At 45.9% G+C, this 274,931-nt stretch overlaps 35 protein-coding genes, 3 long non-coding RNA genes, 2 other non-coding genes and 4 pseudogenes across 52 annotated transcripts in view; 26 read left to right on the forward strand and 18 right to left on the reverse strand.

Annotated features, from left to right (window-relative positions):
- Positions 1–14,151: 14,151 nt before the first annotated feature.
- On the forward strand, positions 14,152–18,429 carry LOC100827993 (protein STICHEL-like 2). Of its 2 annotated transcripts, none has more exons than XM_003571289.4 (6): positions 14,152–14,429; positions 14,902–16,097; positions 16,184–16,400; positions 16,577–16,771; positions 16,924–17,133; positions 17,510–18,429. In XM_003571289.4, the coding sequence occupies exons 2-6, from the start codon at positions 14,967–14,969 to the stop codon at positions 18,178–18,180; spliced, it is 2,424 nt and encodes an 807-aa protein (XP_003571337.1). In that variant the 5' UTR covers positions 14,152–14,429; positions 14,902–14,966; the 3' UTR covers positions 18,181–18,429. The 2 variants fall into 2 exon arrangements, with proteins under 2 accessions (XP_003571337.1, XP_014755552.1); XM_014900066.2 differs by having other exon boundaries at positions 14,152–14,424.
- Positions 18,430–18,919: 490 nt separating this feature from the next.
- Positions 18,920–24,274, reverse strand: LOC100842871. The gene is made up of 4 exons (XM_003573267.2): positions 24,045–24,274; positions 23,601–23,895; positions 21,226–21,320; positions 18,920–21,029 (listed from the first exon to the last, which is right to left on the reverse strand). The coding sequence occupies exons 2-4, from the start codon at positions 23,869–23,871 to the stop codon at positions 19,239–19,241; spliced, it is 2,157 nt and encodes a 718-aa protein (XP_003573315.1). The 5' UTR covers positions 23,872–23,895; positions 24,045–24,274; the 3' UTR covers positions 18,920–19,238.
- Positions 24,275–28,503: 4,229 nt separating this feature from the next.
- Positions 28,504–34,236, forward strand: LOC100828603. The gene is made up of 4 exons (XM_024460498.1): positions 28,504–28,858; positions 31,757–31,923; positions 32,005–32,113; positions 32,339–34,236. Exon 4 carries the CDS (start codon positions 32,856–32,858, stop codon positions 33,957–33,959), a length of 1,104 nt encoding a protein of 367 aa, XP_024316266.1. The 5' UTR covers positions 28,504–28,858; positions 31,757–31,923; positions 32,005–32,113; positions 32,339–32,855; the 3' UTR covers positions 33,960–34,236.
- Positions 28,878–31,629, forward strand: LOC112271436. The gene has a single exon (XM_024460497.1). It carries the CDS (start codon positions 30,099–30,101, stop codon positions 31,362–31,364), a length of 1,266 nt encoding a protein of 421 aa, XP_024316265.1. The 5' UTR covers positions 28,878–30,098; the 3' UTR covers positions 31,365–31,629.
- A 306-nt stretch (positions 34,237–34,542) lies between the features above and the next one.
- LOC112271442 lies at positions 34,543–40,402 on the forward strand. 2 transcript variants are annotated; one of them, XR_002964397.1, is made up of 4 exons: positions 34,543–35,037; positions 35,771–35,802; positions 39,697–39,927; positions 40,045–40,402. It is a non-coding gene; the product is annotated as an uncharacterized LOC112271442 (long non-coding RNA). The 2 variants fall into 2 exon arrangements; XR_002964396.1 differs by lacking the exon at positions 35,771–35,802 and having other exon boundaries at positions 34,640–35,037.
- LOC106866358 lies at positions 35,811–39,428 on the forward strand. Its single transcript, XM_014900452.2, has one exon. The coding sequence runs from the start codon at positions 37,706–37,708 to the stop codon at positions 39,299–39,301; it is 1,596 nt and encodes a 531-aa protein (XP_014755938.1). The 5' UTR covers positions 35,811–37,705; the 3' UTR covers positions 39,302–39,428.
- A 399-nt stretch (positions 40,403–40,801) lies between the features above and the next one.
- Positions 40,802–46,114, forward strand: LOC100829201 (annotated as a pseudogene).
- A 1,410-nt stretch (positions 46,115–47,524) lies between these two features.
- On the forward strand, positions 47,525–52,107 carry LOC112272014 (annotated as a pseudogene).
- A 2,538-nt stretch (positions 52,108–54,645) lies between these two features.
- LOC100843479 (glyceraldehyde-3-phosphate dehydrogenase 1, cytosolic) lies at positions 54,646–57,992 on the reverse strand. Its single transcript, XM_003573269.4, has 11 exons — positions 57,830–57,992; positions 57,633–57,733; positions 57,078–57,193; positions 56,878–56,977; positions 56,367–56,513; positions 56,229–56,289; positions 56,037–56,134; positions 55,494–55,636; positions 55,223–55,306; positions 55,034–55,123; positions 54,646–54,945 (listed from the first exon to the last, which is right to left on the reverse strand). Exons 1-11 carry the CDS (start codon positions 57,855–57,857, stop codon positions 54,900–54,902), a joined length of 1,014 nt encoding a protein of 337 aa, XP_003573317.1. The 5' UTR covers positions 57,858–57,992; the 3' UTR covers positions 54,646–54,899.
- Positions 57,993–60,322: 2,330 nt separating this feature from the next.
- LOC104584018 lies at positions 60,323–60,960 on the reverse strand (annotated as a pseudogene).
- Positions 60,961–62,871: 1,911 nt separating this feature from the next.
- LOC100845915 (glyceraldehyde-3-phosphate dehydrogenase 1, cytosolic) lies at positions 62,872–122,858 on the forward strand. 2 transcript variants are annotated; one of them, XM_003573276.4, is made up of 12 exons: positions 119,315–119,466; positions 119,619–119,642; positions 119,765–119,865; positions 120,239–120,354; positions 120,452–120,551; positions 121,063–121,209; positions 121,292–121,352; positions 121,436–121,533; positions 121,848–121,990; positions 122,200–122,283; positions 122,377–122,466; positions 122,574–122,858. In XM_003573276.4, the coding sequence occupies exons 1-12, from the start codon at positions 119,463–119,465 to the stop codon at positions 122,617–122,619; spliced, it is 1,014 nt and encodes a 337-aa protein (XP_003573324.1). In that variant the 5' UTR covers positions 119,315–119,462; the 3' UTR covers positions 122,620–122,858. The 2 variants fall into 2 exon arrangements, with proteins under 2 accessions (XP_024318274.1, XP_003573324.1); XM_024462506.1 differs by lacking the exons at positions 119,315–119,466; positions 119,619–119,642 and adding an exon at positions 62,872–62,925.
- LOC100843785 (glyceraldehyde-3-phosphate dehydrogenase 1, cytosolic) lies at positions 62,939–66,380 on the forward strand (the record flags this gene model as incomplete). Its single annotated transcript, XM_024462507.1, has 10 exons — positions 62,939–63,127; positions 63,621–63,736; positions 63,842–63,941; positions 64,427–64,573; positions 64,655–64,715; positions 64,808–64,905; positions 65,331–65,473; positions 65,685–65,768; positions 65,864–65,953; positions 66,041–66,380. Coding segments are annotated over 10 exons (1,074 nt in total), but the record flags the coding sequence as incomplete, so codon positions are not given.
- On the forward strand, positions 67,847–69,519 carry LOC100844384. Its single transcript, XM_003573271.4, has 2 exons — positions 67,847–68,361; positions 69,103–69,519. Exons 1-2 carry the CDS (start codon positions 67,988–67,990, stop codon positions 69,218–69,220), a joined length of 492 nt encoding a protein of 163 aa, XP_003573319.1. The 5' UTR covers positions 67,847–67,987; the 3' UTR covers positions 69,221–69,519.
- On the reverse strand, positions 72,177–75,120 carry LOC100844689 (glycosyltransferase family 92 protein Os08g0121900). Its single transcript, XM_003573272.4, has 2 exons — positions 74,714–75,120; positions 72,177–74,089 (listed from the first exon to the last, which is right to left on the reverse strand). The coding sequence occupies exons 1-2, from the start codon at positions 74,895–74,897 to the stop codon at positions 72,516–72,518; spliced, it is 1,758 nt and encodes a 585-aa protein (XP_003573320.1). The 5' UTR covers positions 74,898–75,120; the 3' UTR covers positions 72,177–72,515.
- On the forward strand, positions 77,600–77,705 carry MIR2275A (microRNA MIR2275a). The gene has a single exon (NR_127125.1). It is a non-coding gene; the product is annotated as a microRNA MIR2275a (primary transcript).
- MIR2275C (microRNA MIR2275c) lies at positions 77,757–77,853 on the forward strand. Its single transcript, NR_127127.1, has one exon. It is a non-coding gene; the product is annotated as a microRNA MIR2275c (primary transcript).
- On the reverse strand, positions 78,082–82,113 carry LOC100845308 (serine/threonine protein phosphatase 2A 57 kDa regulatory subunit B' theta isoform). Its single transcript, XM_003573274.4, has 3 exons — positions 81,780–82,113; positions 80,422–81,687; positions 78,082–78,933 (listed from the first exon to the last, which is right to left on the reverse strand). Exons 2-3 carry the CDS (start codon positions 81,628–81,630, stop codon positions 78,583–78,585), a joined length of 1,560 nt encoding a protein of 519 aa, XP_003573322.1. The 5' UTR covers positions 81,631–81,687; positions 81,780–82,113; the 3' UTR covers positions 78,082–78,582.
- LOC100845607 lies at positions 87,511–89,806 on the forward strand. 2 transcript variants are annotated; one of them, XM_003573275.4, is made up of 3 exons: positions 87,511–87,730; positions 87,853–87,977; positions 88,947–89,272. In XM_003573275.4, the coding sequence occupies exons 1-3, from the start codon at positions 87,606–87,608 to the stop codon at positions 88,964–88,966; spliced, it is 270 nt and encodes an 89-aa protein (XP_003573323.2). In that variant the 5' UTR covers positions 87,511–87,605; the 3' UTR covers positions 88,967–89,272. The 2 variants fall into 2 exon arrangements, with proteins under 2 accessions (XP_003573323.2, XP_010234270.1); XM_010235968.3 differs by lacking the exon at positions 88,947–89,272 and adding an exon at positions 89,519–89,806 and having other exon boundaries at positions 87,567–87,730.
- Positions 89,966–92,569, forward strand: LOC100830432 (L-type lectin-domain containing receptor kinase IX.1). The gene is made up of 2 exons (XM_024462504.1): positions 89,966–91,589; positions 91,688–92,569. The coding sequence occupies exons 1-2, from the start codon at positions 90,214–90,216 to the stop codon at positions 92,403–92,405; spliced, it is 2,094 nt and encodes a 697-aa protein (XP_024318272.1). The 5' UTR covers positions 89,966–90,213; the 3' UTR covers positions 92,406–92,569.
- On the reverse strand, positions 94,225–96,909 carry LOC100831045 (protein FAR1-RELATED SEQUENCE 7-like). The gene is made up of 5 exons (XM_014900453.2): positions 96,700–96,909; positions 95,145–96,327; positions 94,879–95,018; positions 94,716–94,791; positions 94,225–94,633 (listed from the first exon to the last, which is right to left on the reverse strand). Exons 2-5 carry the CDS (start codon positions 95,429–95,431, stop codon positions 94,576–94,578), a joined length of 561 nt encoding a protein of 186 aa, XP_014755939.2. The 5' UTR covers positions 95,432–96,327; positions 96,700–96,909; the 3' UTR covers positions 94,225–94,575.
- Positions 122,859–123,387: 529 nt separating the features above from the next.
- Positions 123,388–137,919, reverse strand: LOC100831648 (DNA mismatch repair protein MSH5). 6 transcript variants are annotated; one of them, XM_024462502.1, is made up of 34 exons: positions 137,662–137,919; positions 136,092–136,123; positions 135,875–135,969; positions 135,587–135,667; positions 135,441–135,513; positions 134,871–134,934; positions 133,210–133,361; positions 132,788–132,889; positions 132,683–132,710; positions 132,586–132,617; positions 132,451–132,508; positions 132,266–132,352; positions 131,627–131,683; positions 130,435–130,536; positions 130,282–130,326; positions 129,515–129,592; positions 128,649–128,699; positions 128,490–128,571; positions 127,600–127,673; positions 127,440–127,536; positions 126,784–126,880; positions 126,624–126,713; positions 126,447–126,511; positions 126,281–126,339; positions 125,980–126,056; positions 125,764–125,850; positions 125,632–125,678; positions 125,475–125,536; positions 124,710–124,763; positions 124,514–124,596; positions 124,379–124,410; positions 124,272–124,295; positions 123,762–123,877; positions 123,388–123,649 (listed from the first exon to the last, which is right to left on the reverse strand). In XM_024462502.1, the coding sequence occupies exons 1-34, from the start codon at positions 137,722–137,724 to the stop codon at positions 123,563–123,565; spliced, it is 2,433 nt and encodes an 810-aa protein (XP_024318270.1). In that variant the 5' UTR covers positions 137,725–137,919; the 3' UTR covers positions 123,388–123,562. The 6 variants fall into 6 exon arrangements, 5 of the variants coding, with proteins under 5 accessions (XP_024318270.1, XP_003571344.1, XP_014755635.1 ...); XM_003571296.4 differs by having other exon boundaries at positions 125,632–125,693; positions 137,662–137,917; XM_014900149.2 differs by lacking the exon at positions 130,435–130,536 and having other exon boundaries at positions 125,632–125,693; positions 137,662–137,918.
- A 14,451-nt stretch (positions 137,920–152,370) lies between these two features.
- On the forward strand, positions 152,371–157,870 carry LOC100846521 (lysine histidine transporter 1). The gene is made up of 7 exons (XM_003573278.4): positions 152,371–152,584; positions 155,009–155,163; positions 155,278–156,058; positions 156,747–156,852; positions 156,975–157,066; positions 157,177–157,245; positions 157,356–157,870. The coding sequence occupies exons 1-7, from the start codon at positions 152,543–152,545 to the stop codon at positions 157,452–157,454; spliced, it is 1,344 nt and encodes a 447-aa protein (XP_003573326.1). The 5' UTR covers positions 152,371–152,542; the 3' UTR covers positions 157,455–157,870.
- Positions 157,871–159,432: 1,562 nt separating this feature from the next.
- Positions 159,433–163,670, forward strand: LOC100846830 (lysine histidine transporter 2). Its single transcript, XM_003573279.4, has 8 exons — positions 159,433–159,675; positions 161,317–161,471; positions 161,670–162,056; positions 162,185–162,578; positions 162,699–162,804; positions 162,898–162,989; positions 163,082–163,150; positions 163,259–163,670. Exons 1-8 carry the CDS (start codon positions 159,640–159,642, stop codon positions 163,355–163,357), a joined length of 1,338 nt encoding a protein of 445 aa, XP_003573327.1. The 5' UTR covers positions 159,433–159,639; the 3' UTR covers positions 163,358–163,670.
- Positions 163,671–163,907: 237 nt separating this feature from the next.
- On the reverse strand, positions 163,908–171,104 carry LOC100821021 (transcription factor GTE9). Of its 2 annotated transcripts, none has more exons than XM_010235971.3 (10): positions 169,202–171,104; positions 169,076–169,121; positions 168,844–168,999; positions 166,912–166,976; positions 166,730–166,769; positions 165,571–165,639; positions 165,364–165,476; positions 165,208–165,274; positions 164,990–165,132; positions 163,908–164,905 (listed from the first exon to the last, which is right to left on the reverse strand). In XM_010235971.3, exons 1-10 carry the CDS (start codon positions 170,573–170,575, stop codon positions 164,645–164,647), a joined length of 2,334 nt encoding a protein of 777 aa, XP_010234273.1. In that variant the 5' UTR covers positions 170,576–171,104; the 3' UTR covers positions 163,908–164,644. The 2 variants fall into 2 exon arrangements, with proteins under 2 accessions (XP_010234273.1, XP_010234272.1); XM_010235970.3 differs by having other exon boundaries at positions 169,076–169,124.
- A 1,609-nt stretch (positions 171,105–172,713) lies between these two features.
- On the forward strand, positions 172,714–175,168 carry LOC100821322 (uncharacterized membrane protein YuiD). Its single transcript, XM_003573281.4, has 5 exons — positions 172,714–173,001; positions 173,123–173,279; positions 174,052–174,102; positions 174,456–174,548; positions 174,823–175,168. Exons 1-5 carry the CDS (start codon positions 172,835–172,837, stop codon positions 174,898–174,900), a joined length of 546 nt encoding a protein of 181 aa, XP_003573329.1. The 5' UTR covers positions 172,714–172,834; the 3' UTR covers positions 174,901–175,168.
- A 361-nt stretch (positions 175,169–175,529) lies between these two features.
- LOC100821624 lies at positions 175,530–179,380 on the reverse strand. The gene is made up of 10 exons (XM_003573282.4): positions 179,172–179,380; positions 178,939–179,047; positions 178,737–178,841; positions 178,558–178,635; positions 178,008–178,063; positions 177,553–177,610; positions 176,765–176,890; positions 176,483–176,578; positions 176,294–176,365; positions 175,530–175,971 (listed from the first exon to the last, which is right to left on the reverse strand). Exons 1-10 carry the CDS (start codon positions 179,294–179,296, stop codon positions 175,909–175,911), a joined length of 888 nt encoding a protein of 295 aa, XP_003573330.1. The 5' UTR covers positions 179,297–179,380; the 3' UTR covers positions 175,530–175,908.
- Positions 179,381–179,562: 182 nt separating this feature from the next.
- LOC100821942 (pre-mRNA-splicing factor SLU7) lies at positions 179,563–183,443 on the forward strand. Its single transcript, XM_003573283.4, has 9 exons — positions 179,563–179,722; positions 179,960–180,123; positions 180,245–180,357; positions 180,549–180,959; positions 181,090–181,225; positions 181,340–181,639; positions 182,186–182,402; positions 182,805–182,908; positions 182,995–183,443. Exons 1-9 carry the CDS (start codon positions 179,707–179,709, stop codon positions 183,139–183,141), a joined length of 1,608 nt encoding a protein of 535 aa, XP_003573331.1. The 5' UTR covers positions 179,563–179,706; the 3' UTR covers positions 183,142–183,443.
- A 224-nt stretch (positions 183,444–183,667) lies between these two features.
- Positions 183,668–184,746, reverse strand: LOC100832250. Its single transcript, XM_003571297.4, has one exon. The coding sequence runs from the start codon at positions 184,519–184,521 to the stop codon at positions 183,955–183,957; it is 567 nt and encodes a 188-aa protein (XP_003571345.1). The 5' UTR covers positions 184,522–184,746; the 3' UTR covers positions 183,668–183,954.
- Positions 184,747–208,248: 23,502 nt separating this feature from the next.
- On the forward strand, positions 208,249–210,476 carry LOC104584019 (glutathione S-transferase T3). The gene is made up of 3 exons (XM_010238108.1): positions 208,249–208,691; positions 209,185–209,602; positions 209,703–210,476. The coding sequence occupies exons 1-3, from the start codon at positions 208,249–208,251 to the stop codon at positions 210,474–210,476; spliced, it is 1,635 nt and encodes a 544-aa protein (XP_010236410.1).
- Positions 210,477–213,281: 2,805 nt separating this feature from the next.
- On the forward strand, positions 213,282–216,483 carry LOC100832559. The gene is made up of 4 exons (XM_003571298.4): positions 213,282–213,788; positions 214,885–215,316; positions 215,417–215,729; positions 215,834–216,483. The coding sequence occupies exons 1-4, from the start codon at positions 213,282–213,284 to the stop codon at positions 216,004–216,006; spliced, it is 1,425 nt and encodes a 474-aa protein (XP_003571346.1). The 3' UTR covers positions 216,007–216,483.
- A 2,438-nt stretch (positions 216,484–218,921) lies between these two features.
- LOC112271633 lies at positions 218,922–220,372 on the reverse strand. The gene is made up of 2 exons (XM_024461356.1): positions 220,289–220,372; positions 218,922–219,684 (listed from the first exon to the last, which is right to left on the reverse strand). Exons 1-2 carry the CDS (start codon positions 220,370–220,372, stop codon positions 218,983–218,985), a joined length of 786 nt encoding a protein of 261 aa, XP_024317124.1. The 3' UTR covers positions 218,922–218,982.
- Positions 219,791–222,907, reverse strand: LOC100833180. Its single transcript, XM_010235972.3, has 3 exons — positions 222,678–222,907; positions 220,665–221,861; positions 219,791–220,589 (listed from the first exon to the last, which is right to left on the reverse strand). The coding sequence occupies exons 1-3, from the start codon at positions 222,841–222,843 to the stop codon at positions 220,396–220,398; spliced, it is 1,557 nt and encodes a 518-aa protein (XP_010234274.2). The 5' UTR covers positions 222,844–222,907; the 3' UTR covers positions 219,791–220,395.
- Positions 222,908–223,398: 491 nt separating this feature from the next.
- LOC100822767 (actin-related protein 3) lies at positions 223,399–229,545 on the reverse strand. Of its 2 annotated transcripts, none has more exons than XM_024462114.1 (10): positions 229,191–229,545; positions 228,149–228,383; positions 227,811–228,065; positions 226,962–226,970; positions 225,886–225,978; positions 225,309–225,428; positions 224,481–224,591; positions 224,262–224,387; positions 224,018–224,110; positions 223,399–223,784 (listed from the first exon to the last, which is right to left on the reverse strand). In XM_024462114.1, the coding sequence occupies exons 1-10, from the start codon at positions 229,235–229,237 to the stop codon at positions 223,704–223,706; spliced, it is 1,170 nt and encodes a 389-aa protein (XP_024317882.1). In that variant the 5' UTR covers positions 229,238–229,545; the 3' UTR covers positions 223,399–223,703. The 2 variants fall into 2 exon arrangements, with proteins under 2 accessions (XP_024317882.1, XP_003573334.1); XM_003573286.4 differs by having other exon boundaries at positions 226,962–227,108; positions 229,191–229,543.
- A 1,103-nt stretch (positions 229,546–230,648) lies between these two features.
- LOC104584020 (BTB/POZ and MATH domain-containing protein 4-like) lies at positions 230,649–231,981 on the forward strand. The gene is made up of 2 exons (XM_014900734.2): positions 230,649–230,784; positions 231,158–231,981. The coding sequence occupies exon 2, from the start codon at positions 231,201–231,203 to the stop codon at positions 231,729–231,731; it is 531 nt and encodes a 176-aa protein (XP_014756220.1). The 5' UTR covers positions 230,649–230,784; positions 231,158–231,200; the 3' UTR covers positions 231,732–231,981.
- Positions 231,982–233,500: 1,519 nt separating this feature from the next.
- Positions 233,501–235,905, forward strand: LOC100833493 (annotated as a pseudogene).
- Positions 235,906–237,248: 1,343 nt separating this feature from the next.
- On the reverse strand, positions 237,249–238,721 carry LOC104584021 (BTB/POZ and MATH domain-containing protein 2). Its single transcript, XM_010238109.2, has 2 exons — positions 238,642–238,721; positions 237,249–238,437 (listed from the first exon to the last, which is right to left on the reverse strand). Exons 1-2 carry the CDS (start codon positions 238,719–238,721, stop codon positions 237,249–237,251), a joined length of 1,269 nt encoding a protein of 422 aa, XP_010236411.2.
- A 1,415-nt stretch (positions 238,722–240,136) lies between these two features.
- LOC100823491 lies at positions 240,137–244,579 on the reverse strand. The gene is made up of 5 exons (XM_003573289.4): positions 244,252–244,579; positions 244,064–244,125; positions 241,308–241,398; positions 241,132–241,216; positions 240,137–241,048 (listed from the first exon to the last, which is right to left on the reverse strand). Exons 1-5 carry the CDS (start codon positions 244,464–244,466, stop codon positions 240,374–240,376), a joined length of 1,128 nt encoding a protein of 375 aa, XP_003573337.1. The 5' UTR covers positions 244,467–244,579; the 3' UTR covers positions 240,137–240,373.
- A 1,283-nt stretch (positions 244,580–245,862) lies between these two features.
- On the reverse strand, positions 245,863–251,004 carry LOC100823791 (protein CHUP1, chloroplastic). Of its 2 annotated transcripts, none has more exons than XM_010235974.3 (9): positions 250,661–251,004; positions 250,358–250,418; positions 248,887–249,745; positions 247,846–248,796; positions 247,621–247,752; positions 247,344–247,525; positions 247,126–247,237; positions 246,548–246,691; positions 245,863–246,236 (listed from the first exon to the last, which is right to left on the reverse strand). In XM_010235974.3, the coding sequence occupies exons 3-9, from the start codon at positions 249,670–249,672 to the stop codon at positions 246,153–246,155; spliced, it is 2,391 nt and encodes a 796-aa protein (XP_010234276.1). In that variant the 5' UTR covers positions 249,673–249,745; positions 250,358–250,418; positions 250,661–251,004; the 3' UTR covers positions 245,863–246,152. The 2 variants fall into 2 exon arrangements, with proteins under 2 accessions (XP_010234276.1, XP_014755639.1); XM_014900153.2 differs by having other exon boundaries at positions 250,641–251,004.
- A 5,045-nt stretch (positions 251,005–256,049) lies between these two features.
- LOC100824101 (probable UDP-arabinose 4-epimerase 3) lies at positions 256,050–261,212 on the forward strand. The gene is made up of 11 exons (XM_003573291.4): positions 256,050–256,234; positions 256,487–256,621; positions 257,356–257,480; positions 258,523–258,636; positions 258,724–258,831; positions 258,920–259,011; positions 259,295–259,436; positions 259,677–259,771; positions 259,853–259,982; positions 260,135–260,279; positions 260,617–261,212. Exons 2-11 carry the CDS (start codon positions 256,582–256,584, stop codon positions 260,841–260,843), a joined length of 1,218 nt encoding a protein of 405 aa, XP_003573339.1. The 5' UTR covers positions 256,050–256,234; positions 256,487–256,581; the 3' UTR covers positions 260,844–261,212.
- A 1,716-nt stretch (positions 261,213–262,928) lies between these two features.
- LOC100824408 lies at positions 262,929–264,919 on the forward strand. The gene is made up of 2 exons (XR_731353.3): positions 262,929–263,087; positions 264,587–264,919. It is a non-coding gene; the product is annotated as an uncharacterized LOC100824408 (long non-coding RNA).
- Positions 264,920–266,329: 1,410 nt separating this feature from the next.
- Positions 266,330–268,272, forward strand: LOC100833799. Its single transcript, XM_003571301.3, has 4 exons — positions 266,330–266,608; positions 267,465–267,629; positions 267,724–267,773; positions 267,913–268,272. The coding sequence occupies exons 1-3, from the start codon at positions 266,365–266,367 to the stop codon at positions 267,759–267,761; spliced, it is 447 nt and encodes a 148-aa protein (XP_003571349.1). The 5' UTR covers positions 266,330–266,364; the 3' UTR covers positions 267,762–267,773; positions 267,913–268,272.
- A 311-nt stretch (positions 268,273–268,583) lies between these two features.
- On the reverse strand, positions 268,584–272,188 carry LOC100834111. The gene is made up of 5 exons (XM_003571302.4): positions 271,215–272,188; positions 269,876–269,955; positions 269,431–269,695; positions 269,047–269,312; positions 268,584–268,936 (listed from the first exon to the last, which is right to left on the reverse strand). Exons 1-4 carry the CDS (start codon positions 272,047–272,049, stop codon positions 269,059–269,061), a joined length of 1,434 nt encoding a protein of 477 aa, XP_003571350.2. The 5' UTR covers positions 272,050–272,188; the 3' UTR covers positions 268,584–268,936; positions 269,047–269,058.
- Positions 271,068–273,281, forward strand: LOC112271728. Its single transcript, XR_002965026.1, has 2 exons — positions 271,068–271,183; positions 272,671–273,281. It is a non-coding gene; the product is annotated as an uncharacterized LOC112271728 (long non-coding RNA).
- A 398-nt stretch (positions 273,282–273,679) lies between these two features.
- LOC100824714 (protein LOL4) overlaps positions 273,680–274,931 on the reverse strand; it is a 2,145-nt gene continuing 893 nt past the window's right edge. The window contains exons 3-5 of the mRNA XM_003573293.4: positions 274,930–274,931; positions 274,192–274,254; positions 273,680–274,073 (exon numbers count right to left, since the gene is read on the reverse strand). The exon at positions 274,930–274,931 is cut by the window's right edge and continues 132 nt beyond it. Coding sequence (XP_003573341.1) covers positions 274,032–274,073; positions 274,192–274,254; positions 274,930–274,931 — 107 coding nt within the window. The 3' untranslated portion in view covers positions 273,680–274,031. The remainder of the gene's footprint in view (positions 274,074–274,191; positions 274,255–274,929) is intronic.

A 274,931-nucleotide genomic window follows, 5' to 3' on the forward strand; every position in this document is an offset into this window, starting at 1 on the left:
ACTACCTTCTCCCATCTTCGGCGAGTCCCGAGGACCTTGTTCAGCTGGAGGAGGCGGGATACTTCCCCAAGGGGGATAGTATCTTGCCAGATGTGGAGGAGCTCAAGCTCGACCACAAGCGGCGTCCAGGGTGCATGGTGGTGTTTTCGGCTTGGTTCCGTGCCGGCTTGTGTGTGCCCGTCCACCCCTTCCTGCTGGACTTCTTGGAGACGTACGGCATCGAGTTGGCTTAGCTCCACCCTTCGGCGATCGTGAAGTTGAACGTGTTTCGCTGGCTGTGCGAGACGGCGCTTCACGAGGAGCCTTCGATGAAGTTGCTGCTGTTCTACTTCACCGTGGAGGTGAGGGAGTCGCTCACTCCTGACGGCTTTACCTTGAGCGCCTTTGGTTCGGTGAACCTGAGGTTTCGTTCCGGCTTTGGAGAAGACTTTCAGCTCATGCCGGGGAGGAGCACGGTGAAGTTGTTCGACAAGTGGGAGTCCCAGTGGTTCTTCCTTCGGGCTTCGAAGACACGTCTTCGACACACGGGTGATCTCTCTCGGCACTCGGGGGCTGGAGGCCTTAAGGAGGTGCCTCACCCTGGCGAGCCTCGGTCGACCGACCTTTGGAAGGTGACCAAGATCAAGGAGGTGTCCACCGAGAGGAGCTTCCGCGACCTCATGGAGGAGATGGTGATGGCGGGGCGCTTCATGATGAGGAGCCGCCCGAGGTTCGAGCTTGGGATTCCTCGGGCTTTCCGTCCTCCGCAGGCCGTCACCACACGTGAGTGCCGCTCCCTTTTTCCTTTCGGGCCTTGGTTGTTTTTCCCTTGCGATGGTACTTAACAACTTTGGCTTGTCTTTTTTCAGCGACGTTTTCTGAGGAGAGGGAGGCGCTGTGTCCGTGCAGCTGATAGGTCCGTATGGTGGGCCGGAGCACCGTGGCTACGAGACCAAGATCAACGGCAGGGGATGTCACAACATCATCGGGAAGTGATTCGGGAAGATGGTGCCAATGCGACAGGATCCGAAGTTCGGGCGCCTCCTTCGAGTGGGCAATCGCTACTCCACTTGGCGACACCGTCGATGCTGGCAATATGGTCCAAGTTGCGGGACACTTGCGGGAAGGTGAAGACGGGGACGGTGGTGTTGGGCCTGGCGGTGCCTATTGCGCCGGTCTCCAAGATACCTCGTCCGTCGAGTGGATGCAAGAGGAAGGCTCCCCCGACTCCTTCTCCTTCTTATGACTACGCCCCGGTGGATTTGGCGGATCTCGTCGTGGGTGAGTCGAGGTCCCCTTTGAGGGTGACCTTGGACCTGCACATGAAGGGGAAGATTGGACTTGAGCACGTGCTTTCTCCTTCGAGCCACGAGGTTGAGGCTTTCACTCGCGAGACGGGGCTTCGGCTGCGGAGCGACTCAGTGGTGGAGTTATCGACCGGAGCCAGCGGTGCGGGCGTCCCGGTGTTCTCCATTGGTCGCAAGCGTCTCGAGGAGGATGCTCCTACCTCGGGTTAGTGCCTTTTCTCTTTGGCTGTGTTGCTCTTCTTTGAAGATTCTGACATGGTTTTCTTGGTTTGTTTTTAGGTGCGAGAGCCGCGGCTTCCGAGGTTCCCGAGGGCGAGCCCACGATTCAGGCGAGGGACGGAGAGCTTCCGACGACCGAGGGTGGGGTGAGAGACCCTCTCGTGACACTGGAGCTGGTGAGCATCCGTGACATGTTTCCCTCGGTCCTTTGGTTTTGCTTTTGGGCTAACTCCATCTTCTTTGTAGGTGAGGGGTTTGGTCGAGGCCGTGGGTGCCCTTCCTGCCCTCAAGACTCAGGTGGGGGCGCTTTCCGCCGCTTTGGACGTGGAGATGTCCAAGTCTACCCTTTCCTTGAGCGAGTTGGCTTCGGAGAGAGTGCGGCGCGAGGCCGTGGAGGCTGAGCTTTCCCGCGTTTCGACGGAGCTCGCGGCCATGGAGACCAGGGCTCGGCTCGCTGAGGAGCGTCAGGCGGACGAGATTGCGAAGACTCGTCGAGTTGAGGAGGACTTGGTGGTGGCCAACCTTGATAGGGAGCATGCTCGAGCGGAGGCTGCTTCCCTTAAGGTGGAGTTGGCTGCAGCGAGTGACGGCCCGATGCTCACCCTCCTTCGGATCGTCGTCCCGAGGTGGTTTCGCTTTTCCTTGCTCAGGCCACCGAGATTCAGGAGACGATGCTTTGCTTGAGGAGCATTTTCCAGCCGGACCTTCCTCCGTGTCGCACGGTGGATGAGGTGAGCAGGGTGCTTACTTCCCAGGTGGCGCTCATCGAGCCTACTGTGAAGAAGTGCCTCCTGAGTACGGGTGCTCGACTTGTTTCGTCGGCGGTCGTGGCAGTTCTGGACGGCGGTGCCGGGATGAGCGGGCGTGAGGGTGAGATGTCTCACGGGGCGAAGAAGTTTTTGACGGACCAGGGTGCTCCTCTTCGTGCTCGGGCTCGACGCTTCGTGCGTTGCCTTGAGCCCGCTCTTCAGGAGGGTGATGGTGAGGCGTGAGCCTCGTCGACCTCAAAGGTGGTGATGTACCTCAGCTGCTTACTCATGCGATGTTGCATATCTTTACTTGACTTAGCCTCATGGCTAGCATGTTTAGGCTTTTAGTTGTAGAGGTTGTAAGGCAGCTTTTTTGTTGTGTTTCATGCTTCACTATGTAGTCAACATTATCGGAAATGTTAACTTAGCTCAGCATGTATTTCTCATGTTCCACCATGTAGTCGAAATTATCGGAAATGTTAACTTGGCTTCAACATGTGTTTCTTGGAGTACTATATTTTCTTTTTGGAAAGTACTATATTTTCCTTAGTTTATACAGCTCGCGATCGTTCGCTATGATTACACTTTTGTGTCATCAGTTGCTGTCGCCGTTGGGATACGACTCGGCTTCGGCGCCTTAGGCCATAGTTATGAGCCATGGGTCCTAGTACCCTTGTGAGGGTCGCTATCGATATGCCGGTAGTGATCTGGACATTTCAACCTGCCGTTCGGGAAATTTCATGCGGAATTTTCCCTCTTCGAACTTTAGGAAGCTGTGCTTTCCAGCATTATGGAGCCTTAACTCGGTTACTATCATGCAGGCCCGTGCGCGATGTCTCGCATACGGGTAGCACGGTTCTCCGAGGTAAGTAAGCTCATGCATAACTCGCTTATTTACGGTTCCCCTTAAATGCGTTTTAAGGGGCTTCCGGTCCTCGGGGGACTTGGTTCTACTTGGTGGATGGCCTCGAGGCACGCTAGGATCCACCAAGGAACGAGTCGCTAGTAGCGACCTATGTCCATGGACATTTTGTAGAGGATGCTCGGGCCAACGGAGGCCCTTCCGCGTTCCTCGGTGAGCGGCACAGGGGCAGCGGCTCTTTTACGACGATGAGTCGTGTGAGTGTTTCGTGTCACTCTTTAATTTTCCTCAAGAACTTGCTTTATTGATCCTTGCTTCCTTGTCTCTAAGGTATGGCCCGATGGGCACTTACAAGCCTTATGTAGATGTGGCCTTGTCGGCGCTTACGATCCCTCGAAGTTTCGTAGGAAAAAGGCCGGTTGGCCGCTGATAGTTTCCTTTTGGGAGCGGCAAGGATTTCTCTTGAAGGTCCTCCTTAGGCGTAGAAACGCCGGAGCTTGTCGCCGTTCCAGGCATGGACAAGGTTTTGCCCTTTCATGTGCTCGAGGTGGTATGCACCATTTCCCAATACTGCGGCGATGCGGTATCGTCCTTCTCATTTAGGGTCGAGTTTGCGCTGGAGTTTTGGGTCGACGTTCTTTTTCAGCACGAGATCTCCTGGGGAGAAGGCTTGTTCCCGCACCCTTGTGTTGTAGAAGCGTGCGGCACTTTGCTCGTAAACGGCGTGCCTCATGAGGGCTTTGTCACGAGCTTCTTCCACAAGATGAATGACCGTCTTGTGATGCTCTTCATTTTTTATGAAGGCAGGTGGAGTGGCTTCCTGGAGCCTTTCGACCCGAGGTGAGCGGAACTCGACCTCGGCGGGAAAAACTGCTTCAGCGCCATATACCAAAGAGAATGGTGTTCAACCTGTGGAATGGCTTACGGAGGTGCGTATGCCCCAAACCACGCTAGCGAGTTCATCTCCCCATGGTCCTCTTGCTTTGCTAACCGTGTGTTCTATTCTTCGGCGGAGTCCTTGGAGGATTAGTCCATTTGCCCTTTCGCATGCGTCGTTGCTCTTGGGATAGTCTACGGATGCGAAGTGCAGCTTGATCTTAAGAGATTCATAGAATTTGATGAATTCCGCACGGTCAAACTGTTTGTCGTTGTCCACGGTTAGCTCTCGTGGGCCGCCGTATGGCATATGATGTTTTCCCAAAAAAAAATCTGGACGGCCTGTGACGTGATCTTGCCAAGCGGTGCTGCTTCTATCCATTTGGAGAAGCAATCAATCGTCACCACGAGGTACTTGCAGCCCCCGTTGCATGCGGGGAAAAGCCCGAGAAGGTCCATTCCCCAGCGTGCAAATGGCCATGTTATCGGGATATTCTTCAGGGGAGTCACGGGTGCATGGATTGACTTAGCCATTTTTTGGCAAGCTTCGCATTTCCGCAATATGGTGATTACGTCTTGCACCATGGTGGGCTAATAGAATCCCTAACGTAAGGCTTTTGTCGCGGTGGCTCTTGGCACAAGATGATGGCCGCATATTCCTGAATGGATTTCCCGGAGGAGCACGGCTCCTCGGTCAGGAGTTATGCACTTAAGCAATGCGGCCGCTCCTTTCTTGTATAGGATGCCGTCGCGGAGGACGTACATCTTGGCTTTTGCTAGCAGAGTTTTGGCGCTTGGGCCTTCCGCTTCTTCGTCCACCTCGCCTTTCAAGGCGCGGATAATCGGTGTCATCCAAGAGGATGGAGTGTCGATGACCATGCTGGTCTTTGAAGCCTCGTCAAGGGCGTCGGCTTCTTCCTTTATGGATGGGGCGCAAATTACTTCGCAGAATGCACCGGGTGGCAGCGGTTCTTTAGATCCGGCCGTTCGGGATAACCTGTCGGCCAGGTGATTTTCTCCTCGTGAAATGCGTCGCGCCTCCATGCCCAGGAAATGCCGTTCCATCTCGCGAACTTCTTCGATGTATTTCTTCATCCTTTCATCAAGGCTTGATATGACTTGTCCATTTGGTTTATCACCAGTTGAGAGTCTCCTTGGATGAGAAGGCGTCGGACTCCCATGGCCTTGGTTAATCGAAGTCCAAGAAGTAGCGCCTCCTATTCTGCCATATTGTTGGTGGCATTGAAGTCAAGATGGGCGGCTTACTCCAAGATCTTGCCTTCGGGGGCTGATGAGTATGACTCCAGCTCCCGCACCGTCGAGGCACTTAGAGCCATCGAACCTCATTATCCAATGTGGTTCGGGGGGCTCGGTCTTGGATGTGATTTCTTCGGGCAGGACTAGTGGAGCATGCCACTCGGCCACGAAGTCAGCCAGGACTTGGGATTTTATGACCGTTCTCGCCGTGAGTTCCAACGAGAAAGGAGCCAATTCCGTTGCCCACTTGGCGATTCTTCCGGTGGCCTCCTTGTTGCCAAAGACTTCCTTGAGTGGGAAGATAGTTGGCTCCATGATGGTGTCGCCCATGAAGTAATGACTGAGCTTTCGAGAGGCCATGAGGAGGGCGTACGCGATCTTCTCGATCTGGGTGTACCGACCTTTTGCTCCTCCCAAAGCTTCGCTCACGTAGTATACCGAGCGTTGTGACCCGTCTTCTTCCTTCACGAGTGCTGCACTTACGGCGATCGGGGTCGCGGCAAGGTACAGGAGCAAGGGCTCCCCCTGTTTTGGGCTCGTGAGAAGTGGAGGGGTCGACAAGTAGGTCTTGAGCTCTTCGAAGGCCCTTTGGGCTTCGTCGGTCCACTCAAAGTTGTCGAGGCTCCTCAAGGCTTTGAAGAAAAGAAGACCCTTTTTCGGCTGACCGGGCGACAAATCGTCCCAATGCCGCCATTCTTTCCACTAGGCGTTGCACATCTTTGACGGAGCGAGGAGGTTCCATCCCTAGGATGGCCCGGATTTTTTCCGGGTTGGCCTCGATCCCTCGTTGGGAGACAAGGAAGCCTAAGAGTTTTCCTCCTCGAACTCCGAACGCGCACTTCTCCGGATTGAGCTTCACGCCGTACTTGCGGAGATTGTCGAAGGTTTCCTGCAGGTCCTTGGGATGGGTCTTCGCAATTTGACTTTTGATGACGGCATCATCAACGTATACTTTGGCGTTCCTCCCCAATTGTTCGTTGAGGATGAGGCTGACGAGGCGTTGGAAAGTTGTACCGGCGTTCCTCAAACCAAAAGGCATCCTGCGATAGCAGAAGGTGCCGATGAGAGTGATGAAGCTGGTTTTCTCCTCGTCTTCCTTGGCCATGTGGACTTCGTGATATCCTGAATAGGCATCCAAAAAACTCAACCTTTCGCATCCCGCCGTGGAGTCGACCAGTTGGTCGATCCGAGAGAACGGGTAGTCGTCCTTGGGGCATGCCTTGTTCAAGTCGGTAAAATCGACACACATTCGTCACTTGCCATTCGCTTTCTTCACCAAGACTGGATTGGCTAACACATTCAGGGTGCCAAACTTCTCGGATGAGCCCGGCATCGGAGAGTTTGGTGATTTCTTGCTTGATGACTTCGCATCGCTCGGTAGAGAGCTTCCGAAGCTTTTGCTTTACGGGAGCTTTGTCGGGTCTCACGGCGAGGCGATGCTCCATGACGTCGCGCGGGACTCCTTCCATGTCGGAAGGTGACCAAGCGAAGAGATCAGAATTCTTTCGAAGTAGGTCGTCGACGAGTTCTTCCTCGAGTTCACTTGGGAGGTCGGCTCCGATCTTCACCGTGCGCGTGGCGTCTTCTTGAGAGACGCGTACCTCCTTGAGTTCTCCTTCGGGGAGGGGCTTAGGGACGTAGTGCTCAGGGTGATCGGTTTCGGATGCTCCTACATGCGAAAGCATGTTGATACTCTTGGATGATTCTTCCTTTTCGGCGCACTTGGTCTCATGGCGGTAGAGTGTCTTCCTGTCGGAAGATTGCTCGCCGCGGACCGTTACCACGCCTTTTAGGCCCGGGATCTTCATACACAAGAAGTTGTGGTGGATGGCGGCGCAGAGACGGTTTAGCGTCGTCCTCCCGAGGATGGCGTTAAAGGAGGCTCCATGTCCACCACGTCGAAGCGCACGAGCTCGGTTCGATGATTTGTGGCATCCCCAAAGGTCGCGAGGAGCTCAATTTGTCCAAGCGGCTAAATGGATTTCCCCGGTACGAAGCCAGTGAGAAGATAAAGGGATGGCTGCAACGAGCCGTTCTTGTATCCCCCTTGTGTTCCCATCAGCTGCTTCAAAGTGCTTAGATATAGGATGTCGGCAGAGCTTCCGCCATCCACAAGAATCTTTTTGAGCTCACAATTGGCGACGATCGCCGTCACGAAGAGGGCTTCGTCGTGTGGGAAGCGTAACCCCTTGGCGTCTTCCTCGGTGAAGGCAATTGGCACGCTTGCCCACTTTGGTGGTGGTGTCGGGGTGAAGATTCCCACGACATTGATTTCGCGACCATACTTCTTCCGTTGCCGCTTCGATCCCCGGCCTGTGGCGGAGCCCCTGAGTATCACTCCAACGTGATGCGCGGGTTCCTGAAATGGGAGGTCATCCTCCTTAGGTGCCGGGTCAGCAACGAGGACGTTGGCGCGGCGTGGAGCCTCGGCTGTTTTCTCATCCTTGCGTCGGGCCTGCATTCGTGTCTGGAACTCTTCGCGAGCCGCGATGACAGTGTTGCCCTCTTCGTTGCTATGGCTTGCCGAGTTGTGGATGAGGCATCTTCCAGTTTCTCCCTCGGTGGGACGAGGTGGCTTCTTGGGTTGTCAAATCTTTTGGGATGATGCTTGTCCTTCGACGGCGAAGATTTTTCGGGCTTGGTCGTCGGGGGCCTTTTTCCTCACCTCCTCTTCTTCTTGGAAGATGAAGCAGGCGCAGGGGGTTTGTCGGACGAGGGAGTTCCTTCGGGAGCGGCGCGAGGCGCGTCCTTTTTGGCAATGTCCCCGTCTTCGCCTCGGGCGTATTCCTGCAAGATCCGATAGAGCTCCTCGGTCGTCCTTGGAGGATTGCGACTCAGGGCCCGATTCACTTCTCCTTGGAGAAGGCCTTGCATGCATGCGTCGATCACAGTGGTCGACGGTGGTTGGCGATTTGGCTTCGTACCTTCGCGAAGCGATGGAAGAAGCTTCGGAGGGATTCCCCCGGCTTTTGTTTCACGGCGTATAGCTCGTGAGCCTGCACGGGTTTTTTGAAATTTCCTTGAAAGTTGGCGATGAAGACCTCTTGTAGGCGTTCCCACGAGTGCACGAAGTTCTTCCGCGGGTTATAAAACAAAGTTTGCGCCATTCCGGTGTGCGCGAGCGGAAAGAGCTTGCACATCTCGATGAGACCTCCCCCGGCGGCCCGTATGGCGGTGTAGTAGACATCCAAGAATTGAAGGGGATTTAACTCCCCGTCGTACGGCCGTATTGTAGGCGGCTTGAACCTTGGAAGAAAAGGCGTGTCTTGGATTTCCCGCGTGAGCGGCTTACAAGTCCGCCGGTCTTTCCGGTTCCTTCGGCGGCGAGGTCCTCCTTCGTCGGAGTCGCTTTCGGCGGCGAGGTCCTCCTTCGTCGCTAGAAGGGTCGCTGGGAGTATGATCTCGGCGTTTCCTTCGGGGGGTCGGTGCGTCGACGGGAATTCCTTTCGCCGCCGGCACGAGCTTCGGACTCCGCCACTTGCTCGTTCCCATGCACGCTGGGGTCTCGTTCCTCGCGAGGCGCAGCTTGAGGTGGTACCTGGTTGCCACCTTGCTCGACCCCGACGGGGGGAGCAAGGGGCGCTTGCGGGGCGCTCGCAAAGCGAGGTTGGTGCTGTGCGTGTGCGACTTGGAGAGCGCCTTGCGGTGGAAGCCCCCAATAAGGATGATACCAAGGAGCTCCGGGGGCGATCGCGGCGAGCGCCAACGGAGGCAGGGACTCCTTGGTTTTCTGGCGCAGATCCTCCTGACGCCACATTATTTCCTCTTGTAGGTTCCCAGGGCAAGGTCACTACCGGTTGTAGAGAAGGTGGCGCGAAGCCCATCGAGCGAGACATGCCGAGTTCTGTATCCCCCGCGAGGGCGGCAACCGTAGGCAGCTCGTCGATCCTTGCCACTACGTCGGTGAGTGTCGAGGGACCACCTACGACGGTTTCGAGCACCTCGGTTCCTTCGGGGACGGCCGGGAGCGAAGAGGCGACCACGACTTCCGCCGTAGCAGCCATGCTTGCGGTGACGTCCGGATTGGCGAGGATTCCTTCTTCCTCGGGAGCCCCCGAAGCACTTGCTTTCTTTGTTTGCAACCGTGTAGACTTTGCGGCAAGTTGGGCACCTGATGAAGTAGGCTTCGTCGGGGCCATTAAATCTTCAATTGCGGCGAGGGTTCCCCACGGTCGGCGCCACTGTTGTTGTTCTCGACAACAATTAGAGTAAGGGTGCCAAAGCTCGATGACACAAAAGCGTAAAAGTAGGGCGTGTACGCGGGCCTTATAGCGAAGGTCGCCGTACACTTGGACAAGTTGACACATCGATATTTTTTGAATAGGTTCGGTCGACCCTGCGGGTGCAACCTAGTCCTATGTTAGGAGAGGCTTCGAGGAAATCGTTAACCAAAGTGTTTCGGGTCGATCGAGGCTCCCCAAATCACTTAGCGAGAGGTCGAACGGGGCCACCTCGTACTTGGTCCGAACGAGGCTTCCCAAGTAGCGAAGTCGAGATACCCTTAGGACTCTAACCCGATTCCCTCTCCTTCGGGTTCGGGCCGAACGAGGCTTCCCGAGATCCCAAAACTAGAGCTCCTCTCAAAGAGGTTCTCTAGCCCTCTCCCCTTGATTCTATTCAAATTGAGAGTGAATGGTACATGCCCTCATGGGAGGGTATTTTTAGCCTCAAAAGACCATGGCTACTCTTAAGGGAGAGAGAAAAGTGGGGGCAAAACAGTAAAAGTAGCTTCTTGGTGCATAACTTTTGTGTGCACCAAGTGAGAAGAGTAGGGATTGGTCCATGGTCCACCATGGACTAAAGGCCCCATCTCAACACCTTTCTTGCCTCCTACTCAAACTCCTTTCTCCCTTTGACCAAGGCATGAGAGGCTTGACTTGTTGACTAGTCTTACTTGTTGCCACGTAGGCATTGACCGCGCCACGTAGGCATCTTGGCTCTTGTAGGGAAATGTTTACTTGGTCGTTGCCACGTAGAATTCACGGCCCGGTTCATTTAAGGGTTTTATTTTACTATAACACAAGATTACATGGTTCTATAGCAGTGTAGAGCATAAAAGAGTAGACATTGTCGTCTAGCAAAATTTTAGATGTGTCATAAGTTAGCCCCCTCTTTTGTTCATTCCTGGGTCCGCCACTGGTTTCGACTTTGAGGATGTCATGTCATAAGTTAGCCCCCTCTTTTGTTCATTCCTGGGTCCGCCACTGGTTTCGACTTTGAGGATGTCATGCTGGTCTTGAGAGTACTTGGCACCATGATTAATTAGAGTTTAATAATGGTCTAGATAACTGAAATACAAATACAGTTTTTGCTAATAGATAATCGAGCTTATTTTGTCCTAATTATGTGAAAACTGAAACTGGATTATGAGTTTATTCCTTCTCGTAGGTAATTGAACATATTTTGCAGATAAGATAATAATAAGCAGTGATGTGAATGTACACATGTAGACCTTCTTCATAAAGCCATCGATTAAAAAAACAGTACTCCCTCCGATCCATCATAAGTGTCTCAAGTTTAGTGCAACTTTGTATAAAGTTAGTACTCCCTTCGTCTCATAATATGAGGCACGCATGCATCTCTAGATCATTAATTTAGTTAACTAAATATAAATTAAATAATTATATAATTAGAAAGTTCCTCGATAACGAATCCAATGGTGTATTTTTTGTTAAAAAACATGCATATTTAATTAATCAAATTAAGAATTACGTATACGTGCTGCCTCGTGTTACGAGGTGCGAGGAGTACAAAATTTGAGACTGGATGGAGTATCATATTTATGCATCGAGAGGCCGCTTTTGTATTTTCTCAGGGGGAAAAGGCTGGATCTTTGCCGGCCCAAACTAATCTCAGGTTACCAAGCCTCCCCAGCAAAAGCCCAAGCGCTTGACCAGCCCATCTCTCTCAACTCCGTCGCGTGCTCAAAGCCCACTACGGGTCCCCGTTTTGCAGAAATTCTGTTTCAGACTAGGGAACCCCGCTCTCCCAAATTGTTTCGGCCCAGTTTGGCTAACCTTATTTATTCAGTTAACAAAACCCCTAAAAAAATCAGTTAACAAAACATTATGTATTTAAGTTTTGGTACAGGAGACAAAAGTTTCTATCTATTTCTGTGGAAGACTCTAGAAATTTTGGGCAACGATGGCAAGAAATTGGAGCTTGCCAAACAGCAGTGATCTCGCAAAAGTAGTGGACAGCTAGCTGGCTGGTAAATGTTGAACTACAGGTTGGGTGGTCCATCTGAACCCCAACTCCCCAAGTCTACTCTTTTACCTCTTCCATAAATTTCCTCGGTTCAGAAGAAGTGGCCCTGATGAGTTGTATTTACAAACAACAGGCAAGTACTCCATTGAATTGATGATCCTGCCAAAATCTTGCATCTCCTAGCAGCCCTGCCAGCCTCCATGGAGATCATTCACTGTAGTAACTGTATTATCATCCAGAGCTACCGGCCACCCAGCCATGGCTGCAGCACCTCTGCTGAGTAAAGAACGGTCTTGTCTTGAAGCAAAAGCTCTCTTTGGCTTGATCTCTGCCCTCTGCCCATTTTGCCACAGCTCATGGAGAAAGATGGAACACCTCTTGTCTTGTTGTCTGTGCTTCAGCCAGCAGAGCAGGGCTGCACAGGCACATCACAGCACACAGCCAGTGCATGTGCATCTTTTCTCTTTCACAAAACAAGAAGAGATAGGATTCCTTTGCACATATGTCCAGAGCAGAGTTGCATCTCATCCCATTCCATTCAGACATTTTCTTTTCTCACTGTAGAGCCAGCTACAATGTATAGTCCTTTTGTCAAGTTCTGTTTTAACCATTTTTCAGGTTGCTTCATTCTAACCATTCTTCAATTATCTGTGTACTGCTTGCCTGGCATACTCAGATTTGATTTTTTTTATGCATAGAAAATCAGGGAACCCCTCCCCGGTTCCATTTTATTAAAATGAAACCACATCACAGCATTCAGTGTTCAAATCCATTCAGATTTATTAATTAATTACCCAAAATTAATGTCGCTGACTTAGGCTACCATCTTTCAGGAAAAAAAAATGAACCAAGGCCCTGTTTCTTGGCTATCATCACTAGTTACCACTCATCTGATTGAAAACAGATAAATTAAATCCCATTCTATGATAATCACTGGTTGGCAGGGTTATCATGGATAAAGAAGTCAGTTTCAGCAGTGTAGTGTGATTGGAGTTGATAGATGGAGACTAGCACATCATTAACCCTGCCTTTTCCATACCCACTGATCAAATCAAAATGACTGATGATTGATTAGAAAACACTTAACAAGAAGAGATCGGATTCCTTTGCACATACTATGTCCAGAGCAGAGTCGTATCTCATCCCCATCCCATCCCATTCCATTCCATTCAGACATTTTCTTTCCTCACTGTATAGTCCTTTTGTCAAGTTCCGTTGCTTAACCATTTTTCAAGTTGCTTCATTCTAACCATTCTTCAATTATCTGTGTACTGCTTGCCTGGCATACTCAGATTGATTACTTTTATTATACGGAGTAGAAAATCAGGGAACCCCTCCACTGTTCCATTTTATTAAAATGAAAGCACATCACGGCATTCAGTGTTCATTTCCAATAGATTGATTAATTAATTACCCAAATTTAATGTCCCATTTGCCCCTGTGTCAGTACTAGCAGCTGTCCTGGTAGACGGAGGTCAAACTAGAAACCGAATCTTTTCAGAGACCCATCACCGCAAGCTACGTACTCACTGTCGCTGACTTAGGCTACCATCTTTCAGATAAAAAAAAATGAACCAGGGCCTTGTTTCTTTGCTATCATCACAAGTTACCACTCATCTGATTAAAAACAAATAAATTCAATCCCATTCCATGATTATCAGCTTGATTGTGTTCTAGGTAAACAGGATTTATATACATTTTTTATAGCTGATAAAGATATCAGCTATAATCAGTTTCAGCAGTGTGGAGTGACTGGAGGTGGCAGATGGAGACTAGCTCATCATCAGGGGTGCTCATCATTAACCCTGCCTTTTCCATACCCACTAATCAAATCAAAATGACTGACGATTGATTAGAGAAACACTAAACAGGTCGCCGTACCCAACTAATCTTGGTCCCCCCCTTTGGTCGAATCCTCGTTGAAAGAAGAGACGAGGATATAGTAATAAACATGTGCCAAGAAAAAGAAGAAGGTCCCAGGCATGAAACATCCATCCATCCTGGCAGCAGAAGAAGGAGGAAAAAAACAAATGCTAAAAGACACTGCATAAACCAAAGGGCAAAAAACAGAAACATGAGGGGAACCCAATGTAGTAGGTAAAATTAAAACCATCACCTCTCTATCTTTGAGCATAGGTTTATAGGTAGGCTAAAAATTAGCTAAGAAACAAATCCTATACGCCGTTTTTAATCAGTTGCAAAGTATCTTACCATTGAACTAAGTACTTGCCATACACAAACGTGCAGAAGCTTTGTTATACTACAATTTGCTTACCACTTTTCCCTATGATCCATAGACAATGCATTGCAAACATACGGCCTTTTAAGTTACTATCAAGAAGAAAAAGGCAAAAATCAACGAAAATTCGCCAGAGCAAAAACGAGCTCTGAACGGCAGTAAATAGAAAGGTGGAGTGAAGAGGACGACAAGCAACGAGCTGCTCGTCAGCAACAGTAAAATCTCGCCTCACGGGCACAGAACTTCTCTCACTCTACCCAGCTCCACACTCTCCCACTGACAGCAAGGGTCCGGATAGCCTGTCATTGGCTAGGCCCAACTAGTCAGTCCGCATCGACCGCCACCTGTCTCGTCCGCCCGTTACGATTCGACGGCGAACGGAAACCGTGACACCGAAAAGACGGAGATGCCCCTAAGGTTCCGTGTTATTTACGCCTGGGCTGCTGCTACCGGCTACCCAGGGGCACGCCGTCCCACGTCTTGCAAAGACCAGAGCAGCAAGCGAGCAAGCAGCGCCCCGAGTGGAGTAGACTGTTGTGGGTTGTTTGCTTCCGTGCTGCTCCGCGGGTGATTAATGCAGTGGCGGTGGTGCGGGGGTGGTGGTAAAGGCTCCGCGTGGAGTGGAGTGGAGCGGTGAGTGCGGTGCGGTGGGCGGCGCCGCGGTTTTCTCTCGTCCTCCTCCACCGCCGCCGCCGCCGCCGTCGTCGTCGTCGCCGGCGGCGAGTTGAGGTGAGGTGAGGTTCATCCCCATTTCTCCTCCCCTGTTGGTTCTTCTTGGGATGTTCTTTGCGAGGTTATTCCCTTAACCAAAGGTCCCCAATTTCGGGACCTGTTGGTTCTTCTTTGGGATGTTCTTTGCGAGGTTTTCCCTAAACCGAAGGCCCCCAATTTCGGGACCTGTTCGTTGTTCCTGGGATGTTCTTTGCGAGGTTGCCCTCAACTGAAGTCCCCTGATTTCTATCCTTGTTTGACAATGCTGGTTGGTTGAGGGCACCAAATTTTGCAGCCTGTGCTTATTCTTGTTCCCAAGATTGAAAAGGCATGAGATTTTCTTTTTTATTTATTCCTATAAAAAATGATAAAGGCATGGATTTTTTTAGGGGGAGAGAATCTCGGTTATGTCCCAAGAATTTGGTTGAGGGTGCAATGCATATGCTGCTCTTGATAAGGCAAAATTGTTCCTCAACACTTGTCTGCATTTTTCAGGATTCAGACTGCTTGAACCCAGAATCTCAGCGGAATTTCAGTCCACTAGAAGCTTTGGAGTCAAGATGATTGAGGGGAGGAGGCACTCGGTGGACATCCCGATTTCGAGGGCCCTGGTGGCCGTCATGAGGTCCAGATCTCTGAGGGACCCCGACACCAACTCGCTGGCCAAGTTCTCGGCCAAGAAGACCATCTGGGAGGGGTGTTCCCTGGAGGAAGATGAACTGGAGGGGGGCAATTACGGCAGGCACAGCTTCAGCTACAACATGTATGATCATGTCCAGAGGAGGAGGGAGGAGTTTGGGGGACGCCTGGCCAACTCGCCGATCAGCATCATCAAGGCCAATGCACGAGTCAAGGCGGCGCTCCATAACCAGAACTGCTGCTCGACGATATCCGGGATGTCCAGGGCAGCCAAGGACAGGGGTTTCTCGCTGGTGATTGAAGGGGAAGAGCTCGGCCGGATGGACTCCCATGAAAGCGGCGCGAGAAGCTTGCTTCAGAAGTACCGGCCCAGGTTTTTCTCTGAGCTGGCTGGACAGAATGCCGTTGCGCAGTCTCTTTCGAGCGCTGTTTCGCAAGGAAAGCTTGCTCCCATCTATCTCTTCCATGGTCCGCATGGCATCGGCAAGACTTCTGCGGCTAGAATATTTGCGGCGACGCTTAATTGCCACTCTCCAGGTGGGAACCAACCCTGTGGGAACTGCGATGAATGTGTGGCCATATTCTCAGGAATCAGCAGCAGTGTGGTAGAGATTGATGCTTCCAAACTTGATTGCAAAGCTAGAGTTGCTGCCTTGCTCAGGAGTGCCTGTGAAGTTCCTGCTTCTTCGAACTTCAAGGTTCTTATTGTAGATGATTGCCAACACATGGATAAGGAGGGATGGTACTCCATCTACAGTAGCCTTGAAGGGATTCCTGACAGCTCAATCTTTGTCATGATAACATCTGACGTTGATAAACTACCAAGCAATTCAGCTGGATGGTGCCAGAGCTACAGGTTTTGCAAGGTAGATGATGCAGAGATTGTCCGCCGATTGAGCAAGATTTGTACAAAAGAAGGTATGGAGTTCGAAGCCGAGGCTCTGGAGCTTCTTGCTCGCAAGGCAAGCGGTTCCATTCGGGATGCAGTCCAAATGCTTGATCAGCTAACTCTGCTTGGAAAAAGAATCAGCAGATCAGTAACATATGACCTAGTAAGTTGATTTCTCCAGTTTTCTATCCTTAAGTATATTTTCATAATTGGAAAACTATGCACTAACTTGCTATAATATTTCTGCAGATCGGTGATGTCTCAGACGAGGAGTTGCTTGATCTTCTTAATCTGTCTATGTCATCAGATGCTGCTACCATTGTCAGGAGGGCTAGGGAGCTTTTAAGTTCAAAGGTTGACCCTCTACAGCTGTTGGCTCAGCTTGCAAATCTTATCATGGATATTTTAGCTGGGAAGCACCAGTCAGATTCTTCAGAAGTTAGAAAAGTTATTGGCAAAAATACATGTATGTACCCTTTCCCTTCCTACGCAAACTTTAAAGTTGTTCATGCTACATAAGGAATAACTGCATGAAAATCTGTTATTCTATTGTTGAACTGTCTCTTTGTGCTATATACACACTCACAGTGTACATGGATCTATTTTTTCCATATCCATCTAACCTTGTGTATAACTTCTCAGCTGCTGACGTCGATGTGCACAGACTTAGGAATGCACTGGAAATACTTTCTGAAACCGAAAAGCAGTTGAAAACCACAAAGAACCAGTCTACATGGCTTACAGCAGCTCTGTTACAGTTTAATATGAGGGAGCCTTACTGCCTAGAGACCCTAGATGACACTGCAGTTTCAAGCATGTTCACAGAGAGTCAGACAGGTAATTAGTTTTCTTTGCCTGAAGGAAACATGTTTATGTCATTGCAAAAATATCCCAAATCATTTCAAATATCCAATGTCGTTATGAAACATAACTTAGTCACGTTCTCAGACTTGTCTGTTTACTGACAAACTAAGCTATTCATTGCGCAGATGATGGGGCTGGTGTCCTGAAAGATGAAAGCTTAGAGACCAGTTCTCATCTTTGCTATCAGAACAAAATGGGCTGTCTAGACATGAATTTAGGAGATCCGGATGTACTGGAGACGATCTGGATGAAGGCTCTTGAAAACTGCACATCTAATTCACTTCATAATCTGTTGCAGAAAGATGGGAAGTTGTCATCCCTGTACACAACCCAAGGTAATTGATCAAACTCTGTGTAATAGCGTTGTCTTCTGTTTTTTTTTTGAGGGAAAATTTGCCTGTTAAGTCTATCTAATGAAAACATGCCCCTACTTCATATAGCCCTTGTTTCCTGCTGATCCATCATACATCCTATCCAGCCAGTGGTTTGGATTCCAAAAGACACATGTTTGTCTGAACATATGTATCATGTAGCAAATGTTTACCTCCTGTCAGTAAGCTAGTTTTCTTAGTGAGATGGTAGATCATGACCAATTACTTTTTCTTTCAAACACATCATGCATGAGCAATCAGCACAGGCGACACATTCTATTACGGAGTAGCATCCTTTTACATCACTATAGGCTGAAGATGTTTTAACTCTGAATCGCAGGTGTAGCAGTTGCCGAGCTACAATTCTGTCATCCTGAGGATGTACCTACATCAGAGACCTTCTGGATGCCACTTGTGGGTTCTCTGCAGAACTTGCTAAAGTGCAATGTGGACATCCGAATCAATCTTTCTCCGATCTCTATGAGCAACAGGGCTGGATCCAAGAATTCATCTGTCAGCCTGGTGATGCAATCCAGAGAAGATCAAGAGACGCGGAACCAAGCCGCCACGGACTGCAGAACCGTCGCTTCTTCCAGAAGGGAGTGCCCTTCGCCGCCGCTCCCAGGACAACCCAGGGAGAAACCGTCACACATTCTGGGATGCCTCCATGGCGCGGACAGGGACATGGGAGACGCCGAGTCGAGGATCCTGAGCTACCAGAAGATCCCCGCCATACCTGAAGCAGCATCCACTCCAGGGAACAACGTTGAGACCGCCTCGAGAGCCGGAGGACACACGCCGAAGGCCGACCAAGACCGACCCCGTCGTCGACGCGGCTGCTTCTCGAAGATCATACCGCGCGGCGAACCTGCCCCTTGTCGCAATCCTGAGCCTCCACGGCAGCCTCGCAAGGGACTGTTCAGCTGCTGCTTCTGCAAGATCAGACCAGACTGCAGAACGAAAGCTGACGCTGTGTACAGGTCAGAAACCTGGCAGGTGTCCCATGGGTAGCAATAGCATGGTGTAGGTGTAGACTCTGAAAGTTAGGAGGTGCGCACAGCTGAAACATGGCTGCTGTTAATGGCTTTTATCTTTTGGCATGGATGGTGGGTAATCATCACTTGGAAGTTTGATCAATTTATGCGAACCTGTTAACTGCAGCATGCTGCTCCTGAGTTTCTGACACAATAGATGAGTATTGATAGTTTGTTCAAACAGACTCTCCTGGCAACGCAATGATATAATTCTCCATGAGAAACATGCTTTTGTCGCGTTCATGAACCATCCCATTTATTTGTTTAGCTTCGTTAATCATCTAGTCATTATACAAATCAACTAGAGAGGTGGGATTTTTTTTTTAGCTGAGAAATGAGTTGTTAGCCTAAAGAATTCTCACATGAACACAAACACTAGACCAGATAATCAAAGAGCGAAAACCTATAAAATAGTGTCGTCATGGATGGATCAATTAATCTTTACTTCTAAATAAATTATCCAAAGCAGTTTATCATGGATGGATCAATTAATCTTTATTCAATTGGTGGCGGTGATCCATCACACATTCCTCACATTGATTTGGCATAAGTAATAGTAGTAGATGGCGGTATATTGTGCCAGCATATCTAAATAAGTAAACATAATGATTCGCAAGCACAATTAGGCAACTGCTTGTCTTCGGTACGGATACTTCCTGAACCCCGAGGTTCTTCCCAGCAAATCGCAGACGGCAATGCAATGCAATGCGGAGGCATGGTAAAACTTTTACACGACGATTTTTCTTTGCATCTGTTTAACTCGGTGTAAAAAGAAGGGTCTATAAAGAAGTTGAAATGAAAACACAGCAAGAACAGCAAGGGTATGTCCAGAGATGCAAGATCTAGACATGAGCCACCACCACAAGCAAGAGGGGCTCGTTCAGCTACCTACGACACAGCGTCCAGAGACGTGCATCAGAAACGCAAACGCAAATGCACACGAACTAGGTGGGCTGCACCCCGCTATGGCTGCCTGCCTCTTCAGTTTTCGTTCACCGGTCCAGCTTGACACTTCCTGCTTGCTCGGTCATCGGTTCAGGTCGAAGCAGAGGCGCCGAAAGAGGACACAAGCCACCCATTCTTCTTCGCATGCTCGACATAGGAGAGGAACTTCTCCGGGGCATCAGGAATGTCAAGAGCCAGATCATCAAGCCCGTCCCTGACCCTCGAGAACCCCTTGGTCATCTGGTTGATGGTTATGATCCCTTCACCAAAGCACTCTTGCAGCAGCTCGAGGGTGCGCTCTGTCTTCTTCTCCATCGCCATGACAAGCGCCTTCTTGACCACCTCATGGTTGAAGAAAGGCATCCCCATCTCACGGATGCAGTTGCATGCTTCCCCTAAATCGCCCCCACTCTCATATTCCTCCAGGAGCTTTGCTATCTTGTCCTTGGCATCCTCCACGGCACATCCTGTCCCGCCGCCCCAGCATCTCAGAAGCCTCTCTCCAGCGTGACGGGCAGAGGCAAGTGAGCGTGCCATGTTCAATGTTTCAGCCCCACTGCATTTTGGTGGAAGTTCACTGCCAATCTCATCTAAGTTCAGAGGCGCAAGCACATCATCGATCACTGCCCTGGCTAGGAACAGTCCAAGCTCATCTGAGGCATCCAATATGTCCAGTGCAGTATCTTCTGCAGATTCAAGAAGCATTATGAATCCCTTGACAACGTCTTCGGTAGAGAACAGCTCCATGCTTAATGAGGATAGAAGAACAGATGCCATCTCTTTCTCCCTGTTCTTGCGGTCCATTGCAATTGTTATGAGTTTCTTGATAAATATCGGGTTGTACTCTGGAAAACCAAGCTCTTTGAGGGTGCGAATAAGCTCTGGTATATCATCAGAAAGGAAGTACTCATGTATCATAGACACAGCCTCCTTCTTGTACCTCCTCAGCTTCTCATGGTCATCATCTTGGACATGGCCATTGGCACCTGAAGGTACATATGAAGAGTCAAGCCATCCCTCAGAGACTGCTTTTGGTACCAATGTCTGGAACTGAGATTTTGCGGATGGTACATCAAGAGAGAGATCATCAAGACTTTCTGCAACACGAGAGAATCCCTTCATCATCTGACTAGAGCTTATCAAACCTTCTTCAGCTGCTTCCTTCAGAAGCTTGATAATAAGTGCTTCTGTAGCTGGACTTTCCATTCCAAGAGTGACAGCTCGCTTGACGACCTCATGGTGAAAAAAGGGCACAGCCAACTCTCTTATGCACCTACATGCCTCAGTTGTATCACCATTCTTGATATATTCCTTTACAAGATCAGTAATCCTCCGCTTTACCTCCTCTACTGTGATGTATGTTGAACCACCCCAACGCCGCTCAAGTAACTCTGCATGGTGCGGTGCTGAAAGATAGCTCTTCGCTGCAATTTGTAATACTTGCATCCCCTTTGAAGACTCTGAAAGACTCCCTTTTGCCTTGCTGAGAAAAGCAGGTGGAAGAATGTCATCGACCACTGCTCGTGCAATGAAAAGAGCAAGGACATCAACCGCATCAGGGATGTCAACAGTCAAATCATCAACAGCCTGTAGCAGCATCACAAAGCCTAATTTGATTTGAGTTGAACTGAACACGTCACCATAAAGAGATGATAACATCACAGACACCATCTCTTTCTCCTTGTCATGCCTGTCCATTGCCATGGAAACAAGCTTCTTGATGAAGTAGCGATGGAAGTCATCATGACCCAACTCTTTAAGATCAGAAGAAGCCAATTTAACATCACCAGTGCTGAAATATTCTTCAATTATCGTGACAAGAGATTTCTTGTAGTCCTCCAGTGGGGTTGTTGGAGGGACTTCAACCAGTTCATATGGCTCCTGAGTAGCCAAAACACAACAAGATGAGTGCTCAAGTTTGACTTAGTAAGTAATACACATAAACAACATATTTCGACAAACTGAATGCGTGTCTATATTTACCAGTTTCATTTGGAATGAACAAATATCGAACAGTCCAACATTGCATGAAAGAGCAAGCAGATGGACTACATAGGTCAGGAAAATGAAGTATTACCTCATCACTATCATAGTTTGGATCATTCCGGTCAAGGAATGTGGCTGCATCAGCATCAATAAGTCTTCCCCAGGTGCCCTTGCCACCAGCACCATCTGCAGTTGAAAACATCATTTAATAAGAAATTTTAGCAATTTTGTATACATCAATAGTGGAAATTAGAACTAGTACTGCATGAAACACGGGAGACTGCAGCTACCTTCCTAGTGCAAGCATTTGATCAAATTCAGAGTGGTATTCAAGAACTCCCACAATAAGAAAAGGCTAAACTATGAATTGAACTCAGATCATAAATGGTTAACTACTTACACTCGTATCATACTATCATGTGACATATCACTCGGCACATAGTTTTTTTTTAAGAAACAGCGATCTTACAGTGGAGTTAAACTTCATGTGCTGCATATTTGCTTTTCATACCAGGCTAGATGGCAAGTTGGCAACTACATGTTTAACTGTCATGGATTTGCATAGTTTCCTATGCAAATCCACGACAGTTAATTTGGGACGGAGGAGTAGTAAACAGAAACAAGGCAACATTTAACAAACAGGTGGATCCATACAAGAGGAGTCACAAGCATAAAAAGGTCAAGTATTCCCGACAGCTGGAATCTGGTAATAGCAACTGAAGTCGATATATCACCTGCTTTAATATAAAACTGCTAACTGTTGAGTTCTGGAAGCAAATAGTATGTTTCATTGGAAAAAAAAATACCAATCTCAATTTGCACAGAAATTAAGTGGGAGCAAAACAGGCAAGCACTAAAGGAATCAGCAATTAAACACACAAAATAGCAACCCATATTCCAACAGAAGAAATTCAAGAATTCAAATGTGATAGGAAACTAAATGGCTTAGCATAGACCGTTAACCAAGATCCATAGTCGGGTAGAGTCGGTAGACAAAATTTGCCACTAGAAGGAGTAAAGAAGACTGCATCGAAGCATGTTGCATTACATGTATATTCTACAGTAACACTATAACCATAAGCCCACGTAGATAGTCCATACAAGTACACTTGGTCTATACGATGACAAGCATATCAGTGAAGCTAGATACAAATGCAACACTGAAGCCCATGTAGATAGTCCATACAAGTACACCTGGTCTATACAATGACAAGCATATCAATGAAGCTAGATACAAATGCAACACTGAAGTAAAGCTTACTGGAGTACTAATATTCTGTCTGGGATTTCAAAAAACAGCTAGAAGTAATAATAACGAGGATGTTAAATGAGTTTTCCAGTTATTAATAAAAATAAAAGGCAAAACAGTACAGGTAACAAACATAAAACAAGCCCAATGGTAATTGGCCGAATCCAACATAACGATCATTTAACTGACCAGTAACTAGAACAATGCGATAACTAAATGAGGCCAGCACACGCTTCATGTGCATTGTCAACTGAAATAACTAGAAGAATAAAAACAAAGCAGGTTTTGACATAAAAGCATGCTCAGTTGCTCATCTTTCACAATAAAGGTGAATCTGTTGTGCCCTATTGGATAAGCAAATATCAAGTCAAAGATAGTTGTCATCTTCCACGGATGCAGGCAAATAGGTGATATATCAGGATCAGGCAGTTACTGTCTTCCGACAAAATTATGTCCACATAAGAAACCATAGAATCTTTGTACACCTATGAATTGAAAGAACAGAGTGCGACAAAAATAAAATCCCAAAAAGGGTAACAAAGGCAACCAGAAACGGATAACTAATCCAACCAACTTAAATGCTACACAGCCAGATCAGAGTTGTCGTTATCCGATGAAATAATTCCCGTATAGGCATTAGGCAGCTCAGGACCACCAATCAACACACAAATAGAACCGCCGTTTCATGCACGCAAAGCCAATCCTCTACGTAGCAAGCGGCAGGTGCAGGTAGCCAAAATGTAATGCTTCAACTTAACTAGCCTATTGCAACAAAACCCCATATGCAGATGAATAAGAAGTCAAATCAAATCCATGACCCCTCAAATTAAATCTCACCAATGTTGTGTGCTGTATAGGGCACAATGTGCCACCTCAATATAACAAGAGCCCGACATCCATGGTACACAAACTAGCAGCATCAGCACAGTAGAACTACAGGAATAACATCCAAATAGATATCAACAGGTAGATGAACTCAGCTGCTAACCCAACATTCCCAGTGCCCTAAACCAGATATCTCCACATAAGGCATGAACAGCAAGTTAAGCAGCAATCCATCAACCAAAGCACTAACAATTAAAGTAACGATTACAGCACAGCAAATGGTCACATCTTATCATGTCCTAATCAAGCATGCCTAGCTCCGAAACCAGCACAATAACAACAAGGAAGCTACTAATTCAACAGGGCAAAACCAGATCGAGCGTCGCCCTCACCTTTCTTAACCTTGACGGCCTTCCCGGAATGCGCCCGACGCACGTTCCTGACCCCGCCGCCCCCTCCGCCGCCCCTGGCCGCAGCCGCCGCCGCGGCGCGCTGCTGCTGCTGTTGCTGCTCGTAGTGCAGCAGCAGCGCCGAGGTGGTCCCCCCAGTGGGCGAGCGCGGCGACGCAAGCGACAGCGTCTCAGCGTTCTGCACCGCGATCCGGAGCTTCTCCCGCTGCTCCTGCGTCAGGAACCCCCCGTTGTCCTTCCTCGGCGACGCCATCTCTCCACTCCCACCACCACCTGCCTGCAGCAGCAGCCACACAAATCACACCACCAAACCAAACCGAAGTCCGAAAACCAAATCAAATCAGCGTCCGCCTCACTTCACTCCGAAATGGGTGAAACGAAACGGAAATTCGAGCGAAGGCCTTGCGCATCCGACCATACACATACCTAGGGTTTTCCTCCGCGGATCGAGCGTTCGCCCCCCAGCAGACCCAAACCCCCAGCAGACCCAAACCCGTGCGCGAGATTCGCGTGCGTGCGTCGCGGCTCCGCAGAGAGCGAGCGAGTGGTGGTAATGGATTTTTTTTTTCTCTTCTTCCCCTTCTCCCCTTTCGCTTTCCCCGAGAGAGAAGAGAAAAAAAAGAGAGGAGACACTCGGAAGTTCTGAAGTGAGACGAGAGGACGGATGGATAGGGGGGGTGGGCATTTATATGGAGGCGCCGTGGGTTCCGGGACACGTCGCTGGTCGAACCAGACACGCACCCGCCTCCACGCGGGCCCCACCGACAACCGGGCCCCGCGTGTCATCGTGGGCGGCCTGGTCCGTGGGCCTCGTCCGGTTTCGCGGGCCGCCGGTTTGGGCCGCAAGTTCGCGGATCCCTACCGTCCATCCCCACGTGGCAGCCCACGGCTTCCCCCTTGCCCGTACTTCTCTTTGCGCACGCAGAGCAGAGCGTATCCCATTCTCTGAAATGCCGGGCAAGGAGATTCGCTGGCCAAGTTGTCAGTGAAGGTGGTGGGATCTTTTTGGGGTGACTGGGGGATTGGGTGGTCGGTGGGGGATAGGATCAGACCGTGAGTGAGAGTTTTTAGGGTTTAGCTTTGCTGGGAGTGAGGGCTGGGGGATCTTCTGCGGCAAGGCTGGCTGGCCACGGTGGCTTCAGGAACAAGAGGGAGGCCGTGATTGGTCAGGAGCGACGTGGATAAGGCGGATGACGGGATGAGAACGACGCGTCGGACTCAAGTCAAGATTTCTGTGTCGTACTCATATCTCCATCAGATTTTAGCTCAAATGATAGTACTACCACGATGCTCCAAGATCCCCTTGGCAAAAAAATACAGTTCCACTTGGCCACCCATTTTCATCTCCATGATTTGTAACCGATCAGTAACACCATACATAATGAAGGTCACGATGACACGATTGCTGTTTGGAACGTGGAAATTTAGTGGAAAATTTGACTCGTGTCATTCTATTTTTTTTCCATCAGAACCGTGTAAATTAATTTAGTGTGTTTGCAGACGGGTGTTTGAAGAACCACTAGGCATGTGTTTAGAGTGATGTGTACTTGAAGCTTTTGAAGAGAGAGCTGCTGGAAGAGGTGGCTTTAGTCTTAAGCTTCTGTTGGACTTATCTACAAGTAGGGGCTGCATGGTACCTGTGCTCAAGCCACAGCTTCATCGAGAAGGTAGCTAGATCGATCTCGACTCAACACAGAGGACAGAGCCATCTTCATCAGATCAGTTCAAACTATCTGGTGCCATGAATATAAGATCCACTTGCCGACGCGCACATTTCATCCGGATGATTTTATTTTGTGCATATGTCAGACGATTGAGAAAAGCAGCTCCTGTGTCTCAAAAGAAACTAGATGATACCCGCACGTTGTTGCGGCAATTACTTTTGATTATTCTGAAACATAAACCATACATGCAGCAAATATGATATTGCGGATCGTAACTATCAGAGAATTGCAATATTAGAAATTCAAATTAGACTCTTGCATCAAATATCTTTAATAAAGGAAAAGTAAGGTAAAACAGCATGATATGTATATGAGGGAATATTCAAAAATAAATCTAGAGAATTAGGAAAATACAAACATTAGCAATTGTAAGTAAAGGTAGGGACACTATACTTAGCAACTTGGGTATCGGGAGGATACAATGCAAAGCCATGCCCTTAGACAACACTAAGCATAACAACACGTATCATACATGCCTTCGGGGTTGGTAATACACGTATATAGAAAAATTAGAAAGGATCGGGCCGGTCACTGATGAAATTGTTCTGGTCATAGTAAGTAATGTGAGCTGAAGACCAGAGTTGGAGGAACACTGTAGTAGCACGTGCAGGACACACGTCCAATGATGAACCGGAGATCTGCCATGGAAGATGCCGCCACGCTACTCAAGATGTCTATCTCCGCGCGCGAGCAAGTCATGTCCACTCCATGTATCCTCGACGCACTCGCCTCCAAGCTCCGGGCGGCGGGCGCCATTCAATGATCAGCACACGCCTTTGCTTGTTCACCACGGGGTCGCCACTGTCGCCAGCCTCCTCTGCATCGACGCCTACCACCCAATCGTCAACGCCAAGCGCTCGTTCCTTGCCTCATCTGCTCAACCAAGCGGCTCGTCGAGCTCGTCGCCGTGCTTGCCCTGTTCGTGCTCGTTGTGGCTGACAGGAGGAACGACATCGTGGAGGACGCGTGGCTGCCATGGTCACGCAGGTGCCCAGAGGGCCTGGACTCGTTTTTGGCCATGATCGCTGCAGCCACTGAAGTCTGAAGGCCAGGCCGCCAAGGAGAAAACGGAGCCCACGCTCCTCAATTTGGTCTTGGCCACAATGAGCGCTGCAGTCAAGTGAAGTGGCGTGAGCTCCGCATGCCCGGGATGAAGAGGAATGCGCGTGAACTCTGGATCTGAGGCCTGGAGTGCGGAATCGAGATTGGAGAGCTGGATTTGGGGATTTCTCATAGCAAGAGTGCCCACGGACGGACCATATATATGAGTTGAGAAGGAAACCGAAGCAGAGGATAAATGACCAAGATTAACCATCGATCGCGTCTTTAATTCCAAAGGAGACTCAGCAGAGATTTACTGTTGAGAGGAAGATGAAAGGAAACATAATTGAGAAATAAACCGTCATCGGTCTCTGGAAGTGCCCCATGGATTCAAGATGGTGCACGGGCCCGGAAACATGCACGCATAGTAGTTTGGGAGGGCAATCGACCCGCAGGGGAGCGGCGCACAGCAGGGCAAAGATCGGGCACATGAGGAGAAAGGGGAGGACGGAACGGCAGCAAGCGAATGCTGATTTTTTTTCCCGCTACACAGACCACATCGGTGGAGCTTTTTTCCCAGCTGTGGGCTGCGAACCTGGCCCAGGCGGAAGCATATCCAAACGCTAACGACGTGGGAATAGAACAAACGCGAGGGAACAACGCGGTGATAAAAGCGATGACGCTGACATGGATATGCTGATGCTGAGGTGGATAGGTTGCATGTGCAGCTTGCTAATTTAAAAGCACTTAGTGGGCTTCAAATTTATAGGATCGCTGCAGCCACGAAGTCTGAAGGCCAGGCCGCCAAGGAGAAAATGGAGCCCACGCTGCTCAATCTGGTCTTGGCCACAATGAGCGCTGCAGTCAAGTGAAGTGGTGTGAGCTCCGCATGCCTGGGATGAAGAGGAATGCGCGTGAACTCTGGATCTGAGGCTTGGAGTGCGGAATCGAGATTGGAGAGCCGGATTTGGGGATTTCTCATAGCAAGAGTGCCCACGGACGGACCCATATATATGAGTTGAGAAGGAAACCAAAGCAGAGGATAAATGACCAAGATTAACCATCGATCGTGTCTTTAATTCCAAAGGAGACTCAGTGGAGAGATTTACTGTTGAGAGGAAGATGAAAGGAAACATAATTGAGAAATAAACCGTCATCGGTCTCTAGAAGTGCCCCATGGATTCAAGATGGCGCACGGGGCTCGGAAACGTGCGTGCACATTAGTTTGGGAGGGCAATCGACCCGCAGGGGAGCGGCGCACAACGGCGCAAAGATCGGGCACATGAGGAGAAAGGGGGGCACGGAACAGCAGCAAGCGAATGCTGATTTTTTCCCCGCTACACAGACCACATCGATGGAGCTTTTTTCCCAACTGTGGGCTGCGAACCTGGCCCAGGCGGAAGCATATCCAAACGCTAACGACGTGGGAATAGAACAGACGCGAGGGAACAACACGGTGATAAAAGCAATGACGCTGACATGGATATGCTGATGCTGAGGTGAATAGGCTGCATGTGCAGCTTGCTAAATTAAAAACACTTAGTGGGCTTCAATTTTATAGAGTTTATAGATAAGTAATGCCATATTTGGATCGATGCAGGAGTTTATTAATAACAAAAAGAAATCACTGGTGCCCGCCAAAAAAAAAGGAATCACTGGTGACATCCCTTTCCCAATAGGTAGATGGATTAACAATTTAACATTCGTGCATTCGATCAAAGAAGGATAACATTTGTTAAATAAAACAATGATAAAATCTTTCCAGATGGGTGATCACTTTTTTTTATGATGCCTCCATTTTAAGCTGTCGTAATTCGAGGGAATTTTTTTTTTTTAGAATAATCTGTAACTTTATTCAAACACGAGAACCATTACAGGTATAATGCTTTGGATCATAGACTCTAGAAAATACAAGGTAACTCTTATAATTAAGAATTACAATGAAATTTCTTAAAAACATTTTCTCCGTGATTTCATACTTTGCAACATGAAATTCTGCCGAGGGAAAAGAATAGGAAAAGAAAAACCTGCGACTTGTTTTCCTTTGATGGGCCTCACCACGACCATGCCAAATTGTTTCCGAAGGCCTACTAGTCTACTACTACTCCACCATCTAAGCCCACTTCTAATTTTAATCGGCTTTCTCTCTCCTGTCTCCTGCCGAAACCCCAAAAGCCCACCACCCAATCGCCGGCGAGCGCCTCGAGCCCACCGCCATTCCAACCACGCCGCCCCACGAGCTTTCTTCCCATCGCCGGCGGCCAACCCCAATTACCCCAACACGGAGGTGGAAGCGAGAGGACGTGGAAGGGGATGAGATATGGTACGGAGATTTGCGCGCAGAGAGGCGCCGCGGGGGCCGCGTTACGCACGAGATCAGGCGGCGGCGGCGGAGGCGGAGGCGGAGCCTTGCGGACGCAGGGGACAAAGCTCAAGCGCCTAGCCACACGACGCCGCCTGGAGGGTTAGCATGAGGTGCGCTCCCTCTTTACTCTACCTCCCCGTTTCATTTTCTCCATAGCGATGCTGTAAATCACACGATTTTCTACTGTACAATGGTTTCTCATCCATTTTAGGAACTAGGGTATTTAGACGTTTCGGTGGCCTATTTTCATCCACATGACTACACGATGTAGTATGGAAAGCAGCAGGCCCATTCATGCCAGTTTTACACTGCTGCTAATTGTGCATATCGATCCGATAATAGTACATCTATTGAGTATTATTGGCATTTGAAACGCTTAATGCTAACAACTGTATCAGTCAATGAATGAGGAATTAGTCAATCTAGCATCTCCTTTGTTCCGTCCTTACGGCAGTAGTTACCTAGTTTGTTCCACGGGCATATGGTTGCTAGTGAATAGAAAATAAGAAAATTGTTTCTCTTTCATTTTAGGAACTAGGGTATTTTGACTTTTCAGTGGCCGATTTTCATCCGCATGGGTACACGATGTAGCATGTAATGCAGAAAATTTGTCCATGCCAGTTTTATGTTGCTGCTCAATGAGCATATCGATCGGAAACCGTACGTCTATTGAGTATCATTGACATTTGAATCACTTAGTGCTAGCAACTGTATCAGTCAATGGATGAGAAATCAGTCAATCTAGCATCTCCTTTGTTCGTCCTGTGCCATCCGGCCGGCCATAAGATAGTAGTTACGTAGTCTGTTCCAAGGGCATATGGTTGCTAGTAAATAAAATAAGAAAATTATCTCTCTTTCATTTTAGGGACTAGGGTATTTTGATGTTTTCGGTGTCCGATTTTCATCCACATGGGTACACGATGTAGTGTGTCATGCCAGTTTTACATTGCTGCTCAATGAGCATATCGATCGGAAAACAGTACATCTATTGAGTATCATTGGCGTTTGAATCACTCAGTGTTAGCAACTCGGTCAGTCAATGAATGAGAAATCAGTCAATCTAGCATCTCCTTTGTTCGTCCTGTGCTGTCCGGCCGGCCATAAGACAGTAGGTACCTAGTTTGTTCCACGGGCATATGGTTGCTAGTGCATAAAAAATAAGAAAAGGTTGTGTCATCTAGCTCGTTTCACGCGTATGGGCGATGTTAGCCAAATAACCGACCTCTGAAAGTTCAGTAATGAAACATGGAGAAGAAAACAATGGTTACAGATGTGATGGCATGGCTGTCAATATATAAGTCTGATAGGGCATCTCGTGATTGAGGCTCTTCCCAAAGCCATCCCATTCCCATGGACACCCCATCTGAAACCTTGGTGTCTATCGAGGAGCAATCGCAGAAGTCGATGGAGAAACTTGAGGCCAATTTCTCCAGCATAGGAACCAAGATCCACAGGTTCCCACGAGGCCTGCGGTGTGTAAGCAGAGATGGCCGCTACATCGAACCGAGCTTTGCGTCCTTCGGCCCGTACCACCATGGCTCACCTCAAGTGCAAGAGGTGGAGGAGGTGAAGCATGTGGCTGCTCACTACCTCTGCTTGAAGTCGGGCCACTCGTTCGAGGAGGTCTACAGCAAGATTGCTTCCATCTCCGGAGAAGCCCGGAGCTGCTACGCCGATGGTGATGCCGCCGTTGCTCGTTTCAACGATGTCGAGCTTGCGAATATGATGTTCCTTGATGGTTGCTTTCTGCTGTGGTATTTATTAGATGAGAAGGAACCTGCTCTACTGCTCAATCGGATGATCTTGTCCACAGGGCCATGCATGCTTAGGGACATTTTTCTGTTGGAGAACCAACTACCCTGGCTGGTGCTTGAGGCTCTCATGACCTTTATCAGTGTTCCTATATACAAGTTTATTTTGAACAGATCGTCAAATTTTGATGCCAGCTCAAACTTAAGGCTCTCTAAAGAGGAATTCCATAGGTACAAGCCACCGCATCTTCTTGGGCTCTTCCGATACTATCACATAGGTGCCATGCCCCCTGAAGATCATAGCTACAAGTCCAGATGCTTTGAGCTATCAACTAGTGCGATCGAGCTTGCGGAAATCGGCATCAAGGTGACCGCCAGCAACAAGAGATGGTTCGCAGACATGAGCATCCAGAAAGGATCCTTAACTGGCAAGCTTTTGCTGACGCCATTGTTCCTGGACGACCCCACTGCTTGCTGGCTCGTCAACATGGCGGCGTTCGAAGCGTGCACATCTGTAGCATATCCTTGCGATGGCTACACTATCTGCTCCTACCTCTCTCTCCTGGCGATGCTCATGTGCAATGTGGAGGACGTGCAAAAGCTGCGAGCTAAGCACCTCCTGCGCAGCTTCTTCAGCGACCAGGAGATGCTCGATTTCTTCAAGGGCCTTGCCTGCCATCTTAAACTTGGCCACCGCTACAAAGTCACCTTGGGCAAGATTGATGATTACAAGCGCGAGAGGCGTGTGCGGATCGCTGTTCATAAGTTCCTCTACAGGAACTTCAAGACCATCGCTGCCCTGCTCTCCATTGTGGGTGTGCTCGTGGGCATCTTCAAAACCCTCCTCAGTCTGAAGCAACATTAGCAAGTTCATGCGTGCTGAGTTGAGAAACTAGTTTCTTTCGCATTGATCGATTAATGTGTCTGCTTTCTTATGGTGTGATGCTTTATCGGCTGCGTACATCTCTTGATTCAAAGGAGATCGATACGATGTTATCCTCTGTTATAATTTTTTTTTAAATACGGTTTGATGATGTTATGCTGTATCACGTGTAAAATTATTTCCCTGTTTCGAAAAATTTGTGAGCCTTTCTGTTACTTTAGTCTGTTAATATATCTCTTGATTGCGCAATTTCAGTTGTGTCTAGTTTGATATTCCTCCATGCTGGCAGTCATGCATGGCACAGCGGCTCGCCCATCTCTCTGTAAAAGTATCGCATTACAGTTCCATCCTTGTAACCTTTTTTCGTATTTCAGTTGTGTCTAGTTTGATATTCCTCCATGCTGGCGGTCATGCATGGCACAGTGGCTCGCCCGTCTTCTCCTCCACCTTTGGTGCCTGGGGTTGGCCGGGAAGTTATTCTGGAGCTTGGCCTCAGTGGTGCTGCTATCTCCACTATTCAGCTAAGAAGGATTTTCTTGAGGTTTGTGCCCTACTGGATTACTAATGAGTACAATTTTTATCCTTTGGGTTTTGTCCATTTACTTTGCTGCTAGCTACACAGGGGGTTCCTCCTCAGCTCCTCGCATGCAGAGGTCGAGCGTGCTGCACGCCTGCACCGCCTCAGCTGCACCACAGCACCAGCCATGTCTGCTGCCCCGCTCGACACTCTTGTAAGCATTTTTCGATGATGAAATTGCACCATGTTATGTATTGCATGCACAGATTCTGATTATTTCATGTGGCGCTATGAGACAGCTCTTGAAATAAGCAGTTCCTCAGGTCACGTTAATAATCTATATTTTCATGTTTGAAGTAGTTTGAACAAACGTTAACCAATTGTACTGCATTATTCTGCATTTTGAGATGCAAATTAATGTCTGAGAACAACTTCACAGGCAACCTCCGGATGGAATCAAACATTTGCATGCAGACTTGGAGAGACGAATATATGCTTAATGTTGAGGTCTAGGTTTATGAAGCCTGGAATCAAACGTTTGCATAGACTCCAGGAAAGGAATACTGGGTCTTGACGCTGCAGTTTAATTATGGCAAAAATCATGCCATGCTTCATGCAATTTCGAATATGTGACAGTATTGGTGTCAAAGTTTGAGGAAAGAATATGATACGGCCTCCACGATGAAGTTCGGGGCCTTATTTAGTTGCTGAACCAAAACCTACATGTACGCATACTTTGCCATCAGCCATGAAAAACACTAATAGTACTAGCCATGGCGCAGAGGAAACAAAAATACCTATCCAAGAGTGGATGAGGGTGAGGACTGAGAATCTGGAGGCCGATTTCTCTAGGATTGGAACCAAGATCCATAGGTTCCCCCAGGGCCTGCGGTGGATCAGCGGGCAAGGCGACCGCTACATTGTCCCGAGTGTGGTGGCGCTCGGTCCTTACCACCATGGCCTGGCACATCTGGAAAAAAATGGAGGAGGTGAAGCCCGCGGCGGCGCACTACTTCTGCTTGAAGTCGGGCCACTTGACGGAGGAGGTCTACGGCAAAATCGTCTCCATAGCCGGTGAAGCCCGTGGCTGCTATGCCAATGGAGATGCTGATGTTGCTTGTTTCAGCGATGCCGAGTTTGCGACAATGATGTTCCTGGACGGTTGCTTCCTCTTGCAGTACATGAGTGGTGTTCTTAATCGGGAGGAATCTGCTCTATTACTGAATTGGATAACCTTGTCCACCTGGCCATGCATGCGCAGGGACATCTTTCTGCTGGAGAACCAACTACCTTGGCTGGTGCCAGAGGCTCTCATGACCTTTACATATGTTCCTATATATGACTTTATTTTCAGCATATCGTTTGATTTTTATGCCAGCTTAGTTTCAGAGTTGAGGCTCTCTAAAGATGAATTCCAGATGTATAGGCCGCCACATCTCCTTGGGTTGTTCCGATACTATCAGATAGGTGCCATGCCACCTGAAGATCAGAGCTCCGTGAAAAGAAAATACTTAGCGCTAGCAAGTAGTGCGATCGATCTCGCAGAAATCGGCATCAAGGTGACGGCCAGCAAGAAGAGATGGTTTGCGGACATGAGCATCCAGAAAGGTTCCCTCACCGGTGAGCTTTCCCTGACGCCATTGTTCCTGAACGGCCACACCGCCTCCTGGCTCGTCAACATGGCAGCATTCGAGGCGTGCACGTCCACCAGAGGCCAGGAATTCGATGGCTTTGTTGTCAGCTCTTACGTCTCCCTCCTGGCGATGCTCATGGGCAAGGAGGAGGATGTGCACGAGCTACGAGCTAAGCACCTCCTGCGAAGCTTCTTCAGCGACGAGGAGATACTTCACTTCTTCAAGGGCCTCACTCACCACATGCGTGTTGGCCACCGATACAGAGACACCTTGGACAAGATTTCTTATTACAGGCGCAAGAGGCCTGTGAGGACCGCGGTGCATAAGTTCCTCTACAACAACTTCAAGACCTTTGTCACCTTGCTCTCCATTGCCGGCGTGCTCGTGGGCATCTTCAAAACCCTCCTCAGTCTCAAGCAACGTTAATCAACACTGGTATATATTCCAGGTTTCGTGTTTGTGTCATGCTTTGCTTGTGATGTGGTGTTGTGTCATGTTCTTTTCCCTCCATGAAACCAAAAATGTAGATCCTGTTATGCTTTTGTTTGTGGGTACACCGTTGATTATATATCTCTGTGTGGTGTGCGGCAACTAGTTGCTACTCCATAGTGGTATAACTTACTTCGTGGAGCATACTATTTGGAAGCTTCGGAATGATGCTTGTTTTGGTTCTAATAATGAATGTGTCTTGCATGTGTTTCTAGTGTAGTGATTGCTAATATGGCCAATGATGTCTACGTGGAACTTGTGTCAACAAAAAATAAATTAAGGGGCTTACTTACCCTTGAGTATGGCAACTGAGATCTTTTGGAGAAAGCAAGGTTTGGGGGCCTTTGGTGGCATGGTGCGCAATTATTTGTTGACAAAAACAGAGAGAAGGAGATGAGTTCCTTAGTTCTGGATGCTGGAATGGTGGAGTGGTGTATGACTTGGTCACGGGCAGGGATCCTGGTCAGAGTGTTGAATCACCAGTTTAATGAAAATGGAGTTGTGGGCGGGAGATCCTTAATTCGAAAATAGAAAATTCACCATGTGGGCTGGGCGTAGTTTGTTTTGATGGGCCTCAAGACGAAATTAGTGTTTCTGAAGGCCTACTAGTACCAGAATAAGCCCACTTCTAGTAGCATCCGGCTCTCTGCTGCTCTTGTCACTCCGTCCCGTCCGTCGCCGGCGAGGAGACGCCACCCCGCCGCGCGCAAGCGTTCTCCGCCGCCTCCGCCTCATTTCATCCGCGCGGGACCCGGAATCACGTTCTCCTTCTCCCCACTGCTGCCCTCTCCCTCTTGGTCTCGGTCTCCGCCCCCGCGAGCCCCGCCGGCAGCCAACCCCAAGTACCACGACACGTAGGCGGACGCAGGGTACGAGGACTTGGACTGGGGCAAGCTGCTGAGGCGATTCACGCGGGAGGTAGACGGCGCGGCGGCGGAGGCCCGCGGACGCAGGGGAGAACTGAAGAAGCTCAAGCGGAAGCCCCCCGGGACGCTGCCTGGAGGTTTCGCATGAGGTGCGCGCCCCCCTTACTTGATTGATCGATGGTTTTCTCTCCAGCGATGCTCTTTGTGCTGTAAATTTACACGATTTTCTGCGGTACAATTGTTCCTCTTCCATTTTAGGAATAGGTTATTTTGACGTTCCGGTGGCACCACATGGGTATACGACGGAGTAGTATGGCCTTATGGGAATCAGCAAACTCAGTCACGCCAGTTTTAGATTGCTGCGTTCACTGTTATGTCCATGTTTGGACGGAGTTCACTTTTCGTTTATGCTTCGGCTTGTATGAACCTCTAGAAACAACACTTTGCTGATTTCATTAATGAAATCGGGAGCCTGGCTCCTTTTATTCTAAAAAAATAGTTTTAGATTGCTGCTATATTCAGCATACCCTGTATCAACCTGTATCAAAAGGATGTCCGTATCAAAAGGCAGGAGGAAAAACAAAACTATCTTGTCTTTACAGGATCATGGTCATACAATTAATTAATGGGACACCTGATTTGCTTCAACATGCTGGTACCGAGTTTTATTAGGGGTTGTTTGGCCCAGCTAGCAGATTGAACTATGTGTCACTTAAGACTTAAGAGAGGCTTAGGGAGCTTGTTAAAGGCTTAACTGTGGCATCAACAACTTATATCTGCACTAAGATATTGCATTTTAACCCTACGTGCTATACTGTTCTTTAGTGGAGGTTACCCGGTAGAAATTACCTTGTTACCCCTTTTGACTTGGTACCTCCACAGGTTCCCTCCGGACGGGGCTACGATATTGGGAGGTACGGTGATTCTGTTACCATCAGATGTATTTAGAATGGACGGTTGAGGTTTTCTACAAGTACTGTAGAACCCCCTAGTTTATTTAGAACAAAACACGTCATTTGTGAGCCATGCGCATTCTATTATTAACTGATAATAACATTAAATACACGAAGTCCCGAGTTGCGGTTGTTGCATTTTCCTTGTTCTTCAATGGCAGCAGCTTCTAGTTAAAGTGTTCCATAAGACACACACAGCTTTTTAGCCTTTCTCTCCTATTGCAATTAGTCAGATTTTTAGCCTTTTCTCCTATTTTAACTAGTCATCGGTCTCCTGCTTAAAAAGAGAAAGAAACTAGAAGTGGGTTGCTGCCGGGTTAAAAAGAGAAAAGAGGGAAGAAAAACAGGTGCATGCAACCAACCAGACAGAACTACCAAATCGACCACCAACTGTTCTTCTCTAAGGAAATGTAATCAATTTCAGACCAAAGGCATTCGTGTCCCGCCTTTTCTTATAAAGCCCTTACGGCCACGAATAGAGTTGCTCGGAAAACCACTTTGAAGTTCAGCACACACACCGCACTAGACAATCAGAGTACCAACAACTGGCCGAGACACGCGAACAAAATGCTACCCTATGGCGATGGCTAAGGTATCAGGCTGGAGTAAAGCTGCTTAAGCGCCTGTCTTTTTGAAACTTTAGAAGCTGTCTAGCTTGATTCCTCCATCCACGATCTAAGAGCTGTCCGTCCTTTTGAAACTGGAACAAGGAAGGTAGAGAACCTAACAACATTTACCTGCGTGTTTCTTCTGTCTTGGAACTGGAATTATCCAAATCTCCATCTCTGTTTTTTTCTACTGCAAGGTACTCAGATCCATGAGAAAGAGCGTTCACAGAGGCCCATCAGATTAAAATTAGCACATATAATAGTACACCAAACTTGTGATTAGTGGGAGATCGCCATTGTTTATTGGGTGGGTGAGAAGAGGAGTACCACATCCACACCCCCTCTTAGAAAAAGAGGTTGCCTAGCTTTGACAGTAATTAGCTAATGCCTCTTAATTACTCCCCCGTTCCAAAATTCTTGGCTTTGTTTTAGTTAGTAGTTATTATTATTCATTCACCGGCTGGCGTCCACATGGCTCCTCAAAGGCCGCGCCGCACTTGCTCCTGTGGCCTGCTACTATGCCATCTTAAGTAAATGACCTCAAAAAGTACAAGCACTGCTTGGGTCTTGTATACTTAGTCAGTGCTTTCAACGAACTAATAGCATGCTGTCAAAAAACTAAGAAGCATGGCTCACAAATCAAGTGTGTGTTTTTAAAGAAACTAGATCACATGGGTGCACCGTGCATGTTAGTTCATCGGTCTGTGGAGTGATGTATAGTTTCCTTTATGTATGTCTGTCATAAGTCTAAGAGCATCTCGTGATGTCGAGGCTAGCTCATCACAGGCCATGGACACCGCGCCTGAAACTTTAATTCCTATCCAAGAGCTGGGGAGGAAAACAACAGAGACTCTTGGCTGACTTCTCACAGGAACCAAGATCCATCATGCCAACGATAAATAATACGGAGTAGATAATTAGATGTCGCTAGGGCATATTTCCAAAGACATCCCATGTGGTTGTTTAGTCTTTTTATTTGCACACAGCAGTTGGCTAGTGTCCACAGGGAGCATGGTGGTTCTCTAACTCAGCTAGAAATAAACGGTTGCCTCGGCCGGTCGAAGCGTACATATCCCTTTCACAACCATCTAGCAGGAGCCGGTTAGAGTAGAAGAGCCTAATTTGGTTATCCCTTTCACAATCATCTAGCAGGAGACAGATCTTAACATGGCTCATATCTCACTGTGCACGAACAGCCCCTTTGTTAGCAAGACATTGTGCTTGTCAGAGTAGAAGAACAAGCCTACAATCTACACATGGTGGCAGATCTCCATCCTAGTGATCCTACTCCTATGGCTGTGGAAGAAGCATGTATCAATCCCCGTCCTAGTAACCTTACTCATGATGCTGCACAAGCAATTCTTATTTCTACCGATCCAATTCATGGTGATCCTATTCCTACCTCTGAAAAAGCAATACCTACAGATGCTATTTCTACAGCTGCAGAAGAAGTATGTATCGATCCCCATCCTAGTAACCTTACTCCTGGCGCTGAGCAAGAAATCCCTTTCGGAGATTTCTTTAGGCAAGCATGGGAAAGAGAGAAGGATAATCACATTGATGTTCCATGGAAGATCCATAGATTCCCTGCTTCCCTGCGAGGGTTTTGTGAAGAACATCACTACATTGTTCCAAAAATGGTGGCAATAGGCCCTTACTACTGCCACCTCCCCGAGCTGCAGGAGATGGAGGAGGTCAAGAAGGCGGCAGTATTCCAATTCTGCAGGGGCGCCTCTTGGGAGGCGTACGTAAAGGTCGTCGCTGTAGCAAACGTCGCTCGAAGCTGCTACGATGCCGGCTCGCTAGAAGGTGTCAGTGATGCTGACTTTGCATCCATGATGTTCCATGATGCTTGCTTCCTGCTGGCGACCATACTTGCAATCACCAAGCCTGAACAGTGTGAACTGCCCTTGGTATGTCGGATCGGCACCAACACACCTGTTGTTGTGACAGACATGTTTCTCCTGGAGAACCAGATCCCCTGGATGGTGCTGGAGGCTCTCATGACCTTCAGAAAAGTAGATTTATGTGGGTTCATTGCCACGATGGGAATGAATGTCCAATCTCGTATTGATCGCAAGGCAAGGCCCTTGGATCTCACAGCTTACGAGCCACCGCATCTCCTTGGCCTTTTCCATTTTTACCAATCAGGCCGCGAGATTACCTTTACGAACTTGGATTTCACCTTGCGCCCCCCGAGGGAGAGGATGCTATCATCAGATGTGGTCGAGAGTGGATATACAAGGGCGAAGAAGAAGAACCCCCCACCCCGTGTGGTACGCGAGCGCGCTAGGATACTCGAGTCACTGCCACTAGGTACAAGCGCCATTGAACTCGCCGAAATCGGCATCAAGCTGACCCTCAGCAAATCAGCAGAGTTCAAGGACATAGGCCTTACAGAAGGGCTCCTCTTCCGCAAGCTCTTCCTGCCGTCGCTGCGCCTCAACGAGAACACTGCATGCTGGCTCGTCAACATGGCAGCTTTCGAGACATGTGTGGCCTTCCGTGATGGTGACTACACTGTCAGCTCGTACCTGGTCCTCTTTGCCATGTTGATGCACCGGGAACAGGATGTGCACAAGCTGCGAGCCATGGGTCTCATCCATGGAGAGTTCACCAACAAGCAGGCGCTTGACTTCTTCAAGGGCCGTCACGCTGGAAGCATGCGCCCAGGGTACAGCTTCTACGCCATCTTACGACGGCTTGAGAGGTACAGGCAGAAACGGTGGCTGTGGATCGCCGTGTATAAGTTCGTCTACAACAACGCCAAGACCATAGCCACGGTGCTGTCCATCATGGGCGTGCTCGCCGGAATCTTCAAAGCACTACTCGACCTCAAGAAACAACATTAGCGTGCAGCAGTGAATCAAGCTAGAGCTACCTTAATCATTGGCTGTGCCATTTTTCTTTTTCTTTGTGAAGTAAAAAGCAGGAGCTCCTATCTTAATCAATGAAAGCAGCGCCTTCTGCATTTTTTCCTGTACTCTTTGTACGTTTACCGCTGCTATCTTATTCAATGGGATCTCTGGTAGGCCAGGGCTGTAACTTGCAGTGTGTGTTTAGCTGTTTGTTTGGATGTGTTCCTTAAGTTCTGCCCGCTGAAATGCTCTATGATTTTCTGTTTTCCTGATCTGGAAGGCCAGGAATGAAACTTGTTTCAGGCATCGTTTTCCTGATGATCCGTTGGGGCTTATCTTCCAGCTATGCAATCATATTAACAACTAGGCATTTTTATCATACTGGGCAGGTCTTCAGAAGAGGAGATCAAGAGATGCTTAAGGATAGCGCTCAGAAGTTGTAAGACGCTGCTCTCCTGGCGCACGATTCCAGCTCCCGTGACTGCACTGATGGGCGTTTGGTGGCAAGGTCACAGCATACAGATTTGGGCTAAGGAAGTTGAAGAAAAAAGTAAGAGAACTGGTTGGTCCTGTCAATTTGGGCTGGGAGGAGTTTAAACCTAGCAATTTAGTCTATGCCTGTAAGAATCATAGAACCTCGGACCTTTTTATCCTTTTATTTGTAGTGCATTGTTAGGAATATCTGAACTTTGTGCTCTGTTTATGTTTTTTGAATGGTGTTCGGCCCCTGTGTGCAGGCGCGTGAAAAAAAAACTCAGGCAATTTTGTGGAAAGAGCCAAACAGAAGCAAACTTGAAGAGGGGGTCAAGATGCTGAAGAAGGTGGTTGCTGACGCATATATGCTGGACAGTTTGGCTAGGCGCCGTTGAGGAGACAACTGGTAGGCTAGCCTGGTGTTTTGGTCTTAGCTGCATGCTGTCGTCACTTCCGGCGAACAAATTTCTTTCCTGCCAGTTATGCTTGCTTTTGTTGTATAGCTAGGTTGGCGCTGGAACCCCGGTTCTTTTTCACTTTCGTTTCTGAACCTTGTATTGTATGGCTGTTGGCAGGGGTTTTAATAGAAATCGGTCTGGAGGTTCGCTTTTTTTCAAAAAAGAAAAAGAAAAGAAAGATAGCCCAGTTGGTTCTCTTGGGTTTTCATCCAATGTTCGAGCTAAAATGCTCTCTCAGCAGAACCATGCGAGTGTTTTTTTAGGAAAGCAGAACGGTTTTCATCGGTACGGAGTACTCCGTTCGTCCCATATATACTACGTGACACAAATTTGTCAAAATATGAATGTATATATGCCTAAATGTATCAAGATACATGTAATTAAAAGTCACTTAATATGGGACGGAGAGAGTACATATATCTAGTGGCTTTCTATTACATGTATCTAGACGCTTTTTAGATAAAGATACATCTATATTTGGACAAATTTGAGTCACTTAATAGATGAAAAAAGTACTCCCTCCGTCTCATATTAAGTGGCTTTGTATTACATGTATCTAGATGCGTTTTAGACATAGATACATACACATTTGAGCAAATTTGAGTCACTTGATATGGGACGGAAGAAGCAGTAGTTAACAGTTTGAAGAGCGAGAGATCCTTAATTCGAGAAAAAGAAAAGTTCACCACGTTTTGAAGAGCGAGAGATCCTTAATTCGAGAAAAAAGAAAACTTCACCACGCGAGCTGGCCCAGTTTAATTTACTTTGATGGGCCTCATAGATAGGCCGAGTACTAACTCAAAGCCCACCAACCTCTCCCCCTCCATCGCCGGCGGGCGCCACCATCCACCAGACGCCGGAGCCATTCCCGCCTCCTCTCCACCACATGGGACCCCGTTCCGCTGTCGTCTCCCTCTGTCGGCGTGGCGTTCGCCGCCCACCGTCTCCGTCTCGCTCTCGGTTCCCCGCCAAACGGTGGGCGCCGGCGGCGAAGCGCAGTTCACGACAACGCGAAGGCGGACGCCGGGGGACGAGGTTGTGGACGGGGCCACGTGGACCACTCGGGAGACAAGCGCAAGTCCCGCGACGCCGCCTGGAGGTTCCGACGCAGGTACGCCCCCCACCCCGCCTGCGCGATCCCTTGCCCGCAGACCTCCTTGACCAAGTGGCCCTGACTGGGCGCAGAAGTAGTGGGCCGCAGCGTGCTTGACCTCTTGCAGCTGAGGTAAGCCATGGTGATACTGGCCGAGGACCACCGGCCACGAAGCTCGGGACGATCCGGCCACCGTAGGCCCCGCGGGACCTGTATCGGCCTCCAGTCTCTCTCAGTCGTCGCCCTCACCATCTCTGGGATAAGTATTTTTTGTTTCCTCTGCGCCATGGCTAGTAGTAATGGCACCAACACTATTTTGTATATGTAGGTTTTGGTTCAGCTAGCGCTAGTTCATTAGTTGCATGTATTGCGTAAGATTTGATTTTCCGTGGGACAGAGTGCGCGAGACAAATTGTCGGCTCCTCTGCACAAGTTTATATATATCTCAACACGCCTTGGATGCCACCTCGATCCCATGAGGGGAGTGTCTGTCTGCAAGGCTCATCGACCAATTTCAGATCTTAGATCCCTGCCTAGCTAGTTGACTTGGGTTGCTGCTTCCTTGAGTTGACTTGCTTTCCCACCTCTACAATACCTTACAAAATACAAGTATAACCCGATGGAAAACAACACAAGATTATTCTTAACACAGACCTCTGGACTAATTTTCGTGCTTAATTTCAAGTGATGATGGCGATCCTGATATGCAGTAACGATCCTTATGCCGCATATTATCAGCTTCCACTCTTTTTCTTCACCACACATCCTGTTGCTACCTGAAAACAAAATTAGTCTGGTACTCCGTCATTAATGCTTTGAAATTTCCATTCACACTATCTGCACATCTGGATGACTTTTTTATATTCAAGTTTATTAGCCAGAAATGGTGTGCCAGCATATAATTAAACCTGCGTCTTAAGATTGCTTGCCTTGAGTACCGTGGGACGCACATGAGAGAGTAAGTAATCAGTTAAGTAGAAAGGCTAAGTTCTTATAGCTAATAGTGGAGCTATAGTGTGCATGTGCCATTCAACCTGCCTAATTCCACATCAATCCACACAAAATTAGTAGAGCAAGCTCTAAACTAGGAGAAAGGGGAGTGGGGGAGCATCCACTCAACCGGTATTCCATCCACCCAAATTTAGCACAGCAACTTCTCTCTGAGCTACCGCAAGGTATAGCACCATGGAGCTGGCTCTGGTGAGCGCAGCGACGGGGGCCTTGAAGCCAGTCCTGGGGAAGCTGGCCACTCTGATGGGCGACGAGTACAAGCGTTTCAAGAGAGTGCGCAGAGAGATCGGGTTCCTCACCCGTGAACTCACTACCATGGAGGTTTTTCTCCTCAAGATGTCAATGGAGGAGGATCCTGATGACCAAGCCAAGCTCTGGATGAACGAGGTGCGGGATCTCTCATATGACATTGAAGACAAGCTCGATGACTTCATGGTACATGTTGGTGACAGATCTGCCAAGCCAAATGGGTTCATGGAGAAGATCAAGAACTTAATGGACAAGACCAAGGCTCGCCGCCAGATAGCCAAGACGATTGAAGATTTGAAGAAACAAGTTAATGAAGTCAGTGAGAGGCACGCAAGGTACAAGGCTGATGAGGCCATCTCCAACGCCACCAATGCAACAATTGACCCTAGAGCTCTTGCTATCTTTGAGGATGTGTCAAATCTTGTCGGCATTGATGGACCAAAGAATGACTCATTCAATTGTTCAACCAAGGCACCAGATGTGAATCAAGGCAGCAACAACCGAAGCTCATCTCTATCGTTGGATATGGAGGGCTAGGCAAGACTACTCTTGCCAACCGAATATCCCAAGAGCTTATAGGCCAATTTGACTGCCATGCCTTTGTATCTGTGTCACGGAATCCAGATGTCGTGAAAATTCTGAATACTATTCTGCATCAAGTAAAAAAGGATTATTCTTCAAGCATGGAAGATATACCAACTCTTATCACTGAGATCTCAATTTTTTTGGTGAACAAAAGGTAGTATATGCAATCCTTTAATTTGTACCTTTTGTCATTCTTGTTTTGTCTTAAGTCAAACTTGCTTATGCTTCACCAAGATTGTAGAAACAAATGGTTAACATCTAGGAAATCAAATTATTGCCGCTATATTCTATACGCACATAATATTTGTATTTGCTTGTCTAGATGTTTCTGTTTTCCTCTATAAATGCAGTCCAAGATTTTAATGTTTGACGTAGGTCAAACTAGAAAGCCCTATATTATAAAACGAAGAGAAGGACAAAAAAATTAAGTTTCATTTATGTATTGCAATAGGCCTGCATAGATATTAGTGTCCATAAGAACTGTTCATAGTTTTTTGATATGGTTGAAAAATGGGAAGTATTTTGCATAGTTTTGGTCTAATGCGCACATCACAACACGACGTATGTGTAAAATTATTTATTTATTTCCAAGATTGTTTTAACATGGGCAAGTTATGATGAGTTTTGTATATCTCAGTATTTACAGCTTTATTGAGTCAATCAGGATGCTATTCATGTTTCTATCTATTTCTTCTCTCTCTATGCTTCTATAGGTAATTTTGTTTCCTTGTTTCTTGCATTGGCAATTCCTTGTAACTCCCACTTAAATTGTTTTCCATGTGTCTTCTCTTCTTTATGTACCAAACTACCATAGATAAATTTTCATGCATCGAGTATGTAATGACATTTCACGGTTATGCTGGCTTTGTCAAATATCTTTTATGGAAAATTGGCATAAGTTTATTTTCTATTTAATTACTTGTGCAGGTACTTTATTGTAGTTGACGATATATGGAACGTGGAAATATGGGATGTTATTAAGTTGGTATTTCCCCGGATTGGTTGTGGTGGTAGAATAATCACCACTACTCGTTCGAATGTTGTTGCCCAGTCATGCTCTTCATTATTCAACGGCCGTACCTATAGTATGGAGCCTCTAAGTGTGGTGCACTCGAGGCAATTATTTCAAAAAAGAATATTCAACTCTGAAGAATGCCCATCACACCTTGAAGAAGTTTCTGGTCAAATATTGAAAAAATGTGCTGGTTTACCTTTGGCAATCATTGCTATATCTGGTTTGTTGGCTAGCAAGGCAAAAACAGAGGACCAGTGGTGTCGAGTTGAAACTTCAATTGGTCATGCACTTGAGAGGAATCCTATCATTGAAGGAATGATAAAGATAATATCACTCAGCTATTTTGATCTTCCTCATCATCTCAAAACTTGTCTATTGTCTCTCAGTATATTTCCTGAAGATACGATTATCATTATGGATTTGTTGATAAGGATGTGGATTGCTGAGGGATTTATTCCTAGTAAAGACGGATATACCCTATATGAGGCAGGAGAAATGTGTTTTAATGAGCTCGTAAATAGGAGTTTGATCAAACTCACTATGGAAGAGGAGGATTATTATGGTTGGATAGCGCGGTGTCGAGTTCATGACGTAATTCTTGATTTCGTCATATCCAAGGCTATTGAAGAGAATTATGTTACTATAATAGGTGTACCTGGTGTACATTATGATCCACAGAATAAGGTCCGTCGACTGTCTCTGCAGAATAATGGTAAAATTCCAGTGGATCTAGTTTTATCTAATGCCCGGTCATGAAATGTTTTTGGGGCTGATGTGGAAATCCCGTCTCTATTGGAGTTTAAACACTTGCGTGTTTTGTGTTTTGAGGGCTGCGGACAATTAGAAGACCATCATCTTGCAGATATTGACAATTTGCTCCACCTGGAGTGCCTAAGCCTCAGTGATGCAGATACTGTAAAGGTTCTGGGAGATGTACAGTTTGGGAGAATCAAAGCATTGCAGTTGGTGGATTCAATTGTAATCAAGAACCAGCCAATTAACTTTGTTCGGCGAATTGGTGATCTAACAAATCTATGGAAGTTGGATTTGCATATTTTCAGTTACGAGACAGTGGCAGAGTTAGCCTGTTCGGTCCGTAAAATACTGAAAGCAAACCTTCGTTCTCTCTACATTTGTTTGGACGGTCCGTGTGCGATTGAGGACGAAAACTTCTTGAAGACGTTGAACCTCCCTGCTCAATGCAGCCTTCAGGAATTGTGCCTGGGTGGTAGCTCAATCTCAACGGTTCCAAGATGGATGGGCTCACTTGTCAATCTCCATAAATTGGAAGACTCTTTAATTAATGTCACGCAAGAAGATGTGAAGATCCTGGGAGGCCTTCTCGATCTGCGCTATATAGAAGTCTGGTTTTGCAATCCACTCGCGGACCATGTTAAGGCCGCCATGGAGAGTCTAGTTGCGGCCCATCCTAACCATCCCGAATTGGTATGGATGGATCCGTCCTCTTGGTAATCCTGTGACAAGAATACGGATTGGTGCTTCAGGTACCAATTCTCCCTCCCAAGAAATAGCTGTTGGTTCATATACATGTCTAGGATCTAGCATTTGAGGTGCTAACATTGCTTTGCCATGCCTTGTCTTCAGGTCTAATGCAGCATGGTTGAGGTGGCAGAATAAAAATGCGAGACGATTTCCCCAAGCTGAAGCTGTTCTTGCTTCCCCAAATTGGCGGCAGTGCATTTGCATGCATTCATCCAAAGCAAAAGTAAAGCACCGTGTTCTTGTTTCTTGACTGGACTGGACTATGTAATCTTGTATTTCATCGATGTTTACTTCAAAAGACGTTTGTGTAATATTCTTAGGTACGTGCCTGAACATCACTACTTTTCTTTCGCTCCAGCGATGGTTCTATATTTGAAACTTGTAATGACTCCCATGATAATACTATTCCTGTTTGGTGGCCGGGTTATGCAAAATATGTATTTTGGTGAGTGATAGTTGCTTGGTGTGTTGATTTTTTTTTTGTGTGTGTGCATATGCTGGCAAAAGTATTCCTCAAATGTCTCAACTATAAGCACTAAGCAGTTGAAGGGATTTTACCATGAATTTGCCATGTCACCACTTGAAGACTTAATTAGCATGTCTCAGGAATGCAATCATTACTGCAGACTTGATTAGCCAGTTTCTGTTGTCAATAAATAGAATTGTTCAGAGAAGTCAGTAATGAACCCTGATATAACTTGGTGCTTACTATCTGATTCGCATCTGATACAGTAGTATCGTAGGATTCCAAGGAGATGTGGCGGCCTATATAGTTGTTATCATAAACAAATGACCCTGTTTTAAAAAAACGTAGCTATGTCAAAAATTTCTGCCATCACAGAGATAATCTGGGCTACATCTGTAGTCTTAAACTCCATGAGCACCAGCAAAGGGAGCTGGTTCTCCAGCAGAAAGATGTCCCTCAGCATGCATGGCCCCGTGGACAATGTCATCAGATTAGCCAACATATAGCATTTTTTTATGCTCACTCCGTCCAACAAAAGATGTCTCAAATTTGTCAAAATTTAGATGTATCTAGACATGACTTAGTATATAGATGCATTTAAATTTAGTCAAATATGAGACATCTTTTGTTGGACAAAGAAATATAAAAACAAGATAGTGCAGCAGGAAGCAACCATCGAGGAACATCATCGCTAAAATAAGCAGTGGCAGGATCTCCATCGGCATTTTAACTCACTCCGCAGTGGTATAACTTAGTAAAACCTTGTATCGTCTCACTTTCATGAAACTGAAATCGGGGGCGGGAGGATCCTCATTTTGAAAAGAACTTCCCCTTCCGTGCCGGCCCTTTTTACTTTAATGGGCCGAATGACGACTTTGGTGTTTCCGAAAGACCTCCTCATACCTTCTGAAGCCCACTTTCAGTTTTACCTTTTTGGGGATAAAGCCCACTTAATGCTTTCTCGCTCCGGCCGGAAACCGCAAAGCCCACCCACCCTCTCCCCTTCCATCGCCGGCGAGCGCCGCCGCGCGATACGAGCCTTCTTCTCCACATCGCCGGCGCCACCCTCCGGATCTTCCCCACCACGCGGCGCAAAGGAGGACGCGGGAACCAGAGGCTTCGCATGAGGTGCGCTGCCCTTGCTTGATCGATCCATCCATCCATTACTTTCCCCTGATCTCCCCGTTTCATTTTCTCTCCAGCGCGCTTTTCTGCTCTTACCTTACCACCTGATTACAGGTGGAAAAAAAAATACTCAAAACCTGAGTACACGATTTCTGCTGCACTACAGGAATAGGATATCATTCACACGAGAAAGCAGCAAATTCATCGCCATTTTTTACATTGCGCACATCCGGTAACAGATTAACAGTACTCTGTTTCATATTATTAGCATTTCAAGTTTTGAACCAGTTAACATTAACAGCGTTTACGGATATGAAGTGATGCATTGTGATTGTCTTCAGTATTTAAGTTGTTTTGCCGACCATGAGTTTTCATATCTGTCGCGCGTGCGGTGATTACTAGCCATGTAGGATGCAATGCATTAACATTACCAATATGTAAAACCTTGTGGGAAATTGCCCAAGTCAATTAACCGATTAAGAACTGTGTTGCCATATTTAAGTGTGACATGAGGGGGCATCTCCACCTTTGGAAAGACTTTGTACGTATGGTACATACGGGTCCAATTTAGCTGTAGCATTGCGCCCACTAATTGCTCATAATATTTCTCTTGCATGCGCTTAAAGGTTCTTTTTGATAAGGAGCACGAACCAAAGGAGGGAATCACTGACAACACACGCACGGCAACTTGGTGTTTCCTGCAGGAGAGCATATGTATCTTTCTAACGGATGTATCAAGAAAATACACTTAATTTTGATTTTGGCTTGTGAAGAAGCCTGAGTTGGATTTAACTCCCCAGGAACTCATTGCTGATCCAGCAAAAACACATGCTACCAATTACCAATTCACCAGTATGACAATGAAATTGGAGATGAAAGGAACAAGCGGTAACCATGGCAATGTTAGCTTTGCCCCCAGAGGTCAGAGCAGCACAATGTGACATGGTCGGTGTGTGACCATGGAGAACCCAACCAAAGTAATCAAGCAATATGCTACCTCACCCAAAGCTAGGCAGAAGTAAATTTACAATGTAGTAGGATTCTCAAGTGCATTGAATTCCAGGTTGTTTCTTGGCTCTCGATTCTTCAATATTGAATTTAAAGGGTGGGCCTATGGACGGTAGTGAATACTACAGAAAATAAGGTTGTGCCATCCAGTGTGTGCTTTGCTTCTAGGTGCTGTGTTAAGCAAAGTAACAAACCTCCTAAAGGTCAGCAACGAAAGATGGAGAAGAAAGAAATGGTTTAGAAAAAGTGATCTGGATGTTGATCTAATTGCTTTAAATTTTCATTTCCTTAGAAAGGAACAGTTGCTAGCTGGTCTGGTAGTGATCTTTTTCTCCAATGACTTTTGTTGTGATTCATGAACTGGGCATAAATAATGAAGGAAACATATTCTTGTAAAAAGGCTCATGTTTGGGGCTGCAACCCACTTACAGTTTTTCTTTACTTTCGTTTGAAACAGGCATATCCATCTGGAGGAAAGTTAGGACCACCATGCTGCCTCCTCTTCATCGCAGATTCGCAGGCATCCTCCCAGAAGAAGCGGGGTGATTTGATCATTTGCTCCACTTTAGTTTGCACTTTGATCATTTGTCACTCCCCTCAATGGGAAAAAAACAGGATCTGAGAACCAAAACCTTGAATTGAGCAGATCCATATCAGGTTGGTGTACTCATATCCACATTAATTAATTACCGGTTCAACCAGTTATTGTGCTAATGATCAATTGCATTATGCAACCACAAAACAGTCCGAATGGCAGTGGTATACTGTGTGTGTGTGGATATACTAGAGACTTCAGAATTTTTCTACTCCTATCTTGATTCCTCCATTCACAACCTGCTAAGAGCTGATTATCCTTTTGAAACACCTAGATCAAAGCCGCCGGCCGGTGAATTGATAATAATAACTAATTAAGGACGATAACCTGCCAACATTACTCGCGTGGTTCTTCTGTCTTGGGAAGGGAGTTTTTCCCCCTACTAAATGAATTGCAGTAACCCTGCTTGTTCGTCAAAAAAGAGAAATCTGAAATCTCCATCTCTGTTTATTTTCTACTGTAAGGTACTCAGCTCCATGAGAAGGAGCGTTCAGAGAGGTCTATTGGATGAAAATTAGGACAGATAAGTACGTCAAACTTGTCATAGGAGAAGCACTTGTGTGAGCCTAACTTTGACAGTCATTAGACAATTCTTCCTCTTGGTGCGTCCACATGGCTCGTCAAAGACCTCAAAAGTAGAAGCACTGCTTGGGTCGGCAGGTATTCTCTGATTTAAGTCATCTGCCTTTGTGAGGCTGACAAGTGGGAGAATCCACACCGTGGGTCGGCAGGTATTCTCTGATTTAAGTCACCTGCCTTTGTGAAGCTGACAAGTCACGTGCCTTTGTGCTTGGGTCTATCTGTGTAGGTAGTAACAGAGCATGGCTCACAAGTCAAGTGTGTATTTTTAAAGAAACTAGATCACGTGGGTGCACGTATTACATTTGGAACAAAGGTACGTAGAGTAGATAATTAGAAAGGGCACATTCCTAACGACATCCGACATGGTCAATTAGCCTTTTTATTTGCACACAGCAGCTAGCTAGTGTCCACAGGGAGCGTGGTGGTTCTCTTCCTCAGCTACAAATAAACGGTTGTTCCGGTGGAAGCATACACAACCATCTAGCATGGTAGAAGAGCCTATCTCTGTTTAACAAGACATTGTGCTTGTCAGGGTAGAAGAGCTAGCCTGCAATCTACATATGATGGCAGATCTCCATCCTAGTGATCCTACTCCTATGGCTGCAGACGAAGCATGCATGAATCCACATCCTAGTAATCTTACTCCTGATGCCGCACAAGCAATTCTTATTTCTGCCAATCCAATTCATAGCTATCCTATTCCTACCCTTGAACAAGAAATACCTACCGATCCTATTCCTATGGTTGCAGAAGAAGCATGTATCAATACCCATTCTAGTAACCTTACTCTTGATGCTGCACAAGCAATTCTTATTTCTGCCGATCCAATTCATAGTGATCCTATTCCTACACCTAAAGAAGCAATAACTACTGATCCTATTCCTACAGATCCACATACTAGCAATCTAACTCCTGACACTGAACAAGCCATCCCTATCGAATATTTGTTGAGGCAAGCATGGGACAGAGTGAAGTCTGATCACCCCAATGTTTCATGGAAAATCCATAGATTCCCTGCGTCCCTGCGAGCTTTTTGTGAAGAACGTCACTACATCGCTCCAAAGATGGTGGCAATAGGCCCTTACTACCACCACCTCCCTGAGCTGCAGGACATGGAAGTGGTCAAGAAGGTGGCAACACACCACTTCTTCGTTGGTGCCTCGTTGCAGGTGGGGTACGAGAAAGTCGTCGCCGTTGCAGGCACTGCTCGGAGCTGTTACGACACCCGCTCGCTCGAAGGCTTCAATGATGCTGAATTTGCATTGATGATGTTCCATGATGTTTGCTTCTTGTTGGTGACCATACTTGCAATCACCTGGCCTAAAGAGTGTCCTCTGTCGTTGGTATGTCGGACTGGCGCCAACACACTTGTTGTTGTGACAAGACATGTTTCTGCTGGAGAACCAGATCCCTTGGGTGGTGGTCGATGCACTCATGAAATTCAAAGATGTTGACATAAGTCTGCTGGCGATCAAGGCCCTTGAATCTCATAGATTACAAGCCACCACATCTCCTTGGGCTCTTCCATTTTACCAATCAGGCCGAGCAATCATCCGTCCGCCTATGATGTCCGACATACCAATTACACCTATCAAGGTGGAGGTGATGAAGAAGGTGGAGGTGGTGCGGGAGGAGGAGGCGGTGGTGGCTCGGCAGGAAGTGGAGGAAGAGAAGGCAGAGGAGGAGTTGGAGGAAGAGAAGGCGGTGGTGGCTCGGCAGGAAGTGGAGGAAGAGAAGGCGGAGGAGGAGGAGGAAAAGGTGGAGGAGTTGGAGGAAGAGAAGACACAGGAGGAGGAGGAAGAGAAGTCACACTCGATACGTTGGGGCTCGTGCTGTGACGGTAGTGCATGGAAAAATGGCTCGTCACACGTTCATAACCTCGATTCTAGATCTGTAAAAAAGGCAGCTCGTGGTGCGGTACTCGAGTCATTGCCGCTAGGTACAAGCGCCATCGAGCTCGCCGAAATCGGCGTCAAGCTGACACTGAGCAAATCAGCCGAGTTGAAGGACATAGGCCTCACAGGCTCCCTCCTCCGGCGCAAGCTCTTCCTGCCATCGCTGCGCCTCAACGAGAACACCGCATGCTGGCTTGTCAATATGGCGGCTTTCGAGGCATGCGCTGCCTTGAGTGATGACGAGTGCACCGTCGGCTCGTACCTGGCCCTCTTCGCCATGTTGATGCACCGTGAGGAGGACGTGCACAAGCTGCGAGCCAGGCATCTCATCCTTGGCGAGTTCACCAACAAGCAGTCAAGCAGACGCTCGACTTCTTCAACGGCCGCCACGCGGGCAGCATTCGCCCGGGCCACGACTTCTATGCCATCCTACGACGGCTTGAGAGGTACAAGCAGGAATGGCGGCGACAGATCGCCTTCTATAAAATCGTCTACAACAACCCCAAGACCATCGCCACGGTGCTGTCCATCATGGCCGTGCTCGCCGGAATCTGCAAAGCACTAGTCAATCTAAAGAAATAATACTAGCTGCAGCGCTGGATCAAGCTACTGCACCTCAATCAAAACATTAAAACATTGTGCGTGTGTGCGTTGGCGTTGCTGTCGTCCAGGTTTTATCGTTCAACATGTGTGTACTGATGATGTTTGATCGTTTGGTTAAATCTTGTAATCTAAAAGGGACTCAAGGCCAGCTGTTTTTTTTTTTTTGAGCAACCACATATTTCATTAATAGAATATCAAGTTACATGAACAAACATAACGTGGAAACGAAAAGACAGACCAGGAGAAAAACCATTGCCCTGGAAATTTGCAGAAAGATCTCAACGGATAGAAAAATACAAAACTATCCATCGGGGTTCCTACACTTGCCGATGCCATCGATTCCCGCCAACCTCCAAAGCCGTCCAGATGTGCGCTGGACGAGACACTGAGTTTCCACCATTGCCAGATCCAAAGAAGCATCATCGCCAACGAGGCTTTGTGAGTCGATGAACAGGCCCGCTGCAAGCAAGGCACATGTTGCTGTGGCACGTCGACCAGGGGACGTCCTCGTGCTGCCTTGGACTCAGATCCGCCACATCCCATCAACGATGTTGGGGAATAACGACAGACCCACCACCTCCGGACCAACATCCTCGCTCCAGAGCAACCACCTCGCCCCGTCCTCCGGCGACGAACGCCAGCGACACTCCGAGAAACAAATCTCGCACGATCTGAAGAACGGCGAGAAGACCAAGCTGCCGATCTAGAGAACCGACAAGCACACATCGCCATCAACTCCGAGACGCCGCCATGAAGGTCGCCGCCGGTGTGGGAGTAGAGTTGAGGCAGATTTATTTGCCCAGGCGCCGCTCCCACCACCCCTAATGACGCACAGCAGAAAAACCCAAACTCTAAACATTAGGCCAAGACGAGGAATGAGGTCCCCTCTCCCTCCTGCCGCCGGAGCGGTTCAAGGCCAGCCATTTGGGCTGTGCGTCCCAATCAATCTCGTTTCTGCTGTCTTTTAGCTCAGGCTTAAGTTCGTTGGAAAGAAGCTCTTGGAATAGCTCCTAGAAGATGAGTAGGCACCTGGCAAGCTCACCCCTGTTGCTCGTCACCGGCTGTGCGGGTGCGGCGGCCTGGTCGCCGTTGGGATTTGGGGAAGAAGAGGAGAGGAAGAATTAATGTGTTTGTCTAGCTTACGTGTGGGTCCCTTATGTCAGCAGGACCCACTCAGCGCCACGTGAGCGATTCCTGTTTGGCAAGCACGTTTAGAGCCAATTCACCGGGATTAAAGAATACATGATGCCAATTTCAAGGATTTTCAGGTCCGACCGGGTTTTGTGTCTTCCACCTCTACGAACACAAGATTCGAAATAGACTTTACTCAATCCAAAATGACTGGCTCGACTAGCATAGCTATAGAGCTATCAATCTCTCAACATACGAAGAGACATTTTTTTTCTTCCTTCCTTCCTTCCTTTATTTATTTATTACAATACCTGGTTTACAAGACTGGATGACCAAGACACACGTAACAGGACTCGGATACGACCGACGTACGTACTCCCACTCACTCCCAAATTTGGCCTTTGTGGCACGTCTAGCTAGAACGTCCAGTTGTCCCCGACAAGGACCATCTTGCTCTGCTGAAGCATGGTCCCGATGATGGTCTCCCCCGAGGTCCACGGCGCCGGCAGCACGGCCAAGCAAACAGTCCCGTCGCTCTGCTCGTACCAGCACTTGTCCGCCTCCACCTTCATCTTCTTCACGACGAGCAACGTAGCACGGCTGCTCGACCTTAGTGCCGAGCTCCGACGCCCGCCGCCGCCGCCGCCGCGCGCCAACCCCCCCCCCCCCCCCCCCTCCCCCCTCTTGGAGACCTCTTCCTCGAGCAGCTTGTACGCCTCAGCATTGAGGAACGTCAGGGGGGAGACCTGGAGCTCACCAGCACCCCGCCATGGCCGCTGCTCGCGTCCATGTCGATTAGCTTGGCGCCGCCGACCTTCATGCCGGTGACCCCGACGTAGGGCGAGCCGGGGGAAGTCGTCGTTGTGGACGACCGGAGTGCTGCTGCTGCTGCTGCTGCCTGCTGCGGCACTCCGCTCCTGCTCTTTGTCGTCCTCCTTCTTCTTCACGACGATTCCCAAGACTTTATTAACAACGCCCAGCCCTTAAATTTTTCCAGATTCTTGGTCGCATCTTCAATAGAATCCGGCGTCAATTTGCTGTACGCGCTCTTCGCCTGCTCCACCGCGCCGGCAAAAGCCAACGGCCTCAACCATGTGCGCGCCGACGCGCCGTGGAGGTAGATGGTGACGACGACAACCGCGAGGTAAAAACGGGCAGATGTCAGTTGCCACGTCAGCCTCCCCGACTCGTCAACTATGATTTCCAAAGACCCCTTAACGGGTCAGGTCAGACAGAAACTGACATAGCATCAGAGACGGGTCAGAAAAGCTGACGTGACAACTGACTTGTGGGCCCAAATTGTCAGAAAAACCATCAAACCGCCTAATCATTGAGATTAAGGTTTTTTGAGACTCACTACCCCAAGAATTGTGGTTTTATGAAACTCTTAACAACAACTGGCAAAAAAGTGTGGTGACGTGAAATTTACTCCTAAAAATTTGATGACAGGACCTCCAATTATTCACCCGCCTAAGCCTACCCAAGCACCCGACCCAACGATCTGTATTTCACAAGCAAAAGGAAAGAGCTGGGGAACAAGCCGTCAGACTAGCGAATTGCGATCAAGCCAACCAATAAGATGTAACAAGATCACGACCGCGCTGAACGATTTATATAATTCACAAACCACAGGCAAAAGGAGAACTCCATTACAGGTTGCAGCAGTAGATATGGAAAACAAAAGGTAGCGACTCATGTCCAACTAGCATGGACAAAGGGACTGGATCCAGATTTAAATTCTCTAGATAACTCCGGCATGAATTCAAAATCTCCAACTCAGGCCATAAGAGGAACGCTCTCTACTGAGTCTTGGCCATGTGGCGAATCAGGTCGACGACACGGTTGCTGCAGAGGGAAGTTTTCCAGAAGTGTTACCAGCAGAAAGGGGAGAAAATCAGACATGCCAGATCATTCAGGAATCAAGATGGCTAACCTGTAACCCCACTCGTTGTCGTACCACGAGACAAGCTTGACGAAATGGTCGTTAAGAGCAATTCCAGCCTTGGCGTCAAAAATGCTCGACCTATAAAGCAAAAACAAACATGGAAGATGAGTAACACTATCTGAAAACAGACAGTTTTTTCGTTGGCAGTAATATGAATTATCAATACAGCGGGCATACCTGCTGTCACCAACAAAGTCGGTGGACACCAGATCTTCCTCAACATAACCCATGATTCCCTTGAGGTTTCCCTCAGATGCAACCCTGAAAAACAGTTAGCATACTCTTGTCAGTGGTGTTCTGGATGGAAACGAACTCCAAGAGTCCGCCAACAGAATGATTGCCTAGTTGTGAGTTGGTATTCCTGCCACACGGAGTGGCAAACACAAAAAGCTGTCTCAACCAGAACTCTTCTATTTTTCGTATGGGATGCTCTATGATTAAAACTTACTTTATAGCCTTCTTAATGTCCTCGTATGACGCAGCCTTCTCGGTTCTAACAGTGAGATCAACAACCGACACGTCCACAGTAGGAACACGGAAGGACATACCAGTAAGCTTGCCATTCAACTCAGGAAGAACCTTACCAACAGCCTGACATCAATTAATATCCTTATTAGTCATGCTTTAATCCAACCGAAATCAAGAAAAAGCTTCCAACCAAAAGTAAACAAACCTTATGCACAAAATTATCTAAGAAAGTACAACTGCAATTATAAACATAAACCTCAAGACTAACAACAGAACTGATATAATATATCGATAACAAGTTGCTGTACAAGCATTGCTATGATTGAGCCACACAACATAAAGCATCAATATCATGTTTTCGCAGCTCAGTTTTACCATTTTTTCGCCAGTCTTACATATAAATCCTAGACTAAATTCATGTGCAGAACACTCATCATAAGATGAACAAAACTGGCAATAGCGGTAGTGTGAAAGATATTCAGATCATTGCAGCGACAAATACATAACATTGTTCCCAGCATACCTTCGCAGCACCAGTGCTGCTTGGAATGATGTTAAAGCTTGCAGCCCTGCCACCTCTCCAGTCCTTGCTTGAGGGTCCGTCAACAGTCTTCTGGGTAGCTGAAAAACAGGCATAACCAGTGTAACTGTAATGAAAATTTTAAGACAATTAAATAATTCGAGAGAGTTTACAGGAGAAACAACTAAATCTTACCAGTGATGGCATGAACAGTGGTCATCAGTCCCTCAACAATACCAAAGTTGTCATTAATGATCTGGAGGAAACATTAGCCTGTATTAAGAAATGAACCACAATTCCAACAGCAATTATTTGAGGTGAGAAAGAACATACCTTAGCTAGGGGAGCAAGACAGTTCGTGGTGCAGCTAGCATTTGAGACAATGTTAACATCTGAGGTGTACTTGTCCTCATTGACACCGACCACAAACATTGGGGCATCTTTGCTGGGGGCAGAGATGACCACCTTCTTAGCACCACCCTAATAATCAAAAAACATCATAAGATATCATCACAAGTGTAGTGTTGGAACAATATCGCAAAAGCCAAGTTCCTGTAAATCAAAGCACTTCCATGCAACTAGCATCGGAAGCATGTAAAATGCAGAAAATAAGCTCCTCATTGTCTGCTAAATCAACAAATTTCACGGTACATTACATGGACTACCATGAATGCGAGGACAGCACTTACTACTGGCAGACCACTAGTGAATTAATCCACCAAAAAAATTGATTCAAGGAAATTATATCCTTGGCTTTGCTCTCTCCCTCTCCATCTCTATGTGAGAGTGTTGTGTTTTCTGGCCATACTTTTCAAGTGAATAATGGCAGGTTAATTCATTATACCTTCAAGTGAGCAGCGGCCTTGTCCTTGTCAGTGAAGACACCGGTGGACTCCACGACATAATCAGCACCAGCCTCAGCCCATGGGATCTCCTCAGGGTTCCTTTTGAATAGCAGACCAAACAAACTTTAGTTTCACAGCTTGAAGGCAGCCAAACCTCATCACATCTCAGCAAAACAAGCTGTAAATGAGGGACTACTACCTGACACCGAAGACAGTAACGGGCTTCTCACCGAAGAGGAGAGTCTTGTCATCCTTGAGCTTGATGTCACTGTGCTTCCAGTTGCCGTGGACGGTGTCGTACTTGAACATGTAGGTCTGCACAGCAGAGAAACCGCAAGTTTCAATTCAATAAAACAAGCCTAGCACAGAGCAAACCAATTCGGCTAAACCTGTTGATAATACTCATGCTATACACAATTAGCTAACAGTATCATCAGCAGACAAAACCACTCATATCTCATAAGGGAAATTACCAATCCAGGAACCAAAAACCCTCTACCATTCTGGGGGTAATTGCAGGAAACGAAAAAACATTACGGGGCACTAAATCGCACTACACACTACTGCTCAATCTACACACCCGTATCCAAAACCACCACTAACACTGACATCCCACCAAACGCATGGACATCCTGACACAGATCGGAGGCAGAAACACATACTCACTCACTCTAAAGCCCTGCAAAACCACCGAATCTACCTATAAAAACACGAGGAAACCGCCCGCAGATCGAGAGGCGGAGAGGGTATATACCATGTACTCGGTGGTGATGAAGGGGTCGTTGACGGCGACGAGCTCGACATCGTCGCTCTGGAGAGCAACCCTGGCCACGAGCCTCCCGATCCTTCCGAAACCTGAGCAAAAACACAACAGCACCACCCCAACTCTCAAATCACCACAGATCGAGCAAAATCTCGCCCGCCGCTGATCGCTGGACCGGAGAAACTCACCGTTGATTCCGATCTTAATCTTGCCCATGGCGACGGCGACGGCGAGATGGGGATTACGGCGGCGGGATGGGGATGGGGATGGGAGGTTGATTCACTGGGGTGCCGGCGTGCGTCGTGGGGTGCTGGGTTTTATTTGTAATCGGGGGAGCCGAGAATGCGAGAAAACAAAATAAATGGGAGGAGAAAAGAAGAATAGATATCCGCGAGTGACTTGTGGCCCCGTTTGCTGGCAAGGCCCACGTGTCATTTGGAGAGGAGACGCAGCCCGTGGGTTCGGTTAGGTGTACCGTTGGGCGGCTCGTGGTTTTCTCGGGCAAGAAAGAAATGGAAGGGAATGAATATTTGCCGCGGTTTCTTGCCCAAGAAAGAACAAATTAAAGCGGAAGGCATATTTGTTTTCCAACAGTTACTGAAAACGAAAAAGATTAGTTTTTTCAAAACTATAGCTGAAATACCCGTGCATTTCAACGGAACAACATCAAAACCTCTCTTCGCTCTTCGTTAACGATCACCAAATATCCATTTTAAAAAGTTTTTTTTCGAAAATTGTGTCTCTATACTCTAACCTCTTAAAATAGAACAATACACTTTTTTCTAAAAATTATATAACATCACCCGGTCAAAGAAGTTTTCAAAGGGAGTTTTCTAGTTCTCTCCACTATCTTACTTCACCCGTTAAAACAAAAGAGTTAGAAGGGGTAACAAATTTATGTTTTGGCAGCTAGATGTTCTCTCTACTATGCCCTAGGCGCCGTCACCATTCTCTCTCGCAGTCTGTCTCATTAGTTTCTTCTAACAATTCGTCATCTCCTCGTGTAATTTAGCCCTAAGAGGAGACGTCTGTGGCTGGGAAACGAAAGAGGGGACCAGCCGTGGCAGCACCTGAGAGACAGAGGGGATGGATGTGGCTTCAGTTCCATGCCCAATGGGTGCCCGATCGGGTCTCATCTTCCGGCTCCCGTAGTGTTTCGGCGGAGCGATCTTTTTCTCGTCAGATTCGGAGTTGTTGCCCGATTCTCGTAACGATCCCGCTTGTGATGGATTCCCTCACGGAGTTCCAGTCCAATTCGGTGTAGGTAACAGGCCAGCCGGCTTAGTAGTTCCAATCCAATTTGGTGCAGGTAACGGGCCAGCCAGCTTAGTAGGCCAAATATACATGCAATCTTGGGGGGCCCACAAATTTTTTTGGAAGTTTGACAGACGACGGTGAAGGAAACGGTCCGTATTTTTTATATAGAGAGCCGAATTTGAAAGATCGGTATGGTCGACTAGAGGGGGGGGGGTGAATAGGAGACTAACAAATTTTAACTTTTTTTTTCAATTCTTGAAAGATACAAACACTTAATCTTAGGGTTATCTAAATTCTCTAAAGTGAATGCAACCCTAGAATGAAATACAATAGCCGAAGCAACAATATATATAACAAGAATGTAAAGGGGAAATGATACCACACGTGGAGGCGAAGATTTCACCGGAGTTTCACCTATTGGGATCGGTGTATCTCTCCGTTTGGAGGAGTGTTCTACCACAAAGGTAGAGACGCCACGAAGGCTCACTCTATTCTCCAACTCACCACACCACAAAGGTGGGATGAGCTCTCACAACACCACAAAGGTGAGGTGAGTTTCACTAATGGCTTCCTTGAGGGCGAACGCCGAACCATTACAAATTTGACCGGGGCAAACTCCACACTTCAATAGGAGGCTCCCAATCCAAGCCTCAAGCTCCTCACACAAAGGGAGAGCTCGAGGTGACCGCTTCCGTTTAGGGTTCCCAACAACCCAAGAGAAACGAAATCCACAAAAAAAACAAGGGGATCAACTTTTTGACTTGGTGAAATCCTAGGGCAAGATCTTCTCTTCCAATCCTCAAAGAATCAAGAGTAGCGAGTGGCTAGGGAGGGAGATCTTGAAAATTTAAGCTTGAGGTGTTCTTGAATGGTGTTGGGGTGTTCTTGGCTGTGGAAACGGTCAATTAGCTCGTCGGGGACGAAGGGGTACTTATATGTGATCCCAAAAATCGAGTCGTTATGCACTTCGTTGGGATAGGCCGGAACTTCCGCTAAATAGCCGGAACTTCCGGCTTACCGGAAGTTCTGGTTATTCACTGGAAGTTCCGCATATTCCTCCGGGACTAACAGAGAGCACCCGGAGGTTCGGGCGGAAGTTCACCCGGAACTTCCGCCGCCTGGAATCCAAAACAGCAAGAACACTTCCTAAAATGTGTTTTTCAACTCACACCTTTTTGGGTAGGTTTTTTAGTGGGTGCAATTTGGTGTAGATGTGTACGTGAAATTGATTCACCCGTTATCTTCCCTTGTGGATTCCCTCTTAATAGCACGGATGTCCTACGACTCAAATCAACCGAAAAAGCCGCTAAACACCGCTACGTTTCTTTCATTTTTAGGGGTCAACAACTCATCTTGTGTCGAGTTCTTTATAAACCTGAAATACATAGCACAAGATACGACCATCACACGTGTTGTCATCACCATCAAAACTACTTAGGGAGAAATGTCCTTTCAGAATTGCCCGTGCGTTGCAACGGGACAAAAAAATGAACAACAATTTTAGTACTAACTAACATATAATGGAGTTGCTTAGAAAGATATTTCATCAGCATATAACTCAAAATCTGACTGCAGCAGCCAAACCTAACATTGCTGTCATTTATCATCTGAATATTTGTTAAGAGACCTTACTTCGTGCAATAGATTGCCCTCAACAGCATTGATGATCCTGACAAGTGCCCCTTTGGTGCTAGCACTTGCAATGAGCTTCCCATCCTGTGACAACGCGAAACACGCAACACAGGATGTGTGGGCATTGATAAACTTGGTCTTCCTTGCACCATAGCGCTCCACCCTCACTTGCCCTTTCCGTGCACCAGGGCAATCCAATACAATCGACCTTGGCTGTTGCGACAAGGCGTAGAGGCCCTTCGGGCTGGGCGTCGTCAATCTGGTGCACCAGATTAAGGTCCGCAAAGTTGTAGATGAAAATCTTGTTTTCTCCGGGACAACCACGATGCAGTCGCGGTGGAGACGGGCGGGGCACACGGGGGGACTTGAAGGAGAGCTCCCTGATGCAGCGGCTCTGGTGGTCATCCCAGATCATCACCTTGTTGGGCGGTTAGTGCAGGGCGTCTCCGCCGACGACGAGCGCGAGGATGTTGCACCTGAAGAGCATCTCAACGACGTCGATGCCCCCGCACTGGCCGCCGCTGCCGACGTCGTCCTCCCCCTGATCCCTCTCTCCCCATCGGCCTCTCTCTCTCGGTCTCTCCGCAGCCAGCGACCATCCCGCCACCCCACCAACCTGAAGGTCGTCGCCGTCTCCTGCCCCGCGCGACTGCTCCGGTCCCCCCAGTCCCCATCCGCCTGAGGAGGCCGCGGCGGTGTCGCGCGCGGTAGTGGGCACGGGGCAAGTTCAAGGCGGTGTGCGCCACCAAATCCTGCCGCCGCCGCCGGCTCTGGTCCGAGGTTGGCCGTTGAGTTCGTCTGCGAGGGGGAAGGGATTCGATTGCTTTTTCTACTGTATTTAATTTCGATGGTTGCCTCCCCATGTGGACGGCTCGCCATCGAAATTAAAAAGACGGTCTCTCGTCGCCGTAGAGGGTAGGAGGAGGCGTCCCAGGCGCTGGGGACGGGAGGCTGGAAGAGAGGCCAGGTGAATTCTTTTTTTAGACCAGGTGAATTCTTTTGCGGTTCGTGGAGTAAATAAAAAGAGAGAAAAAACCGTTTCGGAACCAGGGAGAGTTTGACGAACGCCGAAAATTGGGGTGAAGGAAACGGTCCGTATTTTTTAGATAGGTATAGATATAGATTTGCTTTTGATAATGTGGCAAACAAAATATTCATCACCGATAAATTACTTAGTGCAGCCGGTTAAGTGGATGGAAGAGAATAAATTGTCTTTTGATGAGAAGAATGTGTTGCTCAAGGCGGTAGACTAGGATATATGGTCTTAAACCAAGTTACCGAAACAAGTTCACAAGTGACAAAAGGAATATATGCATTGATTGGTATGGTGGAAGGTGTGTATTCCAAGAAAAATAGACTTTTACAATGTTTCAACATGAGTAAATTACAGAAACCACCACAATTGAGGAAACGTTCTATGAAAACTATTTATTTTTTCAAATTACCACCGTTTTTGGGGACAGTTATACTCTCGCGCACTAATCATTTGTTTGGAAACGTTTTGATGGTAAATTTGACAGTGGCCCCACATGTCGGAGCCAGTGGGGCGTCAAGATGGGACGGCTGGGCAAATGAATCTTTCAAGTCGCCAGCTCACGACTATGATCAAAAGGTAGAAATTCCAACGACCACTTAAAGAGATTTTTGCACGTAATGCCTACCACTGAGTTTAAGTGGTTCGTGATGTTCACCTTTGATCGAAACCGTGCGTTTTTCAACCGACCTACATGAATAATTTACAAAATTGCGCCGAGGTCGTAAAGAATATACGGAGTTCAAGCGATACAAATCTACTGAAGGCAAATATGAGTTCTTTCCTAAAAACTTTTGGAAAACAAATACTGCTAAAAACCGAGGCAATTCTTCTCGTCCCGTTCCATTTCTTTCTTGCCTGAGAAAATGGCTCCCGCTTTGTCCTTTTTTTTAGCTTCCGCTTTGTCTTTTCCGGTCCCTTCCATTTCTTTCTTGCCCGACAAACCACGAGCGGCCCAACGGTGTACTTCTAATCGAACCCGTGGGCCGCGCCAAAGCTCGTGGGCTTGCTAGCAAACAGGGCCACAGGTCACCGAAACCAAAAAAAAGAAAAAAAAATCCTCGCTCTGCGCCCCTCAAAAAAAAAAAACCTCTCGCTCTGCTTGCCGCGCCTTGCGGAGACAGAAAAGGCAGCAGAGGGAGGCCACCCGCGCACCTCGCAAATCTTTCTTTTCCGCTCCCATTTCTTTAATTCTTTATTTTTTCTCGCATTCTCGGCACCCCCGCTATAAATACAAACCAAGGCCCCACGACATCCGCCGGCACCTGATCGCAAATCTCCCATCCCCATCTCGCCGTCGTAATCTCTGTCACGTTGTCGCCGTCGCCGTCGCCATGGGCAAGATTAAGATCGGAATCAACGGTGAGTTAGTTTTTTCGGTCCATCGATCGGCGGCGGGGTGAGATTTTGGTGGATCGGTGGTGATTTGAGAGTGGGGGTTGTGTTGTGTGCTTTTTGCTCAGGTTTCGGAAGGATCGGGAGGCTCGTCGCCAGGGTTGCTCTCCTGAGCGAGGATGTCGAGCTCGTCGCCGTCAACGACCCCTTCATCACCACCGAGTACATGGTATATACCCTTCGATCTACGGGCATCAGGCGGTTTACCTCCGATCTGTTGCATTTGTTGGGAGATGTTACTGTCAGTGTTAGCGGTGGTTTTCGTTGCGATTTGGTAATTTGCTGCAAAAGTGCCGCAGTGGTCGAGGCTTCTCTCTGGTCCCTCGTTTGGTAATTTCCTTTATAAGATCCGGGTGATTTCGTTTGCCGCTGAAACAAATCAATGCCCGGATGAGTTCCGGAGCCTAGAAATCCAAGCACCTTCTGGCTTCGGCTTCATGCTCTGCAGATCGTGCAAGAGTATGAGCCACCCTATTACACGCTCACTAACATGGACAATCGATACATTGATAAACACTGACACTACCTTCTGAATGTCGTTGATATTATTAGTTGGTTGTGTCTGTATAGTTGGAATATTATTAACAGGTCTTGCTGATTTGATTTGCTCTGTGCTAGGCTTGTTTTATTGACTCGAAGCGTGTGGTTTCTGTGCTGTGCAGACCTACATGTTCAAGTACGACACCGTTCACGGAAACTGGAAGCACAGTGACATCAAGCAAAAGGACGACAAGACTCTCCTCGTCGGTGAGAAGCCCGTTACTGTCTTCGGCGCCAGGTACTATTCCCTTATTTTTACAGCTTGTTTTGAAGAGATGTCATGAGGTTTTGGTGCATTTTAGCTGTGAAACTAATGTTTGTTTGTTCTCCGGCTATTCAAAAGGAATCCTGAGGAGATCCCATGGGCTCAGGCTGGTGCCGATTATGTCGTGGAGTCCACCGGTGTCTTCACTGACAAGGACAAGGCAGCTGCTCACTTGAAGGTATAATTAATTCACCTTGCATTTTCCTCTTCTTATTCACATGCTATATTATTTACCTACGAGGCCAAGAGATTTGAAATTCTTTTGGTGCATGGATATTAAAATTGGAAAGGGTGCCTTGTTCTTTTTTTACTTTTTCATTGTTTGTAAAAGAATGGCCAGAAAACACACCACTCTGGGAGGGAGAGGGATGGGAAAGCTAAGGATATAATTAAATCAATTTATTTTGCGGATTAATTTACTACTGCTCTGCCAGTAGTAAGTACTATCTTCACATTCCTGGTAGTCCATGTAATGTACCACTAATTTGGGCGATTTAGCATAGACGTTAGACAATGAGTTCTTCAAGCTGCCTATTTTCAGTATATTAGGTGATTCGGATGCTAGTTGCATGGAAGTGCTTTGATTTACAGGAACTTGGCTTTTGCGATGTCGTTCCAACACTACACTTGTGATGATATCTTACAATGTTTTTTGAATATTAGGGTGGTGCCAAGAAGGTGGTCATCTCTGCCCCCAGCAAAGATGCCCCGATGTTTGTGGTCGGTGTCAATGAGGACAAGTACACCTCAGACGTTAGCATTGTCTCGAATGCTAGCTGCACCACAAACTGTCTTGCTCCCCTAGCTAAGGTATGTTCTTTCTCATCTTAAATATATCGATGTTGTTGGGATTGTGGTTTGTTTCTTAACATTGGCTAACATTTCGCCCAGATCATTAATGACCACTTTGGTATTATTGAGGGTCTGATGACCACTGTTCATGCCATCACTGGTAAGATTTTGTTGCTTGTCCAACAAACTCTCTTGAATTATTTAATTTTCTTTAAGTTTTCATTACAGTGACACTGGTTGCCTGTCTTTCAGCTACCCAGAAGACTGTTGACGGACCATCGAGCAAGGACTGGAGAGGTGGCAGGGCTGCAAGCTTTAACATCATCCCGAGCAGCACAGGTGCTGCCAAGGTATGCCGCAAACAACATTGCGTGTTTGTCTGACAGTGTTCTGAATGCATTTCACACTACTGCTATTGCCTGTTTTTTTTTGTGCATGTTATGACATATTTGTTCTGCACTAGAATGTTTTCTAGTATCTAGAGATTCAAGACTGATGATAAAATGATAAAACTGGGATGTGAAAACTTGTTATTGATGGTTTATGTTGTGTGGCTCATTGAACCCACTGCAGTGCTTGTACGGCAACTTGTTATCTATATATTATTGCAGTTCTGTTGTTAGGCTTGCTGTTTATCAACTGTATAGAATTGCAGTTGTACTTGCTTAGATAATTTTGTGCAGAAGGTTTTCTGTTTACTTTTGGTTGGAAGCTGTTTTACTGATTTCAGTTAAATTACATCACATAGACTAATAAGGATATTGATTGCTTTCAGGCTGTTGGCAAGGTTCTGCCTGAGTTGAATGGCAAGCTTACTGGTATGTCCTTCCGGGTTCCCACTGTGGACGTGTCGGTTGTTGATCTCACTGTTAGAACCGAGAAGGCTGCCTCATATGAGGACATTAAGAAGGCCATCAAGTAAGTTGTAATCTTAGAGCATCCCATGTGAAAAATATAAGAGTTCTGGTTGAAACATTTCTTTTTTTTTCGGAAAGTCGAAACATCTCTTTGTGCCTGCTGCTTATTATGACTGGAGCAGCACCTCACCACTAGACAATTGTGTTGGTGGACTCTTTCAGTTTCTGTCCATCCAGAACACCACTGACAAGAGTATGCAACTGTTTTGCAGGGCAGCATCTGAGGGAAACCTCAAGGGAATCATGGGTTATGTTGAGGAAGATCTGGTGTCCACCGACTTTCTTGGTGACAGCAGGTATGCCCATTGACTTCATAATTCCATAGGACCGCCAAAACCAGCCTCTTTTCAAGTAGTGTTACTCATTTTCCATGCTTGTTTTTGCTGTCTAGGTCGAGCATTTTCGATGCCAAGGCTGGAATTGCTCTTAACGACAATTTCGTCAAGCTTGTCTCGTGGTACGACAACGAGTGGGGTTACAGGTAAGTCATCTTGATTCTTGAATGATCTGCCATACTTGCTTTCTTCTCTCTCTGCCGCTAACACTTCTGGAAAACTTCCCTCTTCAGCAACCGTGTCGTCGACCTGATTCGCCACATGGCCAAGACTCAGTAGAGAGCTGCTTTCCTCCTGTGGCCTCTGAGTTGGAGATTTTGAATTCCCCGACGGAGTTATCTAGAGAATAAATGTGGATCCTTATCCTTGTTCTAATTTTGTTCCGCTTTGATCAAATTTTGTTCCTCTATAAAAGAGCAATTTTGGCCGCCCTTAAACTTGTGTTCCCATCCACATGAAACTTGATCTCAAAAGTATTTTGTTGTGTTCCTTGTCTGTATCCCTTTTTGTTCCCCTTTTATCAACTTTTGTTCGTCTATTTGGCAAGTTGAAGAGTGCATGCTTATTTGGCAAGTTGAAGAGTGCATGCTTGCAGTACATATTGAATAAAAGGCAGCCAATTTGAGCGGTACATCAGTTCAGACTAATGACAGAACAATTGTTGTTCATATGCTCTTTCAGACCGTAACCATTAAAAGGAAAAAAACAGGACATCTATTGGACATACAAAGGTATATACTCCCTCCGTCTAACAAAAGATGTCTCGACTTTGATTAAATTTGAATGCATCTACTCCCTCCGTCCCGAATTAACTGTCTTATGCAAATCCACGACAGTTAATTCAGGACGGAGAGAATATACACTAAGTCATGTCTAGATACATTCAAATTTTGACAAATTTGAGACATCTTTTGTTGGACTGAGGGAGTACAAGACATGACATTTTGTGATATCTGACACATCAGAGAAACAAGGGAAAATTGGCTGGAGGACAATGTTATTTCGTGGTCTTTGCCGAAACACACCGCCGGAATGTGTCTTTGCCCAGTATCATTACAATTTCGTGGACATTTGCCAAAACACATTGTATGGTTCAAAACAAAAAGTTTGACTCTTTTTCACATTGAATTATCATTCTACCCTTTAGCAAATGTGTCTAGAAGTTTTCAAACTCTTTGTTTGAAGCGTTTCCTCTCATGCAGATTGCAGCAACACAGGATACAAATGCCCACCTCAACCAACAGCGAATCCTAGTAGATGTTAAATATTGATTCGTACAAAGGAAAAAAATGTTCAAAATCGGATTTAAGATGGTCGTCGACCAAGTAAAAATGTCAAATTCTCAAATTTAGTCGATGCAGTGTGTTCTAGCAAATGTCCACAAAATTATAATGGTACTGGACAAAGACACATTCGGACGGTGTGTTTTGTTAAAGGCCACAAAATAACGGTGTCCTTCGGCAAATTTCCCCGAAAAACAATGGCCTGCATGTGAAAATATTGTACAGTTTGTCAGTTAACCGACCTAAATTGCTCTCGTCATCTCATCTTGATCCTGGGCCTAAATTACTCTCTCGTCGTTGCACCTTGACCCGGAGAGATGTGGTCTCCTGTTGCGTGATCATGTTCCATGACAGAATTAATTATTTCTCCTAGTGCGGAGTATATGATTTTTCTACTATATATAGCTGTTTCTTTGTAACTACCGTGGAGAAAGAGAAGTGTCACATCTGCAAGGATCCCTCAAATCTTAATCTGTACCGTGTCTCGCATTCCCCGTATGTAATCAGCACTACTATTTCTGAACATTTCAAATCGAACTGTATACTTTGAAGAAAATTATATTTTTCAGCCTTTCAATTGACGAAATTATAGGATTAATCGTAGAATTTTCCTTAGACATTAATCTCTCAATTGCTAAAAGAAAAAATAAAATAAAAATTAGTCCGGCTTCTCTCTCTTTTTTTTTTGAGAAACGGCTTCTCTCTTTTTTAGAGGTCCTGCTTCTTGCTCGAAGCGCTATTGTCCCCAACTAAGCGACCTCGGTCTCGATCAAGGCCCAGTAACTAAGCCCAGTTCTAGTCAGATCGGGCTTTTAACTTCTCGAGCTTCCACGCCAGTAAACCCAGAGCCCACCACCCAGTCCCCCTCACTCGCCGGCGAGCTTCACCACCACCACTATGCCAACCGCGGCCGCCGCACGAGCCTTCTTCTCCACATCGCCGGCGCCACCCCGGCCTCCTCTCCACCACGCGGGATCCCGTACCGCCGCGGCCGCGGCCGTCTCCTTCCCTCGGCGATCGGCTCCAACCGTCTCCCTCTCGCTCTCCGCCCCCGCCTCGCCGTGGGCGGCGGCGGCGAACCCCAAGTACCACAACGCGAAGGCGGACGCGGGGGACGAGGACGTGGATCCCGGGGAGCTCCTGCGGCGGTTCACGCGGGAGGTTTCACGCGCCGGCGTCCTGCGTGAGGCCTGGCGGCGGCAGAGGCACGAGGACGCCCGGGACAAGCGGAAGCGCAAGTCCCGCGACGCCGCGTGGAGGTACCGCCGCAGGTATACGCCCACTCCCCCTGCTCGATCCATTTGATTGATTGCTTGACCCCGTGATCCTGCCCTTTGGGAGCTAATTTCGATCATTTTGTCTCACTGTGATTTGCTCCATTAGCTTAACTACCAACTTTATGTGAATACAAATCTCGTGGTTGCTGATTATGCTGTATCATTGTTTTTGTTCCTGTTCCATGGTAGCAACATTTCATCCACGTTATGGACATGATGTTTGCATCTAAATAGCAGGAAAATCCATTTCACAGTAGATTGCTGTGTTGATCATATCAGGTCACAGTGCATACATTACATAGTAGCAATTTAACCAATCAACTCGAGCTGTATTGTTCAAACTAATTCCAAATGCAAGAAATTGTGGATGTGAAATGATTCATGTCAGAGGTCGTACATCTGTCTTCAGTATTTGAATTGTTTTGTGGACCATCCATCAGCTTTGTATCTATCATGTGCGTCGGCGATTATTATCTTGGTGTCATTGCTAATCATGAATTCACTGGTAACAAACGCGCATTGCCAATTCGTAAATACCTTAACGCTGCACCAAGTTAACTATCTGTTGGAGAATCGTGTTTCCAAGTTTGCGCTGAACTTCATAGTGTGCAAGGGGCATCTATCTCTACGCTTGAAAACACACAGTTACAGTCTGGTTCAGAAACACTTGGAGGTCATTCAGATTATAGCACTGTTCTTCCTAGTTGGTGCTAATCTCCCTTTTCTTTCGCGCAGGCGCTTCAAGGGTCCATATCCATTCGATGAAGAGCAGGAGCAAAAGGAGCGAACGACGGACGATGATGGGCATGACAACTGGAAGCTTCCTGGAGGAGAGCTGCCTTCCTACAGATGAACCAAGAAGCTACACTTCCATAGGAGGATTAACTCGACGACTAGATAGATAGCACGAGCTCCCACTCTAGCTGATCCGGCGCCAAAAGATAGTGGGCTTGTGTTTCTGGATACAAAGCTTGGTCACAAACGTATTCTGGATGGATTAATGTACCGAGTCCGATCATCTCTGATTTAGCGTGTGTTTCTGATTGATTGCCAGTTTGCTTCAATCAATGGATCAATGTGCATCGTGTCTTCTTTGTTAAATGACACTCAGATGGGAATTAAAATACTAGAAGGTTCTGTTTAAAGACTCGATCAAGTGCTTATCAATTGCCAGAATGTGGCTTCCATTGTGCTCTTTTATTGAGTGTGTACAGCTTACAGGGACTATATTGGGCTGATCTGTTCTTGGGCCATATAATGACAAAATGGCCCAAATGAATGAAGTCAACCCTAAACTGCAAAAATGCAGCCAAGTTGCTTTGATTCATTAGGTGAAAATAATACCATTAGATAATTCGTGAAAGTATATCGCTAGCATCACAGTTTTAAATTGTTCACTATAACATGTCTGCATATAAAGAAAATATTCATATGCACAGAAAACAGTGATAGGACCGTCTACACATCTAAAACAATCGTGTATTGTATTTACAGAAGTAGGAGTAATTAATCAACAAATTATTATCCTGTCCATCCCTTTCTATATATCTCTTTCGACATGAAAATTATTGAACTTGCTGTCGTACAAATGGCCAAGCAAGAGATCATGCTATTCTATTTAAGTTGAGCGAAGATGCCACGAAGAAAACGGTAATAAGAAGAAGGCAGAGGAAGGAACATGAGAACTTGAGAAGTCATATACGCATGCACTGATGCACGTCCGTTTCATAGCTTCTTGGTATTATTCGGTGTATGACCGGGGTATGATGGTGACTACGTTCCTTCTAATCTTCTTTTCTGTTGAGATGGCAATTTCTGCAGGTGGACAGGATGGATCAGTTGGCAGTTTGCTTGCAGAAGGGTCGAATGCTCCGGCACAGCATACTAAGATTAATTTGGTTCTTCTTCTTCTGAAGTTAGCGTCAGCCGGCCGACTGCACCTCAGCATCCGGCCGCCTAACACCGGGACCCTCCTCCAGCCACACCAACATTTCTTGTCATCTCCTCTCTGTCTTGTGCCACCTTTAACTGCTTTTATTATTCAGTTCAAACCAGGGCAAAAAGGGAAAGGGAAGGAATTGCCATTTGAGTTGGTTAGCACCGCTAGATATTTCAGGAATACTAGAATCGGACATTTCTTTGGGCAGGCTTGAGAGATTCTTGGCCGACTAATAATTAAGCATCTGCTAGGCAATTCTGAAACAACAACAAAAATTGTCAAGAGAAAAAAAAACTGTATTTAGGATTTTGTGGATGTAATCACCTGTTGAATAATAAGATGCCTGCCCAGTGCCCACTGGCCACTGGTGCCGTTTTCATCAGTGATGTCCCTTGGCACGAGTGCATAAAAGGCCATGGCAACTTGTTTATATGATGTCCAAGGCGTCAGCTGCTAGTGTTTATACCAATACTGGCACCAGACGACGAGAGCTATAGTCTCCCATTTTCCTCGAAAGTTTCGACGTTTTTATAGTCTCGAGAAATCACCATTTTTAACTCTCTTGCAACATGGGGGAATGGTCTGGAATCATGCAGTAAATCCATGTGTATAACAATAATTACAATAACTGTAATTTGTTCATCAATACTACATGCAGGATTCAGGATGCAGCTGAGCTGCTCTGCACAAAATCCAACCTATTGTGCAGTGAGCACAAATGCCAGCTCTTTATCTGCCAGAAATCCCGGCAACTGTTGACCAATGCAGGAACCTTCCAACCTTAGGAACAATGTTCAGCCTATCATGCAACATAGCTCACATGTCTGCATACATGCTGTCCAAATACTACAGCTAAGCAAAGCTATTGTCCCTTTGAGAATCATATTATTATTGTTATACGGACATTTTCGTGCTAGTATTCTACACTGATGGGGCACCAAACTGCCCAATCACAGCTCAAACGTGTAGTACTAGTTTACTCCTCCTCCAGCATTCCTCAGCACCACACCAGATGGCACCAGGCCAACCCACACTTGCCAGCTCCTGTGTTCTTGTCCAGTCCAGAGCCTTCTTTCCTACCTTGATTAGTACAGCAAATTAAACAAACATATGGGAACATAATAATGGCTGATTTGGGGAGGTGGATATTAGGGAATTTAATAATAAAAAGATTTTGTCTGTTTGATCCCTTGCTTTGACTTTAACCATGAGAAACCTGTCCTGATAAGCCTAGGGTTAGTGCTAGGCGTATTACAGAAGTGGGGCCCTGGGCCCTGGAGAGTAGACAAAGCCATCATGTCAAGTTACTTTAACTAATAAAGTGGGAACAGGAACAGTAAGGCACAAGGATTACAAGAGAAAAGGAACCTAGGTTTTAACTAGAATGTGCATGTGTCTATCTGTATGGTTAAGCAAGTGACCAAACCTCTGAAATTTCAGTATTGAAAGATGGAGAAGAAAACTATGCCTATGAGTGTGCTGGATGTTGATCCAGTTGCTTCTTTAGTTCTCTAAGATAATATAGCTCATTTGACAGGAGAATAATACTTTCCCGAAGCAACTAATGGTTACATCTAAAGATGCTAAGCATAAGGTTGTAATAAAAAAAGGATCAGGTTGTAATCATGTGTACATATATATACATAAATCAAAAGAAAGCAGGAGGCATTGATTTGTATCTTTTGCCCTCAAAAGTCAAAATTTTCTTTCAGGACCACTAGAACAACCAAGCTGTACCATCACAAACTGCCGGTTAAACGGCATGTGGTCACTGAATCAAATTGTAGCCTTCTGCATAGTCTCAAAAAAAAAAAAGGTAGCCTTCTGCATAATGAATTTGTTTGCACTTGTCGGATTTTTGGCCAGCTAATAAACATTGTAATGTAAGTTTTTCAGATCGACAGTAAAATAACACAGAACTCAGCAAAACAAAGTCAAGTATTTCACTCTATGCATTGTCTCTTTCAACAGTGAATTGTTCTACCTATCTGTATCTACAAATGAATCATTTCCCTCTTGGACTTGATGTGTAAAAAAAAATGGATGAGTCTAAATTAAGGACAGAAACCTAAAAACAACTGAAAGTCTAAAAATATACCAAGGGCAAGTAACTCTACCGCTATCTCATTTTCAGTTTCTTCTTTTGCTGTCTGTTTCGCCATGCCGTATATTATGTGCCATGCCTGATGAAAGGTAGTGCTTTACCCATCTACCATGGAAGATTTCCAGTCTGTGGATCTGTGAATTCTTTATGCACAAAGTCTTTCAAACCAGTGTCATAAACTTCGCAGAACCGACTCGGCCAGTCCTCCGGTTCGACCGGTTTGGTCCCTAGACCTGGTGCCCTGTCCCTGGATCCAACATTCTCCTCATCCTGCCAATCAGCAACATAGGTGGCGACACGCCCGGAGAACTTATCCTTGAACACCTCCCAGACTTGGTATTTGTAGTGGTTGATCAGCATCACTCCCTGACCAATGTTGGCATACTTGATCCCTTCCTTCAGATGGAAGTGGTGAACCACATTGATGAGCGACGGGTTCAATGCATCTGGCCTGACAATTGATTTGTGGCGCTCCGGGGCAGCCAGCCGGCAGGTGTAACCTGTTGTAACTCCTTTCCTGGGTATCTTAGTTCGACCTGACGGACCAAAGCTGTGGCATGATGTCCTGAGTTCACCTATTTGTGGGCGGCTTGAGTAATTCCGGAGGACAGCTTGTAGAGTTTGGTTGCCAGGGAAGTGCAGGAACTCGTCAATGTCGATGAACCCCACCCACTCGCAGCTCTCCCGCGCCCTGAGCGCACAATGTGCAAACCCAGCCTCCTGAGATTTCATCCATGGCCACAAGTAGCGTGTCACATTGTACCTGGCTGGATCCATGGTATTGAGCACCTGCTCGATGTCATCATCGCTGTTGTTGTCATAGATGAACCACCGCTGCACACCGACATGCGAGTGGTACATGATCCATTCCCGGAGGAACCGTGCTTGGTTGCGCAGCATGGTGCATACACACATCGAGTGTGCCTTTCGCTGCCGATGCCTGTTACGCCGATGCCTGTTGTACCTAGGAAGTGGCTCTGGATGTGCGATTGAGGGGAGCGTTGAGCTCCCCCGCCCCTTAGTCCTGACAGAGACCAACATAGGCTTGTCACCGCAATTACTGGCTCCATAGTCATCAGATGTCATCCTGAGATACCGGCGAATTCGGGCAGGTGTCACACACCGGAAGGTCTCCTGTGCAGCAGAAACCACAGGGGAGGTGACAACGAACTTCGGCTTTGACAAGTCCCGGCCGAAGACACACTCATACCGTGACGGCACACCGAGACGGCCAGGACGGAGGTTCATCCCTTTGGCAAACACAACAGTCGAGTTATCCCGGCTGTCAATGAGTGCGGTGTATGCCAGCCGGTCCCATTCGAGCGGTACTACCGGAGGCCACTCGGACAGCGACAGGGACACGGCTGCCCCGGCCGGTCCAGCAGGGCAATGCACCAGGTTGGGTCCACCCGGCAAGGAGGCCACTGACAGTGGCAGCTGGCGCAGCTGCGTTGAGTTGGCAACAGAGTACAGGCACTCGAACTGCCGAGAAGCCAGCAGCAACGATCCATCGTCTCTGAGAATCAGGAGAACATGGTCCGGCAGGGCGACGGCATGCCGGACTTGGACAGACGGCAACACAGCACCGCCGCTTCCAGCTTGCTGTGCTCCACGCTCTGAAGAGACGGCGTTCAGGGTCGCCGACGGCCACGCCGTCAGGAGCACCGGCCGGAACGACGCTGCATCACAAGAATCAGGACAACTCAATTCAATCAGCTGCATCACATGAACAAATTTACCAAAAGGATTTATCTATCGTGCCTAAATTCAGACGCACGACACAAGCATTCTTCATGTGACGGACGTGAGAGCCAGCCATTGCTCTGCTCTAATCTCGGATGAATCAGTCAAAAAGGCAGTTAAGCATGTGACTAGCTGGCTACCGTTTGCAAATCCAAAGAACGGCAAAGCCGGTCAAATCCAGGCGGCGAACCACGCGGGAATCGAGTGATGAGCAATGGAGAACTGGAAATCCTTTTTACCCGCCAATGGCACAAAAGAGCATCAGATCTAAGAAGAGCGACCCCACGAGAGAAAGAGTCCAACTTTCTCTTTTTGACCTTCCCAAAGATGAACACCAAAAAACCGCAACGGAAAAATGCATTGTTTTTCTCTCCAAATCATTCAAATTGGGAATTGATGCTACTCTACCACGCTCCTCAACTCACGAGATTTCCATGGCAAATAAATAATCCGAGGCTGAGCTACCTAAAACCCAACCAAAACCAAGATGCTACTAGTACACGATTCACCCCAGATTACAGGAGCAGGGGAAGGAAGAACTAGAAGAATGGCAGGCTCACCGCCAATGACGTGCGCGCCGCCTAGGAGGACGGCTCCGGCGCAGAGGAACGCGAAGAACGCCGCGAACAGCCTCCGCCGCGAACCCGCCGGCGGCGTCCGCTGCTGGCCACCACCCCTCGCGCCGCTCGGCCCCTTCCCGCTCCCGAGCCTGCTCAGCTTCCTCTCCTTCGCCGACATCGCCATGCCGGAGCCCGTCCGTCCGTCACCACCCCAGCCGCAGCAGCAGCTCAGATCCGCGAGAAGGCCGCTGCCACCACCCACGCGCCGGCGGCGGCGCGGAGCATTACAACAGCCAACGGAACCACGAGCTCGCCAACCCTCTAAAATTCCTCGATGGTGCTAAAGGTGGCCGAAGAAACCGAAGCGGTGGTTGCCGCTGAGGTAGGAAGGAAGGGAGGAAGAAAGGAAGCCGTCGCAGAGGCAGTAGCCTTTATTATACCAACACGCAAGCCACCGACACGTGGGCCACGTGCCCCCGCGTGTCCCCACACGCCGGTGAGAGGAAAGCCAGGCGGTCGTGCGGCGTGGCTGGTTCAATGACCGGTGGGGCCGACCTGGCAGTGGGTGGCCGACAGGTGGGTCCACGAGTAACGGCACGGACACGTTCGGCCAATGGGGAGGCGGGTATGTTTTGAGCGGTTAGCTTCTGGGGGTAAGGGGTGAGGATGACGTGTGGGTCCGTGTTGTCAGCTGGTGTCTGGGTAAAATGGGGTGGTGTTCGGGGTGTGGGTGTGGGACAGCAATTATTGGTGCACATGGACATGGGGGGTACCAGTAGTATCCAATTCTGTGTGCATAAGTGGAAATATTTTTCTTATTAAGAAAAGAAAAATGTGCTCATTGTTTTTGTTTAATTTTCACACACTTTTGAAAAGCAGAGGGGTGTTATAGAATGTTGTTCTTTTCACACATTTGCTTGCTTTTCCTTGCTCCATGCAATTAGCTAAGGTCGACGAAAGATAATGTTATGGAATAACATTATAGTCATAAAAATTAGATATGCAATTAACTGGCGTATATCTGTATCTCTTATATGTTATGTGAAAACTATATTATAAAAATAAACAAATGTTTCAATGGAGACAATTCAATTGTATGAAAACAGAATGCTGCCTTAAGTCAACAATCTGATTGTATTTCAGTTTTCGAGTGGAAGCAGATGTATTGCAGCATCTAGCAGTGAATTTGGTCTTTGTCAGCACATGTTTTGTTAACCTTAAGCAGATCACAATTAGATGACTGCCCTGTTTTTGCTTTATATTGTTGGTTCTAGTTCTATCAATTTGTGAATATTGTTGATCTGCAGCTTCTTCTATAAACAATGATATGTCGGCTACGACGTATTCTAGAAGAAGAGAAATTAGTGTCCGATTGTTATGCATATGAAACTTCTCGTTTGGACAGCAAATGCATACATTTCTCTCCAAATTAATGCCTATATTTTCTCTTCTGACAAGAAAACAAATTTCCATGCTTGATTGGCTAAACGAGGGCAACGTTTGGACAAGGAAAGCTTCTACGTGTTTAGGTTGGTGGTCACGAAAATCCTTGTTAGGACCATCAGGACCTACTTGATTGCAATCCTTTGGCATTATTTCACACACTACACATGTGATACCCTTATTCCTTTTTACCTCTTCATGACAAAAAAGAACTAAATATCGTAATTCACTCACCGTCAAGAAGTAGCATCCTTACTAAATATCGTAATTCGTGCTAGTAATATTGCTTTCACACTTAAACGCCTTAGTGTCACAGATTTGACCTGATCAGAGTCTATATGCTCCTGCAGAAAAAATTGTTCCGACTTCTGATTGCAATATGAGAAATATATACTTTGGTTGATCAGGAAATCTAATTAAAGCCAAGAAGAAGGCCTACCTCAAATGGCAAAAGCGAGTTAAATGTGGTCCTCTTAAACTGGCATATTAAACTCTGCTTTAACCCTTATTAGTGCATCGTTAAGGGTATTGCATAAAAGGGCATATTAAACTCTGCATTGATCCTTGTTTAGTGCATGGTTAAGGGGGTTGCATTAACAACATTCATGAGAGTTGCTAGCCCTGAAAACCTGCTGAAGCCTAAAACAACTGTACTAGCCTTGAGCCCAGCACATGCCAAAAAGCTATTATGAATATGACACTGTCCTAGCAATACTTTATTGACTGTACCGTATTGCTTACCTTCTTTTTTCTGTACAATGTAAGACACATGGGCAGCAGGACTTGAGATTCTTCAGCTACTCTGAACTCTGCAGTAGCTGCATATAAATGAGAAAGATTGAGAGAATCACTTGTTTTGCTGTGGATGCTAGGACTACCTGTCTGCCTGTCCTGTGTTAATTTGTTGGCATTAGCATCAAAGGAAAAAACAAAAGGGAAAGAAAAACAACAGTGTGTTTTAGTATGGACAGGAGGCAGTAACTTAAGATCTGCTGTTATTATCATCTTATATCCATGTTTCAGACCATTCAAAATTCAGTACACCTGACTCATGAAATCACTTTTCTGTAGGCTGAGGTATCTGAAATGCAAGAGCATAGCAAGCATGATCCTGGTCAGAGTTTTTCTTTAATCCTGGTCAGAGTTTGTTTGAAAAGCAGAATGACTTTTCAGAAATTGTTCTCTGAGCATGAACAGTTCATGCTAGAGAATATTAGAACAAAGGACAACAGGAACTTGATGCTGAACTGGCCTATAAAAGGCCCATAAGACTGATATATTGCAAGCCAAAGCGATTCAGCTCTGAAAGTAAGAGTTGTAGGAAACTGAACTCTTCAGGAGTTCAGTTTTCTCCAACATCTTATCTTCAGCGCCATCTAAACCGGTAGGAAGCGCAAAGATTTTATGCAGTGTGTGTTAGTTCTTGGCTATGCATCACAATGAGAGAATTTGGCAGATGAATTTGAGTGTTGGATGGGACCAAATCTTACCGCAGGGTGATACAAGATTTGGTTTCCTCCAATGTCTCATGTTCATGTGTCAGATGCTGAATGCTGCAAGTAGTGCGAGCTGGATGAACAGCTGAAATTTTCTCAGGAACCTGGGAAGCTGAATGTGAGATTTGGATGGAACCAAATCTTCAGCTGCATTGGCACAAGATTTGGTTTCCTCCAATATCTCACCTTCAACTGCCCCAGATGACGCCAACAACATCCTCGGTCAAGCAATCAGTGACCCTGAATTCCTTTGGTCTTCGACCATGTGTCATATTTTTATTTTACTGATATATTGATGTCTTTTCCATCGATTTGCAGATATTTAGAGGACAGTTTTGATCATCTAAACCTTGAAGTGAAATTCTCCTTCTCATTTGCTTGGTGTACATTGATGCTGTTCATCCAAGGATGATATCATGATGCAAGCAATTAATCAGGAAACCAAATTTCAGTAAGTTCCCAAAAGCAGTGATCCCTTGCAGATTTGTGTATACTAGTGAAGCAGACACATGTAAACCAGTACATATTACGAAGACAAAACTACAAGTTATTCATACATAAAGCATTACATTTCAGCAAAATCACCATCAGCAAGCAAGTGCAAGTACTACTGTGACCTTCTATTCTTTGAGCTGCCGGCTGCACATTGACCTGTTGTAGCACATACATCTCATATAAGCCAGGACAGGTAATTGCCTCCTTTCTTTCTGTCCCTCGACGATGAAACTGAATTTACTATCTCGCGACCGACAGAACACGAGAGCAGTGCTAAAGCTTCACGGTTCATCATCTAGGTTGTATTTACATGTCAGCCTGAAAAAATTGTTCAGGAACAAGTAACAAGAGGCAAGCAGTCATCCATGAGCATTCACGTCAGCAATTCAACTTGTTCCTGAGAAAGAGAGGCTCATATGCAAGTCAGCAAGCAAGTTAGGTAGACGAACTCTGCTCATAATCCATTGCCTCTGGACTCGCTGCTTGTAGATTTGACATGGTAATTTCCTCTAGACGCTTCCACGTAGCCTCGCGTTTTGATCTCACCGCAGCTTCTTGAGCTTCGTCGTCCTCAAACTTCTTTAGACACTCCGAAAACAGTGCAGGATCATGGTCCAAGAATATTTTGCGAACATTAAGACTCAAACTTTGAACTGCCTGGTGCCAATGACCTTTTGTATTTCGTTCTAACGCAGGAAGGATTATGGGCAATAACACCTTGCTGTTTTGTTTGATCAAACTCTCAATATGATCGTTGTTCCATAGAAACAGAGCTCTCTCAGCCACCTGCAAAATAAAAAATAAAAAAATAGATGCATTAATTTCTATGCTAAATAACTAGCATGGAAATGTTAGGGGGCATAACTCCAATTACCCTACTAAGGGAAAATCGCGCAAGCTTGTATCATCAAGTGAAAGACAACCCTAAAAAGACTACCAAAAATACTAATAGAACTCCACCTTTCAGGATTCAACATAAAGTGAACAGTTAGGTATGATAATTCAACAGTGCATTAGGAAAAGAGGAAAATCAGCATGTTCATGGAAGTCATATACCATAGATCAAAGAGAAAGAGGGTGTTATGAGCCATGATATGATAATATGAATATATGGCATACACTAACAGTAAGAACACAAGACCTCATGATGCTGTGTACAACTTAGTGGTCAAAGCATAGAAGTAAAAAATGGATGCACTTCAAGGGAATTCTCAATACAAGAAGTGGGTTAAGGCAGTTTCTTCCACTGCCACACCAATAATAAATGATCCATAGATATCTTGAGTTGATAAATCCATAAAGGACCGCAGAATTTTGAATGCTCCATTAGGGTGAGCTGGTGATCAGCAGAAGAAATCATAGTGGAATCTAAATGGGTGCACGAGGAAGCTGTGAAACCACAAACATCTAAGTTCTGTTCGGACATCCTATCTGAAAATGATGCAATTCCAGTAGAGCCTTATTAAAATCATGAACACGTAAATGATAATTCAATACTGGCCGACTATTAATACACAGCACCATATATCTAGATTCAATATTTGTCAGCTGCAGTTATATTGCAGGGTAATGTGATGAAGTTGAAGTATGCATCCCAAGAGCGCTGGTACCACACTTTTTGGTACCAGAGTTCAGAAGGCATACATGGCCTGAATAGTTTCAGCAAAGTCTATCTCCTGCAATATTTTCTCATCAACAAACTATTATCCAACCTCAACCTCTTCAGATAAAGATCGTTCTTGAGAATTTTGAAACTTGGATAAGTTTGAAGTAGCTAAACAGCACAAAGTTCCAGGGACTAGTTATGAATCAACAGACTAAACTGATCCAATGTCTGGCCATTTGGAAGGAATCCAGATAAAGATGGTTCTTGAGAATTTTGAAGCTAGGATAAGTTTGAAGTAGCAAAACAGCATAAAGTTTCAGGGACTAGTTAGAATCAACAGCCTAATTAAACTGATCATATGTGTGGCTGTTTGGAAGGAGTTAATCATGAAGAAATCGAAATGAACAGGAAAGGGCTAACATTACTATTCCTGTTTCAACATGAACAGAACTAATATGGACTTTATACCTATCGCTTGATACAGGTCAGTTGACTTGCATTCATGAGTTCAAGAAAGTCTACCTCAAAACAAACAAATCAAGGAAGTCATGCCACAAGCAACAGTGTACGAAACCAATAATAGTTCTAAGATGAGGACTTAGGTAAGCTATTAACAAGTAAATATACAATGCTTCTGATTAGGTTGGCACTCTGCAATTCCATTTTACCTGAAAGTGTGAACTACTTAAACAGCGGGCAATCTGTCGGAAAAGTGGCACCATACATCTCTGGAATTCTGCTGGCTGAGTGGCTTCCAAGACTTCCTCTAATTCACTCAAAAACATCACCTCCTTCGAGCTATTCGTGATGGGCCAATACTTAAGTAAACCCCTTATAACAGTATCAGCAAGCTTGCAGTCTTTCTCAACGAACTGAGTGATACAATAGGACAGTTGCTGATGGTACATGCTAACACATTTCGGTTTGTGGAGTGGAATCAGTGCACGGACTAAAAATGATTTGTGCTCTTCCTTGAGTGGCAAAGCAAAACCATTTATTATACTCCCCAAAATCTCTAACAGCTCTGCAATCCCATAATGCTTTTCTGTCTCAAATACAAATCTGTAGAATATATTATTAATCGCCTTCCTGATGAATGGACGGTGCACCATGAACTTCCCATATATCCTGTGAAGTATTGTCTTCAAATACTCCCTCTCCCTAGGATCCTCCGAGTCAAAGAGATCAAGCAGCTTGAGGATGAAGCCTTGATCAACATATCTCTTGGCCATCTTCGCGTCTGTCTCAGGAGACTGAACAAACCTTAAGAACAACTCATAGACAATCTGCAAGTGCGGCCATGCCGGGTCCATGACAGGCTCTTCCTCCTCCAAGTCAAAAGACTCGATCACCTTGTTCTCTCTCGGGGCAGGATTCGGGCCACGGAACAGGTTTATTGACACCATGCTGACGACCTCCTGCACAGCAGGCTCAGGGAACTTTCCGGTGGCTGAGGTGACATAATCCACGAGCTCAAGCAGCGTTTGCCTCTTGATCTCCTTCTCTTTCACATCCTTTGTCGGGTCCGTGAAGTCAAACACCACGCAGCACATGGCGAGCTTCCTGAGGAACAGGCCTGGCTTCTCTGGGACCGGCACATCGCGGAAGCTCGGAAGCGCATCGTACGCAGGCGGGGCGAGGAAACCATTGCTGCCACCCGCACCAACGCCGGCGTTCTTGGTGCCATAACTCTGTCCGGGATTCATGCCGGCGCCGGCATAATTGTTCGGATTGCCAATCCTACTAGACATGGTCAAATCTGTGGTGGTTCTCGCATCAGACGTCGGGCTCGACAGCGACGAGCCGGCCCCAGCAAAATCCCTCTCGCCGGACTTGGAAGGCTTCTTGGGCAGCCGTCCCAGGATTTGCTTAATCATAGCCGATCGACCGATCAGACCGCGCTAAAGAACTCCCCTCAAATCCATCATTTCCACCTGATCAAATCAAACACCGTAAGGAGCACATCGCAAATAACAAATCCCCGCATCACGCGGAATCGTTAGGGTAAAACCGAGCTGAGACTCACCAGATTAAATCGCCGCCTCCGGAGCCAAATCCGCGACCGAACCCGCGCCTTTGCCGATCGGCGACACCGAGAAAGAAAGGGGGAACCGCGCCGGAGTCAAAAGGGAAAGGGGGGAGGTGCCTAGCCGCAGAACGGAAAGAGAAAGGCGGAACAATCGCGCCCTTTTCCCGAATTTCCACGAGAATTGGCCCCGGCGGAAAGCAAAAGGGCGCAAATTGGATGGATTCCTGCAGGAACCTGCGGGGAATTCGTGGAGGAGGAGGAGGTGATGGTGGCGTCGCCGGTCGGGCTCGTTCGGGTCTCTTCTTGTGGGCGCACTGTGGGAAGAGGAGGCGAGAAAATTAATGAGAGAAAAAAACCCACCTTTTTCTGGTTTGGATAAAATCAAATCCGGTAGCTTCGGCCGGTCGGTGGTAAAAATAATATATTCTGGTGCACATTTCGTGTTGCACCCAACACGACACAAGTTCCATCTCAAAAAGGACATTAATGAATTTCATGATACCATCTACAAAAATCGACATGAATTTCATCTACTCCGTAGTAAAAAAGTTGGCATGGATCTAATGAACTTTGTAGGCAGCACAATGAAGTGATGGTAAGTCCATAGAGATAACTGCCGTGACGTGCGAACTTGATCGCTGTATTCGTAAATCTTACGAAAAGAGTCATGTGACTATCGGTAGCATGTCGTGAATTTGTGTTGCTTGGTTGGCATATACTTCGTTATGTTTTATAAAACATCAAAACAGATGAAGATATATAGTTTTGGCTTTGGTTGTTCACTTGTTTATCATGAAAATATAAACAACGTCTGTGCTCATAATACTGTGTGTATATGGTTTATATTTGACTACACTTTTGTCAAACATAAGACCGGGATTGATTCAACAAAAACCATAGTCTTTTCGTTGTTCTTCTTCTTCTTCTTTTCCTTTGGGTTGTAAAACTAACATTATTTAACGACACTACGGTCACATCATCGACTAGAAGCTATGAACAAAATAAATCTTTGACGGATCATTGAGCCACTCATCTAGTGGAGATCGCCAAGCACAATAATATGTGTGGTCAATTACTCGAAAAAGAAGGTCAAAGGCTGCTTTTACAAACCCTCCGACTAAGGTTATGCATTCTTCGAAGATAGAAGCCACCACACCCAAAGATAAACCTCCGTGCACTCTTCGAAGAAATAGCCAAAACAAAATGTTCTAAGAATCGATAGCTGCCGTGGATAATCTATGATCTTTGATTAGATTGAGTAGTACCACTAATGAAAAGCACACAGAACTAATGGGAAGAAGAGGAGAAGACCAGAGGCTGCTAAAGGCGTGTATACACTCATGCATGCTTGCGTTGTGTCACCTCATCTTACAATTTGTGTTGGGTCACCATTATGGAATAATAATAAAGATGGTCAAATCTCTCTCGCTAAAAATCTCACTCAAAAATAAAGATGGCCTCTGAAAGTTTCAACGACAAGGACACCGTCCTTTGCCAATTCATGCTTATTAATTTGCCATCTCAGAGCTAACCATTTTTCAATTAGCATAATTCATCTGAAAGCGAATTAAAGTGGATAATGGGTGATTATATTTATAGGTAGTACTACTAACAAGACAGCGAGAGAGGGGAAAGTTGACAAGAAAAGGAAAGGGGTGGTTAATTAGCTGTAGATAACCTGCCTGTGGTGTGCATGTCACTGTTAATTATGGCTTGATGATCAGACAAGAAACACACAGATGGCTGAAGGAAAGGCATGAAAGGGATCGAAGGATGGAGATGTCACCTCCAGTGCATGCAATGTGAGCAAAAGAAAAGCAAAGCAAAGGGCCCGTGCTCACTGCGCAACTAACTCTCACCTAATCCACTTGCTTTTGCAGTAATCTAGCAGCAGATTTTAGCCACAGCTAGGCAGGCAGGAAATTAGGCTGTTAGGTAAATAATGGAATAGGTAGCACACAATTCCTTTCATAAAAAAAGGTACTAGCAAACAAAAAGCTGTTAGAGAACGAGAGGAAATCGGTAAACATGACACATTGGTATAAGCTCACCCTGTGCATTTGGTTTTTCGGTTCGGTTCGCTTTATAAGGTTTATACGGTTTTTCGGTTAATACGGTTTGTATACTTCAGTTTAATACGGTTACGTATAAAAGACGGTTCGGCTTCGGTTATAACCATTTGATTTCGGTTCAGTTTTGGTTATAACCCAATTAACCAAAGTTGACACAAATTTTTGAACGACACATACATTTTTGACATGACCTATACTGAAATTACCACAAATGGACAAGTCATAATTCATAACACAATTCAGTTCAAGACTTCAAGCACAGCCACACACATAGTTCACTAGTTCACTTCAGCACCACAAATGGACAAGTCATAATTCATAACACAATTCAGTTCAAGGCTTCAAGGCTCAAGCACAGCCACACACATAGTTCACTAGTTCACTTCAGGACCCAGCCGGCAGCAGCAGCAGCAGACACCCGGTCATCCCAGATCAGTCCAGAGAGATTATGTCATTGTCATCAACTTGGAGGCATCCAAGTTCTACAATTACACAGAAAAAAAGACAAACAGTAAGAAAGGTTACATGATCAACAAAATAATGAAAATACATAATCGTTTATTTTAGTACCTTCCTCTAGTTTGGTCAACTCCGCAAGATCGGCTTCAATGTTGATACACTTATGATGCAACCAATCTTGTGTACATATCAAGGCTTGGAGTGTCATTGGTGTCAAAGAGCTTCTAAAGTCATCTAGAATACGTCCACTAGTACTGAAAGCTGATTCAGAAGCAACCGTTGAGATTGGTATTGCTAGTATGTCACGGGCCAATTTTGAAAGGACTGAAAAGCGAGCGGAATTAGCCTTCCACCAAGAAAGAATGTCAAAATCAGAAGATAGCTCCTCTGTATCCTCCGCTAAGTACTTGTCTAATTCAGTTCTGGTATTTGTACTAGAATCTCTATTACCAACTCGCATTCTCATAAGAGAATTTTCAGATGCATTTACACTAGCTTGAGATTGTGATATTGATTCACTAGCAGTAGCAGTAGCAGTACCATATATTGCTTTGTATTCTTTGTATTCTTCAAACAAAGAGACAAATTCTTTGTGTGAAGAAGCCAAGATCCTGTTACCTATGATACTGCCGTACGTGTCTTCAATTAGGCCCTTAAAGAAATGAGATTCCTTCGTCCTTGCATCAATAATTAAGAGAATAAAGCTGAAGTTAGAGCATTAAGAACAGCAGATATATAGATATTGACAAAAGAGATAACAATTTAATACCTAGGATCAAGGATGGCAGCAATGAATATATACTAGTTCATCTTCTCCGGATCACCCCAATACTTCTCATACTTATCTTTCATCTTGGTAGCCATGTTTTTAAAGATTATATCATCACCACAGATCACACGATCACTCCATTCACCCAACAGAAAATTCACAGCAGCAATCTCTTCCAAGAAGGTATTTGCTGTAATGTACTTGGTGCTAGAAACCTTATTCGTGAGATCATAGAAGTGTTGAAGGAATTCTTTAAACTCACGAATATACACCCAATCATCATAAGTTGGAGGACCCCGCTCGTCAGGAGCACCCCTACCAGCCTTAGGTCCTGGACCAAACTTTTCTAACTCAGTTTTGTAGTTGGGATCATGAAGTGCATATTGCTCAAATGCCCTCTCAAATTTCTCAGCGGTGTTTAGCATTACAAATGTAGAGTTCCATCTAGTGGACACATCAACATTAAGCAAACCTTTGCTGTCTACCTTACTGAGTTCAACACACTTCTTAAATACTTTCAGCCTCATTGGGGAGGCTCTCACATACTTGATAGCATTTCTAATTCTGTTTACAGGATGGCACATTATCTTTAGCCCATCTTGGACCACAAGATTAACAATATGTGCCACACACCTCATGTGAAGATGCTGACCTCTTGCAAGAGTACAACCCCTATTGGTCAAAGACCTCTTCATGTAGGCTAAGCAAGTGTCATTAGAGCTTGCATTATCTACGGTAATAGTGCAGACTCTATCAATACCCCAGTCAATCAGCAGTTTATCTAATGCTTTCCCAATTTCATCCCCTTTGTGTCCATCTACCAAGACAAAGCTAAGAATTTTTTTTCTTAAGCCTCCACTCTGAATCAATGTAATGTGCAGTAAGAACCATGAAGCTTTGCTGTTTTTTTTATGTCCATGTATCAGTGGTGAGGCAAACAGTTTGATGGGAATCCCTGAAATATTTTCTAAGCTTAGTTTTCTCAGCTTCATAGAGTGCAATGATATCTCTATACATTGTTGTCCTAGATGGGACAACAAACCTAGGGCAAGCTTTGGACAGGAAGTGCCTAAAACCTTCTTTTTCTGCAAATATGAATGGCAGCTCATCCGCCACTATCATGCGAGCAAATGCTTCCCTAACCTCTTTCTCATTATATTGCAAAGGAACCATAGAAGCAGAATTACCATCAGGACTACCTTGGAAGTTAAGCTCAATTTGGTTGCGAACTGACTTCTCAGGATTTTTTTTGGCAACTCTTGAAATGGTTATTTAAAGAAGCCGTACCAGCATTTGTGGAGTTGCAGCCCAGTTCTTTATTGCAATACTTGCAGTTAGCACGATCTGGATTATCTTCCTGAACTATGAAGTGCTTCCATATCTTCGACCTCTTGACCCTTGCTTTCGTGACAGCCTTACTCTCAGGTGTAACATCAGCTGCAGGTTGAGAAGCTCCATTGCTTGCATCAGTACCAGTGGCACCGGCACTATGTGGTACGTTATCAGTCTCGGACATCTGAAAAAACACAAAAATGTATATGCTTGTGGTAAGTGTCCACTCTCAGTCTTATGCAAATCAAATCCTAAACATTAAACAAGAAAGGAAGAGATTACATTGCAAGATTCAGCTGATTCCGTCTTCCTTGCACAAGTTCCACGCTGCCCGTTTGCCGCACCTGGCTAGGACTCGGCGGCGCCTCCCGGTCGCCGCGTCTGGCACTGGGACTGGTGGCGGCGGCGGCTCGGTGGTAGAGAGGGAGTGCCGAGTGGACTGGGCTAGAGGGGGCTTGGGGTTGGTGGCGGGCGGCGGGCCGACGGCGGCAGATCGGTGGCGGGCGGCGGCGGCTCGGTCGGAGAGAGAGAGGGAGTGGACTGGGCGTCTGGGCCACTGGCACTGGGGGCTTGCCGGCTTGGGGTTGGTGGCGGGGCGGCGACGGCAGATCGGTGGCAGGGCGGCGGCGGCAGATCGGTGGCGGGGCGGCGGCGGCTCGACCTCTCGAGGCGAGAGGAACGAGAGGAAGGAACGAGTGTTCGTGGGAAGTTGGGCTGGGCGGCTGGGCCGTGGGAAGTTGGGCTGGGTTGGCCTTGGCCGGTTCATGGCGCGGGTATGGAACCGAACGGCGAACGAGTTTTTCGGGTTTTTTCGGTTTAACCGAAAACCGACGGTTTCTAACCGGAAAAACCGAATCAGATTCGGTTAGCTGTTTGGCTAACCGGAACCGGAACCAAAAACCGAGAAGACCGGATTTCGGCTCGGTTTCCGTTATTTGCTTCCGGTTTTCGGTTTTCGTTAGGTTTTGCACAGGGCTATAGGCTGTTGCGACTTGTGTGTTGAACTATGATGAAGTTTTGAAATGGGAAATGAGGCGAAGAAAGTAAGGCCGAATTCTTGGCCCATTTAATGCTAAGATCTAGCCCAAAATATCCGGCCCGCTAACAACCTATACTAGCCTAGCCCACAAACCCCATTCCTAGCGCCTCACAATTTTCCATCTTCACCCCCAGCAAAACGAAACGACAACAATGGCGGCGTCTTTCTGCCGCTCCGCCGCCGCCGCGGCCAGGTCGGCGGCGCTCCGGTCGAGGCCCCGGGTCGCGACCCCGTTCCCGGCGACGAGGTCCCCCGTAGCTCCTCTTCCCCTCCGCAGGTCTCGCCCCTGAAACCATCAGCCCTTGTTATCATCACTAGGTCTCGCACGAAGCTGCTAGCGATCCTGGAAGGGCGGATTTTGATCCTGCCGCTTTGCTCTTGCTCGCCCGACTCTTTCAGGTCCGCGGTGACGGCGCTGGCGGGCGCGGTAGAGTCGCTGATGCCGCTGCACAGCGCGGTGGCCAGCGCGCGGCTGCGGTCCTGCATCGCCGCCGACTCCTCCTGCTGGAGCTGCCTCTCCCGAGGTGAAGCCTCTGCAGCTCTGCGTCCCACTTCCTATTTGCTTTTATTTTCCTGCGATTAGTTAAATGTGAAATCATGCTATGTTGACTGGGTGTGATTACGCGTCGGTGATTTTCTACCGTCCCGGTCAAAACAATAACAACAATGTGGTGTGATTTTCTATTGTCCATACCGGAATTGCGATACCTTCTTGTTGAGCGTACAGTGAGTTCTAGGATACGATAATTTCTGTGGAATAAATAAATAAATATGATGGTGTAGGTCATCACATTGGTTTGAATATGACACAAGGATGTTAGGTTCATGTATGGCGCTACTCTAATGGACCCTATTGGCCTTGGAGAGCGTTGTCATGCTTGTTGACAGTAAATTGCAAGTTCTGATGGACCTCTTTCTGTGTGTTCTACGTTTTTGTACGTAGCAAGCTGGGAAGAGATGCATTTTCAAGCACTAATAATTGTTAGCACGTAAAGGCTTCAAGAGCGCATGACTGGTGCGATGTATTTAGCTAGATATATACAGCTTTTCATTGTCTGGGTGTGCTGTTTCTTGTCTAAGGGATTTCGCCGAATATGTACAGCTTTTCATTGTCTGGGTGTGCTGTTTCTTGTCTAAGGGATTTTGCCGAGGTTACAGAGCTGTGTCCATATTTTTTCTTCTTAAATGGTGTTTCAGATTCTGAGGTTTAATTCCAAAATTTTCTTTCGGCACATTGAAGTTGTTCAGATTGGCTATATGGAAGTTTTATCGTTGCAGAAGTTTTTTTCATAATGTTAATAACTTATATAATATACAAATACATGTCATGCAATGATCAAAGACGCTTCTTAAAACTGTGAAAACTGGAAATCAGTTATATCATTTTAAAAGAACAGAGGGGGTAGCTTTCAATCTATAATAATATATCAATAGCATATGTGTTACTTATATTTTCAATATTCTTATTTCTGCTTTTGTAATCATCCTGGTAGGTTTGATCAAGCGCATCTGATACACGGCTAGGAGCATAATGTGAAAGAGCATGGATCGCGTGCTCGTGTGTCATGTTTCCATGTCTGATTTCTGCTCGAAAGAATAGGGCACGGCAGTGTGCATTAATGATTTTTTGTTGGAAAAGTTGCAGAACTAATCTGTTGCTGCCTCTAGCGAAACTATTGTTTTAATTTCAGTGTAATCGCTCTATGCATATGCAGTTACACAGTTATCTCAGTTTCTCATTGCAATGCTTGTTTCTTGGACACCTTGAATTGTAGCACCGGGTGATATATTGATATTATGTTGTTTCACCGTTTTTCCAGTCCCACAAGTACATTGGGTTGTTGCATTTTTTGGATGATCTTAGGTGTGCTATCCTACAAAATAGAATTGTCTACAGATTACAAATGTAGGACAGTTTCATATCATGGTAGTCATGTTTACCATTGTTTCTGTTTGTTGTTCTTCCTTCCTTTTGCCGGTTTCTCATATTCAGTACGGAACTGTCTTTTCTTTTTGCTCTTCTCATTGAGTTTTGTTGTTTTTGTTTCGAACCAATATACATTAGATTTTGCTCTTCCACGGTGATGAAGGCTGAAGGAAAGGTGGCCAGGCATCCTACTCGGAATAGCGCTCATGAGGGATATTGGTTCTTGTTAGATGCTCGGATCGTGAGTCCACGGCTACAGAGATGCTGAAACTTTGTTTGAAGTAGTTGGTGGTCAGATACATTGTTTTCTTCATCTGTAGTATTCAGGGAGGCTGAAATGTCCTTTTCTCTGTATTAACCGTGCATCTCGCGCCTAATCTGGATAATTCTTTTCTTCTTCCTGAAGGCAAAGTTGAGTTTGGTTCATCGTCTAGTCAAGCCGCGTTGGATTTTTTTGTTCTTTCCCTAAAAATACGAGCCGTGTTTGATTTTTTGTTCTTTCCCTAAAAAAATTCTCATGCTGGCAGACCATATAGCTTTTATTTGGCCGGCTTGCCATCATTATTTCATTGATTATGGTTACTTAAATTGCCAGACCAGACCAGGTCCTATGCAACATTTTCTATTTGGCCGGCCTATCTTTGTCCTATATAATTGTTTGTTACTTTGCCGGCCTATACCTGTCTTCCCATGAGTCAATGAGCCATCCAAATTTCCCCGGTTAAGGGAGTAGGAATACATTACTACTTATGAAACCTTCGTTTCTCTTTTGGTGCTACCTTCCAATTCCACCATTTGCTAACTGCTAGAAGCGTGCTCCGGCGCTGGTGCCCATGGCCAAGATCACAACGCCAGCCACTTGTGCTCTCTTCATCTTCTTCTTCGTTTGCTGCCTGTCTCCTGCTGCAGTACCCTTGTCCTTCAACTACCCAACCTTTGGCTCGGATGACCAGAAGGCCATGAAAATAGAAGGTGACGCCTCCTTCAGCGTCGGACACATCGACATAAGTGCCAACAAGGTGGACATACGCAAGACCAAGGGTCGGGTGTCGTACAACGCCCAACCGATGTTGCTGTGGGACGAGCACACGGGCGAGGTGGCCAGCTTCACTACGCGTTTCTCATTCATCATCAAAACGCTGAATGCCAGCAACAAAGGGACCGGCATGGCGTTCTTCCTCGCCAGCTACCCGTCAAGCCTACCGACGGGGTCATCGGGCTACTACAACCTTGGTCTCACTAACCAAACCAATGGCGGTGTGGCGTCTGGCGATAGCCGATTTGTGGCGGTGGAGTTCGACACCTTCAACGAGGCAGAGGTATCAGACCCCGACACCACTTTGGATCACATCGGCATTGATGTCAACTCGTTAAAATCTGTGAATACCTCGTCCTTACCGAGCTTCAGCCTAACTGGAAACATGACTGCAGTAGTCCAGTATGACAACATTTCAAGCATCTTGTCTCTCACGCTATGGCTTGGGGATGATAGACCCTTGAATTACAGCCTTAGCTCTAAGGTTGACCTCAAGAGCGCATTGCCAGAGCAGGTTGCCGTTGGTTTCTCGGCGTCGACAAGCAAAGCCACTGAGCTGCACCAGCTGCTTTCTTGGCAATTCAACTCGTCGTTGGAAGGCAAGACGGCACTAGTAGCAGCCGCACGATCCTCCTCGAGAACCTCCAGTTTTGGAGCTATAGCAGGAGCTGTTGTTGGGGCATCATTGTTCCTTGTGCTGCTCGTCATCATTTCAGCCCTCTTGATACGTCGTCGTCAAAATCGATGTCAGAATATGAAGAAGCTAGAGGTAGAGGAGGATGTGGACTCGGATGGCGAGTTGGTCATGGAGATTGGGTTGGGGACGGGGCCAAGGAGGTTCCCATATCAGCAACTTGTTAATGCAACGAGGAATTTCGCAGCGGAGGAGAAGCTTGGGCAAGGTGGCTTTGGCGCGGTGTACAAAGGCTTCCTGAGAGAGCTTGACCTCACCGTGGCCATAAAGCGATTCTCCAAGGAGGCGTCCATGCAAGGAAGGAAGGAGTTCCAGTCGGAGATCAATGTCATCAGCCGGCTATGCCATCGGAATCTGGTGCAGCTCATAGGCTGGTGCCACAAAGGCGACGAGCTCCTGCTGGTCTACGAGCTCATGCCCAACCGCAGCCTCGACATCCATCTCCATGGCAAGGGCACCTTCTTGACATGGCCAATGAGGTAACGTCTTAACTTGTACGACACCTAAAACATGAACTTTGCTAATACATACATCCTCTTCAACCTCTTAAACCGGCCATGTATATTGATCACAACAGGATGAAGATAGTGCTGGAGCTTGGCTCCGCGCTGCTCTACCTCCACGAGGAGTGGGATCAATGCGTGGTGCACCGCGACATCAAGCCGAGCAACGTGATGCTGGACGAGACCTTCGGCGCAAAGCTAGGCGACTTTGGGCTCGCGAGGCTCATCGACCACGCCACGGGCATTCAGACGATGACCATGATTTCGGGCACGCCGGGCTACGTGGACCCCCAATGCCTTATCACCGGCAAAGCGAGCGCAGAGTCCGACGTGTACAGCTTCGGTGTGGTCCTGCTGGAAGTGGCGTGCGGGACGAGGCCGGTGAGCACGCCCGCCGACAAGAAGTGCAAAGTTTTCCGGCTGTCGGAGTGTGTCTGGGACCTCTATGGGCAGAGAACCATCCTCGACGCCGCCGACGAGCGGCTAGATGGCCTCTACGACGAAGAAGAGGTGAGGCGCGTCTTGGTCGTGGGGCTCTGGTGCGTGCACCCGGACCCAACGGCGCGGCCGTCCATCCGGACGGCTATGTCCACGCTTAAGTCCAAGGATGGCAAGCAGCTACCCTTGCTGCCGGCCAAGATGCCGGTGGCGACGTATGCTGCGCCGGTGGCCTCGTGGGACGGGTTGTCGTCGCCGTCTACAGGGACGTCGGCGTCCATCGGATCATCGACGACGACGACGACGACGAGCGGCTACATGGGGCCAATGCCAATTGTCACACCCAGGGCCTAAGAACGTTTTTTGATCGGTCGTGACGTTGTGCTGCAATGTCATTTTCCTTGTGTTGTATATCTATTCTTTGGAGACCATTATCTCGATCTATGTAGTCTGTACTATATATGCTGCATGTATAAAGACTTCACATTTTACATAAACAGCAGTGTTTGTCCATTTTACAAGAGCTCTTCTACAGTAGCCCCGAATTATTTTAGACCGTCCATTTTTCAGATCTAAAGGTTCAGATTTGTTGATACTCTCTGAAACTCCAAGTGAGTTACGTGGAGTAACAGGTTGGAGTAGTGAAAACAAGAACCGGAGTAGTAACTCATTCACATGCCTCGGACATTTCTGCCCTCCCCCACCCCACCCCGCCCCGCCCCCATCTTTCTCTCCCTCCCTCGCCTCCACCGTGATTCTGTCTCCGCCGCCGCACTCGGCCAGCCTGCGGCGGCGCTGCCCTCGCCCTCGCCACAGCGTGTGCAGCCGCCGCGCTCCACCCAGCCGGTGGGAGAGGGGACAAGATCTGCCGGCGCCCTGGCCTCCCCCACTCCGCCGTCCTCCCCTACCTCATCTGCTACGCCGCGGGAGAGGGGAGGAAGATCCCCCTGCGCCCCGGCCTCCTCCGCCGTCTGCCCCTTGCTCCCCCGCCCCGATGGCATCCTTGGACCACGTCCTAGCGCGTCTGCACCACCGCACGTGATGATGGCGACTCAGCAACCGGCCGGCTACGACCCTGCGCTGCTCTAGGCTCTCAACAACATCCCGCTGCGTCCTCTGCGTCCAACAGTGGGGAATGGTTCCTCGACATCGGCACGTCATCGCACATGTCCAACTCGTCTGGTATGCTCGAGTCTGTCCAACCTTCTTCTTCTGAAATTACAGTGCAAAATGGCTTGATGGGAAATCCATGCCAATGCTCCAGAACAACAGCTGCAATGGCAAGCAAACCAACCTTGCTGCAATACAGATACTAGATGATTGGCAGGAAACTGGTACACTTTTGGCTGCATTAGAGAAGATTGAATCTTGGATATTTTCTCAGATTGTCGAGACTGTGTGGTGGCAGGTAAAGTTTTCTTTAGACCACATAACCTTGTTGACATTTTCACCATATGCCAATCACATATAGCATCTGATGCCATGGCGAAGGGCTTATATTAATCTTGAATCTAGATGCCTGAAATGTTCCTTTTGTAATCTCTGCAGGTACCAGTTGTTCTGTGAATCGTAAAGTGCTTGCACAATCAAGTTTTGTATAGCTGGAGGCCTAACCATTTGTTGCCGGTTTCCTGATGTTGCTCCCGACCCCGCAGTGTATAGTTCGGCTCAAGAACTGATTCCACCGTAAATTGCTATTGTGCTTTAGCTCGCCAAAAGCGGAAACCCCATATTATTCATGAACTCCAAGCTTGGGGCCAATTGTTGATGGCCTAAGCATAATTTTGGTTGATATCTGTGAATGGAATTCTCTTATAAGCACTCTATACTTCTCTTCTAATATGTTTATAATACCGAACTTACAATATGTATTGGTGGCCATGCAAAGATTTGAATTCTACAGTACACATCCAAATACAAGAAAAGATATCAAACAAGCACATTATTGGTCATCTCAACAGCAGCAACAGATCATCATCCGTTGTTTGCATAGTGCACCTTTTGTTCCTTCATATATTATTGAGTATTGACTGCAATAAAACGGTGTCATATATACTATATGGGCATTTTAAACTTTGAATCTTATTGATTGCAGTAAAACTTCCATATAAAGCCATGAAACTATATCTTGGATGAAATTGGGAAAAGGTCCTCCTGTCAACAAAGCAGCAGCGAGTGAAACCCAGGTTAGTACACACTTGCATCTTTTTCCCCAACTATACAACACGGCAGCAGTTCCTTATCATTCTAAAAATCATTCTGAAATATGGAATACTACTACAAAAATGCATTCTTTGCAACGCTCAAAAATGCAATACTACTACAAACTATGATGCTGATTCTATACATGTGGTGGTGTTCTCACGGGAACACCAAAAAAACTTAATAGTCTATTACTCAGCACTAGTGCCGTTAGATATCATAGGGTTTCCGACTGCATCAACTTCTTGAACTTTGGATAGACCGCCATTAGATATTTGAGGAGAGTTTCCCTCTGGAGGACTGTCCATATATGGCGCCTTGTTCAGATTACAGCGGAGCAGCGTGCATGGTAACTCCTTTCTGAATGTATCAATTTGGCGCTGCGCATGTAATTAAAAAACTTAGATAAAAAATATGCATGATTAAAATGTGGGAGAGAAATGAGAATAGGTCATTATATACCTGCGTGAATCTCTCCTGTAACTTTTCTCCCAACCAGTTCTTCCTAAATTTAAGCATGAACAAGCCGCATGAGGAACTGCAGGAGATATACCAAGTTAAAACCGTATCCATCAAACCAACAGCAACAATGGGTTTCAAATGGATGCTGGCTAGAATGGCATACCCATCTCTCTGCTGTGGCAGCCCACGTATGAACTTTCTTTTCCAGGTTGATACCTTGAAATCTGTCCATATATCATTTGTGTGTGCCGTATTATCTTCAGTTGCGTCCAGCAACTCCATGTACCTCTCCATTCCTTGGAGCTGTTATTTGTGAGGTTGGAATCAATGTATCAAAAATATTAGAGCTCAACTATTAGATTGCAGAAAGTAATGCTATTAGATATAAAGAATTGCTAAAAATATTTTCCTTTCGTATAAGATGCTGACCACTTCTTCCTCAGTTTGTACATCTTGGATATCCAGACATTCTTGTCTGTGATCTCATGCTTTTCCACAAACCGAGCCCAGCGTATTTCGAATTCATACTCTTCCATTGGATAGTAGATGAATTTCCTGAATTCAGTAAGCATGGGACCACGCAGGTGGCGTACCATATTCTGTTCAATATGCCAACTGCACAACCGATGGTTTGTCCCCGGCATAACCTTCCTAATTGCTTTTCTCATTGCAACATCCCCATCAGTGATCACAGACCTAGGATGCCTCCAGTTCATGGCCTCTAGAAACGTCTGCAGGAGCCACTCATAGGACGAGAAGGTCTCATCAGAAACAATATCACAACCAAAGATAACCACGCTACGGTGATGATTCACTCCAACAAATGGCACAAACGGGAGATTGTAGCGGTTAACTCGGTACGTGCTGTCAAACACCACAATGACACCAAATGCAAAAAAAAATCCATCCTTGACTGCGAATCTGCCCAGAATATATTTTTCAGGCAACCATCGCCATCTGCGGTGTATTTGAAGAAGAATTCTGGATCGCGTTCTTCTTGTGCCCTCATGTGATTTAGCAAAAATTGAGCATCTCTCCCTAAGATCCTCCTCTTCTTGTGCCTCGCAAAGAAGTTATACAAGTCCTTGGAAACAAACCCGACTTTTGCATAACTTCCATGCTGCTTCTCCATAACTTCCATTATCTGATATGAACGAAGGCCACCAACTCCATATTCAATCGCATCGGCTTTCTGGGCATCGGTTAGCCGACTATGAGACCGTAGAAAACATACGTCATCAGGGCTTGCCAAAGGATGGGCATGCTCATCCACAAATTTGTTCACAAACCATACGCCAGTGTGTGCATTCCGCTTGATCTCAATCATCGCTTGACAACCGCAAAAGGTGAGAGGTCTTAGCTTCCTTTTCTTATTAGATGCTTTAAAGTACTTCAGCAAACGGTGCCCTTGCTTATAGCAGCAAAATCGCCTTTGTATTACCATTTCCGTACCAGGCATGCACTCCTTGTCATCACGCCTGATGCTAAATCCTTTTTCTTTTGCATAGCTGTTATAGAACTCATATCTTCTTCGCTTCCAAATTCCTGACTGACTACCATGTGATATTCCTCCACCTCCTCTGGTCTAGGGTGATTGGGCTCCATTCTAAGCCTGTCATTTATAGTCAAGATTGAGCTAACATTATGTTGATTATTATGGCGCTACATAAATGATAAAGCTGATAAAGGTACATAACTGATGAAGGTACAATTTTACAACACACTGTACTTCACTATTCTCTTCTTATTCAGGGTATCTATCTTCGTCCATGACCAACATCTAATCATGTGCACAAAGTGGCAGATACAATCATGATGCAAACATTTCAAGAACATCAAGTTAATTGCATTGGACAAAGCCATAAGCCGTAAGCACTAGGATCCAATCGAAGCAACATTAGCTAAAATAATAGATTATCCAATCATAGTTCTCACAGTTCAAAAGATCCTGCTGATATGTAAACAAGGTGCATCTGTTTGGTACCTCACTGGAGAAGACGCCGGTAAAGTTAGCCGGACTTGAAGAAGAAGAGCAGAATTCGGGCGTGGCCGGTCTTCTTTGGGAGAGGGCGCTCCGGCTTGGAGGTGGTTCGGTGTCGTTGGGCAGGAAGATGGTTGCTCTGTTGATATGGGGGAAGATGAGGAAGGCGGCGCGCTGTGAGGAGGGCGGAATCCGGCGGCGCTCTGCGAGGTCGGCGGCGCGGGCTGGGTGGAGCGCGGCGGCTACGCACGCTGTGGCAGAGGGCGAGGGAGGCGGCGCCGCGGGCTGGGTGTAGGGCGGCGGCGGCGGCGGCGCGAGCTGGGGCGAGGGAGAGGGTGGCGGCGCCGCGGGCTGGCTGAGTGCGGCGGCGGACGGTGGAGACAGAATCCAGGGAGGATAGGGCTCGGGCGCGGGGGTGACGGGGTTTTCTTTTTTTTTTTACTAATTGTTGTAGTAAAATAAACCTTATATGGGCCGGGCCGCAAATCCTACGTGGCAACGACCAAGTCAACATTTCGCAAACGTGAGTCAAGACGTCTACATGGCGCGGTCAATCCTACGTGGCAGAGGAAGACTAGTCAACGAGTCAAGCCCCTCATGCCATGGTCAAAGGGTCTAATGAGTTAGAGCAGGGGGCAAGAAAGGTGAGAGGAGGGGGCCCTTGGTCTATGGTGGACCGTGGACCAAGCCCTACTTTTCTCCCATGGTGCACACAAAAGTAATGGACCAAAGGAGCTACTTTTACCGTTTTGCCCCCACTTTTCTCTCTCCCTCAAGGGTAGCCATGGTCTTTTGTCATGCACCCCTGGCCTATAAATACGCCCCCATGGGAGCATGTACCAATCACTCTCGCTTGAATAAACTCAAGGGGAGAGGCCTAGAGAGCCTCTTTGAGAGGAGCTCTAGTTTCGGGATCTCGGGAAGCCTCGTTCGGCCCGAGCCCGAAGGAGAGGGAGTCAGGTTAGAGTCCTAAGGGTATCTCGACCCCGCTACTTGGGAAGCCTCGTTCGGCCCAAGTACGAGGCGGTCCCTTTCGACCTCTCGCTAAGTGATTCGGGGAGCCTCGATCGACCCGGACGTTTTGGCTAACGACCCCCTCGAAGCCTCTCCTAACATAGGACTAAGTCGCACCCGCAGGGTCGACCGAACCTATTCAAAAAATATCGACGTGTCAACTTGTCCAAGTGTACAGCGACCTTCGCTATAAGGCCGGCGTACACGCCCTACTTTTATACTCGCATTTGTGCCATCGAGTTTTGGCACCCCTTACTCTAATTGTTGCCGATAACAACAACAGTGGCGCTGTCTGTGGGGAACCCTCGCCGCAATTGAAGATTTAATGTCCCCGATGAAGCCTACTTCATCGGGTACCCTACTTGCCGCGAAGTCTACACGGTCGCAAACAAAGAAAGCAAGTGCCTCGGGGGCTCCCGAGGAAGAAGGAAACCTCACCAATCCGGACGCCGCCGCAAGCATGGTCGCCACGATGGAAGTTGCAGTCGCCCCTCCGCTACCGGCCATCCCGGAAGGAACTGAGGTGCTCGAAACCGTCGTAGGCGGTCCCTCGACACTCACCAACGTAGTGGCAAGGATCGGCGAGCTACCTACTGTTGCCGCCCCCGCAGGGGATACGGAACTCGGCATGCCTCGCTCGATGGGCTTCGCGCCACCTTCCCTACAACCGGGGGTGACCCTGCCCTCGGAACCTACAAGAGGAAACAATGTGGTGTCGGGAGGATCCGCGCCAGAAAACCAAGGAGTCCCGGCTTACGACCCCTCCAACCCGGGATTGCCTCCACTGGCGCTCGCCGCAATCGCCCAAGGAGCTCCTTGGTACCACTCATATTGGAGGCTTCCGCCGCAAGGCGCTCTCCAAGTCGCGCATGCTCAACATCAACCTCGCTTTGCGAGTGCTCCGCAAGCGCCCCTTGTTCCTCCCGCCGGGGTCGAACAACGCGGCCACCAGGTACCACCTCAAGTTGCGCCTTGCGGAGAACGAGACCCCAGCGTGCACGGAAACAAGCAAGTGGCGGAATCCGGAGCCCGTGCCGACGGCGAAAGAAATTCCCGTCAACGCTCCGACAGAAAACGACAAGGGAGGACCTCGCCACTGGAGGAACCAAAAGAATCAGTCGACTTGCAATCCGCTCACGCGGAATATCCAAGACGCGCCTTTTCCGCCAAGGTTCAAGCCACCCACAATACGGCCGTACGACGGAGAGTCGAACCCTCTTCAATTCTTGGATGTCTACTCCACCGACATATGGGCTGCAGGGGGAGGTCTCGTCGAGATGTGCAACCTTTTTCTGCTCGTGCACACTGGAATGGCGCAAACTTGGTTTTACAACCTGCGGAAAAACTCCGTGCACTCGTGGGAACGCCTCCAAGAGGTCTTCATCGCCAACTTCCAAGGAAACTTCAAAGAACCCGTGTAGGCTCACGAACTATACGCCGTGAAACAAGAGCCGGGGGAATCCCTCCGAAGCTTCTTCCATCGCTTCGCGAAGGTGCGAAGCCAAATTGCCAATCCGCCGTTGACCACCGTGATCGACGGTCGTAAGTCGCAGTCCTCCAAAGACGACCGAGGAGCTTTATCGGACCTTGCAGGAATACGCCCGAGGCGAAGACAGGGACATTGCCAAGAGGGACGCGCCACGAGCCGCTCCCGAAGGAGCTCCCTCGTTAGACAAACCCCATGCGCCCGCCCCGTCTTCCAAGAAGAAGAAGAGATGGGGGGAAAAAGGCGCCGGCGATCAAGCCCGAAAAATCTTTACCGTCGAAGGACAAGTATCGTCCCAAAAGACTTGGCAACCCAAGAAGCCACCTCGTCCGACCGAGGGAGGAACTGGAAGATGCCTCATCCACAACTCGGCAAGCCATACCACCGAGGAGTGCAACACTCTCATCGCAGACCGCGAAGAATTCTAGGCACGAATGCAGGCCCGGCACAAGGATGAAAAAACTGCCGAAGCTTCGTTCCCCGCCAGCGTCCTCGTAGCTGACCCGGCACCTAAGGAGGACAGCCTCCCATTTCAGGAACACGCGCATCACGTCGGAGTGATACTCGGAGGCTCCGCCACAGGCCGGGGATCGAAGCGGCAGCGCAAGGAATATGCTCGCGAAGTCAATGTCGTGGGAACCTTCACCCCGACATCGCCACCAAAATGGGCAAGCGTGCTGATCGCCTTCACCGAGGAAGACGCCAAGGGGATACGCCTCCCGCACGACGACGCCCTCTTCGTGACGGCGATCGTCGCCAATTGTGAGCTCTAAAAAGTTCTTGTAGATGGCGGAAGCTCCGCCGACATCCTATACCTGAGCACTTTGAAGAAGCTGATGGAACCACAAGGGGGATACAAAAACGGCTCGTTGCAGCCATCCCTTTATCCTCTCACCGGCTTCGTACCGGGGAAGTCCATTCAACTGCTCGGACAGATTGAGCTCCTCACGACCATCGGGGACGCCACAAATCATCGAACCGAGCTCGTGTGCTTCGACGTGGTAGACATGGAAGCCTCCTTTAACGCCATCCTCGGGAGGACGACGCTAAACCGTCTCTGCACCGCCATTCACCACAACTTCTTGTGTATGAAGATCCCGGGTCCGAAATGTGTGATAATGGTCCGCGGCGAGCAATCTTCCGACAGGAAGACCCTCTACCGCCATGAGACCAAGTGCGCTGAAAAGGGAGAATCATCCAAGAGTATCAATATGCTTTCGAATGCAGGAGCATCCGCGACCGATCACCTGGAGCGCTACATCCCTAAGCCTCTCCCCGAAGGAGAACTCAAGGAAGTATGCGTCTCCCAAGAAGACGCCACGCACACGGTGAAGATCGGAGCCGACCTTGCGAGCAAACTCGAGGAAGAACTCGTCGGCTTACTTCGCAAGAATTTCGATCTCTTCGCTTGGTCACCTTCCGACATGGGAGGAGTCCCGCGCGACGTCATGGAGCATCGCCTCGCCGTAAGGCCCGACAAAGCTCCCGTAAAGCAAAAACTTCGGAAACTCTCCACCGAGTGATGCAAGGTCATCAAGCAAGAAATCGTCAAACTTTCCGACGCCGGGCTAATCCGAGAAGTTTGGCATCCCGAGTGGTTAGCCAATCTTGTCTTGGTAAAGAAGGCCAACGGCAAGTGGCGAATGTGTGTCGACTTTACCGACCTGAACAAGGCATGCCCCAAGGACGACTACCCGCTCCCTCGAATCGACCAACTGGTCGACTCCACGGCGGGATGCGAGAGGTTGAGTTTCTTGGACGCCTATTCAGAATATCACCAAGTCCACATGGCCGAGGAAGACGAGAAAAAAAAGCAGCTTCATCACTCCCATCGGCACCTTCTGCTATCACAGGATGCCTTTTGGTTTGAAGAACACCGGCACAACCTTCCAGAGGCTCGTCAGCCTCATCCTCAAGGAACAATTGGGGAGAAACGCCGAAGTGTACGTTGATGACGCCGTCATCAAAAGTCAAATTGCAGGAACTCATCTCCAGGACCTGCAGGAAACTTTCGACAATCTCTGCAAGTACGGTGTAAAGCTCAATCCGGAAAAATGCGCATTTGGAATTCGAGGGGGAAAACTCTTAGGCTTCCTTGTCTCCCAACGGGGGATCGAGGCCAATCCGGAAAAAATTCGGGCCATCCTGGAGATGGAACCTCCTCGCTCCGTCAAAGATGTGCAACGCCTAGCGGGAAGAATGGCGGCCCTAGGACGATTCGTCACCGGTCAACCGAAAAGGGTCTTCCTTTCTTCAAAGCCCTGAGGAGCCTCGACGACTTTGAGTGGACCGACGAAGCTCAAAGGGCCTTCGAAGAGCTCAAGACCTATTTGTCGACCCCTCCGCTTCTCACGTGCCCAAAACAGGGGGAGCCTTTGCTCCCGTACCTCGCTGCGACCCCGGTTGCCGTAAGTGCAGCACTCGTGAAGGAAGAGGATGGATCCCAACGCCCGGTGTACTACGTAAGCGAAGCTTTGGGAGGAGCGAAGAGTCGATACACCCAGATCGAGAAGATTGCGTACACCCTCCTCATGGCCTCTCGAAATCTCCGTCATTACTTCATGGGCCACACCATCATGGTGCCAACTACCTTCCCACTCAAGGAAGTCTTCGGCAACAAAGAGGTCACCGGAAGAATCACCAAATGGGCAACAGAATTGGCGCCTTTCTCATTGGAACTCATGGCGAGAACGGCTATAAAATTCCAAGTCCTAGACGACTTTGTGGCCGAGTGGCACGCCCCACCAGCCTCGCCCGAAGAAATCACATCCAAGACCGAGCCTCCCGAACCACATTGGATAATGAGGTTTGACGGCTCTAAGCACCTCGACGGTGCGGGGGCTGGAGTTATACTCATCAGCCCCGAAGGCAAGATCTTGGAGTACGCCGCCCATCTTGACTTCAACACCACCAACAATATGGCAGAATACGAGGCGCTACTTCTCGGACTTCAGCTGGCCAAGGCCATGAGAGTTCGACGCCTTCTCATCCAAGGAGACTCCCAACTGGTGATAAACCAAATGGATAAGTCGTATCAATGCCTCGATGAAAAGATGAAGAAATACATCGAAGAAGTTCGCAAGATGGAACGGTATTTCCTGGGCATGGAGGCGCGACGCATTCCACGAGGAGAAAATCAACTGGCGGACAGGTTAGCCCGAACGGCCGGTTCCAAAGAACCGCTGCCACCCGGTGCATTCTTCGAAGTAATTCGCGCCCCATCCATAAAGGAAGAAGCCGACGCCCTGAGCGAAGCTTCAAAGACCAGCATGGTCATCAACGCTCCACCCTCTTGGATTACACCGATTATCCGCGCCTTGAAAGGCGAGGTGGACGAAGAAGCAAAAGGCCCAAGCGCTAAAACTCTGCTCGCAAAAGCAAAGATGTACGTCCTCCTCGACGGCATCCTATACAAGAAGGGGGCGGCCGCGTTGCTTAAGTGCATAACTCCTGACCGGGGAGCCGAACTCCTCTTGGAAATCCATTCAGGAATATGCGGCCACCATCTTGGGCCAAGGGCCACCGCGGCAAAGGCCTTATGTCAGGGATTCTATTGGCCCACCATGGTGCGAGACGCAATCACCATATTGCGGAAATGTGAAGCTTGCCAGAAAATGGCTAAGTCAATCCATGCGCCCGTGACTTCCCTGAAGAATATCCCGATAGCATGGCCATTTGCACGCTGGGGAATGGACCTCCACGGGCCTTTCCCCGCATGCAAGGGGGGCTGCAAGTACCTCGTGGTGACGATTGATTACTTCTCCAAATGGATAGAAGCAGCGTCGCTCGGCAAGATCACGTCACAGGCCGTTCAAAATTTTTTCTGGGCAAACATCATATGCCGATATGGCGTCCCATGAGAGCTAACCATGGACAATGGCAAACAGTTCGACTGTGCGGAATTCATCAAATTCTGCGAATGCCTTGAGATCAAGCTGCATTTCGCATCCGTAGCTTACCCCAAAAGCAACGGTGCATGCGAAAGGACTCCGCCGAATGGTAGAGCACACGGTTAGCAAAGTAAGGGGAGCATGGGGAGATGAACTTGCTAGCGTGGTTTGGGGCGTATGCACCTTCGTAAGCCATTCCACGGGCCGAACGCCATTCTCTTTAGTGTATGGAGCCGAAGCAGTTCTTCCTGCCGAGGTTGAGTTCCGCTCGCCTCGGGTCGAAAGGCTCCAAGAAGCCACCCCAATGGCCTTCATCGAAAATGAACAGCATCACAGGACGGTCGTCGATCTTGTGGAAGAAGCTCGTGACAAAGCCCTCATGAGGCACGCCGTCTACGAGCAAAGCGCCACACGCTTCTACAACACAAGGGTGCGGGAACGAGCCTTCTCCCAAGGAGATCTCATACTGAAAAAGAATGTCGACCCAAAGTTCCAGCGCAAACTCGACCCTAAATGAGAAAGACCATACCGCATCGCCGCAGTATTGGGAAATGGTGCATACCACCTCGAGAACATGAAAGGGCAAAATCTTGTCCATGCCTGGAACGGCAACAAGCTCTGACGTTTCTACGCCTAGGGAGGACCTTCAAGGGCAATCCTTACCGCTCCCTAAAGGAGATCATCAGCGCCCAACCGGCCTCTTCCCTATGAAACTTCGAGGGATCATAAGCGCCAACGAGGCCGCGTCTACATAAGGCTTGTAAATGCCCATCGGGCCATATCTTAAGACAAGGAAGCAAGGATAAATAAAGCAAGTCCTTGAGGAAAAATTAAGAGTGACACGAGACACTCACATGACTCATCGTCGTAAAAGAGCCGTTGCCCCTATGCCGCTCATCGAGGAACGCGAAAAGGCCTCCATTGGCCCGAGCATCCTCTAAAAATGTCCACGGACATAGGTCGTCACTAGCGACTTGTTCCTTGGTGGATCCTAGCGTGCCTCGAGGCCATCCGCCAAGTAGAACCAAGTCCCCCGAGGGCCGGAAGCTCCTTAAAACGCATTTAAGGGGAACCGTAAATAAGCCAGTTATGCATGAGCTTACTTACCTCGGAGAACCATGCTACCCGTGTGCGAGACGTCGCGTGCAGGCCTGCATGATAGTAACCGGGTTAAGGCTCCATAATAATCGCGGGAAAGCATAGCTTCCTGAAGTCTGAAGAGGGAAAATTCCGCATGAAATTTCCCGAACGGCAGGTTGAAATAACCGGATCACTACCGGCATATCGATAGCGACCCTCACAAGTGTACTAGGACCCATGGCTCGTAACCATGTCCTAAGGCACCGAAGCCAAGTCGTATCCCAACGACGACAGCAATTGATGACACCAAAGTGTAATCATAGCGAACGATCGCGAGCTGTACAAACTGAGGAAATATAGTACTTCACAAGAAGAAAACATAGTACTCTGAGAAACACATGTTGAGCCAAGTTAACATTTCCGATAATGTCGACTACATGGTGAAACATCAGAAATACATGCTGAGCTAAGTTAACATTTCCGATGATGTTGACTACATAGTGAAGCATGAAACACAACAAAAAAGATGCCTTACAACCTCTACAACTAAAAGCCTAAACATGCTGACCATGAGGCTAAGTCAAGTGGGGATATGCAACGTCGCATAAGTAAGCAGCTGAGGTACATCACCACCTCCGAGGGCAACGAGGCTCACGCCTCGTCGTCACCCCTCCTGAAGAGCGGGCTCAAGGCAACGCACGAAGCGTCGAGCCCAAGCGCGAAGAGGAGCACCCTGGTCCGCCAGAAACTTCTTCGCCCTGTGAGACATCTCACCTTCAAGCCCGCTCATCCCGGCACCGCCGTCCAGGACTGCCGCAACCGCCGACGAAACAAGTCGAGCACCCGTACTCAGGAGGCACTTCTTCACGGTAGGCTCAATGAGCTCCACCTGGGAAGTAAGCACCCTACTCGCCTCATCCACCGTGTGACACGGAGGAAGGTCTGGTTGGGAAACGCTCCTCAAGCAAATCACTGTCTCCCGAATCTCGGTGGCCTGAGCAAGCAAAAGCGAAACCACCTCGGAACGACGATCCGAAGGAGGGCGAGCACGAGAAGCGAGCATCGGGTCGTCACTCGCTGCAGCCAACTTCACCTTGAGGGAAGCAGCCTCCGCTCGGGCGTGCTCCCTATCAAGGTTGGCCACCACCAAGTCCTCCTCGACTTGACGAGTCTTCGCGAGCTCGTCCGCCTGGCGCTCCTCAGCAAGCCGAGCCCTGGTCTCCATGGCCGCGAGCTCCACCGAAACGCGGGAAAGCTCGGCCTCCACGGCCTCGCGCCGCACCCTCTCCGAAGCCAACTCGCTCAAGGCAAGGGTAGACTTGGACATCTCCACGTCCAAAGCAGCAGAAAGCGCCCCCACCTAAGTCTTGAGGGCAGGAAGGGCGCCCACGGCCTCAACCAAACCCCTCACCTACAAAGAAGACGGAGTTAGCCCAAAAGCAAAAGCGAAGGACCGAGGAAGGCATGTCATGGACGCTCACCAGCTCCAGTGTCACAAGAGGGTCTCCCACCCCATCCTCGGTCATCGGAAGCTCTCCGTCCCTCGCTTGAGTCGGGGGCTCGCCCTCGGGAACCTCGGGAGCCGCAACCCTCGCACCTGAAAGCAAACCAAGGAAACCATGTCAGAATCTTCAAGGAAGATCAACACCGCCAAAGAGAAAGGCACTCACCCGAGGTAGGAGCATCCTCCTCGGGACGCTCGCGACCGATGGAAAACACCGGGGCACCCGCACCGCTGGCACCGGTCGACAACCCCGCCACCGAGTCGCTCCGCAGCCGAAGCCCTATCTCGCGAGTGAAAGCCTCAACCTCGTGGCTCGAAGGAGTAAGCACGTGCTCAAGTCCAATCTTCCCCTTCATGTGCAGGTCCAAGGTCACCCTCAAAGGGGACCTCGACTCACCCACGACGGGATCCGCCGAATCCGCCCGGGGCGTAGTCGTAAGAAGGAGAAGGAGTCGGAGGAGCCTTCCTCTTGCACCTGCTCGATGGACGAGGTACCTTGGGGACCGGCGCAACAAGCACCGCCAGGCCCAGCACCGCCGTCCCCGTCTTCACCTTTCCGCAGGTGTCCCGCAACTTGGACCCTACCACTAGCATCGACGGTGTCGCCAAACGGGAGTAGTGATCGCCCACTCGAAGGAGGCGCCCGAACTTCGGATCCTGTCGCATTGGCACCATCTTCCCGAAGCACTTCGCGATGATGTTGTAACATCCCCTGCCACTCCTCCATGAGGTCATGAAAGCTCCTCATCATAAAACGCCCCGCCATCACCATCTCCTCCATGAGGTCATGAAAGCTCCTCTCGGTAGACACTTCCTTGATCTTGGTCACCTTCCAAAGGTCAGTCGATTAAAGCTCGCCAGGGTGAGGCACCTCCCTGAGGCCTCCAGGCCCCGAGTATCGGGGAAGATCACCAGAGTGTCCAAGTCGCGTCTTCGAAGCCCGAAGGAAAAACCACCGGGACCCCCACTTGTCAAGCAGCTTCACCGTGCTCCTTCCCGGCATGAGCAGAAAGTCGTCTCCAAAGCCGGGACGAAGCCTCAGGTTCACCGCACCAAAGGCGCTCAGGGTAAAGCCGTCGGGAGTAAGCGACTCCCTCACCTCCACGGTGAAGTAGAACAGCAGCAGCTTCATCGAGGGCTCCTCGTGAAGCGCCGTCTCGCACAGCCAACGAAACACGTTCAGCTTCACGATCGCCGAAGGGTGAAGCTGGGCCAGCTCGATGACGTACGTCTCCAAGAACTCCATTAGGAAGGGGTGTACGGGCACACAGAAGCCGGCATGAAACCAAGCCGAAAACACCACGATGCACCCGGGACGCCGCTCGTGGTCAAGCTTGAACTCCTCCCTGTCAGGCAAGATACCATCCCCCTTGGGGAAATATCCCACCTCCTCTAGCTGGACAAGGTCCTCAGGGCCCGTCAAAGACGGGAGAAGGTAGTCATGGGCCCAACCGCCCTCCATCGGAGCCGTCGGGACCGCCCGAGGATTCCCACGAGGACGAAAGGCAACCTTCTTCTTCCTCGACGGTCGGTTCGCCGTGCGCTCCGCCATGGAGCCCTTGGACGGCCCCTTCTCGGTCGCAGGTTCGACGTCGGGACCCGCCATCTCGCCTACACAAACAAAGATTCGACGATGGTTAGACAGAATATGAAAAAATATTCAAAAGGTTAGCAAAAAAAGAAAAGAAAGGGGAGCCAAGCTCCCTGGGCTGCTCAGCCCGCGCGGGTGCAGGAAGGAGGCCAGGCCACCCAGCCTTCGGCCGACCCAAGCAAAAAAAAAAGAGGGGCCAAGCCTCATGGGCTGACACCCTCAGCCAGCCCATGCAAAAGGAGAAGGGGAGCCCCAGGCCTCCAGCCCGCTCGCTCCCCGGCCCGCACACTGTCAAAAAACAAAAACAGGGGAAGGCCCCTGGCTCGCGGGGTGCTCGACGCAGTGACCGCCGCTCCGTGCGCGTCCCGGCCGCGCGCCCTGCCGCCGCCTGAGCCACCTGTAACAGCCCGAGAGCAACTTTTACATTTAAGCCCTTGTTTGGACCTGTTTGTAATTTATTTAAATGCTGCATGACAATTACATTTGCATCCATGCCATGCCATGTCTATTATTTGTGTCACATGAGTTTTAAACTTGCATCTCAAATTGTGGTTTGAATGCTTGTTGTGTATTTTGGCTAGAAGATTCAAATATGAATCACCCTCCTTTGAGTTTGAATTCTTTTTCCTCTATTTTTCAAATGAGATTCAAATGGGTTTTGTTTTAAACCTTTGACCCCATTTGAATATTTTCCTAATACTAGTACCATATATTTGTTTTCTCCTACTTCTTAGCTATTCAAAAAGTTGTTTGAAATTTGAATCCAAAAACTATTTGCAAAAACAGAAAAAGAAAAGGGAAAAGAAAACCTTACCTGCTCACTTGGCCCGAGCCAGCCCAGCTGCCTCGGCCCGCCTTCCCCGCGCGCCGCCCAGTTTCTCTCCTCGCGCACGCGGCTTTCCAGCGCCAGCGGCCTAGTTTCCTTAGCGCAGCGCCCATGTGCCGTTTCCCCGCAGTGAAAGCGCATTCTGCGAAATACGCCACCTCTCACACGCCCGTCTTCCTCCTCACCTTTTCTCCCTCCCGACCGGTGAGCCCCCCCCCCCCCCCGGCCACGTCCTCTTCGACAGCGACAGCCACGCCTCCACGCCGCCTTTATAAGCTACTCCGCGCCCCTCCTGCTAACCCTAGGCCAGCAAAACCCTAGCCCAACTCCCTCTCTCTCCGCGCGGCGCCGTCGCCCGTCTTCGGCCGCGAGCTCGTCGCCGACGCGCCATCGTCTCCGGCCAAACGGCGGCAAGCCAACCGCGTCGTCAAGTGCGCCTCTCCTTCCTCTACACGTGGGTGCAAGGAATTGGAGCGCGGACGTCTACACCGACGCCTAGGTCGTCTTCCCCAACTCCGGCCGCCGCCCGTCTCCGGTCAAATTCCGGCGAAGCCATCGTCTCTTTCCTCGTCAGCTTCCTCCTGAAGATCCGGGGTGAGATGCTCTTCCTCTTGCCTCTTTCCGCGCCGTTTTTCATGCACCGTGACCTCGTAGCGCCGCCCGCATGCTCCGGCGTGTCGCCGGCAAGCCTCCGCTCGTCGCCGCGCCGTCGTCTCCTTAAGGACACTGTGGTGGCCTTCGTGCCACCTAGGCTATTTGTTTCCGCGCGCTTCCGTTTTTCCGAGTTAGAGTGTCCCTCCGCCGCTAGCTTGGTCGCCGGCGTCCATGCTCGCCGTGGCCGCCGCGCGTGCTCCCAGGCCGCCCGCTTGGGATGGGTTAAGAGGGCTTGCGCCCTGTACCTTGTAAGATCCGAATCGCAGCCCGCCTGGCCACCTCACTCGTCCGTTCGCTCGGTCAAACCAACCCGGGTTTGATCTCCTGTGGGCGCAGGGTAAAACCCCACCTTTTTACTCTTTGGCCACGTCTGACAGGTGGGACCCGCTGGCCAGAGACCGCGGCAGCCAGCTCAGCGCGCCCCGCCTCGTTAGCTTGTCCGGGCCCGCTGTCACCACACGAGTTAGCTGCGCCCGCGTAGTTTTAGTTCTCTGCGTGTTTTCCTTTGTTGTAAAATTCCAGAAATTGTTTTGTCTTGTTTAATTCCTAGAAAATGCATGCTATGTCCTATTTGGGCAAACCATATATGTTTTGGAATCAGAAAAATGCAAGGAATTTAACTGTGCAATTAGATTTGCATTTTTAGGTTTCAAATTTCAAATCTGTTCTAGATTTGAAATTCAAACGTATGAACTTGTTTAGTCTCTAGTTTAAAATTGGTAACTCTTCTGTGGATAATGTAAACATCAAAGTTGATCCCCTTAACTAGTAGAACACAGTAGCATACTTGGTTAGGCCATTTGTGTACCTTAAAGCTGCTGTTTACCATGATCTAATCACCTAATGGTTAACTTTGTTGCTAGATAGAACCTTTTCACTTACATATGGTCGCATCATGTTGTCACATGCCATCTCATGTTGTATTGTGCATTGCACCTATGAAGTGTTACTTATTCGCATATTGTATGATTTGGATCTTTACGATAGCGACTTCGTCTTACTCCGTCGACGATCCGGGTTCCTACAGTTCTTCGGATCCCCTCTCTCGGTGCCCAGCGACCGAGAATCCAGGCAAGCAGCCATTCCTTGAACATGTTGTTTATACCAATGCCTCTCTCTCATTCTTGCATTAAGTTACGTTCTTAGTTGTTGTCACGATGCCTCTAGGATTGCATAGCTTTAGTCAGCTCTACTCAAATGCCTGTTGTCCTGTTCCTTGTCCTATTACCATGTCACATGTTGTTTTGCCCTAGTTGGTCATTAGAAGTCTTGCTTAGATTGCTCGTCTAGTGTCCTTACTTGGGGTTATACAACTGCTACATCCACATGCTACGTTTCTGTATTTAATTGCAATTATTAAACTGTGACCTGTTATTACCTGCACAAGGCAACGATGGGAGGCCGTGCTAACGCATTGGTGTTTTGTTCCATTGGCGCCGACCTAAGGACTGAGTTCTCGTTTTCGCCAACCCAAGAAACTTCGCGCTAACCGCTCGTGGGAGAATATATGGGTTCCCCCTCGGCTTAGTACTCGTTTCATAGCTCTTCCAGGGGCCACATAGTTCGGGCATTCCATTTGGCATATCGCATGTACACTGGTGTTGTGTTTGGAGACTTGTTGTTACTTTGCATGCATATAGGACTGCGGCACTAGTCTGGAGTGGTCATTCTGCGGACACTGAACCACTACCAGCTGTCCACGCAACTCTTGAGTCCGTACAACGCTTCGGCCGGGCTCTCGTTTCGGATTAGACTCAGTTGGGTTGGTCCCCTGGATTAGTTGTGGGGCTTGGAAACGTCGTGTCGCTCAATCCTGCCGGCACATGCTTTTGCGTGTGTTCCATGCTAGTGGCATCAAGAGTTGGACGAACGTGTACGGGTAAATTGGCACACCCTGCAGGGATAAATCTTTCGAAAAGCCGTGTCCGCGGTTATGGACGACTTGGTTTGTCATTACTTGATCATAGAGAACTCATACCATTTAATTAACTTAATCCCTTAAGACTTGAGTAGTAATTAGCCTGAATCATGGATATGCTTAAAACTGCTTAAGTGTGAGTGCCTTTGTATCATTTCCTCACAAGGGGTTGAGGGGGTGATAAGAGGTTGTGTTCTGTTTGGTGTTAGTTGATAGAAGATCACCTCACTTGGTAGACGCTCCTTATCTTCTATCTAGACGATGTCATTAGTGTGTCTCTCCAGATATATATCGCTGCTGCATAACCCACCTTTTACCCATACTTGAGACTTGTTGCATATCTAGTTCAGATCTCCCGTAAGTCTTGCGAGTACTTTGTACTCAGTTGCTTTGCAACGTTGTTTTCCCCAGAGTTTCCGGAGGAACAGGTGAGTGGTTACTTCGTGGAGTTCGACGACTACAGCTTCGACGTTTAGCCAGAAGATTCTAGAGCAGGGTTCTGAGAACTTGTGGCGGCTCTCCTTTTCAGTTTCAGCCTCTTAGGCAATATTTGTAACTTGTCTGTACTTGGGCATAATTTGCTTCCGCTGGTGTAATGATGATTGTGGACATGTGTCCGTGAGTTGTAATAACTTGGTATTTTGCTCCATGTATGAGCTTGACTTCATTCTTGTGTCTTAGAGTGATGTAATGATATCATTGTTGTTCTACCCTGCGGTGAACACCTTGCGTGTATGTTGTCAAGTGTTCGTCGTAGAGAGGCACTGGGACTTGATTTATGCGTGAGTTAGCATTTGGGGCTAAATTGCATAAATTCATTCTCGGGGTCTCACACCACCTCGCCGCGCGCGCTCCCGTGCCGCCGCGCCACGCGCGCCCGCGCCGTGCACATCCCGGCCAAGCGCCAGTGCCGTCGCGTGCGCCCTGCCACCTCGCCACGCGCGCGCGCCCTGTCGCCGCCGAGCGCCTAAACCGTCGCGCCGCGCGCACCCGCGCCGTGCACATCTTGGCCAAGAGCTAGTGCCCCCGCGCCCTGCGCGCCCTGCCACAGTGCCACATACACACCAAAGGCGCTCGACGAAATGCCTAAGGGGCTCGCCGGCGCACGAAAAGGCCAATCTCAGGTATAAGAACTCTCGCCTCACCTTCACACGGACAGGAAAGAAGCGGCCGGCGTTGAGGGTCTCCCGGGAGGACTTGAAGACAGCCCTACACCTTGCTCCGAAGGGCCTCGTGTGCGCGCCTCGCCCCCACGATGCTTCGACGATGACAAGCTTTCATAGCCGCTCCCCAGCAGCCAAGACATTCGCCGTGGTCGCCAAGACGTGGCTAAGAGCCCCTACAAACACCAAGCCCCGAAGAAATCTCAGACGCCGCCGAACGAGGCTTCGGCGCCAGAGAAGTCGAACAAGGCCGGTGTGAAGCTCCACCACTGCCCCTTGTTCCCATTTTATAGGTCCCAAGGGCGTCCTTGGCGTCCGGGCCGGCCAACCGGAGGTCGACACCTCGTCGTCCTTGGTCAACATGCAACAAGACAAGCTAGGGGGAAGAATGGGCAAAGGAAGCTTTCCCTTTCCCCAAAAGGGGCCTGGCCTGGCCGTGGGAGGGCGCATCCCGCGCGGGCCCGGCGTCACCGGTTGTGACGAGCAGCAACAGAGAAAGCAAAAAGGGCTACCGGTCCCTCCTCTCCCGTACTGAGGAGGAAGACGATCCCCCGGCCGTTGGATCTAGGGTTGAACCCTCCTTTTCGGCCGTTTCTCGCCCGAGCGTGCGGGCCAACTGGGTTTGAAATTTTCTGCAGATAAGTCCGCAAATTTGGGGAAATTACAGCCAAGCCCTCGAAAATTTCGGGGAGTTCCTTAGGGTCCCTGATTTTTGCAAAGTGGTCCTTCGGGGCACCGGTTTTCTCACAGAGAGGCCCCTAGGGTCCCGGTTTTTGCTAAAATACCCCCCGAAATCCGATTTTTCCCAAAGAAAGCCACCGAAGGCCTGGAATCTCCCCAAAACCAACTCAAAGGCTCCCTTTTTGCAGGAAAGGCACCGAGGTACCATTTCTTCTCGTGAACGGAAGATCTCGGGAGTCTCGAAGGTTGACCCAAAGGCATTCCCAATGCCTCCAGCTCAAGGGGGCTACTGTTGTAGTAAAATAAAACCCTTATATGGGCCGGGCCGCAAATCTTACGTGGTAACGACCAAGTCAACATTTCGCAAACGCGAGTCAAGACGTCTACGTGGCGCTGTCAATCCTACGTGGCAGAGGAAAACTAGTCAACGAGTCAAGCCCCTCATGCCATGGTCAAAGGGTCTAATGAGCTAGAGTAGGGGGCAAGAAAGGTGAGAGGAGGGGGCCCTTGGTCCATGGTGGACCGTGGACCAAACCCTATTTTTCTCCCATGGTGCACACAAAAAGCTATGGACCAAAGGAGCTACTTTTACCATTTTGCCCCATTTTTCTCTCTTCCTCAAGGGTAGCCATGGTTTTTTGTCATGGACCCCTAGGCTATAAATACCCCCCATGGGAGCATGTACCATTCACTCTCACTTGAATAAACTCAAGGAGAGAGGCCTAAAGAGCCTCTTTGAGATGAGCTCTAGTTTCGGGATCTCGGGAAGCCTCGTTCGGCCCGAGCCCGAAGGAGAGGGAGTCGGGTTAGAGTCCTAAGGGTATCTCGACCCCGCTGCTTGGGAAGTCTCGTCCGGCCCAAGTACGAGGCGGCCCCTTTCAACCTCTCGCTAAGTGATTCGGGGAGTCTCGATCGACCCGAACGCTTTGGCTAACAACCCCCTCGAAGCCTCTCCTAACATAGGACTAAGTTGCACCTGCAGGGTCGACCGAACCTATTCAAAAAATATTGACGTGTCAACTTGTCCAAGTGTACGGCGACTTTCGCTATAAGGCCGGCGTACACGCCCTGTTTTTATACTCGCATTTGTGCCATCGAGTTTTGGCACCCCTTACTCTAATTGTTGCCGAGAACAACAACACTAATAATGCATAAATGTGAAATGACTGATATGCCCTTCCCCAATACTCCGTTGGAGGTGGATGGAGTATTGGGCACGGGAGATAACCAGAGAGTAGGTAATCAAGAACCAAGGTCGCCATTTGCTCCTTGCGGAGAAGAAGAAAGTTTTTAAAATAAGAAGGTACATCATTCGATCTCTACCTTATACATATTCAAAACAGATGGAAGTTGGGAGATAGTACAACATCTTTACATAACAAACAAGGCAAGAAGGAGAAGAAAACAGAGGAACAAAAAAGAAAGCAAAGCGAAGAGGACAGGTACGTAAGAGAAATTTTTGGCACAGCTTCCCCGTCAAAAAACAAAAACAAAAAAACTTGTTGGCACAGCTTAAGCTGCTCTGATTGTCCTGATCCTTTCCTAGTTCTTGTGCTCTTACAGTAGATTAGCTATATATATATATGATCCCCAGATCATAGCATCGGATAGCATGGCTGTATATACATGTTTGTCTTGGAAGGTCCTTGCATTTCTAGCATCCCACAAGAACAACAGGAGCATGCACAACTAGCAAAAGCCATGTTCCAACTTCGAAAGCCTCTGCCAGCTTGCTGCTTCGGCCAACTATCGAAGGTTAACATATCAGGGCTGTTGTCTGTTGATGGCTATAGCTAGCATCCATCCATAGCTCAGCCCAGACGTGTTGAGAGGAATTAAGCCTTGCATCCCAAAATGATTAGTATGAGAGCAAGAGCAATGCACTCTAGTGTTTTGTTTTGAAACAAATGTATATTCTTAGTGTTGGGAATCAAGATCCATTCCCTGGTCACGAGCTTTTGCAAGACACGTTGATTAATTCTCTGAAGAACGTCGTTGATCGATTCCCCTTGGATGCCTCTGCCATTGCCGTACGTGATCCCTCTCTCCTCTCGGATGCCTCTGCTGCTGCAGCCTGTCGATCTGGTGTTAATGATCACGCGAATGCCACGTGATCTCTGGAGCTCGCTGATTAATGAAGCTAGCTTCATGTGCATGATGCAGAGTGCGTACGTGTTGTCACATTTACCGTCCGATTAAGCCGCCGAGTTAATCCATATCCATGCATCACCAGATGAAACGAATGGTAAGACTGAAGGAACCGACTTAATTAATTAATCTCAAGGTCAAACGCATACCGCTACTCCAGTACTCCCCGTTTAATTTAAGTTGCCGGTTTTTAATCTTCTACTCCATGAAGTCATATGGGATCACTAGGACACGTGTAAGCACGTACATTTGCCTCGGTAACCGAAGCCTGCCATAGCATACGGTCTGCTTCAAGAGGGGATTAATCTGCCAAAATTCCGCACAGAGTCACAGACCCACATGCCAAACCACATGCATCAGTGCATGCACGTACCCCAGTCCCCAGCAAGCAACTGCATCTTAGGACAAATAAACGCAAATTAAGATGTAGAGCTAGATTCATGCATGGCATCTGTATGGTCCATCCAACCGTAGGACACTTGATTTGCACGCTAATTTCAAAGTAGCAGTAAACGCGCATACTTTCTCCGATTCTAAATTCTTGTCTCAAATTTGCCAAATATGAATGTACATATTTTTTTAGAAAGCATCTAGATAAATGTAATATTTCGACAACAGGACTACTCTGTTTGCAATCAGAAGAAACGGATCACTCACACGTCACGTGCCACTCCAAGCTAGCTAGCTAAGGGGACTATACAATCTTAAGTTAAATCTGCATCACGCAAGCAAGCACCGGCCAAAACCGGGTGCAGATGAATCAGCATATACAGTAAACTTTAACCACCCATCCATATCGAATCCAGTGGTCGCCTACCTATAAAAAGGAACCGAATCCACTAGCTAAGCTCACACAGCAACAGCATCGACCATCCATAGACACTGTGTAAGATCGAGATGGTGCAGAGGATTAGCAGACAAGAAGGCGACGGCGAGGGCCGCGAGGCCGCCGCCAAGGGGAGGAAGAAGAGGGCGCAGACGCCGGCCATGGCGGCGATCAAGAGGAAGGTGCTGCGGCGCCGGTGCAGCGGGCTTCCCGGGAGGCCGTCGTCGTCGTTCAAGCGGAGCTACTACTTGGCTGGCGCCGGAGACGATGACGACGATGCCTCCTCCGCCGTGTTCCTCTACCTGGCATGCATCGCCTGCGCGCCGCCGCCCGCTTAATTAATTAACTCTCTGTTCGTGAATGTATAGTCGGCAAATTGCTTTGAATTGATCATGATCAGGATCTAGTTTCTGTCTTCGCCTCATTTCGGCCGGGTGCACGCACGTATATGACCGATCTTGATCGCCGAAACAATTTGCTCCCCCGGCCCATGCGTGCATGATGATCTCTCAACCAGTGTGATCCCCCCCTTTACGGCGATGCCAGCCATCACACGTCCAAAATAAGGACAAATTTTGCGGGGACATCATGAATTTGTTACTCGTTGTCTAATTGACTCTTATACTTCCTCCGTTCAGAAATAAGTGACGTGGATTAGGAGTATGTGAAAAAATAACATGCGAAGTGGCAGCAGAAGGAATACATTGGAGAAGAATAACATACACGTATTCGGTACTGAAATCATTCGGGCTGATGCCTGTTGGCTGTTGCAATTATCTCAGCCCACCTAGCCCAGCAGATTTCCAATGATCTCAGCCCATCTATCCCAGCAGATTTGACACATCTTCGTCTACTGGGCCTTAGGGATTTGTATATATATTTTTTTTTCCTGCCATTTGAGTTCTGGAGCTCTTGGAACGAAAAATACACGAGCATTTCTTTTGTATTGCGAGACACTGATTACTCACCTACTTGTTGCTCAACATGTTGTGTACGTACAATGATGCATTTAATTTGTCTTTTCAACGCTAATACTAATGCGAAACTTATATATATGCTGAAAGTCAAAACACGAAAGAAAAAAACAGAACATCATTATTGCGCTGTTGAACGATTATATAAGCCGGGTCCGGCCGGTCGAACAGTCGCTTTCTCGTACGTGCATAACTGGCGCATGGGTTCTTCCGTCGGCGTGACATCTGGTCATCCACAGGAACATGATTAGGTAGACAAGCCGAATAACGCATCGTCTGCGCTCAATATAAGCAAAGCCCAAAGAACAACCATAGACAAACACGTACGGACCCTCTGTGATGCCCGCCCAGCCGGCTGCCTTCTGGAACGAAACCTTTTTTTTTCTTTTCTTCCCACAAACTAATTGATGCTAAACCTCTAGCTGGTCATCATCTACGACATTGTATAAACACAGTATACAATACTATTCCCTCCCTCCGATCCATAAAAAGGTGTTGCTCGTTTGGTATAAATGTTGTACTAAATGGGCGACACTATATTTTAACGGTTTTGCAATTTTTTAGGCGAACTGAGAAATAACTATTTCTTAACCGATGATAACAACCTTTTGATTCAACCATTGAGATTCGTGTAAGATTAATGCAGATCCGATGGATGAAAAAATCTTTATTGGATGGTTATGATTGTCGACTAAGAAATAATTATGTCTCAGGCGACCGAGAAATATAGACACTCCCATATATTTTAACTCCGTTTCATAACAATGTATGGGTATGACCTTTGTTGGTCAGGTCAGAAGTTGTACTTGCACGGTAATGCATGAAATGGATGGATCTCACAGCTGAGGTGGCACGAGCAGTGGGCGCCGGTCGGGGGGGTACGTACGCTCGCGAAGACACGATGGCGACCCGGTGCTGATCGACGTCGACACTTTCCTAACTTGTAATCCGACTTTTCCTTTTGTTCTCCCATGGATCGGTCGGTCCATTCCATCCCTGCGCGCGCGCGCGCGCATGATGACCGATGACGAAGGGGCTGCCACAATGGAAGACCTTTGTGACATGGGAACCCGAAGAAACATCTGGAAGGCGGACGACGACGACGGCAGCATATGCGAACGCGGAGGGTATATTCGTTACCGTGGCAGTCTCGGTATTACCCACCTAAAACCACGGGCATACACCAGGCAAGCTTTGCTTTCGATCCGATGGTCGCCGTCAGAGACCCCACGACAGCGCGCGCGCACACACGGGTCGCCCACAGGCCTCGATCGGGATCCACGGTGCGCCCGTGGCCAAAGCCTGTGCGTCGTTCCCAGTCGCCGTTTCCTTTTCTTTCCTTTCCTTTCCCGTGCTGTGCAAAGTGCAATGCGTTCTGGATCCAACGGACGGGGTGCAGAGGATCCGGATATCGTTCTGTCCGCGTCGGACAAACACACGCGGCTCCTCGCCGTCGCCGGCGGCCACCCAACGTTTCCGGACCACCGCTCCGCCGTACAACACGACGACCAAGCACCGGGGTACTGTCCAGTGACCAACCATCAGACGCCACGTCAGAAAAAAAAATAAGGGTACCCGGCTCTGCTTTTTCTTCTTCTTCTTCTTCTTTCCTTTACTAGCACTACTACGAATTTGTATGCAGGCACTGCTGGAAAGCGCAACAACTCCTTAACAAAACCATTGGAAAGCAAAACCACCATTGTGCCTTTGCTATTTCTTTGGTCAGGAAACCGCAGCAAACATTCGTTTCAATTTCGTTGCACACGCCATTTATTCCATTTTTCTCTTGTTCGAGAAATTACGAGCTGTGGCAAGTATTTTGTGGTGGTCGTTTTTTCTGTGAACGGCATGTTCTCGCGTTTCATGCCATGTTGAATTTTTTTTTGTTTCTTATGGCTGCGTGAGTGAACATTCGACGTACCTATCAGCTAAATGTATAGATTTTGCAGCCACTTCTATCGGTCTAGAGCTAATATGATCAACATTCTATGATAGATACAACAAGGTGGTTCCAATAATAGCTGTCTGCCATGTAGCAATTTTTTACCGCTAACCCCCCTCTCCCCCACCAGACAATGGTCAGGATGATGACTCCCCAGACACTGCCCGACGACACAAACAATCCCAGGGACGTGTTGTGATACCGTGTGGTTAGGAAACGAACACCACACGACATCGAAAATTAAGGAATCATATGAAACAACGAAAGGTTAAGTTTGAAATCCATCCAGCAACGTGAAACTCTGATCAAATGGTTGGCGGATGGGTGGATTTATCTCCCAAAGACATTGTTACTGAAAAGCAAATACTCTTAAAAAAACCATTGAAAAACTAATGATAATTCTTTGAAAAACCGTGGGAAAGGCAAATATGCCTTCGTTCTTTCTTGGGCAAGAAGCCGCACCCAACATTCATTTCCACTCACTAATTTTTTTCTTCTTCTTCTTCTTCTTCTTTCTTGCGCGAGAAACCACTAGCCGCCGCAGAACGTGCCGAAGAAAGCTGGCCCAGGAGGAGAAAAAACAGCGAGCTGGAAACGAAACGAGAGGCGCCGATCCGATCGATGGTTTTTTTTAGCTGTCCGATCCGATCGATGCCGGAGCCCCCTCCCCATGTTCTTTCTTTCTTGCGCGAGAAACCACGGTCTCCCAAAGGTGCACCCGACCTAACACGAGCCACGCAATGACACCTGGGCCTATCAATAATGAGGGCCCACGTGTCATTGTCTGCACATCGGTGCCTTCTGGAAAGGCAGCGGAACAGGTCACCCACGCACCGCGACGCGTAGTCTAATCATTTTCTTTTCTTTTCAGCGGACCCCCTGACTTTTGTTTAATTTTAATTTTCTCGCTGGTATCCCATTCGCGTTTCCCCTCTCGGCTGAGTCTCGTTATAAAGAGACCAGGGGCCGCTTAAACCCTAGCCATTATCATCTCCCGACGCTTTTCTAGACACTTCTGCCATTCCCCACACAGCGCACGCACCCAGCAAACTCCCCCCGAGCCGTCGCCATGGGTAACTACGCCCTCCAAATCCCTTTTCTCCGTCGCTGGATTCGTCTCCTGATCCAGTTGTCGCTGTTAGATGCTTGCTGTTTGTTTCCCCTCTTCTGATTTTCGCTTGTTTTTTGTTGTTGGTTCTGGGATCTCTCGGGCGCGCGCTTGCAGGCAAGATTAAGATCGGAATCAACGGTGCGTTCCTTCATCTTCTCGATCGGCGCTTGGGTTTTTTGTTCAATTTATTGTTCGGCGGTTGAGTTTTTGCTGGATCTGTGTTGGCTGATCTGAGAGTTTTTTGTTTTTGTTTTGCTCAGGTTTCGGAAGGATCGGGAGGCTCGTCGCCAGGGTTGCTCTCCAGAGCGATGACATCGAGCTCGTCGCCGTCAACGACCCCTTCATCACCACCGAGTACATGGTATGTGCCCTTCGATCTGCGCGGTTCGGTAGTTTTTATGGGTAGATCTGGTGGTTTTGTAAGGCTTAAAGGTGGTTTTGACCCCCGATCTGTAGTAGTATGTACGGGTGTTTCGTGGGATGTCAGTGTTAGCGGTGGTTTTGGTTACGGTTGTAGATTGCCAGCAGTATGCTAGAGTGGTCACGGTGATTTTGGTTCCTGTTTAGGTAATTCCCTTTATGAGATCTGACTGGTTTTTGTCTATCTATGATATTATTAGTTGGTGTGTATAGGATGAGTCATGTTAACAGGTTTATCTCATTGAATCCACGCTAGGAATTTTTTTCTTTCTAATTTTACCGAGCGTGAATTGTGGTGATTCTGTGATGTGTAGACCTACATGTTCAAGTACGACACCGTCCACGGCCACTGGAAGCACAGCGACATCAAGCTCAAGAACGACAAGACCCTCCTCTTCGGCGAGAAGTCCGTCACCGTCTTCGGCGTCAGGTAGTCTGCTCTTAACAGCTTGTTTTGAAGGGGTGTGCTGTGGCTTGTTGTGCATTCAAGCTGTGACGCTAATGTTTGTTCTTTTGCTAATCCAAAGGAACCCTGAGGAGATCCCATGGGCTGAGGCTGGTGCCGATTATGTCGTGGAGTCCACTGGTGTCTTCACTGACAAGGACAAGGCCGCAGCTCACTTGAAGGTATAATTAGTTAACCTGCCATTTCCTCTCGTTCGCAATTTAGAAATGTGATATGTTATATTACCTTTGATTAGGTAGTGTGTAAAAGCATGGCCAGAAAACACTAGAAGTAGTGCCCTGTTCCTATTACTTGTTAGTGTTCGCAGGCATAGCCAGAAAACACAACCCTCACAGAAGGGGTAGAGAGTGATATCTTAGATAATATAAGTTCTTTTAACCATTGATCTGTTAGACTAGTGTACTTCTGGTCTGCTAGTAGTAAGTACTGGCTTCACAATTCATTTTAGACCATTAACGTGCCATTATTCTGATGATTCATGACTCAGTGGCTTATTTTCAGCATTTTACGTGCTTTTGATGCCAGTGGCATGGAAGTGTGTTGTTTTACAGTTACTTATCCTTTGCAATGCGGTTGCAACACCACTTGTGATAATGTCTTGCGATGCTTCTGTGGTGTGGTTCCAACTCTGGGGTTTTCGATATCTTACATTGTTCATTGAATATTAATTAGGGTGGTGCCAAGAAGGTTGTCATCTCTGCACCCAGCAAAGATGCTCCCATGTTTGTTGTCGGTGTCAACGAGGACAAGTACACCTCTGACGTTAACATTGTCTCAAATGCTAGCTGCACCACTAACTGTCTTGCTCCCCTAGCTAAGGTATGTTTCTTTCTCACTGTAAATAAATCACTGGTGTTGGGATTGTGGTTCATCTCTTAATAATGGTTAATGTCTCCTCCAGATCATCAATGACAACTTTGGCATTGTTGAGGGTCTGATGACCACCGTTCATGCCATCACTGGTAAGATTTTGTTGCAGCAACACTTTTGAATTATTTAGCTGGCTTCAGATTCTCATTATAGTGACTGTTCTGCCTGTCTTTAGCTACCCAGAAGACTGTTGACGGACCCTCAAGCAAGGACTGGAGAGGTGGCAGGGCTGCAAGCTTTAACATCATTCCTAGCAGCACTGGTGCCGCCAAGGTATGCTGCAAGCAATGTCGTGTATTTGTATCCTGACAGTTCTGAATGCATTTCGCACACACACACTTCCCCCTGTTTGTGCATGTTATGTTATTTGTTCTGAATATAATTTGTATTCTAGGATTTAGGCGCAAGACAGATGATAAAATCATAAATCTGAGCTGTTAGTGGTTTATGTTGTAACTCAATTTGTTTTAATAGGAAGTTTGTGATGAATATTCTCTGTTCAATTTTATTAGCAGTGGTTGGAAGCTGTTTTCTTGATTTCAGTTGGATTACATCACATGGTCTAATCTGATGTTATTTGATTTCAGGCTGTTGGTAAGGTTCTTCCTGAGTTGAATGGCAAGCTCACCGGTATGTCCTTCCGTGTTCCCACGGTGGATGTGTCGGTTGTTGATCTCACTGTTAGAACCGAGAAGGCTGCCTCTTACGAGGACATCAAGAAGGCTATCAAGTAAGTGTTAAATCTTTGCGCATCCATGTGAAAATCTAGAGAGTTTAGCTTAAGGGATCTTTGTAAGCTTGCTACTGGTTGTGTCAGTAGTTCCACCTCCCCACTATACACTATTCAAGGAATGAACGGCATTCCTGCCAGTTATGTTGTTTTGTGGTTCCTTTCCATCCAGAACACCACTGACCAAGAGTATGCTAACTATTTTTCAGGGCTGCCTCTGAGGGAAACCTCAAGGGTATCATGGGTTACGTCGAGGAAGATCTGGTGTCCACCGACTTTGTTGGTGACAGCAGGTATGCCTGCAGCCTTCATAATTCCACATGACTGCCAAAAGCTGTCTGTTTTCAGAGTGTTGCTCATTTTTCATGCATGTTTTTGCTGTCTAGGTCGAGCATTTTCGACGCCAAGGCTGGAATTGCTCTGAACGACCATTTCGTCAAGCTTGTGTCGTGGTACGACAACGAGTGGGGCTACAGGTTAGTCACTCATCTCTTGAATGATCTGCACCATGTAATATCATTCCATGTCTCTAGTTTTCTTCTCCCCGTCCCACTGATAACACTCCTGAAAACCTCCTTTGCAGCAACCGTGTCGTCGACCTGATCCGCCACATGGCCAAGACTCAGTAAAGCGTCGATTTGTACCTTTTGGCCTGAGTTGGAGATGTGAATTCCTGCTGGAGTTTATCTAGAGAATAAATGTGGACATTGAGTCGCCGCCCCTTTTGTTTTACCTCCTATGTACTGCTGCAACCTGTAATGGAGTCCCATTACTAATCGGGTGCCCGTTTTGCTTGGTTTGTGAATTATATGAATTTTACCGTGAACTCTGATGGTAGTATTACCCGTAATCTATGTTGCTCCCGCTATTTCGTTTGTCTGTCGTTGAGTGCTCCCGTAGTCTGATTGTTCGTACCGTCAGCTCCAACATCTTCAATCCCTCTTGCTGCTTTTGTTATACTGATGTCGTCCAGGGGAGTCAAACTTTTAGGACTGCAACGTTTACCTTATCGGCTACGAAGGCTAACGTTCTCCCCTCTTGTAACCCATGGGTTAACGTAACGTTAATCCCCTCTTGTAACCCATGAATGCCAATTCGAACTTTCAAAAGATTATATGGAAAAGCTCGGAGTTAGTGAGTTGTCTTCGTCGCGATGCGCGTGGTGCAGAGAAAAGGAGACATCAATATTAAAGAGACGCAGTATATGCCCACTCCTACATTGCTATGTTCGATTCGTCGCTGGCTAGACAGCATTGTTATTTGTTGATGACACCGATGCATGGTGTTTACATTTTGGCGGGCATGTCTGTTAACAAGCCAAAAAAGTCTATTGTGTTGTCATAGGTTGCAACGCTTATTGTCCCGGAATCGTACAAATATCCAACGTAAACTCAAGATTGATTAACAACGTTTATTGTCCCCGACTCATACAAATATCCAACATAAACTCAATATTAATCGAAAATGCTTCAATTGATGGATGAGTATTCGCTGTCAATAATAGCATTCCAACATATACAATGCTCTGCTGTTTCCACACTCTTGTAACTCCAAAAGCAGGCCTAATCTAATCTACTGCTCAGAGGGAAATATTTCCTCGAAGAAGTTGTCCAGGTCACCTATGCGTGGGTCGAAGGCCAACAGTTTAGTCATCGCATCCTGAAATTTGGAACAAAAAACACATCATCTACTTAAAATAACAGTGCCCATTTTGCATGTAAAGATAGCAGAACAAGCGCTTTCCCCCTTCAACATGCATGCAAGTAATGACCTGGTATTGCCGGTCCCTAGCTTCTAATTTATCGCAGATCATGCGCCTTATAGGTCTCTTGGAATGGATGTCCTCCAGAACACTAGCAGCTCTCTGAATAACTTCATCGGGAACACCTGCTAACAGTTAAAACATGAGGATCATCTTTGTATTGTTATGCTGTCCGGTTTATTCGTACACGATCAGTGATGGAGCTTGGTCCAGATTGTAGAGGAGGCAGTCTCAGGTATTGAGAGGGTCACAAAGTAAACACAAAAGAAAGGATATAAACTGCAGACATCACTCTAATTTCGCTATGCTTAGCAAATTTGGCATACACCAAGGTCTGCCTACACGATCTCCTCGTTCATGATTAGCATGTGAATGGCTGAATTACAGTGAGAGATAATGTGAAGTAAATAGTTTGCTAAAAGAATGCAGTATTTAGTTTTTCACTCAAAATGAAAGCAGATTAGTTTATCGTATAATCATAATTTGCCAGCTGAATTGAAGTTTACTCCATGCACATACCTGCAAGCTGTGCACAATGAAGTCCTGCAAGAAAGGACTTGTTATACTTATACCTGACTCAAATGGATCAGCTACTATCTTCGTATAAAAGCAGTACATAAGCTTACCAAAGCTTAAGAGCGCCTGTCCAGGTACAAGTCTTCACCATGGGTATTATAAGTTATGTGAGAAATTAGTATGAAAAGAAGATCATTCAAAACAAGAAAAATGCATAACAGCTAACAGATTTCGTGTCTACTTACCGGTAAAGAAATATGATATCTTCATTGCTTGTCTGTCCATCAGGATTCAGAACACTCATGGTATAGCATTTTATTTGTTCAGACTGCAAAATTTCTCACATTTATCAAAATCGTTATAAAACAGGACTAGGAAAAACCCCAATGTGAAAGGAAATAATCGTTTCTACACATGAACAACTAAATATTCACTTCTAACCTGTGGCAAGTAGTTTTCGGTGAAAATCTCTGTCAGATGTGTTGACAAAAGGACCTGCAAGGCTGCAACAGTTAGATAATATCTCGACACATTACAGTAGCAAATCTCAAAAAATTCCAGCATTATAGCATCTCCATGTCCGATCAACCAATCTAAAAGATACACAAGTCAATCAGCAAAATTGTTGTGTCAACCATGCTCCAAGAAGAAAATATCATTATAAAAGAAGATCTCTTCTATAGGAATGTGTTAAGGATGCATGATGAATAAAGAACCCAGGTCTTCCTTAAATAAAATGCTCATGCTCAAAAGCAGCAAGATAAACAATATGATTTGAGTGCTATGTCGCTAAAAAATAGAGTGCACACACACCTTCCTTTCATCCCTCCTTTGCACTCAATGTTCTATACTACAGCAAGCAGTACTGGAGATTTATGACATCTTTCATGTTAAAAAAATATATACAACTGTTGTCTATCACGAATGAAATGCTTCAGTTTTTGAAATGCATAAATCTGTCACCTTAAGAGGGTTATGAGTCTGGTAGTAGTATTCACAACTCTAATGTCCAGAAACCACGCAAAATGGCTTTAAAAATTAAAATGCATGAAAAGGAAAAACAAATATAGCAATGTAGAAAATCTGAGCTGGCAAATTATAAACTGATGGTCGTAACTTTAACTGTGACTTGTAAGGAAGATCAGACAGAGAGATACTATGGGATTCATATTCAATAGTGACATTTACCCAATATGGCTACCTAACCTTTGGAGGATAATCATAATTTGCAAAATGACTGATGGTCCCTCCAAGCAGACCAATACCATCTATAAGGAATCAGAAAAGAAAATTAGCCATCTAATCATGAGTCCTGTGGAGGATGGAGGCACGGGAGGATATTTGAGATTTTCTGTGGTCTCACCTTCGGTCAGAGTGCCCTTACCGAATTCATCCAATAAGCAAAGAGATCTAGATGTTGCATGCCTGCAAAGTTTCTTTAGCTGTTTATTTTACATCATGAGACAACAAACTTGGGTGGATCCTATTATGATACCTGAGCATTGTTCCAACTTGATGTAAATCAATCATAAAGGTTGATTGCTCAGTTGTCATTGACTTGCTTCCCATTGCACAGAATATCCTACAAAATATTATTAAGAATGTCAAATATGAAACATATACATAATTACATATTGCTCTTCGGCCTACAACACTAATATGTTAATCTTTTCTTACTTCGCAACATAGAACATGCCATAAGAAGACAAACCTATCTGTCAATCCAACAACAGCAGAATCAGCAGGAACAAAGCTTCCAATATGAGCAAGAAAAACCACCAATGCGACCTGAAAGCAAATATCTAACATAACTTGAACTTTATTGTTTCACTAACTTGAGTTTATGCAAGATGAAGATAAGTTCTTCCATGCTCACCCTAGAAGTAACAACACAAAATTTAAGTACGTTAAAGATCTGATTTGCAGCTAGTCACTACTCCAGAACTAACCAATACAGTTTTAGCATTTCTGCAGTTTAGTTTTGGACAAAAGCACTTTTTAGATAGCATTACCTGCTTAATGTATATACTTTTTCCCGAGTAATTAGGTCCAGTTATTATGTTTATTCTTCCTGGCATAAAAAAGTCATAAATTAGACTGTTTACAGTAATAGAAGCGGCAGTAATAGAAGCGGTACTATGTAAGTTTCAGAGTCCACATATCTTATAAACTAATCACCTGCACTGCGGATTTTAGTGTCATTTGGAACAAAGGTATCAACGGTCATTTCCTGCAAAGCATGTCTAAATGCTATTGGGTAAATTTAGGAACTTCTCAATTAAATATCTTAAACCATAAGACTAGTAATACCCGGCTAACAAGTAACATGAGAATAGAAAACGACTAAATACTAACCTTCCATTCTGTATCTCAAGTATAGAATCCTCAGTTAAGATGGGCCTCACATAATTGTTTTGGCGAGCAACAATTGCCAATGATAAAATACTGATGTAACAATAAAGAGAGCTCATTAGATCGCCAGTAAGTTGAATATGTGCAACAAATGTGTGCATACCAATCAAGTTCTGCTGCAAAGTTCACTGCTTTCGTCAGTTGAGGTAGAAACTGAAGAACACGGCATACTAAATCCCTTATGATTGCTCTTTCCATGTCTGCCAGCATGACCAAGCTCAAGTCAATCCATTGCATATTTGCATCTAAGGTGAGTTATCCTAAAAAATGACTAACACAAAAGGTCAAACAAAATTTATGGGACCTCCACAGGCTTATGCCGAAGACTGAAATAAACAATCGAGAGAGATCAAAAAAGATAACCAACTTAACTTTGACAAATAAAAAAGGTATCCACATGTAAACTTCAACTATAGAAAATTCAGGACAAATATTGTACAACAAGAAATCGGTAGATGAATATAAAGTTAAATTCCAAGATCTGCAAGTATGTAATCTCTCGGGAAAGTATGGGATAAATTTGTAAGGTGATATGCTCACTGCTTGCTTATGCATGAACTGTAACACCAAAGGTAAAGTACCATTAAACACCAAGAAAATTCAAAAGATACTTGTTTGCAATCGTAGAATATTAAGGTACTTATGCATGATCTTCATCATCAGGGAAATTATGATTATTGCATAAACACTAAATGCAATTTGATAAGAAATCACAGCATCAGGACAGAATCAAATAAGTGAACAAATTGTTGGAACTACCAAGAATCTTATGATAAATATCCCCCAGAAGGTTGTCCAGCTCTCTTGTCTTTTGAGTATGATAGTAGAACCTTCTCTCTTCCCCATCCTCTGAGAACTGATGAACATAACAATTATTACATAATAAGGATAAAATAAAATAAAATAACACACAGCTTACCGCAAATTCGAAATCTTGAAGTCCTACTAACAAGGCGTCACTTATCTTTTCATCAAAAAAACACATCAAGTATCCTGTTAGCAGCATAAATGGTTAACACATGATTGTTCTCACTAACCACTCTAAACTTTTAATGTTTATGAGTTTATGACAAATAGGGTATTGTATTTTACAAGCACTATCTAGAATTTTGAAGATTCCAGTACCAACACAAACTAGAGAAAGAAACTAGTAAATCAAAACCAGAAAAAAAGAGTTTGCTAACATATTTCCAATATTTTTAATTCCTATATGCCAAACTCAAATGCTTGTCTTCATACATATTTGCCCTCAAACTTTTAATTCGCAGTAGGCACATGTCATATAACATGAACCCAACCTTTTCACTAATCAGTTAGTCGGTAGGCACATGTCATATAACATCCACACATTCCTCTTAACTAAACTGCTGCCGTTTTGTATGTTCAAAGACTCATAATGGACATTGACGGTAGAAATAGGTCATCTTGATCAACATTCAAACAGTACTGAATTGGATCAACACACAAATTTGAGCCAAACTATCCAGAGGTCAGAGGAATTTAACAAATATTCTTTTAAGATTAACTTTGAACCATAAAATAATCCTAGATTGACCAAAATAAACTGGTTTCTACATTCTAAAGAAATGCAAGTGCATCGGTAAAACTTCTGTTCTGTACATTTAATGTTAATGTAGTAGGAAAATAGACCTTTATAGCATAAAGAAGAAAGAGGACAATGCTTGAGCTTGACATAGCAATGTATATCACATAGAAGGCTTTTTTTTAGGCCAGTATATCACATAGAAGGCTAGATAGTATCAAATTAAACAAGATAATAAGAGAAAAGCTGTGCTAACAAAATGCTACCTATTTGGTGTATATAGACAATTAGGGGAGCTTCTCTGCATTCAAGCGCGAAAGGGAAGGAGGCATTTTCATTAGCTGAAACCTAGAATCAGCTGAACTGTTAGAAAATAACATATAAATGGCACTTCAAAGCAAATTCAGGTTTGGAAGATACATCACCTGCTCCAGAAAGTCAGGTAATCCTTCATACACCATCCTCAGTTCATCCAACTGTATTTCACAAGGAGCTCGTTCAATTAGGGAAGCCACCCCATATGCTTGAGAAAACAGAAACAGAAAGATCCAGATATAACGTGTAATAGGAAAAATGGTGTTTAGAAGAATCACAGAGGTTGCTCAGAAATTTTCAAGTTATGATGAACTATTCTTGTGTTGAAAATTGGTGTTCAAACTTCAAACGGTACCTAAACATGTACACTCACTCACATGTGCACAGAAGGTTCGGACCACTATATGTTTCTTATGGCCCCAATTCGACTGGACCCCTGTGAGTCACTGAACTACTTAGCAAGATGGAACATAACATCTGAGTTTCTGAAAATGGGAAACCGGTCCATTTTTAATATGTTATGCAATGACCAACTGCAATAACTGAGCAGGATGAAAACCACACGTACTGGTTATGCTCAAGGCAAAGCAATAAACCTACTTTCTATTGCACAATGAGACAAAGGAGTTTGACATTGTATTATAATGATGAACTACAAGTCAATAAATGTTTAATTCATGATAAAGTAACGGGAAGTATGCAATCAGTTAAAAGTATAATGTACTAGATAAATACATGTGTGTTGCTACAGATCAACAAATTAGATTATCCCGATACCATCTCACTTGCATGTATCATGTATGCAACATTTTCTAGGTGCATTTGAGATTTTTAATTTAAAGTCAGTGGACGATCTCACATATAAAAAGGGGGAGAAGAAGATGAACGGACTGCCACCACCGATTGACGTCCTTATAAGAGTACAGATAAGAATAAAACACAACTCCAGGATGCAGAAAGCACTGAAAGGGCTGACCTCATCACATAAACCTTCTTTCACCACTGTATCGTAGCCTTTCTCCTTGCTCCGTTGCACGTCAATCGCACCAATCACCTATCAATAATATATAAATATAATCAATCAATTTATATTTATGGCACAGCAAACAGCATGCCTCCACAAACACCAGAAAAAACAAATATGCCTTCACTCTGTAAACTAATCTAAAATTACCAACACTAAATCTCACGGGATTAAAAATTTATATATTATTTGGAGAAACTTGTAACAGCAAGATATCAGTCATTCACAGCATATATTCCAAGCAGAAATGTGCACAACAACTGTTTCAGAGGGAAAAAAATTGAAACAGTGATTGTATATTTGCTAGTCCAAGTCTATTATTTTTTTTGAGAACATGCAGGAGGACTGCATGTATTATATGCTTGCAAGATCTGAAGCATAAATTTTAGAAATAACTTCTCATACAAGAGTATCTGTAAACTATTTCATGCGGATTTATGCCCCATAATGTTAGAAGCCACAAGTGCTGACCACACACATGTATATAGTTCAGTATTATCAATTGCCTAGTTAGAGGTACCAGTAAAGAAGCTTAGGCAGACCTGTAAAAAGCTATACGGTTTAACATTACTAATACTATATCAAAAGTTTGAGATGGTCATATTGTTGTATCTAATCATCTAAAAATATCATGGCATATCAATGCAACTCAAAGAAAAGTGTAAATGCATGCCCATCTTTGTGCATTTAAAGAGAGGGACAATTGTATGAGTACTAACCAAATTCGACACATAATCCAGCTCTGCTGTAATAGAAGAATTTGCCTGAAATATAAGGATCCATGAATAAAGAAAAATCGTATTGCACCACCATCAAACTAGTTCAAACTTCCATTACTTGTTCAAAAGCAGCCCCTGTTTGAAGATTAGTACCTTCTTAACCAGGTCAATGTTTATATTTTGCAACTTATTTGCCAGATGCTCTGATATTCCTACTTCGAAAATCTTGTTTATATGAAGCAAAGAGCAAATGCACTGAAACAAGAGAAGAGAAAGGAAATTACCAAGAGATATGAAAGAGGATAAACAACTACACGCAAACAGGGTACTGACTACTGCGAGATATCTAGCACTTCAGGGATTATGTCAAAAGCCCGCCATGCCAGGCTAGGGGGAAATCAATAACTTACTCAAAGTGATTGTGAATATAAAAAAAATGATCTTGTGCCAAACACATTCTCAACAACCTCAAGATCAAATACAGTAATGGGAGATAATAAATGGTTCGATTGGGCTGTCTGAAGTCTGAACCAGGCACTGAGGTAAAAAAATGTGATGTGCTCAGACTAGTTTTGCAGCTCATGCTAAAGAAAACAAAATGGGCTTATCAGAAGTTGGTCTGCCAGAAATCGACAGCCTTCATTGGTGTGAACTGTGACCGACGACCATGACTTCGTAACAAAGAATTGCTAGTGCATGCACCGATGTGTGCAGCGTACGGGTCATCCGAGGAACATTGCATAAAGCAGACGATGGCAAGATGGCGAGATGACGTTTGATGACAGAGTTCAGCTGAAGCCTACATCTCCGGGAGCCCTTGGTCCAATATGGCTCAGACGATGGCGGGAACAGAACAAATAAGTATGGAATGCACGCTATGCTCCTGAGCTCTTGGTCCAGTACGTCTTCAGTGAAAGAGTGGTGGGTACAAAACGTCACCAGCGCCGGCCTTCAACAAAAGGCCCTCACGTCGCTTCTTATGCTTGCCATGTGGGAGATTTGGAATAAGCAGGATGCGAGGGTCTTCCGAAACGTGGCGGCACTACCACCCATTGCCATGGGGAGAATAAAAAACGAGGCCACAAATTGGGCACTAGCTGGTGCTAAATTCCTAGGGAGAGGTTATCCCGGGAGATTAAACGTTGTACTCACTGCGGCGGCAGCTTTCTGTTATTGACCTTTCTTGAACTCTCTTAAATTCTAATGAAATGAGGAAACTCTTTTGTCTCATCTTCGAACATAAACAAATAGATAAATGACTTAATTCTCTAGAAATGGTGGTAAGAGATTTATTTTTCCAAGATAAGATGTATTTGAATTTGGAAAGAAAGCTTTTGGGGGATACCTTTAGAACTGTGTGCCAATCACTGCTTGTACAGCTGGAACTTGGAGAGTTGAATTTCTTCAGAGAAAAGGCAAATGTCAGTTGTGCATATCTGAAAACTCTGAAGCTGAATACAGAATGCTCGAAGAAACTAAGGATGACGATGATACTGTTAAGACCAGCATATGACTTAGGGTTCAACTATTTTAACCTACTTTTGAGTTTCCTTTTTACTTCAGGTCAAAATAGTATGTCTCAAGCTCTCAGTTTTATTTATGAAGGTACAACAAATAACTCTCGATTCTTCCTCTATATATACAAAGATAGCATATAATCATACATATTACGTTTAAGTTTTTTTAAAAATTCACAGTGTGAACGGCAAGATGGAGCAGAGTGGGCAAACAATACCCATGACCCAAAAAGACACAGGGAAGTGCATGAAGGGTAAAACTTGACTGAAACAAACCAACTGGCACTTCAGGAAGGCCTAACCTCCATATGTCCACCCAGAGAGCATTACCAAAGAGGTGTTATTTTTTACTTTTTTTAAATACCTGTCTTGTCACTACAGGGTGAAGATATTTGACTATATTACATCAAAATGAGGTAAATATAGAAGATATAGTGTGTACTTGAACAGAGTAGACTAAATAGCACCTTGAGCATGTGGGGGATATCTCTAACGGACTTCAAAGTCTCACGCAAAGCAGTCATTACTTCTTCACAGCAAAGGAAGAATGATATCTAGAATTGCTTGGAAACACAGAACCAAAAACTATATGCATTTTGGGCATCAAGAGTCAGAAGGGATGGAAATTTTGCATTGTTCAAAATAAGGATACTGTGTCAAGGCGATTATGTATGACATCAATATCAATTATGGGACGCAAGAACCACCCCCTAATTTGAAGCATAAAAATAGTTAAGAAAAATCTTCATTCTTATTTCATTGATAACATCAAAGGTAGTAAACTGACCTCAAGAGACGTCTCCCCATCGGTGTGACACACTACATTTAAGACAAATCGGTGAACTTATAGAAAATAAGAGAAGGAAAGAAAATGATTTTTTTACCTTGTTAAGCATACCAAAAACTGAAAACCTGCAGTTTTTTATAACTATTATAAATTGGAACCAGGGTAAGAGTACAAGATGTAGATGTAAGGTTCTACTTCTTACCCTTCTTTAGCTCTTCCAATTCCCATGTAACTAGGGTGCTTATCTACTTGAAAAATCTGTAGTGCCTCATGAGCAGCTGCGTCAAGTTTCAGGAACCTATCTCTGTGATGGATGTCAAGGCATACAGTTCTAAATTAAAAATTTATGACAACAGCACACTATTAAGAATGCACTCAGTTCTATACGAAAAGTAGTTAATAAAAAGAGTAATGAGATAACGTTACCCTACAGTGTATCTACATATAGTGTGTAAGTTGCTCCCAAAGTGGCAGTGAAGCTACATAAATTATTTAAGTTGCTTATAAAGTATGAACACAAAAATATGTTGGATCTGAAATATAGTATCACAGAGGAAGATATAAGTTAAAATTCAGTGCTCAGTATGTAACGCTCATCTAATATCATCACAGATCAAAGGATAAAATGAGATCTGTGCCACCGAATCAATCTCGATGGATGCTCCACCTTCCATTTGCTCAACGGTATCAAGAAGCCTCTCGTTATCTAATATAGCGAGAAGACCACCAGCCGCACGAACTTGAACATCGCTTCCAAGATCCATCATTGAATTAAGCTGCGAATAAAGCAAAAAAAATGATTTCCCTGTGAAATGAAAAAATGGCTAACAAGATTTGAGAACCAAGATAAATGATCAAAAACCAAATAGGCAGAGTTAAGCCATTCTTGTGACATAAATATCGGATATCCTAACTTTGAGGATATATTGAAGGGAGTGAGTTTAGAAGGGAATAAACAATAATAGTGGGATAAGTATCTATCCTGATTCCTGATCATAATTCTTAATTATAAAGGTCTAGTGAGAAAACAAACCTGACAAATTGTCCTGATTGCAACATTCTACAAGATAATAACTACTCCCTCCGATCCATAATTAGTGTCTGAGGTTTAGTACAACTTTGTACTCCCTCCGATCCATATTAATTGTCGAAATATTACATGTATCTAGACGCTTTTTAGGCATAGATACATCCATATTTGGGCAAATTTGAGACAATTAATATGGATCGGAGGGAGTACTAAATTTGAGACACTTATTATGGATCGGAGGGAGTACTAAAGTTATACAACTACATCCAGCAGAAGAAGTAACAACTTCCCACCAAGAAATGCAATGCAAGAGCTCAATAAAAACAAGGTCGCATTTTACCTTTTCTAGCAAAGTGTAATAGATATGCACTTTCATATATCAAATGTGATAGTACAAACTATTTACGAGAAGACAAATACTGACTTATATGTATAAAAATAATCTGAGATTCAAGAGACCTACCTAGCTTTGACGGCAAGACAAATCCACAACACCCTCAAAAGAAAGAAAGAAAACCCCGAGATTATATCATAAATAGACATATTAGAAACACCGCTGCTTTGGTAGACCCAGATTCTAAGATGTAGGTTATTCATATATACATAATGGAAATGTGTAACAAATACAACTGTATTTGCAATTATATGCAAAAGAGTTGAAGTGGATGCGATCTGTGCCATGAAGTCCCTAAGCAAATGGAAGTAGTGTAACTGTTTGCACCAGTAGTAAGTAACGTTTGCTAGAAATAAATTGGTTCTACAGTCACCAAACAAGATACAGAAAATAGAGGGGAGGGTTTTTCGACAATGCCCACCTTCTGAACCCTATTTATAAGTATATAACATCAGAAGTATTCTTAAAAAATAATAGTAAGGCAATAACACTGCCATTCTATTAAGTAGAGGAAGATAAACCATAGTGCATGTGGCCTTGTACAGATTTATTAAAGGTATAAGACCAAGAACAACCAATAAACAAAAAAGGGACTACTCACTAATCATATGTCCTCAAAGTTCAGATATGTCATTCCAAGTAGATCTCTTGGTAAGTGGTAACTGTAACAAGTGACCAAGTGTGGGGTAGAAGAAAATACAATTATAAATTAAATGGAACGACATAATAAGAATCTTGAACACCGTGCTGAATAAGAGTGTATCAAAGGGTTGAGCTGGTCTTTTCGAAACCTATGGTGAAGTGAAACAAAACATAGAAGTAGAAGACAGTAGCGGTAAGATTCTCGTTTCAATCACTTACAAAGCAAATCCTCTCTTTCACACTTAATCCATCATCCATTCCTGCAACTTTCAAGTATATTAATCTGTAAATAAGGCAAGCAATACACAGATATTTCATCATTAACTCATCAGGTTGAAGAATTAGGAAATGCACGGGATAGAGATACAGTATTGACTGAAATGAACTTCCCAATAACTGATAATTGCTTTCCTTTCTCGCATACCAGGATCTATACATACATAAACCAAAGACTACCATTGATAGCATAGGTCATCAGATACCTCCATGAATGAGTTTCTCAGCCTTTACCAGACCAAAACATTAAAATGCAGATGTTCAGCTAAGTTTTTCCACTGACAACAATCATGTGGAAAAGACCATTATCATATACTATTGCTAAATTTAGTTGATTTAATGTACATATTCACGGAGTAAAACAGTAACCGAAAACAACATATCAATAATTTAGCAGATCAGTATTATCCAAACCTGATTAGTCCGTAAGATGTTCATGTAAAGCTAGTTCTCAATGCATTCAAGGAAGTGCCTGGTCTAGTGATCTGGTAAACAGTACAGAGAGCCGCTAACCTGTGCCATGCTTGCTCATAGCTGAATGTTGAGCTTTTCATGAGCTTCACAACAGGGGCCTCGCCATTACCATCTGTGTGATTCCATGCAAAGTAATCAAAAGAGAACTTAAGATAATCGGTAGAAGAAGGGACTGTAGCCCAAACCATTTTGTTGTAAAGCCGATAAAAGTTCTTCTTCTGTTTTTGTACTTGCGTATATGGTGCTTGGTTTTGCTTGACATTTCACTGATCCAAAATCAAACAACAGAAACAGTCAGCTACGTAGTTTAATTCTGTTTTACTATGACAAATGTTGAAAATACTTCATATTGGAAAAAAGAACGGCAAGATATTTTGCTACCAAACAATATTTCAGCATAATAATTGAAAGATCTGCAGCATACATTCGAAAATTTGATTTCAAATACATAGCTATTGATGTAAACAACATACCAAGATCAATTAGAGGAAATCCCCCAGCACTATCTTCCCAGATTTCCAATACAAAAAGCTGGCGCGTATTTGAATCATAGTATGCTACTCCAATCCTGATGTCAAATTAAAGTTACAGGGATCATATAACCAGTTAACTCATACTGTATCTACCATCAAGTGATCTAACAAATACAGTGATGTGAAAAATTCTCAATAAATTAAATACACATCTAACCTACGCCCTTGCATTACACAAGCCATATGGACCTGCAATACAATCAGGTGAAAATCAGTAATGACACTGCATAGCATGAAGGTGTCAATAAGATATTTAGATAAGTCACCGAAGTATCATCTGCCAGTTAGAAGCATATCTGCCAGATTATTGAGTGCCAAACAGAAATTACGTTTCGGGCAACAGATGAAGTCATGCAACAGTCTACTAAAGGAAGAACAAAACTACACAAAGGCCCTGACAAGTTTGGAATAATGCCATTCCTCTTCAGCAAAATGGTACTGTATTTATACCGTCAATAGCACTGTTCAACTCCAGTAGAGCAAGTTACTCATTCAGAATTATGCATGGCCATGAATGCACATATAACCTTGCTCAATATTCTCGGAAAAAAATGAGCTGTTTTGCAAATAAGTACATACTAATGGTACAATTGAGCAATCATGTTTGTCTTTTTCTTCAGTGCTGAGATGTGTACACACTTGAACATTCAGAACAAACATTGCCAAACAATTCATACAGCAAGAGATTTCTCTGTTACAAGAATGCACAACCCAACCTACTTGACAGATGGATCCAATCAAATCAGACACTTTAGGGCATGCTCAAATCAGGCTCAGATTTGTGGGTGTGTGGAGATAAAATAGGTAATAAGTAATAACAAAGTTTGCAATCTAAAGTAATATCTGCCCAATATAGTAAGTCCATTTTAGAGTTCGAGGCCTGGCTTCCCTGTAATGAAGCAGCACAAACACTAGATCCTATTAAAAGAAGACATTCCTCAACCATTACGTACTCTACTTCCACATTTGGGCTAAAGTAGTTGGCAAGCACACATCAGAAAAGCTTTCTATTGTCCACAACACGCATTCAACTGAAACTGGTTTTGAGCTGACATTGTTTTGCTTTGCAAACTTCATCACATGATTCGTCCCATGAAGACTCTACCCTCCCTTAATCAAAGTGTGTTCCACTCAAAGGCTCATCAAAATTCAAACGAACATAACCTTGCATAAAAGTATGGACGAGAGATGCAATACTGAAACAAGCAAAATCTCTCTGGTAAGGCCGTAAAGCGATGATCGCCCAAATTATCAATCTGGTCAGTACCTCGGAGTCCTTGAAAACCCTTCATCAGCTAAAATAGCACGCGGAACTGCACGAAGCTGGGCACATGGATCATACGAAAACTAAAGAGTCGCAGCTGCGTTCGTGTGACATGCAATCGCTCTTCTAAATGCATTTGTTAGGGATGGGACCGTTACTCAAGGCCGGCTAGAGCATGCAACCCCAAATACTAATGAACTGAATCAGTCGAACCAAACCAGGCATCGGATTAAAAAGAAAGCAGTTACGCGATGCTACAACAGAAGCATACAGGTTCAGAAAGTGCGGAGAACGGAATCCACTGCAAACTCCAGCCAGCAACATCAGAACACGAGCGCGGCATTGCACGAATTTGGGGGGGTTTCCGGAACACGATTCGAATCGGGGGCTGGCTGAGCGAGGCGATACTGCTGCTCTGGGGGCGGGGGCAAGGAACTCGAATGTGGTTGGATCGAATACGCACCTGGGAGTCGAACCCTGTCTCGATCATCTCCTCCTGTTCTTCACCCTCCTCCTGCCCGTCCATTTCGCCTCTCGCTGGCTCGCTCGCTCGCTCCTCTCGTTCCCTCCGCTGCCCCGCCTATCTATGGATGTCGACGAGCAGTGAGAGGGGAGGCTGAGGCGTCGACTGGAAGTCGTGGAGGAGACCACGGTGGAGCGGCGGCAGCGGGATGAGCAGCGGAAGATGGCGCCACTGCAGCAATGTTGCTGCGGCTTTAGGAGGAGGAGGAGAAGAAGATGGGAATGCTGTCCGGGCCGGGAGCCCACGCCACGCCCCACTAGTATTACAAACTGGGCCGGCCCAATTCGTGGAGTAGTCTTTTTCCCTTTCATTTTTCTTTTGTCTTTTATGCTGTTTCCCTTGTTTCTACCTTTTCTACTTTCGTTGATTTTAATTTTATTTTTCGTATTTTTTAATATTATTTCTTTCCATGTTAATTTTATTATAGCTTCTTCATTTGTTTCTGCAAATATATGAATTCTTTTCCTGGGAATACATTAACATTTCTTTTGATGCTTAATGTAGGATTTTTATATCCGTATTTTAAAATTCAATTCTTAGGTACTTCCTAAGTTGTACTAAACTCGTCACACTTTTTATGAATCGGAGGAAGTACATATTATTTTTTTCTGTTATGATGGAAATGAGAATGATGGCTATGCGGCAAACAAAACTCCTCACGCTTTTCACATAAAAATGATTCGATCGGTCGCCTCAAGTTCCCCAAGTTTTTCACACACGAGTTTAATTAGAGAAATACCGTAATGATGAACATATATACAGATGCCAGTGCTCGATATTCAGTCAACGTACGCTACCGAACGAGGTCTTACACGAACAGATTAGAGGATGAGCGCAAGAAGAAGAATGCAAAGAAAAATTGTGGTACTACGGAGTAGAGTAGTAAATTAAGGTACCGGCTTGTTGACTTACCAAGAGTCCTGCGTTTCCATTGGATAACGTGGCATCTTCAAAGTCTACGCCACTATACTTTATTTTCTACACATTTTCCTTGCTGAATTCCTAGATTGATCTAGCTATGTGAGTTGAGTTTTATTTCTATCCTCCCTATTTGATAAGTCAACACGCCACGTTTTCGGACTTGTATCCTAGCCGAATCTGGGGTGATTCAAAGTGCAGCGTTCAGTAAGGATGAATTGGATAATGTTCAGATCATGATGTGGCAGCTTTATTTTATTTTGTCAGCATTGTGGGCAGCCTTAGTTGATTATGTCGGAATCCGAACAAAATCAGATAAAAAAGACAGGAACGCAGACGAATATATAGTACTTTTTCCGTCCCATAAATGACGTGGATTTTTCTAGGTTTTTTCTAGGTTTTTTCTCGTGCATGTGCTCCCATTAATTCATGCTGGTATCCACTTTGGGCCCCTGGCCCTCTTTAAATTTCAGTTGCCCATTGTTAGACAGGCTGTTGTCTGACGTTTGTCGTTTGAACCTCTAGTTCTAACTAGATAGCACATCTTAACAGAAATCATGCCAATCCGTAGTCTGTTGTAAACGTGATTGGTTAGATTGTTGTTATTGTCTTTGGCATATAAATACATGAGGCCGGTGCTCAGGAGAGGCACGGCAATTAATCTTAAACTTCCATCTAGTGTTTTCTACATGGTATCAGAGCCTCTCTTCTGAGATCCAATCTGCGCAAATCGACCATGTTGACCTCTCCTTCAACCTCTGCCAGCACCACTGCTGCCCTCACGCCGTCAACCAACGCCGGCACGATTGCTGCCACCTCGCCGTCCATCATCAGCAATCCTGGCACGCTCGCCATGGCGAGCGCATCGTTGCCGGCTGGTTCCATGCTCTCGGGTGGGATCTCCATGCCCAACATTGGGCAGCTCGTCACCGTCAAGCTCGCCCGTGACACATATCTCCTCTGGAAGGCACAAGTGGTTCCCATCCTCCGTGCGTACCAGCTGCTCGGCTTTGTCGACGGATCCATCGTCGCACCACCCCGTCTCGTTCCGACGCCCAATGCCGACGATGGTCCTCAGGTTGTAAACCCCAGCTTCACCAACTGGCATACTCAGGACCAGCTGCTCCTCTCCGGCCTGCTGTCAACCCTTTCGCCGGAAGTTCTTGCCCGCGTCATGATACACACTTCGTCCGAAGCAGTGTGGTCAGCATTGGAGACGATGTTTTCCTCCAACTCTAGGGCACGCGTTGTTCAACTTCGCAAGCAGCTCTCCATGGTCCAGAAGAAGGATTCCTCCATGACCGACTACTTTGCTCGTGTCAAGGGGATGGATGACCAGCTTGCCTCCACTGGGAATTCAATCTCTGACGACGACATCATGACCTACTTTCTCACTGGCCTCGACAACACGTAGGACGCACTGGTGACTTCGCTATCGGTCATGGTGAAGACGGAACCGATCTCGCTGGACCACTTCTACTCCCTCATGCTGGATCACGAGGTGCGCCAGGAGATCTCCTCGTACCATCAGATCTCCGTCAACACGGCAGGACGAGGCAATGGTGGCCGGAACAACGCAGGAGGTGGTCGTGGTGGACGCGGCTCTGGCCGTGGCAATGCCAACCGCGATCAGCAGTCCGGCACCAATTGAAAGGGCATTTCTCTCCTAGTTAATTTTGGTGGTGATGACAACGTGTGTTGTGGACTAATCATGCGTTAAGTATTTCAGATTTGATATCAAATGGCGCAAAACAATTCGATGCTCTCAAGTTGGAAAACGAAGAGTAGTGGAGTTTTAGCGGCTTTTTCAGTTATTGAGTCGTAGAAACTCCGTACTATTAAGAGGGAGTTCACATGAGAAGGTAATGGGTGAATTGCTTTTCACGTACACAAACAAGCATCTTACATCCACATAAAGCCTACCCGAAAAGTGAGAGAGAACCAACTCTAGAACCTAACTGGTGTGCATTTGCCTACCCAGGTCCGGAAGTTCCGGTGGGGTTCCGTCACACCGGAACTTCCGCCCAACCTCCGAACCAGGTCCGCAACGCTACTGGAATCCATTGTAGATTTCCGGAAGTTGAGCCGGAACAGGGCCGGAACTTCCGGTGACCAGCGGAAGTTCCGCCCCTGAAACTCGCAGTGCATAACGGTTAGATTTTGGGGAGTCCAAATAGATACCCCTTTGTCCCCAACGGTTTTTCTGCCCAAGCACGAAGCAAAGAACAGCCCCCTCTCTCTCAAGAACTCTCTAAGCTTCATTCTACTAGATCTCCCTCCATAAAGCTTCCCCCTTGTTGATTCTTTGAGGATTGGAGGAGAAGACCTAGATCTAGGGTTTCACCAAGTCACAAAGTTGATTCCCCTTATTTCTCTTGTGGATTTCATTTCTCTTGGGCATTTGGGAGCTCTAGAAGGAATTGGTTGCCTTGAGCTCTTTCCTTGGGGATTGTGGAGCTTGAGGAGTGGATTGGGAACCTCCAATTGAGTTGTGGAGCTAGCCCCGGTCAAGTTTGTAAAGGTTCGGTCTTCGCCTTCAAGGAAGGCATTTAGTGGAGCTCACTCACCTTTGTGGTGCCGTGAGAGGAGAATAGAGTGAGCCTTTGTGGCGTCTCTACCTTTGTGGTAGAGCACTCCTCCAAACGGAGACGTGCACCTACCCAGTCGGTGGAACTCCGGTGAAATCTTCGTTTCTCGTGTGGTATCCATTCTTACCCTTTACATTCTTGTTATCTAGTTACTTCGGCTATTGCACTTCATCCTAGGGTTGCATTACCTTTAGAGAATTTAGTAAACCCTGGGTTAAGTGTGTGTATCTTTCTACAAAAGAAAAAGAAAAAGATTAAAATTTGTTAGTCGTCTATTCACCCCCCCCCCCTCTAGCCGACCATACCGATCTTTCACCAACGCCGGCACCTCTGGTGGCAACAACAAAAAGCCCAGAGTCCAGTGCCAACTTGGCAAAAAGTTTGGGCATGAGGCTTTCAAGTGCCACAACCGGTTCAACCACAACTTCCAGCCCGACGATCAGCGCAACGTCAACAATGTCTCCTCCGGTGCAGGCAACTTTGACCCTGCATGGTACACCGACTCTGGTGCGACCGATCATATCACCGGGGAGCTCGACAAGCTGAACGTTCGTGAGCAGTACTCCGGCAAGGATCAAGTCCACACAGCTAGCGGCTCAGGTATGACAATTACACACGTTGGCAATTCGGTAATTCGCACACCTTCTGGATCTTTTCAACTCAAGGAAGTCCTACATGTTCCACACACAACCAAAAATCTCTGTGCTGTTGGTCGGCTTACTACAGATAATAATGTTTCTGTGGAATATTTTCCTAACTCTTTTGTTATCAAGGATCTGGCTACGAGGAGGGTTCTGTTCCAAGGACCCAGTGAGGGTGGTCTCTATCCGATCTCCGGCGGCTCTTCTTCTCGGCAAGCTCTATCTTCCACTAGGCTTAGTCGAGAACGGTGGCATTGCCGTCTCGGTCATCCCTCGTCTCCTATCGTCGATCAAGTGGTCACCAAGTCAGGTCTTCGGTGTGACAGCAAACCCGATAAAACTAGTGTGTGTGTGATGCGTGTCAGCAGGGTAAAAGCCATCAGCTTCCCTATCCTAGGTCTAATCATGTGTCTTCAGCTCCTTTAGAGCTTATTTTTTCCGATGTGTGGGGGCCTGCGTGCCCATCTAGTGGTGGATCAAAATTTTATGTGAGTTTTATAGATGATTTCAGTAAATTCATATGGATCTATTGCTTTAAACACAAATCTGACATTGAGCAAGTTTTTCTCCAGTTTCAAGCTAGAGTTGAACGTCTTCTTAATAGGAAAATCCTCTATATGCAAACCGATTGGGGAGGCGAGTATCACAAGCTCCATACCTTTTTTTAACAAGATTGGCATTGTCCACCATGTCTCATGTCCACACGCACACCCGCAAAACGGCTCCGCGGAACGTAAACACCGGCATCTAGTTGAAGTCGGACTCACACTTCTTGCTCAAACCTCCATGCCTTTGCATTTTTGGGATGAGGCTTTCCAGACTGCCTGCTTCCTTATCAATTGCCTCCCAAGTAAGACAATTCTCAATTCCACTCCTTTAGAACGCCTACTGAATGTCAAGCCTGACTACACCTTCCTCCGCACTTTCGGCTGTGCCTGCTGGCCATGCCTTCGTCCTTACAATGATCGCAAGCTTCAGTTTCGTTCTAAACGTTGTGTTTTCTTGGGGTACGGTAGCTTTCACAAGGGATACAAGTGTCTTCATGTCTCCTCTGGCCGGATATACGTATCTCGTGATGTCGTGTTTGACGAACATACCTTACCGTTTTTTGAAACCAAGCCCTCATCCGATCGCCCCCCAAGTGAGGAGGATCTTCTTCTTCCTGTTCCCACCACCCCACATATCTTTTATGGCCCCGATCGTGCGGATCATCGAACTGACAATGTGTGTATGAGTCATCCGAGTCTTCTATCTGATGGACATACTGATCCTCCGGCCAAGCCCGATGTTGTTTCTGATGTGCAGGTTCCCCCCGCCACCGCGACATATTCGGCTCCTGCCGCGGCAGCCTCTCTTGCCGCGTCATCTGCTCTTGCCATGGCAGCCTCTCCTGCCGCGCCTTCGTCCACGACTGCAGATCCTACCGCGGCAGACAGCGTTTCTGCCGCGTCCGATGCCGACCCAGATGACCTCTCTGCCGTGGCAGACGAAGCATCTCCGCCGTTGCTGGCTGCTACTGCCACGCCACCTGCATCGCCATCTCCATATGACTTGCCGGCTCCCTCGACTCTGGTCTTCATGCCGTCTCCAACGCCGGTTCCACCGCCTGCTCCATCACGGCGCCCGGCGCCTCTGCCTCATCACATGGTCACACGCAATCGTGACAACACCCGGCTGGTTCGAAAACGCACTGACGGGACTGTTCCATATGATCCCGTCCGTCACCGCCGTGCACATCTTGCCACTGTTGAACCAGCAACGCACTTGGAGGCACTTGGTGATCCCTCCTGGAAGCAGGCCATGGACACTGAGTATCAAGCTCTGCTTGGGAACAATACATGGCATCTTGTTCCCCCTGATCGTCAACAGAACCTGATCGACTGTCGCTGGGTTTTCAAACTCAAGCGTAAAGCCGATGGCTCTATTGATCGCCACAAAGCGCGCTTGGTTGCAAAGGGATTTAACAGCATTACGGCATTGATTACGAGGATACTTTCAGCCCAATGGTGAAGTCTACTACGATTCGGCTTGTCCTGTCCATTGCAGTCTCTCGTGGTTGGAATTTGCGTCAGTTGGATGTTCAAAATGCGTTTCTTCATGGCGTTTTAGAAGAGGATGTGTTCATGAAACAGCCCCCTGGCTTTGTTAACTCACAGCTTCCGCATTACGTCTGCCAATTGGACAAGGCCCTATATGGTCTCAAGCAGTCCCCTCGGGCATGGTACTCACGGCTCAGTGTCAAGCTTCAGGATTTTGGCTTCATCCTGTCTCGTGCTGATATCTCTCTCTTCGTCTACGATCAAGGGGGAGTATGCATCTATCTCCTTATCTATGTTGATGATATAATTGTGACGAGCTCTTCTGATCGTGCCGTTGAAGAGTTGGTTACTAATCTTCACAGAGAGTTTGCCCTCAAAGACCTTGACGCCCTGCATTACTTTTTGGGAATTCAGGTTAAACCGCATAAGCAAGGCGATGGAGTTGTTCTTTCTCAGTCCAAATATGTGGCCGATGTGGTGCAGCGCATTGGTATGCTCCAATGCAAGCCAGTAACTTCTCCAATGGCCATGACCGAGAAATTGTCAAAAGCAATCGGGAATCCTCTCACAAGTGATGAAGCAACAAAGTACATGAGTATTGTGGGAGCTCTACAATACCTGACGCTCACAAGACCGGATATATCCTTTGTTGTCAATAAGGTTTGTCAGTTCTTGCAATCCCCTACTGATGATCATTGGACTGCAGTAAAGAGAATACTTCGGTACCTCAAACATACATCTGAAGATGGCCTGCACATTTCTCGCTCAGCTTCCATGACTGTCACTGCATACTCTGATGCTGATTGGGCTGGATCAGTCGATGACAGGAGGTCTACGAGTGGCTTTGCCGTTTTTCTGGGAAAGAACCTTGTGTCATGGAGTGCACGAAAGCAGCATACGGTCTCGTGATCTAGCACAGAAGCCGAGTACAAGGCAATGGCCAATGCCACGGCAGAGCTGGTCTGGATTCAGTCAGTTCTTGGCGAGCTGGGCATCTCGCAGAGTCAAGCTCCAATTCTCTGGTGTGACAATCTCGGTGTGACATATCTTTCGGCCAACCCAGTCTTCCATGCTCGCACGAAACATATCGAGATTGACTTCCATTTTGTCAGAGAATGAGTGGCACGAAGGGTACTGGAGATTCGCTTTGTATCTTCGCATGACCAGCTTGTTGATGGTTTTACCAAGCCACTCAACGCCAGACAACTTCAGCTTATCAAGCACAATCTCAACTTGCGGAGTTGTGATTGAGGGGGAGTGTTAGACAGGCTGTTGTTTGACGTTTGTCGTTTGAACCTCTAGTTCTAACTAGATAGCACATCTTAACAGAAATCATGCCAATCCGTAGTCTGTTGTAAACGTGATTGGTTAGGTTGTTGTAATTGTCTTTGGCATATAAATACATGAGACCGGTGCTCAGGAGAGGCACGGAAATTAATCCTAAGGGTCTGTCTAGATCTATCGATGTATCTCTAGGAAAGTTCAACCTCATGCTAATCACAGCCCATAATTCTGCGTAGTCCAGCCTGGGCTGCCTCTACTAGGCCCGGTTGCTGTCAAAGCAACCCAAATAAGCCCATTGTCCAAAGAAAAAAAATTAAGCCCAATTTATCAGCTCATATTTGTCCCTGTTTTTCACCGGCAGAAAAAACACAATCGTATTACTTCTTGATTTTAGTTTAGCTTTGCTGGTTGTAGTGCTTTCTAACTGGCAATTGTCAATTGAATTTTTGTTATTCTTTGGAAAAATTACAGTCGCAACCTTATGGTACTTTGAAAATTCTTTGGATTTTTAAAATGCACGTGAAATTGTAGCTGCAATTTAAAAAATTCACGTAAAATTGTAGGTGCAATTTTTAAAATTCCAGGTGCAATTTTAAAATTTGGACGTGAAAATGCAGGTGCAAATTTTAAAGTTGCACCTGAAATTCGTATGCAATTTATTTAGGCTGAAACTATCCATTACACATTTCTATAAAAAAAAAGAAATAGAGCCATCCCTTGCATCCCCCCCCCCCCCCAAAACGAGCCCCCCATGACAAAACAAACCCATAACCCAGGCCTCATCATGGATCTAGACGAAACCCAAATCCGGCAAGCCCCCTAACAAAAAGAAAAACAAATACAAACACCACAAAACTTGCACGAAACGAAGTAGATACAACGAACCACGACGTCGACTGAGAACTTATAATTTATATCCAACGTGAAATAAACCAGAGTGAAAAACACCACCAACAAAAAAGACATAGCAAGATAAATCTTAGAATGTATAATTTATATCCAATGTGTCTATACGGACTAAGAAAATAAACAATACGTGAGGAAGTCCAACAAAAAACCGACTGATAAAATATAAAAACAATATACAAACTATAAAAATCATCAACCGCCATGACAATTTCTTTAAAAAGTGAGAAAGGAAAAAGGCGAGAAAAAATAACTATCAAATTTTTAAATTGCACATGAAATTTTATATGCAATTTCAAAAATGCACGAGAAATTGCAGGTCCAATTTTAAATTTTGCACGTGAAATTGTATGTACAATTTAAAAGTTGCACTTGAAAGTTATATGCAATTTAAAAGTTGCACTTGAAAATATGCTATATATATATCTCAAAACGAGCCTACAATGACAAACAAACCCATAACCCGGGCCGCCGCAATGGATCTAGACGAAACCCAAAGCCGGCCAGTCCAGCTAGCCCAAAAAAGCAAAAACAAAAACCACACGACTTGCACGAAGTAGATCCAACGGACCACGACGTCGATTGAGAACTTATAAATTATATCCAACGTGAAATAAACCAAAGTGAAACACCACCAACAAGACATATCAAGATAAATCTTAGAATGTGCAATTTATATCCAACGTGTCTATAGAGACTAAGAAAATAAAACCATACACGAGGAAGTCCAAAAAAAAGTGATCGACAACAAAAACAATATACAAGCTATATAAAAACAAAATACGGACTAAAAATGGTTAAAAAATAATTTATAGTAATTATCCAATACACAAGCTATAAAAACAAAATCAGCCCATAACACACAAAGCCCACCATCAACACTACGGCCTACAAATAGCTAGCCCAGATTTTACGTCAATAAAAGCTGATCGGAACGACCTCGAACAGGAAAACGGATCGGTTTCGCTAAAAAAAAGGGATCGGTATTCTCTTTGCGGTTTCGCTAAAAAAAACAGATCGGAATTCTCTTCGCTCGAACAAGATAAACGAAGAATCGATGGGCTAATCTCGTTGACTGAGAAATTGTATTTCTCAGCCGACTGTGATCTAGCAAAACCGTAATCCTAAACTTTCATCTAGTGTTTTTTACACCCATCACGGCGATTTCCTCGTATGTGCATGCGAGTTGTGATCGACGACTCGGAGACTTGCATGTGTCCACTGTGTTTCATTCCTGTGATTGCAACAGCCGATCTTTCAACTTTGATTAGTAGCTAGCGTGGAAGTTTGTATTTTATGTTCACAACGGCACTTAACATGGGTATAGCTAGCTTAGCCCCACCAGGTATGAATTTCTCTAGCTTTCCGTTGGATTAAAGATTCGCATGCATGGAATTCCACGAGTGTATTTCCTCAGGCTTTTCTTTTCACCGAAAACTCTTCAAACTTGTTGTTAATTAGGCTTTTTTTTAAATGCTTTTGCACGGCATTGAGCACTTCATACAACTTTAAATACAGCACTAAGAACCAAGTCAATGTACTCTCTTCGTTTCATAACTTTTATAGAAATATGGATCCTGCCCGTAGCCCGCTCTCATTTTTTTTATGTCATTCATGCCCTGTACGACGTGGCCTAATTAGCATCTCATCTGACACTGACAGTTACTGTAGTACGGAATAGTCAACAAGATACATGCATACGCGTACGTATTTGCTGGGCCCTTCCGATCCATTCCCTCTGTACGTACGTAAGTAATCTGGGTCAAACAATATCGTACTGATGGAATATTGCAAACTCTGCATTTTGCGTGATGCCAAATTGCATACGGACAACTGCACGTCAAGTTGACCATGGTGCATGCGCGTGGAATATATTTGGCCGGACTAGTTAGTCTGACAGGATTGATGCTCACTCTAGCTTGCAGGACGAGGAACTCAATTTTGCAGTTCAAAACCATGTACTCCTTCCGTTTCATAAAATTTGATATGGATTTGAAGTAGAGCTAATTTAAATCAGCGTCAATTTTTATGAAACGGAGAGTACGTAAAGTAATTGCTGCAATCTGGAGCGTAATTGCACGAGGGGGAATAATCGTCGGCATGCTGCTGGAGTTGCATACATACAAGTCAGCATTTGTGTGCCGCACGCCTCGGGCGTCATGGGCTGGACCGCTGGAGGAGATTCAAAGTCAACAAGGCAAAAGCTCACCTGGGCCCGGCGTCAGAAAGCGACTTGCATGTGCTCGATCAGCTGTGCTACATTCAAGGGCCGGAGATGAACCGTTCATGAATTGCGGGAGATCACCCTGCACTTGTTATGGATCGAAGGAATACGTTGCTCGGTGAATCGGTTATTCTTTTGCGGGTTTGGTTCATCGGTTTTGATATCACCCGTACCGTGGCTGGCTTTACAAAAGCACTTTCCGAATTCATTTATGTGTTACGTTTTTGTTTGAGGTGTAATAACAGAAGAGTTCTAACATAACTAATCCTAGCAGATTAATACTGTCGTGACCAACTAAATTCCACGCTTGGATACAATTCACTCGATCGAAACTCTCGCGTCACGAATTCAAAGTCTCTCGGTGAAAAATAAAATCTTTTTTTTCCATTGCCATTTGCTTGACTTTTGGTGCCCTATGCTTTGTTTCCTAGCTGCAGTCCCTGTTTGATCACTACGTAAGCATTGGTCTCTTCTATTTGGATTTGGTGTATACACGGTTATAAACACACACGCCAAGTCTGTTGGATTAATTGCTGCACTAACAAATTATTTGTCCCCACACCAAAGCAACATTGGTAATCCTCAAAATTGTCGGGCAGTTAGCTGATCAATTTTTTTTAGAGAAAACAAAACATTAGCTGACCAACTATGCTATCATGATTATTATTATTTTGAGGAAGAAACTATGCTATATCATGATTGATGCTCGCATGAGCCTCGAACAAATTAACGGAGTAGACGAAGACTAGCTAAGCAATATTAATTAATTAATTAATTACATTATGCATGATTCGACAGCTTGAACGCCTGCCAGTTGCCACAGCATTCACACGAAATTTCTGAGGAATTCAGAGTATCTTTTCTCGTCTCCATCGTCGCATGACGTGCTAGCTAAGCTGCTCTAAGTACTCCAATTATACATAATCTAGCTGTTAGTCTACCGTATATATAGACACATGTGAAATGATTATCCTGATAATGTAGAGGAATCAGTTCGGTTATGTATTTAGGCGGGTTATATTAGTCAATTACTCCTACTTAGTTGGACAAGTTGATCCACCATGATCGAAATTAATCTGACAGGTTTTATAGGTTGTCAGATAGCTATACATACCATGGGCACACCGAGTAGCAAATTAATTATATGTAATGTGTTTTCATTGAGCATGTAAATAACCTTTCTTAGTTTCTTGGCCGGCATTAATTTATCTACTACTCCGTGCTTTGATTTCTACAAACATGCTACAGTGCTACTATCAATGACAAGGAAGCTCGCCTCGAATTACTAACGATGACAATATCAAATGGATGTCTAGGAATTATTCTGTCATGGAATATATTTTGCAATAATGTCCAATTATTTATGTTTCAAACGACACGTTTTAAAAAAGATTACTGAAGAATTTCGACGTCCTAAACTATCTCTACTTAAATTGTCAACGGGAGGGTGCACCAAGCAACTAAATAGCACTACTGCATGTGTGCAAAACATGTAAAGGTTCCATTATCTTAAAAAAAAAGTTTGGCATTAATTATTGTCAGGAATATATCATGCTATTGGGGCAACTGAAGATGCTAATTGAGAATGATCAGTGCATGATGCTGGGGTGACGTGTAGCCGAAAAGGCTGCATATTTGGTGGCCAATTAATCCTCTCCCTTTTCCTTTTTCTGGATCCCCAGAAAGCTAATTTTCCAAAATGCTTGGGAGGGCTTGCAAAGTACAAGGAAGATTCCACTCCTTTTCGTTTCGTCCACGGTTGTTGGGTGCAAACTGCAAAGGAATCTAAAGTGGACCCAGCTAATAGGATGGATGATCTCCCACTATGAATCTCACTTCTGCAGCCTTTTTGCATGGATGTAGATGAAGCCATAAAGGTGCTAGATGCAACTAGTATTTGAAATTATTGTACTAGGCCCATTAAAATGAGTATATCATTAAAAAAAAAGGTAGTGCCAGAGGGAAGGACAAAGTCACATGTCACTGTTAATAAACATTAATGTATAGGACACAATATGGCTCACATTATGGAATTCTAAAAAAAAAGAAATGGTAGATGTATATGTAGCTAACAGAGAGATGACCCTTGTGTTTGGTGTTCCATTCATCTCTACTCCTAGTACAGTTTGAGAGATACTTTATGGATAACTATTTTAAAGAATTTTTTATGGATAATTTGATACAAGAATTATGTCCCTTCAAGAGATGTCATAAGTAGTGTATAAGGAGACATATAGGCAGAGTACATATATGGTCAGAATAATTGCAAAATAAATCTCCCTCCCCGCATTGGGAGCTTCAACAAGAACTCGAGGAAGTACTTAATTCCTCTTGAAGCCAATTACTGCCGAATTTCCCTGGTTACATTCTTTTTTCTCGACTACCGATCCTATGAAGCACGATACACACGCATGCGTGGAGACTGGTGCGTCGTGTCCAATTGCCGAAGGCGACATCAAGAAAAGAGACTTCTTGCTGAAGTCGTCGGATATGGAGAAGACAAACGAGACCGACAATTGCTTCACTATAGGCAATATGTGAGAGGGACGACGCCCTCTCGCAGCATTGTTATGAAAATTTCCGACCAAATTACCGTGATAAATTAAGTTTAGACTGGATTTTGCGGAGTGAAATCTCCATCGTACCAATACCTAACAATTTATTAAGATGGATCTACTGTATCTGTTCATGGATTCATCAAACCATGAGTGGCTGGTTATTAACTCTTGTATGGTATGAGATCATTGGTCATCTTAACCATTCAAAAGAACAACTCAAAATAATTTCTTGTATTTTCTGGCAGATACATCGACGTAATTAATTTTGTTCCCGGAGGATTTCCTTTTTGATTTGCCCTTTATTAAGCCAAGGATAGTTAATTTGTTCTTTTTTTTTCGGCCAACAATAGTTAACTTGTTCTTCATCTCTATACACGATGGATTTAAAACCAAGGGGACTCCTCCAGGTGTGCACGCCGTAATCGATCAAATCGCTTTCAGGGATAAATAAATGTAAAAGATATATTAATGGAGCTAAGAAGCCGGCCATGTATTTCATTGGCAGCTTTGGCACGTCTGTCTCACTAACTGGATTGGTCAATGCTATGTGTCCACATGAGCACACACACAAGCTGGCAAACCTGCTTACAGCTGTCTACTTGGCCATGTGATCCAAATGGCGAACACATGCTCGGTTCGGATGCGATATCCGAGCCGTTCGATCCAAGTCGACGCTCAAATATATGAACTACCGTACACCGTCGCGAAAAGAAAAGTGGGACAGATGAACGCTGATGATTTTCAGCGAACTTTTATCAATCCATCTCGAATCGAAATGTGTGGCAACATAGCTATCTACAACCTTGCAAATTCATGGGCGATACGGTTCGGTTTCCGAGCACACACACTCGGATACAAACTGCACACCGGATTTCGGTATCAACACCGAGTATTATTTTTATTTTTTTTATTTTGGCTCATGTGGTCTTAATTATTTGATCATTGGAGGAACCCCTAGTTCAGCTTGCTAGATGCTACAAACCCCCATCTTTTCCCAAGCCACAGCTAGCTATAGTTCCTTGGTTTCCATGTGCCACTTCAATCCAGTTGTTTTTATTTTTTGAAAAAAAGTTGTTTCTATATTGAAGCACACAAATTGAGTTGCCAATATAAAAAACGGAGCGGTAGTACCTCCTGAATTACTTGAGCAGTACTCCCTCTGATCCATATTAGTTGTCGAAATATTACATGTATCTAAACGTTTTTTAGCAAAGATACATCTATATTCAAGCAAATTTGGAACAATAATATGAATCGGAGGGAGTACATTTCTGTTTGTCACCGGGATCTGCGCCGTCGGATCCTGATCGGACGGACAGCGCGTGGTCCTGCTATAAAGCAGATCATGAAAGCAGAGCGGCGCAGGGGATCCGGCTTCGGTCCTGGCAGGGCAGAGAGATAAGAGAGTCGTCGCCGGCCGCCTCGCTGGTGTGAGTCAACGGTCAACCCGGCCAGCCAGCGCGTGTTCACAATCACAGCGTACTGTATGTGATGTCCCCCTTTGAGAACGGCGGTCGAGTCCCATGCCCTCGTTATATAGACTTATAAACTCTTTCTCTTGGTCTCACTACACACCTCTTTCTCCGTTCATCTCCGGCCGGCCATTTGCCTGACGAAGAAGAAGAAGAAGAAGAGCAGTTACAGTCTTACAGAGAGAGCTGCCATGGGGACGCAGGCGGAGGAGAACCACTCGTCGCCGGCCAAGGTACGTCTCCCCGCCGTCCTGCAACTAACCTCGATCTCTTCTACATCATCTTCTTCCATGCCATGTTTTCTGATTTTTTGTTCGCGATAAAGCCACGGAAGGAGGAAGATGCGCAAACACTGAACCATCTCGTTTCGAATCTCGATTCCCCTCTCTATCTTTCCTACCTCCCCTCTTCAATTTTTTAACTGTTATTACCAATTTGCTAATTCCACTGAAAAGATAAATAATAAGATGGGGAAGAATAAAAAGTTGTCTTTTGGCTGGATTTCCATGGGCATGGGCATGGAAGAGATCCTCTTTTGCATCCATGGATCCTAAATCTAGATTCTAGTCTAGTCCAGTGTAGTGGGGACGCTGGCAAGCCGGACACCAACCAACAAGCCACCAAAGACAGAGATATATCCCCCCACCTGTTCATCTTCTTCTTTTCTGACGTAAACCTGTTCATCTTCTTCACGTGAGACAGACAATCCATTTTGCTTACTTTTCTAGCACTGCCCCTTTTCTGCTTCTTCATCTTTCTCTAGAAGATACTCTCCCAAGAATCCTCGTCGTCATAGAATCTGCGTGATTCTCTCATGCTTTCTGCCTTAATTGCCGAATTTTCCATTTAATTCCCTCTCTCTCGCTCACTCCATCTCCAATTAAAAGAAAAAAATGGATTCTTGTTTGCCTCATAAGTACTTACTGCATTACAGTAGGTATGTGTTACTCCTATTAGTAGTATTTTCGTTTCAGAAATTACATAAAACCCAGAAGAATTGAACATCTGAAAAAGTCTCTTTGTGGTCTCTGTCGACGATCGCAAGCATACATGGTCCACACGCACGCAGATAGTTAGTACACATCTTGTCTTGACCATGATGTGATGTCTGAACTCTCTTAATTTTGTACTTTCATCAGTACACCGAGTTGTTGGTCAGAGTATCTCGATCATATATGCATATGCGTGTTTCGCTTTAGCGTGCAAGACCGAACACTTGCTAGATATTTCTGCAGGTCTCCCTCTTTTTTATTCTTTGGCTCGTCATAATTTGCTTCCAAAAATATATATACCTCAGAAATATATGTCACGGATTTGCAAGTCACCAGAAATTCGTAGATGAAGATGGTATGGTATTAATTGCTGAGCTCCTATGGATGAATATACTATATAGTAGCAGTACCATTTTCGGATGACTTTTTATAGGAATTTCGGTGCAGAATAGGATGAGTAGTACCATTCTCGCAAAAAAAAAGAGAATATACTAGTACCATTTTTGGATGACTTTTTTATAGGAATTTCGGTACAGAATAGGATGTTCCTCTTCGTATATTAATTCCAGACAGACGAAAATAGCACTTGCGTACTCCATCGCCTGGAGTGTGTCTGGCTACTTAAAATTGCCCACTTGAGTACATCTGGCTACTTAAATTTTTCCTCGTTAATAGCACTGATTAATTAACGGATTTGGCAGTGTGTTTCCAGCCCCTACTTCAAAATTGTAAAATAAACTGTTTTAAAAAAAAAACTAGTTGTACCATAGTATCATACTGCCATACATTGGAATAGCCGTTGGCATTTGGCCAGCTAGCTGCGTGCTGCCAAAGGGATTGCATATCACAGCTAACCATGATGGGCGGTCAAGCCAGTGAGATTAATTAACTAGTGTGGTCACTTAATCCAAGAGATTAAGCTCTGCCACAATCTCCAACCACAATACTCTACTACTCCCATTTGCTAATTTCATATTGTTTCTGTCAGAAGCAAGGTGATTAATTAAGATTAATCCAATTAAACAAGCTGCTGCCACTTGGTGTTCTCAGCCTCTCTGCAGGCCAAACTAGTATTGCTCCAATTTTCAACCACGGCTTTGATAATCACAGCCTGTCTTCTACAATTCAATTAGAAGATGCTCAATTTTTTGTTATAGATTTAAAAAGATACTGTTACCGTTGTGGATCAGGTGATCCTGCTTGGAAGAAAAATTAACTTATCTTAGTCATGAGGTGGCAGTTAAAATATATTAAGCGTATACGTGTATTCATTCCATGATGTTTGACTTTGGCGACTTGGCCATGTGAGGAAGTCAACTGCCGAGGAGAAACGGGATCACTAAAAGCTAGTTAAGCTGTTGTTAATCCTTCTCTTACTCTATCATCTCTTGCCCTCAAACTTCAGAGACGTCCCTTTCATTCTTGCTGAAATTTCTTGCCGAATACCGGCCACCGTTTTTCTCCTTCCGTGCATGAGATGGATTCCATAGAATTGCAAGGACGAGGTTACAACAAATTAGAAGAAGTAGGTTGTTTGGATTAGCAGTAGATATCTAGTTTCTAATTGCTACCTTCTGATGAATCTGTTTGTACTACTTTACTTTGTGTATGCTTTTCATGGCTGACAAGATCATGGATTATAATGGTGAAAACTTTTGTGTGCAGGATGTCCGGACAGAGCAGGAGAAGAAGATCGACGACTGGCTGCCAATCACGTCGTCGAGGAACGCCAAATGGTGGTACTCTGCCTTCCACAATGTCACCGCCATGGTCGGCGCCGGTGTGCTCAGCCTCCCCTACGCCATGTCCGAGCTCGGCTGGTAAGTGAACGGGTTCGGTGCATGAAACTCAATAGTATCACCGATAGTTGTCACTTTGTCAACATAGTCCGACAAATAATCTATGAACGGCTTCTCGTACATTGTGCATTGCAGGGGCCCCGGCATCGCGGTGCTGGTGATCTCATGGGTGATCACGCTCTACACGCTATGGCAGATGGTGGAGATGCACGAGATGGTGCCCGGGAAGCGGTTCGACCGGTACCACGAGCTCGGGCAGCACGCCTTCGGCGAGAAGCTCGGGCTCTGGATCGTCGTGCCGCAACAGCTCATCGTCGAGGTCGGTGTCAACATCGTCTACATGGTCACCGGAGGCAAGTCACTCAAGAAGTTCCATGACGTGATCTGTGATGGCAAGTGCAAGGACATCAAGCTCACCTACTTCATCATGATCTTCGCCTCGGTGCACTTCGTGCTCTCCCAGCTCCCCAACCTCAACTCCATCTCCGGGGTCTCCCTCGCCGCCGCCGTCATGTCGCTCTCTTACTCCACCATCGCTTGGGGTGCCTCCGTCGACAAGGGGCAGGTCGCCAACGTCGACTATTCGATCCGTGCCACCACGACACCCGGGAAGGTGTTTGGGTTCTTTGGGGCGCTTGGTGACGTGGCGTTTGCCTATGCTGGACACAATGTGGTGCTGGAGATCCAGGCCACCATCCCGTCCACGCCGGAGAAGCCGTCCAAGAAGCCCATGTGGAAGGGTGTCGTCGTCGCCTACATCGTCGTCGCCATCTGCTACTTCCCCGTCGCGCTCATCGGATACTGGGCTTTTGGCAATGGTGTTGATGACAACATCCTTATCACCCTCTCCAAGCCCAAGTGGCTCATCGCCCTCGCCAACATGATGGTCGTCATCCACGTCATTGGAAGCTACCAGGTACAACTTCTAGGCACGGTGTTTTAATTTTGAGCTGTTCTATGGTACCCTAGAATGAATACCATCCGTTTATTCAACTTGATCTAACGGTCCAGCGGCAGCCTAATACACGTTGTACTGCTTGGTCGGATAGAGTAGTATACAACTAGTCGGGGGTAATTTGGAAATTAACGTATTCTGTTTCCCTGCCTCTTCTCCCCGCGTTCCCACGTTTTCCGGTTTTCCGGTGGTCGCCGCGTTCTTGGAACAAGCTGACCCAGCCATGGCATACCCGCACAGGACATCGGCCTAGGGGTTCATATGGGACATCGGCAGGAAGTGCGGGGGGCGGCGACGGGGATGATCGCTCGTGCCGGTGATGCATGGCTTGCCGGCGAGGTCAACGACGGCGGGGACGGCTGAGTCCGGCGGCCGGGTGAGTCGCGGCTGACTGCTGAACGCACACGATCTCATCCTCGTGTACGTGCACAGAGCCTGGTGATGAGAGCAAACGGGCTTCAGCCCATTAGGAACCGCTATTCACGTTAAAAAAAACTTTTACCCTTAATCCTTTTATTAAATGGGAAATATCTATTCTACCCGTAACAAACCAATTGTCCAGATTTATGTACTGCTTCTCACCCCTTGACAGTATAGGGTACCGTAAAATCTCTCTTTAATTTTTCTAACTTGGTATGTCAAAACACAGATTTACGCGATGCCGGTGTTCGACATGATTGAGACGGTGCTGGTGAAGAAACTGCATTTCCCTCCAGGCCTGACGCTCCGTCTCATTGCCCGGACACTCTATGTTGGTAAGTCCCCTTCCTGCTTGCTTGAGCACTTCAGGCAACTTGCACATAAAAATGGCGTCTCTCTCACACTGAAGAAACAAACACTGACGAAGAGATGCAACTCCTCTGCCTTTGCATTGCAGCGTTGACAATGTTCATCGCCATCACCTTCCCCTTCTTCGGCGGCCTGCTCGGCTTCTTCGGTGGCTTTGCCTTCGCCCCGACGACATACTTCGTAAGCATTTTCTCATCTGCTGATCTAGTTGCAGAAATTCAGCCAGAAAGATTCAGAGTTTTCTGATGAGAATCAACCTGATCGTTTTGTTCTAATTGCCCCTGGTACAGCTTCCCTGCATCATGTGGCTTGCCATCTACAAGCCCAAGAGATTCAGCCTCTCATGGTTCACCAACTGGGTAACTAACTTAATCAACAACTCACCAAGCTTTCTTTCAGTTTTTAATTCCTAATTTCTCTTTTGATCTGGATTATGTCATTCCTAATTTTGCTTAATTTGGTCGATCAGGTGTGCATCATCCTGGGGCTGTGCCTGATGATCCTGTCGCCCATCGGAGGGCTGAGGCAGATCATCATGGACTCCAAGACATACAAGTTCTACTCATAGATCACTCTCATTATCTACCACTCATCATCCCCATCATGATCCGTGGATTCTGGCAGCGTCTACGACCAACTTTATTTTTGTCTTGTAAAACAAAAACAATGGAAGAAACGTAGTACTACCACGGATTTGTTAATTACAGAAGATGATGGATGGCGAGTGGATGGATGGTCAGAGATGTTGTTGCCATGCATGTGCTGTTAAACATGGCTTATAGTTGACAAAAGCAAAACGGCGTTGTGTTTTGGGGGTTAATCATACGTGATATACATATGGTGTCTGTGGATTTGGATCTTGTTTCTTTCTCTGTATTTGTAGGATGGATGAACTTAAGTAGTTGGCTTCGCGCTTGTGTGTGTTGTGCAGAAAAGAGAATGAATGGACCATGGTTTTCTCTAATCAAATCCTTAATTTTCAAAGTTTGTTGTTGTAGTGGTACTTTGAGATGATATATGTTCAATACTGCTATTTTCTGAACCTTCTTCCTCTTTTTCGCTTCAAGTATAAGGCGGATGCACATAACCAACGACGACGTGATTACATCCCGATAGTAAATACTAATCCCTTCGATTCATAAAATGTGTCACCCATTTACTACAAAATAAGAGACTTTTTATGAATCGGAGGGAGTATTCCGTAGCGAATAATGCCGACGTAAGAGTGGCAAGGAACTTCTGTACAAATCTGCCACTGTCTCCCTCAATCCATCGAAGGAAAGTTGTTCGTTCCCACTCACCTGTTTTCCCGGAAGGTTTTTGCTAAAAAAAACTAGACACATCACCATCACTCCAATATTTCTCGGCTCAAGCAGTCAAAGTCAACGGCCAGGATCGTCACTGCCGTCGCTATCGAGGACTGCAATTCCGTCCAAGGATGCCGCAATCTCTGCATAGACTTTCTACCACACTCATCTGTACAACACACAAGTGTTGTCATTTATTTTTGTTCTTATGCACAAGCTTTTTGCACGTTAGGAAACAAGAGACGGAGAGAACTTTGTTGACTTGTTGCTCTCTGTATCTGGTGCTGGAAGCATATTCTTGTTGATCCAACATTGAAAAATTTGTGGCGAAAGGCTTCTTGAGTCTTCGATTAGAAACTAAACTATGGTTGGATGGAAGTTCATAGACCCTCTCTGACTCTTTTCACATTTTGAGTGTCAAGATGACAAAACTTGACTTTTTTTTCGAAAAGGAGAAAAATCTCCGGCCTCTGCATGGATGGCAAAACTTGCCTAATAATTAGCAACTGAGTTGACCTTCGTTTGTGAGTTCTAATCGTGTCAGTGCGTCCTAGGAACTGATGGGCAGGTGAAGTTGTTTCTTTTCGTTCAGTGCATTTCACACGTGAACGTGGTGTCATTGGGCCCAATGTCTCCAACTCTTATCCTCGAAATTAAAGAAATCATATACTTAAATAAAATAAAAACATCTACTAACAACTCTAGTAGGGGTTGACTAGTAGCAGCTAAGCCGAGATCTTAATTAAACCGCGCCCATCGCGTGCAAGCACGTGACGAATTGACCAAAATGATACACCACAAAGTAAGTAATCATCTGAAAATTTGTACAGCGCCATGTTAGATATACATAAACGGCAAGATGTCATGGTTACAAAAATTCGAGGGACCGAACGAAGGAAAAAAAGACAGAAACGAATTGTGCCTTCTTGGCTGGATCAAATCTGGATCACAGGAGCCGTCGATCCACGATCCAACGGGCAGAAATCTCGCGCCTAGTGGAGCCACACACACCCACACACGGCGGTTCGTACTACTCGCTCCCAACCGTCCGGAACACCGGATCCGCCTTCAAGCGCCGCGCTGGAGTCAACGGTCAACACAACGAGATTCTTATTCTCCTTTTCCTTTTCTTTTTTTTTAGCTACACTTATTTATCCGCTCTTGAATTAACGCGGAGAAAATAAATAAGAATAAGAATAGAAACAAAACTAGCAATAACTGCCCCAGCGAGATACGTGCTCTGGCTCCATCCGCGGGGGCCATGGACTCTTCCTAGTTCCTCCCCCCCCTCCCTATAAACAAGAGGAGAAGCCGCCTCTCGCCTCAACTAGACTGCATCTCTCTTTCTCTCTCTCCCCCTATTATCTCTCTGGAGCCAACGAACATTGTTGGACTCGAAGCTCCGTCGAGATCGGGGTTCGAGCTGCGCCGTCGTCTTCTCCGGCCATGGGGACCCAGGCGGAGAACTACACGCCGCCCAAGGTAACTGACCACCAATCTCTCTCTCTGTCTCTGTTCTCTGTTATGATCGATTTTGGTTTTGGTTTGTTTCTCGACAATGTTCTTTAGATGGGGAACAACTCGATCCGGAATTTTGTTCCAAGTTTTTTTTTTCTCATCTCTTCCTTCCTTTCTTCTTCTTCTTCTACTTCTTGATGAGAAGGAGGGGAGGGCCGGAGAAGGCGAAATTATGAGAGTTGTTTGAGTCCACGAGAAAGCGATTGGGGTTGAAAAAATTCGTGTCAGTAGTTAACCCATGAAAAACAGGACAGAAACAAACATTAAAAAAAGTTTCTTTTTTTTTGGAGTACTCTCATTCTTTCTCCCGTCATGTAGCCCGCCGGTCGTTCATCATCTCCTTGATGTGAAAAGCTGTCTATTACTATCTATCTACCCGTGAAACCGTGTAATTTTAAAAAAAAAATCTTGGTGCCTTAGTTTTAGGGAGGATCGAAAACAACTAACGACATTTTTTTTTCTGGTATGCATCTTGTGCTGTGATAAGATCGGTGCTGTGATCCGTGATGCCCTGCCTAAAAACACGGAATAATTTACTGGAAATTAAGGTCTTGCGATCTGGCACTCTGTTTGTTTCTGTTTGCGATATTTGCCTGTACCATTAACTCCCTTCCAGTTTATCTGATTATCTGTTTTTGGTATTATTATTAACTCATTACAGTTGTATTTGTTTCTGCAATTTGTTTAGAGAAACGCGTGTGTATTTGTTTCTCTAATTTATTTAGAGAAATGCATGTATATATAGAAACAATTAATGGACGAGGAAGTCTTTCGCTGTCTCTGTCGCATGGTCCAACACACCATGGACTAAACAAGTATGAAGGGTCTTGATGAATACTTTCAGTACACTGTTGTTTCGCTTTCCAAGACCAGGAATATACATATAGGTCACACCTTATGACTTATAGGAGTTCACTTTGTAGGTTTTTTCCATGAACTGACTTCCTCATTGTAGTATTGTCCTCACGGCAGAATATTAGTGCTTCTTACCACCATGAGATTCATTTTAAATAAAATAACAAATTGATAAACAATCTTATTTCTATCGATCGGAAGAATTTTCGTAGAAAACCGCACGCCGAAGGTTTGGATGTTTCTCAAAGTTATTTCAGTCTTCCAGATGAGAAAACAATTATAATATGTTTTTTTTTAAAGGCAGGTTCCTTGGCTCCCTGCTGTATTTCTCGTTGAAAATGTAAAATAAGACAATATGCTAGTTTAAAAGAAAATTATTGTTAGAGACTGGTATCATGCTGCCTTGTATTGATTGGTGAACGTGCTTGATAGAAAAATCAAAGATCTTTTCTATGACGTGTCCTTGATATGCATCTGATATAGTTTTTGTCTTTGGCGACTACTTGCATGTGACAAGTCAACTGCCGACAACAAAAAGGGAACCACTGTGGTTTGGAATTTTCAAACATGGCAATTATCTGTCACTAGTTAATTATCCAAAAGATAACTTTAAAGAAATTCAACAGTCACAAATTAGTTTGTCCAGATCATCGTCGACAATTTGGAGAAATCTATAGCGTACTCCTGAAAGATCATCAAATCTCTATGCCCTGATTGCTAACAAACAAGAATGGTGCAAAAACTTGGCAGGATGAGAGGACAGCGCAGGAGAAGGCGATCGATGATTGGCTCCCGATCACGTCGTCGAGGAAAGCCAAGTGGTGGTACTCGGCCTTCCACAATGTCACCGCCATGGTCGGTGCTGGGGTGCTCAGCCTCCCCTACGCCATGTCTGAGCTTGGTTGGTATGTCCTACTAAGCATACTGTTCCAGAGCTTGCAGTTTTTAAAATGGCGAATTGCTACGAGTATGACATGTGGGCACCCACATGCCATACTCATTGACAGTCGTTGTTTTAAGAACTGCTGAGTCGCAATTGCATTATTCTATTTTTCTTCATATAGTATACTTATCAGCTTATTGATCCTGATGGTTTCATGCAGGGGCCCTGGTATTGCGGTAATGACGTTGTCGTGGATCATTACGGTGTACACCCTGTGGCAAATGGTGGAGATGCACGAGATCGTTCCGGGGAGGCGGTTCGACCGGTACCATGAGCTTGGACAGTACGCCTTCGGGGACAAGCTCGGGCTCTGGATCGTGGTGCCACAGCAGCTCGTTGTCGAGGTCAGCCTCAACATCGTCTACATGGTCACCGGTGGCAACTCGCTCAAGAAGTTCCACGACGTCATCTGCGACGGCAGGTGCAAGGACATCAAGCTCAGCTACTTCATCATGATCTTCGCCTCCGTCCACTTCGTCCTCTCCCAGCTCCCCAACTTCAACTCCATCTCAGGCATCTCCCTTGCTGCAGCCGTCATGTCGCTCAGGTGACATATATGTCTCCTACACTGATACCCTGTATTTATTAACTGTAGCAAATCTGGCAAATTTCTGAAAAAACTTGAGCTTGCATTGCAATCGAAATTGTGAACCCTGACAAGAACACATGATGCAGCTACTCGACGATTGCTTGGGGTGCCTCTTTGGACAAGGGTAAGTCGGCTAACGTGGACTACAGCCTTCGGGCAACGACGACAGCAGGACAGGTTTTTGGCTTCTTGGGAGGCCTAGGTGATGTGGCATTCTCATACTCTGGTCACAATGTGGTGCTGGAGATCCAGGCCACCATCCCATCGACGCCCGACAAGCCTTCCAAGAAGCCGATGTGGAAGGGTGTGGTTGTTGCCTACGTAATAATTGCCGCATGTTACATGCCGGTGGCGATGATCGGTTACTGGGCCTTTGGCAACAGTGTTGACGACAACATCCTCATCACCCTCAACAAGCCCAAGTGGCTCATCGCCATGGCCAACATGATGGTCGTCGTCCACCTCATCGGCAGCTACCAGGTAACACCTCACACTCAGATCACCCTGTCCATGCAATTTCAGTTTCTCCCAACTTTGACATGGTACTAGAGCAGGATGAGGATTGGTTAAAATCAAAATCTTATGTGTCATCGTGAACAGATTTACGCGATGCCGGTGTTCGACATGATGGAGACGCTGCTGGTGAAGAAGATGAAATTCGCGCCCGGCTTGAAACTCCGTGTGATCGCTCGTACCATCTATGTTGGTAATGCCTCCCTCTTTAACCTCTCTCAACTCTGAAATCTTCATGTCTTCAGCCATCTCCCAGTTCACTGATGAGATAATGCAATCTATGCAGCATTCACCATGTTCGTCGGCATCACCTTCCCATTTTTCGGCGGCCTCATCGGGTTCTTCGGCGGGCTCGCCTTTGCACCCACGACATATTTTGTAAGCATTTTATCCCATTACAGCAATGTGGTATGTGCAATTCTGAATTCTGATCTGATTGAACAAACAATCTTGTTCTCCCTCCTCTGCAGCTTCCCTGCATCATGTGGCTCATCATCTGCAAGCCCAGGAGGTTCAGCCTCTCGTGGTTCAGCAACTGGGTAAGACAAGAAACCCAAGAGATCCAAAGCTTCACTCTCTTTTACTCTTTGCATTTCTGCAAAAAAAAACTAATTTAATTTCGTCCTGATTTTCTGTTGGGTTTTCAGACCTGCATTGTTCTTGGGGTGCTACTGATGATTGTGGCGCCGATCGGAGGGTTGAGGCAGATCATCATGTCTGCCAAGACTTACAAATTCTACTCGTGAACATGCAAGAAATCTCTCAGCTAAGGAGTCTGCTGAAAGTTTTTTTTTGTTTTCAATCCTGCAAAAGAAGAGAGGCCATTGCACCACAGCTTGTCGCCGGTGATCTACAGTCCGACACGTGTCAGTTGGACCAGGAGAGGCTTGTGTTTAGTGGTAATATCATGTCGGGAGCTTGGTGCTTGTATTCCTATTTCTCCCTATAAATATATTGATATAGGGATATGATGAGGCCATCGATTCATGGACAACAGAAAAGATATTACTCGTATTGGATTAATAATATAATCTTTGTTTGTTCCGCTTTGCTGGATTACGCTAGATGATGTTCAAATTGCACTACACATGTACACGCCTTCATTCGTGCACACAAATGAGTGAAAATACGGATCTGTTTTGTACTCTTGAATCATGAGAAATGTTCCTTATGATAGTCTAAAATAGGTACTCTTTAATTTTGAGTGCATATCAACGGCGACAAGATGTGGTATAATGGGCAAATTTCACGGAAGCTTCAAGCAATGCTGATATAATGCATATCATAATTAAAATGAAACTACAAATTTCCACCATTCTTTTGGGGGAAACTAATAATAATAATGCGGCACCACCAGATGTGACAAAAATTACACTCAAGTTATGAGAAACCAGCCGAAGCCAGTCGCCTCCTACCAATAACTCACCTCTAAACCCCATCACGACAGACGGGTCTGAAAGACAGGATTATACGATACACCCGACAAACAATGGAACATCATGTCAGTCACCCTGCTGTTCACAAAGATTTAAAGCAATGGAAGATGAACCTGCAGAAAAAGACTTAAAAAGACTGTCTCCATCTATTCAGGCAACCTCTTTGTACAGTTCCCATGTTTACATTCACAACAGGAAATGCCATCAAAAAACTACCCCTCAAAACTGCTCACATTAGGTGTTCAAGAGCCCAGGACAACACCTCCCCTCTCCCTGTTTTCCTCCCAAAAAAAGTATAGCTCCAGATGACCCTCAGAAAAGCACAGGGCTGGTATTAACTTCATCAAGGCTGACAGTGAACCCACCTTAAGATAGACTCATCCTTGGGACCCCACCGCATGCATGCCGACTGGTTTTCCATACACATCTAAAAGCCTGCTAGGTTTTGCTCCAGAAACTTGTGCAGTTCAAAATTCAGTAGAGGAATGGGACCGTCAGGATCAATGTGCACTTCAAATACCAAGACATCAAAAAATAGCTATCCGGTTCAGCTATGCCAATAGACCCTCAGTGTATAATTGGATGGTCCATAAGCTGTCAATCTATTTCGCCTTCCTCAACATCAACTGTTGGTTCATATGCAGATCCGACTTCCTCGTCTTCTTCGTCATCATTTTTCATATATAATCCGAGCTGTTCTAGGGGGTTGCCCCCAAGTTGAAACCCGAGACCCTCAGGCGTATGAGTTGGATTCATTTCACCTACCAAGTCCGGGTGCTGTTCACCCGCGACAGTTCCTAGCATTTCAAAATCTTTCAAAAAGAGGCTCCCTTCATTGATTTCTACGGTTTTCTCCATCTGCAGGATCAATGGAATTCACACTTCAGAGTATGGATATCAACAGAGCAAGATGTTGCTTGCCAAATTACATCCTGGGTTTACCTGTTGCAAGGCTTTCCGAGCTGCTTCCCTCTCAAGCTCTCTCTGGCGTTTAGCTTCTGCAGCAGCCTCAGCAGCAGCCACTGCTTCAGCCCTTCTGCGAGCATCCTCGGCAGCTTTAGCCTCAGCTTGTAAACGTGCTCTCTCTGTAATGAAGATTGTACCTCAATACACAGAACTGCAGTTGGTGTATCAGCCCAAAGACTATCAATTCATCTCACCTTCTCTTTGTAACCTTTCAAGCTCCTCCCTCTCACGTTGAACTTTCTCAGGATCCTTTTGCGCAACCTGGTATTAACAATCATATGAATCTTACTGGGAAGCATCAACAAGGCCCAGATAACAAAGCCATCAATAAACTGCTTTCCAAGAAATACCTGATCAAGAGCCTTCTCACGAGCCTTCAGAATTGTATCAGCAAAGCGACTTTTCAAAAGGGCAGCTCGGTATTTCTTATCAGGTGAGACCTGTTTCTCAGACACATTCTCATCTGAAATATCCATCAATCAAATAAGCTGCAAGGAAACCATTTTGTCTACCAAAGGTGCACTTTTATTCAAAAAGACCCAAACGTTCAAGCTTACCTTCATTGTCAGCAGAAATAAGTACAGGGTCAGTACTTTGTTCTGTTATATTCAATGTATTCCGTGAATCTGCAAACATATCAATTGAGAGTAGCTAAAATACACGAGACACAGGTAGCTGTTCTAAAGTTGCAGAAGTTCAATAAAGTAAATCCATAAGCACTTTGAGATGTTTCGAGGTCAAACTGTATCCCACATCGTTTCTACAAAATACTTTATTATCTACGAGAAACAACAAAGTTATACATAAGAAATGACAAAGAAGTGAAAGAATTAAAGGAAGTTATCAAAGATAACATGTATACCCAATAAGTAAAGTGTCCAACCGCAATTTGCAACAATTTAACACTCAAAGAATGGGTCAAACCAAATAATAGACTCCACTTGTTTTTTTCCTCTCTTGAACATGCCAAGCATCATGTCATTTTCATTAAGGAGAAGGAGAGTGGCGGGGGGGGGGGGGGGGGGGGGGTAAGGCAAACAGTTCGATATTTGGTAGACTAAAATGTGTCTGAATGAAATGGGTTCGATTTGGCTGAACTGTAATATGCAAAATAGGAAAATCGCTTGAAATGTCTGGCATGCTTGGCCTTAGGCCCTGTTTGTTTGGGCTTCAGCTTCAGCTTTTGGTGCTTTTAGCAATCTCAAAAGCACTTCTCATATTTACACATGAAGTTGAGAAGCACCTCCAGACGTGCTTTTGGTGCTTCTAGCTGAGAAGCACGTCCGGAGGTGCTTCTCAGCTTCATGTGTAAATGGGAGAAGTGCTTTTGAGATTGCTAGAAACACCAAAAGCTGAAGCTGAAGCCCAAACAAACAGGGCCTTAGCTTGCGTCAACTGTCAAGTCCAACATGGTTGCATAATTCAAGTTCTAAAAGACTAAAACTCTGATAGTATTCCTTCCGTGGGAAAAAACCCCGAGTATTAATCCATTGGATCACATGAGATAGCATTAAATGAGGTGCTTAGCCTTCCACTGCCCAAACTTACAAAAATAGCTTATGGGCGCTAATGATTAAGACTGGGCTTGGTTACTGAATTGAGTGACTTAGTTGGTTTTGCGCTATGCATGATGAGGAATTTATACTTGCACATAGGCAATAGACTGGTTTTGCTTCAAAGCTCAAACTAACAAGGTATTATGTGAAAACATCATACCATTTTCCTGATCCAAGCTAACCACAGACAGTGTGTTCTCCTGCATGTAAGAAGAGAGGAACCATTGAGAAAACAGATGTCCCAACATAATCTGACTCGGTAGCATGTCAATTTTGTTTGGGACTTAATACTGTTCTATAAACTTTTCAGATTCTCAGAATGCAGTAAGTGTGCAGAAGCACCTTGGCCCCAATGTTTGGTGGAGGAACTTTGACATCCAAATCACTTCCAGAAGAACTACTCGAATCTGAGCCATAAACAGAAAACGATAGATAATCCACATTGTTGGGCATGAATATACATGAACTGAAGGAGAATGGCAATAAAGAGAAACAGCATGCACCAAGAGATATTGCTTTGTTTTCCTCATGTTAGTTTTATTGTGTAATATCATGAAATAAGGAAATTAATGGACATTGGCTTGTTTTCTTCATATTGGTTTTATCGTGTAATATCATGAAAGAAACAAATTTATGGATAGTAATAATGTACAGCTCAAGAGAGATGGCTTGTCTTCAAAAGGAATAATTCAATGAACATAAAAACAGGCCCTACTTTAACTACAGACTCACAGACTGGGTCAAACAGCTCCCCAGAGCTGCTCTAGGGGTATGCAGAGTTGTACAAAAATAAAGCAGGACAATTGAAATGCATTATTTGTGGAACTAGACCATGCTACTAGAGAATCCGTTCTACATTATGGAAGTTAACATGAGAAAATAGTGAATGTTTTTAGTAGCACTATCACATTCTGTCCAGGTTTTTGTACATGGACATACAACAGCGCAAAACAAAGTATATAATTATAAACAGACAGCCAGTTTTAGCAACATCATTTCCCATCCTTTTGTCCCTCACGGAAATAGGTATGGGCACTTTGTAGCTGACATTCACAAGCATGACTTGCTTGAAGTGAAGCAGAGCAAAAAATCACAAATGAAGCATAAGTAAATTTATTACCAAACCAAACATGCTGTAGGTATCTTAATGCTCTGTGTTGAGTGTTAATTGCTACAATTAGCTGGGGAACAACTCAGCTGAAGGGTAGGGTGTGCACTGCACTGTGAAAAGGCAGGCCAAATAGGAAAAAGAAACATGGCCATGAAGCTTAAAAAATACTGCTTCAACTTTATCCAAACATACTGAGGTAAATCAGTAAATTTCTTATCGGGGATAAAACTCTTATGGCAAAATACAATCTGCCCCGAGTCCACATATGTTTTACGGTGCGAGTATGGCACATGTTCAACAATTGCTACACATTAATATGGATCAGTTAAGCAGGTGGAAGATAAGTCCTAAATGCATACTTGTTCAACACCTAGCATGATTAACACCATGGTGTTGTTTAGTGACATATTCATGAAATTCAATCATCCAAAAAAAATGTACAATTGTGCACTGGTAGTCTGGTAACTTACTGTCCAAATTTAAGTAAATGCATGTTCAAGTAAAAATATCAGCAGCATGAGCAAAAGTGACCATGAATTGCCGCCTCAAAGATAAGTGAAGAACAAAATTGGGCCATGTTGACCTGTGAGCTATCATCACAATACAAATTATGAACACCTCAAAGTGAACGGGCCCAACAGAATCACCCGTAAGCACTGCAACACTTGTTACTCATACTGTTAAAAACACAACTTGCTTATTTGTTCCACATACAAGTAACAAGCACACATAGGTACACAGGCTCTTATTGGTGCCATGTGAGTTAAATCCAATTGCTAACATGGGGTTGCAATGAATAACATTTAGCACAATGACCAACTCTTTCTAAAATTGAACTAGATTAGAAACCAACATGCCACAATTATCAATCCTACCGATTTCAACTTAAAGACACAACCTTGATCAATAAATTCTGCCAACCTGGAGTCCCAGTCAAGGGCGCTAGCGAGTAGCGACTATGCAAACATCAATTGAGTACTTAAGCGACCTTAATAATGGTAGTGCCAGCAAGGTTATCAATTTGCAGCATGTAACATGGAATCCAAATGTTAAGAACTATAATGGAAAAAAAATATCGCTGAAAACGGTATCAGGTAAGTCAAGATAGAAACTTAGGGAATGTAATATGTGAAGATAAACCATAATTGAAAAAAAATACTTACCACTGGAGGATGATCCTGACTCACTACTAGAACTGCTAGAAGAACTATGCTTGCTGCTTCTGTCTGCTGTTTCACTTTCAAATACCACAGGAGGATATGTTAAAAGTGGAAGATCATTCCCACCAATATCAATGTCTTCTTCAACAAGCTCATTGCCTGCTGACACGTATACAATATTAACTTAGAACAACAATAACTATCACGAAGAAAAAATGAATGAGGAGAAAAGGACCTTCATGATGCATTGATGAGTCTCTGAGTCCATATTCATTTTGAAACTGCTGAACAGAAGAAAAGAATTATCAGCAAATTAACTAATGAGTAATGAAATATCAATCTCTATTACCACAACACCCACCTCAACCTCGTGATACTCGTCTTTTGTAGGGTTTCCAGACGGATTTTCTCTATCGTAGTCATCAAGAAGCTTCTGTAATTCAAATAGTGTAGGATCATCGAGAGCATTCATGTCAATAGTCAGCTCATCTTCATCGGCGTCGTTATCATCGTTAAGATGCCTCCTTATGAACTCAACTACATGTTCTGGAATAAATCCACCGTATGATTGAAGCCTTACGCTTAGATCAACTTTTTGTTTATCTGTCATCATCTCCATATCAGTCGGTCGCACTGGGGCATCCTCTGCCACCTGAGGCACCTGTACCGCTGGTGCTACTGGAGCATCCTCAACCACCTGAACCATCTGTACCTCTGGTGCTACTGGAGCATCCTGGACCAAAGGAGATGCTTTCCTCTTCTTCGGTTGCAAAACTGGATTAGCAACCGCCTCCTCCTTCTGAAAGCTGCCTTTCTTGTATGCGCCTTTATTTGAAGGCTTTTTCTCAGACGGGACCTTGTTGACAATCAAATTTTTCTCAACTGCACCTTTGTCTGAGGGCTCTACTATTGAGGGCTCTACGACAGAGGGCTCCTCCTCTGGTCGAGGAAGCTTCTTCTCAATAGGCTTCCATCTAGGTTCAAAATGACTGCTCATAGTTTTGGCCATTTGGTGCACAACGTTATTGTGTGGGTTATAGAGTATAGCATTGCTAAAAGTTAGCCTCACATCTGCGGCAAATTCCCAAGGTGTAGGATACGAGCCAGAATTCAACTTTTTCTGGATGGTACCCAAATCCATCGGGTGCTTGACTATATCAAAATAATCAGGGATGTTCAACTTCACAGGATCGACTGGGATAGAAAATGTCTGTCCATAGCGATGCCGCATAAGGTTCCTTAGAAGGTCCTGGCATTTTTTAAACAACGGCGCGTAGTTAATGGAGCTGACTGCAGGCTGTGCCATTGATGACATCAGTCCTCTGCCAGACTGCACTGAATAGCTCCTTTTGAGCTTCCCATCCTTTTTATTGCCGTTGAAATCACCCCCAGGAGCCGAGGAAGTCGCACCATTCATGCTCGTCAAAGCGCCTCTGGAAAACAGCCTATTCTGGAGGGCCCTCACCTGCTCGAGCTCCTGACGGAGCTTCATCTCCAGATCCTTCCTATCCGACACCGACATCCTCGACAGCTCAAAGACCTCCCGCGGCACGTTAAATCCAGGAGCATCGCCCCCCTCCTCGGTATTCAAGTTGATGCATTTCCTCTTGGCTTCGGTCCGCGCCGGATTCACAGGAGGCACCTTGGACGCCCCACCAGTCTCCACCCCGTACCGGTAGTCCGGCACGAACCCCACAGGGTGCCCCTTGGAGAACTTCTGCGTCTTTCCCATCATTGCGCGCACAAGGGAGGCACACAGAGGCAGCAGCAGCAGCCAGGCAGCCCTCCTCGCGAACGACCAACACAATGCGCCGCCGCCTTCAGCCGAGAAAATCCCGCCCGCAATTCCGCCGAAAACCTAACCCTAGCCCGCCTGAAGCGAGCGGTTAGTTTATTCCACGGGCCGCCACGAGCAAGAAGGCGGGCCCCCAAAACCCTCGATTCGGGCCGCGGAGCAGCTCGATTGCCGGAGCGCCGCCGCGAGGAAGGATCGAGCCGACTCACCGAGCCAGCACCACCCGCCGCCGCCGCCGCCAACACCCCCACCACCGCACAAAGCCGGCGGCGCCGCCGCGAGATCTCGCGCCCTTCCCCCGCAGGCACCTACGCCGGCGCCGCCTCCGCGCTCCCACGGGCACGGAGAACCCCTCGAGCTCCTCCTCCTCCTACCCGAACGGAGCGCGGCCGCAGAGGCGAAGGCGAAGGCGGCGAGACCTGGGCTTGGGGTTTCTCTCTCCTCTGTCTCCCGTCTCTCTCTCTTCGCGGTGCCGCTCCCCGAGCTAACTAGGCTGGACACGCGAAACGGTGGGGGCCCACTTGTAAGCGACGTGAGACGGGCGGCTGAGCTGTGGGCCTCTTTTCGCAGGCGGACCCACCGCGCAGTCTCTCTTGCCCGGCTCTGGCTTCGCGAGGCGCGATCCTGGCCGTTGGGTTTTTGCAGCGGACGGCCGGATGTGGGGGGCGGCGGTTGCGTGTCCAGGAGCTAGGGCTTCTTCTTCGTATGCTGCAATTCGGTCACGTGTGTGATTCCGACGTCATATATAGACTCACGGGCATGGCAGTCCGCCCCTCTAGAAAAGGTAATTTTATTTTTATTTTGCCCCTCGTATTGGAAAATTATGGTATGGAAAATTATGGTATGAATCAGGTTTTCACGGGAAGAGATTAATTGGTTTCTCCGGTGGCCAGAAAGACGCGAGTATTTTGCGCGGAAGGATTGCAGCTGTAGCATGTACTGTGTCACCGTCCGGTGTTCCTTTCCGTAAGAAGTTCGAAGACACGTGTTTTTATGCATGCACATTGAGATCTTTGTGCCTGGTTTTCGAAGGTATTAATCGTGTTTTATGGTAAGGTTTTAATTGGTTTCCTAGTGGGTATACAAAAAGACACGGTTACTTCGTGTTGAAGGATTGCAACTATAGCTCGTATGCGCCAGCGTCGAGTGTTTCTTTCCGTGAGAGGTTCGACAGTGTGTGCGGTTTTTATACACATGTGTTACTATTTCTACGACTCTGTTTGTTGATACACGAATTGAGTTTTTATGGCAGGAGATTAATTGGTTTCCTGGTGGGCTGGGCAGATAGAAACACGTGACCCACGGGAAAAGGATACAACTATAGCTCGTATCTGGCACCGCCGAGAATTTCATTCTGGAAGAGGAGCATTGCCTGCTGTTTTATACATGCGTGCTAATTTTGTACCCCTGCCTTTTTTGCGAAATCAATAGAGGTTTAATGGTCGGAGATTAATCGGTTTCCCGATAGGTAGATAGAAACACATGTTTTACTTTGGCTTGAAAGGACAGCTTATATGTGGCGTTGTTGAGCATTTCTTTCCGTAAGATTCATCTATGTGTGCCGTTCTTATACACGCACAATGGATGGAGCACGTGGTACCTCTACGAGGGGGCTATCTACACGCGGATTTCCATATTTGAACCGAGCTTTATGGCATGACATCGATTGTTTGTTTGGGCAATTGATGAGTACGAATATGTAAGCATTTGCGCGATACATACAATCATGGTTCACATGTTCCGAAACGGTGAACACGTGAGCATTCCGTTGGAGACATGTCACAGCATATACATGTTCCATGGAGTCATGAGGAGTAGATTCAAAACTAGCAAGCACAAATATTTTATGAAAAACTCCAAACCATCACATGAGCTTGCACGGAGCTTATAGCATCTTTTTCTTTAAAGGTAGAGAAGCCATAAGCCTAACTTAAGTGAGCACAATTTGGTTGCTTTAGTGAGTACTGACATGTCAACCAAGTGACCAACCCTAAACAGCTGTCCGGGGCCCACCCTGCCAGCTCGGACACTTCCCCGCCTCTCCAATGGCCGGCGAGAGCGTGTGTCCGTAGCGATTTCTCCCCACGCGCACTTCTTCTTCTTCTCCTTTTTGCCCCCCTAGTCGAGTCGTCGGCGGGTAGAGCGAGAGCGATCCGGGGCGCCGGATCTCCCCTTCTCTCCAGACTCGGCCGGCCGAGCATGGGGGACGCCGCCACAGCCGCGGGGCAGCCGCCGCCGCCCTCCGCCGCGGCCGCGGCGTCGGGCCCCGCATCCTTCTCCTACCTGGCCGTGTTCGCCAACTGCCCGCTCATCGCCGCCGTCCTCGCCTTCGCCATCGCCCAGTCCATCAAGGTCCTCACCACATGGTACGCGCCCCCTCTCTCCTCTCCTCTCTCGTTTCTCGCCTGCCTCCCCGCCGGCTGGCTGGATGGCAGGATGGCTGGATCTGAGATCTTCTTTCTCCCGTGGCGGGATCCGCCTGCGCAGGTACAAGGAGAACCGGTGGGACGCGAAGCAGCTGGTGGGGTCCGGGGGCATGCCGTCGTCGCACTCGGCCACCGTCACCGCGCTCGCCGTCGCCGTCGGCCTGCAGGAGGGCTTCAGCAGCTCCCTCTTCGCCACGTCCGCCATCTTCGCCTCCGTGGTTAGCGCTGCTCCTCTCTCCCTCTCTCTCTTCCGCTGTTCCTAGCTGTTGGAAATACTGGATCTTTCGATAATGGGCTGTCGATCTGACTAGCAGTCTTGCGTGCTTGGGGACATGATTTGGTAAATCCAGACCATTTGTTGGATCACGTCAAGTAGTTGATTTAAGTCAAGATCAAAGTTTTTGTAGGAACCTGGAAGGTATATCTTGGTTTGGTTATTGATACAACTACAGTACATATGAGATGAAACCGCAAGTGCCTTCCCAAACATCCTGCTGAAATTTCTCTGATTACATAGAGGAGGATGGATGTGGTTGGGGCCATGGTAGCCATATTGTTTTGTTTTGTTGCAATATGGCAACAAAGATGTAGTACCTCATAATAATTTGCTGCTAAAATGTACTAGTGCCTAGTGTATTCGTTGATTAGTCACCAGAGGTACTTGACTTTGCTTGCAAAGTATGGCTGTACCGAGCCTGAGAAATCATCCCTACTTGTAGTACCAAAAATCAATAACACGCACAAGAGTGGCATTATAATGGTACCGCCATACACCAGCTAGGCTTGCAGCTTAACTGCTGTAAAATGTGCTTTAACTCCCCAATACCACCAGCACCACATCTTTCACTGTGGTATCTCATTCAACTGATCATGTTTTGTAGGGTTTCGTTGCCATCTTCTTCAGAAATGCAGCATTCTGCATTCTGTGTCGCATTAATGTTATTTTTCCACTAACTTGACTAAAGTTAATGTTTTGGCAATTGTTTGCAGGTGATGTATGATGCTTTTGGTGTTAGACTACATGCAGGGAGGCAAGCAGAGGTACAACCTGAAACCTTGTTCCGTAAGCCAATGAAAAGCAAAATAATTTATGGAGGCTAAAAATATTTCAAATGATATTGGTAACTTTATGCACGCTTAGCTGGCTATGACAACATTTTGTATTTTGCAGCACTATTAATGCATGTAGTTTCCTCCTATCATAGTTTACCTTACAAGTTGTTATACAATAGAAGTTTGTGAACCTGAGGACATGCTACTATTAAGTTCATATATGCATAACTTGGGAAGCACCATAATGTTTTCCTGTTGGATATTCGTAGTATTTTATTTTTTCTGCTAACGGAGATCCTTCAATTCTCATTCAGCATAACTATTTTAAAATGAAATGCCAGGTCTTGAATCAAATTGTGTACGAGCTTCCATCGGAGCATCCACTTGCTGAAACAAGACCACTGCGAGAGCTCATAGGGCATACACCTCCTCAGGTTCGATCTATCTCTCCTCTATCAACCATAATGTCGAGGAAGATGAATGCCTAATTCTACATGGGCATGCATGATGCCTGCACACAAGTAATTAAAATGCACGAACCGATGACTCCTTATACCTCCATATTTGCTGTTACCTAATGGAAGTGCATGCTATTAAATGAAAGTTGCAATTTCCCTTTAATGTGTGTGACTACAGAGCTCTCATTACATGCATTTGTCTCGACTCATAAGTATGAAACATATTATTGATGCGGAGTTACTGTATCAGGTTTTTGCTGGTGCGGTGCTTGGATTTGCAGTAGCCACGTTTACGGGGATGATAGCCGGGCTTGGTAGCAATGGCTGACTTCACAGGTGGATCCAAGGTCTTGATAGCTTCATCATTTGTTGCGTGGAAGTATTAGAATCCAAGTTGGATTTATGGTTTCAGGAAGCCAGCTTGTGCTACATAATGATTCTTGTATAGGCCTATTTACTTTGCTGCAAACAACGTCAGTTTCTTGGGGAAGAGAAATTGTCCCATTCTTTTGTACCTAACTGGTAAATAACAATCGTGTTATATTCTGCAGTTGCTGACGTGAAATTTGGCAGTAATTGAGCATGTTAGCTAAATCTTTCTCACTTGTTTATTTTTTCTCTCACTTTTTTCTTATTGAACATACAGAAATGGCAACCCTTTGTGTCTAAATTAGCAAGCACAAATGCCAGTTTTTTTTTGTTGAAATCGGAGAAGTTGCAAGTGTATGTTAGATTGTGTCAAATCTTTCTGATATGTTTCTTCTTGAACATACAGCGATGTAAAGCCTTTGTGTCTAAATAAGCAAGCAGTATATACTAGACAAATGCAAGTTATTTTTGTTCAAACCGGAGAGAAGTTGCAAGAGTTTGCTAGATTGTGTCAAAGCTTGGAGTTTCAACGCAACTGTATCAAACAGTTATGCACATGCCGTGGATATGTATCTGGCCAGTGAAATGTGAACATGAAGCGAAATCTTTTTTATAAGCTGCAATACCATGTTTATTAAACCAAAACTAAACAAAAGCACATGACTGAAAGTAACCATCAGCCGATTTCATACATTACACTGCTGCTAGAATATGCACACGAAATATTTTCACCAGCCATCGCCTTCTGCACAGTGAGTTCCACAATTGTTCAAACACAAGCGTGCACCCAAAATTCTCTACCTCAAAAGCTGGCAAAGTAAACTTCAAAACAGGTGTCTGCGTCTTGAATTTCGCTTAGTGTAATACCAGTCCACAGGTGCGCCTCTAACTGAAGCTGGGCTCGTTGTCCTAACAGGCTAACATCCGAAGGTTGTCTGAAGCCAGGATATTGTTCCTCCCAGATTGTTTACCGGTAGTACGAAGCCGTGATGCACAGCAGAATTGATGCGGCTGCTGTAACAGCCAACTCCTGAGACAAACAATTGATAAACATAAACATTTATTACATCACAGACAAGCATTATATAATACATATGATGTAACCAAGGACCAAATTGAGCTCGATTTGAAATCCTTTATCTAGTCAGTATCTACATGTTTTCGACATGGAACTATTACGCTCTCACACCAACGTACACATACAGTAACTCTACTGCCACTTGATTGTTTTCCCTCATTGCTGATCATATAAACTCACGGAGCCTGATGGTTCTACCCATATGGTTGACACTATGCTTACAAGCACATAGCATTTGGTATTAAAACGATTTGAGCATGCTAATGCTGATTACCTGGTAGTAATAAACAGCACGGGGAGTATACTGCCATGAAAACTCAACCAAGTTAAGTGCTGCTGTATAACCCTGAAAAGATTAGCAGATAGCTGTCAAACCAAAATGCAAACTAAAACCATCAATGACCATAGCTAGGCAGCATTGCAGCATCTGGACCGAGGAAAAAATAGATGATAACCAACTGACCAGGGATGCAACAACTACACAGCCGAATATCAAACCCAAAGCACGGAATACTCGTTTTGCCATTCGCACCCCCCTTCCCTCAACTTCACCATACTCCTGCAGAACACACCAGAATGTAATTATGGGACAGAAATTCCCATAACAGTTACCAGACAAATATAAAAAAACTTCTGATTACATGTAAAACATATGCAGGCAACAGTAGTAAAACACTGTACAGTAAAATGTGCAAATTGTAGGCTAGTGAGAAGGCAAATGGGAGTCACTAGGAAATGCTCTCACGTTATATATTGGAGTTATCGGTGGCTCAGTAGCCCTTAGCTTCTGAAGTATTCGGTAGAAGAAACCAAAACATAGGAACTGCAAAGGCTTCCAGTCTGCATTGCCCATAATAGCTATCCAAACAACCTGCAGTATATTGCAAATTAAACATCATCCACAAGAGAAATCGTATTTCTTAACATAAAGATATGCTTCTAGCAAAAAGAAATCTATAAAAACATAACTTCCATTATCCAAAGTTGATGTCATTCAAACTTCAGGTACAGAAGATGGGGAAAAGATCAGACTTTTCATATATTAGCCATTTTTTACTGTTTTTACTCTTTAATTGGCCTGGGAAACATATGAGAGCTTTAGACTTTGTTGGAGAGATGAAGAGAGGCAATTCATACCTTTCAAGTTTTAACAGTTACTAAGGGCATTTGACGGAAACATTATCGAAGGAAAAAAAATGGCAAGTAGTTGAACGCCAACTCTTTTAGACGAGAACAGTAGAATTGTCATCTATTTTGGACTGGAAGGAGGTTGTGACTTCCTAATCAGTAGCACCAAGCCGTCCAAATTTAACATGTGTTTAAAAGCATTCGTATGCATGGTAACCGCCTAACAGGCTACAACATACGATTAGTCCTAAATACACTTTAGCATTAATAGCTTCAAATTTATTGCTTTTGTTACAGGAATAATCTCATGGAGCCCACATACTAACAGATAACCAGAAAGCAGACACTGAAGTGCATCACAAAGACGATATTAGATCAGTAATAGCTAGAAAATTGAGATCATACAATTGCTGCTGATATTGCCAGATTTATGCGCATATCCTTTTCTGTTGATTTGGAGGGTCTGCAAGAAGAATGAAGTCATCAACAGTATTAGCCTCACAAGGATGTTGCTTTTTAGTTTTAATCACAAGTACTCTGTGCACATATCCTTGTCAACAAAAACCACCCCACATGGAAATTAAGAATGTTGGTATTTGTTCAGTATGTAAATAAAATAATAACCATGGGGAAGGCAGAGCTAAACATGCCAAAGTATGCTTATGCGACAAAACATGCTTGCCATCTTGAGTTGAAATTTCTCATAGATGCTGGCCAGCATCTTTGTGCTGATGCTCATGAGTAATAAAGAGAATTTACAATTTCATAACATGCACCACAGCAACCAAATGTTCCAGACAATTTCGATGGATTAACGAAATATAAATATCTCATACTCATTAAAGTTGAGCTAAATGTACCTAGGTCCCCAAGGAACAATAGGTTGATCGTCAGCATACTTGATATCCTTTGATACCTGAAAGTGAGAAAGTAAATCAGACAACTAATGAAGAAAACCATCTTAAGGAAAATGGCAGTGAGTAAGGACTTATTAAGGTTTCAAACTACAGGTTAAATGAAGTAAATCAAAGATGCTTAAGGCCGTGGAAGAGCTCTACGTACTAGAAGAATGTTAACACACACGCTAACTCCAACTATTGCTTTGTTTGATTATCTATCAATCTGTACCTTAGATGTTTACAATGTAGTGAATACCTTATCTTCATAACATACATGCCGTGCCTGTGACTCAGTGAATTTTACAGAATGTGTTCGGTTACTCTGTTTTATGTGGTATAACTCTGTAATGTCTGCTAAGAATAGAATACAATTGCACATAACACGTGGCTTCTTCAAATAGGACATATAAACATCAACAGACGGCAAGCAATGCAAGTAAATCTTGTAAATTGTGAGTGTCCTAAGGTACGAAAAACAAAATCAGCATCCATGGACGCCAGAACAACCGACCTGAACTGATCCATACGTGACCCCTTTCTTCCTATACTGCAGCTGCTGCATCATGACAGTGTCGTACGCCTTCTCCAGCTGAAATCCCAAGAGGTGCAACATTAGTGCACCGCAACAAAGCTAATAAAGGATGCAAGCCAAAACACACAATCAACCAATGCCCCAAAACACCACATAACCTTGGCCAAGAAGTCCTCGTCGCCCATCTCCTCAGCTTCCTTGCGCTTCCTCTTGTACGCCAGCTTCATGTTGTCGAAGCTATCTAGCGGGGTAATGCCCAGAATCTAGCACCCCAAACAGCACAAAATCACAACCCAAGTCCATCAAGCGCACCAAAATGAAAAATCATATCAGAAACTCGGCACCATTTCGACATATTACCTCATAAGAACTCTCCTCGTCGCCAGACTCAGCGCCCCCTGCCGCCACCGCCGCATCCGCCTTCACGACGACGACCTCGCGCCGCCTAGGGCCCGCCGATGCCAAGAGCCTCCAGTTCCCCGGCAAGAATTACACAAAATATCATCACCACCACCCAACAAATTTCTCAAAACCTTCCACAATCCGGAGATAAAGAAAGGAAAAAAGAAAACGAGGTGGGTTTATCGAGTTACCGGAGCGGCCGAGGGATGCCGGCGCGACGAGGGAGCGGGAAGAAGGCCCGGCGCGAGAGGGGCGAGACCAGAGCGGGGACGGCCACGGCCGCTGCTGCGCCGGCGGTCGCCGTCGTGGCCGCCATTGGTGGGGCTTTGGGTGCGTCGCCGCGTAGGGTTTTCTCAGACGCGACGGCGAGAAGGAGACGGCGAAGCAGCCATGGGAGAGAGCGATTGCGAGGCCTATCTGCCCCCCGGGGTGGGGCGTCGACGAAAGGTCGATGGGCCTTGTAATGGGCCTTAACCGGCCGGGCCCATTAGATCAGACAAAGCTTTAATGGTCTTTTACGGCCCATGTTTCCATGGCGGTCTCCGAGCCGGATCCAGAGGCGGTTAGCGTTAGCCGCCAGGTATATACTGAGAAAAAGAAAAAAGGAAACAAAATCTCGCAATTCCTTCGGGTTCTTCTGGTTGGTGCGTTCCTCTTTCCCCTCTCGTCTCTCGCCGCCGGTCGCCGCCGCGTCGCGCCGGCGAGGCTAAGTGGGAAGCAGCCGCCATGGCGACCGCTTCAGGTGAGTTCATCGTCCCGTATCCCAACCCCTAGTCCGAGCAGCACCAATTTTTTTTTTTATCGTAGACCACGCGGACTCGATCCGATTTACCCGATTTTAGATCCGTGGAGATGTTCTGTGGGTGATTCCGCTTCGATTCGACTGGAATTAGGGTTCCGTTGTCTGATTTTGGATCGGGGTGGCTAGTTTCCCCCTCGACGGGTTACCTTACTGCTGTGGGTTTCGCGTTTCTGGCAGTGTCGTTCAAGTCCCGGGAGGACCACCGGAAGCAGCTCGAGCTTGAGGAGGCGCGGAAGGCGGGGCTTGCCCCGGCCGAGGTCGACGAGGATGGAAACGAGATTAACCCTCACATCCCGCAGTATATGTCCTCGGCCCCGTGGTACCTTAACGCTGAGAAGCCGGTAAGTTGCTGCGTGCCCTAGCGAAAATTCTAGGCTTCTAGCTTGTGCCTAGCTTGTGTGGCGAGGGATAATTTGGTTGATGGAAGCCCTGACTCTGTTGTGTTGTTTTGTTGGGTTTCAGAGTTTGAAGCATCAGCGGAAATGGAAGTCGGACCCGAACTACACCAAATCGTGGTACGACAGGGGTGCCAGGCTCTACCAGGCCAACAAATACAGGAAAGGCGCTTGCGAAAAGTAAGTGTGGTATTCATTCATGATGTTGGTTCTTGCTAATATTGTTCATGATAGATTCTCCTTGTTATGTGGATGGCCTAATTGGGACTTTGTAATGAAGTTTCAGACATTCTTGTATTCTGCTTTCCATGGATGTTCTTTAGCCTGTGCGATTGAGCGTTTCTAACAGATAATTTTTCTTGACGTCTCAGCTGTGGAGCCATGACTCATGACAAGAAGTCATGCATGGATCGACCGCGGAATGTCGGAGCTAAATGGACTAATATGAATATAGCGCCTGATGAGAAGGTGGAGTCATTTGAGCTTGATTATGATGGGAAGCGTGACCGCTGGAATGGTTATGACACCTCGACATACACTCGCGTTATCCAAGATTATGAGGCTAGAGAAGAGGCAAGGAAGAAGTACCTGAAGGAACAACAGCTAAAGAAACTTGAGGAGAAAGATGGTGAGCAAGAAGGTGAGGATGCTGGTAGTGAAGAGGATGAAGAAGATGGCCTGAAGATCGATGAGGCTAAAGTTGATGAGAGCGCTCAAATGGACTTTGCAAAGGTAGAGAAGCGTGTGCGCACAACAGGTGGTGGAAGCACCGGAACTGTTAGGTATGTCCTGGATTACAAACAAAGGCTGTTTCTTTGAAATGCTAGATTATATACATGGTCATGTGAATCTGAGATGTATGAACATTTGGTTCTTACTTCTTAACACTAACGCTTAATTTGATCTAAACAGGAATTTGCGTATCAGAGAAGACACTGCAAAGTATCTTCTGAATCTCGATGTGAACTCTGCTTATTATGATCCCAAAACTCGCTCCATGCGTGAGGATCCTTTGCCAGATGCAGACCCCAATGATAAATTCTATGTGGTAAGTGATATAGAACATACAAGTTAAATGCTCTACACTGTTAAAATTCACATATGAAATCTTCTGCTGGCTAGGCTATTACCTTCAGTATTCTGATATATTGTTTTGCTCCAGGGTGATAACCAAAATAGGCTTAGTGGACAAGCTCTTGAGTTCAAGCAACTCAATGTCCATGCGTGGGAAGCTTTTGACAAGGGGCAGGATTTCCACATGCAAGCAGCCCCATCTCAAGCTGAACTACTGTATAAGAGTTTCAAGATCAAGAAGGAGAAGTTGAAATCTGAAAGCAAGGACAAAATTATGGAGAAGTATGGGAATGCTGCATCTGAAGAACCAATTCCTCGAGAGCTGCTTCTTGGGCAAAGTGAGAAAGAGATCGAGTATGACCGGACTGGTAGAATAATCAAAGGACAGGTTGGTACATAATACTCATTCATTTGTTCATTAATAATTACATATCTTTGTATATTGCAATGATGGAAGGCTGTGATTATAATCTAATGCAATGAAAGTTGACATCAGTTATATGCTGCCCTTGCGTTCAAAGTTTTTATTTGTTCTGGGACTGTATTACGTTGTGAACAATCTGCTACTTCGATTGCCTCTGAAACCTAGGTTGTCAGTAGACTCACTACAGATGTTACTTGTTATGTTCGTCCTTACAATCCTAACCCTGAGAACGCCATTTAGCTAGCTGGAGCATTTTGCATCAAAATAAGATAAATAGTATGTTACTAATTTGTGATGAACTTAGTAGGTTTCTAGAGCTCTCATGTGGCTACCATATGTTTGGCTAAATTTCCAGTTTAAAGATACTGAGAACTGTGCCCTTTCTGTTGATGCCAGTGGTATTATTTGCACGATTAAGATTGGTTACTATCATTCTAGTTCAACTGTCCATGTTATTTCTTAGTCTTGGTATGGTCTTCAGCTCTAAATGCTTATATTTATTACCTACAGGATGTAGCTCTTCCTAAGAGCAAATATGAAGAGGATGTCTTGATTAATAACCACACAGCTGTGTGGGGTTCATGGTGGAAAGATCATCAATGGGGGTATAAATGCTGCAAGCAGACTATAAAAAATAGTTACTGCACAGGTTTGGCTGGAATCGAGGCTGCTGAAGCATCAGCTGATTTGATGAAGGCAAATATGGCCCGCAAGGAGGCTGCAGAAGGTATGTTGTTGAAAAAGCATCTTGGCTTATGTTTATGTATGCGTGGACAATGTCGCACTGTACATTGGACAAGGATAGAACCATTGCTGTTGAAAAAGCAACTTCCAAGTTGTCTGAAATACCAGGTCGCACTTTAGGATCATTTATGCACGGACAAGAAAGTAGTTTTCATATAGTCATATTTATGTGAAAAACTTGTCTAGTTAATGATAGTGTGAGGTCTCAAGAGTTCCGACTGTTTAATGCTTTTTATGCTAAGATAATACGAGACCGACAATGAGATACTGATACACAGTTAATTTGTTTTCATGTAATACTGTTTCAATTGAGATGCCAGTCCATTTTACATTGACCATGTATACATAATATGGTCATTAACTCCTTTGAAATTATTTGATGCAGAGGAACCTGTCCGACAAGAAGAAAAGAAACTAGCCACTTGGGGAACAGATATTCCTGACGATCTTGTCCTTGACCAGAAGTTACTCGAGCAATCCCTAAAGAAGGTTAGCATCTCCTGTTGAACCTTTGCACGTTTCATCTTTGTCGATTCCTTGTCGCAGGCGCTGAAGCTATGTTCCGTTTTCTGTAGGAGGCCTCGAGGAAGAAGGAGGAGATGGACGAAAGGAAGAGGAAGTACAATGTGAAGTGGAATGATGAGGTCACCGCGGAAGACATGGAGGCCTACCGTATGACAAGAGTCCGCCACGACGATCCTATGAGAGATTTTCTCAATTAGGTGTTCATATACCCTGCCTCGCAATGGCAGCTGTTGTGTAACGCAAGTGTAAGCTGAAAATGCCTGGACTCCTTCCTGGTGTTTGTGTGACACTTCCTTGGCCGGATGATTGTTCATGTCTGCGATCTGTTAGTAGTGACACGAACAAGGAATGGCTTGTCTCTTTGAGGGTGTTACTTGTGGTAATGTACGAACAAATATGATCTTGTGATATATCCAAAGCAGAACGAAGACATGCTCATTTGTTTTCATAGGTTTCTGTCAGTTAACTTATATTGATACAGTATCTTTTACTTCATTAATGGTAGTGGAACTAGTTCTGTTGGTTCTGCCAGTTGCATCTTCTTATTTGTGGAACAAATAATCATCTCATGCTCATTGAAGTGAATTATGATACACTTCATAGTAAATAGATTTGGAAGGGACACGTTCTTTTCCTAAAGCAAAGCGCAAGCTATCGGATTTTTTACTTGCTACGCCGGTGAATATCTGAAGCAACCGAGCCTTTCTGACAGAAAGACACTGATAATTCTGTAACCCTTTTTCTTTATTGCTGTCATATATTTTCGGACCTATGAATCAACAAACACTGTTATGGACAATTGACACGAAAACCAAGCACTACAATCTTCTTCTAGCAGGGACCCTACACTAATCACTATTCTTAATCAATTTCTTTCCAAACTGCAATCCAAACCAAGCTACTCTTAACATCTACACACATGCATCCGATCCTCATGCATGGTTAATCTTAAATACTCCGTATGTACACAAATTATACTTAATGATGGATGGATCATGATCGACCTCATGTCATGTGCCTCTTGCGAGCATGGCCTGGAACTCCTCGGCCGACCGCTGGCTCTGCAGCCGCATCTCCTCCCTGAACTTCCTGATGAACATCTCCGCCCTCAAATCCACTTCCCCCATCCCCCCTCTTTCCCTCCCCGGGCTCATCATCATCATCAAACCCTTCATCTTCATCCCCACGCCACTCGATGCAGCTGCCGGAGCCGCACGCCATCCGGCAGTAGTAGTCGTGGGCTTGCTGGTGCTGGGCTGCTCCTCTTGGTCCAGGACGGTGAGGCGGAGGCCCATGGGCTGCTGCTGCTGATGGCTGTAGAGCTCGTCCACGTACACCGGAGCGAAGCTCCGGCGGTGGGCTTGGCCGTGGCGCGTCACGGACGACGGCCGCCGGCGCTGAGCTCGGTGCCCCGCCGGCGCCGCCGCCCAGCGGACGCGGCGGAGCCTGGAGCGCGCGGCGGCGGCGAGCCCGGCGCACCACCGCCGCCAGGCGTGCTTCCTGCTCCCCATCCACGACGGCGACGGCGACGGCCAAGAGGAAGAGGCGGCGCCCATGGACACGGCGAAGCAGGACATGGCTATAACTAGATTACTACACTGGCTTCGATTAATTTGTGTAGCTGGTCAAGACTCAAGAGCGTGTGTGGGAAGGAAGGCGATGCCTAGCTAAGCTGCGAGAAGCTCGGCCATGTCTTTATAGGAAAGGAAGGAATGAAGCCGAGCGCGTCGCGTGAGCGTGAGCGTTGGAATTGGATGGCTGCTTTCGGCGGTTGGGGGCGGGTAAGACTCACGCTATGTGCGGCTTGAGCTTGACCTCTGAATTTGCTTTTTATTTTTATTTTTCGAGAGAATGAATTTGCTTTTATACTGCTTTGCTTTGTTCTTTGAGTTCAGCTCTGCTCTGGCAGTTGGCTGGTATTTTCCTGCCTTTTGCTTTACCTTGCTTGCTTGCTTCAGCAGAAACTTTTCTCATTACTTCTTCTTCCTTTTTGTTTTTCCCCTTTCTCCTCCTCTTTTTCTTGCCCGGCCAAGTGGTTCATTTGGGAGTTGTGGCATGTCAAGCTGCGGATTTTGTGCTGCTTCTGTCTCCTCCCACCGGCCATATGCACGCGCTATACTCAAGCAAAACGTAGAATGGATCATAGAACCTTTCTGTAATCACACACCCAAGCAAAACGTACAACAGAAAAACAGATGGAGCTTGCTTGGGTTGGTAGGGTCGCAAATGCACGTGAATTCTTAAAAAATTCACAAACTAAACATCCTGGATTTGCAAATCTTTCTAATTATGAATTTATGATGGCTGTGTGCAGAGGCTGAGGCTTGTTCCCCTTTTCCAAAAAAGAGTCACCTAACTAATTCTTTGTGAAATATTGGTCTATCGATCTTCAATATCCAATCACCTCCATGTAGTAGAAATTTGCTACTCCCTCCTACCCATATTATTTGTCTCAAATTTGTCCAAATATCAATGAATGCATGTTTAAAAAGCGTCTAGATACATGTAATATTTCGACAAGTAATATGAATAGAAGGGAGTACAACATTTTTCTAAATTGCGTCTATATGTTTTTCACTACTGCTATCTTGAGCAAAGTAATTAACGTACCCCCCGTGGCATGTGTTGATTCACTAAGACGAACCTGACCAACTGCTACTCCCTCCGTCCCATATTAAGTGATGAACATGTATCTAGACGTTTTTTAGGTATATATACATTCATATTTGAACAAATTTGGGTCACTTAATATGGGACGGAGGAAGTACTTAGCTACGACATAAACCGCTTGCTAACCACACGGCAAACATGGTTAGCTATTTACAAAATTTCATTATCAAGATAAACTACTTGCTAAAAGTGGTGTGCAAAAGTCTTATCTTAACCCAGGTCTCTTCCTAAAAACAAAATACGAGTAACACAGTTCTACAAATTCTCCCCGCAAAAAAAAGAGTTCTACAAATTTTAAAAAATTACAGAAACGTATATCAGCAAAAAGATCCTCCGAATCCATCCTAAATTTAGCTGGCTTGTTCCTTGGATCACTCGCATAGAAAGGCACGGCCAGGTAGCAAGTTGAACATGACATCTCCTGGATATCTGCGCAAGCTGCCTCTAGTTAAAGTGGACAAACAAAGCACCATGAACACTCTTTGAACAGCGGCAAGCAAGCATGCACCGACCTCTTGACGCGCATGGGAAAGGAATTAATCCTTGCTAAATCTTGAATTAATCCCTCCCAAACTACGGAAGAAGTTTCTCTGCCTCCTAGCTGGGACACAAGTTTGCATCAGGACGATAGTTCGGTCAAGAAAGCTTTTTCCATCTTCGGGCAGGGGATTAATTCCTCCTCGTACCTCTCAACTTGCAGCTAGCAAAAGGGCTGGGTGGCCGGTAGATTCGATTCCCAACTAGCTTAGCTTGCATGCATGGTTGCTTAAAGCCTAAGAGAATGGGATCCATGGGGCTGGGAAGGAATATGCTATACGATTATTCGAACAGATATATAGATAAAAATGATGCATGTGTGTATGAATTGAACCTGCATAGGTAACTCACCCCTCAGCTATTTCTGCAGTTCTTCAGTTAATCTGGACATTCACACTGCAATCTTAGTAAACTGTTAAGGTGACATGTTTCTATGCGCAAACATGACTGTTGATTTGCATAAAGTTATCATGCCTATATTTGCCGAGGTATATATACATTTCATGAGAAATGTAGCTGCATGGTAGTAATACTATTAATTTGATGCCGTGCAGATGTTAGTAATTCTTTTCTTTGTAGATATATGAATGGTACGCCAAATTAACCTACTGTAGAATTGTTTAGGGATATATATGATGCATTCTAAATCAAAGAACTCGTCGGGTACTCCTTTTTCCTTGCAAATTGCAAGAAGGTGTAGCCCGTTCACATGGCGCGGAACAGCATTGTGTGAACCTTAGATTCTGGACATTCTTCAGGATGTTGTAGATTTCTGCCAAGCGTTAGGCGTGACAATCTGACATCAAATCGAACATGAACCAAAGAAGTTTCAGTACTTGGATTGCTTTGCCCTTCTTCAGAAGATGGTGAACATGCTTTTTCCCTGCTTCAGCTGAAGATGGTGATGAACGTGCCCTTAATTATCCGGCGGCCATCTTCAGCTGTTGATTAAATTTTCAATAGAAGAAAAAAATAATCTCAATTATCGCACTACTGGTGTATGAGTTTTTTTTAGGCCTACTGGTGTATGACTTTGAAGAAGTTGAACATGCCAGCAGCCAGCCATGCGGCTCGGCAAAACAAGTAGTCCAGCAGCGAATGGGCCCAACAGGCCCAATCTGCCGATACATACGAGGGGAACCCGAATGGGCCTTAACTGGCATACATACGACAAGACTCCCATTCTAACAAAAACAAAACAAAAAACGACAAGACTCCCAGAAGGTGGTTGCAGACTATTGCTGCTAGGTGTTGGAAAAAAAAAGTGCACGCATATATATGCTCCGTACATTAATTTGCTTCGGCCGGCCTGTTGCACAGTGTGATCGAGCAACTGATCTTGCATGGATGGTGCATACTACTATCTAGCTAGCTTCACATATCGCTGTCAGTGCGAATTCCCTCGAGTATAATCAAGACTGCATTGTTATAATAGTAGCTTCGTATTTTGGCCAAAATTCCTTCGTCTCGTTGGCATCTTCGTACATTACGTCGTTTACTTAGAGTTTAAGCGAGCATGTGTCCACTCTACCAATGACCACTGCCGACAAAATCAAAGAGGAACCACAAATTTTGGAACCTGCGGAAGGCGAAACATTTGAGTAGCTTGATAAGAGTAGGCCTTTTCCTTTTTTTTGTTTGATCTCTTGACTTTGGCATAGGACTTTGTCTCTTGTCTCTTGTTCTTAATTAATGAAAATGGCAAATCTTTTGCCTCGTTTTTTTAAAATAACACACATACATATATTTTCTTTTAGTGAAATGATGAACATGTTTATTACAATTATACCACACATGTTTACACTTCCGTACGTGCGCATACATCGTAGTGTGTACAGTAGAGAGTGTATCCGCTGGGTAATTGAACACATACATACTCCCTCTGTCTCAAAATCGTTTCGAAATAATTAAGTGACGTGGATTTGTATAAATTTTTATACAAATCCGCGTCACTTATTTCGCGACGGAGGGAGTAGTACATTACACACTACTACAGTAAGGCTTATCAGTAACGCTCAAAAAAGTGCATCAGTAACGGTCAGGGCCGCCGTTACTAACTTCTTGCCAGTAATGATGGGTATCATCAGTAACGGTCGCAGTGACCGTTACTGATGTACCAATCATCAGTGGCGAGCGACACTGATACATTTTCAGTAATTAAAAAAATAATTAAAACCACAGAAAATACACAACATTTATACACAGAAAATACACAGCACATATATATTTGGAATACACGGCACAACGCATATATTTCGAATTAAAACCACATCCACATCATTTAAAGCATACAAATGTATATAAAGCCGCATCATTTAAAGCATATAAAGTATACAAATGTATCTCAGTTCACGACATTGATTACAAAGTGTCAAAATTTCATAACAAAATCAAGTTTGAAGCTATTGTTGTGGGTGAACCCTAGTAACCACTTGTTCCACGCGTTCGTAGAAGTCCCCACTAGGCTTGATGACCTCATTGTTGATGAAATGGCCGAACTTCCTTTGAATATTATACACGATCCATTTAGGTCGGTGTGCCATTGTCATTCGGGGCCGCCAGTACTCTTCCACAGCCGCGATTGACCCCTTCCACTCAGGTTTGAACATGCTGGCATTCTCCATAAGGATGTGACAGCAGTAGTTGTCACAGTACACACTGCCGGCCGACTGTTGCTGGCAAGGGAACCTGTGGTTGTGGTGAGATTCGTCTTTATAGCCTTTACCAGCTAGTTTTTTCTTGCTCGCAACTTTCCAGGCAGTGTTAATGAGTGATTTGATGGGTTTCCAGTAGCGACCTCGAACACACTTCTTCGTAAGTAGTGAATCGAAATAGTATACCGCGGACCAAGGCAAACAAATGAGTAGTGTCACCCAATGGTCACTGTTTTCAAAAGAAACAAACTTTAGTAACTAAGGGTGTATAAGAAAGACTGAATTAGAAAAAACAAACGGTTCCATATATAAAATTCAACTTACTCCAAATTAAGGAAGAAGAGGATAAAGTCGTGGTCCGCGTATTTCTCTTGACATGCCACCAAGTATTTAGACGCCAGGGTTCTTGAGTGATCCTTTTCTGGCTCAAGACCGATGTCACAGTAGTTGAACACCGCGGGGTCTAGAATGTCTACTTTTTGACCTCCATTCGTCGCATTTCCTTATTTGGTAGGCAGACCACAGCCTTAAGAGGTTGATATCAACCTTTTGGCGGTTGAAGAGGTGGAACAGTTCGTTGAACTCCACACCAAAGGTTATATGACGTTCTTGTATGCCCCCAGTTTCTTGGTCAAAGAAGCCATAGTTTCGTGAGATTCGAACATTGATTTGTTGGGCATGCCATTGAGAACCAGCTGATGCTTGCATGTAGAACTGATGAAGCTCTTACATCTCTCTGGACACGGCACGCAGGGAAGTTTCGGTGAGCATCGGTCTTTTAGGATAGTAAATAAGCACCCGGTCAAACTCCCTAACCATGAAATAGGATCCGTCTTCGAATCTTTGGCCTTGACGGGGGTTCTTCATGACAATGTCAGGCCTATTGTCTTCCCAGACTCCAGTTATGTCACGCACATAGTGCATCTCATTTTGCTTGACATTCGAGGAGTCCTTGCTGGTCTTGCCGCCGCGCCTCTCTTTTTATGCCTCCTCTTATTGTCCCAATCCTTTTGCTCCTCTGCCTTGTACTTGTCATCGATCTTGCGGCCACCCATGGACTCAGCGGCACCCAAGAGAGAGAAGGTAGGAGGGACGCTTCCAGCCTGTGCCGACCCTGTGGTTTGGCTATCTTTAAGCTGTGGAGGCATCGACATTGCCCGCTCTTCATCTCTGTTGGCATCGACAGGAGGCAGTATCTTAGGGGGAAGGCCAAGCGGCGATTGAGAAGTACCTTTGTGGGCGGAGGGAGATGGAGTCAAAGAGGGCCGGCGCTGATTATAGAGAGATACCAAGCTCGTAAGCCATATTATGCGGTAGTTTGGACAACCGCCTAGGATATCCATGCTTTCCTCCGGAGGTAGCGGGATAGCATAATCACGATGCTCCTCAACGACGGAGTCCACCATCACACTCACTTGTGTGTCATTCATAAGAATGCCGTGCACCAGTGGCAGTGATTGTCTGGGCATCAGGTGGCCAATGGCGCCTACAGTCTTCCCAGGCTTGTCTACGTGAATACGACACTTCACCGGTGCCTGGCGTAACAAAAAGAATGCATATATGTGTAAGATCTTTATTCATGAAGGTAAGGAGTGAAAAAGAGTTTGAAAAGTATGCTTACAAGGATGTTGCTGGTCTTCAGCGGGGTGCTCTTTCGTGGGGAAAGAGGAGGAAGAGGAGGAAGGAGGTTCCTCAAACCGTCCACTCCTCCCCCGAGTATGGCGTCAGGGACGGGGTGGTCTTTGGCCAATGCCGACACCAAATGATGGACGACTTGCACTGCATATTCTCTTGACACCTCTTGACACACCATAGATGCCTGCTCTCGTGCCTCCGTCTTAGCTTGTTCTATTATTTCAGCAGAAGCGGGGAGCTTTTTCTGAACCCTGCTTCGCTTCGGAGCAGGCGGGAAATAATCATCCCAGCAGGCCCCTTCACCTTCCCCTAGAACACGGTCCGTGTGCTCCGCCTTTTGCAAGCCGGCAGTCATAGCCGACTCCCACCTCTTGCTCTGCACAGAATTGTCGGATGTTTCTGACCTCTTGCTCTTCTCCCATTTGTGGACATTTTCCTGTTATCATATAAGACATGACGTGAGTCTATATGGATCAGGAGTGTCATAATTAACGCCGAAAACAAATAAATGCACGTGAACCCTTACCGTAAAAATTTTAACAGGCGGCTGCATTGACTCAATGCCCGCCCACTTCTCTGGTGTCATGTGCTGACGTGCATATTCTCTAGCACGTTGGTCCTCTAGCACGTCATGCACTGGAGGCACCCTGCCTGCCGCCTCGAGAATTCGGTTTTGCTTGCGCCAGACCTTCTTCTTCCCCTCTTTCCCTACACTCCCTGGCCTGTGGTTCAAGGGCTTCCTCGCACGCAATGCCCTCATACGTTCACTCTTCGCAATGAAGGCAGGGTCAGACGATTCCTTCTTGAATTTGTCCCATTCGGCCTCATTAGTTATCGACGACCATTTCTTCTTGATTATCTCATACGGTTTGTCCATCCACTTTCTGGCGGTGGTTTTCCAATTAGCAAGTCCATTGCGCACTGCTATGTTGATGGCCGCTAGGAATCGCTCGCGCCACTCGTCAGTGACTTGGAACCTCCTTGCAACGTCCACGATGCACGTGTTTCTAACGACTTCGGAGATGTCATTCCACTCGTCGGTGATCTTGCAATATTTACATGCAACGGCTCCACAGGTTGTTGCGAAGGCTTTTTGTGCCCTCTCAGGCGACTCCGGGCGGCCTCTCTCAGAGTGTCGGGTGACCACGTAACAGAACTCCTTCAAGTTGTGGCTCCCCCTCGGCGTCTTCTTCCTTGGCTTCTTAGCGGGAGTTTCAGTTGGCTGCGGGTTACTCTCTTCCACCCGTCGCTCGTTGTCGCGCTCTTCTGAACGAGAGCTACCTGAGCCAAAGCTGGCAATTTGCTCTCCCGATGAATACTCTTCATCGACACGATCTACCTCCTCCCGATCGAGAATTCGGTCCTGCTTGCGCCAGACCTTCGTATTCCCCTCTTTCCCTGCACTCCCTAGCATGTGGTTCAACGGCTTCCTCGCGCGCAACGCCTTCATACGTTCACTCTTCGCAATGAAGGCAGGGTCAGACGATTCCTTCTTTAATTTTTCCCATTCGACCTCATCAGTTATCGACGGCCATTTCTTCTTGATGATCTCATAGGGTTTGTCCATCCACTTTCTAGTGGTGGTTTTCCAAGTAGCAAGACCATTCCGCACTGCTATGTTGATGGATGCTCGGAATCGCTCGCGCCACTCGTCAGTGATTTGGAACCTCCTTTCAACGTCCGCCATGCACGTGTTTCTAACGACTTCGGAGATGTCATTCCACTCTTCAGTGATCTTGCAATGTTTACGTGCAACGGCTCCACAGATGGTTGCGAAGGCCTTCTGTGCCCTCTCATGCGACTCCGGGGGGCCTCTGTCAGAGTGTCGGGTGACCACGTAGCAAAACTCCTTCAAGTTGTGGCTCTCCCTCGGCGTCTTCTTCCTTGGCTTTTTAGCCGTAGAAGCAGTTGGCTGCGGGTTACTCTCTTCCACCTGTCGCTCGTTGTCTTGCTCTTCTGAACGAGAGCTATGATCGCCAGAGCTAGGATCGCCGCCAGAGCTGGCAATTTGCTTTCCCGATGAAGACTCTTCATCGACACGATACACCTCCTCAGGAGCTACGTCCTCAAGAACTGATTTATGGGTACACTTGCCCATTTTGTACCTATGCCATCAAAACCATCAAATATATATCGGCCGAAAATTTCGGCATGACCTATACTATAAAACTAGCAATTTTTGTCTACTAGGAGTTTGAAACCTGCATAAAAAAACCCACCCGCATATGTACCCCCTCGGCACGATGGCCGGCCCCTTCTCCATATGACCCGACACGATGGTCGGGCCCACAATTCATTACTCAATTCTGCAAAATAGCATACGAAACCGCATGTATAGCATTTAAAACACCTAAAATAGCATATAAAACGGCATGTATATAGCATATAAAAACGTAAAATCATATATAGCATGTATATATCATATAAACAACATTATTCTCCTATGAGCATATATATGACAGCATATATGACATCATTATTCGATCACCTATGAGCATATATATGACATCAACTAATTTGACACACTTAATATGAGCATTATTCTCCTATGAGCATATATATGACAACATATATGATAGCATTATTCTCCTATCATATATATGACAGCAACTACACACTCAAATCCTAACCCTAATTTGATGGGGAATCAAATCCTAACCCTAACCCTAACCTGTGTCGGAGGAGGAGGGCGCGGGCTCGGGCGTCGGGGAGGAGGGAGACGGTGGTGCGGGGTCGCAGGACGTCGGCGGCAGGCTCGGGAGGAGGGAAACGGCAGCGGCAGGCTTGGGGACGAGGTCGACGCGGGGTCGCAGAACGTCGGCGGCGGGCTCGGGGAGGAGGGAGACGGCAGCGTCGGGCTTGGGGACGAGGACGCGGGGTGGCGGCGGGCGCCAGGCGCGGTGGCGAGGACGATGAGGCGGCGGGCTCCCGGCGTGATGGCGAGGACGAGGACGAGGTGGTCGGCGGCAGGCTCGGGAAGCGCGTGGTGGGCGGCGGCGGCGGCGTGAAATTCTGGCAAGGCGTTGCCCGCGCGAGGGTCAGAGCGCCCACTGCCGGTCGGCTGTGAAGCGACGCGCAGGCGAGAAGAATAACGGGCTAGGGTTTGGGGTGTTCTTTTATATGCCGAAGCACATCTGTAACAGGCGGCTAGTAAATCGACCGCCACTGATGAGTCTCTATACATCAGTAACGGGAGAGCCACTAAGTGACCGTTACTGATATGCTCCTATCAGTAACGGGCGACAGAGCGACCGACCATTACTGATGAGCCCCTATACATCAGTAACGGTCACAGAGTAGATCACCGTTACTGATGTGCTCCTATGCTTGTTGGGCATTTGGACCAATTTAAATTTAGAAAACCTGTCCCTTTGAAATTATGTTTGATGAATAAATTCATGCATTTGTCTAGTATTTGTGCTAAATTATATTTAAAAAATTCATCACACGCATACACAAAAGTACATCGATCACACATAATTTCACTTAGTACAAAGTTTGCATTCAAATTCAGGACAAGTACATTACAATGTGACTACTAGGCCTTCTCCTTCCTTCAGTAAGTCATAACTTGACTCCTCGCAGTAGTGCTTCTGACGTAGAGTTTTTTTGATATTTTCTCGCCCTCGCTCCCATCACTTCTTCTTTTCCCTCTCCTTTTCCTCGTTAATATCGTGTGTTCCGCTTCTTCGTCATCTGCGGCGGTCGTCGGATCATGGAAACCTTCATAGTCTTCTTGTGAAGTAACTCCGTCCACTCCAACAATACTTCTTTTCACTCTTCTTACTACGACGCGGCCTTTATTTGCCGGGTCGTCTATGTAGAATACTTGCTTGCATTGTTTAGCAAAGACCCATGGTTCCTCTCTTGCCGGAATTTTTCTCACGTCAACTTGTTCACGAGGGATCTCAGGAGGTAGCACCATCGTCGTGAACCTGTGACTTTCTTCTTTGTCACCTTTGGTCCATCTTACACAGAACATTGTGATCTTTGTGATAGAGTACTCCAATTCCCAGATCTCCTCGATAACGCCGAAGAACGCTTTGGTTTTGCTGTTGTTGTCGGTCGCGGTCTCAGAAGTCATGACTACACCACTATTTTGATACGTGCTTTTACGGTCCTGAGACGCAATGTAGAAGTTATAGCCGTTGATCGCATATGATTGCCAAGTAGAGACGTGGTAAGCAAGTTCCCGTGACAAACATGCAACCGTCTCTTCAGATTCATTGGTCGTCTCCCTCCCGTACCAATAATTCTTCAGCCACGCTGCGAATGTTTTATTGTGCTCCCAATGGATCCAAACTTCTCATCTTTTAGGGTTTTCATTTCACAGTTGTTCCATGTGCATTTCCTGATAAGGCCGACATCAATCGACAGTTTGCAACACAACCAAATGTTCTCTTTCAAAATCAGCTTCCCTTTCTCTTCCATAGACATTAAGAAATGTATGTCCAAGGCCACCTTCGCCATCGAGCTTGCCCTTGTGCCGTGATTCGGGAACACATATTGATTTCTTATCGGCCAACCAATCCGTGCAGAACTCGATGCACTCTTCTGCCCTAAAGCCTTCCACGATGCTACCTTCCGGACGCGATCTGTTACAAACGTAGCGCTTCAGAACCCCGTTGTATCGTTCAGAGCCATACATGTTATGCAGGAACGAGGGCCCTAGGGACAAGATCTCATCGCATATGTGGATCATTAGATGGACCATGATATCGAAGAATGATGGAGGGAAGAACATCTCGAGCTCGCACAGAATCTGTATCATGCTATCCTGCAGTATCTGGCATCGTCTAACGGTGATCGACTTGTGCGAGATGCTGTCAAAAAAGTCAGAAAGCTTCATGATTGCCTCCCTTACGTGCGGCTCCATGATACCTCTGATTGTGACTGGAAGTAACTAAGTGAGTATGACATGGTTGTCGTGAGACTTCATGCCAGATAGCTTGTGACTCTTCATGTCAACTAGATGCTTGATGCTCGACGAGTAGTTCGATGAGACTTTAATGCTCTGCAGGCACTGGCACATCCTATGCAACTCGTCTTTGTACAGGTTGTAACATGCAAGACGACACTGCGTGGTCACCGTCACGAAACCATTCTTGTCGGCTGCCAACACTTGATCTTTGCCCCACAACTCTTTTTTGATAGACATGAGTTCCAGGTCCTTCCGTGCATTGGGTCCATCTTTCGTCTTCTCTGGAATGTTCATCAGCAACCCTAGCACGCTGTCGCATACATTTTTCTCCACGTGCATGACATCTATGCTGTGGCGGCATTCTAAATGTGCCCAGTACTCCAGGTCCCAGAATACGGACCTCCTTCTCCACACGACGCCTTCAGGTTCCTTATATTTTCTTCGCAGCAATTTTTCCGGGGACAACCTCAAGATCGTTCACAATTTCAAGGATTTCCATACCAGACTTCTCCTTCGGCGTAGTCCCATGCTCCGTCTTCTCATTGAACCTTTCCTTGTCATCCCTCCAAGAGACTTTAGCATCCAACCACTTTCGGTGGCCCATGTAAACAATTTTGGATGAAGCGGGCAACTTCTCCGATGTCGTGTTTTCCCCGCACTTTGTACAGGCCTTGTAGCCATGTGTCACCTGGCATGAAGTATTTCCATTCGCGGAGTAGTCATGCACGCAGGTCAGAAGCGTTGCTCTCATCGTGAAGTGCTCCCTCCTGTTTGCGTCCCAAACCACTCTGCCAGGGTTCCAAAGCTGCTTCAGCTCATCCTTCACTACCTGCAGATACACATTTAGGTCAGCTCCCAGCTGCTTTGGACCCTCTATGACCATGCACATGTGGATGTACTTTCTCTTCATGATTAACCATGGAGGAAGGTTGTAGACAAACAAGATCACTGTCCATGTGCTGTGCTTGTTGTTCATGTTTCCGAAAGGATTTATCCCGTCAGTGCTGAGACCGAGACTCAGGTTTCTAGGCTCTGCCACAAAATCTGGAAATGCCGTGTCGAAGTTCCTCCACTGAGTCCCATCGGCAGGGTGTCTTAGGACCTCAGGTTCCTCCACACGGTAGTGCCCGTCAGGATCGAATGCAGCCTGCGCCGGATCGTGATAGACGAGATACCTCGCGTCCTTAACATTCTGCATCCAACGCTCAACTCGGCCACCTGCCGTAAGATACCAGTCAGTCTTTGCCGGCCTGCCCTTCATCACTTCTTCCCCATCGTCTTCGCCACCTCTGGCGTTTTTCTTCTTGTATCTCGATGCACCGCATATGTGGCAGCTCTCATGGTTCTCGTACTCTCCAATGTATACCATGCAGTCGTTTGGACATGAATGATGTTTCACGCAATCTAATCTAAGCGGGCATGTAATCTTCTTCGCCTCGTATGTGCTCTTGGCAACTTGTTTGGCTGTGGAAAAAACGAAGCAAGGTAACTCAACAAGTCCGTGAAGCCCTTGTCTGACCAGCATGATGCTGCCTTCAGCCTCAAAAGTTCGAACGTCACTTCGAGCATGTTATTTTCTTCGCCAGCTCCATCATACAAGGGTGTGTTTGCGTCCTCCAACAATTTTTTGAACTGAGCAGACTCTGCCTCATCTTCGGGGTCCTCCAGCTGGTCCCGTAGGTACGGGTCATCTAACATTTCGGCAATCCTGTCACGTGGAGCTCCTTCACCTTCCACATTAGGCTCCTCATCGACCCTTGTTTGTTCCTCGGAATCATTCGCCAGATCATACCGCAAGACATCATCATCTTCGCTACCGCTACCGACATCAACCGCATCCTTCCCGTGACAAGTCCAGCGAGAATAACCTTCCACAAAACCTGATGCCAGCACGTGCATCTGAACATCTTCAGGCTTCATCATGCATGTGTTTCCACATTTGCAACATGGACAACGCATCATCACAAGTCCTTTTCGTTCCATATCACCTTTCGCGACTCCAAAAAAGACCGTCCATTCGGTTATCCATCAAGCATTGATTCTTTCCTTGGCGTACATCCAAGAACGGTCCTTCGATCTACAACACAATACACAAGAAAACAAACAAAGCAAAATAGTTAGCCTAATCATTGACAAGAGGATTAAGGTGTTAATTAACCGGAGCTAACTAAAAATTTGAAATTAGAGACATTCAGAGAGAAATTGGATGCCGGCGAGAAAGATCGGGAGGGAGAGAGAGCTCGCAAGGGAGAGGGAAGCTCCGGGCGACGACGAGTAGGCTGCATTTTGGCCGGCGACAGGAGGTCAAAAATTTGAAATTGGGGGACTTCGGAGAGAAATTGGAGGCCCGCGAGGCAGATCGAGAGGGAGAGAGAGCTCGCAAGGGAGAGGGAAGCTTCGGCCTCAAAGATCGGAGCTCGCCGGCCATGGAGACGGCGGCCGCCGGCGCGCGGGGGGGGGGGGGGGAGAGGAGGAAGGGAGAGGGAGGAGCGATACTTGTGGGGGGCTCGCCGGCGGGCAAAATCGGCATGGCTTCGCCGTCGTCGGGGAAGATGGGTTGCAGCTGGTCCGTTACGACGCGCAGCGCGACCAGCTGCAGCTCTGCCCAGCGTATTTAAACCGTGACGATCATCAGCGGCGGTCGGGACTTGGGCGACCGTTACTGATAATAGGGGGTACATCAGTAACGGTCGCCAACGCGACCGTTACTGATGCGTGTGGTTCATCAGTGGCGGTCGCCTCTTAACCGACCGCCACCGATGTATCTCGCGAGGTATGATGGTTCATCAGTGGCGGTCGCGCGACCACCACTGATGTATGGCTGGACGGGGGACGGGGACGGGGGCGGCGGATCCGTTACTAATGTGCCGTGAGATATAGACCGTTCTGTAGTAGTGGTATCTAGACGTTTTTTAAGAATAGATACATCCATATTTGAACAATTTTGAGACAAGAATTATGGAACGAGGAAGTAACTGATTTGTATTTTGTAATGTATATTGTAGATATGCATACGGCGTAGTAATACGTAACTTCATTGAAATGTACTTTAAATGATTATCCTCTTGCCTTGGAAATGAAAAAACAGTGTGTTTTGTCCATGCATACGTACGGCACAACAGTTCTTTCTTCAGGAAGGAGTCAAGGAGTTCAGCCCCGAATCACGTTCGGGCCCAGTTTTAGTACTACCAGTCTACCACGGACGCCACCGGGCCGGCCTTTTCTTCAGGCCCGCTATGAAGGCTATTGAATGACGCGGATGCAACCCACGTACGTACGGCCGGTTCATGTATGTGATTGTTTCGCTCAAAAAAAAGTATGTGATTGTGCTTCACTATGCTGAGAAGCGAGAACTAATAAGGGGCAAACTAATCTCCCAGCAAAACTTCATATATTCTCCTATAACGAAGCAGAACTTAATACTCGCACCGTCTCAAAATAAGTGACGTCACTTATTTTGGCACGGAAAGAGTGCATAGAACATGTTAATGATGTTGCAAACGCGGAGTGGAGTGTCTTGCATTTTGTTTCGCCGGAGTCCGAAAATTGATGCTCTCAGAGCTCCCGGAACCAGTCCCGCGGATCCAAAATCCAGAATTGCCCCTAAAATGTGTAGATGAAAATCACTCGGTTACCGTTTCGCATAACCAAAAAAAGCCATATCCAAAATCTCGTCCGACTAGATGGCAGGCACAAACCCTAGCGCGGCCAACCCACCGTTGCTACCACCACCTCCTCCCTTAGGTTTTGCTTTCCGGTTTTATCGAGGGTGATTTTCCTCTAGTGTTAACTGTTTTTTAAAGCTAATACTCCAAAAACAGTTTCTAAAAAACAACCGTCCGAAATCCGAGAACAAGGCCGGGTACGTAGATAGGAAAATGGGTCGTGGGCCGGCCTTGTGGCGCCTCCTCCTGCCTGTCTGTATGGAAAGGATTTCTGAAACAGTCAACCCGTAGTGCTTCACAACTGATGAGCATGCAAATTAAGATTATTTCTTGCTTACACCATGTATAATACTACGGAGTATTGTATATTGAATCAGTAGCACAGTCATCAACAGAGACAAGACACAAGATAGGCAGTCAAGTAGCAAGTAAACGGGCATGCATGCAGCTATATATATAGCTTCTCGTCGATCTTCTCAGTTGACCGGTCGTCGGAATGAATCAATGCCTGGATAGTTCGATGGATATTGGACCGGATCAGATCAGAAGAAAGCCCTGAGGGCCACCTGGGCGATGCGAGCGGCGGCCGTGCCCGCAACGGGGAACCGGCGGAGGTGGAAGGAGAGCACCGAGAGCGCCACGGCGGCTGCCCAGAGCGCCATACCGGCGGCGAGGTGGCTGTCAGCGATGCTAGGGACGGCGGCACGGAGGAGGAAGGAGAAGCCGAGCAGCACGTACACGGCAGCTTGGATGTGGAGCCGCCGCTCCATGGCGTCAAGGTAGTTGTTGTTGTTGTTGCTGGCGCCGCCGGAGGAGCTTCCATCTAGCTGTAGCTGTTGTTGTTGCTGCTGCTGCTGCTGCTGGTGGCGCCGCGGGAGGAGCTTCCATCTAGCTAGGCTCTAGCAACACTTTAGCTAAAGCTTTTATATGGATGCAGTGCGTGGCCAGTCCTGTCTCTGTACATATGACTCCCACATTTACGGATAGGGGGAAGTGTTCGCTACAGAGTGCCTTATATATAAACGCGCGTGCAAAATGACAGGAAGGTTCCCGCACTAACGCAGGTAATTGATTAACAATTGCTTGCACTAATTATTGACAACGGGATCCTACACGGCACGAATAATAATGAGTTATAAGCTGACTATAAGAATTTAAATATTATATTTGTGTTTAGTCGGAGGAAAAAGAAAAAGAAGCAAGCTGTACTACTGTTATTTTTGCTCTGACCCATCCTCCACCTGCAGGTGCTTGAATGCACTGCATGCATGCGACAGCACAGGAGCCGTAGATGAAGTGCACAGCATCCCAATCGGACGACGCAAGCAGTATGTCGTGAGTAATTAAACACGAGATATAGCAAACGTTCAATCGTTAGAATCCTCACTCTTTGGTTTTCTTTTTGTAAACTACTCTTGGTTTTCTGATCTTCTTTTGAAACCCTAAAAACCTACTGCCCATCTCTTTCATAGCAGCGTCATTAGTAGGGTGACGACAAGGATGCTTTGGTGTACATACTCAATTACTAGCACTACACTAGTAATTAATTAACAATTCAGTCGCTCTTTAATTTTGACGTAATAGAGCCATCTCATTGCATTAAGAAGAGGAAAACAAAATACATATTAAAAGGCAAAATGAATAGAAAAACCTTATAATACCGAAGGAGCTCGGTTGTAACAGCTCCCAAGGCTAACTAGCACATTTTTTTTCAATAAAAGGAACTTTTATTCAACTCAAAATTCGCATCAAGAAGATACATGCATCATGCTACCTAGCACATGCTCTATTGAACTCCTCATTCTTATCAGAATCCATATATAGATTATGCAGCGACAACCTCTTGTTGGATGTGATCTAAATTCACTGGGACCAGAAGTTCCGGCCCAACTTCCGGCCTTTTGATGTGCCGGAAGTTCCGGCCCAACTTCCGGCCGAACCTCCGGTTGCTCTCTGTTACTTCTCGGAAAAATACGGAACTTAATGCGGAATTTCCGGATATTGAAGAATTACCGGAACTTCCGACCTCCAACCGGAACTTCTGGTGTGCCCGTTACGGATCTGATTTGCCCTAATGCTCCTGCTATATATACCCGTTGTAAGCCGCCATTTCGGGATGAGTCGAGTTCGCACGAGTTGCATCTGTAGAACCTCCCTGGCGTGGTAAACACTCCCCATATAGTGAGATTTTGTTGGTTGGCGCCCGTGGTTTTTCCCTCTCGTTGTTTGAGAGGGTTTTCCACGTTAAATCCGTGTGTCCTTGTGCTGTGATTTCTTCTTCGTTCTTCATTCTTACTTGTCGCGTTCATAACACCTCTTGCCTTCAAATGTTCTATGATTTCTCTCTTTCCAAATGTTCCATAACACATAGGCGGCCAATGTGATATCCTTCCGAGCCAACATATCTTTCTTCGGAACTTCGTTCATCTTATCCCAGCAGGTTCTAATCGATCCTCCCCTCCTAGCCGTGCGGGGCAAGTGACATAATTACTCAAATGTCAAACTTCTTTCGCATAGTGACAACGGAGGAACAAATGAATTGCCGACTCCAGAACTTGATCGCACAACATGCATCTGTCATTGTGTGTCAATTGCCTCGCGTACCACCATTCTGTCGTCCTCGACCTATTCTGCAACATAAGCCATAAGAAAAATTTAATCTTCCCTTCGATTATTATGGACCAGGCTTTCTGAAGATGGGGCCGTGAGAACCAAGCATAGCTCATTTTGGGTGGTCAGCCAACGAGGTATATACGCTGGCAGCCCATCAAAACATGTTCGATCCTCGAATGTCGCACTTTGATGACTCATTTTGTAAAAATTATATATCTATATACTCGATCAAGTCTAATGCGCTCAATCTCTCCGAGCCGGGGTGAAGCTAGCTCCGAGGTGTACGTGTGCATTGATTGACTCCTATCTTCGTCATGGCAGCTAATGCACACTCACGAGCAATGCACGACCGAGTTAGCTTTCGTGACAAAAGCCAGAGTAACAGTCTAGGTTGCTATCGAATGTGATTGGCCAGCACAGATCGATACACCCAACTGCTGCCTCGAAAACCTTCCTTTTGCATGTTCTTTTGTCGCAAGCTAACGCGAGTGTCGCTGTCTGGGACAACTCTTCCCGACTGATTTTCCCAAGTGTCATAGCTGCTGTTGTTAGTGTATCCCACTCCCACTTTCCCAGTGTGCAAAACGACCGCTCCCTTTTCTTTTGGATTCTTAATCAAGCATATTGGTCACGGTTCCAACTTCCTGTGCAACTATTGGTGTCGACCATATCTGCTACGTGCCTAAGTGTACTCGTTTTCTGATTTGGCTAAAAATAATACTCCCTCCGTCCAACAAAATACGGAGTAGTATGTCTTAAGTTTGTCAAAATTTGGATGTATTTAGACATAATTTTATGCATATAGATGCATTCAATGCTCGGCTTCAATCTCCAAGCCCAGCCCGTCCTAAAGCATTCGTAATAGTGTGTTGGCCATTCCATGTTTCTTTGTCCGCCGTTCAACACGCACCTATTTGTAGCCCGCACTACTGTTTCAAACAAGAATCGGACTACAGCTGCCGACGAAGGCACGCAGCTACTGTGTTTTTCTTTTCTTTTCTTTTATTTTTTCGAGGAAGCTACTTTTTTTTTACTGCGTACATGTCAGATTTATAAAATCTTTATATAGAGGGTTAATTCAGCTTGTGCAAGCTTAGTGCTGTGCAATGTTGTCATCAAATACATGATGAAATCTCAAGATAAGAAAGGTGGATGGACGTAAGTTGATTTCAAAAGACCATGATGCATATTTTGGTTTTATTAAGGATCTTTGATGCTTATATATGTTAGTTTCGACATATGTTATCCAGATTATATACTTGTATAAAGTAACAATAGAATTGGGGGTAGTACTCTTTTTATTTGGAGTAATAATCAAGTACTACTAGTAATGAGTACAGTTCCGACACAGACTCATGTACTCTTTTAGCTAGCTAGCACTTTCACGAAATGGCGGCTCCCGCGCTCTAGCTTTTGTCCGCATGCAACACCTTTTTTTCTGGCCCAAACTTAACGGTGCAACGGCTACGTGTCGACGTCTCTAGCACCACCAGCTAGCTTGCTGAAAAGTGATTAACGAGTCGTACTTAACGAGTCTGTCAATAAGGCGCGCGCTGGCCCCTTGTTTTTAATTTGCACACCCTTTACCTTTTTTGAGAAGAAGAGAGGCCAGCCGGCCGGCTTTTGTAAGGCAAGCCAAACGCGTCGTCACGCCCCGGCCGGAGACTGGCCGCAAATGCTGATTCATGCATGCATGTATATTACACTGCAGAGAGGTACGTGCCGCTGTCACGTACGTCGTTCACGGCTAGCTTTTCCCAAGGAAAAGAACTCTCCTTTTCTTTTCCCGAAACGTGCATGTCTGCGCATGGGGTGAGACAGCCGATCGAGGTCCTTGTCTTTTAGTTTTTTTTTTTTGTCTTAGCTCATCGCACATCTGTCCATGCATGCATGCCAGGTAAGCGTGTGCCGCAATGCATGCATGCAAGGAGAGGGGGGTTGACTTTCTTTAATTTGGAGACCGGCAGATCGGTTGACTAGTATATATTTTCGGTTGACTAGTATACTTTGTTTGAGGTCGGCTGGCCGTCTGTTTCTTTCCAGTGGTACACAATGATGTGCGCGGGATTTTAAAGATACCGCATGATGGGAGGCCAGCCAATCCGATCTCAATGCCCATATATCATGACACAACCCGTCGTCGAGATCCGAAATTTCAAACAAAATCCATCGAAATATGGAGTGCCGGGTACTGTAAAATTAAATCCTCTCAAACTATGAGCGAAAATATCCGTGGCCAGCTAATTAAGCACACAAGCATTCGAGACGACGGACGAAGCACACCCAAATCGAACTCGAATTTAACAAATAGTGATCAAAATTCATTGGTACACCACTCGAAAAAAAAACATTGATACAGCAGCTGGTAGGTTAATTGTACGTGTCGCACATGTCCGGCCGGACAGTTGTCACCCTGGACCTACACCGGTAGAGCATATCACTCCTTTATAACTGTTTTTAGTTGCTGATGAGCGAGAGATGACGCGTAGTACTACTTTGTCGTCCCGACCGTGCGCACTAGCTAGCTCACGCTAAGCTAGCACGTGCTGGATGCATGCCATTACTTTACTTCATATAAAAGAAAATATAATTGCCAGCTAGCCTGCTTCCCTGCACGTACGCGCGCCCCCTTTCCGGCCTTCCAATCCATCTTTGCGCGCGTCTTATCGCCCTAATCAAATTAACAGATTGGCTCCAGCTGATCAACTGACCTCCGATCCATCCACACATGATCCATGTACTCGTGCATGAATAATATTTTTATCTTCATCCGCCAGCTCCACTGCTAATGATGGAGCTCTTCTCCCATCAGACTTGCATTGGATCGCGTGTACTACGTACGGTTGACCTAATTAAGCTGCCCGTAGCCATCACATAAAACTAACCCTCTAGTATAGCTAGCTAGCTCTTCTCAGGCTCAGAGACAGAGATCAATGTGTGTCTTAGTGTGTTCCAGAACTCTTCTAGCTCTCTCTAGCATTAATCTGCTAGAGCTATATATAGAGCTGACCATCACGGTTAGTATATATATACTCATAATCACACACTACTAGCTCTCACATACTCCACGACAAGTACTATCATCTACTCCTAAGTATACACTTGCATTGCTTGGATCACGTACACTGCAGCTCAGCAGTGTTAACGATAAATCCACTTGGATTAATTCATGGCGGCGGTTCGGGCGGCGGCGCCATTGATCCGTGATCTCGACGAGCAGCTGGAGCGGCGGCTGCACCTCCACGCGGCCGTGTACGCCATGCTGGGCGTCTCCTTCCTCCTCCGCGCCGCCTTCCCCTGCCTCGCCCACAGCCACCTCGCCGCCGGCCTCGCGCTCTGCACTGCTGCCGTGGGGCTCTCTGTCATCTCCTTCCGCCTCCGCCGGTTCCCCGTGGCGGCCATGGCCGCCGCTCGCGTTGCTCAAGTGGCGCTCAGGGCATTCTTCTGATTCCAATTTCCGACAAAAGCTAGTACGATCGAGGAACAAGACGGAGTGACGTGCGGAGTTTTGTCTGTATAACTGTTTTGTCTGTATTCTGACGAGACGAGCTAATGCTTGTTCTGTCTGTATAACTGTTTTGTCTGCAGTGTGCTCAGTTGACTACTGGTATGAATGAAGGAAAATGTAGTCAAATTCTGAACCTAATTAAAACCAAGGGCGGTTTTCTTCGGGAGAGTATTCTGAAAGGAGTAGAGCTTCCCTACTTTTTTTTTCTTCGAGTTTGCTATAGAGTGGTTGCCTGATTTTATTAGAGATCAGCCGACTTGTTTGACCGTTCGAGCTTAATCAAAGGGCGTCACTTAAGAGAAGTGGAGTGAATATGACATTTGGATCTTAATCCAACGATTCTGCTGTGTAGATTAAATCATTCTGTTTTAAAAATCAGACCACTGAGAAACAATGATCACATTTTTTTCACTATTTATTTTTGGGATTTGCTAGGGAGCAGTCGCCTGAGAAATTTGATTTCTCAGTCAACGGATGAAACGGACTAAGTAAGTGAATAGCTGAACTAAGATAGCAACATTTAGTTGGTTTGGTAGTTTGCGGAGGTTATGCCTATTGCACAGGGCATAGGTTCGAATCTCTTGCTACCCATTTTTCTGTTTACTTTTTCTTTTACTATTTTTGGTTTGTAATTTATAATTTATTTCGTTTTGTTTTTATTTTGTATTTTTTCTTGATTTTCTTTGTTTTTCAACTTTATATGTGTGCAATTTCTTAAAATGCACATAAAAATTGCACGCGAAACTTTGTGCTGATTTTAAAAAATTCATGCCCGATTCTAAAAATTGCACGTGAAATTTTATGCGTGATTCTAAGTGCACGTGAAATTTTTTGCACGATTCTAAAAATTGCACGTCAATTTTGTGCGCGATTCTAAAAATTGCACATAAAATTTTACGTGCGATTCTAATTGCACGTGAAATTTTTGTGCGCGATTCTAAAAATGCAAGTGAAATTTTGTGTGCGATTCTAAATTTACTGAAAAAATTACAGTTCAATTCCATGCAATTGAGAAATTGCAGTTCTAAGTATGGTATTTTTTTTTCCATCAACGGACATCTTTTTTTTTAGAATAACATCAACGAACATCTGTGAACATACAATATCATTGCCAAGCCAGCCCAAAGGCCTTAATCCATCAGGCCAGCCCAAAGCATACGCTCAGGAACTCACGAGGAAGATCGATAGGGAGTTAACCCACGCGCTAGCTTAGGGGGTGGATCTGGCGCCACTTAACGCCAGCTGAGGAGGATCGATCGGGACTGACGTACAGCTCGTTGACTGAGAAACTGTTGTTCTCAGTCGACTGAGCCGCAGATAGACCCATTTTTTTTTTTTGAGATTCTCTCTTTTTCACTACCGGGAAAAGCTTTTCATGTCGATCAAGTCCCTGTGCTGTGGGCCTAAGAACAAGTGAGACCCGTCAGCGCAATATGACAATATACGCGGGCCGGCCCGTCGGCACTATCGCGGCCGCGAGCGATAGATAAGCGCGTCTCGCTCATGCCTGGCCCGCTCGTTGCAGGCCCAGCTATTGAGCTCACGGGCTAGCTAGCTAAACTAAAGTAGAGAAGTAGGAGCACACCTTTCGAGGCCCATCTCTCGCTTCTTCCCTTTCCTTTCTCATTTTGTAATCGTCACGGGGTTTTCATCGATTTTTTTCCCCTTTACAAAAAAAGAGAGAGAACCCGATCAGTGCGGGCCGTGATAGAGAGGAACATGTTCATCATAATTAGATTAAGTTGGTGTATTAATTAAGAAGCGTCAATGCTGAAGCACGTATGTCTGAAAGAAATTGTTACTTTGGACGTTTGTTTTGGTAGAACGTCATGGTTGACAACCTTAAACCAGCAGCAATTTAAATCGCAAAGGAACTTTGCAACACCAATATGAATTTCAGCTTATTTGCATATATAAAATGGAACACATTTAAATATTGCATTGCATACAAGATGAAACACATTTAATTGCATTGCCTAAAAAGATCGAACACATATATCGAAATGCATACAACACCTAAGGTCGGCAGCGTCGAGTAGAGAAGCGTCAAAAAAGAAAAGAAACAGAAAAGCAGATCAACCCACAAGAAATTAAAAACGAGAAATTAAAGGCAGAAGCCATCCTGCATGCTCTCGCGCGCGCATGCATGCACGTACGGACGTCCGGCTAGCTGATTCTCAGTTGAGGAGCTCGAAGAGCGGCTGGAGCGCCGCCTGCGCGACGCGAGCGGCGGCCACGGCGACCGCCGGGAATCGCCGGTGCAGGAAGGACAGCAGCAGGAGCGCCACGGCGGCGACCCACAGCACGAACCCGGCGACGGCGCCGCCGGCGCGGAGGAAGAAGGAGGCGGCGAGCAGCATGTAGGCGACGGCGCAGAAGCGGAGGCGGCGGTCGAGGCCCAGTTGTCCGCCGCCGACGTCGCCGTCGTAGTGCTGCTGCGCCATGGCCAGCAGAAAGCTGCGGAGGAAGGCGGCGGCCGCCATTATATTTTCGTGAGTGTTATAACTTGCACTGTCTGTCTGTCTGTCGAGATGAGGCTGTCTGCCTACTGGGATTATGTTAGCTACTCATGTACAGTATGTATATACGGAGGATATATATACATACTGTAGCAATTAATTAAGCTTCCGACGCAGGCGAACGGTACGTACGGTCGTATATATATAAGTATACATACTCCGTATATGTACTTGCCCGAAATAACAAAGGACGAACAAGCTCAGCCGACGACCGCCGTCAAGTAGCCAACGACATGCTTATGTCACGGCTGATGTCACCAATGGTGTCATTGAACTTGAAGCCGGAATTGCCTTAGAGCATCTCCAACAGCATACCCATATTTGAGAAGAATAACCAAAAACTGTCAATATGGGTATTTTACCCCAAAATCTAGCTCCAGCGGCATACCCAAAAAAGTTGGATACCCATATTTTTTTGGGTAGCTACCCATATTCTAGCCCCCAATACCCAAATTTGGGTATTCCTGGCTAGACTACCCAAACGATCCAAAACGAAGCGCGCGCACCCAACTGCCACGACCAAGAACTTTCCGCGCGTCCCGCCTCCCCCGCCGCCCGCGAAATCGAGCCGCCGCCGGCAAGATGGAGCAGGCCGGCGACCTCCCCGCCCCGCCCGACCGCTCCTCCGTCCTCGTTGGTGCCCCTGCCGGTGTGCCCGTTGCCCCCCTGCCCCCAGCCGAGCCCGCAACAGGCGCCGCCCCCAAGCCAAAGGCCCATCGACGGCTAGGGCTGGCGCTGCCGCCGGTCGGCGTCCCGCGGCCCCCCTCCGCCACTCTGACGACGGTCGGGCATGGCTCCGCCGCCCCTCCCCTGCCGGCTGCGACCACAACATCGAAGAAGCGGGTTCCCCGTGACCCGTCCGCGCCGGCGTCCAAGCGGCCGGCGAAGAAGGCACCGCCGGCCCCTCCTGCGGTCTCCCTGCCTCCTCATCCTCCTCCTGCGGCCCTTGGCCCCGCTGCGCCCGCTCCTCCTCCCCCTCCGGTGGCACCTGCCGTGGCCGAGGTGTTCGATGGAATGCCTGAAAGGTACGACATTTGAGCAATTGAATGGATTTGAGATGAAATGTTTAAAACTGAATCTTGTTAGCTCTAAAGATACTTCTAAATATAATGGATCCTTTTGCATTTGGGACTTCTTTTGTGACTAATGGTCTCAGTCCATTAGTTTAGACATGGAGAGTGATATTTGTTTCTAACAGGAGAGTGATATTTGTTTCTCTATTCTTTAGAAAATGAACTGAAGTGTGTGCTTTGTGAGAGCCACCCTAAACCATTAGTTTGTTATAGATAAGTTTTTATCAATCCAAGTTATTCATCCTTCAAATTTGCTGCTGTGTTATTAGCTTTGCTTCATTAATCCTAACACCAAAATGCTCACCATGCTCATTTGAGATGATCATGTACCTTCCATCTTGCTTTTGATAAGCTGCAGCCTATGTTTAAAACTGAATCTTGTGTACTGTGTTTATGCCATCATGATCTTTTATAACTGAATCTTGTGTTTACCTTCATGTTGTAGTGTGGATGATGAAACTTTTTTGCACTATACTAACATGTTGGGAGAAGATCCTCTATCACAAGAAACTGAATCTCAAGAATTGCAAGATCAAGAAATGCAAGAGGAGGAGGGATTTGTTGATCCTACTCCACGAAGGGCGGTGAGAGGAGCAAACTTCACGGTGAAGGAGGATGAGTTGTTGTGTAGAGCATGGCAAACCATCACTCTTGATGCAATCACCGGTGTTGAGCAACAAAGCAACACCTATTGGGAACGTATCCATGATCACCACAAGGACAACAACAAGGGGGGCTTGTACCGATCACGAGTATCACTCTCACATAGATGGCAAACTATACAAGCGGATTGCCAAAAGTGGGCAGCATGTTTGGCACAAGTTGAACGCCTCAACCCAAGTGGTACAAATGAGGTTGATAAGGTGAATGGTTCTTCATGTGGTAACTTCATGAAACATCATGTTGTAGGTACACATTGCTAGAGGTAGAATTGTTTCTAACATTTGAAACATCATGTCGTAGGTACACATTGCTCAAGAATTGTACAAGGGGAAACCAAAGAAGAAAGGTGGAAAGCAAGGCAAGTCATTTGGTTTGCACCATTGTTGGGCATTGCTCCAACATGATGAGAAGTGGAGGAATTGGGGCGCCAATGAAATACCAAACAAGAAGAAGGCCAATAGTTCGGTTGGAGAGACCGTGCAAGTTGACATAGATGACGAGAACTCAAGTGGTGAAGATGAAAGGAGCCCCACTCCTTCTTCGGTTCCTAGGAAGAGGCCCGATGGGAGAAAGAAAGAGAAGGATAAGTTGAAGAAAGGAGAGGACAATGTCTACAAGGAATCATTGGACAACATGTTGAACATAAGGAAAGACATAGCCACTCAAAAGAAAGACTTGAAGACCAAAGAATTGGAAGAGAAGATGATAGCCGAGGAGAGGAGGGTGGCGGCCGAGGAGAGGAGGAACGAGATTGAGGAGGGGAAGGCAAAGATTGACGCGAGGAGGAACGAGATTGAGGAGGAGAAGGCGAAGATTGACGCGAGGAGGGCCGCGGCTGAGGAGAGGAGGGCCGAGGCTAAGGAGAGGAAGGTGGCCTCCGATGATATGATGAAAAGGTTGGAACAAGAACACAAGATTATGTTCATGGATACAAGTGGTCTAGATCCGAAGGCAAAAGCATATCATGAACTCTTGAGTGATCAAATCTTGGTGTCGAGGACAATGGGTGGGTTCATTGGAAGCATGGGTGGCAATGGAGGCTTTAGTGGCATGGGTGGCAATGGTGCCATTTGAGAGCTCCATATGTACTATTTATTCTGTTTTGATGGCCTTTTGTCTCTTTTCATGACTTCAATTTGAACTTGGATGTTGCTATTATGTGTGCCATGATGTTTGGAATTTTATCTATATCATATCATGAAGTTTTAACATTTATTTGGATTTATATATGCAATTGTGTAGCTAGAGGTAGAAGAAACAAATATGGGTACTCAGTTTTGGGTATGCTGGAAAAGTTGGAGCCATTTTGAGTATCCATATTTTCTCTCTCCTCTACCAATATTGGTTTTGGATACTCAAAATATGGGTATGCTGTTGGAGATGCTCTTATTGCCTCCATTCATTCAGCAAAATCTTAACAGGACCTCTAACCTTCTCCGGCCCTGCATCTGGCCCATAGTCTACCCTTCGATCGGAATATTGAGACGGCCCAACAAGCATCTGCTATGTTGATCTGTGGGTCGACTTTTTTCTTCTTTCTTTTTTCTCCGTCTTACTCCATTTTGGTATCACCCGTTTTGCCATGTCATGTCTTCTTTCTGTATGCCGCTAACTCTGTTAGACACATCCAAAAACTTTAGTAAGAGGTTCAAACTGTGCAAATGCTTCATACATTGGGTTGTTTGTTTTTCATGTGCATGTAAAGATGAATAGTTTAAAGGTCTAGATGCCAAAGGATGAAATTTAGCATCATGTGTACAGAGATCTACTTTTAGTACCATATGAATGTCGTATGCAGGGTAATACGTGCTTCCTTATGCAGAGGTTAATTTCTTTGCAGATCTATATATAGGGAAAATATATCTGTCTCCATCTTCTTCTATAGTTGCTAGTTAAGGTGTCCCCAGTGTAGTTTTTTGCTTGTCCCACCTTTTGTAAACTAATATCTCCTCCTGCTTAGTTGGTAATGTTGTCTGTACTCGTTTTGGCTCTCATGTTTGGAACCTGAATTTCGGACATGTCTCGAAACAACCGAAAGCAGAGCTTTTCAGAACAGTCTTGCCCTTCAATAGAAGTAATCAACCACCGACTTTTGAGGAGAATTTTGTTCATTGCTGGAATTAAATGTTAAATGGGATATGTACTTGATTGAATGAGACGCAGTTATATAACCCGGTTCTTTCTAGCTGTTGGAAACATATTGGTACCTTTTCTTCTTTTCGGCAGAAACATTCATAAACACAATGAATTGAGGAGACTTAGTTCTTGACAATATCATTCGGAGTTTAAATTTACATGTACACGCAGGCTCGGCGTGGATCCCGCTGTTTCTGGCAGTATATATATAGATTATTTTTCTGTAAAACTAATCGGCTAGTAGATTAGATGGCAAATAATTTTGCATATTAATTCAATCATATATATTGACGGCAGTAGTAGCCTTCACTAGCATTATTCCGGCACATGATTATTCACACTCATTGCACCATTTCTCTCCTGGAACAAGTTTGTATAGCTACTACTAGAACCATTATTGGACCCATTATTTAATCTTGTTAAACTCCTCTTTTCCTAATTCAGTTGGACTAACGATGGCACGCTGGCTAGCCTAGATGGGCGAATATGACGGTGACTCAGGCATTAATTTTGGCTTTACACTTTGCCAGCATCCACGGGGCACTGTCACCTGCGTTTAACAGTGACTAATCACACATCACATGCTGAGGCCGACTGGCCTTATCACCTCCATTATAGTAAAAAAAAAACCTGACCCTTTCGGCACAGGCCCGGTTTTGGCGGTGGCGCGCGTCTGGACTGCCGGCCGGGCAACTTGCACCGTCTCGCGCTGCCACCGTGAATTAATTCACCTGCTTCATTTTGCAGATAAATAAAATTTCACCTGCTTCATTTGCAAAGCATTATATTCTCTCTTTCTCCTTTCGAGGAGACGTTCTTGCTTTGCAAATTAAACTACCTAAGTACTTTTTCCGTCCAACAAAAAATGTCTTAAGTTTGTCAAAATTTAAATGTATGTAAATCTATTACAATATATTAAATTGGAATCGGTGGTGATGGGTGGACGCTGTTGGTCGGTGTTGGTCGGTCAACTTCGTTAAAATTACAATCAATATGCCACTGTCTCTTATTTTCTTTCCCTCCCGTCTTATTCACGATTTCAGTAGCAGAAATTCTACGGTTAAGATTTACCGAAAGTTATCGTACGGTCCAAATTTGTCAAACATAATACGAACAGTCCTAAAATAAATCAATCTCCTTAGCATGAAATCCAAAATTTTTCGTATCCATCTCAGTATGGCAATTAATCCGAACCCGAACAAAAAATCTTGGTATCAATCTCATATGGAAATCAATCCAATCGAAAAATCAATGTCCAGACTTCGCCTCCACCGGCTCGTGCTTGATACACTTTCCGTTGTTCCGTAGCATCGCACGAGTTATTTTGCTAGTATGAATTAGTGTATAGATGTATACAAATTCGGTTAAAATTAAAATAAAAAAAATTGTTGGACCGAGGAAGCACGAAGCTTTCGGCGAAAATAAAATAAAACTCCACTCTGCTCCCTGCCCGTGAGCCCACGAAAGTCCATTGGCCAGGAGGCCGGACACGTCACCGCCAACCCGCCACGTGTCCCTTCCCCTGCCCCTCTGTCACACGCAACGCGAAAGGCACGGGGATCTCTTCGCTCACCTCACACTCCACCACCGGTCCCCACCGACAAGCCGGCCCCACCATATTGTAGGCCCCACCAGCTCGCCAGCAGAATAAAAATGGCCCACTCTTCTTCTTCGTCTCGCTTCCCTTCCAACCGCCCTTGCCATTCTTCTTCTTCTCTTCTCCCCAACCTTCTTCCCGCTCTCATGGCCAGCGGAGGAGCGACGCCGCCGCCGCCGCCTCCTCCCCCGCCGACGCTGCCTCCGACGCCCAGCAGGCCTCCGCCGCCGCCGCCGACGGAGACCCACGCGGCGCCGCTGCTCCCCCCCTCGGGCGCGGGCGCGGGCGCGGACGCGGGGGGGCCGCTGGGGCGGTGGCTGCGCCGCCTGGAGGCGTTCCTGTCGCTCTCGGGGCTGTCGGCGTCGACCCCGCTGGGCGTGGCGTTCGCGGCGTCGGCGCTGGCCGTGGCGGGCCTCGCGCTGCCGGCGGCGGCGCTGGGCCTGTCCCCGTGCCGCGGGACGCGCGCCTGCGACGAGTTCGAGGTGGAGGTGTTCGAGGTCTGCGTGATGACCTCGCAGGCGGCGGCGGCGGCCGTGGCCGTCGCATGCGTGTCCAGGAAGATGGCCATGTACGGCCTCCGCAAGTTCCTCTTCGTCGACCCGGACCTCGGCATGAGGATCCGCTTCCAGAAGGAGTACGTCGCCAGGATCCAGGTGACTGGATTTTCGGACCCTCAGTCTTGAATTTCTCGTGCCTCGATTTTGGAATCTGACAAGGGAATCATAGCTAGCTCTCTCTCTGCCTCTCTCCAATGATCCCCCAATTCGTAATTGAGAATTGAGGTCGAGTGGTTTGCACAATTTCTCGGCTACTCTTTACTAGCTGCAGCCTACAGATGTAGCTGTACTGTGCGCCATTTTGTTCAAACTCAGTGCCACCATTTTTCGACCTGACAGTTGAGAGCTAGCTGGTTTGGACAATTTATCGCCTATTTACTAAACTGTCAGGACAGCAGTTGAAAATTTAGTGCGAACTGTCAGTTGAAAATTTACTGCTGCTGCTACTTGGATGGAGTTCACTTAAGTAGCAGCAGCAGATGGAGCTGAACTGTGTGCGCGCTTTTGTTCAAATTTAGTGCGACCAAAGGGTAAATTAAGTGCCAATTAAGTGAACTCGGGAGGGCATATGATTGTTCTGGATCGTGCTTAGATTCAGGAGGACACAATGCATGGAAACTTTGCAGGCCATCGTTGTAAGCTTGTGGTTAGATTCAGGAGGTGTGCTTGTTGCTACTGACAATTCTGAAGCATCCTGTCTGGACCCTTTTTTATATATTTCTGCCACGCTGGATTCATGGCTCTGTCCTTACTTAAGGGCGAATCCAGGTGATTGATTCTCTTAAGTTATACTCTATGTATAGCATGTGCCTGCTTGTGTCACCATGTGAATGGAGGATTGGAGGCCCTGGGATTCGAGCCTTCCGTCTAATAAAGAGGCCATGGGCGTGTGACAGCAAGTTTGTGTTTGTGCCGACATGTTTGTTTGTGTTTGTTTCTTTACACGGAGATGCATGATTACAGTTTATGCTCCGGAAGAAAAGGCGTACTTGCATTTCGTCGGCATGTTGTTTACTCATTTTAATGGAAATGGGGGGAAATGATCAAAGCATAAAGACACGTTTCTAGTGGAAATTTGAGTTATGACTTCCATAGGATTGGAACGATCATGCATTGATTTGTCACCATGTTTAGAACTTTTGGTATTCCAATTTTTTGGTGTGCTGACAAGTGTTATAACCCCCTTTGACAGGATTTCTTCCGAACACTTATGTGGTGGATATTGCCATGCTTTGCTGTGAAGCTCACTCGAGAAATCTTCCGTTTCTCCCACATGTACCACGAGTCAGTTTGGAGAGCATGTGCCGTGTTATTTGCTTCCGTCATGTCATGGATGTATTTGACGACAATTGTATTGTCTTCCTGCATGCTTTTCAACTTGGTCTGCAACCTTCAAGTTATTCACTTCGATGATTACGGCAAAGTTCTAGAGCAAGATGCAGATCCTTTGTTCTATCTGAAAGAGCACCTGCAGCTTCGCCATAATCTCTCCAAAATCAGCCACAGGTTCCGCATGTTCCTTCTGCTGCTCTTCTTTTCTGTTACAGCAAGCCAGTTTGCCATTCTATACAAGACAACAGCATATAACGGGCCGATCAATTTCACCAATGGTGGTGATATAGCTGTGAGTATCATGTGCTTGTTTATTCCAAAAATATTGTAAAGTTCCTTTTGCATATGGTGCCGAAAATATGACATCATGAACATATTGTTTCATGCTGCAGGTATCTTCAGTTGTTCAAGTTGTCGGTCTTGTCCTATGTTTACACGGAGCTGCCAAAATTTCTCACAGGGCTCAAAACATTGCCTCAATAGCTAGCCGATGGCATGCTTTAGCAACATGCTCTAGTGATTCTACTTATGTAAGCACCCCAAACAGCTCTGGGAACCTTGTGCCCTTTCCAGCACACATGTTTCTGAGAGATTATTCAGAGAGTGACTTGGAATCTTTGGAAAATGGCTCAACACAAGGCAATTCTCATAACACAGCTCAATTGGCATCTTACATGTCTTCATACCACAAGAGAGAATCACTTGGTTAGTAAGCCAAAGCTTCCTTTAAGTTTGCATTGCTCACGCTTCCTTTCTTTTTTCCCTTCCTACTGTGCTCATTCATTTTCTTCTCCTCTGTTTCACTGCAGTGCTCTATCTGCTAACAAACCCTGGTGGTATCACGATATTCGGATGGATTGTTGACCGTACATTCCTCAACACGATCCTGATGTTCGAGTTAACCCTTGTACTGTTCGTGCTCAGCAAGACCATTGTGATCCCGACCAAAACGCTAGTACACAGTTTCTTGAGTTTTCAGTGATGCTGTGCCATCTCAATCATTTGGTCTTCGGTTCGGAGAGCGTACCCGACACGTAGCAGGGTTTTGGAGAAGGTGCCAGGGTCTACATGACATTGGCTGAAACTGGCGCCAATAGCAGCAAAGTCGGCCCTTCTTGAAGCTCAAAATCATACCCTGGGTCTCGGAAAGGTTGGTGTTTCTTCAGGATTTTTCCCGTTGAGCTTGATCTTTGGCAATTTCTCATGGACACCCCTTTCCTGCTAATGCGAAGCGATTGCCAGATTACAGATTACAGCTAACAGCTCCAATTTATAACTGGACTGCAGACGGTAGGCTGAGGCTTGGTTGTGTTGTGTATACTTTAGGACTGATAATGCCACCATCCTCCTCCATGTAAAGAGATCTGGAGTTCTCTCCATTTTGCTGTGCGTATGTACATGTACTCATATATATACCACCTGATATCCACGAGTATTTACATTTCTTCAGTTTTATCAATCGTACTGGATTACGTTGATGCAGATTTAGGTGTGGAAATGCGCCATGTGATGTTGTGCACACTACTCTATTATTGGAAATAGTTAAACAAATATGTAAAAACAGGTTTAGACGAGTGGTTGAAATCTGAAAGCGGTTGTAAAGTTATTTAGCATTTATGTTCACTGCTGAGATTTCTGTTTACTGCTTGAAAATCTGAGAGGATACGTTCGAAGCAAATTCAAATTTGGTCACACATCAAGCTGCAAAAAAGAAAAAAAAGATAATATAATATGGAGTAGGACGCAAGCATCAGAAGATTTACCAAACGGCATCTAACTTTCGAAGCATCATACCACAGCCAAAAGATCAGAGGTCGCTAACAATCACAAGTTCACAGCATCTGGGTTTCCAGATCAGCAAAAAAGTTGTCAATCCTAAGATCAGCATCTTCCCGGGTTGGACTCCAGGGATCTAAGGATAGCTGTTTCTTGTACTTGGAGCTAACCCCCCCTAAGTTCTACTCCAGTTCTTAGCAAATGCTTCACCTGAATTAGCCACCGTTCAGAGCGTCACAAAGGTTTCTGGCCACAGATTCACCTAAAGACGAAATCAACAAAAATGTGTTGTAAGGCTGTCGCTTGATTTCGTTCATCAAAAAGTTCTTGAATCGAACGGAGAAACTGAACAATAACATTAGTAGCGGTTCACCTTATTGTGTTGGAAATATGCCCTAGAGGCAATAATAAATTTGTTATTATCATATTTCCTTATTCTTGATAAATGTTTATTATCCATGCTATAATTGTATTGACAGAAAACTAAATACACGTGTGGATAAATAACAAATACCGTGTCCCTGATACGTCTCTACTAGATTAGCTCGTTGATTAAAAGATGGTTAAGGTTTCCTAACCATAGACATGTGTTGTCATTTATTAACAAGGTCATATCATTAGGAGAATGATGTGATGGACAGACCCAAACCTAAGCATAGCTTTTGATCGTGTCACTTAAGTTTAAATTGCTAATGCTTTTATTGTGTCAATTATCATTTCCTTAGACCATGAGATCATGCCACTCCCTAGTATCGGAAGAATACTTTGTGGACATCAACCGTCATCTCGTAACTGGGTGATCATAAATGTGTTCTTCAGGTATCTCGGAAGGTGCTTGTTGGGTTGTATGGATCAAGACTGGGATTTGTCACTCCATGTGACAGGGAGATATCTCTGGGCCCTCTCGGTAATATAACATCCTAATGAGCTTGCAAGCATGTGACTAATGTGTTTACTCACGGGGATATTATATTGCGGTACGAGTAAAGAGAACTTGCCGGTAACGAGATTGAACTAGGTATGGTGATACCGACGATCAAATCTCGGGCAAGTAATATATCGCGAGACAAAGGGAATTGGATACCGGATTAATTGAATCCTCGACATCGTGGTTCAACCGATGAGATATTCGTGGAATATGTGGAAACCATTATGGACATTCAGGTCCCGCTATTGGTTATTGATCGGAGAGGTGTCTCGGTCATGTCCACATGTTCTCGAACCCGTAGGGTCACACACTGAACGCTTAATGTCGCTAGGGTTTGATGAGATAAAAGATGGTGATATCGAATTATGATTCGGAGTCTCGGATGGGATCTAGGACATCACGAGGAGCTTCGGAATGGTCCGGAGATAAAGAATTATATACAGGAAAGCTGTTTCAGGGTTTCGGAAAAGTTCGGGATATTTTCCGGTATGGACCGGGAATGTTCTAGAAGATTCCGGAAGTTCTCAAAAGGTTTTGGAATTTTCCAGAATATTCTTGAAAATTTAATTGGGCCTCTATAGTAATTAGTTAGAGCAATCTAATTAGTTATCCCCTAATGGGTCCTAGGGAAAGAGAGGAAACGTGGGGACTCTCCACCGTACGGTGAAAGTCACGTACGTGGGGGAGGCCGGGCAGAAGAAGGAATCTTTCTGTGACTCCCTAGCCGGCCCTAGCCTCTTCTTGGAGGAGGGGCAAACCCTGACCACCACCCCTATATAAATAGAGGGACGGGGCAGGGGGAGAGGACACCCCAAACCCTCAGCTGGATCTCTCTCCCCTGAGCCCCTCTCCTCCTCCTCTCTCGCGCGCAGCAAAGCCCTGCCCGCGGAGTTCTCCACCATAGCCACCACCACGCCGTCGTGCTGCTGGAATCTCATCGACCTCTTCCCCTCGCTTGCTGGATCAAGAAGGAGGAGACGACGTGAAGCTGAATGTGTGGATACCAAGGAGGTGCCGTCGTTTCTGCAATGAAATTGATCTCATCGAAAGTTCCACTACGCCAACAACGATCCCGTGATCATAACGTTTTGTGATCTACGAGGGTATGATGCTCATAATTCCTCTCGTTACTTACATCTAGTAGATATGTTTTTGAGTTTCTTCCGTACATCTCGTAGGAAATTTTTTGTTTTTCATGCATCGGACCCATCATATTGGTGCAACTTCTAGACAGAACTTCTTACCAGCAAAAGGCTAGCCGAGGCCAGGGAGACCCTTCGTCTTGTTCCTGGTACACATTGCATGCCGCGGACCATCATCATTAGCAGATATCTTGCCCTTTTTCCTCTTTCGTTTTGTGCCATCGAGCATGTCCTTCCCCTTTGATCCTGAAGCCCCTATTGGTTTGTTGAGGGCATACTCACACGATGTCTCTGTGTGCATCATATCGACCAGAGCCCTACAAGGCGTAGCTTCATCCTGTGGAGTCAAAGATACACTATCTGGCATATTCAGCCAATCCATGACAGGGTTTTCTTTATCATATAGTGTGACAGCCATCATCATTCTGCAAGGATCAAGCACGTTTTCTTCCTCGCCGTCCTTTTCTTCCGTGTGTATTTTGGTTTGTTCGCTCCGCAGCTTAAGATTGTAGCGGACATAGACTAACTTGTGGAGCTTTTCAGTAAAGAGTCGATTTTTTGCTTCTGCGTGCATCAATGCAAATGTGCTCCAGTTTCTCTCACACCCGCTAGAGGACATGCACTGGGACAGAATTCGAATCGCGTAACCCTGAAGTATCCTGACTTCTCCTCCAAACATTAACCACCAAGAGGATGGGTTTGATTTGCCAGCACAGGACCGAGCCAATCTTGTGTCAAACCTCCCTCTAGAAGAACGGAAAAATTCAAATTGGTCAAGTGCCTCCGCTGCATTTGCAGGTGAGTCTGCAACCTTCTTGTCATGGTGGTGTCACGACAGATGTCATAAGATGACTTAACTTGGGACCGATGGACGAAGAAAGAACCGGAAGAGAAAGGACGTGAAGTGAAACACGCACAAATACACAAGCACACCGCGATTTACCCAGGTTCAGAACCCTCTTGCCAAGGTAAGACTCTTACTTCTGCTTTTTTGTATTAGCCGAGATAGACAAGCTCTTGCAATGGCGCTCCTTGAACTGTATTCTTGAGGAGGAAGAAAAAGAAAAGGAAACCCTAAATGACTAAGTGTTCCCTCCCTTTCTCCACAGAGGGGTGGTGCTCTATTTATAAGCAGCCCATGTCACACTAACATGTTGACCGAGTACAAACGTCACCTTCCTTAGGCCCCGCCTAGCACGCAGCTTGGTTCCCTCCGAGTGGCACCGCAGGGCATAAGACAACTTTACTTTCTCTGGCACCCTGCAACAAGTACTATTGACCTCCGCCGGTTCCCATCAGAAATTCTCTTTCGGTGCTTCTTTTGTGCAGTCACCTGGCACGGCTACATAAGCGACCACTGCTTTTCCCGCAATAATAATGACGCTGCTTTTCTTTGCGCCGCGTGGTCAGGATAAGACCGTTGAAGGATCTCGGCACGGGCCGAGATCAAGGGGCTTGTCGTTATCCTGCAAACTCATAAAATAAGATAGTCGTGCCGACATATACTCGGTATGCCGGCTTAGTGTTAACTTGGCTTTACGATGCTTGCATGCTTGACCATGCCGGCTTTGTTTTCGTCATTTCGGCTAGAGCGTGTCATCATGACCCTGCCCGGAGTCATCCCCCTGCACTTCTGAATTGTCATCTTGAATGCTTGCATGTAATCTGGATTGCTGGCAAGATCATACTTGTAGTGGGCCTCAGGATCAAGCACACCAGCTGTAGAGGAAAGAGAGCTAATAAATTCACAATGCATGAAAGGAGAAAAAATAGACATATTAGCTTAGTCCTTACCTGCAATCATAAAATTGTCTTTGTATATATCTGCGACCTTCTTGTCCACCACATCCATGACATTCTTCCAATCTTCTGACCCCATCTGGAAAAGAGATTGCATTTCATCCCTAGCGGCAGTCATCCTAGGCATAAATACAGAAAGTGTAGTCTTTTGTGAATCCGCGTGCCTAAGTACGGCATAAAGTGACCGAGTTATATCTAGCACCCACTTCACATCTTCCCACCAAGACGAGCTTACTAAGGAGTCGTACGTGTAGTCATAATCTGGCTCCTTATTCCAAGAGCTATCTGACCACTCATCTAAGACCACCCACTGCCTGAGCTTGTCTTTGCTATCCCAGAAACTTTGTAGGAACATAAAGTCAGTTCCAAACCTTGCAGCATTAGGTTGGATCAACTCTCCACCAATCTTGGTTTTCATTTGATCGTGCAGTTCAGAATGATTGTAGAAGAACCTACATATCCGCTTGGCACTAGAGACCACTGCGTCAACCTTGGGGATATTTCCGATGTCCTCCAGCATGAGATTAGCAGTGTGAGCTGCACATGGCTGCCAAACAATGCGTGGATACTCCTTGATGAGTTGTTCGCACGCTTCCTTGAGACTGGATCCATTCTCTGTCACAATTTGAACTACAAAGCCTTGTCCAATGTCCTCCACAACCACCTCCCTGATGTGCTGATAGATATACTGGGCATTGTGAAGTTGACCGGTGGCATCAACAGACTTATGGAAGAACATGCGCCCGTCACAGGCGATCATGAAGTTCACGATGCTTGTCCCAGAAGGCCCTGTCCAAGAATCACACAGGACACTCACACCGTGCAGTTCCCAATGACATTTGAGTCCTGCCACATACTCCTCCAGTTCGTCATACTCAGACTGCAGATACGGTCCATCTATCTCTGACCCTGTAGGGATGCGCTGAACACTGTCCCCAAGCTGTTGTGTCAACCTCATGGCCTCCCGGAAGTACGGGCAGTCGGCTTTCTCCACAGGAATGCCATTGGCATGGAAAAACTTGGCCCAAGCTTCCCCAAGCTGCTTAGCAGAATCCTTTTCGAAAGCCCCCTCCAACCGAGGTATGGCGGGTGGTTTTCTGAGGGACAAGCTTGAATAAAAGCAAAAACCAGCAGTCACTCTCTGCCTATGGCTCTGCACAGCCTTTTTCTTTCTAGCCGCAGCAGCAGCGCCTGCAATTCCATCAGGGCAACATTTTATTATCAGATAACCATATTCCATCATAGCAACAATCTCTCACAAATTCCATCAGATGAACATTTCGCTATCCATACTAGCCATATTCCAACTAGCCACATGTTCCATCCTAACAGCAATATATATTAGAGGAATGAGCAAATCACATCACATCAACACTACATCAGAGGAATGATTCGCTGTTGGATAATGATCTCGGCTAAACAAACCGAGAGAGATAAGGACGTGGCCCATCACGTTCCGTAACGCACGTGGCACGATAGGAAGCGTACCAACAATTTTTGGTTACGGTCCTGAGTCCCGAGAGCTACATTGAAAGGGGGAGACCGGCCCTGTATGGGATGACGATCTCATACGCTACCAAACTCTCCCGATAATCCCTACCCGATCCTAAGCTAGTGCCCTGGAAACGAAGGCCGTCACCACCACCGGCAAGGGCAGTGCCGGTGCCGTCCTGAAGGCCGACGTCCCGACGCTATCCTGTACGACTACATTGACTGAGACTTCACCGCCATCGACTCCAGGCCGACGACGGAGACCAAGCACTGATGGCTTCATCCTCAAATGGTTCGTCCAAATGATTAATTCCGCATTAGTGTTAGGTGTTCATCTATTAGGCTAACGTCAGTCAATTAGTTCAGTACTATTAGTTCTAAACTTCTAATATCCGCATCCCATCCCATCCCATCACAGATCAAGAACCATACGCGCATACGCATCACAAGCTAGCATCATTCATTTCGCGGATGAGTTCCGAGTAAAAGAGAAAAAAGGGCATCGAATTATTTTACCGGCGCCTGGAGAGCGCAAGGCCATGGGGCTGCAATCATCGGACTGGTCGGCGTCCCCATCGGAGTTGTCCATGGGTACATCCTCGGATTCCTCCTTCGCCGCCATGCGGCGGTTGGAGCTCTGGCCCGGTTCCAGGGAAGACGAAGAAGCCACCGCCGCCGACATGCTGTTGCTGGATTTGGGAGGAGAAGCGACGAGCAAGTGAATTTTATTTAGAGAAGAGAGATGAGAGAACACGAGGAAGTGAAACTAGACTGGGTCGTGGCATTGGGCTTAATACGGCCCATGATGGGCCAGACGACAACTCCAAGGGGCCCACCAAGACGTTTTGGCTTTTGAGAAAATTTTGGAGACAAGGGGCTTTTGAGAAATCATCACGTACACAATGCAAAAAAGAAAAGAAAGAGAAACAGTACTGTTTTAGTATCCACTGTATTTTAGTGCAGACAGCAAATGAAAATGTTCCTTGGATGGAAATTTTTCAAGTTTGTAACTTCCTTGGTACATGTAAGATCCTTTTTTCGCGAGCTCAAAATATGTTTCTCTTGAACCAAATTTTTGCTGTTCTGGTTCTACCAGAAATTCTATGCTTCTCCCCAGCTGTATCTAACTTCCCAAAATGCTCGAGTTACTTGTCATTTGAATCAAGCGTGCAGAATCATAGCAGTAGGAAAAATACACGTATAAAACAAAAGCCATTGATGACACCCAGGACACAACTTCATGCAAAAAAGAACAGAACTGTTCATCCAATCTATCTGTATATAAACAACAGCACAATCGCAAGAGTGAAAATTCTTTCTGGGTAAGACAAAATTGGCTACAAACATGCACCTGGAACAGGAAGAGTTTGTGGGCTATGCACAAAATGCGGTACAGAACAGAGAGAGCTACATACCAATCTAATTAGGATGACGAGTTATGGTTGGGACGGGGCCAAAATAAAAGAATCAAATTTGACTATTCTATTTTCGGAGAAACCTAAACGAGCTCCTACAAAAAATAGTTTTCGATCCATCAGATCTTCAGTACATTCCTTTGAAAACAGTGCTTGTTCGGCAGATGCTTGCTCCATGTTCCTCGTAATCTTCCTTTGTGTGGCAACACTGAATGAGAGCAAGGAAAACACTCTCAGATTACATGTTTATTATTCATGTGGACGGTAAATATGATTGAATTCAGAGCCCAATTACTGACAACGACAGCCAGTAGTGACATGAACTGAAAGACTTGCAATTGTATGTCGTAGATACGAACAGTTCAAAACTTAATATAGTACAAGAAATATATGCACTGCTATTTATTTCTGCATCTGCAGTTAGTGTTAAGTGGCAGGTACCTCGAAAAACTCAGGGCTAGATGCAGCTACTGAACCGCCAAACCAAACTGCATAGCTCTGTATAGGATGGGTGACAACGTTGACTTCAACAGGCTAACATGAAAATAATAGACAAATGAAAGATACAAAATCAGACACATATAGATTTTTTTATTACAACAGGCTGATACTGAAACATGAACAGATGGAACAATTCAACTAATCATGGCATGAACACAGAGAAATCAAGCATTGTTCTACTTACTTTCACCTCCACATGATGACAGGCATTAGTTGCGGCAACACGCTCATCTACTATCTTCTTCAAATTATTTTGGAGTCTCCTGTGGAAGTCTTTAAACATGGTAGATCCACCAGATAATACTATGTTCTGCAAATAGAAAAATATTCATAGAGTATCAGTCACGTAATCAGCATATCACTTCCTATACTTAGATATGTCTGTAGAGCTCAAATGACACACCTTATACAGAGCTCTCCTTGTGTCAATTGGTGCAGATTGAACGCAGTTGTCAATCAGTTCAGGTAAAGGAGTGAAGAAGTCCTCAGAATACATCTCAGGGTTGAAAAAAATCTGCATTTGTGTTGGTAGAATATTGAATTATTACATCTGATTCCAACTGCTCTTCTACTTTTTGTGTCAAGAAGAGTAAGTACACTTGTAAGCTGTTACCTCCTTAGTCCAATTAAAAACGTAATAACCAACACCCTCAGTCCCTCACAAGAAACTAACATGGAATTACTAGCACCTTTATATCTTCTAGAGCTGCTAAATATAATTTATAACCAATATAGACTAATGATAAACTGTTGCCCTGGAAAAATCCTGAGAAACTTATAAAGCAGTCAAATACAATGAATATCACATGATATAGCCATAAATGATTAGAACCATGCTATTGCCAAAGGATCAAAGACTAAAAGGCAGCTCCAGAAAATAATGGTTGTCTTTCATTCATGGAAGAAGAAGGATGAGCCACATAACCATTTTTTACTTATGCCTCTGTAGGTACATAAAACTTTTCAGCCTTCAAGACTAAACCTACAAGGCATCCATTGAATTAATTTTGACCCCTGGTGATAACTGATAAGAGCTTAACAGTTCAACATAATCTCAAACATGTGAACCATCAAGCTACTAGTGTCTTATTACTATAAATCTTAAAGAATGAAACTATTTACTCAATTGTGCATGCTCACTATTTAGATAATGTAAACAAAGGAAGTACAATATGTAGTACCACCACATAGAAAGTCCCTATAAAAATGGATGATAGAAACACGGAAATACCTCTGGTCCAAGAAAACGCTCATATCCAATGTCAATTGTGTATGGGACCCCAGTCTTTGGTTTGACTGCAGACCATTGCTTGATATATTTACTAGGCTTGCTGTCATGCTTCTTGAACTCCTGAAATTGCAAAATTTGAAGAATAACCCATATCGTACTTGTGAACGCATAAATTCATTAAAAAAAATCATACTCCCTCCGTCCAACAAAAGATGTTTCAAGTTTGTTAAATTTTGGATGTATCTAGATGTGTGACTTAGTGTATAGATGCATTCAAATTTAGTCAAAGTTGAGACATCCTTTGTTGGACGGAGGGAGTAGACAAGTTGGCACTGCAAAAGCTAAAGCCCAAATGGTAGGAATTAAGGACCACAAGCCAATATATGAAGCATTTAAACCAGCGCCCTAGCAAAAATAAACGTCAACAATAATTTCTGCACGGAGAACAGGTTTCATACATTTCACTTCAATGGAGATTTTAATTCTCAACTGTCCACTGGATAATATACTTGTCTAGATCATTGAGCATGGACAAAAAAAAGAGTTATCGGGACATTAGCTCCAAGCAACACAGTACCTTGACAATGTCTGAAGAAGTATAGCAATATGTTTCTTTCACCCTACGAGCAATATCCAAAGCGTCATCAGGTGGAAGAAGCTCACCTCTTTCCTGCATACCGCAAGATGATACGAATCACTAACAGCATTTTTATATTACAGTACTACGCTTCATAAGCATACAAGCAGTCATTTATCTGCATAAATCTATCATGTTTCACTGTTTCTACAGAATGGGCCACAACTAAATACTGAAGGCAAATGATTTAGATCATTGTGGTTCTGCAGAAAAAAGGAGTTTCTTACCCAGATGTCAACAAGCGAATTCCAGTTGTCCATTTCTAAGTGCATATTTCCATACAATCGTATCGTTGAGGTTAAGAGGCCACTCAAATACAATGGCAGCACTAGTGAATGACTTTTGCTGAGTTTTTTATTTTTATACTCCCTCCGTCACATATTAAGTGACTCAAATTTGCTCAAATATGGATGTATCTATATCCAAAAAGCGTCTAGATACATGTAATATTTCGTCACTTAATATGGGACGGAGGGAGTAGATTCATTGAGGAAATTAATTTCTTGTGGATGGCGAGGAAGCTCAGGTTTCCTTCCAAATGGAATGAAAACTCTTCTAAGTTGATTAATAAAGCACCCGTACAGAACAGCGCAAAACTAACATCAGGATGAGAAGCAACAAAGCACAACAGATCTAGGGGACGAACTAATACATGAAATCATTTGACTTATTAAGGACCATTTGATATTTTGACCAACTTGCAGGGTTATCCACATGATTTTTTTCTGCTAAGTACTTAGAAACTCGGTGGTGATGACTTGTTAGGGCAAAGCAATCCTACAAACAAAAACAACTAGTAACAAATTTCATTTTCTCTGCATAACTCCCTAACCACCCCAACTTTAGAATCTATAGTAAATTGCTATCCAGTTCTGATTTAAGCACTATACAGCACAAACTTGCTCATAGTAATGAGTTTGCAATATATCAGTGCCAGATACATACCCTGTTTAGGTACAGCACAAGAACTTCAACACCTTAACGTAACCCTAGGGAAATGTGTGAAGATTAAATACCTGTAAAAGCTGCAGAACAAACTGAGTTACATCACTTCCAGAATGAGGAAAAGACTTTATGCTGCTCCCAATTACATAGCCGTTTACAACTGGGACAATATGTGGAGCTCCCTCCCCAATGTCAACTACTACACCTGTCATATCAGACTGACAAAATATATTGGTCAAACTTAACTAGAAGTGTTGTACCCTACCAGAAAACTTGGTGTTCAGATCAGTCTACTTTATCAGTGGTGGTTTCTCCTAGAGTTTAATAAGCATTAAGTTTGTGGTTTCATGGCTAAATGTGAATTTGCATCTTCCATAGTATTATTCCTGTCCAGAACAATAAACATGAAATTATCTTTACAGAGCTTCGCAACGAAAATTCACAATAAAATAAAGTTTAACAGGAGATAAGTAAACGTGCGCTCAGTATGGCATTGGCAAGTGAGAAATAAGCAGTCATTCTATAGTTGCCTCAAAATGGTTTCCATCATTACATCAGGTTATGTTTCCGCTCAAATGCTTCACGATACATGCTTATGTGTAGGGAACAGAAAAACATAGGTATAAACTGGGATAGAAGTTCCAGGGGTTTGCAAGCAACATGTATGCGTGGGTAATATATCAGTGTAGAGAAATTTTGTCGAAAATTGCAAGGCAATTGTTCAAAATAACAGATCTACAAAATGTAGGTAGTTTAACTTAATGTGGGTATGAAATCAATACGAAAAATTTACACTGGCTATCTGCTAGAAAGTGCATAAGACAGTGTTTTCCAGTCAAGGAGATGAAGTCGGTGTGTCTGATAACCAACTTTTCACTTGGTCAAACAAAAGCATGAAAGGAGGTGAATTCAGAACCTACCTCAGAATCTGCTTCCTCTTCAGAAAGAGATCTCAGATATGCATATCCAGCAGAGAGGCTGAGCACAGATTGGACAGAAATATATAGACCAGGGACATTGAAGGTCTCAAACATTATTTCTCCCATACATTCACGACTTTCAGGCGTACTGACAGGACTGTCTGTAAGAAGGAAGTAGTGTTCTTCAGGGTTGCAGCGTAGATAATTGAAAATGGATTGCTGCCAAAATCTTTCCATCGTATCCCAGTCAGTAACCTGGGAGCAAGAAAAAGGATATGACATAATGGCATTGTACATGAAAAATGGCATTCTTACAAATATAAAATGCATATGCATACCTGACCATGACGAATTGGGGTTCTTAAACTGTACAGGCCACTGGATCTCAAATGCGACACAGCCTCATCCCCGATAAAAAAATCAAGGTCAGCCATGACGCCTGCATTATACTGTGCTAACCAATTTGCACTACTGCACTGCTCTGATTGGTCCAAGAAAGATTCGTTCACGGCTACTATAGTAGGGATGGTGAAAGATGGCTCGGAATTTCCAGAAAAGCCAAGCTTGCTGTACCTGAACATAGAAATTATGTAAGGAAACATGGACATGACCTTACTAGAGAAATAGGTGCGTATTTACAGGCATAGTCATGCAGTTTTGGAGAAATTAAAACAATCCAGCTTTAACGGAAACCAGAGCATGGTCAGCTCCTGTCCTCTATCATGGTTTCCTCCAGAGGATGCCATTTTTATTTTTCACATAACACACATAGTGATGCATAAGATGTAAGTCATGCTTACTTCTTAATAGTCAACACTCCAACAACATTATATAGGCTTATAGTGGTGATTTCGTCTGTGGAACCAAAGAAATCTCATTCACGAATCTCTAGATTTGTAGTCTCCAACTCCACTCCAACGCATGAAGCATATAAATACAGCGTGTTACCGCTGGTAGTGTGGATTTAAAGTAGTACTAACCCACACCTAACAGACCCATCCACGCTTTGTTCAACCAACGAATATTGATGAACAATTATCCATCATTTACTGCCTTGTGATTTCCCCCATGTTAAATGATACCACAAGACACTGATAGACTAACACCATATATAGTACAATCGAAGCTGCCAATTGAATGAATCCCTGGTTAAGGGGAGCGAGCCTCGGGAGGAGGCAACACGCGCGGTCGTCCCATCCATCCACCCCTCCGCCGCGACCAACAGAGACACGCCGGAAAACACGCGGCGCGCCCGTCGGCCGATCGACCGCGGAAAACCCTAGCGAGCAAGCTCCCCGCGGGGTGGGTGGGAAAACCGCAAATGGGATCACGTCGTCAGCGCGGGGTGGGTGGAGAGGGTTTGGTTCGGGAGTTCCTTACCCTGTGCCGTTGTCCATGACGACGGCGGGGCGCTCGGAGGGGTCCATGGCGTTGGGGCGTCGGCGTCGGCGGCGGGGGCGGTTCCCCGCCGGGTCATATCTCCTCCGCGGCGGCCCGGGGAAGCATCGGGGAGGCGGGGCGGGGGGCGATCGGCGGTGGTCGTCCGAATGGGCGGGCGCGCCGGGAGATTTGGTGGGCGGCGAGAGGGGAGGCTGCGCGAGCCGGGTCGTGGTGGTTTGATTTGGTTTGGTTTGATTTGGGGGGTGGTTTGGTTGACGAGGGAAGCGGGAAGGAAGGGGAAGGAGGAGGAAGAAGAAGAAGCAGCAGCCTGGTCTCTCTCTCTTGGGAGTTGAGTCTGGGTCGTGGTCGTGGAGGCGCACTGGTACCTTGGTTCGGTTGGATCGCACTTTGGATCATCCAGCTGACACGGAAACGGGAGTTGCTGACACGTGGGTCATCCATTCTTCAGCTGCCACCTGACCATACATGGCTTTTTACTGAAGTAAAGTTTTCACACAGAGAGTAGTTTAGAACTTGGCACGCTTGTGCATGCCGTGGTCGGCCGTCGGCGAGCACGGGTAGGAGCGGCGTCAACAAGCGTCGACGAACGCGAGGAGCGCCGGGTGCGGCGCTGGCAAGGCATACCCGAAGGAGGGCAGGTCCCACGCGGCGGAGACGGAGCGGTGCAACGCAAGGCGACGGAGGAGGAACGCGAGGGACTGCACAGGCCACGGGGATGGGAATGGGATTGTGGGCGCTGCCCTGAGTGGCGTCGACGTCTTTGTCCACTTCGGCACAGATGGCGACAGAGAGCTCTGCTGGTGTGGTGATGGGCTTCCTCTTCTCAGCCGGCGCGAGCGCCGCCTCCTGAGCCGAGGGAGGTGGCAAACTAAGCGTATTAGGTAGTAGTAGTAGTAGCACGGGGCTCTCACCGCCGTGTATCCCTCGTCACCGACGAACTCCAAGCGTCCATTCCATCGCCGATGTATCGCAGCTGCAGCATGGGGCTCTGTCTCTGACGAGTTCAGGGTTGATATTAGAATAAGAATGGTCGAGGAGTCTTTCTGCAAAGCTCAAACAGCCTGGCACGAGAATAAGAATGATCGAGGAGTCTTTCTGCAAAGCTCAAACAGCCTGGCACGAGCATTTTCGCCACATGAACTTTGGAACCGGCGATACATATTTTTTACCGGTGGTGCTGAAGGTTGCCAAGTTGTAACACCAACTTTTATCACTTTTTAAGTACATTGACTAATCTGCACGATCATGTCAAGTCAACGTACCAGCGGTGCATTTTCCTCTTGCACATATAGTGTGGTGTGTACCAAAAGTTTCCGGGACAATATGCAAATATGGTTTGAATGTAGGGACCAATGTGTATAATTTAAGGAGAGCCAAATCATTCCCCGCACAGTCCCTCCGGCCGGGGGTTCTTCTCCACTCGCTCGCTCCCCCCAACTTCTCCAAAACCCTAAACCCCCTCCCCATGGATTGATTCCTCCGGCCAGATCACTCTCCAATCTAGCTTCGACTCCTCCGCCGGAAACGTCTGACGCCGCCGAACGGACGGACAGCACGAGCGGCGCCTCCAGAGGTACGTGCATACGCGTGCTCTGTCTGAACCGATGGAAATAAACAAGACGAAAGGCTGTGCTGCTGTGGGCGGCTTATCTATGTCGGCTTCGATCCGAAATCCACCATCTTATCTTGCATTATTAATTGTTTGATAGATGAAATGCGTGCCCTGTCTTGGTTCCAGACTTGTTAGAACAGCAGTTGGGGTTTGTTCAGTGATTGGAACTAATGTGGGACCTTTCTTGATTCCAGCTAGAGCAAGAACATGAATTTGCATTTTATTATCTGTATGGACCCTTGGTAGTTTGATTCAAGAGATGAACGTGCGATTAGTTTTTATTTTATTTTTTTGGGTAGATATGCTGACACAAATACATGAACAAATGCTGCAGGGAGACACCGCAACACAGTGACACGCACGCCAGGCAAAGAGCAATGGCGTCGACCAACGAGTCGTCCTGCGTAACTCAGAAGGTGCTGGGCAAGCACCGGTTCCAGATCTGCCAGTTCAGCTACGGCAATGTCGGTGGCAATGATTACATCCGCTCCGGGACCTTCAGGGTGGGGGGATTCGACTGGGCCATCGTATACTGTCCGGACGCCGATGCAGAACACGGTTGGGGGTACATTTCGGTTTATCTGGAGTTGATGAGCAAGTACGCGGAGGTGTCGGCGCTCGTGGACCTCAGACTGATCGACCAGGTCACTGGAAAGCCGTGTACGATATGCGCGACGAAGAATTTTCCGAATCAGTTCAAGTCTAGCAGCTTCGAGGAGGCTGCCCACAGGGTGGTGCTTGCTGCCCGATCACCGGTTTTCAAACAGCAGCTCTGTAAACCCATGAAGGAGACAAAAATGAAACACGTAACCATCGATCGTATGGAACCGGCGGTTTTTGAGTATATGCTCCATTTCATCTACACTGATTCCTTACCTAGGATGGACGATCTTGATAGATCTGAATAGAATGATGTGTTCCAGCATCTGCTTGTGGCTGCGGATCAATATGGGTTAGAGAGGTTGAAGCTTAAGTCTGAACGGTTCTTGTGCATGAACATTGATGTGGGGAATGTGACTGGTTTACTTTGTCTAGCTGAACACCACAACTGCCAGAAACTTAAAGGAGCTTGCGTCGATTTCATGGTTCCCTTGGAAAGAGTCGATGCTGTGGTGGCAAGCAGAGATTATGAGATAATGAAAATGGTTTCTCCCTCTCCATTAAGAGGATTCGTGTTGTTCGTGAAAGCTTATTTTAGAGAACATGCAAAAGCTTTGCATGAGAAGCAAGTTCAGTCAGCAGATCTGTGCAGCATACTCTGTCAACAGAATCTCTGGTATGGTGAATGTAGTTCCACCAGTAATGTGTTATGTGTATCTAGATTCTATGTTTTGAGAGATCATCTAAGCGAGGGCTCGTGATGTCTCTTTTGCTATAAACTGCTAACAACATGCTGGTCATGCATGTGTAACCGGGAACTGTCGGTCTTTAGTGGGTCGAGTTGTCTATTCCTGTAGTGGGTACGTGCCAGCGAGTATCTTCTGAACCATGTGTGATCGTTGACCTCTGGTGTTTGTTTAAAACTTCAAATGTGGGCTATCTAGTAACATCTTTCACTGCTTTTGATCTCCTCATGTAAAAACAGTGATTATCCTTGTGATCCCGGAAATTTGCTCTAATGCTATTGCTGAACTGCTGGCTGCTGTTCAATTCGCACTGTCAATCTACAAACTGCAGGTTCCTTTGTTGTTTGAATGTTTTCATGGCATCATTTTGCATGGTTAAAGAATAGATAAAGTGATATTGATGATTGGAGATTGAATGATGTGCTCTACCATTTAAGTCGCAGTTACAGTTTTTTATTTTGGGAGGCATGAGCTGACAGTTAGTATGTTGCTGCTATTGTTCATCTTTGAAACATGAAAATTCCCGAAGATGCCGCTGTATGACTTTGACATGAATATTTATGGGCTTTGCATCATCGTTTTGGAATTAAGTTTATCTTACGAGCTTTGCCAAACTTGCCTAAGCTTAAGTCAACAGACTTTTTGCCTCACTTTGGCTGGGCTGTAAGCGGATCCTTTTTTACCGCAAGATTTTATTCTATATTTTACCGGAGTCTATAAGAGGATCTTGCCTCATTTCCTCAGTGCATGACAAATGGGACTTAGTTGTCAGATTAAGAAGCTAACAGGGCTTGAACCACACATCCACCCACTTGATCAAGCTTCTCTAACGCCAAATGTGCACAAGGCCTAGCTGGGGGGGGGGGGGGGGGACATTTAGAGCTCGTTTGGCTCCTATCATATGAATTTAGAATCATGAAATTCACTTTGAATTATAGAAACTAGTTTGGCTGACACGAAATTGGGAACAGGGAATTAAAATCTGAAATTCCATGAAATCACACATATACCTAATTTCATCTCCTCTCTAAAAGTCACCATTCCTCTGGATTTTTCTCCCATTTTACAAATCCATGTTGCTGGAGACATGATTTTTTGTTCCGAAGAATCATGAGCAGAGCTTGTCTGGTTCCTTCCGGTGCTCTTCGACCCCTTTCGTCGAAGATTGATAATTAATTAGTGGGTTAATTTAAGAGCACACATCTACAAGATTTGAAACTTTAAGTTGTACTGCACCGAAATTCATAATTATTACATTGTGAAAAGAATAAGAAATTCTCTATAATACATAAAAAAGAGAGAGGAGCACCGGAAACAAACAGCCGCATCACACTCGCTCTCCGCATCTCTGAAAAACCCTAAACCCCAAATCCCCAATTCAACCTCCTTGGTGAGCCAGTAGCACCCCCTCCCTCCTTCCGGCCAATCTCGCTGCCGAGCACCTAGGCCCCCTCGCTCCGTCGCTCGTCTTCCTCCTCGCGCGAGCGCCGCCACCGCCGCCGGTTGGTCTCCCCTCCGACTCTCTCGCTCCCGACCGTTTCTCCTCCCATCAACCCCACGAACGGATTCCGCCCTTAAGCGCTTTAGCTCCCCGTTTCATCTCCTTAATCTTCCCCAATTCGTAACCGAGGCAAAAATCAAGGTACTTTGCCTCGCCCTACTGGGTCCTCCTCCTCTGTTTCGGTATGGGTCTGTAGGTGTTCGAACCCAGCAGATGAATGTGCGAACGGGGTTTGTCGGGCGATTGGTTCAAATGTTAGGACCTTTACTGAAACAGGAATTGGGCGTTGCGTCTTCTCCTTTTGTATCCTGCAGGATTCGATTCCAGTGGATGAGGTCCCGCGATAGATGACGCCCGATTGGTTCTACATTTTTGGTAGAAAAATAAACTAGTAACATACATGAATGTGCCAATGTTGCAGGGGCAACACTGCTCGGAAAGCCGGGAGCAATGGCGTCGACCACGGTGTCGTCCTGCACGTCTCAGATGGTGCAGGGCACTTACCGGTTCAAGATCTGCCAGTTTAGCTTGGGGAACCTCGGCACGGATGTTAACACCGACGGTTTCATCCGCTCCGGCACCTTCAGGGTTGGGGGGTTCGACTGGGCTATCTTGTACTACCCGGAGGGTTCCCTCAATGAGGGCGAGGATTTCATATCAGTCTTTGTTGAGTTCATGAGCAAGTATGGGGAGGCGACGGCGCTCGTGGACCTGAGACTTGTCAACCAAGTTACCGGAAAGCCCAAGTCGTTCTGTGCGATTTTAGGCGAGGATAAGATACCGTTTCGGTTCAAGTCTGACAGCTTCACAGATGCTACCTGGAGGGATGAAAGGTTTATAAGAAGACAAGCTTTGAAAGATTCAGTGTATGTCCGAGATGACCGCCTTGTGATTGAATGTGCCATCACTGTTTTAGGTGAATTAAGGGTGTCTGAAACCAAACCATTGTGTGAAGTTGATGTGCCCCCATTGAACGCACTACGCCATTTCGGCAAGATGCTGGAGGATACATCTGCAGCAGACGCGACCTTCAGAGTCAGAAAGGAAACGTTCTCTGCCCACAGGGCGGTGCTCGCTGCGCGGTCGCCGGTCTTCCTAAAGCAGTTCAGTGAAGCCATGAAGGAGAAGAAGATGAGCCACGTAACCCTCGGTAGCATGGAACCGGCGGTTTTCAAGGCCATGCTCCATTTCATTTACACGGATTCCTTGCCTGCGTTGGATGATGATTTCAGTAGAGTTGAAAGCAATGCTGTGATGCAGAATCTACTTGCTGCTGCGGATCAATATGGTTTACAGAGGTTGAAGCTTATGTGTGCACGCATCTTGTGCATGAACCTTGATGTAGAGAATGTGCTGGTGCGCTGTGGCTAGCTGATAAGTATGAGTGCCAGAAGCTTAAAGATGCTTGCATCCATTTTATGGGGACTTCCAACAGAGCTGATGCTGTGGTGGCAAGTCAAGGATACCAGTCTTTGAAAAGACATTCCCCTTCTCCGTTTGCAGATGTGTGGGAGAAGAGGAGCTGTGCTCACAAAAGCTTTCGTTAGAGAGCCTGCAGAAGTCATAGTGCTGCATGGTGATTGGTGAATACTTCTGTCCACAGGATGAATGGCATGGGAGTGCTACTAAAATGTAATATGCTTATCTAGGTCCCATATTTTGATGAACCATACATCTAAGTGATTCCCCTGGTAACTCCTAAGCCATTTTGCTAGAAACTGTTAATGGCATGCTGGTCATGGATGTGTAGCTGTCAACTTGTAGATGCATCCATGGGCCAAGTTATCTTTTGTATGAGCGGCCATATGCACCAGCAAGTATGTTCTGAATGATGTGCGATCATCGACATTAATTTGCTGCTTGTTTTAATTTGGCCCATCTACTCACATTTTTCTGGATTGCTATGGTCCCCTGCTCTGATTAACGCATGGATCAGTTTACCACGGTTTATATCTGCATGTAAAAGAGTGATTATGCTTGTGATTCAGGAGATCTGCTATGGGGCTGTGCTGACTGGCTGGCTGCTCTACGCATGTTGCCATCTTTATACGGTATGAAATTCTTTGTTGTTTAGCTGCTGTTGTGGCAAAGCTGCTTATGGCAATTAATGGGAAGAGGGGTAGTGTGAAGTGACGATTGGAAGGTCAAGTGGATTCAGTTGTAAGTTGTTCAACCTGAATGGATCTGTTATGTTTGTGCCTAAGCTGGCAATAACCTGAATGGTACTTTTCTAGAGATTGCTGTTTCCTTTTTTCAGTATTTTCAGTGCCTGATCTGTTTGTACGGCCTGAATCCTGATCATGGAGTAATTCGAAAGTGTATCTGGGAGCACAAATGCTTGGCAGAGTGAGTCCTTTATGTGCTTGTAAAATCTGATGGGGGAAACCGCAGTTTAATTTGTACCCCGTGTAAAAATACAAGTTTAGAGCTTCAACTTTCACATTTTAACAGTGTTGAAATTCTTTTCTAGGACTAAGACTCAAATATTACCCGTGTTACTTTTTTCATCATATTTCGACAGATTTAAGTACGTATGGTACTTATTTTTGAATTTTTACATGCTTATCGAAGTCTAAAACCAACCGAGAATGTCTTGCTTTCTGAAATACTAAAGCTTTTGCAGAATAATGAGGCGTATATCAGAAGTCTCAGGGACAATGTGTACGTTATTCCTGGCCGCTTGAGCTCGTGTCCAATTATGGCGCGGCGGCGTGGTCTTGGGCCTTTTCGTTGTCGAGCAGGCCACAGGCGTCGCTGACCCCGGCTTCCTCAACCACCAACCACCACGAGCTTGCACGGTACGCTCACCTGAGATCCGCCGCAGAAGCAAGGGAGCAGCAGCACCTGAACTGGACACAAAGTCGATGGTCGATCCGGTGCTCACGAAAAGTTGATGATCAATCCGGCTCCCACGATGTATGGTGAATTGGTGATCAATCCGGTTCCCGGGAAGTTGGTGGTCAGTTCGTGTCTAGTTCAGAGTTTACTGTGCTTTTTTTTTCGAGGAAGGTTTTTACTGTGTTTCATACGACCGGTTTAGAATGGAATGCAGTGGTTTGGATATTTGACCGCATTTGACTCCAAACAGAAACCTCTTGGTTGAAGATCTTTGACAAGTCTTTTCCAATACATTCTCACACTATCGCCAGCCGGCTTAATTTTCCCTCCTTCCCAAATTCCCAATACATTGTCCTCCTCACCTCTCATCTTCTTTTTTAAAGGACACTTCTCATCTTTTTGCTTCCTCCTCATCCCACATTGGTCGGCTTGGCTCCTCCTTCTACATCGATCCGACGGCCGCTTGACGCATGGTCGGCAATTACTTTTCTAGGTTCTAGCTCGCAAAAATACACAGCTAGCGCGATAACAGAAAATGTAAAATCATACAGCATTGCTAGGTAGTGGTGTTTTTTTTTAGATAAAAGGTAATATGTTAATATCAAGAAGATATCAACTACACCCGGCCTCTGAAAAACACAATGTCAAAAACAAGTGAGATACAAAGAACCTAAATGAACCTAAATTGGTACAATGCTCCTAAATCCTAATGAACCTAGTTTACTCAAAACTAGTAAAGATCAAGCTCTTTTAAGCCGCTTGTCAGCAGCAGCCTCTGAATCATCATCATCTGCTTCGCCATCCGGGAGGCTTCTCTTGAGCCGCTGCTCGGAACCAATAATGGCCGTCTCCGACACCCGGTGTGTGGCCTTGTAGAACTCCAAGCACGCCGTCTTGAGCTTGTCGCATGATCCGCCATGGCGCCGGGCAAAGGCGGCGGCGGCCTTTATCGTCGCCTTGCTCAGTCTCGCGCACAACACCGCCTCGCACATTTGTGGCAGCCTCTCCACCCCGTAGGCCTTCGCCGCCTCGAATAGCCACTGGAGGAGCTCCGTCGCCTCGCCGGCGCTCTCCGGTGGAAGCTCGTCAGTGTAGATGAAGTGGAGCATCGCCTTGAACACCGCCGGCTCCACGTCATCCACCGTCACCGCCACCCGCTTGGCCGCGGTGTGGCGGCGCTTCTTGCCGTCGCCGTCTTTGTCGTTCTCCTTTTCGTCGTCGTCTCCGGCAACGGCGGTATTACCGGTCTCATGGAGCCTTTTCCGGAGCACCGGGGACCGTGCGGCGAGCAGGGCGCGGTGCGCCGCTACGGACTCGCCTCGCACGAGCACCTCGACATCCGCGCCGGCGGTGTCTCTCTTCTCCTTCTCTAGCAGCCGGCGGCGATCCTCCCCTAGCCCTAGCGGCGGCATGGCGGTCGGCGCCTGAAGCAGCCGCCGCGTCGGCGTGACGCGCGGCGGCTTGATCACGGTGACGTCGCACCGGATGACCAGCCCGCCGTCGACGATGAACGGCGCGAGATCGCCGCGCGCGAACTCCGCCACGCCCCAGCACCGCGGCGGGTGGTGAGGCGGCAGCGGGCGCGGCGGCCGGAGCGGCGGAGGCGTGGTGGAGAAGGACGCGTGGCGGCGGAAGTCGCCCTCTTTGAAGAAGGATCTCCGTCTTAGTTCGGCGGAGTCAGCCGGTGAGAAATCCTCGGCGACGACCCATGGATGGTGGGTCCCAGCCGTCAAGCTGAGGTCAAACATGACTCTGACCTCGTCGACGTTGGGGGTCAGCAGCTCGAGGTAGGCGGACACGTGGCGCGCGCCGCCGGGCTGTTTGGGAGGCTCGGAGCCGGAGGGGTAGAAGAGGACGGCCCAGCGGTAGCCGCCGACGGAGAAGTCGCCGGACCTCACCGACTTGCCGACGCCGAGGTCCTTGATCAGCCTGTACCGGTCCACGTGGAACACGTGCACCCCCTCCGCTGTCTCCGTCGTGCACGACGACGTCGTCACCACCAATGCCTCCGCCGCCGGTGCCGGACGCGGGGGAGACGACGGCGAGGTGGTCTCTTCCGCCTCCTCCGGCTCCGCCGCCGCTGGGGATTCGTTCGACGAGGAGGACGACGACGACGAAGAATAAAACAAGTACTGCGGCAGTGCCCATGTCGCCAATGCCTTATTATTCCCCGTCGTCGTCTCCGGGACGACCATCGGCGGCGGCTGCGCCATTATTCTTCTTCTTGTGGTGGTGCCTCGATTAATCGGCGGTCGGTTCTTGCTTAAGCTAGCGAGAGGCGGCGGCGGCGGTGGATGCGTGGTGTGCGGCGGCGACGGCTGCATTGGAGAGATAATATACACGGGAGATTAGATTAATTAACCGGAACCGATGGAGGCCCTGCCGGCGCAACCGGCGAGAGCTCTGCTGGGCTGCTACGGCTAAGGAGTTCAAACGGCTTAGATAATATGGGCTTACCAAATTGATCGGGCTAGTTTCCAAGTGGCCCATGTTATATGTACTCGGATGTCACGTATATACATGGTAAGTATGAAGTGAATTCAGCTGGATCCTGATTTGTATTAAACACGAACGCTCTGCATGGGTGACTCTGAGGGCGTCCGTAGTTGAAGATGAACTCCGTCTGGAGTCCATGAGAAAGAAAGAAAAAGGTGGCTTGTACTTGTACTATTTGGTTTCTGATACAAAGTACTCTAGCTTTCTTTCTGATACAAAGTACTCTCACTTTCTTCCTAAATATAAGATGTTTTAATTTTGTTTATTAAACTTTAATAAGTCTGACCAAATTTATTTTATAGAAAAAATATCAAAAACTAAAAATTTAAACTAATTTTATTAAATTTAGCATGATATATGTCTTCATAGTGTATTATTTTTCATATTCATAGACGAAGAGATTCATGCGCTAATCAATGCAACCAAAAGACCGATCTGATGAAAAGGGCTAGACAATCCACTTATACTTCAACACATACTCGTGTGGCTCCCGCAGGCCTAAACATGGATCGAAACGCTAGCCAACGCAATCAAAAGACTGATCTAATGGAAATGACTAGGCAATCCACTTGTACTTCAACAATAGACATGAGTAATTGTTTTACGAGTTTGATCAAATTCGAAGAAGTTTGCCTTACAACAACGCTAAACATTTTATATTTAGAAACGGAGACGGTACAGATTTTAGCAAAGACTGGCCTGGATGGAGAGAGTACATAAGTGGGCAAACCTTTACAAATTTACTTACTCCATCACTTACGGTGTGCACGCAGGAACGGACAATGTTTAGACAGAGGAAAGAGAATTTCACCGGGTTGAACATGCGCTCAGTAGATAGCAATTTGCTGCATGGCCATGCATGCATGTGCTTGAAAACAAACCTGCAGAGCGTCACGGTTCAACTAGAACACCAAGAAAGCAATTCGGTTCGGTTTCTTACAGAGAAAAGAAACCCGGCCAGAATATTTCCTTAGAGTTCGGTCTCTAGCTATACTCTAGAGATTGGTCATCATACACTAACATGTGTTCATGAACCATGATCAATTCTAGTCCAGGTCGAACACCGCAAACACTTGCAAAATCAGACAAGTAAACGTGCATATAAGATCTAGGCTAGCAGAACAGCAACTCATAATGGAATTTGGTTATTCCCTCTTGAAGAAAAACATGGCAAAATTTTGGGTAAGTTGAAAGGACAAGGAAAAAGAAATACTGCATCAATCTCATGGTTTTGACTTGGTTGGAAACAAAGCTTGATTACATTGCACTAGATGAGACAGCAAGTGAACACTAGATGGTGCTAGTTACATTCTGAAGTTACTAGACAGCAAAGAACTAGTCCAGGCATAGAGCCAGTCTGGCTCCGAGATTATAGCTGAGCGACCTGACTCAAAGAAGAGGACTCATCATTGATCTCAGAACTCATGTTCTCGTCAAACTCTGACCTAGTCATGCGCCTCGGAAAGGAATAAGAGGGTGTAATTGCTGGGGTTGATTCTTGGTTGCTTGACTTGTTTGATGTGCTCATGGAGGTGGAACTCTTCTCTTTTCCGAAAAGCTGCGCCATGATACCAAGGCAAGGCCTCAAATCATCCTCACTCTGCGCCTTTGTCAACTTACCAAGCAGCTCATTTGTTTTCATGTTTCTCTCCATTTGCTGCTTTATGCTTAACTTCACCGGCTTCCTATGGTCATCTAGATTTTGGTCAGAGGGCTTGTCATCCTCATAGGCACTGCCTCTCCCTTGCAGTTCCTTCAGCTTCTGGTCCAAGATAGTGGCAATCCTCTCCTTAAAGCCATCTGCATTTGAGCAGTCAGATTTTAACCTCACCTTTGCCTCAGAGACCATTATTTCCATCCTTTCTTCTGAGGAAGTTGCTTCAGTTTCATGTTCACCAGCAGCATCTTCAGTGAGATAGAATGTTTCCTCGAGTAATCCAATATTCTGTGTATACCGATCATATGCTTCATTCTCAACATCGATATCTCCTTGGATATGTTCCTCTAGCTTCATAAACCTCCACTTGTTAATGCTTGCAACATCCTACAACATAAGTACTAAAGTTCTAAAATCACAAGAATATGAAATGATTCTAAACAATCAAACAGGGTGAAACAGCCACCAACCTTCTTGGCAAGGGACTTTCTTGTTCGGATTGAATTCAGAAAATGATGGGGAAGCTTTTGTAGGGAAGACAGTCTCGAAGAAGAACTACAGCAAATGGCAAGCAAGCATTAGAAGTTTAGAATACAATTACCCTTTTCTCATAAGATTAATTTGACCAGTGGTTTCTGAAGGTTACCCATTTAAAGGTGAATTGGTTGATGGTTGGTCTGACAAAGGGGCAGGAGTTGGTGGTGTCTTCTCTGGCAATGTGTTGCTCTGTTTCAGGACTGTCATGATAAGTGGAGCAAGAAAATATTAGTGCCATTTTCCAAGAGTATAAAGACAAACCAGTAAGCAGATATATCATGAATAAAATGTGAAAGAGAGTAGAAACTGAGATAAATGAAGCTGGGACTGAGTGCCGATTTAGACAGTATCATGAATAAAATACCAACAGCCATAAATAATTATTATAACATAATAACCCTGCAAAATAAGAGGGCCTTCGGATACTAACTTCCTAAGGCCTAAAACAAGATCCCTTCTAGGCTTGCTCGGCTAGACTAGGCTTTTGAACGGTAAAAATATCCTGTCTTTTAGGGATAGCTTGTTTCCATGGGCTTGAAAAGAAAATTGCTGATGCACTCTCAGCGACAAGATTTTGTCACTGGATAGGGGGGAGATTATGCACCCTCCTTTTTCTATTAGCACCCTTCTTTCCAAACTTCATTTTATAGCCATGGGAGAGCCGTTTCAACTGTCTTCCTATGGCAAGGTTCTCATTGCAGTAATTTATTAGGCCATTCCCAGCGCTTGTCGCTTGGCACTGGAACCTAGGAGAAACGCTGATGTGGCATCATGGTTAATGAAGAAAAGGCATGAACCGGCTCTTGTGCAAACGACGACCCTTACCCCGTAATCCAAGGCGAACATTAACTCCCCTTGATCCTGTGCGGCAATTTTTCTCAATCCGCCACACAGCTCGCCGCCGCATCCTCCTGCCCTGACCACTTCCTCGCCACTTCCTGCCACTGCTCGCCGCCGGTGACCTCAGCGCCCCCTCCCAGCTCACTAGCCCCCCACATATTGGATACCTCGATAGCAACCCCGTGCTCCGTGCCTCGGGCCATGCCGACGAGGAAGCAGAGCCACAACTCGACCTGTGGAGGAGAGGAAGCCGTCAAAGGGCAGGAGCCTCTGCCAGGCAGGCGGCCAACATACCTTCAGGCGTGTTCAGCACCAACAAAGGAATACATATGCTGCTCCAATTTCTGCAATTCATGGCTGCCATGATGAACTTTTGAGTTTTTCCTCTTTCAAAAATTCATGCTCTACAGAGTATCATCTTCAAATTGCTCTGTTCCTCATGCTCCGAGCATCATCACGTATTCAATTTTGTCTTTCCCGAATTCTATTGTTCCCATGGATGCTAGATCTGGGGAGAGAGTTTGTTCCAGATGTGAGGGAAGAGAGGCAGAGGAAGGTGGAAGATAGAAGACGTGGGTGGAAGCCCACCGGGAGAGATATAGAAAATCCAAACAGTAATTTATTACTTCGGTTGAGAAAGAGACGACGCGCTGGGTCATGCGTTCCATCAAGTCGACGTGGCAGCCATGGGACGATTCGTAAGCGACAAGCGCTGGGAGCGGCCTTAGCTACTCCCTCATTTCCTTAAAGGATGGTGTGTTTGCTTCATGCAAAAAAAGCAAGAAACTCTTAATATCTCAATCCTGGACAATTTTACCCCTGGCTGAGACCTAACTTCTCTTGATTACTGATCTGGCCAGGCTACTCCTGTACCCCTTCACATTCTCTGCTCGCATTAATTAGCCGCCTGCAGTAGCCTGCATGCTCACACCTCGTAGGCTGCGCGTTGGTTCTCGACGGCGGCACGTTCGTCATCCTCGCCGGCGGCTCGCACGTACAAGTCGGCCACGCGCACGCACGTGCATATCAGCCGCACGCAGGTAAAGGGCGGCCGGACACACAACACCAGCGCGCATCTCCTCACCAGTGCGCTTATGCTCGTCCGACATGGCTTGGGCACGCACAGCAGTGTACAAACAATTTCTTCCCGTGCCGCGGTTCGATATCGCTGGTGCACGCAACCCTCTTCAACCATGGTTGCTACCCTCTACTTCTCTCTCTGCAAGCAACGGTGCCATAAAGAAAGGATATTTGGGAAAGAAGGAAGGAGATTGAGTGAATAACGGAAGGAGATGAGAAGAGAATAACGGAAGGAGAGAGAGTTCTGCATGCGGGAGAAGAAAATAAAGGAGAAAGAATTCTGCATGCGAGAGCATTAATTTAAGAAAAGGAGGGAGTATATTGCTGAAGCAAAGTGGGACACAACACCAATTCTTCACGCGCCAAGCATGGAGAAAAAAACGAGAAAACCATATATGGCATCTTTTAAGAAAAAAAGGGAGTATATTGCTGAGCAAAGTGGGACTTTCATTTTGATGCCGATACCAAAGTACCAAGCGCCTTCCCCAGAAAGTCCTAGTAAGGGAAACATACCCTCAGGTTCTAACCAAATGAGTAGCTACTTGAAGTTGCCAACTGTCAATGTCATCAAAGGCAAAATAACAAAATATCAGCCTCAACGAAGATTGCTTGGCTGATAATGCCAGCTAAGATAGAGCTCTCAGCTATGGAACCAAACAAATCCTGAATTACAACCATCAAACAAATATGGCTAAATGACCCCAGCTAGATAAAGAGCTCATCCTGGCTGCGGAGCATCAAATAAGTGTGGCTGAATGATGAGAGAGGCTAAAACCGAAAGGCAGGTGAATTACGAAATTATGTCTGTCAAACAATAGGCTGGACCCAGTTAGTGACAGTGCAGAATTGCAGATACTTGGAGTTGGAGAGCAGCTTATCTAACTGCGATTCATCCCCTAGCAAAAAAGATCTAATAGCTAGCAGCAGTGGTATTATTAGGCATACCATGAATATGGCAAGGGTTCTGGGCTTTGTAGCAGCAGCTCTTGCAGCACTGGAACGGGCACCTGAAAAAGCCAAACCAATGCACAAATTTCAACAACACGAGCGGGAAACGGACGACACAAATCTCTAATCCCAGACAACATCAGACAGCAGAAGCTTGACAAGTTCCGGTCCTTCTTCTCTCTTACCGGGAGCGGGCGACGTTGCCGCACTGGATGCACTTAGGCTTGTTGAGGCCGCGGAGGTTGGGCTTGGGCATGTCGAAGCCGGTGCCGGGGGGCGGCTTCTGCGGCGTCCCATTGCCGTTGGCGACCGTGGGGGCAGGGGCGGAGGCAGGGGCGGGGGCGGGCGCGGAGGTGTCGCTCGCCGCCTTGCCGCTGGACGCCGGAGACGACGCGGCCATCGAACTCCTGCCTGGACCGTGCGGCGGTTAGGCGGCGGCGCCGGCTTCTCTGGCGAGGCGTCGCCGGTGGCGGGGGAGAGGCGGGCTGGGGAGAATTGGAATCGAGATAAAAATTGGGTACGCGTTCTCGCCGCTAGGGATTTGAACTATTGGGGATTTTTGGTGAACTTTGTAGATCGGCCCTCCTACTAGCCAGAAACTGCATATTAGTCCTAATATTGATGGTTTCTTTTCATTAATCGTTTATTTTTTAGGAAATAAAATATATTTTTAGGAAATGGATAAAGTTCCTTTATTAGGTAATGATTTATTTTCCATTATATACAATCAATTCCGATTCCAACACGAGGGGACACACCATCAGATAATTCACGTTTACAAAGTACATAACTGAGATGATCCATGCGCCTATCTCTTATTCACCTTGAGTTTGGAAGCAGTTTTCTTTATTCGAACGACTTCGTAAATGTGCTAAACTATATATGCGACAACATTACTCGTCTAGGCTAGGATCTTTTACCGCCCTGAGTTTAGAAGGAGTTTTCTTTATTCGAACGCCTACGTAAATGTGTTAAACCATATATGCCACAACATTACTCGTCTAGGCTAGGATCTTTTACTCGTCCTGAGTTTGGAAGGAAATTTCTTTGTTCTTGTAAATGTGTTAAACCGTATATGTCACTCCAGTCTTGTCTAGACCAGGTTCTCTTATTCACCTTGAGTTTGGAAGGAGTTTTCTCTATTCAAACACCTTCGTAAATGTGCTAAACCATAAATGCCACTCCATTGCTTGTCTTGGCCACGATCTTTTACTCAGCCAAGTTTGGAAAGACTTTTCTTTATTCTCGTAAATATGCTAAATCATATATGTCACCCCATCACGCGTCTAGGCTAGAGAAGACTTATTTTATTCGCACCCCTAGAATAATTCCAAATATTTTGGAAACATGATAGGAGATTTGCCGTTCTTATTACAAAGGTACATCCAGTTTTAGTTATCAGGATCAAAGCCAAAAAGAAACCCTAACACAACCTCTCGAATAATTCAAAGTTAACAGCTATCCCATCATTCAAAGTTAACAGCTATCCCATCACTACACAGTCGTCTTGCATATTCCAGAACAGTGGCGGAGGAAGGGGGCATCAGTGGCCAAGGCCGGCCTAACATCAAGCATTTCCACGTAATATGAGAAAACAGTATAATTTGTTTGATTCCTTTACTTGGCTTCCCTCAACAGCAAAAATATACGAATTCCTGCCACTGCCACTGCTCCAGAACGTACAAAGAAAGCATAAAATTGTGCTATAGATTGCGTACTCTTGTTATCTTGCAAAAAAGTAAGTGAAATTTAGTTGATGAAGAAGAAAAATCCTTGCAAATTGACAAGAGTTCCAATTGGTATGCAATTGTTGCAAAAGCAATAGTTTTTTTTCCTCCTTCAAAAATCTTCCATTCCATGAGTCATGCATGGATTCCAGAGACAGACAAGTTAACAGATGAAGTGGCAATCACCAATGCCCACCAGGAGCATATACACACAGTTTCCATGCTGGTTTCTTCAGACTAGCTAGAGCACACATACATACACACCAATCCTTCAAACTGTCTGTCATGCTTACTGAGAGGGTAAGCCATAAATTTCACCCAAAAAGAAAAATCAGATCATACTACATTGAATTGCCACCCTACTGGGTACTGTTCCTGACATGAACGAGATTCCTCAGCTCCTCAAATGCGTCCATTGTCTCTGTGTCGAAACCTCCGGCAAACTGAAAAGAAAAAAGCTCCTAATTTAGAATATGCAGCTTACAGTATTTGAATGAAACATACAAATTTGACAAAACAGGATTTGTTGCTGAGAAATTTTGTCCAGAAGAGGCCCCAAATAACCAGAGGTTCTCAAGGATAGATAGCATCGAAGGTAAATATGAGATGGACATAAGGAAGATACAATAGCTATGATAGGTGGAGATCATCATTTGCTAAGAATAACTGCTAATCTGATCAGCACGGTATTCGATACGGCCATAAGCCTTTGCTGTCCAATATTTTGGGGCAAGTTACTGCTACAATGTTTTACCTGATGAATTCTGAAGGCAAATCTGACAGCCTGAAGCAGCATATACTCCAGAGCTGGATCCTTGTTGAGGGGTCCCATATACTGAAGTTCCATAGCCACTCTTTTCATGTACATATTTGCTAATTTGACAGAAGCGAATTTTATCTGCAGTGACCAAGAAAAGTGGATAAGACCATAAGGGGTCATTCCAATAATATAAAGTATTGCAGCAGATCTTTCAGACTCCTGTTCCTCTATAGAATGCCATGGCATCAAGTGAATCAATAACAGTTCAGAAGCAAACAAGAATAATTCCTAGGCAAGCTCATCAGCAACGCATTCAAACGTTAAACACCAATTCTCTAAACACCAATTTATGGAAATAGCAACACATTCAATCAGCAACGCATTCTTTGAGAAACTAGATGATTGTATATTTGTCCATTTTCAAACGTTAAAACTAGATGCTCGTGAAGTCAACAAATAGTTATTTGTGACTTCGCTCTTGGACTTTTTGAAGCATCAATGCAGCGCGATTTGTCTACTGATACTCAAACCTGCAGAGTAAAAGTCAATTACGGAAAATTACAAGTGTTTACCTTGCTAATAAGATTGTTGTCAAGCATCCAGTCAGTAGGAATATTAAACTCCTTACACTGCCTCATCATAGCATCCCTTGTCCTCAGAAGGTTGTAGACACCTCGCTCCGTCCTGAATTAGGAATGCCAACCAAATGTTCAGTACTACATGAAATTCTCCAGTTAATATTTATCAATATATGTGTGTTTTGCATTGTTTTTAGCAAATATGGTCATACTTTTCAGACACTGTAAGCATTTTCTTAAGTGCAATGTCACATGGAAGGCGCGAATCGTCTTTATAGTTAGAGACTTCTGTTTCCAATTTTTTCAGGTCTTGATAGCCAAAAGCTGCCTCTCGTAGAGTGTCTGCCTTCCTCTCGGGCCAATCAAAATGCTTCAGCACTGCTCTCTCATCCACCTTCAAATAATGCAATTGAATGAGAGAAAAAAACTTCAGTGACTGCTGTAACCGGAAAGATTGCTCATGGAAAGGTGATATTATAATATGCATACAAGGAAACCGAGTTCATCATCGAGCCACTTCACAAATGCAACCACATCTTCTATATCTTTGTAAGCTGCATCAGTCACCTCCTTGATCAACGATTTCACAAACTCACCTTGAGTCTCAACATCCGCCTTGATCTGAAATGGAATGAAAAGTCAATGTCAACAGTCAATGCAGGAACTAGGAAGCTTATTGTCATCTACATTATGTCAAATAGTCACTCTACTTACAGCCTGCAAATGTGAAGAACGGTTCTCGATTTCACCAATCATGCTACTCCGCACATTCGCGGAGTTAGCAGTTTCACAGATTGCACCCCCAGAAGTGTCTTTCTTTGAGTCCCTTCTCATAAGTGAATGGTAAAGCTCTGCAACTTGTGGTGCCCTCTTCATGACGCCAGTATTTCTGGTGGAAAACTTAGGAGGAGGAGGCGGCGGAGGTGGTCGGGGTGGATTTACAGTGGATCCATTTGATGGACCAGAATGTGGCACAGAGACTGAAGGTCTTGGTGGAGGGTTTGGAATGCGCAAGGTACGCTTTTCAACATCCAAGCATTGAGACTTGCATACTTCTGGCTTGCCAAGAACAAATCTGGAACCATCAGATTGACCAAAATCATACTTATCCACAAGAAGTTCACGCTTATCCCTGCTTGTCTGATCCTTATTACAGGAAGCTGCTTCATCTGTTGCCTCTGGAAGGCAGATAAAGGTATCAGATTGCCTCCTCTTCATGATGTTCAATTCCTGTGCACATCCCTTTGATCCACCAAGTGAATGCCTGCGTGTTGGGCTCCGGGCTTCTGTGGCTTCAATCCATGCTCTATCAAGAAGAGATTCCTTTTTAGATGCTTGACAGCTCTTATCATTCTGTGACCATTGCTTGATACGTTCAGCAATGCTAAACCTTTTATCATCACAACTGTCCTCACCATTTCTGGCATCACAATGATCATCATTACAAGCCATACCATCATTAAAATCGATATCGGTCATTGCTCTAGCTGCTTGATCTGAGCTGCAGAGCTCATGACGTAGGCATGAATTGATCCATCGAAGATACGCAAGCTCCTCAACCTCAGTTAGTCGACTCATTTGCAAGCCCTCAACTTGCTTGCTCAGGTTTGCATTTGTGTGCCGCAACAAAGAGGCCTCAGCTTGAACCTTCGCAACTATCTCGCTCTGGTGAAAATAAGAAGGGCACGAAAAATATTAGCTAAATAAGACTAGTAATTTCTTCCCTTGCAAATAGTTAAGTTCATGTAATGGTACCTCTGCATTCTTTTCAAGGATAGCCAGTTTGGACTCTGCTGAAGAGAGCTTGATTGCAAGACTTCGTTTCTGAAACTGAAGCTCTTTGTTTAAACGTCGCAGCTCAACAACTTCGAACTCCAAGTTTCCTGAAGAAAATGGATTGTCTCCATCTGTGCTAGATGCCCGATTACCATGTCCATCCAATCTTACAGTTTCTTCATGCTGCTCCACCATAGAAGATAGAGCTGATAGCTGTTCAGAGAGGCTCATTTTCTCAGCTTCTAGTGAAGTTTTAAGGCGTGCAAGCCTGTCAATCTCATTCTTCCTAGAATCAAGCTCCTTCTCGAGTTCCGAAACCCTTGGGTTTTCTCTGCATTGCCGCACCTCTGATTGCAATGCTGATTCTCTTTCCTTTGACTCGCGTAGTTGTTCCCTGAGATGGTCCAACTCAAGGAAAAGATCATGAGATGCTGGCGACCTGATACCGTGGCAATCAAAGACATGGGGATGAACTTGAGCACCAGCAGGTGAGCAAGGGAAGTCTACTATCAGAGATCTCTTGACCCTAGAATGGTATGGAATCTGTTGATTGTTCTGGTTTACATTTTCCACGCTTGCAAGAGGTGGCTTCTTGCTCGCAACGGCTGCTGTCTTCTTGGTTTTCTTGTCAGCTGTGAACCCCTTGACAATTTGGGACCCCCATGAGGATCCAAACTTGGGCTTCAGAGGATTCTGATTGCTTTTGGAGTCGATCCTTGATCTGCATGGCTTTGTTTGGTTGTCGAACATAATATCCTCCTTCATCTTCTTTGAAGATTTCCACACTTTGAACAGTGACCATGCAACGGTGGCAGAACTTGATTACAATGCTACACTCCTGCAAATAAAAATAGAAGGGCAAATGTGAGCAACTCACCCAGGAACCAATGTCAGCATAATAATATAAAACTAAACAATACAACAATCTGGCATTTCTGAAGAACTGAAGAACCAGAGATACGGAAATGTCGTTTCTAACTTGCCCATAAACATTAAGAAAATAAGCTCATCAACTCAGTATCTGATTAAATGAATGTGTTCTAGTCAGTTTCATGAATGCCTTTGAATTTTGATGCAATCTGAACTCTGAACTCTGAACTCCGAAGGTAGTAAGAGTAACACTTGTCAATAACGCTGAATTTTTTTGACTTGATCTACTATCTCCCGATATCAGTTTACAGCAGTTAGATACACGAACCAAATAACAACTAAAGGTCGTCAACGGCTGGGCAATCAAATCCAGCAATGTACAACGTTATTCCAGTGTTGTGCAGCACAACCGGAAGCTAGCAATGGATTCCAAGCTCCTATAACCCTTTCTGCCCCCCGCACGGCACATTCGCCCAAAATGGCATGGCAAGATCGAATCTTTGAGCATAACTGGCATACTACACATACATGGGAGAATCAGGGACAACAGAGAAGGAGCGATTCCCAGTCTTACTCTTACCTCCCATCCCGCCGGCCGCCGGAGACCACAGGGGCGATTACAAAAGCAGCACCGACAGAACCTGCAACAAAAAAAGGGGTTGATTCAGAGAAGACGAATCTGAGCTGGAGCAAACTCCTCCGGAACCCAGAAATCCCAATATCCTATCCCATCCCCCCCTCCAAACCCCCACCCCATCCAACAACAGCAGCAGCTCAAAACCTCAACAACAACAACAACAACAGCAGCAGCAGCAGCAGCAGCAAAATAGCGGAGATTTTAGACCAGTTCGAGCCCCTAGTACCTAGTACTCCTACTACTCACCGCAGCCCAACCGGAGCCAGCCCGCTGCTGCTGGTGGTGGTGGTGGTGGTAGTTGTGGTGCTGTATCGACGGCCGCTGAACGAAGCAGAAGACGCCCACGAGCAGAGCTGCTGAACGAGGGACGTCCGTGGATGGACGGAGACGGAGACGACAAGGGAACAGGGACAAAGCAAAGCTTCGGATGCTCTCCGCTCCGCCTCGTTCCCCCAGACGCACGCTCGGACAGGACTTTTTTTTCTATCGCCTCCTGTGAGACCTCGCCGGGGACTTCTCCCGAGACGAGACGCGTGTGCTCGCGGCGAGTTCGAGGTCACACTGCTCAGGACTCTGTAGCCTGGAGTAGCCTGCAGTAGTAGTAGCCTCTTGGATTTTGAATTTTGAAATCGGGCCGCGACAAGGCAAAGCCAAGGCTAGCCGTAGGCGGCGGGGTCAGACAGGGAGGACACGGGCGAGGTACTGACGGGTGGAGCCCACATGGCAGGTGGAGCGGCCTGGCTAGTCGTCGGCTTTTTGGTCCCAGTTTTTGTTTTGCTTCTGTCTGTGTACTCCTCTGGCTCTCTGTGCTGAGCTGCTGCTCTTGACTGTCGGAGGGTTAAAGAAAAGTTTACTTAAAATAAAATCAAGAACGTTATTTTTATCTGACAGAAGCCAAAAACTTTTTACCCACCCTGGCCTGGCCGGGTAGAAAACAAGGAGCACTTTTACCTTTTCTTTTTTACTCTTCCAGTTTCAAAATAGACGCCCGCCCTTTCACTGTGTTTTGTAGAAGGTTCCCCGGTTCTACACTGCCATTAAACAAAAAACAAAAAAAGAAGCTAACCAATTTCCTCCTGGAGTATATAATTCATCGTCAGAAGTAAACTGAAAGCCTAAACTTGGCACTGTTTTTGCTACTCTTTCGTCCCTCATAGCAGACCACTCTAGGAAATGTGCAGTCAAACTTTCCTACGTTTTGACAATTAGGTCCGTCTGATGTTGTGTTTGCTTGAACTTTTTTATAGACAAATCTGTATAAAAAGTACTTCTTCTATTCCTACATTTTTATCGTGGTTTTAGTTCAAATTTGCACTAAAATCACGACAAAAATTTAGGAACGGAGGCAAAAACAATTATTTGAACATAGGGCCGTACATATATTTTATTATTTTAATCTCTATTTCTTTCCTGCAAGGTCCATCTTCAATTAACCAAGCAGGCATGCACGTGGGCAAAAATCGATGGTCCATGTCACGCCACATTTCAAATCATTTGGAGCTTAGCTATATACACCGATTTTTGCAATGATGAAAAAGGAGATTAGTGTCAGGGGGTCGATCGTAAATCCAAAACAAAACACCACATGCAGACCTATTAAGACCACGTGCTTGCATGATGCACATCTGATTAGTTAATCAACTAATTCCAGTGTAGAATATCCATTAAGAAGGAGCAAGTACTATACTTACCCAAAATTAAAGAGATGCATGTGGAGTACGTTTAGTTAGACGTTAATACATGGCGCTTGTGATTTTGTGAGGCTTGTGGAGTGCATCGCGCCACCGCCGGTGAGGTCGCTGGGGCAACACGCTGCCAACGGCGAAATCATCGTCGTCGGACCGCGAGACCGACGACATCAACGACAGAAGGTGAAGAGATCATTCGTGCATGTGTTTTGGTAGCGGAACAGTTTGTCGAGGTGGAGTGTTTGCTGAGTCAAGCCAATAGAGTTAAGAGGATCACATTTTGGTTTTAGACTTGATTTGTTAGATCGATGATGGTATAAGTAAGAAGACCAGAACCAAAAGCAATAGTCAAAAGTCACACTTAAGTCTAACCAAACGGGACCTTAGTCTAAGGATACCGACACTCGATGGTATAATGCATAAAAATAGGACTTTTATGACGGTCTTATGAATAAGGTCGTTGCATACTCCGACAAAGTTGACACTAAAACGCAGTTACATGTATCTAGACAAAACAAATTAATGCACTTAATTGTTACGAAATTTAGCATTGAGGATTGCTACAAAAATTAATTGCGTTAATGCGATTTCTATGGTAGTAGAGTAATGAACATTGATGTAGCTTCCCCTATAAAAGGTTTTTTTGTCTCTGCCACAAGACTCACAACCCACAAGTAAGCTAGATCACCAACCATATATGTCTGCAACAACGTTTCACATCCATCAACATACGCCACATCTAACTAATTAAGATCGACGATGGAGAAGTCTACGGCCGTGATGCTGCTTTCGATCCTTGTTGCTTTCGCCATGCTTTCATCTGGTACGGCCAATTATTTACCTGTATGGTCCCAATCAGTTTTTGGGGAAAAAATACACACAAGTATTTTATGTGGCACATTTTATTTTGCAGACGCGGAGGCGTGGTGTAGGAACAAAATTGTGGAGCCAAAATATAGATGCACGAGCGAAGCTTGCAGGGCGAATTGCCAGAAGGAGATAATTGATACGCGGTGCCCAGGATGCAGAGTGGAGCCTAACACCACCTGCTTTCAAGATGCTTGCTACTGCGTCATGTGCTCAAATGCATGATTGACATGCATGTTATATTTATATACAGAAAATATAATTTTTATAGGCAGGTGTGTTGAAGATGAATGAATAATTGAAGTTGTGTGCTCGATCCATATTTCCGTCGATCGTTCCTCCAAAGAATACGTGTGTCTTCGCCAGAAATTACGCCCGAAGTACGCGAACAAGTTAAGAGTCTCTCTGATTCACGGGTTTGGAAAAAAATAGAAATAGGAAAAATGAAGGGCTACGATGTCATGTGCACTTGATCCCTATGGGATTTTGTTTGCATCAAAATTTGTTTGCTTGCACCAAATGATATCTTCCAAAAGGTTCGAGTGGATGAAAATTTTCCTATGAAATGTTCTTAGGAAAAAATGTTATAAGATTCAATCATACAAATCAAACGACCAACGTAGGAAAAATCTTCTATATCTAAGTAGGAGAACCCCACTACTTAATTTTTCTCGACATGCAAGTATGGCACATCATCACATCATTAATTTGTTCACATCTATTTAATGAAAAACTCACTTTTTTTCACATGCATACATGCCACTTTCTATCAAGCTATCACCACACTGAGTGAAGAATCTATCTTACAATTCTATTATTATATGTTTTCAATTCTGGATAATTTTTTGTTGCTACTCAATTTCACTCATGTATGTTAATTAAAATTTTCCGCAACAACGTGCGGCACATCATCTAGTTCCTAAAGATTTCAGGCCTCCAAAATTCTTATGAAATCTTTGAATCAAAGGACTCCAAAATTCTTATAAAAATCTTTGAATCAAAGGAAGCCTAAAGTTCCTCGGGTATCATCTCCCGCCTCTGCCTACATTGACTGGGCGGCCCAAATTATGGAGGCGCTTCGTTGTGTCAAAGATTTTACCACAACCTCTTTCTCTTCCGGCTCAGCTCCAACCACTATGCAATTACCAGGGTTCAAGATTTCAGTTTAATTTCTCTCTAATTAATCCCTCCCAATACTTTCCAATACTCCTAGCGAATGGTAGAGCGAACGAGACCATAAGGGGAAAGATGACGAGCCCTGGCCGCAATAGTACTAATTTATCTGCCAACAGGGGGGTGCTCCTCCTGCTTAGGGCGACTAGAGCGCAACCACCCATTTTGTCAGGACGCATTCATTTGTGTCCGTCGGACAAAACGCACGTCCCAACACAACGAAGCCATCCACTTTTCCATCCGATGAGACCCATTTTCGACTCAAATTGGTCCAGGTTTGGGTGTGGTCGGACAACGCGTAGACACTGTATTTGTCTTTCTTTATGCTCCCTTGTCCTTCCCTGACCCGTTTTGTCTGTGACCAAAACTAAATAATAAAACATACCAAATGGGTGATCGTGTTGGGGGCACTAGCAGACCCAAACGGACACATGCCAGATAAGCCCCTCTGGGGTGTCCGGGTCACCATGCAAACAGATCAAAACACCAAAGCGTCCTCCTTTTCCTGGCGGCGGCGCTCCTCCTTGTCGACGCGGTGACGACGGATGCCGCCAAAGTGCTGAGGTAGCCAGGGTCCTCGTCACCGTCTCCTTCTTTCACCGATGGAGCCGCTAGGGTTTCTACCGACTCGCTCGAGTCGGCAAGCCTCGCGGCGCGGCGAGCGGCCATGTGGGTGGACTCGGTCTCGTCCCGCAGCGGCACGGGGATGCGGGGCAAGCTCTGCAGCCCTCTCCGCCTCCTCCCGGAGAAATGCCTTCCACCGCCGGGCCGTGTCAACGCTGGTATGCCAATGGTGGTACCAGCAGAGCGCTCCCTACCCGGCGAGCGCTGAGGGCGCGCCGCCTCCTCATCGGCGGATGCTCCGCCGCCGCTCGCATTCCCACACCATGGCGGGGAGCTAGGGTCCGGCCTCCGTGGCGAGCGGCGGAGCTTGAGCTCGAGCTATTCACAGACCACATTTTCAATGAAATGTGGCGCCGGACGTGGAGGAGAGGACCGCGGAGGGGAGTTCGGATTTGGATCCGAACAGCCCCCCCCCCCCAGGATAATCTTGAGTTTGAGTCTAGCTAGGTGCATGTGTTTGTGTCCTAATCAGATCAGGAATGTGTCTATGCGTGAGTTAGTAGTGTTCATGTGCATGTGTGATTCAACGTGAGTTGTGTTCGAGTAGGATTAGTAGTTCGTATGGTGTTGGGCTTGTGCGTGTTTATATACGCATGCAACTCTCTAGCTTGTAATCAAGGTCGTGAGTTTTGAGTTCAGAGAAATAAAGAAAAGAGGGTACGTCACGTGCCCTTGGCAATAATCCGGTGATCGTCGTGTGCGTGTGCGTTTTTATGTGATTGATACTTGGGCAACCCCCCCCCCCCCACGATACAAATAGGACAGAAATTCGGGCCGTTTCGCAAACCCGAATTAGGTTTTCAGTTTGCGGCACGTATCTAGTTTGGTCCTTTTTCGGCCCAAAACCGAAAACGCAGTTCGGATCGGCCGTTTATGGTAACTGCTAGAGTCGCTCATCTCTCATTTCTTTCTTTGCTTGGCAACCTTCCCTCCCCGGCCCCATCTCGCTGCCGAGCGCCCAACGGCCCAACTGTCAGGCTTAGAGTGTTGCCCGATAGTTAACAAGTGAAGAGGTATCTACATTCATTTATCCAACGACGGACATTGAAGCAGACAGAACAACTTACTTCAACTGCCGTGAAGTTTCAAGCCTACGGTTTGTTTTCAATAGTTCTATTTACTATTTCGGTGTTACCCTTGTCTGCTTTTATAAAAGACGAGCATGCGAGCTCTGTTATCTCATCTCTGAATTATCATCGATGTTAAACAAAACAATATACGTACTCCCTCGGTCCGGAAATAAGCGGCTTTGATTTGTATAATACGGAGAACTGTCGATAGGGACGAATTCCCCAGTGCTCTGGTGGTATACTTGGTCCCTGATCCCCAGCGGGATCTGACACCAACTCCGTCGCTCGTCTTCCTCCTCGAGCGAGCGCCGGCACCCCCTCCCGCTCCCGTTCCCGAGCGCTCCAGCCCCCTCGCTCCGTCGCTCGTCTTCCTCCTCGCGCGAGCGCCACCACCGCAGGTATCTATCTCCCCTTCAATTCTCTCGTTCCCGACCGTTTCTCCTCCCATCACCCCACCAACAGATCCCGCCCTCTAGCTCCCCGTTTCATCTCCTTAATCTTCCCCAATTCGTAACTGAGGCAAAAATCAAGCCCTACCTTGCCCTACCGGGTCCTCCGCTCTTGCTCCCAATAAATGATTCCTGTTCAATCCCATTTCTCTAGGATGATATGATATCGCCGTGACTGACTCATGCTGTATGCCACTGTAGGGATTCCACCATTGCCGGAAGAGAAAGATCGCTCCTGCGGTGGCGAGTAGAGGTTCCACCATTGGCAGCTGATTCTCAAGGAGCAGGATTCTTACATGATCCCTGTAAACAGGAGGGCAACTCAGCCTAGAGCTGGTAGATCTTCGTGCCCTTTCTCTTGGTTATTACTGTTGCTGCAGATAAATATATGCCTAATGCCATGGCTTTTTCACCCCACGAGTCCTTGAGCATGTGTGCCAACCAGTAGTTGCCATTCTTTGTGTTTAGTTAGTCCATCTAATCCATGCCCCATGAGGCCATGATACAAAGTGATTTTTTTTTATTTTTTTTGCAATGTTCCACCTGAAAAGCTGTCTTTTTTTTACCTCGCAATGCGATTCATTTGGTGTACAAGCACATGCCTAGCTTTCAGAGGCATAAGCGTGCGTATGAGTAGAGCTGCGGCGTTTAATATGGAAAGTAGTAGCATCTCTTTTGGTATTATTTTTGTCTGCATTTCTTCTGCCTGAAGTAATTCTTGTTACGTGGACGTTAATGATTATAGTTGATAGAAAGATAGGCAAGTTGAAGTAAAGCTATTATGTGCAATATTTAAACTGAAGTCAACTGGACATGTGCAACCATTCCAATTTAGTCTTTAAGCAAACAGTTGCCACTTTGCTGCAATCGCATTTTAAGTCAAGTTCACAGTATACTTACTGGTTACTGCACATATGTGCAAAGAGAATTTCATTTTTTTGTGAGGTCCACAGAGCACACTAGTTTGCTCCGTTTGTTTGGTCATGAGTATGCTTCAACTTAATCAATTAGCATAAATTTGTAGTAGTACATCTTGTTTCCTTCATGGCCTATGTTTCTGTTGTTGATAGGGATGGAGTACTTCGATGCTAGGCGCAAGCCACATAATGTCGGGAAAGTCATGGTGGCCCTGGTTGTCATAGTGCTCTGTATATTTGTTCTGAAGCAATCTCCTGGTTTTGGTGGCAATAATGTGGTAAGATGTACATGTATCTCTTATCCTTTTTCCTCCAATCATGTTCCTTCAAATCTGCTTGTCTGGATCGGTTTTTCTCACTTTCACAACACAATTAAAGATCAAAAGTACTGGGTCTTAAAAACTCTGCTCTGAGCTTTCTTTTCTTTTGTTTTATTGATACACACTTCATTGAATAATCTGTTTTAGTCTCAAGCAACTGTAAGAGTAACAGCAAAGCATATCACATCACTTAGGTTATGGAACACTTCCTTGTATAGTCAGCACAAAACAATAAACACAGCTATTCTAGTTATTTCTCATGCACATCTTTACTTCTCCTCTTTGTAGTGCTAACACTCAGATGATGGAACTGACACCCTTCCAGCCAAATAGGCTTTGTTATTGCAATGTGGTTTACAATAGGACGTGGTCCAACTTGAACTTTCATAACTATGTTTGTTGGCACTTCTTGGTGTGGCGAGTTGGGGTCCTAACAAATTGGAGCTTCCATCCATTATGGTAGTTGTATATTATGACAGCTAAGCTACCTGAATAAATAACTCACCTTTTCATGTTGAAGAAAACTATGAGATGAGTCTGCAGATGTAGATAGCTCACATCTCTGAAACTACAGGTTGATAATTTAGTGCGCTGGAAGAAAGTTTGATAAGACATTTTAGAAGCTGTTGCGAAAAGCTCTTAAATAAACACACTGACTTTGTTCCACAGAATCATATATAAGCCGATGTACATATATAAATTTGCCTCGGGTTGTGTGTGGTGAAGCTTGGGTATGACACCATTGGAGCTGAAGAAATTTTCTGGGTTACGAGTAGATGAGTCAGACAAAATCATTTACTTCCCAATTTGATTCAAAGTGTTAGATAAGGAAGTAAAGCCTGGATTAATTCTATTTGCTTACACTTTTGATCACTTCATGCAAGATCTTTCATTTGTTTTCCCTTTTTATTTTGCTGATATGATCATCATGCTATTCTTACATCTTCCTTCATTTAAATTCAAAACTGTAAAGCTGATTCTGGTGGATATACCCCTGCAGTTTTCTCGCCATGAACCTGGGGTTACCCATGTCTTGGTGACAGGAGGAGCTGGCTATATTGGTTCACATGCCGCATTACGTCTGTTAAAGGATAATTATCGAGTTACCATTGTGGTAGTTGTTTTTTTTCTTTATGTTGAATATCTGAATTAATTTGTTCGGCAGATCCTCACTCTTGATGAATTATGTTTATTCTTCTAGGATAATCTTTCTAGAGGAAATAAGGGAGCAGTAAAGGTTCTCCAAGAATTGTTTCCGGAGCCTGGGAGACTTCAATTCATCTATGCTGATCTTGGGGATCAAAAATCTGTATCCTCATTTTATGCTTATAATACTATCTACTTGTCCTTTCTTCAGTTATATTCAAGCTCTTGTTTGGCACTTAACCAGATTCCAGGTCAACAAGGTATTTGCTCAAAATGCATTTGATGCTGTGATGCACTTTGCAGCTGTTGCCTACGTGGGTGAGAGTACAATGGAACCTCTTAGGTGAGTTATTGCCTTATTGATAGTTCGACCCTTCCATTGAGTTTCAGGGAGGGTTCCAGTTACCATATTAAGCCCCACCCACCTTACTCTTTAGTGCATGCTTGTGTAGAATGACCTATGTATATTGCACTAGGGGAAAAGACACCTTATGTTTTTTTTCTTAACAGACAGCTTTTGTATAATCCATGGCACACTAATGTTAACACCTCAATCATGCACTTGATAATGTTGTAGTTCTTCAGATACTGCTATTAAATGTTTGACAGTCTCAACTACTCAACAGGTATTATCACAATATTACATCGAACACCTTACTGATTTTGGAGGCTATGGCTTCTCATGGAGTCAAGACCCTTATTTACTCTAGTACCTGTGCCACCTATGGAGAACCCGAGAAGATGCCTATAATAGAAACGACACCTCAGGTAGTTATTTTTAAGATGCTTCTTTAAGTGCAGGTGATTATTTCTTAGGTGTCCTTTAGAAAGGCTATGTTTCCGGATAGTTGTTCCATTTCATCTTTGCATCGCTGAAAAGGCAAATCCAAATCTGTTACTTAAATAATTTATTATTCACTTCCTTATAGTTCTTTGTATTTACCTGTGGGATTTTTCAGATATTTGTGGTATTCTTTCCTAATTAGTTGATACTGTACCTTCATGCAGTTGCCAATTAACCCCTATGGAAAAGCCAAGAAAATGGCAGAGGACATCATACTAGATTTCTCGAAGAGAACGGATATGGCTGTCATGATTTTAAGGTTGGTTATTTCTCAACTTATACAAGTTAAGAATTTCTGAGCGCATAATTGATTTGGACTGACGAAAAAATTCTGTCTTAGATATTTCAATGTTATTGGATCAGACCCAGAGGGAAGATTAGGTGAAGCTCCTAGGCCTGAACTACGAGAGCATGGAAGGATCTCTGGGGCATGCTTTGATGCAGCATTAGGAGTCATTTCAGGATTGAAGGTATTTTCCTCCCTGGTAGTTTAGTCTGTTGCTGCATACCAAGTTGTGCATATGAGTTTTTTCTTATTACAAAGTAAATACCAGGCCTGTATTATTGATACTAAAAGGTAATTTAGTGGTGAAGCTGATGAATATTCATGAATTAATTGCAGGTTAAAGGAACAGATTATTCTACAGCTGATGGAACCTGCGTAAGAGACTACATTGATGTCACAGATCTAGTAGATGCTCATGTGAAAGCACTCAACAAGGCAGAGCCTAGTAAAGTTGGCATTTACAATGTTGGCACTGGAAGAGGTTTGACAATACGAGATTTCTGTATTATTTACGTAAATGCGCTTAATTATTTGCTCATACAAGGACAGATCATGTCTTTCAATTAAACGATACGTAATCAATTACTGAAAGTTGGCATAGAAGAGCATGCAAAGAATGATTCTGGATAAAAAAAATCTTTGCTGAATATACATGAAAAGTCTGCATAAGGGTTATATACTAATACCATGATGTGTATCAAAATGGAAGAATAATTGAAGTTCTCCTATCAAATCGTCTCCCGATTCATCTCCTGTATTCAATGTGCTGTCACTGTCAGCACCAACCTGCCCTGATATATCTATGGTCTTCTATTCAGGTCGTTCAGTTAAGGAGTTTGTGGATGCCTGCAAACAGGCAACTGGGGTTGACATCAAAGTAGAGTACCTCAGCAGGCGGCCAGGAGACTATGCCGAAGTATTCAGTGACCCTGCAAAGATCAACAAGGAGCTAAACTGGACTGCGCAACATACCGACCTCAAGGAGAGCCTGTCGGTCGCATGGAGATGGCAGAAGTCGCATCCGCATGGCTATGGGGCAAACTAAATACAGCCTGCCAGCCAATAACTCCGCTGAAATCTCGATACATATGATTCATTAGTTAGTGTGGTATAGGATCCTGGTGCTATACTCCTTCCAAAGTCTGCTTCGTTCTTACACCTTCTCTTCTTTTTTCGTTTTTCAAAGGTTTGTCTTTTGCTAGCGCAAATGTAATCAGCGATCCGGGTATGCTGGAAATCCTGGAAGCAGTCCTGCAAGAGGAGATTGTTGATCAAAAGAATTGTACATCTCTTCTGCCATTCCAATCTTTACTGTTGTTATCTCCGAAACGGGTTGTGAATTTCCTGATGTGTTTGGCTGCATTGTTCTAGAGCAACATGGTCGTGCAACATATCTACCCGTTTCCTTTCAGCACCATTTGTCCTGCAACCATTTTCTTTCAGTATCATTTAGGATGTATCTGGACAAGTGGATTTTGCATGTGTTCACGTAAAATTCTTGCTATCCTTTGAAACTGCGTGCCTCCTTTTATTTTTTTGAGCAAAAAACTTCATGCCTTCCAAGGTCTAAACCATTCTCAAATTACGCCGAGAAGCCTATGCAAGTTCCATCTATGGCGAAAATTCTTGGTCGGAATCCTTGAAAAATGGCTGCCCAAAATCATCAGAAAAAAAGGTACCTGTGATAATACAACCAGGATTGCATCTCAAATCAGAATCACCAACAGCGACAGGATTGCATCTGCACCTGACGCTCGTCAGTTCCCATCAGTTAACAGCTGCCTAACGACAGAGAACCTTGTCTCAAGTCTCAACCTCTTCACCCGAAGATGCAAACAACCCAACCTTCATCAATACATACAAAATGCATTCCTTATGTAGTTTCATGAGTGACATCCAGATCTCAACAGTGAGACCCTGCCAGCAGTTTGGTGGCCAGTAGAGCATTTTGGGATTGCTTGTTTGTGTGAGGCAAGTAGAAAATGGAAACAAACAGGAGACTGCTTTGGGACAGTGACTACTGACTAGACTAGCAGCAACAGGTGACCAAAACACACGCACACACATGTAATAATATATGCAACAACAGAGCACACATGTGGATTGGATTGTGCAAATACCCACCAAACATTTCTTCTGGAGAAGAAAGAACTTGTTTCACCATCATCACTGTCATCACATTTATTCTTCAGTTCGAGATGGATACGAATTTCTGAAAGTATGCTGCATTAAAAGCTAGTTTTCTTCGCTCTACATCGCGATAATCGTGGTGTCGCGCCATGACAACGAACGCGGTTGCATCAATCCCATGTATACCTAGGCATGGGTGACCCGGCCCGAAGCCCGACGTCCCGGGCCGGGCTCGGGCCTCACTTTCCCATCCCAAGCCCGGCCCGAAAGCCCGAAATGATTAAAACGGGTATTTTTTTTAAGGAAAAATAGGTATAAAAATCATTTATTTATTCTGAAAATAATTATTTTAATGCTTAAATGGCCTATTTTTGAGGTTTCGGGCCGTGCCGGGCAAGGCTCGGGCTTCAGGTTTGACCGTCGGGCTTTATACCCGGCCCGGCCCGGGGTTTGCCCAGATATAATCCCATGTGAGACAAAGGGAGGTAAGTTAAATTTAAAACCATGTAAACTACCTCGGTACATCTTTTGGAACACAACCGAAAACACCCGAAAAATGCGTACGTAATCCTGCATGAAATTCCGATACTATTTCACGTTTCATTTACCTTTGTTTGCCCGGTTGCCTGAATTATTTCTCTTCCTTGAGAAAAACTATTCCTAGTTTCCCCCTCCTTTCTCAAACATAGCTTCTGAATTTTGTTTCAACATCTATTTACTGTTTTTCTTATTACAGGAGATCGCATTTTTTTTTAGATCAATGGAGGATCACGGAATCACAGTTAGTTACCTCTCATTTTTTTAGAACAAAGTTACTCCACTTTTTTTTTTAGGCCTACTCCACTTTTTTTTGGAGGTTCAGAGTAAGTTTATTTTTAGAACAAGTCACTCATCTGAGTCATCTCTGACGGAGAACCAAATGCACACAGCCCAATATACACTCATTGCTTACGGGGCTTGTAACAGCCCATCATGTCCAGGCCCATATTCTCGAAGCCACTGCTCCTAGGGTTTCTCTTCTTGTAACCCCCGAGGCGCCGTCTTCCTCCCACTTCCCCCCATTCTCCCCACCGCCGCCGCCGCAGGAGAAGAGAAGCAGCAGCCGCGCCAAGGAAGGAGAGAGGAGTTCGCAAGGAGGCGACCGACGATGAGGGCCAAGGTAACATCCGCACGCCCCTAATCCCCGGAAAACCCATATCTGGTCCTGTTATTCCAGTTCTTACCTTAGATCCGTCCATGGCGATGGATGCTTGGCTTTGTTAGTTCGTTCTGTTCATGGTCGGGAGCTATGATTACAAAGAGAGAGGCTCGAGTGGCGCGAACGGAACAAGTTCTCGGGAAACCCTAGCGAGCCGGCAGATCTCGCCGTCCGCCTCGCTCGTGCCCACGCCCGGTTGCTGCCCCTACGGCGGCGCCGGACGCCGGGACGAGCAGCTGCTTAGCCGGGTTTGGGACGGTGGAACGCGAGGTGCCGCCTGCCGGTCCTCGCTGCGGCGGCGGCGGTGGAGACGGAGGGAGTATTTATTTGAGACTTTTGGTCGATCGATCGATCTTTGGATGGATCGTGTGGGCTTGGTATCTCGTGTTCCGTTTGCTCCAAATCCCGTGCTCGGAGTTGCTCGTGCGGTGGCGCGGGCGCTCGGTCGTGCGTCGGTCTGTCGGCTCGTTAGGGTTTCCCTGCCACGGTGAAGGTTTCCTAATACACTTGATATGAGCCCTCGAGTTGTTGAACTATTTCAGATCTTGCTGCGTCCGATAGATCACCGTGTTGATCTTACATTCAATTGTATATGCGCTGTCTTTTATTTTGGTTTGTTCAACGCATAACACGGTCTAGTGCTTGCTTCTTTAGTCCTCTCTGTTTGCTGTCGGCGCCAATTTACCTGTTGTTTCTTCAGTGATACGAGTAGTACCATGAAACTGTGTTACCTGGTTGTATCATCATAGGCTTATAAGTGTGTTCTGTAGAATATTGTTAGAAAATGTAGAACGTAGACAAATTACTCATGTGCTTGCCAATCACCAGTTCAGTTGGCCTTGGAAGGATGTTCATAATGAGCAGACTAATGAGAATTCTTGAGATTCTCAATAGAAGGCGATTTTCTTGCGTGCTTGCTTTTTACCAGTTCATTATCTCTAGATGGATGATAATAATTGATAGACTGCCATGTGGTTGTAGAATGGACAAATGGTATTAAGTAATTAGATGATTTCCTATGTTAAATTGTCACGTAGTTGTAGCATTGAGTAGGTGATGAACTCCCATGTTGAACTGCCATGTAGTTGTAGCATATACAATGCTTTCACGGTCACAAATTGTGCTTCTTTTTTTTTGCTTTTCCTGGTTTGTTCTGCTTTGTTTACTATCTGTACCTGGCAAACCCATTAAGTCGATGGAGTTGCTTCTGTTTATTTTGGAAACAAAATGCCTGTTGAGTCTGCCATTTGTTAGTCATCTGTGCAGCCATACTGTAGTTCTTGTGTTCCTCTACTGACAGCTTTTGAAACTTTTCTTACTGTTTCTGAAATGCCTTTGAGATTGTCTTTTATTTGTCCTCTGTTATATAGTTCATGTGTTCCTCTACCGATATTTTTTGAGATAATTACATCTGTAACGGTTTCTGATGCCATTTCTAATGGATTTATCTTATGATCCAGTGGAAGAAGAAGCGCATGAGGAGGCTGAAGAGGAAGCGCCGAAAGATGAGGCAGCGATCGAAGTAGGCCGGCTCAGGGAGACGGATGATGAGGGTGGTGGTGATGGTGTGTTGTAGCTATCCATGTCTTTGGGCTGCGACTGTCTTGGCACGGCATCTCCACCATTCATCTGTCGAACCGCTGCTTGTTTCAGACCTGCACTTGACCTGATGTTATTGTTGCTTTTAGTACTATCAGGAGTTTTGCACTTGGAACCAATCAGCTATCGTGTAAGAACTATGTTGAGGAGCTTTATTTGCTGCTAATATCCAGCCATCATATTTTTCCTGTGTTGTTCTATGTCTTCTTTTCCTGCATTTATCATTGTTATGTTGGTGCTCCCTCTCTGTTGACGACCTGCGCAGTTAGCATTAGCTAATCGGATGACTAGCTGGAGGTGCGAGCGTCCATTGGCATTTGGCCTCTTTCGGTGAAGCAGGCCGCCAGTTTCGTGTTGTCTGGAGGAGCATCAGGTACTATAAATAATTTTGACCAATTCTGAATACGATTCAAGATTATTAGACCCAAGAGACCAAATGTTCAACCTACGTTTGAACATGGGCTGAATATTACATGGATCCAGTGAGCTCCACTGCATGTAACGAACGGCACCTCTCTCCTTATGGTTGGCCAAGTGTGAACGAATTTTTCTTAATGTTGTACATATCATCATGCCAAGTGCGTTTGGAACCCCCCAATCCAATAAAAAATAAACTTGATTTGAATTTGTGATTCGTATTTGAACTCTCTTTTTTGAAATAATGATCTCACTTTATGTATTCAACATAATGAATACAATTGATTGAGAAATACCTAAAACAACTACTACAAAGATTTCGGATAAACCAAAAGTTACATGAATAATAACAAGACGACAACAAAGCCATTCATTTTGATATTTTCTAAATCTTTTGTACGAAACCTAGAAGATCAAACGTGTACAAGTTTGGCTAACCTTGTAGATTTACGTAGCCGCATGCGCCCCCCACTCGAGCGGTTGAGAGCCTAAAATCATTGGACGCGGCGGGCTAGGGGCACGCATCTCTCAAGGAAAATTCACACTGTTGACTCGTTGCTTAACCGATGAGAAAGAATACCAAAATCACAATGGAACGGAAGGACTAATAAATTAGCAAATAGATCCAGTCCTGTGTCTCTGCCCTAGCTCGTCTTCTGTTCTCCCCATCGTCGCTGCCGCCGCCACAGCCCGTACTCGCCCACGCTGGCTCGCCTCCTTCCTCTCTCGTCACGTTGGCGCCACGTTGGCTCCGACGAGTGGGCTCTCCTGTCAAGTTTTGCATCAAAATGCAGTCAACTGTGAAATCAGTGCGCGAGAGTACAATGGACCACAAAAGCGGTGGTGATTTGAAAAAATAAAAAAATGTGGTTTTCCGTGTCTCAAATGTGGTGGTTTTGAATAATTTTCTCTAATATTAATAGATGGTGGTTTGTGTTATCTAAAGTATTCCCTCCGATCGGAGGAATATTCAATTACTGGATGCAGTAAATTGAAATTAAACATCTTATCTATGCAAATTTATCTTATCAGTATTAAATTACTGGAGTAACATTTTTAGTGCTTCTATTTTTTCGAAATATACTTGAATTCAATTTGTTTGTTTCAAACTGAGCTTAAGAAAAGCCCATTTATTAGGCCTAACTGGAGGCCCAGCAAGCGTCCTCTCGACCCACTAATTATTCGCTTCGTCTCGAGCCCTCTCGATGGAACCCCCACTCGAATGGACGGCTCTGATCTTCCCGCCGCCTCCTGCCCCACGGCCACCACCGGCGTCGCCGGCGACGGACCTCCGGAGACCGCCGGCGAGGACCCTGCCACGGCGACCCATCCGGAGCGGTGCGAGGCGCTGGCCGCCGCCATCGCGGGGGTGCTAGGCGGCGCGCTCGAGGAGCACGAGGCCCGCGCCGCGGCCACCGCCCGGAGCCAGGGCGAGCTCGCCGCCGCCATCGACCGCCTCAACGGAGGTAGGTGATTAGATATCCCTTCCTTCTCCTTGGCCTCACATTCACTTGCTCTCTGCTGCTGAATCCGCTGACCCCTGCTCCTGGATCGTCTTCGCCCTAGGGTTTGGGGTGAGTTCTGTCGCTAGCTAGCGTTGAGGTGTCTCTGCTATATTGCTTAGTGAGTTGATTGGTTGATACAAGTGAATGGATGTAGGACTTTAGCTTTGCTCGATTTGGATGAATCGAAACTTAACGACCGTATTTGACATCTGATTGAACTAAGGACTAACAGATTCTGCTTCTAACTCTTGAATTGTTGGAATCTTGTTGGTTAATTCTACCACTCTTACCTTTTTTAATGCACATTTTGATTCTAGTGCACTTTTGACTTTTTGAGCAGTACTTGTTGGCATTCTTATCGATGTGAACTGAAGATAAATCTGTTTGATGTATAGATTGTCAGGGATAGTACTCGTTTTCATTTTGTCATTCATAATGCAGAGTGGTATTTTAAGTTACCATAGTTGAGGGTTGACTTGACAGTAATTCTTTACTCACTTGGGGATCTTAACAGCGGTAAAGATCGAATCACCATTTGTTTGTTATTGCAACTTGCTAAGGTAACTGTACCTTTGGTTATGTTCCCAATTTACCATAACGATTAAAGTAAATCATCATTTAATGTACATCTCCTTTCATTCGGGAATTTTTGATCTTACTGCTTGTCTTGCTGTTCATTTATTTCTGATTCAAATTTATTGTTTTATTGGCCTGATATATTATTTCCAACATGTACCGCTGCATCTGATTAAATTGTTGGCAACTTGGTATGCGCGCTTATGAATTATATGAAATTAAAGCCTATTGGTTTCTGCAGAACTAGACAAGCTATTGGAGAATGCACCCTCCCCGGTAATAGCGCAACATGCAGCAAGGATTTCCTCTATCCGCAAGAGAGTTTTAGCACTGAACATGCTACTGAGAGCCATACAAAGACGTATAGATAACATTGATAGAATGGTTTCTACTGGTGTTACGAGTGGTACTGTTCACTACATTTTATATGATTCTATTTTTCACTATTCGGGAGGATAAACCTTATCAATCATGATAGCCATCCCATGTTTTCTTTGCAGATCATCCATCTCGTGCACAGTTGCAGAACCATAATTAAACTTGGATTTAGGTAAACCACTTACTCTATTATCATATCATTTTTTAGAACATAACTATCATCTCATTTAACATGTGGTAGTCATGATAAGCCCGAGTACACAGGATCAAAAGGAAAATCCGTCTCCTAACGCCAGTGCTACGAAATGCAGGACCAAGAAGGAATTCCGCTGTTGTCTCTCTAGTGTACACCATTTCTGTCCTCGGAGTTGTCATTCAATTGCAGATTCAGGCGACATTTCACAAGAGGCTGCATGGATGAAGAGTGATTATCGCAACATGCCCTCCAAATACGCTCACAATCGCTCCATTTATTTTTTGTCGTTAAGTGGAACAGTTGTCTTTTTGTTGGATCAATCTCTTCTCCTTGGTGTCGCAGACAGTGAAATGCGCTTCAGATGTACCATTTGCACTTTTGTACCATTTTCTTCTGAAGAATTTGTCTTAACATGTACAATGAACAATAGATTACAATCAGTAAATAATAATTTAGCTCAGACCGTGTTGAAATTTGGGATAGATGGCATTATGTCGTGGCTATCGGAGATAGCAATGACTTGAATTCATCAACCATATTGGCTGGTAGGAAGAAACCATGCATATTCAGAAGATGCTTCTGACCAGGCCTATTCTGAAATTGTATGTACCTTTTGGTCTAGTCAATGAAGCCAATCAGCATACGGTCATATTCTGGCTGGCAAGTCTGAAACTTTTAAGTAAAAAGTTTGGGACACTTTGTTTTCTTCCATAATCCAAAGTCTAAGAAAATTCATACAAAAACAGCCGGTGCATGGGGCATGGCTACAGGACAGATTCCGGAAGATCAATGGTTGAAGCAATTATCTTGATTTCATTGAAGAATGTTACAGTTTACATGCCAAGTAATAGGGCAAGATGCATTCCTCTAAAAAGTAGTACAGTGAGACTTAACAATCTTCCCCGAGATAATAATGAAAAAAAAAGAAAGAACTAAGCAATGAACAAGATATGAACCTCCAGTGGAGGCAGTGAACCAAAGCTGTACATGGGGCCCTATCTAGGTTTTCTATTTTAACTTCTCTGTGAGTGTTACAACAACATCACCAAACATTTTCTCGATATCGAGATTTCTCGCTGCTGACGACCACCTTGTATCTTCCCAAGTGTTGTCACTTTTAACAAGTATATAGGAGGAACCTGCATCCATGGAAGGATTTCAAGGAGATGAGCATCCATTTTTTTTAACGGGAGATGAGCATCCATTAAAAGGTATCATCCATGCAAATTAACAGCTATCACCATTTTACCTGCAATGTAAATCATAGGCGCATGTAACCTTCTCTGTGGCCTTTGAAGGGTTTCAGGTGCCTCTTGTTCTGAGAGCTACTTCTGGTAAGCTCACGCCGGGTTCGCCATGCAGACACTTGAGAATACAAGGAAGGGAACAAGAAGCAAAGCAGCAGGAGCAGCAAGATCACGGCGCATATCAGCATCACGTTGACGAAGCCATCCCGGTTCGCAGGGTTCTTGTTCTGCTCGGTCCATGGCACACCACCAACATTCATCCCGAAAACTGCGTAGAATAGTGGCAGAAGGATATATCCAGGTGACCAACAATTACAACAGCCTCTGAACAGGAAATGGCCTGATGATGGGGAAGTGCACTATGATGAGCAAAAAGAAGAACTTACCTCCGGTGACAATGGAGAGAGGGAGGAACACTATGGAGAGGAATGAAAGATAGTACAAGCTCTTGTTGATCTGCTCGGATTGCCAGCTGTCGAGGCTGGCCTGGAGTGTTGTCACTCTGTTTGTTATGAATCCAAGGTTTTCCTTGAGCCTCCTAAGGCGTCCGATCAGATCTTCGAGAGCAGCAATATCCCCACTCGCGAACCAACTCTTGCTCGCACATCTTTCCTTCACACGGGGGAAAACTTGTTCCCCGTGTGAAACCACCTAGGCCAAAAACATAATTAGCATCGATTCCATGACTTTTCTCAGCACAGCAAGTCAAGCACATCTTATTAATCTTGAGTCAAATGGACAATCAGTGACATACATTAATCAAATTACAAAGCACTCAAATAGTCCCCACTATATTTCTCGCAAAAAATTGAGAGAGAAGTCGTAGAATACCTGAAGTAGGCGCTGCAAATCAAGGTGCATTTTGGGGAATCTCCTACCATCCAACAGAAGTTTCCTCATGAAATGACCACCTGCAAGAAAGATCCACAGCCAGATCATCAATACTCTCAAAGCCTTGGACTAGACAGAGTGAAATAAGATCTGTGAAGTGCTAGGTGAATACATTTATATCAATTGATATACCCCTAAATTTGCAAAGTTCTGATTGTTCGTCTGACAGACACAGAACTATTACTAGACATAAGTCAAATAAAAGTCAGATGATTGTTATCATGCTACACACAAAATTGAGCACCAGTTTGTCAACTAGCAAAGAAAATGTTCATATTTCCTCCCATTGACATTAACCTATCTAGAACCTCATATATCGATGAACACAACCGGCTAAGTTGCTTGTGAATGGCACAGAAAAGATCCTGTACAGCAATACTGATCATGTTTAATAAACACAATCTGGAAGCACTAAATTGCCACCATAGCAATGCCATTACAGAAAATACGGTTACTGCTAGGTGCTAGCATGACATTCATAATCTACATTCCACCATGCATAAGTTAAACCAATTTGCTTTTAAGCTTCCCCTCTTATTTGTGATTCCAACATTAGTTCACCTCAACCAGTCAAGGAACCCATCTAGTCTGGATATAAAATGACCAGTTAAGAATCAACTCAATATCTTCGCAAAAAAAAGAAGAATCAGCTCAATCACAAATGTGGAATCTAAACTTCGTTGCAAATCAAACAATCTGAAATTAATCCAAGAACAGCCCCAAACTCCTTCCGGGATTCGCCGTTCCAATGCAAATTGACAATCACACCATATCTGAATACCAACCCCCACATCCTTTCCATCGAATTAAACGTGCAGTTCAGCAAACATTAATTCCATAATGACTCAATGATTGATGCAACCCCACTGAGTTCAGGCAACAAGAACATGACCTTTTGTCATCACCAACCCCCTGGGACATTGCCTTCCAACCAAATTAAACTTCTAGTTCAATCAACATTCCATATATTCCATGATGATTAATGCAACCCACCGAGTAAATGCAACAAGAACACGACTATTTCGTCATCACACCAACCACAAAGGCGTAAACATCAAGCTAGGCACTACTCCTACCAAAGATCACCAGAAAAAGGTAAGAAGAAAAACGCATCCAGATTAAGAAGGCAAACTAGTCAATAAATTAATCTAGCCAGAAGTAGTCTATGGTTTATTCCTATGAGATTGCCATGCAATGAAGCAACCCACCACCATGGCTCTCCAATCTCCATTTACCAGTCAACAAGAGGTAATTAATCTAGGAGTAATTTTGACATTACCTTTGTCGAGGTGGAGCTCGATGCTGTCGATCTCCATCTCGAGCCGGGTGACGATGTCGTGGACGTGGTCGACGTGGGTGCCGAGCACGTGGACGAGGAGGTTGGACACGGTGCGGGGGACCGGGTTGTCGGTGTGCGCGCCGTCGGCGTGGTTCATGGCCAGCAGCGACTCCAGCAGCCTTTCGTCGATCACCACGCCTCCTTCCACGGCGCGGCCCCCGCCGCCGTCTCCGCCGGAGGGGCCGGCCACCCCGAGCGGCACCTCGGACAGCAGCGACGACCGGCTGGTCCCGAACGCCAGCCGCGGAACGGGCCCCACGGAGACCGTCACCACGGAGCTCGCCGTGACCCGCGCCGCCAGCCGGATCGCGAACGCGCTCCCCACCGGGCCCGGGGCGCTCACCCGGAGCACGAGCGCGCCGCCGCCGCCGCTGGAGTCGGATTCGGCGCCGGAGCCGCCGGAGCAGTGTGGCCCCGTGCCGACGAGGGTTAGGATCTCCTGGAGCGTGAGCGGGGGGCAGAGGAGCTCGATCAGGGCCTGCGCGTGGTGGAGCGGCTTCGCGGCCGCCCCGCCCGCGCCGCTCCCCGGGACCAGCCGCGGGAGCTCCACGTGGTGCCACGTGAACCTCGTCTTCTCCGGCTCCGGCGAGGGCGAGAGGTCCCAGGGCGCGTCCAGGTACCGGCCCTGGCCGTCGAACGCGAGCGCGTGCCGCGGCACGGCGCCGGAAGGGAGCGGCTTCCCGACCACGGGGCACGTCTTCGACGGCCGCGACGCGCACAGCAGGCTTCGTCCCTCCGACTCCTCGCGCTCGCCGGTCGCCATTGCCATCGGCATTCGCGTGCCCAGCAGCGAGAATGCGGGTGGCTCGGAGAGGGGACTATACCTTAATTTTCGTATGCGAAAGAGGGATCTGGTTGTAATTTTCCTAACGAACGGCGAGTAGAACCGGAGAAGGCAGGGTTGTTGCTGTAAAACAACCACGGCCGTCCGCGGGGGTTGTTAAGCTTAATCTGGGAGGTTAGTTAGCGGATAATATAATATTATTAATTAATATATTTTTGCAATATAAAATAAGTTTATTTAGGTAGGATTTATTTTCCATGGCTTAATTAACCATCCTGGTAATCTTGGCGTGAGTTTGACTATTTCTGGAATCTCATCTCTCACTATCTGATCTGCAGGTGTATTAGTACTCCCTCCGTCCGGAAACAAGTGACTTAGATTTGTACTGCAAATCCACGTCATTTATTTTGGAACGGAGGAAGTGTTAGTATTGAAAAGTACCCCCTCCGATCCTAAATTGTTGTCGAAATATTACATGTATCTAGACGTTTTTTAAGAATAGATATGTCCATATTTCGGCAAATTTGAGTAAATAATTTAGGACGAGAGGAATACTTAGTACTATTACTCATACATTTCCTTCAAATTTCTCTTGTTTCAAAATTTGGTCAGATCCTATGTTTCCAACCGGTGAAGGCGAAGAATATGTCTGCAAATTGCAGCTGGTGAAGGCAAAGGAAAAACTGTGCACAGCTCTGCCGCCAGGAAGGTTCAGAGTTCAGACTGCAGAGCCCCCTTAATTAATTGGATTGGGTTTGACCTGGATTTTGTCATCACAGAAGCAAGTTGTTGATTAACAACTAGAACAATGCCAATTGATTATTACTTTGTTAGTATTCTTGGAGTTGGAGGCATAAAGATTAAAGGATGCACGTGAGTTCCATGCCAGATACATAAAGAGATCAGGGATTCATGGTGTGGTTGGTTGCACTTGCACTATTTCTGACTGAAGATTCTACATCTTTGGGGAAGTACAAAAGTTTCAGCTCATGTTCATGTTTAGGTGGTCTTGCCGGGGCCGTCTTTTCTAGGGCTTGGGCCTCATTTGTTCCTCGACCCGGCCCGTTCAAATCCTGACCCAAAGCCCTCAAACCCTGGAAGATGAAATGTGGGGTACTTTTTTTTTGCACTCAAGGTATTTTAAGAACAAAGTGTGGACTGTGGAGTACTATCAATCGAATCCTCTGATTTTTTTTTAAATACAACTTTGATTTTGGAGTTTTCTGAGCCATGGACCCGGCTGGGCTTTGAATGGGCCAATCTTTGTATGCTTGGACCTTAGACTTCGACCAACCCCTGGCCTGATCAGTAGGGTTTATACTGCTCTTCCAAAAATGAGAGCAGGATTTATACTTGCAAAACCTGATTAATTTGCTGCAAAGGCAAGCACATCTTTTCTTATGTGAACAGTCAAAAGGAAGCAAGCAATATCCATTATTCCCTTATGGATATGTCAACATCTTTTTGCTGCACAGTAGTTCCAGGTTTTGCAACTACAGAATTACTCATCAAGAATCAGAGAGCCCAAGTGCAAAGCTGACTCAGCACGTCCAGATGATCAGTAACCCAAACAGAAAAAGGAATTTCCAAAAAGGATAACAGAAAAAAGGGGAAAAGGATAGGAAGAGAATAAAACTTCCTGGGTATAATGCTTTTTGCATTCCCTTTTTGTTCAGAGCACATCATAGGCTAGCTAGGTAGAACATAGCCAGCATATTTACATTTCAGAAAAAGAAAACACAAACATATGGCACATTTTCCAGAGATCCTTTTTTTTTTCAGTTTCTTCTCTCCTGACCACTTTTCCTACTGTTTCTCTTGTTTATATCAAGCTTCAAAACACACTTGATTTTAACATTGGTCTGGGGAAGACGACGACGACGCTGACAAATTGACAATGATACAGATTGACCCAGGGCAGGCATGCATCCTTAACCAGACCCTTGGGGGTAATACCAAGAATCTCTTCTTGGTCATCTTTTCCATGAGGTGACACCAACAGCCACATTGCTCACCTGGATGATCATATCATCACACAGACAGAAACAGTAAATCACACAGATATTTGCTTAATAATAATAATCTGTGGTGAAAAGGAGAAAATATTAGCTAGAGATAGGTCTAACTATTTACCAGCTTTCCCTTGTCATTCATTGTCCTGGGGTTCTCCACCAGCACTGTCTGAGGCCGGGCATCCTGCAAGTAGCAAGAACAAAGTTTCAGTTAGCGAATAAAGCCGGAGACAGCACCATCATCATCTCCATCGTCGAACATTTGACATCAGGCAATAAGATTCCAACTAATGAAGCAGCAGCAAGTAATTTCAAGCTGATAGCACACAAATTAATAATGGTCTAGAGACTTAGTTTGAATGGTAGCTAAGCTACATAATCATCCATCTTCTCAGGTAGCTTGCCCATTTCAGAACAGAACAGATTCTGTATGGAGGCCATGGAGCAACCTGAACCTACCATACAAAGTGGCGATCTTTTCAAAGAAATTCTTGATGCAACATCAGAGGGTGATCACTAGCTCAATGGTCCCTTGTATACATGCGTTGGATGGACCACAAAAATATCTGGATCTTTTTGTCCTATATATAGATATATATGCGCAATGAAGACCGTGCCATTGTACTATAAAATTAACATGAAGTTTTTTAGACACGATCAACAACTTCGACCGTTGCTTTTGATACCAATATGTTGGCAAGAAAATTCTTTACCATTATCGATAACCTTTTGATATACAATAGTCAAACTAAGTTAGAGAAGTTTTGATCGAACGCTTTTTCGGAAAATCATCTATGTTGGAACAGAGAATTAATATATGGTAAGATTTCGTGAGAGGATTGAAGGGAGGTGAGCTTACAG

Source organism: Brachypodium distachyon, chromosome 3 (genome assembly GCF_000005505.3).
Source record: "Brachypodium distachyon strain Bd21 chromosome 3, Brachypodium_distachyon_v3.0, whole genome shotgun sequence".
NCBI lineage: Eukaryota > Viridiplantae > Streptophyta > Magnoliopsida > Poales > Poaceae > Brachypodium > Brachypodium distachyon.

Coding starts and splice junctions, on each gene's coding strand:
- LOC100827993 (XM_003571289.4), top strand. CDS start 14,967: ATGATTGAGGGGAGGAGGCACTCGGTGGACATCCCGATTTCGAGGGCC. Junction 16,401..16,576: donor AGTTATTGGCAAAAATACAT/GTATGTACCCTT, acceptor ATAACTTCTCAG/CTGCTGACGTCGATGTGCAC. Junction 17,134..17,509: donor ATCCCTGTACACAACCCAAG/GTAATTGATCAA, acceptor TCTGAATCGCAG/GTGTAGCAGTTGCCGAGCTA.
- LOC100842871 (XM_003573267.2), bottom strand. CDS start 23,871: ATGGCGTCGCCGAGGAAGGACAACGGGGGGTTCCTGACGCAGGAGCAG. Junction 21,321..23,600: donor GGCCGTCAAGGTTAAGAAAG/GTGAGGGCGACG, acceptor TTTCAACTGCAG/ATGGTGCTGGTGGCAAGGGC. Junction 21,030..21,225: donor CAAACTATGATAGTGATGAG/GTAATACTTCAT, acceptor TTGGCTACTCAG/GAGCCATATGAACTGGTTGA.
- LOC112271436 (XM_024460497.1), top strand. CDS start 30,099: ATGGACACCCCATCTGAAACCTTGGTGTCTATCGAGGAGCAATCGCAG.
- LOC100828603 (XM_024460498.1), top strand. CDS start 32,856: ATGGCCTGGCACATCTGGAAAAAAATGGAGGAGGTGAAGCCCGCGGCG.
- LOC106866358 (XM_014900452.2), top strand. CDS start 37,706: ATGGTGGCAGATCTCCATCCTAGTGATCCTACTCCTATGGCTGTGGAA.
- LOC100843479 (XM_003573269.4), bottom strand. CDS start 57,857: ATGGGCAAGATTAAGATCGGAATCAACG. Junction 55,307..55,493: donor GACATTAAGAAGGCTATAAA/GTAAGTTTTAAT, acceptor ACTGTTTTTCAG/GGTTGCATCTGAGGGAAACC. Junction 54,946..55,033: donor GACAACGAGTGGGGTTACAG/GTTAGCCATCTT, acceptor TTCCCTCTGCAG/CAACCGTGTCGTCGACCTGA.
- LOC100845915 (XM_024462506.1), top strand. CDS start 62,898: ATGGGCAAGATTAAGATCGGAATCAACG. Junction 119,866..120,238: donor TCATCACCACCGAGTACATG/GTATGTGCCCTT, acceptor TGTGATGTGTAG/ACCTACATGTTCAAGTACGA. Junction 121,353..121,435: donor CACCGTTCATGCCATCACTG/GTAAGATTTTGT, acceptor GCCTGTCTTTAG/CTACCCAGAAGACTGTTGAC.
- LOC100844384 (XM_003573271.4), top strand. CDS start 67,988: ATGCCAACCGCGGCCGCCGCACGAGCCTTCTTCTCCACATCGCCGGCG. Junction 68,362..69,102: donor GCGTGGAGGTACCGCCGCAG/GTATACGCCCAC, acceptor TCTTTCGCGCAG/GCGCTTCAAGGGTCCATATC.
- LOC100844689 (XM_003573272.4), bottom strand. CDS start 74,897: ATGGCGATGTCGGCGAAGGAGAGGAAGCTGAGCAGGCTCGGGAGCGGG. Junction 74,090..74,713: donor CGGCGCGCACGTCATTGGCG/GTGAGCCTGCCA, acceptor CTTGTGATGCAG/CGTCGTTCCGGCCGGTGCTC.
- LOC100845308 (XM_003573274.4), bottom strand. CDS start 81,630: ATGATTAAGCAAATCCTGGGACGGCTGCCCAAGAAGCCTTCCAAGTCC. Junction 78,934..80,421: donor TAAGTAGTTCACACTTTCAG/GTAAAATGGAAT, acceptor TTTATTTTGCAG/GTGGCTGAGAGAGCTCTGTT.
- LOC100845607 (XM_003573275.4), top strand. CDS start 87,606: ATGGCGGCGTCTTTCTGCCGCTCCGCCGCCGCCGCGGCCAGGTCGGCG. Junction 87,731..87,852: donor GCTCCTCTTCCCCTCCGCAG/GTCTCGCCCCTG, acceptor CGACTCTTTCAG/GTCCGCGGTGACGGCGCTGG. Junction 87,978..88,946: donor CTGGAGCTGCCTCTCCCGAG/GTGAAGCCTCTG, acceptor TCATCCTGGTAG/GTTTGATCAAGCGCATCTGA.
- LOC100830432 (XM_024462504.1), top strand. CDS start 90,214: ATGGCCAAGATCACAACGCCAGCCACTTGTGCTCTCTTCATCTTCTTC. Junction 91,590..91,687: donor TTCTTGACATGGCCAATGAG/GTAACGTCTTAA, acceptor TGATCACAACAG/GATGAAGATAGTGCTGGAGC.
- LOC100831045 (XM_014900453.2), bottom strand. CDS start 95,431: ATGAACTGGAGGCATCCTAGGTCTGTGATCACTGATGGGGATGTTGCA. Junction 94,792..94,878: donor CTGCCACAGCAGAGAGATGG/GTATGCCATTCT, acceptor TATCTCCTGCAG/TTCCTCATGCGGCTTGTTCA. Junction 94,634..94,715: donor TACAGGAGAGATTCACGCAG/GTATATAATGAC, acceptor TTACATGCGCAG/CGCCAAATTGATACATTCAG.
- LOC100831648 (XM_003571296.4), bottom strand. CDS start 137,724: ATGGACGGGCAGGAGGAGGGTGAAGAACAGGAGGAGATGATCGAGACA. Junction 127,674..128,489: donor TGTCTATATACACCAAATAG/GTAGCATTTTGT, acceptor TGCTGCTAACAG/GATACTTGATGTGTTTTTTT. Junction 127,537..127,599: donor TTCAAGATTTCGAATTTGCG/GTAAGCTGTGTG, acceptor TATGTTCATCAG/TTCTCAGAGGATGGGGAAGA.
- LOC100846521 (XM_003573278.4), top strand. CDS start 152,543: ATGGGGACGCAGGCGGAGGAGAACCACTCGTCGCCGGCCAAG. Junction 156,059..156,746: donor ACGTCATTGGAAGCTACCAG/GTACAACTTCTA, acceptor GTCAAAACACAG/ATTTACGCGATGCCGGTGTT. Junction 157,067..157,176: donor TCGCCCCGACGACATACTTC/GTAAGCATTTTC, acceptor CCCCTGGTACAG/CTTCCCTGCATCATGTGGCT.
- LOC100846830 (XM_003573279.4), top strand. CDS start 159,640: ATGGGGACCCAGGCGGAGAACTACACGCCGCCCAAG. Junction 161,472..161,669: donor GCCATGTCTGAGCTTGGTTG/GTATGTCCTACT, acceptor GGTTTCATGCAG/GGGCCCTGGTATTGCGGTAA. Junction 162,805..162,897: donor CGCTCGTACCATCTATGTTG/GTAATGCCTCCC, acceptor CAATCTATGCAG/CATTCACCATGTTCGTCGGC.
- LOC100821021 (XM_010235970.3), bottom strand. CDS start 170,575: ATGATGGGAAAGACGCAGAAGTTCTCCAAGGGGCACCCTGTGGGGTTC. Junction 166,977..168,843: donor GTCAGGATCATCCTCCAGTG/GTAAGTATTTTT, acceptor TTTATGGCTCAG/ATTCGAGTAGTTCTTCTGGA. Junction 165,640..166,729: donor TAGCTTGGATCAGGAAAATG/GTATGATGTTTT, acceptor ATATGTTTGCAG/ATTCACGGAATACATTGAAT.
- LOC100821322 (XM_003573281.4), top strand. CDS start 172,835: ATGGGGGACGCCGCCACAGCCGCGGGGCAGCCGCCGCCGCCCTCCGCC. Junction 173,002..173,122: donor ATCAAGGTCCTCACCACATG/GTACGCGCCCCC, acceptor CCGCCTGCGCAG/GTACAAGGAGAACCGGTGGG. Junction 174,549..174,822: donor TAGGGCATACACCTCCTCAG/GTTCGATCTATC, acceptor TTACTGTATCAG/GTTTTTGCTGGTGCGGTGCT.
- LOC100821624 (XM_003573282.4), bottom strand. CDS start 179,296: ATGGCGGCCACGACGGCGACCGCCGGCGCAGCAGCGGCCGTGGCCGTC. Junction 179,048..179,171: donor GGCATCCCTCGGCCGCTCCG/GTAACTCGATAA, acceptor GGGGAACTGGAG/GCTCTTGGCATCGGCGGGCC. Junction 178,064..178,557: donor TCACGTATGGATCAGTTCAG/GTCGGTTGTTCT, acceptor TCTCACTTTCAG/GTATCAAAGGATATCAAGTA.
- LOC100821942 (XM_003573283.4), top strand. Junction 180,358..180,548: donor AGGAAAGGCGCTTGCGAAAA/GTAAGTGTGGTA, acceptor TTGACGTCTCAG/CTGTGGAGCCATGACTCATG. Junction 182,403..182,804: donor CCGCAAGGAGGCTGCAGAAG/GTATGTTGTTGA, acceptor TATTTGATGCAG/AGGAACCTGTCCGACAAGAA.
- LOC100832250 (XM_003571297.4), bottom strand. CDS start 184,521: ATGTCCTGCTTCGCCGTGTCCATGGGCGCCGCCTCTTCCTCTTGGCCG.
- LOC104584019 (XM_010238108.1), top strand. CDS start 208,249: ATGGAGCAGGCCGGCGACCTCCCCGCCCCGCCCGACCGCTCCTCCGTC. Junction 208,692..209,184: donor TTCGATGGAATGCCTGAAAG/GTACGACATTTG, acceptor TTCATGTTGTAG/TGTGGATGATGAAACTTTTT. Junction 209,603..209,702: donor GTACAAATGAGGTTGATAAG/GTGAATGGTTCT, acceptor ATCATGTCGTAG/GTACACATTGCTCAAGAATT.
- LOC100832559 (XM_003571298.4), top strand. CDS start 213,282: ATGGCCAGCGGAGGAGCGACGCCGCCGCCGCCGCCTCCTCCCCCGCCG. Junction 213,789..214,884: donor AGTACGTCGCCAGGATCCAG/GTGACTGGATTT, acceptor CCCCTTTGACAG/GATTTCTTCCGAACACTTAT. Junction 215,317..215,416: donor CCAATGGTGGTGATATAGCT/GTGAGTATCATG, acceptor TTCATGCTGCAG/GTATCTTCAGTTGTTCAAGT.
- LOC112271633 (XM_024461356.1), bottom strand. CDS start 220,372: ATGTCGGCACGACTATCTTATTTTATGAGTTTGCAGGATAACGACAAG. Junction 219,685..220,288: donor CGTGCCGAGATCCTTCAACG/GTCTTATCCTGA, acceptor CACCATGACAAG/AAGGTTGCAGACTCACCTGC.
- LOC100833180 (XM_010235972.3), bottom strand. CDS start 222,843: ATGTCGGCGGCGGTGGCTTCTTCGTCTTCCCTGGAACCGGGCCAGAGC. Junction 221,862..222,677: donor CTTGCGCTCTCCAGGCGCCG/GTAAAATAATTC, acceptor ATGGAATTGCAG/GCGCTGCTGCTGCGGCTAGA. Junction 220,590..220,664: donor AGACAATTTTATGATTGCAG/GTAAGGACTAAG, acceptor TTTCCTCTACAG/CTGGTGTGCTTGATCCTGAG.
- LOC100822767 (XM_003573286.4), bottom strand. CDS start 229,237: ATGGACCCCTCCGAGCGCCCCGCCGTCGTCATGGACAACGGCACAGG. Junction 225,979..226,961: donor TTGTTCTGCAGCTTTTACAG/GTATTTAATCTT, acceptor TGCGGTATGCAG/GAAAGAGGTGAGCTTCTTCC. Junction 224,592..225,308: donor AGCGTTTTCTTGGACCAGAG/GTATTTCCGTGT, acceptor ACACAAATGCAG/ATTTTTTTCAACCCTGAGAT.
- LOC104584020 (XM_014900734.2), top strand. CDS start 231,201: ATGGCGTCGACCAACGAGTCGTCCTGCGTAACTCAGAAGGTGCTGGGC.
- LOC104584021 (XM_010238109.2), bottom strand. CDS start 238,721: ATGGCGCAGCCGCCGCCGATGGTCGTCCCGGAGACGACGACGGGGAAT. Junction 238,438..238,641: donor GCGACATGGGCACTGCCGCA/GTACTTGTTTTA, acceptor GGACCGGTACAG/GCTGATCAAGGACCTCGGCG.
- LOC100823491 (XM_003573289.4), bottom strand. CDS start 244,466: ATGGCCGCGTCGTCTCCGGCGTCCAGCGGCAAGGCGGCGAGCGACACC. Junction 244,126..244,251: donor GGCAACGTCGCCCGCTCCCG/GTAAGAGAGAAG, acceptor TGGCTTTTTCAG/GTGCCCGTTCCAGTGCTGCA. Junction 241,049..241,131: donor GAAAGTCCCTTGCCAAGAAG/GTTGGTGGCTGT, acceptor CTTATGTTGTAG/GATGTTGCAAGCATTAACAA.
- LOC100823791 (XM_010235974.3), bottom strand. CDS start 249,672: ATGAAGGAGGATATTATGTTCGACAACCAAACAAAGCCATGCAGATCA. Junction 248,797..248,886: donor TCCTTGAAAAGAATGCAGAG/GTACCATTACAT, acceptor TATTTTCACCAG/AGCGAGATAGTTGCGAAGGT. Junction 247,753..247,845: donor GTTCTTCACATTTGCAGGCT/GTAAGTAGAGTG, acceptor ATTCCATTTCAG/ATCAAGGCGGATGTTGAGAC.
- LOC100824101 (XM_003573291.4), top strand. CDS start 256,582: ATGATCCCTGTAAACAGGAGGGCAACTCAGCCTAGAGCTG. Junction 258,637..258,723: donor ATTATCGAGTTACCATTGTG/GTAGTTGTTTTT, acceptor TTATTCTTCTAG/GATAATCTTTCTAGAGGAAA. Junction 259,983..260,134: donor GAGTCATTTCAGGATTGAAG/GTATTTTCCTCC, acceptor AATTAATTGCAG/GTTAAAGGAACAGATTATTC.
- LOC100833799 (XM_003571301.3), top strand. CDS start 266,365: ATGGACGGCTCTGATCTTCCCGCCGCCTCCTGCCCCACGGCCACCACC. Junction 266,609..267,464: donor CATCGACCGCCTCAACGGAG/GTAGGTGATTAG, acceptor TGGTTTCTGCAG/AACTAGACAAGCTATTGGAG. Junction 267,630..267,723: donor TTCTACTGGTGTTACGAGTG/GTACTGTTCACT, acceptor TTTTCTTTGCAG/ATCATCCATCTCGTGCACAG.
- LOC100834111 (XM_003571302.4), bottom strand. CDS start 272,049: ATGCCGATGGCAATGGCGACCGGCGAGCGCGAGGAGTCGGAGGGACGA. Junction 269,956..271,214: donor CGAGCTCCACCTCGACAAAG/GTAATGTCAAAA, acceptor TCTTTCTTGCAG/GTGGTCATTTCATGAGGAAA. Junction 269,313..269,430: donor TCTCTCCATTGTCACCGGAG/GTAAGTTCTTCT, acceptor TATTCTACGCAG/TTTTCGGGATGAATGTTGGT.